Source organism: Pezoporus wallicus, unplaced genomic scaffold (genome assembly GCF_028554395.1).
Source record: "Pezoporus wallicus isolate ANWC-B61680 ecotype Strahan unplaced genomic scaffold, APGP_CSIRO_Pwel_v1 contig_5908, whole genome shotgun sequence".
NCBI lineage: Eukaryota > Metazoa > Chordata > Aves > Psittaciformes > Psittacidae > Pezoporus > Pezoporus wallicus.
In genome coordinates, this window is record NW_026635282.1 from 1291295 (window position 1) to 1579652 (window position 288358).

Here is a 288358-nt window from a genome sequence, read left to right on the forward strand (position 1 = left end):
ACAAAAATGTCTATCAGAACCCTTTCCTGAGCAGTAACAGCTGATTTAAAGGCAGGGTTGGTGTTTTTTGCATGAAGTTATTTTATTCTTATGCATTACTTCACATTTCTGAAAATAAACTTCTGGTTCTGTTTTATCACCCATCCATTCTGTTTGTGAGATCCTTCTACAACTCTAATGGCTCTTGATTTCACCACTGTCTTGAGTTAGATTTGTGTTACCTCTAGACTAGTATCAGAATAGAGTTTTATTTTTTACTGCAATTACTGAAATAATTTTATTATCACTACTCTATAAGCATCCTACTGAAATTAACACTGACTGAAATTAACAACTGGCCATCTTCTAACATTTTAAATACCTGCCTATTTTGACAAAAAATCCCCCTCTTAAATCATGTGCCAGCTAAGATGGCACTACTTCCTTTCTGGAGTTCTGCATGCATACCGTTTGGATTATCCTTGCAAATCCATGTGTGAGTTAACAGAATAATAATAAGTATGTTGTTGCTAGTATGTTGTACATATGTTGAAGGTTATACATTCGCTGGCAATGAAGGTTGCAAAGATCCAGTGATAAACACCTTTTTTCATGCTTAAACCCGCTTTCAGGAGTCAGCTGAAAAGGTTTCCACTGCTATCCCAAGTGGGTAACTCTCATGAGGATCTCAGCATTTTGCATCCTAATTACTGCAATGCTCTTTCCTCTACCCCTGCTCTACTCGTATACATTTAGGTACTTCTCCAAAGAGCACTTTCTTAGTTCATTGATTTGTCCAAGGCACCACCATCCCTATACTTTTCTAACACATCAAATCATGCCACACCTAGCTATCACCTCACTCCTTATCAACAGGGTTGATTCACATTCTGGTGAGCCTTCAAGCATTCCTCTTTAATTTTCCAACAAGACTTCCGAGGTGAGGTTTCATTTTACTGTTAAGTGATTTAATCTACAAAGAACAATCCCACTCCCTGGTAACTCTCAGGCACATCATCTTGATTTTTCCCATGCGTCTGCTTTAGTATTCAATCCAATCTCACAATAAGCTGATTTAAAAAACACAGATCCCTACAAAAGAGCCATTATTTTTCTGCTGGTTTAGCTCCCTAAACAGGCTTACTGTCATGGTCAAATGAGCACAGGTGTCAATGGAAAGCAGGAGTCACAACTCTGTATTTTGGTGACAGACAGTCACTAGATCAGGTTGGCTGTAATACGAAGCCTTACTCTCAGGCTCTCCCAGAGATGCTCTCAGGCCCTCTTGTTTTCCAAGTGTAAGAAGCACAGCTACTTCTCTTAACCTGGAACTCTAACCTTCCATGAGGAGGATAAAAATATTTTATAACTGATGAACAAGAAATACTTTAAGCATCTTAAATGTTTCCATCTACCTCTATTGTCCAGCTATATAACCTGTATTATACTGGAATTGTGAACTCCTTACGGAAACATTCTTCCATGTCTGCTTCTGCAAAGCAGAGGTCACAGCATCACCTGGTTTACTTCATTTTGTCTGCTTTACTCTTCACTCAAATACAAAACTGTTAAAATTCTACTGACAATCTAAGTGATATGCAGTTGATGCAAGTCTTCACTGACAGAACCTGAGGCACAAAAAAGGCATCAGAGGAGAAAAAAAAATAGACCACCTATCTTCTGATTTGTTACCTATTCAAACCCTTAGGCTCTTTTTGACATTTTCTCACTACGTAAAATATAGTCAGAGAAGGTCAAAAAGAAACAGTTGTCCAGACTGTTTCAGTCCAGAAGTTAACTTCTAAGTACAAGAAAAGCAAACTTCTGTATCAAAGCAGTAGCAAGAACTAATGGACTAGGGAAGCTGTAATAGAGCCTACGCGTAGTAAAGGACACACTTAAGGGAGGGTAAGTGAACAGGACTTAGTTTCTAGCTCACCCTACTTCTGTAAATCAGGTCTACTGAAATAACAGATGGAATGAGAAGAAACATCCACATGATTATTTAGTACAAGAACAAAGCTATAGTCACACATGAATCAAAACTGAAAATGGTACCAAGAATATTATACAGTAAGCCTTCCCATAGTGCTCCTCTTCCTCATGGAGAATCTCCTGATCTTTCGGCACAGTTTCTTTGGGAGAATTTCTTGGGCCAAGTAAATGCAGACATAAAACAACCTAGCAACATTTCAAAAAGGCAGCTGATCTAGCTGCAACTAAATTCAATCATGAGCTATATCCTAACAGAAGGATACAAAGGTCCGATCACCTGAGTTACCTCTCAAGTGGAAAAAAATCAGTGACGTGCATACTGGATAATATGACACTAACTGGCCTGTCTTCAGCCCCATATCCCTGCAAAAGATTCACTCTCTACATCAGGATTTTGGTAAGAGGAAAAAAAAAAAAACAACAAAACCCTTCATGCAATAGAGCAAGTTTCAATAAAACCACTTTCAGGCTGTAATTAACCGGGGATATTTTCAGATCATGAGTGACCTAACTGAAATCTACAAACAGTAACAAGAAATGGTTTACCTATATTGTTGGTGTGGTTTGTGGTTTATTTGTTGTTTTTTTTTTTTTTTGAGGGGTGGTCATAAAACAACACCAAAAGACTGCCTAGATCTTAACATCAATAAAGCTGTTCCTTTACACTTACAGACTTGGATAACCCATTTCAATGGTCCTGACAGCAAACTCTACTCCATAAAGCAATCCATTTATGAGAATAAAATATAGAGGATTCTTGAGGATTTGCAAAATTCTCTTTGGTTCAACAACTAAGATCTTAAAATTACATTTCAAGAACTACCCTGAGATAAGACTTAGTGCCTAAAAAGTCTTGAAATCATCTGTGAAGTCAGAAAAGAAATCTGAAAAAGACTTCACTTTAGGGTGGGAGGGTAAGCTTTGTTTGCACTAGGACATCACACAAAGAGTAAATGTTTCTCATTGTCCTTTTCAGCACTGGCTGTGAGGTGGCAGCTATGTGCAGAACCTTTTCCATGTGAAGTACCTTAGGAATCCTCCTAACAAAGGATCCACGGATTCCCAACTGATCCACAGAAATTCTCAGCTGACCTCACTGATGAGAAATGATGTAACTTTGTTCTGCTAGAAACTGCTTCCTTGAAACTATGCAAGCATGTATGACAAGTAATTGCACTTTTCAATTACTGCTGCAGCCTCCACATTGATACCGTGAATTATGGTTTCTTCAGTCTTCCTGCGTTTTTCTGCAGTGCAGTGGATATAGCAGAATTTCCACAAAGTTGACACAAAAAAACACCATGAAGTTGCAGACTTAGGATTGAAAATAACTGAGAACATCTGGTTAGCTTCCTTTTTCCTGAAGCCTAGCTTTTGAGGAAATACCCCAAGAACAGTGCTGGCAGGATAGCAAAGCACCAAAACATTGTCAAATATTTTCAAGTGACAATTTAGCAGAGCAGTTACTAACAAAAGCAGTATAATCAAGTATATCTAACCAGTAAGAAGGTAATGGGTGGAAAACACATATCGACATATTCTAACGTTAGAATCATAATAAAATACTATTTTTAAAGTTGCCAAAGGAATTTCATGCACTTGGAAAAGAAATTTAAAAACACAAACAAACCCCAGCATTTGTTGGAATGTTAACAGATTCCCACTCCAAATCTTTCAGGCAGCTACCGCCTACAGACTCCCCCAGTCCACTCTCCAAGAAACACTTCACCAAACTCCAGGTTAAAATAGCCTTTTTCACACAGTTCTGACAATTTCTCCTCAGTTTCAGCTCTTCAGGTGGAGCTTAGGGAATAGGTGCATCTGTCTCTGCCTAAGACTTAAGCCTTTGTGCCCTTACTGCATGAAATACTGCGACCCCTTTATCACACTCTACAAAAAAGCCTCTGTACTACAGTGATAAATAGAAGGAAAATCCCTGGAAGACTTAAAATATTCGAGGAAAGGAACAAATTTCTGACATAATTCTAACATAGTGAACAGTGTTTGCATTGTTATTTAGAACTGATCTTTAGAAACAGGATTCTCATTAACAGCTTTGAGATCAGAGTTAGTTAACTGAAGTATACAAAACCATTAAGAATTAACTTCCAATGTATGTCTTGCTGCAGGTGCAACTAAACAGACAAACACTGTATCAGGATTTAAAACCAGCGCTATGCAGTTACCAACACTTAGTTTCTCAATGGTTTAGTACAATTTCCAATCAATTACAACAGAATGATGATACCCCTGAAATTTAATCTGTATCATTGGTGAGATGTAAAATGTCCTAAAAACCTGATTAAAATTAAGCAGTAATAGACTGGAAGCATTATTTTATCGAAATCCTCTAAATTCTTTTCAAATGTTGAGAATGTGATTGAATTTGTTTCACTTCAACCCCTTTCCTAATTACAGAGCACATACTATATGACACAGAGCCTATCCTTCATTTCTCATTAAGCCCATGGCAGCTTCGTCAAAGATAAGAAAAGCCTGAACAAGATCACATGGAATGTCGGCAGTTGATTTTGAACAGGAAAAGTAAGTAAGTAAACTGAATGTGGTTCAAAACAGCTTTATCAAACTGTCCAGCACTTTTAAGCTTAAAAAGCTTCAACAACTCATTTGTGTCCAGGTTAGTTCTTCCAATTTAATCAAATATTTTTAAATCACTTAAAAAAATCCCACAGGATAAATTGTGTTTAAAACCAGCACCAGTATATGTAGTAGAAAGACTACATTTCTATTTAGGCTTGTCAGTATTGACTATTACACAGTAATGAGCATGAAAGACTAAAATGTATTTCTAATTCACAGAACCCAAAACAATTTCAAATAACTTCGTATTTATATAACAAACCCTTCAGGAACGTAAAAATGTTTTATATGTGATGATTATCCCTCAAAATACATATCATAGATAATAACTGTTGTCTCTATTCTACAGAAAGGTGAAGTCACATGATTTGTTCTGTTTCAGAAACTGGAACACACCTGATTCCCTGCCATCTTAGACTTAATCTTTTAAACTTTGCTTCTCTTCAACAAAGTCTTCTTGACAGACTCTTGACTCTGGCTCAGTTTATTTCTACTGGATCATAAAAACCCCAAACGCATAAAGGTTAGTCAAAGATTAAATCCACAAGGAAGACTCTTATCAAAGTTATATTCAATATTGTTATAGAAGGCTATAAAAATGCTTTATAAAAAAAAGAATTACTTTTTTTAAGAAACCCCTATATCTTATAAACTGACACATTACTGATTTTTTTTTTTTTTTTTTTTGCTGGACCATGAAGCTTTGTTGTTTAAATCATAACAAAATTACAAAAATCATAAAAATGTGGAAAGACCTAAGGCTGACAAGTCATCTTAACTCCCTGCCAAGGACAGACCAGCTATAGATAAACCACCTCTAAAAGGTTATTTAACCTTTTCTACAGCACTTTCAGCAACGGATATCTCTTACCTCTCTCAGATATTTAACCCTATGATTATCTGTCTATAGAGCTGGGAAGGTTTTCCTAACATCAAAATTTCCTTTTGTACTCTTAGGACTATAATTTCTTATCCTACCTAAAGAGAACAGTTATTACATTCTTCTCTGCAGCAACCTTTACCATAATTGAAGCTTATTATTATCTCCCCACCTCTGTAATAGACTAAACAAGTGCAATTCTTTCAGTTCTTCCTTAAAGGTCATTACGGTAACTCTTCTCCACTCTTGAGTTGGTCCAAATCTGTTTGGAGTAACAAAAATGGAGACAGTACATGATCTGCAGCCTTGCGATGGGTACCACAGGCGAATTTCGTATCTTACACACAATCCTGTTCATACATCCCAGCATGACTCTTGTTTTTATATAGAACTGTCATGACTCCTTCGTGTTCATTTTGTGATACAGCTGCTCATTTGGAGAACTGTCACCCACCCAGGTGATTCTCATATTTGTCTTTATTGTTGCTGCCCAAACATATTATTTTGTGTTTCTTTTTACTGAACTGCATCCCATATAGTTCAGACCATTCATCCAATTTGTCAAGACCATTTCATGCTCTAATGCCTGTATTCCCTCCCAGATCTGCACCGTCCAGCAGTTAGTAAATCTGCTCTCCAGGTCACAAATTGAAATACTAAACAGGATTAAATTCAGGAAGTACACCTGCTCAATTCCACTCTATTCATGCCTTTAATTTGAAATATCCTTAAGGCCTTTAATAAGGTAATTAACCAGCATGGCAAATTTTCTCTGACAGTATCTATTTTTATTGTTTCTAGATTCTTTAGCTGTGGAAATAAAATTCCTAACACTACTGTACAGGCAGAGTATCTTTCAAACACAAATATACAGGGGAGGCTCTACCACTCTCTTCCCCCTTTAATGTATTTGTATGTGGCACAGTAACTCAATTGCATAGCTCCTCCAATTTTTAATTTGGGCTATCTCCCTGTTTTTCTTTCCTATACTAGAAATACTACCGAGACACTTCGATTCACAAAAACTAAATTACTAGCTCTGAAAAATTCAGATCTTATGTGCATGCATACACAAATACAATAAAAACAACAACAAAATGCAGGATGTTTTACCATTTATGTACCAACTGGCAAACTCTCAAGAATCACAGAATGGTTTGGGTTGGAAGCGTTCCATCCCCCTTCCACTAGACCAGGTTGCCCAAAACCCCATCCAACCTGGCCTTTAACACTGTCGGGGATGGGGCAGCCACAGTTTCTCCAGGCCACCTGTCCCAGTGTCTCATCACCCTCAGAGTGAAGAATCTTTTTCTTTTGACTTTTAAATTTTTAAATTAAAATAAGTGTTTTAAAAAGGCTCATAACATTGCATTTTAGGGACATAAATCACGAGTTCCTCATGACACAGCCAAAACAGATGGACAAAATCCCACTGCTCTACTACTGACATATTCTTTGAAAGGTAAGCTTTTACCCTTTTTACCTCTAGTTTGTCTGGCACCATGTTCACTCACTAATCAAAACTGTATTTAAGACTGAATAAAAACATCTTTAAAATCTTCAACAATCAAATTGTCTGTCTTGCCAACATTCATATTCCTATGTCCTACGATGAAGTTCAACAGACCAGAAAAAATGGAGAGCAGCTGACAGCAATCTAACAGATACAGAATTGCTACAAGGAGAATCAACTGATTTCTGAAGCAACAAGACACAGAGCAATCAGCTTAATGCAAAGCAGATATATTTAAATTGAGTATCAGGTAAAACTTTAACTGCCGGGAGATGAGCTGCTGAAACAAGCAACAAAAATGAGGAACTTCGTCATCAGAGGGAATGATCTCTGTACACTTCCAAAGTGCAGAGGATTCGACTAGCTGACCTTTTTGTATTTCTACATTTAACTGAATTCATTATAAGCATCAAAACATTAAAGTAACTTTAAAGAACAGTTATTATAAGTTACTAAGCTTTTTGTCTGAAGAGATAAAAAACTCTTGTATGACAATTGCCTGCATAAGGGAGAGTAGTTAAACACAAACTGTTAACTAATACACAAATTTTGAACACAAACTGTAAAAATTACCAACTACTATGCTACAAAAGCAAATGTTTTGATTACAAAGCTGCACTTAATCAGAGGGGTTTTTTAAAGTCTTTTGTTTGAAAAACTGTTCAGTTAGAAAGAGAGCACTGAACACTGTTTATTGTTCAGCTTTGCATTTCTTGTTTTATGAGTTACTCCAGCAGAGGATTTTCACAAAACTAAAACTCTCATGATGGTTCGTCTACAACCAAGGCTGGTGTTCAACTAGAAACTGTATTTACCATGTTCTTAAAAGGAGAACAATATACTTTTAAATGTTTTAAGCGTATAAAGTTTACCAGAAGCAAGTTCTTATAATCAGCAGCTTGATTTCCAGCAAAGAACACTTAATTTGGAAACTAAAAAAACCCACCTTTCTCACTACAGAAGTGAGAAAGTTTCTCGCTTTCTGCAACTTCACTCCCGCCTACAGAGGTAGCAAAATTTTTCTTGTTCAAGGTGTTTAAGGGCAAGTTCTACAAATATCTGTCTGGAATAATGATTAAACCAACCCTAAAGAAATAGAACAACAGGTCTTACAGTACTGCATTTCTAGAACTGCAAGTGCAATGTAATTCTCTGGCTATAAGTGCTGAATACTTGAAAAATAAGTTCCCTCCTGTGAGTCTCATTCTTTCTGAACAGGGAGACCTTTATCATTAGTTCCCACAAAGACTTTAATTTCCAGAAATACCAAAACTAATCAAACCCCAGTAGATTAGCCCTAAAGACTTTAAAGAGAGGTTTTCAAACATGACGGACTAATTAAAAAAAAAAAGAAAAAAAATAAAAAGAAACATAATTGGAAGAAGGGCAGACTGCAAGGCCTTCTGGTTCAACTTTCCAAGTCTCTCCACCTTGTATCCACGAGATAACCCTTACTCTCTTACTGACCAGAAGTCAACCTAATCCAAGTACCTAGAATGAGCTGAAAGAACCAGAAGTAAAAAATAAAAATGTTTAAGTCCCTCAGAAATATTTTGAGAATAAGGCCTTCTTCTGTATGAAACTATGAAGAGCAGACTGGAATCTCACTGTGTAAGTATGTTAAAAACTGATAAATATCAGAGCAACCACACACTGTTCAGCTGTGAAACAGAAGCCCATACTAGGATACATTCCCAAATTTTGTGAAATAGAGAGCTAGATATTTTTTACATTAAATCTGTAATAACACTGAGCTCAAAAATCCAATTTGCCATTTCTCTTTTTCCAGAAATGTTAAAAATTATGAGATAAAATATATGACAGAACTTCATGAGTAAATAGCTTAGTAACTAAGAGCTCAGTGAGCTCAGTGTTATTACAGATTTAATGTAAAAAATATCTAGCTCTCTATTTCACAAAATTTGGGAATGTATCCTAGTATGGGCTTCTGTTTCACAGCTGAACAGTGTGTGGTTGCTCTGATATTTATCAGTTTTTAACATACTTACACAGTGAGATTCCAGTCTGCTCTTTACTTCAAAAGAACTAGCTTAGTAACTAAGCTATTTAATACAGCTTATCTAATAGTAATTATACACATGGAGTATGCAATGCAAAGGGAAAATCCTCTCAGTTAACAGTGGTACAACTGAGAATTGCAACAACTACCTATACTGGACTAAATACTTAGACACATAAATTATCAACAGTATTTCAATTTTAGGTCATAATTGCTGCTCATCACTGACACAGAGATGTACCTGTAACACTCCTTCACAAAAAAAAAAAACTTACTGTAAATTCAAGACATAGCATGTTCTTATGTAATAAGCATGGCAATGCTGGAGAAAGCCTGCAACCGAAGTTATTCAGGTTCTGAACGACTTGCTAGAAGTCACAGGATGAAGTAAATGACTAACTGCTAACCCCTTTCTAAAGCAATGGGAGTTTCATGAGTGAGTTCAATTGGGTGAAAATTTCACCTGATACTTTACCACATATTCTTTACTTCAAAAGAACTACATTTTCCACCCCTACTGTTTAACACACACCATAATTTTTACATTAAATGAACTCTGATTAACCAAATACTAATATTATTAATCTGCAAGTACAGTAAGATTAAAAGATACTTGAAAGCAAGCAGCAACAGTAATTTGTCAACTTATTTCCTATAAATTTATTCTTGCTTATGAAAACAGTAAGATTTTCCTAACCCCAAACCTACCGTTCCAACTGTATCACCATCCCTTGTAGCAGCTAGGAGGGGCAGAAGCATAATATCTAACCATAGGTTAGATACACCCAAAAAACATATGCTCAAGAGGTTGCCCAAGTCAGTATTTAATATGAAATACAGAGTACACTCAGAGCTTCACCTTAGAAGTCTCAGTAAATGATCACTGTGTTATTAGTACAGGAATAATTAAAATATTAATGGCAATCATGCAAATATATGTACAACCACTGAAGAGCTACTACAATTGTTTAATAATAACTGCAAACATGCTTCCAAAATAAAGCTTGGGACTTCAAAGCCTAAAGAACATACTCTTTTATAGAAATTCTGTACTAGTTATGTGGCTGCCTAAAATCAGATTAGTAAAGCGCAGAGTTACACTCCAAGACCACAAAACCTGCCAGCGCTCCTGGATAATCAGGGATGGTAAACAAGACATCATAAGAAAGAAGCAGAACCACATGCTCTCCCTTAAGAGAGATCAGGACTAGGAGACAAAGGGGATAGTGCTGAGCTGGGACACTGGGATACTACTAGAATTATTTTTCCAAGTACAGAAGAGAAGTGCATTTTAAAAGTCTGGGATATAATGGGACATATAGCCTCAAGAGAGATCAGACTTGGGATGTTAAATCTCTCTCTTTTTGGAACCCTGTATCCTTAAATATCAGCATTCTGCGGGGCAGGAGTAGCTTGGTTCAACGGCAGGAACCTGAATGGGTAGAGAAGCAACAGCACAGGACAGGTGTGAAAAGCAAGCCGAGACAGCCGAAACACCATAAAGTGCTTCTGGGGGGCAAGGGTATGGCCCAGGGCTGCACACGTCGGTCGAGGAAGGGCCCAGGCACCTCTGGATGTTAACACAGAGTTGAAGCTGCGAGAGCACTGAGCAGCCAGAGTCAAGTCTGCAAGAGCACAGCCAAGTCAGCGCGGGGAAGCTGGGCCCCCTGTCCTGAACCGACAGATAAGGCAGGACAGCAGGGGACAATCAAGGGGCACACGAGGGGGCTCTGGCTGGCACCACCCGGGGGTGGCGGGCCCCGGACGCGAGAGCTGAGGCGGCGGGGGAGCACGGAGCGAGCAACAGGACACGACCCAGTCCGCGCCGCCTGCGCTCCTGTGGAGAGCGTAAGCCAGGGGGGTCGGGAGGGGCTGCGGCGCGGGCACTGCGAGGGGCAGGCGCGAGGTGAACTGAGGTGAGGCGGGGCAGGGCCGGGGCGGGTGGGAGGAGGGAGCAGAGCGGAGCCAGTCGCGCTTCCCCGGGGCGCCCAACCCCGCCCCGCTCCCCGTGTGGCCCGGGGCACGCCGGCGGGGAGGAGGCTGGTCCCAGGGTCCCGGGGCGGGACGTGCGCCCGTGCTCCTGGGCAGGTGTCTGGCGGGGCGCCCTTAGGATGGGGTCCCTCGCGGGCGGCTGAGGCGGGAGGAGGAGAGCGGCGCAGCCCTGGCGGCGGTGCGTGCTCCCGCCGTGCTGGGCACCGCCACGGCCGTCCCCCTGCCGCCCCCTCCGGCGCGCTGCGCTGGCGCCAAGGCGCCCGGCCGGCAATGGGTGACTTGCAGGTTTGCTGCGGTGGAGGGGCATGGGGAGCACGGCGCGGGGGCAGCGTCCTGCTGACTGGAAGCGCTGCTTCCCAGTTCCTGCGGGGCTGCTTCTGCTTCCACAGCCCCCGCGCCTGTCGCCACGGACGGGTTTGAGCCACCAAAGCGGTGTTGGGCTCCTGGACAGTTTCCGGCGCTCTTTCCAGACTCGCTCCGAGCAGCGCCTCAGGCACAGGGGCCGTGGTTACTCCGACCCTCCAGGCCTTGACTAAAAATTAACTAGTCGGGCTTTCAAATGTATTATTTTGGTGCCGCCTGGTTCTCTGCTAATAGGAATGTGATTAACATGAGTTAACACACCCAGCCGGCTCTAGCAGATAGTCACCTCTGCACTGCAGAGAGGAACGGCTGTATATCTCTTATCCTGGTAACCTCTCGTTTTTTCCTCGTACACTGATACACCAGTTATAATGCATTTTGAAGAGCTTCATGTAGCCAAGAAACACAAAAGACTGAAGTTTTTTGTTAAATGCTTGTGAAATTAAAGATTTCCACTCAGAACAATTAACAACTTGCCAAATTGCTAGAAAATTTTGTAACACGATGAAGACCAAGTACTGAGGAACATTCTCAACTGCGTCTAAAAGTAGTTACTGACTGTATGGTAATTCAACCGATTGATACCTTTATAAAGAAAGCAGATTTAATAAAGTCCTAATTGCCCAAATTGCAAGTCTAGTCATACAGACACTCTGCAATGCCGGAGTCTGCAGGAAAACCTCAGTAGTTTTTCCACTTTCCCAAGCAGTTCTGTTCCCTGCATCTTGCTGACTTGGACGTTTTCTCCTGCTATCAGAGTCAAAACAACTGAAATCCCACAAGAGGGGGAAGGAAATTTTTGTTCTTGAATCTGTGCCGCTGTTCTCATGCAGTCAGTCCTCCGTGTGCCCGGATCTGAATGAGGAATGATGCTTTTTCAGGAGCACCTGTAAGCATTAAAATGTTGGGAATCGCAATCCATTTAGAAATACATTCATTTAGCTGAACAGCTGCAGTGACTGAAGATACCACTGCATTTCAGACAAGTGGATAGTGCTTTCACAGTAAAACCAAGGGTTCTTCTTGGCTGCTTCACTGCAAAAGCAATTGGTTTCTTACATTTTTAGGTTTATTTCCAAATTTCCAAGGCTGTTTAAAGGTGCAGTTGAGCAACAGAGCTGACCTAACCCGATGGCCTCCTTACAGGAACCAGCACTCTTTCCCCAAATCTTTCCTACCCCACAGTCCTTGTGCCTGCTCACCTACACACAGAGTAAAAACCAGTCAGAAACCACCAATAAACTGTTCGTGTTCCTGGTGTGTTACTTCTCGGCTAGAAAATAAGCTGCATTGGCTCATTGTGGAGACCGACAAGAGAGCCAGCATGTGAGATGGAGGTGAGGGAGCTTTGCCAGGAGAGGGGAGGAACAGGACAATCCTCTTTTGGCAGCAGTAACCTTTTGGCAACAGTATTAAACCCGTGGAACTATATTGTCTAACCACACCCTGCACCAGGATTTGCCTTGAATTTACTGAGGAGAACTTAGATACTATGTACTGCCGTCTTGCCTCAGAAGCAATAATGTGTAGTTATGGGATGATAACAAAGAACAACTGTTGTTAATGGTGTGGTGTTTCAGGCAATGGCTCCAGCTAATGAAAGGGATACTCCCGGGGCCCTTGCCCCACCTCTAGGTGCCCCCTGCTTTTCCCTGGATTGAATCCAGCCATTGTGTATCTACAGGGCAGTTTGGCTCAGCTAACCTTGCAGGGGAGCATTAACACTATGCAAAGAAGGAAGTAAAAAAAGTAGTCCATGTGTAGTAAGGTCTGAGATCAAGCAGGTTTACTACAACCTCCACCCAAGAGAATTTTCATTTAAACCTGGAGAAAACAGCTTTGTTTTAAGCTGGCTGGGGCTCTACATCCATTGTTTTGTCCCCACAGTTCAAAATCTCTTCTTCATCCACTCATGCTATGCTGCAGCCCCTTCTCCATAGTATCTGATAGCAGCTTTTAGATAATTCCTAAGTATAAAGGAATATGCTTCTTCCTACCAGCACCACATTGCTTTCTCCAGTATATTTTCACCCGAGTCAGTCTTCCTTACTCCTTACACTCTACCCAAATCACATTCCTAAATCTCATAGCTGCAGTTCCCTCTATGCTATAGCACCTATATTGTACCAGTAACAGATAGTTGTATTTATTGTGGGCAGCCTTGAGTATTCCTCATAGGGCACTAACAGTTTCTCTGGCCTCATCAATGCTGGTAGCAAAACAAACCCCAAACCACCCACTATTCTGATCAAGGAAAATTGGTCTCAATTACAGCTTTTCAGCATGTTACAATGGGACAAGCTAAAAAACACTACATCAGTTCCCCTCCCCCAAGTCAGTATTTTCTACAAAATCAGGAGCTGAGATGCTTTACATCCCTCCACATCACTGAAACCTCAGCTCATGTTTGTGCACAGAGAACTGAAAATCCAGCTTGATGAAGCTGTTGGATGGCTTATGCTTTCACTGGCAGCATCATGTTTCTACCTATCTCAATCCATAATCGCCCAGTTGCTTCTCCTATTATTAAATGTGTTTTGTTGTTTTCTTTTTCTGACCAAAGATTAACACAGTTCACTCTTTACAACTCAGCATAATTGAGATGTTAATCCTAAAGACAGTCTAGGTTAGTTCTGTGACAGCTACTCTGGTATCTTTAAACTGTGCCCCAAGAGCAGCATTAGCAAGCTATTACTGCTTGCTACCCAACACTGCAGTTAAAACAGGGCTTATGTTCTTGGCTACAGCTCTAGATCCACACTGGCTCAAGAAAAGGGCATGCAGGACAAGGAAGATTATATCTGAATTCATCTCCAGAGTTCAGCTCAGGCTCATGTGTTCCAACTCACGGGAAGCGGTATTGGACAAGCTGGTTGTGTTGAATTACTCAAGTGGCTGCACAATACGGCCTGACAAGAGCAAAGAGAATTTTCCTCAAGCCAGATTAGGTTCAATAGGGTCAAACTTCCAAACCTAATAAACCATTCTGGACTGGATGCAAGTTGGCTCAGCACAACACTCAGAACCCTCTGCACTAATTACCATCTCAATAATTGTTTGTAGGTATTTTGTTAGTGGTGCTTTGGATCTTGTATTTACATATTTCTGAAAGAAAAAAAGCATTTGCATTCTTGAGAAGAAAATTCCATCAACAGCTAGCTACAGAAAATAAGATTATAAAAGGCAAGATTTTATTGAGCTAAAAGTTAAGACCATTTTTTGCTTAAACGCGCATCCTTAACACAGAATCACGTAGTATTTCGTTACAGATCCTCTGTTTTGCTGCTCAGTTCTGGCTCTCTACTGCCTGGAAAGCCCTAAATTTTTTTTTTGTTTGCCTTCTTTTTATTTTCTTTCATGCTGCCGTATGTAAATAGCAACTATGAGAAAGGCTCGATTTCCCTTAAGATCATCATCAGTAACAAAGCATTTTCAGTGGCTTTACCTGAAGCAAAATAGTTTAGATAAACTATTTTGTTTTGTGTTTAAATGTGAAAGAAAAAAAAAAACCAAAAAATTCTGCATGAAGACATCCCATACTGACTCACCAAGGTGTGGCTTCAGTAGCCAGTTTACATCAATTTACAGGCTATTTGCCACAGCTTTTATTAAAATCTACAATATTATCAATTCAGTTATATAGTAAGAAAACACGTTTATTAATAATATTTCCACTACTTCAAATACTACTTGGACAAAGACTTCACAGTACAATCATAAGTGTGCAATTTAATATCTAATATCTGATCAAAATAAATCCACAGCAGCCAGAAGCTTGGAATGTCTGGTTGTACGAAACTTTGGTTTTGGTGGGACAAAGTTGGAGGGAAATCAAACTTTTAGCTCCATTAAACAGAATGATAAAGGAGACATACATTAGACAATTTAGGAGTCTTGCAGCCCACCAGACTACTGCAGTGGACCATAGTTCTGAAAGATATTATAGTTCTTGTTGAAAAAGCAAGTTGCCAATTACAACAGTTAAACTAATAACTTCCTAAGTGTGTTTATTTCCATTTTACACCTGTGTGTTTAAAGTAGGGGCAATCTAATCCAGACTGCTCTAAAAAGCTGAAGTTAAGTACATCTGAAACTTACATTTAATAATTACTTGGATTATATTCAATACAGTGCATAACCACTCCTAGCATGTGGCATATTCCCATTTAAGTGGCTTTTTCTAGTTTCAGCAGAGGCTTCAAAGTCAGGTAGGTATGAAATGATAGCTAGACTGTAGTGCATTATTAAAATATTCCAGATTGGAACTCATTAAACATAAAAGTATAGCAGTAGGGAAGCTCCTTGTTTTTCAGAATGTATTCTACTTCATTTTTAATGCTTAAGTGAGGTGTTATAGTTCAAAACTGAAATATTGGTGTCTAAAGTATTTTAATTAACTATTTATGTATTTCGGCTACTTTGAGCATGCCATTACTCTGTTGTATAAACTTTGACTCAGACTTCAAGAAAACAGTCCAGGGACTTCCAGATTCTGGAATATTTCACGTATGTGAGACAGGGAAATTTTGACTGAATGGGATTTGAATGGGATTAGAATGGGAGCTGGATCTGTATGGGTACAGGTGGCTTTGCCTAGGGCTACTGGAAAACTAAAGTCCATATTACTAGCAAGCATCAGCACTAATTTTAAGAGTTAGTTAGCTTCCTCTAGGAGTTTTACCCCTTAGAGATATTATGAACACTTATCCAATCACTTTTATCTTTCCTATCACCTTTAGAAACTTCCCTTTGTTACTTTTTGACCACCTTGCACATTCCTTCAGGTCCTAGACGACAATAAAGAGCTCTGTTGTTAATCAAACTGAACAGCATGGAGTATATGCAATGTAAACCAGAAAAACACAATTAGAAGTTGAAAAAAAGAACCTGGCTCATTTCTGCCTGGCCTTTAGGCACATTTATTTTTCTGAATAGGAAAGTTGTTTAAAAGGCAAGCCTAGGTTGTGATTAGGGGTGTCTCACACAGGATGTGAAAAATGTAATTTTTATTTAAGCCTAACTGCCACCACACAGGAGCAGGCACCCCCACCACTGACCATTTAAGAAGGAAAGATCCATGTTCAGGGCTCAAAGTGCAGAGGGTTGGCACACTTCAGATTTAAGACTGCCATCAGGAGGTATAACATCTTCAGGAAGAAGCATGCAGAACAGAAACCCAGACAGTACCTGTATCTTTTTCTAGCTACAGAAGGAGACCAGGAAGACTAGCCTCTGCACTGGAATGGGCAAAGTAAAGGTCACACATGAAGCTGAGATTGCTACTGATTTAGGTTAAGACATAGGCTATCTCTACTACCCTGCTTGGTTGGAAAACAATTTTACTACAAACAAATAAGGTTAAGAAAGAAAACATTTCCCTTACTAAAAATTATTCAGAGAATGGGACACCAAAGAACAGTTCATAGCTAAACAAAAAGCAAGAAATGAGACATTTATTTAACAGTTAAATTGTGAAGTCAGTCTAAATATAAACCCCTTAGTACTAGACTAGAAATTTAAATGAAAATATCGTTCAACTGAATTAATAGATGCCAATCAATTAGCATTTTGGCATGTATGAATGCATTTCTTGTGTAAAAGCAGAAAAATCTTAATGTAATTTTACTTCTGGTACTAAAGAGAAGGTGTATGCATTGGTGGAAACAAATGTGCATTCACAGCATGAGCAAGTGCTGCATCTCTGTTCATTTGGGTTTGGCATTTTAACAGACACGGGGGGAAGGGGGGTGGGGGGGGGGCAATGTATCACCATGGTTACCAGGACATCTTGTTTTAGCATGTACATTAAAAAACACACTGGACAGAACAAAATCAGTCACCTAGAAAAATATTCATTTCTGGGCAAAACTACTCGTGAACAACAAAATTAAAAGGTCTTGACATTGTCCTGTGAGATAAGAGACAAAAATTACTATTTTTGACAGCTGACAATTTATTTTGAACTAAGTTTATTTTTCTTTTCTTACTCTTCTTTGTCCTCTATTTTTCTCAACAAAGTACTTCAATATTTACATTCTCATGTGGAAGTTCTTAACGTATAAATAAGTCCTTTGTGAGTTCCAAGTAGGAAAGGAGAAACGTATCTGGAAGTGAAATGTGCTCAACTTCATTTATCTTATGAAAACACTTTGTGGATGGTGACTGCTTTATTTTTACACCTCCCACGCTGCTGAAGAAATGACTAGTAAAAAAAGTGATTTGAGATTCACTAGCATTGTATAAAACCAGCATAAATAACCAGTGTATTCCTGTTACTCCAACTTTCCTTTTTTATTGACAGTTCATTTCATAATGGTATATAACCAGTAAGCCAAGTACCAACTATTTTCTCATGTCCATTCATTTCAATGACGAGAACTTGTATTTTATACCCTTTCAGCTAATCAACTCAATCTTGAACAAGTCAGAAAATTGTATTTCTTATTCATGTTATAAACATCCTATTTGAGTGATCAAGTTTCTATTACATTTTCTGAAGTCTGTGCATATACCCATCTACGACCTTTATAAAGAAAGTTGTCATCAAGTTACTTGGCATGTTCTATGACTAACAATCCATAAAACCTATCAGAAACATCAAGCAATACGTTTCTCACAAATAGACCTTTTTCTAGCTGGATGTCTCAGCTGACAAACATTTACAAAAGTTTTGTGGCACAGTAAATAATACCAGGTCTCTATGGAAAACAGGACTCTGCTATTGTAAGCAAACATCTGTAATACTAAATGGATTATAAAGAGATGACTTTATCTTACTGCGTGCCAGTATTCACACCTTTTTTAGATGGAGAAACAGCCATGTCACCTTGTTGAATGGCTGAAAGCTAGGCTGAAGCTATTCTTAAGATAAGCGACATGTTTTAAACAGGTATATATATATTACAGAATATATTGAAGAAAACAAGTTACACTTTTCACCGTTAGTGACACTTTTTACTGAACAAGGCTATTTTCTTCTCTGCTAATATTTTGAAGGGTAATACAAGCCAAGTTTGTTTTCAACCAGATAATTTCTGTGAAATAACACTGAAAGCGATGTCTTTCTTTGTGGCACTTCAGAAATCTAGAACTCTTATTTTGCTTCCTGCTACTAACTGTCAGCTCTGGATGGCTTAAGTATAGAGGGAAGCCAGAAAAGCCATCTGTTTGGAAGAATGAAAAAGCCTAGTTGTTTTACTCATTTCCTGGGCAAAATGAAGAGCTGAAAGGTTTTCAGTGAGAAAACTGCTTAGACTGCACTAAGCCAGATGTATATACAGAATTCAAAAGGAATAAATGGAACAGAATTTTCTTAGTTCAGTATAAAATAGCTGTATGGCAAATACGAAGAGACCTTTAAGCAGATAATCTGTAAATTTCCCTGCAAATTTTCCACATCTCAGGTTTGCTTTTCCAAATGAACTTAAATGATAGCAGGGTAATCTCTCAATCAAAAAAAAAAAACCCAAAGTTAGCAGTATCATTATAAATAAATGCCTACAATAATAACTTGAAAAAAACCTCATTGGCTTTAGCTCTTTTAAGAAAACCTAGGGTATCTTGTGTTAGACCAGAAACAATCACTATATAAGTTTTGAATCTGACAAGCAGGATTCTTATATAATGCATTAGCATAGCACATCAGATTACACCACATTTATAAGATGGCATGCTTAACTTTTGCTCCACAAATGAAAATTGCTTCATCCACATTATATATTTTATAGCCAAACAGACTTCTAGCATTTTCTGCTGGTATCCCACTGTCAGTGGTACATACTGCTAACTCAACACATACTTATATGAAATTACCATGCTCTGGGGCTCTCTTTACCAAAATATGAGACTATACAAATTTACAAAAGGCTCTAAATATAAATTCTTCCAGATGTCACCAAGTGTTGCACTCTGTTGGAAGGACAGATTTCTAAGAGTACGTTATCATCTAGCCTCCAGAGTAATGAGTTATGTAGTAAGGAACTACTTGTATAGCTTGGTCAGAAGTTAACTCTTATCAATATAGCTGTCTTAAAAGAACAGTAAGTATTCCCACATGACTATGATTCCCAAGCAAAGCTAAAACAGACTAGAACTTTCACATCAAATATGATATCATCAGTGAGAAGAAACAGGTTAATTAAATAAAAAACCCTAAATAAATTAGCTTCCAGGTAGTAGGTTTGTAAGTCATGGTACCGTATCTGAACAGAGCAGTAAAATTCAAATGAAAGAGCTCTTTCCCACTGCCAGCGATGTGTAGCAACAACAGGTGTGGCTGTCCTCCCTTGAATTCAGATTTGGCAGATCTGTGGTGCCTCACCACAGACAGCTTACCCTACAGCAGTTTTTGTCAAACAGATATTAGAGGATACCTTAAAACATGGTTTTAAGGATTCCGGAACCTCAAGAGCTGAAGATGACAATGTCATTCAAACAACATAAGCAGAGTTATGAAAATGGTTCTGAGTTTGTCTGATTATTAATAAAATTAGTTTTTTCATCTTCTCTTGATATAGCTTTTTAACAGTGTATGACGTTTCTAACTTTCACACTATTACCAGTGGGAAGGCTGACACCCGTTACAGCACTCAGCTGAGTATCCTTTACCTATCCGAAAACAAACCCCAAACTTTATCAGATATATCTACTTAAGATCACTATTCCAACACAGAGCCAAAAATAATTACTGTAGTGCCTCCAGCCACAGTTCAATTAAGAGATTAGAGATATGGATTATGTGCATTTCTATGTATATATACATATCTATCCCTAGTCACAGAACTAATTGAAATTATACTTGCAGAAACAGCTTTCTGGACTACCCAAGTTAAACAAATTTGCAACACAGAATTGTCTTCACAACTTCCTTCATTTCCTAGTGTTCCAGTCACACGAAAGGAAGAGTCAGACTTAAAGGAAAGGCCTTTAAGTCAGTAGAACTTTAACATAGGATAATTTTACAGGTAACAAGCAGATAATTTTACTTGCTTTATAAAGTAGATGGACTACTTGGCTCTCACCCCTAAACACCTTATTTTACTAACGAGGAATTCAATAGCTCTTCCACTGATATTTTCCCCTCCAATTACACTGTTCAGCTACATCACAGTGTCTGAAGCCCTATCCTTGATTTTGGGGGTTCAGATAAATAATTAGCTATACTACTTGTAAGAACACTTCAAAAAGTTAGAGAAAATAAGGCTTTGAGCTCATAAGTTCCCCATAGCACCCCCCCCCCCCCCCCCCCCCCCAGTTTTCTCTAGAAGTGAGAATTAAAAGTTACCAGACTGAACAGCAGGCTTCTAACAGCTCAAATCAAGATTCCCAGGCCTAAAACAAGGACTCTACTAGATTTTTTCCTTCTGAAATGACAGCTTCCCTGGCACCCTAACACATTGCTGCGTTTCCTCAACTGGAAACAAATGAACAAAGAATCGAAATAGTCTGGTGAAAGGCTTATGGAAAAAATTAATTTCCACAGCCTCTTCCTGAGACACGTTCTTTCTCTGCTGCGAGTCAGACAGCTCTTCAAAGGCCTCTCCTTTACCTATTCTCTGAATTGTTACCTTCCCTCCAGCATACACAAGCCATCCATCTGGAGTTCTCCCACACTGTCTTAATTTAAAAGGCTAGTTCCATTTCTGTGGTGTAAAAACCCTTGTAGAGCTCTCAAAGGACTAAAAGCAAGACAGTCGTCCCTTTGGAATAGCCTGTCTTAAAAACAAACACATCTATTTAGCTTGGGCACACTCAGGAGTTTTTTGTTGTTTTGTTGGGCTTTTTTAAAGCAAGACAACCAACTGTAGTATGAAAGTGCCTTTTACCACTGCGACAGAGGCATTTCACAAACTGATCTATGTGCTTCACAGTTTGAGATTGTGCCTGACTATGGATTCCCAGACACCCAGTAGAAAAGACGGACAAAACTGCTAGATTTCTAGATCTCTAACAGGCTGTGTAAACCCAGCACAGGTCACCAGTGCTAAAGCTGAGGCAAATATCCCTACTCCTCTAGGAAAAATTGTTCACTATTATCCAGCAATTATGTCCACACTGGTGGTCTTGCACCTTCACTATTCTTTTAAGTGAGAAAACAACTTTTGTTTTCAACACTGACTCTTGTTACTCTCTCTCACTGAAATAACCTTAACTTGTATTTATCATCATATAACATCCAAAATTGGGAACTGTACAGATGAGATCTCACAACAAACCCAGCACCAAGTAGAGCAGAATAATTACCTCCTGTGCCTCGCATCCGATGCTTTTGTTACTATCACCCAGAACAGGTTTTGTTTTGGTTATCACTGGATTTTAACTCGATCTGATCTGCTATAATATCCAGAATACTTAACTTAGCACAGAACCACTTCATTCCCTTGACAAGCTGATGTCCCTAACATTCAATCCATTTTTCTCTGGCAAGTGTTACAGGGGCAGTCCATTCCACCATCCAGATTATTAATAAAAACATTCAATAAATCAGTAAACCTGATCACCATACAGTGCTTTAACCAATAAAGTATTTCCCAAGTTTCCAATTAAGAACAGCATGTAAGAAAAATTCTTCCTAAAGCATGCAGACCTATTCACTGTTACTTAGATTTAATGTGTTACAGAACCTTAAGAATAGCTTAAATGAGATGAAACCTCAGGAAAAAAAAAAAATCAAAACAAAACCACCCCAAACAAACAAAAAAATAAATACCCCCCAAACCAAAACAAACAAAAAACCCAAAACAAACAAAACAAACAAAAAAAGAAAAAAAAAACAAAAAAAACACAACAAAAAAAAAACAAACACCAAAGCAAAAATCCCCAAACAACAGAGAGTTAAAATCAGACTGTACAAACCCAGGTTTAGTTTAGTCACCCTAATACCAAAAAAAGAACCAAAAAAATTATTACAGTTAGAACAGCCTTCCAACTGGCCAATGTTGGCAAGTTACTATTGACTGATGAGAAGGCAAGCTATCTTCACCTTAGTCAGTAAGACAAGTCTGCAGTAGTAACTGATGAGTTTACCTTACATGCCGGGGTAATTTGGTATTAAAAATTCTACTAATATAAAATTGTCCAAATGCATTGTCAGACATTTACACCTATGTACATGAAAGGCTTCTCAGCTGCAATGCCCCATGATCTCCCATGGAATGTAAAGACCACTTACATAAAAATTCAGAAACTTAACTGGCTGGCCAAGAGTTACCTACAATAGTTTAAAATTGAAAAATACTTTCCCTGTGTTCCAGCCATATAATCATTGGCTTCATATTGCTGTCCACTTACCCCTCTTATTTGCACTGCTGTATTCTTAGCTCTTACTCTTCTCGGGTAGACTGAGGAAAATACTGGGATATACATTCAGACAGAACCGATTCCTCAGTACACTGCACATTAGAGGACACTTTCTCTAGGACTTTTGTAGGTGGCTTTTTAACCAGAATGGTTTTAAGTGCAATTTGGTTTCCTACTCGATAGAAAATTATACAGAAGAATGTTATGTCAGCATTTTCTTACTTTGGAGCTAGAACTGACATCACACATAAAGGGGCCAAGAAATAGTTATATGGGTGTGGGTGCAGTACCACAGCATTACTTCAACGGTTTCTGTATTGACGTAATAAATGAAAAATGTTTGAGAAAGCTTCCCCTCCTCCTCTTCCACAGTTTCATTTATTTTGTTTTTTTCTTGTTTTATTGATCCAGCCTTGAATAATGCTGCTTATTTGGTAACAATATCAGGCAAAAACAAGAACAAGTGCCATTCCGCATTCCATTATGAATCATTCCGTTAAGTTTTGCAATATATACATTTTATCCAGCTTCTGACATTGTAGGTCATCATGCCAAGGAAAAATTTTAACAATACAATAAAAGCCTTCAAATGGAACTGTTTATGAATGTAATTCAAGAGACCAGACAATTTAATTTCTGAAATTTATATCACTCATGTCCATAATCTTTTTACATTTCACACTTCATGCTCTCAAACATTACCCTAGAGAACACTAAATCTTTTTGTCACATATACTACTAAAGATGCTAGCCAGGTTCATAGAGTTACAGAAGACTATAATAAGATGTAAAATTTAGTAGGTAATAAGTTATGACATTAGCTGACTAAAACAATATTCAATCTACACTAATGTTTGATTCATTCAAATACAATACGTATTTGGATATTATACACTACTTATTTCATATACTTAACAGTGCAAAATAAGATTTTTTTCCTGAGCATTTAGGAGATTAACATCCTTTTTCTTTATCATTGGTTGCAATCAATTTAAAATACACTTCCCATAAACTTACGTTTGTCAAGACTGTACAATTACGACAGGGAAAAGTTTGTAGGTATCAGAAGCCAATCAGAAATGAAAAGGGTTATTGAACATCTCTAGGATTTGTCCCCGTTTTTTGAGTCTAGGGATATTATAGGACTTTGACTTATACCAAAAAGTTCTGAAATCACAATTTTTTTTTCCATTGACCAAGTACTCCAAAACGTACAAACCACATGCCTTCCAAAACAGAGAAACAGCCTCTTATTTAAACAAATTGTAATACATATTTCAACTTACTATTCTGTAGTTAATGTAATGCCCAGTGAGCTGTGCCTCCAACAGATATAAGAGAATAAAACTTTTGGGAATGTATTTTGGGCATTTTGTAAGGAAAATGGATTCCTTACAAGCTGATCTTTTTCCTCAGTAGCTAAAGACCACGAGTTTCTAATTCAATCTTCTCCTCTGTTTGCAAGATATCAGGTTCTACCGGAGGAACAAGTGGTCTGAGTATAATCTCTGGACCTCCACCATAGATTGACTGAAGGAAATTCCATGTTTCTTCAGATATTTGTCCAGAATCTGCACCTGAAAATATTTAAAAAAATTTGATTACTATTTAGAATAATTATTTCATTGAAGTCCATAATAGATGCAGGAAAAAAAAAAACAACAAACCCCCAAAACCAAAAAAAAAAAAAACCCACAAAAAAAACAAACCCACCACATTCAAATTGAAAACCCCAAGCTGAATTTGTGCTTTATTTTGCACCAACTGCAAAAACCAATAACATATTTTGTGTTAATTTTGTACTTTGAGTCTTACAACTACCGGGTCTAAATTATCCGGTATTTAACATAACTCAAGCATAAAGCACATGAAGGTTCTATGCAGTCAAGCTGCCAAGTGGTATTGGTACACCGGAAACAGCAATTCATATTGATATAAGAACATGCACTCCAACCAATTACACAGTAAAGTACAATGATTCAAGCTTCTTGTTTTATCAAAAATTAATATTGATGGTAAAGAATAAATGTGCAAGAACCACAGTGAAATTACCAGAACCCCTGACAGAAACCACTACTAGGACATTACCAGCCCTACTAATGGTCCTTGTATATAGCATTGATGGGTCAGCCTGATGTCTTTTCATTCACTGTTTGAAGTCATTGAACCACAGAATCATAGAATAGTTTGGTTTGGAAAGGTCCTTGAAGATCACCTAGTTCCAGCCCCTTGCCATGGGCAGGGACACCTTCCAATAGACCAAGTAGCCCAAAGCCACATCTAATCTGTCCATGAACACTCTCATGGATAGGCCATCCACAGCTTCTCTGGACAACCTGTGCCAGTGCCTCACCACCCTCACAGGGAAGAATTTCTTCCAAATATCTAATCTAAATCCACCTTCTTTCAGTTCAAAACCAAGTCTTTATAACAGCCTTTGCTCACGATTCCATTCCTCTGTCTGGCGGTCCCTCTCCTGTCTCAGGTCAGCATCCAACCATCATTTCTAATTTCCTGGAACATTTTATAGTGGCAAAAGGCAAGGGAGCATCAGCATGTCACCCCTTTCGGTTTTCACACACGAATTCGGTCTGAGACAGTTATACAGCTGAAGTGATTTCTTTACACTAACCTAGGCAGAGAGGCCAAATTTCTATTCTAGCAGAATAAACCCCCTCTTCTTTAAGCAACAAATTAAAAACCTGTGCTGGAGCAAGTTTCCCCCCAATATCTTTAATCAGATACGATTAATCTGTCTTGTTAAGGGTACAAAGAGCTGCACATTTGATTACCTACATGAACTCAGCTATGCAACACTTCATCTGAAAGTCATGACGCAAATCCTATACCAGTACTCATGACATTATGCCTCCGTTTTACTCATTTATATTCAGGTTCTCAAAAAACAATTCCCATCTCTGCAGACACAGGAGTAGATTATCCACATTCCAGGTCTTCTAACCATCAGGTTTAACTGAAATAATGCACTGGGACAGGACCACTGGATCACAGAAATAATACTGTAATCTATCCAGTGGCACACCCACCTCATTTCTCATGACTTAAGAGAGAAATTTTCCTCAGCCTATATGTCTTAATTTCTACCCAAGTTCTAATTTGAACCAATGTAGCTGAAGGTAAGTCAACAACTGGCTAATGTGCTATCTATTATTAATTCTAAAATTATTTTTTTACTATGTTAGGCATATGTTTTATACCTTGCATTTGAATTCTACATTAGCACTTAAATCATTAAAATGTACTGCAAAACTCATCAGTGCAAGAACCCTTTTAAATAAACTCTTGACATTTTAGAATGGTGATGTTTATGCAGGGCCGAGTGGCCTCCAGTGAACTGCCAATGGTAGGTCCATTGTATGCAGAGGCATTAAATTGGGGGAAAAAATCCAGTTAAATAAATGTTAATCTTATTAAAACAATTTTTTTTTAAGATGAGCTACAATAAATTTAAATATTCACAGAAAGTCTACATATTCATAAAGCAGGCCATATTAGAATTTCTCTGTACCTATGAATTTTAAGTAAATGGTATTAAGCATCTTAAGTAAATGGTATTAAGCATCTGACTGCAAAAAAATAACGAATCTCTATCTTTGCATGCTAGAGAAGTTTATGCAATATATAGTGGAAAACAACTTGCAGGAAAATGAGCAACAGCATCTTACTGAGGTTTATTTCCCACTGTGTGAGAAGTAGCTCTTAATTCAAATTATGTTAAGATTCAAATAACTACATACAGATATATGACAGTCTAAAAGCCAAGAATCTCACAATTTACATTAAGAGAACCCAAATCAAACCAAGCTATACAAAGCCAAAGCATGCTTTTGCCATTCTGTAGTTACTCTGCACCTTCTTTTACATTCTCATCTGCATTTGGATTAGTTTATTATAGATATTAATTATCTATTTAAAGAATAAGCTGATCCCCCCAAAATGAGTACAACATTAGGAATTGCCATTTTGCAATAACAGTTAAAAAAAGAATTTATCATAAATTTTCCAAACTTCAGCAAATACATCACAAAGAGCCCAGAGCTGCAGCAATATTGGACACCTACCTTGTTTTAGGACAGCATTTCCACATTTTGTTACTGCAATCTTAGCATTATCAATAGGACCAGGAGGATCTAGTGTGACACAAAGATGATTAAAATTGGGAGAGCTGAAAACAAACAGCAGGTTGGAGGCTCTATTTTCAAATGGAAAGAGAAAAAGCTTGTTTGTTTACTACTTGTTCTTATACTGCTTAACAGTATGTTACAAGTTGTTAAAGCAAATCAGAATTTTAATTAAGAGCAAGGTTTTCAGAGCATTCATTTTACTAAAGTCTTAAGCAATGTAAAACACAAATTAATCCTAATTCTTACCCCAGCAAAGTTTTCCTAGAACAGTCAGACAAGACTGTAGAACATCTTATCAGTGTTTCTATTTCAGAAGTTTAGAGGCACTTAAATTAGGCTAAAAACGTTTTATTATAGTAGTTATTCAGTTATCTATGAGTTTAGGTTGTGAGCGAGGTTACATCCAGAATCTACAGTATTACCTATCAATTTGCACACCAAAATCCACCCCTCCTTGTACTTGCGTCCAATTTTCCTGCTGTGCTAACAGCCAAACCCTTCTAAACAAGCAACATTCCTTCCACAGCTATCTTGTTATCCATTCTTATGTATTATTTGACTATATTCTGTAATTTGGTTCATGAATATATTTGTAACCTACACAACTATTGTCTTAGATGTTTAAGAGCTTTCACTGCCTTCTCTATCTGTTCTTCCTACAGCCTCCTAGGAAAGCAAAAACCAATTTATTTCAACAGTACCACTACATAACAATAAAAAAATAAAGGATTATCCATATGTTGAAATGGAGCACAACTTACCACTGTCTTTACCCTTTACAAATCCTTCCCATTCTCTGAACCAGTGCATACTGATGCAGTAAAATGTTGATGGAGATTCTTCTTCTTGGAATGCTCTATTAAGCTGAAATGAGAAAGAATCTATGTTTTTCTGCCTTTCCCTCCTCTCCCCCTTTAAACTACTGAATTATTTCAACCAGTTGAATTATTAACAGCATAATGTTACACTGCTACAGAACATTTTTAAGAACTACTGACTATCAGAACAGTAAATATCTAGTGAATTCCCAAGGTGAGATTTTGATGTAGTGGTAGCCTTTGTGTTAGAAGATTATTTATTCTTTAATTAAGAGTTTATTTATTTTTCCCTGAAAACGGCTGTTCTTAAGTAAAGCACAAGTGCTTATCCCCATTAACCACTACTGGATAATTACAGTGGTGGCTGAACTTTGAAGTAACTGAAGAAAGCAGCCAACTTATTTCTTTTAAAACAGTGTTTTGAGATATGTGCTCCATAATTTTATGGAAGGTTCTTTGTGTGATGACTTATATCTTCATCTGTGCTTATTTTTTCCTAAATACATTGACCAGATGCCGGTATGATTTCAGGCAAGGCACAGTGAACTCACGCACATGAACCTAAAGCATCAATACAACTTCTTAAGGTTTCACATAGAGCTAAGTTTTGCAATCACTCCCTAACGCAACCTTAATAGAGGATAATAGAAATTTCTGTCTGTGACAATACTTACACAACAGTGCACATATAATCACTGTTTATACTGAAAAGATGTTGATCACTAAAACACATGAGGTTGACTCCATGTTGTTAATAATTACTATCCAGGGTAACCCAGTCTAGGGAAAAATCAATTACTAAGAAGTTCAAATAGCAGTTAAAACATGGAAAAGCTGACACAATCTCTGAAGTACAATTAAAGCACAGAGAGAACTAAAAGAACAGCTGCAATTTTGTTTTTCCTCCCTCTTGATAATTAAGGTAGCATAAATGGGACTCCAATCTCTCTGCATTCATTTTCATTGAAAAACAAAACTGTGTTTTCAAGTTAAGAATTACAAAACCCTTCCTACTAGTTATTTTACCAGACTCATGCATATAAACTCTTAACTCATGGAAAATATACTAGCTGCTTGATATTAATTTTACAGTCGTATTAGAACATGAAGGTATTTACTTCACACTGAATTATTTATGTTTGTTTACATATCTAATGATATTTTTGAAATTAGAACTAAAGATTATAATTAATGTTTTGCTGGCACAGCATTACTGCATTTAAACCTTACCAGATTGCACAGAACAGATCACTGGCAGTGTATAAAGAACAACTGATCATGTGGCTGCACTGTTTCTATACTATGAAAAAACAATTTAAGAAACAAAACATTTTCTCTAAGCACATTTTCATATAAAGTTATCTGGGATATGACAAGAACATTACTGTTGTAAACAGGAAAGAAGGGATTCTAAATAGGTACAGAGATATTTAATGAAATCCATTCATTTCAGGAATCACCTATGCACTTCTCATAACCCCTTGGGTCAATTCATGAGTATCAGGTGATGTCAAACAGCAGAATGAATAAGTGTTTACTTTTTTACCCGAATAAACATTTCCAATTCATTTTTCCTTCTTTTTTCAATTCTTTCAGACTCTATTTGGCAGGTGTGACAAACATACAGATGGTTAACAGCTGGTCCTCCTCCATACCTGCAGTAAACATAAAAAGACATTAACCTTGTGCAAAATACCATGTAAAAAGATCATGCATACGTAGACAGAGCAAGTGTTTTCATATAATATCTAACATAAGTCTGATCAATGCCAGTCACACTACCATTTGATTCACAAATACTATAATTTATTTTCCTAGTAATATTTTGTACTCCATGCTAAGACATAACCATCTTCCAAGTCCCAACTGCCTAAAGCCAGTAGAAACCATCTCAAACTACTGTATCACATACTTCAAAAGGTGTTACTATGGGAAGAACATGACAGTGAGCAAGTATTCTGTTACATATACACCCTGTGTGATTTTATTAAAGACCTCCAAGAAACAACTTATGGAAATGTTCCAGCCAGTTTTATTTTAAGCATGTTCCTCCATTCCACTGCAGGCTCATCAGTTTGCTCCCTCCTTGACACCAGCCCCTAAAGTTGCTTATTGTTTTGCTCTTGAAAAGTTATTCTCCACGACCTTCCCATCCATATTTTCCTTGTGTGAAACAAGCAGAATGCATGGAAGTCTGTAGATACACTGTTTCTGAGAAGCACAAGAGATAATATGTATATCTGTACATGTGTGAGTGTGTATATAGATGTATCATTATGAATATGGGCATCATTTACTAGCCTGGAAACTACAAGCCTGATAAAGAAAATATTCTTAAATGACTAGCAGCCTTAAGAGATGCATTTACCACAAAAGAAAGGTCACACATTGAGATAAGGATATTCCAGGTTCTGCTTCCTAGATGAATCATTATTTCTGACAGACCTGGGGGCTTTTCCGGTTTTGTCCATTTCCAAAACTTCCTATTTTGTTTCAAAAATCTTACTTTAAATGAGATAAAAGAGAGTGCTCTTAAGCGTCTAAATTTAAGCATCTCAACATTTATCATGTGGCTTTCTCAAGTGCAACATGAATTAAAGTTCAAAATATGAAAAAAAGTCTATGTCTTAAACAAGAGTGAAAAACAACTGTGGTTACTTTGTGAATAAATTGAAGAAAAATCTGCCATGGAAGGCATTACTCCCCCCCACCCCCTTTAGACTTGTATGTTTGTCAGTCCATAAAAATAATTTGGGATGCTATTTTCCCACCCCCATCGCCTAACAAGTACAGAAGTGTTATATTTTAACTGAAAATCAAAACATTACTTCAGTACAACAGCACTTGTACATACAAGTTTTTTGGTATATATTCAATCATCCCAACTTAAAGACATGTTTTATAAAATAGTCACCCAACACTTAAATTGCATCTCTGAATATGACACTTTGTCTTTGAACTGCAGTGATCATTTCATAACTTTTTAGTTGAAATAGATCAAGTATGCATTATACCATATTATCCCAAAGCAACTTTGAACCCAAAGTATTTGGAATTCGATAGGAGCAGTGCCACATGAGCAGCAAAAAAACCAAGTTTGGGACATCAATTGCAATTGGCATTTTAGAGTAATATCTCATTTTTCTTAACATTATCTCAACAAAAGGCAGCTTCCATGATATTTGGCTTCCTCACCCTAAATTCTCACCCACTGCAACCATGATATTCGCCTGATATTCCCAGATAACAGCAAGACAAAAAGCAAAACATGGGTGCTTCACAGCTATTCTGTGTTAAAGGGTGCACGTGCCAGTCAGGAAGCCAGACATAGCACATTTAGCAACAATTCATACCTCTTTTCTACCTAATAGGAACCTATCACCTCTGGGACTTCACCTTTCTATCAAATGATTGAAGTTGGACATCTTGTCAAAAAAGTTCAGAAAGAAAGAAAAACAATTAGAAGTTTAAAACCATTTTTCTTCAGATTTAACAAACCTTTCTGCATACAAAAAAGAAATACTGCCTTTGTCAGTTGGAATTCAGTACATCTACAAAAGTAGAAATAGGCTGGAAATAGCACTGTACTATTTTTCACTTGTGTCTATTGAAACTTTAAAAAGAGCCCAACCCAACCCTACAGCTATATTGCTTAGGTGGCAGGAAATTAACAACTAAAAATATTTAATGCAAGTGCAATAGAGTCCTTAAGGTCATCAGCAAAGCTCTTCTACAGCTTTTTGTTACTTTAAAAGGAGACACTTCTTTTAAGAATCCCTCCTTCACAAGCAAACACTTAAGCCTGACCTAGATTAAAAAGCATTGAGTAGTTATAAGGAACGCTTAGATGTAAGTTATTTTGAAGCAGTACTGGCAGCTGAGGCTATGGATTCAAAGCCAACATAAAAGCTGTCTCTAGCCAACAAGAGAACAGGAAGCTGATACAGAGAAGTCTTTCAAAATACCTCTTCAAAGTGTACTTTTGCTGACCTACTTTATGTCATTCAGTACATACCATACTTTTTATTGGTTTAATGCTCAAGTATTATCACAGTAACACACTACTTCGTGTAGACTTTTAGCATAACTTTGCAAAAGCAAATTACATAAATTGGCTGCTTGCAATCCCTTCACTTAGTTCTGTGCCTAGAATACTTTATTTTTTTTTCCCCTTTTCCTGATCCACTAATTCTGAAGTCTGATCTTGCTGCTTGACACATACTTTCATGCAGATCATACCACTGGATTTTTTCCAGTTACAGTATAAACCTTACCTGCTGTACAGATTATCCCATATATTTTGAGGTAGCATTACAACTAAGTCCTCTATGAAGTTAGCTTTGTGTGGAGGAACACCTGCAGAAGCAACAACAAACAAAACAAACAAACAAATAAAAACAAACACAAAAAGAAGAAAAAAGAAAAAGAAAAAATAATAATAAAAAAAAGATTTGCAGATTTTATTCAGGACATGGAGGGAGAAGACTATGTTAGAGGTTAGAGGAATTAAAAATACAACCTTTCAATGAATTCAGAGCAATCATGTGAAGCAAGTTTTACCACAGTATAATCTATTACTGTATTTAAAGACAGCACTCTAATTTTAGTCTTTCATGAGGCTGAGAAGTTTATAAAAAATAGAAGCAAACTACATGAAAGATTAAAGGGCTAGAGGCCTTTTTAGATACCAATTGCAAAATGCTTCTTAAGGCATACAATTAAAATGTTAACGAGGGATTAAATATTTTGTTTATGCCTGCAAACACATTAGCAAATGGTCTATTCAAAATTCACTTATTTGCTGTAGACCTTTTTGACTTACTTCAAACAACATGAATGATTGTAAGTAGGGAAATTTTGAGGAAGGCAGATGTGCTTGCATGATCAGATACATTGAGCTGAAGCACACAGTAAGCAGGAATGCTTTGGAAAAGGGAAAAATCTAGTCTTTTGGGCACTTGTACAACAAAAGTCATCTGCTGTAACCCTGTAAAAGGAAAGCCACAGCCACAAGGGCTCACATGTACGCTCCTCTGCACATTGTTACTGGGCACAATATTCTTACGTAAAAAGTTTGCTTCAGCAATAGCGGCAGCACCTCTAACTGCTGATCTAACACAGCTCTATTTTTAATTAGAAAATTGGTGTAAGAACACCACAGTTATGATTTCTCAGAACATTAGCACTCAAATATGGATAGTTCCCCAATGTTTTGCTTAATGCAATTCTCTCACTTTTATTAATATTTTGCGCAAAGTAAAATTTTTATGCTCCCACACTGAATATACAGAAATACTACTCTATTTTCACACTGCTATGCACTGGCTACTCTGCATCATACCCATTTCCTTTTCCATAGCTTTCAAACTTTCTTGTTGCTTCTAGTGTGTAGCTGCAAATAAGATTTAGATTGGCAGAACAAAGTATTAAGGATGATGATAAAGTGACATGATTTTTGAAAATTGAATATACATGTTTAGGAAGCAAGTAGATAAATCAAACTGTTCCTCTTTAAGAATCAAGAACGCTTATAAACAAAATCAAATGTGCAGGTAAAAGAGGAAAAACACCCCAGGAGATCTTCACATGGTATAATTTTCAACTAGTCAGCTACTAAAATGACAGAAATCACTGACTTAGAAGTTACAGTTTTAATTTACCTAAGAAGTTACAGAAGTTATAAATTTACTACACTCAAATTCCTTTAATTAAAACAAGTGCACATCCCTGCACAGCTACAAGTCACATGACACGCAGTTACAGTCTCACCTCCATGCATACAGAGAAAGTCATTATTTGAAATTGGTCCTGGCTCTGCAAAAGTCTTGAATTTATTTAACCACTGTCTGGAAACATAGAACTGCAGAAGACTTGGTTCCATCATGTTCAGTAAGCTTGATATTCTCCGTCTCTCTCTCTGTGCTTCTTCACTGCTCTTTCTATTACCAAAATAGAAATCATTTAACAAATATATATCCTTGTGTACAATACAGATAATTTATTTTGTGAAAACTGTACTTTCAAGGCCATGGCTACACATCAAAGTTTGGTAGCATGGAGCAGTTGACTTAGCCTGTGAAGTAACTTGCACTTTTTATGTACAGCCTGAGCCACCACCTAAATGTATGGCAGGAACGTGGACTGTCGCATTAGCGAGCAGTGTGTCGCAAGAGTCGGAACAGTTAGTACAGAGTGGGAAGGGCAGCAAAGACTACTTGCTCTGTTAAACCTGTGCTTTCCTTGGCACATGTTATGCTTGCAAAGAAACTTTTGCTTGCTTAGATCAACAACAAAGACCTCTGGCAGTTCCCATGATAACCTAGCAGCCTGAGAAAGCAAATAGTTTGACTGTAACAGACAGTAGGCTATGCTGCAGAGGTGATTACTACCACAGGAAGATGAGATAAGGCTCTGCCCACCTCCAGTTTCCTCTGTATCTTTTGAGATAAACGCTTTGCAAGCTGGTCCTTGGGCAGATGTTCCTTACCTACCTTCAGAAGTCAGGTTGAACAGTAACTAGATTGGGTAATTCCCCTACTTTTCCTGTATGCCCCTATTTTTCTCATTGAGGCTGTTGCTGTTGTCCAGCTGGAAGTATCTCTGCTCTCTTGGTTTTAGATTGAATAATCTCTCTTCTCCAAAAGCAGGTTTGAGCAATTTGTTCCCTGTCCATGGTAGGCGGGTTGGAACTAGATCATCTTAAGGTCCTTTCCAACCCTAACTATTCTATGATTCTATGATTCCATCCTCCAAAACCCCGACCCAAAACTTGATTCAGCATCACACAAAAGCTGGACAACGTCAGTTAACTTACGGCGTCAACATTACCTCAAATAGCTGACAGAAAAGCTTCAGGTAGACCTAATGGCCATAGCAACAGAGCTATTTATAGTATAGCAAAACAAGACTAAAAAAGTAGGGAAAAAAAATTGCCATAAACCCAATTAAAATACATTACCCATTTAAATTCAGAATAAAATTCTATAACAAAAGCCTTTCCAGCTGTTAATTTAAAAATTTATACATAGCTCCAATAAGCATTCTAAAAACATGCTGAAAGAACATCTATTTTGTGCGTGTGGCAGTATTTTGTGGGTATATTCGTTTTTTTTTAAATAAATTTTATGAATGCTGTTCTTTTATTATTTAAGTGTTTGCCCATAATCTGGTACAGTGTTCTTTCTTGGCAATACAGCATGACTTCCACATCCTTTCAATGACCCAGACTCACAGGCTTAGCTCAGACAGTGGCAGGTACAAGCGTTCCTAATGAAAGTTAAACCAGAACACATCTCATTTCTTGTGCAACTCTGACACAATCTGTTTTGCAGTAAACTCGTAGTGGAAATTTGATCTTTGTACAAGATTCTTAGAATCTGCACATTGAGTTAAGTTGGTTTTATTATTTGAAGTACAAAAATTCCTTAGACTGAAGATGCTAATAACATGACTTCTCGCCTTTCATTTCAACTTTCAGGAGAGTCCAGCCTCTAAATTCCCTGAAATTAAATTACAACACAGTAAAACATCTGTTGTTCTACATCCCATCTGCTAAAGACTTTCCACTCTTCCCTTTAGAGTTCTAACAGTTAAGAGTCTGTGTGCAAAATCTCCCATTGTGCAGCATTCCTTTCCTCTGATTAAAAAGGAGGTAATTAGTGGCTAATTCTAACAGTTGTTCAAAGTTCTCTTTCTAGTCATCTTCCTACACTTTATTTATGCAAATTTAGTTTTCATTTCAAGTTCCATACATGCTTTAGCAGTGACAGAGCAAGTGTTAAGAACATAACTGAAGGATTCTGTCTTTCTCCAGCATAGGTTGTTCTGACTGGTCAGACTCTTCCACTATAATTCTTTTTTTATGGCAGCCAATTTCTGAAAGCTGCCCAACTGCTTTAAAGTTATTTACATACCTGACTTACATAAGCATGATTATACTTTCAATTACATACCTGTAGAAGAGAACATAAGCTTCTGCATTTTGCACTGTGGATTCTGATACTTCTGTGACACTCTGGTCATCAAATTCATACCACAAGTTATTTAAATTGTTGCGACAATAAGCTATATAATGTCCACCTGGAGTGCAAGAAGCAAGATTTATTAAAGTGTCCAGTGCTGCCCATTTTACTGTGCAACACATGAAAAGGAAGTAAGTCCAAAAAAACCCAAGTCTTAAATGGGAGAAACATCAAATCATTAGCAGACATTATCTGGATATTAACTTCTCCCGAACTCTGGATCATTTCCTACTTCCCCTCCTGAATTTCCATCAGCTAGTGGCAAACTGAACACTGTTTTTCAGCGTATTCTTAAACTTTTCCAGCAGCTTCATGTTTAATGCACTCTTAAAACATGAAACTCAAATCAGAGTAAGAATGACTGAACAATTTACCCTAATCGGTTTCCACAATGAACTCTTTTCAAATCTTTTTAATGGAAATCAGCATAGGTGTGTAATGGCTACATAATATCAAGACCATACTTAACTGTGTTCTGAAGACTATCCATAATATAAATTATTACTATTTCTAAAATACATATTCAACTGCCAACAAATAAATAATCAGATGTCTACTAAAGTGATTATGAAAGGCATCATCCAGCAAGTACTGAACAGAAAATGAAAAAAGCATCCAGAAAAGTGGAAACACCTTCATCTGAACAATGGACACCTCAAGTTTGGACAGTATGAGGGGGTGGTTAACCTCCATAAAATTTTAAGATGTTTCTGACTTCAAACTTATCTTTGTCCTATTTTCCAAATCTTATAAACAATGAAAGCATCTAGGCAGAAACAAGCTTGACATAAAGCAGTAAGATGTTTATTCAGCTACTCATCACTAGCCATGAATAGCAGATACTGCCTGGTTTGGGGTTAATCGGCAGTCATCAACCAAAAGAACAACTTTGAAAACAATTACTAGCATCTTTGTGGTGAACTCTTTCCAAAAAACTAAGTCATACAAAGCGTTAAAACTCTAGATAAACCTATGCAGAACAGCTGACCAATTGGTCATCTGCTGGCATGTAACATTATTTGTCCTTTTAGACTGTTCACTTACAACGGTATATATAGTTTACTTAACTTAATATTCCAGGATCTGTTAATTTTTTTCCACCTACAATTTTATTTCAGTATGCCATACAATTTCAAAGATGTGTCAACTATTTAAGAGGAAGCCATCTTATGGTTCAAGGTAAAAATCACAGCATTTATCCTTCACAGTATAACTACCAGTGCTTATCTATTTACTCTTCAGTTTATGAATAATCTTAAACAGAAGGGCTGATGTGAATATCAGCAACAGAGACAGAACAATCAACCTCATACTTACTGCTGGCAGTTCCATGATGGCAGATGACAGACAGAAGATCGTAAGTCACAATCTGAGCTGGACTGTCCTTTGCAAGGAAAGGCTGAAGATCAAGGCCTTCCAAGGGAAAGGACACGTGGGTCCCAATTTTAGTGGAAAACATAAGTTCATGTCTAAATCTTTTCAGATGAATGCACAGTATCTGTAAGAAGGATCGACAGATTCACTCAAGAACTTTACATGGTATACTATTTGACATATAATAACTGCACTGTGCATGCCAGGTTTTCCTTTTATCATCCGAAAAGGATCACTTTTCTCTGTGGCCTGAGGCAACTATCACAAGCTCTGTGTTCCATAGATTTTTTTTTTTTTTAAATCAACCACGGCTCAAGGAGTTAGAAATGCATTTGTAATTATCTATGACTTATCTTACCAACAGTAAAAAAAAACAAACCCAGTTGTGAACTTACTAACGCTGATTCAGCAATGAGCAACATACCTTTTATCTTCTTCAGTGCACCTATTGCACAATCTTGTCATGAGGGACATTAATTCTTCCTGATTGTTGCACCCATCAATTCATGTTTTGATGCGTAAGACTGGATTACTTTTAAAACGTGAAGTTACAAGCGTTGCTTATGGAAAATATTTCCATTCTGGCTGTGGTATTTAAGTTCTACAGTATAAATAAGCTCTGCAGGCTGACAGTTATAACATAGTAAAGTTAGAATAATGGGGTTTTTCTTTTCATGTACAAGGTTCACTTTCTTACAGGGTGAATCATCAAATGTTACTCATCTTTTTAAAACAAATGCCGATAAGAAGATACACTTTCATCATGTAACATTATAAACATGACCTCATGCAATTCATTAGTCTTACCACATTCCTAATCATGCAGAAAAAGTGTTTTAAAGTGCATGTAGTAACAGTACCTCAGGAAATTTTTGCACTTTGCAGAATTTCACTCCATTTCTCAACCTAAGCAAAGGAGAAAAACAAACAAACAACAAAACAACCAATACTTAGTTCTGAAAAGGTGGGTGTGGTTTTTTTTATTGTGCTAATCAGCAAGTCTAAACTGAACATTACACATTCGTAAACCCAAAATATTTCTGGAATGTAGACTAGACATGGAGTAGCCAAAAAGATGCAAACAAGGATGCTTTAGAAGACAAGACAATCTGTACTGCTGAAAAATTCAAATCAGCAAGTATAGACAGTCAAGCTCCATCTAGCTAACAATTTCTCTTAGCATAAAGGAAAGAACTTAAAGCTTTGTTAAGCTGATTATTCAGCAAAATAGAAAAAAAAGCAGCCAAGTTTATTTTTAAGAAGCAATCTACAGCAGATCACCAGTTATACACTGGTTATACACAGCAATAACACTCCTTTTCCATAAAGGGCATTGAGCTATCTACAGACCACTTCTGTTTCTTTGTTCTTTAGTATTTACGGCCACAATGTACTTATTTATAACACACTGAAGCACCTACTGTGTATCAGTGAAAATCTGCTAGTTATATAGTGGGCTAAAAGCATTTTTTTTCAAACAAAAACAATTTAGAAAGGTCTAAAATTATAAGGAACATGAAAAAGAACAAAACACGATTTGACTGCAATATGGTATGCTGAGTCAGTGCTTCCAAACTCCTGCACCTTTGTAATAGCAAATTTCTGACAGTCAGAACACAAGGTAGTGTTAAAAGATTAATAGCACTATGACATACCCAGCAGAAATAAATGCCTCTTGACTAACAAAAGCATTAGAGCACTCAAATTAAGACAAGTTAAAAAAAAGGTAAAAGACAGCTTACTTTTTACATCTTCCACAGCTGTACATGTTATCACCTGCAAACATCATGGAGAAGACAAACAGCCATTATTCTCTAAATCCAAATAGCTATCCTTCAACCACATACACTTGATATATAAAAGTCTCAAGGGAATTTATTTTAAGTTGCATTGAATATTTAAGCCATAAGAGTGTTGACATAGCAACTAAAAAGAAAGGTTCTTAGGTTTTATGCTTATAACTATGAAGCAGTACAGCATAACGTGAAGAGATGAGGATATATAATTTAAAAGGGAAGAAATTCACTAGGTCAAATTAAGTATTAATATAATAGGGTTTGAAATTTTTATGACCCTTCAATTGATACCATTTCATTAAACCGAATTCAGATTTACTTGATGTTTCTAAAGCAGCTCTCCTGGCATTTGTTGCCTCAAATATTCAGTTGAATGCGAAGCTTACCTTTTTAAAATGAATGATCCCGTAAGAGCAAGGAATGACTGTGTTACAGTCTAACAGGTGGCCTTTGCTTAATTGCGTGAAGCGAAGAAGATATTAATCATCTTAGTATGATTAGAGGAAAAAATATCAGAAGAAACACGTTCATGTAATTGACCTCTTACCCTTGAGCTCATCTCTGGCGAAAAAGGCAGCAAGACAATCTTGTAAGGTTACAACTGGACCCCAAAACCAGCTAGGAACACATGAGACAACAAACCTGAAACATCATTGATAGAAAAGAGAGAAAAAACAACAAATGTTCTGCCAGAAGAGCAGAAACTGGAATTTCAAAATAGATTAAAAAATAAAACAAGATAAATATTACTTACCTTTTGAAATATTCCATAAAGAAAGCTATCCATCCCTGGGGGGCATATGCTTCTCCACATGACCCAGCCTTGACTAGAGATGTCTGATGACTTGCAGAATGGAGTTTAGCAAGATCTTCCTTACCTGGAATAGGCAAGGACAGATCCTGAAAGGTCTCCAAGGTTACAGACAGCTAAAGAAGAAAACAAATGAAACAAGAGAGTTAAGATTGAAGAGAAACTGAATTAAACTGACTACCGTGAAGTTCACCAGTAACTACTAAGTCACTGTGTAGTTGAAAATTCCACTAGGTTGCAAATCAATTATAAATAAGGAGACATAAGAATTCATTTCTAAAAGAGGAAGAAAAATTAACATTTTAGAGTGAACTTGCACACTGTTATCACTAAAACTCTTCAAGTCATTATTAATTATTTGTCTTCCTAGTAGTCACAAAAAGCATTATGATTTTTGCCTCAAGCTTTTGTTATACAAGCTAGTTTCAGAAAGGTCCATCCCCTTGTTTTGACAGTATCTTACTTTGACATTATCTTGACCTAATGTAACTGGACCTGCTGCAAAAGAGACTCAGCTATGCATTTTCTTGTTCCCATCCTGGATTTTAGTGATCACATTTGCTTTTTTGAAGCTCCTATTACTGTTTGAATAAACAAGTATGAAACAACTGAAACTTCTGAAGAAATCTGTCACAAAAGAATAAAGTTACCAGAGCCTCACTGTATTCATAAAGCTGTAAGTATTTGTATTGAGGAAAAAAAACACATTAAAAGCTAGAACTCCCCCTTCTTACTCACCCGATCACAAGTCAGGCACTGTACTGAACTTATTATAGTCCCATCAAATATATCAGAGATAACACTCCTGTACTTCTTGCGCTTCTTCCTTTTTGGCGATGATACTGTTGCAACTATAAAATGACAAATATTAAATGCTGAAAGTAAATCAAGTGGGTTGTGATTTCCTTCAACTTTGCATAATATAATTAGAGATCACACATATTTAGGACTTGATTTTGAACCAAGCCCTATTTTTTGTTTACTAAATATTTCTTAGAAATTACACAAGCAGATTACTGCTAGTACCAGGCAATTCATGTAGGTTCCTCAAGCAGTTTATGGTGGAAAATTTTACCTCAGTTTAAGTAAAACTCAAACTGCCAGTCTTGAAATCTACAGCCTCCTGCTATAAGATTGATCTTGGCAGGAATCCCCCAAGGTATAAACGTTAAATGTCACATTCTGACATTTAATTTGATCACATCTTCCCACAAGTTTTAACCATGTTGGGATGAAAACCACATGCACAAGCTTGTTGTATCACAACACTGGTGACAGTGACAGGGTTGAAGTAGACTAAACTTACTACTAGAGTCCAGCCTAACAGCAGCTTATTAAAAGATAAGAAAAAAATTAAACTCCAAGCATAACATGTGCACCCCTTCCCCACCCAAATCCACTACTAATTAGGTAAACACACCAAAGCAGTCTCTTGGGCTCTATAAATTACCAGCATGGTATGCTAGAATGAATACCACAAAACCTCTTTTGGAGACTGAATACTACCCAGGAGATAACTGATTAAGTCTTGTAGGAGTCCAAGTCTGTCAAAATGCTAACAGCCAGTAACAAGCAGTGAGCCATGGAAATAGTGACAGGAAATTGAAGTATCTTTCTAACTAACTTCTCATACATTTCCCCTCTTTCCAAACTAGAGCAGTTGAGAAAGTTTTCTCAAAATACTATTCCATCTTCACAGAGTAGAGGCAGATACTGTTCAAGCATGCTTTGAAAGAATCAGAATGCTACAGAAGTAAAGGGAGTCTTATTGTATGCCCAGTTTACATAATAGTCCCTCTCCCCAGTAGGGATAGGGGATTAAAAAATGCTGAAGAAAAAACACTGCACTGGTATGCAAGACACAAGAAACAACAAAATGAAAACTGTAATGCAGAGCAATTCAGTACCAGAAAATAAAGAGCCTATACCTTTTTTGTGGACTTGTGCCACTGAAGAGCATGATGAGAATGATTTTGGTGGACTGTTTGATAAGCGGGTGTTCATCCCTTCATTTGATGATGGGGTTTGGGCTGCAGATATATCATTCATGTGGACATCACTGATGTATTCTGCAATTAATATTTGCATTACTTCATAAATTCTACCAAAAATTTAATGCAGAATGAACAGACAATGGTCATGCAATTAATTTAACCACGCTGTCAGGTCACAGGTCATTGAGGAATGCATCACCATCTCAAGTCATATATGTTTTAAATTAAGAACAAAATCCAAAACCCCCACTATCTTCTGGGTTACCTGAAACCTTACCCAGCACAAATATTTAGTTTTTCAAGGAAATTCAAGTTGAATTCAGAACACCTGAACTGAAAAGTAAATAAGGAAGGTGCATTGCCTAAAGTCATCAACCTACCCTATTTGACCTGTACCTCTCTACACTATTTGTTCTACAATTCTTTTCCACTCACACAGACATTTTTGCTAAGAATCTGACTATTTCAATTGCACATTAGTAATGTATTACCTGAGAATCTGCTGTGTATCTGTACTTTGACAGTTCCTTGATTATTTAAAAATTCAGTGGTCTCTGAAGCAGTATTTGCATCTTTTTCAAAGTCTTCTATAGAATTTGCTCGTTTAAGCTTGTTGCTTGATATTTTTTCTTTCTGCCAGTCTTTGGATGTGACTGAGTTGTTATCATCATCCTGAATTAACATGGTTGTCTCTGCAGGATCCTCTAAGACAGGTTTGAAAATAGTGTCATTTTCTGTTTTATCACAGGTACCACAGGATTCACAGGGCTGAAAGCCTACATCTGACTGGCTCTTGTCTTCTTCCATACTGTCTTCAACACTTGTAGGCTGGACATCTTCCAGTTCTACAACTGGTTCTTTAAGTTCCTCATGAAGCAAATCCATTAGACACCGCAAAAATTCTTGTGCATCCTAGGATTTTAAACAAGTTTTATGTTATTCCATTATGTTTGGAAGAAATTAAAGTCATATTAGGAAAAGATACAGGTAACTAAACCAAAAGCTGCAGCTGGCTGTTACAGAAGAGTAAGTTAAATGTCTCTGTCTCAGGTCTGAAGTTCAAAAGAAATTTCATTTCTAGATCATGTTTGTTTCCTCTGTCCATTTCCTCCATTTAATCTTACGAGTTTCCTCCAAAACACTTCTATTCCCAAAAAGCTTATTTCAACAACAAGTCTAACTCAAGCAACTACCAACACTGGCCAGACCCCAGCTCTGCTGGTAATGGAGTGTTTTCAGGACAGTTTTTTTAAAACCTCATGCAGCATCTTCAGCAAAGCAATCTGAGCCTTGTTTTCACTGGGCATGGCAGGACTTTATTAAGAAGTGTTATGTTGTACTTATCCTGTCTTTCCAATTGCATCACCCTGGCAACAAGACTTTAATTCTTCTTCTCAAGCCTGGACAAGACTCCTCAATTATCAGTATTTCCACAAAGAGTTGTGAAGATTTACTACAAGTCTGATCTGTGTTTTGAAGTATCTTAAGAGGCACCAAATTTCAACAATCCATGCTTGGTTCCTGGCAATAGAGAATATCTAATAAAACAAGCATGGGAGAAAACAACAGCCTCTCCTTGGCAACTACGAATGCTTCTATTTTCTTTCATTTTCCTTTCTGTATTTTGGTTGTTCATAAAAATAATTTCTGCTGCTCAATATCACCATCCAACACACCAATTACTTACTAAGCTCACAACTGCAGACTAGAAAACATTCTCTTTCTCAAAAACCAGAACTATCAGATTCCGTTTTGGGGTTTGAGTAATGAAAAAACAAAAAAAAAAACCTAATATGCCTATTTGCTACTAATACTTTTACACAAAAAAAGAGACTCAAACCTTAAGACACAGCTTAACTGATAAACATTTTTCACTGAGCAAAAGAATTCTTTTTTCTGCCTGAAGACTGGATTTGGCTGCCCAACTGGCTGCCCAATTTGTGAGGCTGGGCAACAGGAGAATGTTGGTCATGAAAGACTTGCTTTGTTTTAATTGTTGCCATGAAACATACTAAACATACAAGTGAAGTGTGATCCAGGCAGAACCTAAAAGGTTTCTAAGTGTTGCTCTGCATGGAAAAACACATTCTCAGTGTTCAAAGCTGCGAGAACCAAGTTTCCATACAGCTTGTTCTCAGTTAGCATTGATTTTCTGCTTTTCCAGAAATTAACATGGCTCTTCAGAAGCCCATGAGTAAACTAAATCCCGCTGAGATTACTACTTAAACATTTACTTTACAGCTACATGCAGTATTTGAACATTAAAACGTATTCTAATTCTCCACCTCACAAATATGAAACATGCTAGCAGAAATCCTTTGAATAACAGCAGATTCCTGGAAGATCTCAGTAAGCTTTTCTAATTACAGGGTTTAAATTCTTCCTCTAGCCAAAAAGCTTTTAACAAAGTACTGCAAAATGTACGAATGCAGCAAGATACTGAAGGATAATTGAAGAATGTCTTTACTATATAATAATCCATACCTATTTTGCAAGTTGTGGAGCAGAGTTCCTACAATACTGCTTACGAAACACAGAGCAGTGCATTTGTTTTTTTAAAAGATAATAAATGAAAACTGGATACTTTATTTAAAAGATTTAAAAATAAAAAGATTTAAAAGAAACCATAACTGGTAACAAATACTTAAAATCTGTTATACTTTTTTTTATTTTTAAACACCTTTATTTTGTTTTCTGGGACATGAGTTATTCTCAGAAGCTGAAGGCCTTTAAAGAATTTGATACCAATGAACATAAAACCTGACTTAACTGCTGCTGGTTCCATTTTCCATTTCAGTTGATCTACATTTGAAGCATATAGTTTATGTTGCTATTGCTTTCAACAAATATAGGAAGCATGGTATCTCAAGCATTAGATTTCAAAATAAGAATTTTACAGCTTAGGCAGATTTTAGATCAGAAGGTTTTACCTGTTGAGAGTAGCCTCGAAATGTAGGATTAACAGTTTTAATTCCTTGAAATAAACCAGTAGGAACAACAGAACCAGGTCTAAAGAAAGAAAAAGTTTTAAATATGTAAATATATATAAAAAACCAAGCATTTAAATGGAATTTTCTATCTTTACTGGGATCATAAGTTTGCCTGCAACTCAACTGTAACATGTATAACACCAGTAGTATTAATCTTAACCAATATAATACTGGTATTGAATTATTAACTATACTTGGTTTTTTTTTGGTGGCGTTTTTTTTTTTAAATCAGTCATCTAACAGAAACAGAGACTGTATCAAGCCTTTTAGGCCACATTTCTTACTAGAGAATTAGATGACAGATCAGGCATACACTTGGCACTATGCACAGTTACTGTTTCTCTATCTTTGTATTTATATTTTGAAGTATTTTCTTAGGCAGAGATAACAGAAATTCCATATAAAGAAATATGAGAAACTGATAAAACATTGAGACAGAATGAAGAACACAGAGATAAAGTAGTTGAACATTTTAGATATATTTCTGGTACATATAAACAATTTTTGAAAGCTTAATACTACTTTGCATAGTGTTTATCATCTACTTCTTGTTAGAACTTCCTTACTAGAAGAATGTACATCAATTATTTGTACCATCTTTGGTAGCTATGGAAACAAACAGGTTATAAGGAGTGTTTTAATCCTGCAACTTAGTCTCTCCTTCCTTAATTTATAAGAGTAATTTGGTGATACAGAATAAAAATTAGAACCCTGGGAAGGAGGCATTAATCTGTCCTGACTCTGGAGTTTATTTATAACCATTTAAACCCTAAAAGGATACAATACCTGCTTTTGTGCCAAAGTTCTGTCATCAGCTTGAGGTAACTTTTACAAATTGCTGGTTTCTTATCTGTCCGGGCTAAGCCTCCACAGTCAAGAAAAAAGTGTGTCAAAGGTGGACTGATTAAAAAGAAGAAAATAGGGTGGTTTTTTTTCAGGTTGTTAAAATACAAGATGAAATCTGCATTTCACATAAGATTATTGGAAAAAAAAAGTGTAATACTATTGTAATTGAACAACTCTGTTTCCTACATCCTTAAATGTTACAACCAAACATTTCTTAGTAGGATAACTTCAGCAATACAGCAACACTGCTCCTCAAACACATACTGACATTTGTGAAAGCACCAGAGCTGTGGGATTCAAATGCAAGGTGATTTTCCCTGTCTACTCTGCCCCCATGAGAACCCCACCTGAAGTACTGTGTTCAGCTCTCATAACCTCAAGATAACCAGGATGTGGACTTGTCAGAATGAATCCAGAGGACAGCCACAAATATAATGAGCGGGCTGGAGCACCTCTCCCAGGAATACAGGCAGAGAGAGCTGGGGTTGTTTAGCCTGGAGAACAGAAAGCTCCAGGGAGACTTCAAAGCAGCCCTTCCTTTATCTAAAGGGGATCTACAAGAAAGCTGGAGAGGGACGTTTACAAGGGCATACAGAGGTAAGACAAGCAGGAATGGTTTCAAATTGAAAGAAGGTAGATTTAGATATCTGGAAGAAGTTCTTCCCTGTAAGAGTGATGAGACACTGGCACAGACTGCCCAGAGAAGCTGTGGCTGCTCCATCCCTGGCAGTGTTGAAGGCTAGGTTGGATGGGGCTTTGAGCAATCTGGTCTAGCGGAAGGTGACCCTGCCCATGGCAGGAGCGTGGAACTAGATGAGCTTTAAGGACCCTTCCAACCCAAACTGTTCCTTGCTTCTATGATGATTCTATGTTTGTAGGTCAGTAATTTATACCTAAATGATTTATCTGTTTACTTCATACAGTTTTGCCAACTCGCATACCCTCTCCATTCCCTTCAATCCCCTTTTGAAGTCACAGTCCGTCAAATAGATTGGATCTATTTTCATCCAAGAAAAGAAATTTCCCAGAGTAACTGCAAAATTTGGAATTTTTCAACTAAGTAACTTCCTCATTATTAGATGCCTTGTCTACTTTTTTACCTTCTAAGGAGATTTTCTTTAGTTCTCCTCTCCCTCAACTAAGGATGTCAGTGAGGTCTACTTAGCCCTGGGTCCCGTCATGGATTTCAGCCAAAATCAGATGCGCAAAGTAAGTATTCATGATATATACTCAAGTACTGTCCCTGCCTAACCATTTCTAGTGTTTTTATATCTTCAGCTTTTGTAGATTTCTCCTTTATGAACTTGTCTGGTACCCTCATGGGATGACACGATTTTGCATTCTAGCAGTTCCTGAGATGATTTAGCACAGAGTGTCCCAGATGTATTGTTTGTAAGGACTGAATTTGGAGCTTTTGATCTTAATATGTCTCTCTTTTTTTAATTAGGATTTATGTTTATGCATTTGCTTTGATTTCTTCTCTAACAGAAAAGAAAACCCAAGCTTTTACCAGATTTTCTTCTTATTTGTAGAACTGCATATATTTTTTATTTAGGACAGTGAAGAACTATAATGAAACAGGGAAAAAGCTGAGCAACCCATACGCCATAATGCTTTTTTTTTTTAACCCTATCAGTCAGTAACACAACTGTTTGTAGGATATGACTGAGATTTAACAAATATATGCATTCTTCCATAGTAGTGCAGCCCTTAAAATTCATTAAGTCCATCCTTACCAAATGCATGAGTAAGCAAATATAAAATACATTTACAATAATTTTCCTTACCAGTTGGAAAGAGCTTGTAAAGCTGCATTCATGTAACAAGTGTTTCCAATATTTTTTAATCCTGTTAGACCTGAGAAAAAGAATGAACATTCAGCAAGTCTGTTAATCCAATACATGTTAAGGAAAACACTTCCTAGAAAATATGTACTAATTAAAATACTTATGTAACACTTCTGATGCCAATTATAATGCAGAGTTGTAACTAAAAGAAACATAGGACTCCTAAAGGAATACTAATGTAAATAGAATTAGTAATTAAGTGTTTTGATTTTGGCTGACTAAAGCACTTCAGACAAGTAAATTGTATTTCATCTTACTAACTTTTGATGCTTTATGACAGCAGCAGATTTCAATATAAAATGTTTATCAATATTTATGTTTTACTTGAACTTAATGATTTACCTGTTCAATAAAATTGTTGCTATGCTTCATTCGTAGCCATACTACCAAAAGCTTCTCAAGAAAGATTTAGTTCTTCTGTCTCTAGTTCATGCAAGCAGTCAGATTACACTAAACATGCAAAACCTACTCAGCATGTGATTATTCCAGAATCAGAATTACCTAGAATCAGTCTTTTTCCATGCCAATTATATACGCGTACTCTGAAACACAGACTGCTCAGTTTAGCCTTTCTCACAGAATTTACTTTCGAGCCCAGATTGTTTACTTTCTTTACTGATACACTCATGTAGTTTTTCCACACACATAAAAGATACAATTCATGTATATTCTTGCAGTGATTATGGAGTCATGGAAAACATTCTCTAAATATCTGAGGAGAGGCTATTTAAACAAGTCATAAGTATTATATGACCTCAATTAAAAAAATGGACTATTTGTAGCTACTGAGGTGTTTAAATAATCTGTTTGTTTTAAAATAAAATTGCTTTTGTATTAAAAAATGTTACATTTATAAGCAAAGAATCAACAAGACTGGAAATGGAAAACAATATATTCAGCAGTCAACACCATTGGCTCTATGAAATCCTTAAAGTATAGGACCTACCCAATCATTTGAGTCCATGGCAGAAAAATAAGACATTGTAAGACAAACCTTTTACATCTATAAAACATGTTTGATTACTTCAGCTGAATTTTCTAATACACAAAACTTAAAAATGAAGTTTTGAAAGATTCTTCTATCTGTCTGAATGGAATTCCTACATTTGAACTTGCATTATGCCCCTTCTGATTTCTGCTACATAAAGAATGGTCATTCTTACTGAAACTGGAAAGTAAGAACAGTTACAGGATTTTTTTTATTTTACTTAACAGCAGAAGATATATCAGAAGCACACTCTCACTGCAGTTCTCCAGCCTGCTGTGTTGCAAGTAAAGTTTTTGAAGAGACTTCTTTTCTTGCAAAAGTATATTCTAATGTTTGCTTCATAAAATTATTTCAAAACAATTTCTAAGAACAAAGTTAAAATGGAGCTAAAGAATTTTTTTCCTTTAATTTGAAGAATGTATTAACACAGTCACACCAATATTACTGGAACTTCGATGCAATTCTACTTGTAAGTTACATTTATACAAGTTACATTCCCAAAAATATTAATAGGACAAGAAGATATACAAATACGCACATTGGTAGGAGAAATTAACTGGGACTAAACACATGGTTTAATGATCTAAGAGCAGATGGCAAATAAGTGGGGTGGCGACATATTGAGAAAGACTGTGCCAGATAACAGAAGGGGCAAAGTAGTTTTTTTTCTGGCCAATGCCAGCAGGCTTAGGAGACCTAAAGCTGGTAGTAGAGCTTTAGGCAGTAAAGGAGAAATGAGATCCATTGCTGTGGTTTAACCACAGCCAGCTATTAAGCACCACACAGCTGGTTGCTCATTCCCTCATAGTAGGACAGGGGAGAAAATCATAACAGTAAAAATGAGAACACTTGTGGGCTGAGATAAAAACAGTTCAATAGATTAAACAAATGCACATAACTTTAAAAAAAAATCTATAAAAATCTGAGACTTATATGGAATAATAATTATTATGTTCTCTTATGAATTAAGAAATTAAGGCCTCACTGCTCAGGGTTTCATCCACTCTCGTTTTCATCTTTACAACAGTTTAATATTAGGGTGGGGTAACATTTTATACCAGGAAGTTTGGCCGCACTTAAAATCCATTACTGAAAGGGAAAGGGGAAAAAAAAAACAAACCAAAAAAACAAAACCCAAAACCCATAAACCCAAAACAAAACACCAAAAAAAAACCCCAAAACAACCAAATAAAAAACTCAAGAAACCCATACTGGGATACTACAGTCTCAGAAAAGGGTTAGCAAAACGCAGGACAGCATTGAAATCAAGAACCTTTTAGGACACGAGAAAACATTTTCTGTGTTTTATAAAATAAAAATACTTCATAAAAAACTACTTTCACCAGTGTGGCTAGAACACCAGCTACACTGAAAATTACTCCAACGTGCATTTTTTTTTTGTTGCTGCTTGTCCAGGTGCACTGCACTTATCACCACAGCCCCTGTTCTGAAGGTAAGTGAAGACTGCTTCCACTTAGAAGAGAGTTAATATATAACTGGAGAAAAGACTTGGAGACATATAAACACAAGAAAGGTCAATAAAGCACTGGAGTTTGCTTTTATTACCTCTAGTCTTTAACTCATCTTCTTCCACTTCTATATCCAAGTCATCAAATACAGCTGCTAGTGGAATCTTCAGTGTGGGATTACTAGGTATTTTAAAATCCTTATGAGAAAAGAAGAAAAAAAAAGTATATTTACTTGCATTTATCGATTTTCCTCTTAATTAAGCTCACATATAATTTCATCAACAAATCTAGGAACTAAAAGTTATGTGAACCCATTTCGAAATCTCACTGCACATAAATAATAGGATTTCATAGCTATCCTGAGAAAGTTTACTAAAGAAAACCACACATTTTTGTTTTCAGATTAGCACTGACAACACTGCATGATTTTATGCCAACAGCTGAAGAGTCAAAACAAAGCAAATTACAGTATTTCTTTCCTTTCAATTACATACAATAAGCCAGCACTGAAAAGCTAATACAGCAAGCATCACATAAAAGTTAGTGTATATGATTTTGATGTGCCACCAGATGGCTCACTACATTTAAGGAAGACAAATGAAACCACTTGAAGCAAAATGAAGAACAAAGTATTAGGCAGGCAGATATCTACTGCATGATAAGCTCTTTGTGAGCGCATCAATAAAAATTCTTAACAAAACATTTGACAGACTTTATAAGTTCTACTGATTTCTTCTGTATATTATACCCATTTCCTTGGAAGATTAGAACATGTTAAGTATAACAGAAGTTCAGGCTTCTGAAGGCAGCTTTATATCAAGTCACCAGAAATTCTGGACAACAGATATTAAAAAAATAATATTCTAATGGAACTATTCCAAATGAGTTTGTGGCATTTTATGAGAAAATTATCAGATAACATTCATATTAAATACTAACCTTAAACATGCAAATATTAAAGGATGCCCCTTCTACACACTGAAAATCTGCCCATCTTTCTGTCCAGCCCTAGTCTGTGCACCATGGTACCTCTTCCCTAGCTCAAGCAAAACAATTTTAGAAATACTGTACTCACACCTGTGTCAGTTTTAACTGTTACCTGTAATTTTTATATAAGTCCATTAAATATGAGATAAAGAAATAACACCTTTTTTTCCAGATTATTTGCGTTATGACATTTACACTTAAGAAATTACAGCACAACTATCTCCGTGACAGCACTTTCCTACAAAATATATTACCAGAGTGAACAGTATCAATGTTAGTAAAGCCTAGTGGAACTAGAATGTAACAAAATAACAAGACAAACTTAAAAATTGTTGAAATCCGAGAACAAGACAAGCAAACAGCATATTTCAAAGCGCTCTGCGTAAATCTGCTTTGCTATTTTTTTTTCCTTTAACTTTTCTCCAATACTACCTAATCCTTTATTCATTATTTTACTCATCAGTTACTATGTTAAAGGTTAATAAATGTGTAGTTAGGAACAGCTAAGCACTTTATAAAGTCTTTGACACCATGATCATGTAAAACAGTACTATCTTAAACCTGTGTTTTACTCAATTAACTTGAACACCCCTGATACTGGACGTATTTTCCTTCTTGGCACTGTTCTAGTGCCACAGAACACTAATAGCATTCTCTTAACCTCTAGTTTGATACCAATTTTTCCACATGTATCTAACACAATGTATTTGTCATTCTACATCGAAATTACACGCACATATAGAATATACACAGATTACTATTGCCTTCTTAGTAAATTCTTGCATAGTAGTTAAATTCCTAACTATTCAGGAGTGTTTGTGTGTATACCACTGCACCAGAAAAACTCTCCCACACACATACACAAAAATCAACACCTTTTCAGTAATTTCTCAGAACTATAGACATGCTCTAAGCCACAGGAATCCCTTTAAGTGTCTTATATGACTAGCTGAATCAGATTAACAATTAGCATATATTTCACTAAAAATACTCTGGTTGTATGAATGAATTTGTATCTTAGGCAAGTATCCATAAATACATATGAAAGCATTTTTGCTCCTTGGAAGTTAGCCAGCAATTACTCTAGTGACTTCTGGAAATAACATTTTCAAGAGGTGGAAATGAGGAAGCACAGGTGAACTGTTCCAATCTTGTGACCTTAATTTTAACTCTATGCTTTTTCTGTACCTTACAGTTTAATGCAGATTACAAACTATTACACAATAAGATGAAAAAAGCATTTTTAGGAAGCATGCAGTACACAGAGACAGAACATAGAAGCTGGGCACTGTCTTTTTAAAGAAATTTTATGAAAATAGAAATTAATGAAGTTTATCCACAAGAAAGGAGGAAAGGTCAGTGTCTCATCTGGGGGAAGACACAATGCTTAATGCAAAGCTACAGGTGCTTTTGTTTCACTGGATTAAAAAATACCTGCACACTATTTTCTTGCGCTTGGTGAGACAGTCTTGCATTTGGTAGAGGAGAATGAGATCCTAATTTTCTATCCAGGAATACTTCCTTACTACAGGCATAACACCAAACACGGAGTGTAGTAAGGTTGACAGTCAGACAGTGTTTTGTCTCCTAAAACAGAACAAAAATCAAAACTGTGATTCAGAAATTCAGAATAATTAAATACTGATACATGCAAGCTAGAAGTATTAAAATTCTACATCTTTCAACAATGAAACAAATATGTTAGAATATTAAAAACCAGCAATTACTGAAATTGGAGCACAAACTCTCCAACACTCATTTTTAGTACAAGTCACTAATTAGCAACAAGCCACAGTCAGAACCTAGAGCCACTGTCATATCCAACATGCCTCTGTGCAATTAGAAAAGTAAGAAGAAAGCCTATTGTCAGGAGCATTAACATTCACAACAAACCAGTTTTCCAGGAATGTCTCCTATTCGTCATAACAGCAGCTGCCTCCTCTATAATAAGGGCAGTATTTGTTTCTACAGGTTTGTTGTAGAAAATCCAAGCTATTTAACAATCAATCAGAACAGTAAGATAAGAATCTTAGTTGAGTTACAGTACCAGGTGCTCATAACAAAACATATATTCTAGACTCAGTTATTTGTTGACAGCTTCAGACGGTGAAGCAATGTAAAAATTTGACAGATGGGAGAATATTTTTATTGTTCTAATTTTCACCTTTCTTTTTTTAACCTTTTTGCTTACTGTAAGACAGTGTACTGAGTTGCTATCATTCTCCAAATATTTACACCAATCCTTCCTGTATTTCTTCTTTATATATCAGCATCAGCCAGATTTAAAGACAATGATGGATTTGCTAGAAGTCAGGAAAATATTGCGACTGTGGCAGGATGCCCAAAGTTCCTCCTCCCCTCATTTTATACAGCCTTGCACAAGAACAGTATTTTTAATATAAACTCTGGGCTACAATTTCATTAAGTAGCCCTCCCCCTACTAAAAACCATCAGATTACATCAATATCTCAGACAATTTTGATAATGAGAATAAGCTTGATTCTGCAGCTTCAGCTGCATAAATAATTACAAGTCTTCAGAGCAACAGCTTATTAATTTTCTTGAAGTGCGCACAATGAACTGATTCATGTCAACCTTGTTTCTCTCAGTGAGTTTATTGAGCCGTTTACTGGAGGGTGAGGCAACCCAGAAGAGGGCTCATATCCCAGAAGAGGATAATGAAGAAAATGATGTCATCAACAGCAAGAAGACTACTCAAGCCCTTTCTTACCTGGCAAGTAAGTAACATTCTAAAACAGCATGTAAAACAGGAATAAAATACTGCAGAAAGCCAAGAGGTATAAAATTGTATGCAAGAAAATCAGGGACCATCTGTTCTACAACTGAACTACAAGCAGCTTATATATGTATCTATTGCAAAAGCCTTAGAACTGTAATTCAGCTTAAACAGTTGGCTAAACAAAAAGATATTATTTAGATAGATTTATATTAATGTGTTATCAATTTGTACAAAAACATAATCAAGGCCCTGCCTGGGGAAAAAATCAGGACTGGTGGTACAATGCAGACATAAAATATTTCTGGTAAACTCCTGATATATACCATTTGTTCATTTTCATATTCAAGGGGGGGACTGTTAGCATTTTTAGGGACCAAAAATTGCTCAGTGTAGAACCTTAGATGTATTTTCCGACCAAACAACTGTAAAGTAGAAGTAAGAATATAATTTAATTGCAAAGTCGGCAATTGTGAAATGACATGTTAATAAAACTGCCATCCTTCTGTCCTCAGCTATTTGTTAAGAGAGAATGATACATCTCCTTTGCTTCATTTTGGCAAATGATTTGCTTGTACATGTGTGTGCACAGAACAGACAGTGATTTTAAGACCCAAACAGATGCACTCAAGCTGTCCAACCTTGCTAGAATTTGACAGGCTGGGGAGCTTAGAGCACACACTCCACTGCTTCTACCAAGCTGGATCAAAAAAATCGGGGAATAGCAGGAAAGGACATGCCTGGCTCAGTCTACAGTTTCTTCATCTGTAGCCACTGGAACAGGAAACATAACACAGAAACAAAGCACCTGTTTCTGGTAATTTATACTTCATTACACCTGTTCAGCTCTCATCTTCATTAATCCAACTGCCTTCTATAAGGCAGCCACAACTGTAAAAAGTTAGACTGAAAAGTGAAATACTTCATATAAGTGGAAGTACTCAAGAAATCTTTTGCCTATGCATCTTGAAAGTCATCACTAATTGTTGTTGCTTTTCTAATTTTCACCATGTTTTTACAGAGTACAATGTCAGAATTACATAATTATGCAGCTGCAAAAAAGACTGTAAACACACATGCTCCTACATTAGCAAGACCTGCTTTTATAGACGAACAACTTTGATAACAAATCAAGCTTCCAGTTACATTTACACATGTTATTGACTTCACCAAAATGAGTAAAAAAGTTCTCTAACTCTTACTTCACTGCTTCAAGTAACTGTTACTAACTAATGTACATACCTGGGAATGAGTAGTACTGTGATCAACATAGGATTCACCACAGCCAACGTATGTACATCTGTTCTGTTGAGTAAGGTATGAGGAAATACACAGAATTAAAAAGTGTTGTCAAACAGGCTTACAGAATAGGAATATACTGCCAAACCCTTTAAAAAATTCATTCATATTTCAAACTTGCAGAGTCCTATGCAAACCAAGAGACATGCACGCAAAGTGTTAAATATCACCTAAAGCAACTAAGAATGCTGCAAGATTTAACTCAACTCCTCTCACCGATGGGTGGTGTTAGATGTTTAATGTGTTTGGAATATAATTTTTGGCCCATTTGATATATTTATTCGCATTAAAGTCAACACATATTTGTTATAATTCATGATTTGATAGCGATGGTTACAGAAAATATAAAGTTAGCCCAGTTTCTAAAATACTGAATTGCAACAGCCTCAAACATGACACATTCATACAAACATGCCTGTAAGCCCCTATCTGCAGGGCCTGTATTTCAAAGTATTACTTCACATTTATTAGTTTTTTCACCTATAGATACATTTGCAGCACTATATGGTTAAATACTTACTACATTCTAATTATAACATGCAAAATAATTGTTGATTTTAATTGTGCTAATTGCAAAACATATTTGGCTGAGTTGAGTGTGGAATCTTGCAGCTGCCAATCTTCAGGCAATTTTCATTAATTCCTCATTTGCATGAGTCAAGACAATCAGGAGGGTACAGCATGTTATCTGTATAATTAAGCATGTTAATTTATACAATCAAATAGCAGCTGAACACAGTCAATTTTCTATATTAAATAACCACAGATATTTGTTAAATTACAGATAATTAACATGCTGGGATCTCACCATATTTTTCTAATGAAAAAGGTGAAGACAAGATGCCAATTCATCCAAGAGGAGATATATCACAGCATGACACTAAGTGTCCTACTGCAATTACAAAACTCTCCTATGGAAATGTTGGTATGAAACTGAGTTTTTCAGTAACAGTTTAAGAGCTCTAAGCGAGAAATACAAAATATGTTTTAAGCTTCACACTGTTTCCCCACCTGTCAGGTTGATGCATTCCTGAACACCTCTTCCTACTCCCAAGAGATTTATTGTATGTAATTAAAAACTTCAAGACATCTAAGAAATACACATTAAACACTGGTTCCTTCCTCTTTCATTTCTATGTCTTATTCATAAAAGGAGCAATATAATCTGATCTCCTAACTGTTACCAAATTCCATTAAAAGGAAACTAATGAAGTAGATTTTTAAAAATCCTCATGCATACACATAAAGGTTGGCATCTCAGCCTAGAAATCTTCATGGCACAACTTAGACAGTAGTTGCCAATGTATTAAGTCAAGCCTATGAGAGCAGAATTTCAGTCTCTGGAAACAGCTGTATGTCTGAAGAACTTGCGAGACATTCACAAAATAAATTAGCTACATATTTTCCTGTTGATATCAATCAGAAGCAACATTTTCAGAGCTTTTTTTTTAATACACTGAAAACTACATGTTTTGTAGACAGCAAGAAGCATAAGACAAAAGCTTATTTCAATAAGAACTAAAGAACTATATCCATTGTAAAGACTGTAAAAAAAAACAAACATACAGAGTTTGAAGAATGTTTATATAAACTTCTACAAGTTTTAAAATAAGGTGGGTTTTTCTTTGTTTTGATTAAGAATACAGAAGTCAGAATGTATGTTTATGCTAAAAAAAAAATCAACATTTATTGCTAGATATTATTACTACAAATGCTAAGAGACTTACAGAAAAATACACTAAAATTTGTTTCAGAATAATATATTATTCTTAAGATCTACATACATGGAGAAAAGAGTAAATATATTTTTCTGGTTTTTAAAGAGCTAAAAAATATTGTAACTCAGGAAGAAACCTTAAACATTACTCACTATTGTTAAACTACAAGGAATAGGTACCTGACAGAGGGTACATAATTTCAAAAATAAAGAACTGCAGAACAGGTTTTGCTTTTAAATAATAACTTGAAGAAACTAAAGAACTTCATTATAGTTGTTTTCTTAAAAAAAAAAAATACTACCAACTTTATCCACAGATTACTAGAAAAGGATCCTACTATAGAAAAGAACAACTTACCTCTAAGCACGCCCAAAGGTTGGGTCCTCTGACTTTACAGTCCTGACAAGTGCCCTAGTAAAGTTACACACACAAGCAAAGTATTATTTAATTTACCTTCACAGTAAGCCATGACTTCTAGACAAAAGAAGAAAAAACACTGGAAGCTCAGTACCAGCTGAATAATTTAAAGACAAAACAAATGATGTATTGATAGCCAGCACAATTTTTGGGTTGCTTCATAATCTTAAGATGAGCATATTTTTCTACTAACAATTTAGATCTGAGTTTTCATTTTAAACCCAAAATTGTTCTTCTAAATAAAGCATAAGCATATATCATACCACATTATGATAAAAAATTAAAACAAAAAATCAAAACTGGTCTTTCCCATAAATTTATTATAAAAAGAAATGACAGTGATAGAACTTGTAACAACTGTGTATTTCCGTTTGGAGAAAGTCAACACTACCTGCAAAGCTTTACAAAAAAAGATGCAACATTAGAGAAATGCTATACCCCTCGGCAGCAAATTCACTGTTACACTTTTCAGATCAAGAAATTTAACACCATGGACACCTCCCAGCTACTAAAACGGGTTACAAGATCTTTAATTGTTCCATTTATTAATACTAGCTGGAAACCAAGAGTTCAGGGAGGGGCAGTTTCTCAAACTGTGGCTCCTCCATCAAAAAGTGAAATGTTGTCCAACAAAAATTTAAGCATCAATTTCTTTGTTAGGGTTTCTACTTGGAGCGAAATCAGTTATACTACATTACATTAACATTCCAAATAACTGATACATCAGTATCTGAAAATAAAGTTCATCTTGCTGTTATGCTAACTCTTAACTAGTAGTTTCATTAAAACATTACTTGCTCTGGAAAACACTGCTGGGACAGATAAGTACTGAAAAATATTTTTTCAGTTTTATTAAGACCATAATTCTTCCTGCACTTCATTTAAACCTCACTATTCTAGTACAGAATATTTTATCAGTGGTTAACACTTCAATGCATCTTATAACTAATAATACATGACAAGATATGTAGCTAAAATAAGTGACCAGAGTTAACTGTGTTAGGAAGAAAGTAAGCTGCTGTAACTCACATGAGATTTCTGTATCAACTCCTCTTTTGTTATTTCACCAACTGATTCCAAGTGTGGGCAATTGCTGCTGGGTGATGACATTTTAGAAGCTGTATTTTCTATGATCCTATAGACAAGATTTGCAAGAGCAGAGAAACACTTGTCAACAGAAGAAAGAACGGGTAAAGCCCAATCCTTACAGTAGGCAGCAATATTTGATATCTAACATGCAACATACACAAAACTTTTAAAAGAATGCGCCTTTTTAAAGTAAGTTAGTATAAATACCTTCATTAGCAGTAAAATAATCCAATAGTTCAAATTAAACACAGCTGACTTCTAAATCCCCTGAGTGGAGCAAAGCTGGTCTGGATTAATTATTTAACTTCCTGAGATCTTATGCAACACTTCTGAAGGGTGCTGAAGCTGTGAGGGCTAAAATGCATTACTTGTTTGTCAAAGGAGAAGGAAACTTTATCTTGCTTTTTTATTTATTTACAAAGACAGTCTATACTCAGGTATATGATATATCAAAAGCAAACTGAAACTTGCAACTCACATGTAGCACTGAACACTGGGTGAGCTCTTCTTTTGTTTGAGTCCTCCCTCTCCATACAAGGCCTCTGAGGCAGACACAGAAACTTATCAGAAAAAGAATGCTAAATACAGTCACTTTGTCATTACCATTTTGATAGTTGCACAGAAAGCCATGATGCTTTACAGAAAGAAAACACAGAACTCGGTAACACTGTCTTTGTATAAATACTCCAGTTGTCACATGCAGATAAGAACCTTCCAAGAACTTTGTTCGTTTTATCACTTAATTACTGATACCTCAATCTCTCTAAATCCCAAGGAATCTTAAGCTTTCTTTGATCAATTATTATCTGTTCAATCTATCATTCTTTTATCAGAACTTGCACCTAAACTTCCATCTTAACTTAGTGAAGCACACTCCATGATCTATTCGCAGCCTTTAGTGCCATTATCAGCACCCTTTTCCACTTCACCTGCTTGCTTTGGCAGGTTTAGGTTTGCTCTTTCCACTGTATGACCAGTAACGCCTTTGATTATTAAGTAACATGGGGCTTTGACAGCATGTGGGAAACCAAATTTTGCCTACTAGATATCTCAGACACGCTTCCCAGTAAACATTCAGTTTATCTTTGACTTGGTCTTTTGCTTTCATTGCCTTGCAATAAGATAGCTTTAAATCAAGAGTCATTTCAGTTCCCTTTGGCCATCAAATGGGGATTTTTATATATGTGCCTGTATATGTATAAATAGTCTATATTATTCCTATAAACATCCCTTTACAAATAATATAGAAGTATTGTGTATTATTTGTACAGGAGTAATATGCAATACTTTCCATCATTTATTATAGATATGCATGTATGTAACTGCATCTATATACTTAAATATATTTATTAAAATATATATATAATCTTGTGCATTATACAGAAATATATATATACTCAAGTATGTGTGTGTGTATCTTTCAGTGTTTTTGAGTATCATGTTGACAGCTGTTCAATAAAATATTAAAGAACTTATCTCACAAGACTGGAAATACTACAGTAAATTAATAATTCAGTATTTTTTTCAAGATGAGGTCTAAATTCTCTTCCTGGACCAGCGGTATGACATTTAGAAAGCATTACTCAAATACACGCTGCAGATGGAGAAGTATTTCCTCCGTTCAGTGTCCATGCGTAATCTATGTGAAAGACATTTCAAATACAAAAACTACATTTTTTTTCAGGCCAAACTTCCTCAACTTCAGTCACATTAGCATGCTGCTCTGAACTGTAAAGCTCCTTTTCTGAACAGAAATGGAAACATGAATGCATGTTTCTTTTTTTGCATTTTGCAAGGTCTGTTAAAACATTAAATATGTACAAGGGAGTTTCAAATAAAGCCCTGACAACCTTGAAAAAAATTCAGTGTGAATTAATGCTGATTTAACACAAGGGCTTTAAGAAGACTTGTACAATGGATTAGGAAAGCTTTAGGCTTACTTCTTTTTTCCATATAAGAAGCTTTCCGACTGCATTATTGCAAGTACTACAAAGCAATGAATGAAGACTTTACCTCATGCTACCAGATTTGTATTTAATAGCTACTTTTCACACCTGGAACTACACAAATCCAGACCTGCAGTGCTGAACAAACCCAACCACAGGACTTCTGCTCATACCAGATTCTGTTTATTGGTGCAGTCTGCATCTCGCTTCTCATAATAATGATGAGAAAGACCAAAACATGATGAAACTCGTGCCCCACAGATGTGGTCCCTATCCCTGTCCATATGGCAGAACATCCCTTGCAGAAATCTACTTAATGTTACTGATTCTTTATATGTTACTACACTGGCAAAGCTGAATGGCCTTTCACTTTCTATTAACAGAATTTTTACACACTTCTTTCCACCCTGTAAGTAACCGTGATAGCTCAGTGTACTGCCATGACCGGGCAGCTTAATATACTTCGCTGTGATAACACATTTTGTAAAACTTCATGTTAAAGTCTTAAACCGTATAATTAATTTCAAAACCACGATTCATCCTTCATCTCTGTAAATTCTAGCAAGCCCAGAGTTAAGCCCCTCCCTTGCTCCTTGCCCTTCCTTCATTTCACCAATTCCTACTCTATTTGAAAAGATTGCTTATCTTCCTCTACCCATGTATCTCATTATCACATTCTCTTTTTCACAGGCTTCTGCACTGCACTGACCTCATCCAAAAGTTGCTTCTTCACATATTCAGTAATTAAAAATAATCTACTTCTGTAGTTTCTCTTACATTCCATTTTATACTCCTCTTCTGAAGCTGGAGCATAACCCCATTTCATGCCCCCAGTGATACGTGATAGTTTGTACTGGTAAAGTACCTAGATACCTCGTATTAACAGCTCTACTGTGTCAGATGAAAGGTACATTTAGCCCAATATCCTATTTCTACCACTGACCAAAAGAAGACATCTACAGAAGAATAAAAATTTTACAAGAATATATAACTTCTCAAGTTTTCACACTAACTGTTCATTATCGTATTCATGCAATAAGCTTCTCATCAAATGCTTCCCATATATCTGGGAGAGAACGTTGCATCAATCTATTGCCAGCCTCTTGTCTCCACTGAAAGGTTTGTTTCAGCCCACGTATCTCAATGCATCATGCTACATCATTCAACTATAATACATATTCATACTACATATATATATACATAATAAATGCTACATATTCATAATATGTAGTATTACTCTATATACTATATACAGTATATACACTATATTACTATAATACATACTACATTACATAATATGTAGTATCACTACATACATACATATACATAATACATACTACGTAGTCAACTTCAAAATAAGGACTTCTAACACATTTTTGCTTAGTGCATGCACAAACAGTAATACTTCAAAGGAAAAAAAAAAGCCAAAAAAACCCCTGCAACTCTTATCTTGAACTTTAGTTTGCGGGGGGGGGGGGGGGAAGGGGGAGGGATTGTTCCTGTTTATTCTTTCATTCACTAAGAAGAAAAAAAATTTCTCCCCAGAGAAATGTGAACCGTAATTTAAAGCATCATAGAATAATAGAACAGTTAGGGTTGGAAGGCTGGAAAGGACCTTAGGATCATCAAGTTCCAACCCCCTTGCCATGGGCAGGGACAGCTCACATTAAACCATGTCAGCCAAGGCTTTGTCCAACCTGGCCTTGAACACTGCCAGGGATGGAGCATTCACAGCTTCCTTGGGCAATCCATTCCAGGGCTTCACCACCCTCACAGTAACAGAACTTCCTCCTTATAACCAATCTAAACTCCCCCTGTTTAAGTTTTAACCCATTACCCCTTGTCCTGTCACTACAGTCCCTAATGAAGAGTCCCTCCCCAGCATCCTTACAGGCCCCCTTCAGATACTGGAAGGTTGCCATAAGGTCTCCATGCAGCCTTCTCTTCTCCAGGCTGAACAGCCCCAACTTCCTCAGCCTGTCTTCATACGAGAGGTGCTTCAGTCCCCTGATCATCCCTGGGGCCCTCCTCTGGACTTGTTCCAACAGTTCCATGTCCTTTTTATGTTGAGGACACCAGAACTGCACACAATACTCCAGGTGAGGTCTCACAAGAGCAGAGCAGAGGGGCAGGGTCACCTCACTCGACCTGCTGGTCACGCTCCTTTTGGTGCAGCCCAGGATACGGTTGGATTTCTGGGCTGCGAGTGCACACTGAAGCCAGCTCATGTTCATTTTCTCATTGACCAAGACCCCCAAGTCCTTCTCCCCAGGGCTGCTCTGAATCCCTTCTCTGCCCAACCTGTAGCTGTGCCTGGGATTGCTCCGACCCAGGTGTAGGACCTTGCACTTGGCATGGTTAAACTTCATGAGGTTGGCATCAGCCCACCTCACAAGCGTGTCAAGGTCCCTCTGGATGGCATTCTTTCCCTCCAGCGTATCAACTGACCCACACAGCTTGGTGTCATCGGCAAACTTGCTGAGGGTGCAGTCAATCCCACTGTCCGTGTCACTAACAAAGATGTTAAACAAGACTGGTCCCAACACCGATCCCTTAGGGACACTACTCATCACTGGTCTCCAGCTTGACATTGAGCCATCGACCACAACTCTCTGTGTGCGGCCATCCAGCCAGTTCTTTATCCACAGAGTGGTCCATCCATCAAATTGATGTCTCTCCAATTTAGAGACAAGGATGTCGTGTGGGACAGTGTTGAACGCTTTATGCAAGTCCAGGTAGATGACATCAACTGCTCTACCCCTTTCCATCATAGAAGGCCACCAAGTTGGTCAGGCAGGATTTCCCCTTAGTGAAGCCATGCTGGCTGTCACCAAGCACCTTGTTGTTTTTCATGTGCCTTAGCATGCTTTCCAGGAGAATCTGCTCCAAGATTTTGCCAGGCACAAAGGTGAGACTGACTGGTCTGTAATTTCCCAGGTCATCCATTTTCCCCTTCTTGAAAATGGGGGTTATATTTCCCTTTTTCCAGTCGTTGGAAACTTCACCCAACTGCCATGACTTTTCAAATATGATGGCCAGCGGCTTAGCAACTTCATTTGTCAGCTCCTTCAGGACCCGTGGATGGATTTCATCAGGTCCCATGGACTTGTGCATGTTTAGGCTCTTAAGATGGTCTCAGACCAGATCCTCTACTACGGTGGGTCTAGGGTCTTCACTCTCACAGTTCCTGCATCTGCCTTCGAAGACTTGGGTAGCATGGTCAGAGCCTTTGCCAGTGAAGACTGAGGCAAAGTCATTCAGAACCTCAGCCTTCTCCAAATCCTGTGCAGCTAGCTCTCTCGAGAGCTTCCTGAGGGGGCCTACGTTCTCCCTAGTCTGTTTTTTATTTGCTATGTACCTGTAGAATCCCTTCCTGTTATCCTTAATATACCTAGCCAAGTTCAATTCTAACTGGGCCTTAGCTTTCCTAGCCTGGTCCCTAGCTTCCCAGACGGTTGAAGTCCCCCATGAGGACAAGGGCCTGCAAGCATAAGGTTGCTCCTACCTGTCTATAGAGAGCTTCATCACAGAGTCCTCTTGATCAGGCGGTCTGTAACAGATCACCACAGTAATGACCCCCATCACTGTTCTCCCTTTAACCCTGACCCACAAACTCTCTGTTGACTGCTCACCTGTCCCTAGACAGAGTTCCATACTCTCCAGCCTATCCCTAACATAAATAGCAACTTCCCCTCCCTGTCTGGCCTGTCACCTTTCATTCCAACACTCCAGTCATAGGAGTCACCCCACCATGTTTTTGTGATACCAATGATATCATAACCCCATAGACGAGCACACATCTCTAATTCCTCTTGTTTGTTCCCCATACTACAGGCATTTGTATAGAGGCATCTGAGCTGAGCTCCAACTGAAGCCGGCTCATTGGCTGGAGTGGCTGGGATAGCTCTACATTGCTCCCAGCATTTATTATAGGTGCTGGCAACTGACTGGGAGTGTTAGGATGGAATGATGTACCCCTCCCCCAACACATCTAGTTTAAAGCTTTCTTGACCAGCCTGGCAATCCTCCTACCAAAACCAGCTCCACCAGCCCCCAGTAGACCTGGCCTCCCAAATTGAGCCCCATGTTCTAGATACCCAAACCCCTGACTATGGCACCACCATTCTAACCATTTATTAGCCTGTCAAACCCACCTAGGCTTTTTAAGGTCCTCCCCTTTATCCTGGAGAATTGATGAAAAAACTATTTGAGCGCCAGAGCCTCTAACCACCTCTCCCAGGGCTCTGTAGTCCTTCTTAATGTTCTCCGCGCTACTGCTATCTATATCACTAGCACCCACGTGGACAACAAGGAGTAATAGTCAGTGGGGCTTATTAGACCACGCAGCCCCTCTGCAACATCCCTGATCCAAGCCCCTGGTAGGCAACACAACTCCCTTAAGACTGGGTCAGGCCAACAAATGGGTGCCTCTGTGCCTTTCAAAGTAGAGTCCCCTACTACTACAACCCGATGCTTTTTCCTGGCAGCACCAGTAGTGATCTTCTTTACTTGTGCATCAGCCGCTTGTTCATGATGCAAGTGTGTTTCCTCATTAGCTCCCTGCAGAACTGCAAAGCTGCTCTGGGGGGGGACATCAGAATTAGGAGGAAGCCCCTTGCTTTTAATTGTCCTCTTCCTCCTTTTTTTTTTTTGTTTTTGTTACTAGTTCCCAGCTTCCCGGGTTAACGGCCTCCTTCTTTCCTGCATGAGCTACGACGGACGCTTGAAGCCCCTGCACAGTCTGGCCCTGTTGCAAACAGTCCTGCTTCCCCTCAGCTTCCCTGACATCTTTTAGTCTATTGACAGCATCCCGCAGCTCAGCCGCTGCTGCAGGAGGGCCTCTGCCAGAGCTCACCGAGTGCAGCCCTGCCCGTTGCGCACCCTCCCCTCACCAGACCAGTGCAGGCACTCTCTACACTCCGAGCTCCGCACTGCAGCCTCCCCTCTCATCGGCTCTGTCTGGGTGTCGACGCTGGCCACCGCCGGGGTAGCCAGAGCAGAGCTCCCGGACCGGGCCCTGGTCAGGAGCGAGCGCTCACCATCGCAGCTCGCTGCGCCACGTCCTGTTCGCCGCGCTCCCTGGGGCGGGTTTTTAACCACTCAGGGCTGGTGCACCTCCTCCTGGCTCCGCCCTCTGTGAGTCAGCTGCTCCCGTCAGAAGCAGTCGAGGACTTGAGGCTCCCGCTGCTCTGAGTTGAGGCTCCTGGACGCTGAGCTTCCCCCTGCTCAGGTGTTGAAGGCGTCCTCTCTTGAGCTACTCACCTCGGCAATTGAGGTGACCAGCAACCTATTTATTACTCAGCAGAATTCCACAGCATCAAAGACTTATATGATGCACACCATAGAAGATCTACCATCCATGCAGAAAAATCCCGTTAAACACTAAAAGAATTCAACTGATCTCGCAAATGGTCTTAGGCTCATGCAGGAAGCATAATATTTCCTAAAAAAGCATAACACATTTTAAGTTATCTGCCTAGTTACAGTAATTAAAATTTCAACAATTGTTGAAATAAACAAGTATATATCCTTACTCCACTGATACCCCTAATATGAAGCCATTTTAACAGACCATTTTTTTTTTTGTTCAGTAAGCAAATGCTGGCAGATTATTTTAAGAATAAAAGGATTATTGTGAAGGATTATTGTGAAAGCAGCAATTACCTGAAGCAGTAATTGTATCTTCATTACAGGCTTTTATTATTTTGTCTGTACAAGTCTGAATTAACAGCGTATCAAACCAATAAACTCTAAACTCAGGATTATTTGCACTCAAAGTTATTTTACAAGGTATGCACTGGAACAATTTAACAACCATATTCATTTTATGGCAACAAAGTAGCAGTGACATAGAGGTGCAATGTTGTTACTTGGCATACTAAAGAGCTCTGGAACTTCAGTAAGTACTTACCATATAGACATTCTTCACAATTCAGAGAAAAAAAAAACCCAGCATTTACTCCATACTATACATGCCCATTGAAGATACACCCTCAAACCTACATATTCAGGTTTTTAAGCTGTATATTTTCCTACCAATTTTCTGAAGAACTGTGTTGCTCTTTAAAATCTTTACTGGATTGACAATTTATTACAGAAATTAATTCTGCATAACAATGCACATGAGTAATACTTTAGCCAAACTTGAGAACAGTCTTCTTAGGTTAAGAAATAGAATCATAGAATAGTTACAGTTGGAAAGGACCTTAAGATCATCTAGTTCCAATACCCCCCCCAAAATAATAGATAATATTAAGATTAATTTCACACACTGAATTCTGTTGCATTCTGTTAATCAGTAGGTGGTTTTGATCTTCATCTCCCATCCCTCCCTATTCCTATCTTTTTTAAGTCTATCAACTCTAAACAAGAGCATCATATTCAAAAGACAGCACCAATCTGGTAGGAAGCTTATTTTGCCTATTTAGAATAAAACCTGGTATTTCCCAGTAAACGACAAAAGCATGCTCAGCAAGCTGGTGAAAGACACCTGGTCCTTCTCTTCAGGCACCACCAGCTATCCACTGAAGCAAGACACAATTTTTTTCTAAGTGACTTTCATTAGAGGGTTTTAGTTTGTTTTTTTTTTTTCCTGTCACAAAATATTGTTTTCAGAAGAAAAGGATATACAAAAAATACTGAACTTAAAGATATATTCTCTTACAGGGTTAGCCATTTTTCAATTTATACTGCCTTTCACAGCATATAGACTGTCCATTCATGTCTTTCTTCCACCACTTTAAACGCCAGCTCTGAAACCCATTAGCTGACCTTTATGGACGCAAGAGGATTTTCCTAACCCAGGCTTTGCCCGCAAGCAGAAGTCCACAGTGATTTTCCACTGGGTGCTATACCAGACTCCAGACTTTTCTCCAATCTGTTTCATCCCTCGTACATGGTGATCTAAGCGTGTAGATACCTCATGGAACGGCATAAATTGCAAGTAAATAACTGTTTTTCGGAAATGTACCCTTGAAGCCGCACGGCTTCGGCTTTAGCAGGTATTTGCAGAGGTCAGCTCCGGGCTCTCCAGCCTCTGCAGGCTAGCGGGAGGGCACGGAGCAACCTCCCTGCCGACCCGCTGACCCGGAGCGGGCATCCCGAGCACCACCGATCCACCGCCCCGCGGCCCAGCAGGGCAGGCAACCCAGCCTGCCGCACACGGCCCCGGCCCCGGCCCCCGCCCAGCCCTCCGGGAGCGCGGCGCCCCGGCCGCTGAGAAGGCTCCCGCCGCCGGCGGCCATCACCGTGCCAACAAGCCCAGAGGGCCAAGCCGACCTGGACTTTGAGACACAGCGGAGCCCGCTGCGCTCCTGTACCCCCTCACGGACACCGGACGCGACCCGCCTTCCCCACCGCCTGCAAGACTTTCGCCCTCTTACCGGAGCAGCCGGGAGAATGCACCGTGAGCGGAGCCCACAGCTAAGACGGGCCGCAGATAGCCCCGCGGCTCGCACCGACGGCGAGCCGCCTCCGGGAGCGGCGCTCAGCCGCCAGCGACGCGGCAGTGCAGAAAGCCGCCGTGCTGGAGGAGCTGCGCGCCCAGGCTATGGCTCTGCCAGTACCTCCTCACAGGGAGGACCAGACAGACACCAGCCGCAGCAACGCCAGGACGCGCCCCGCACAAAGATGGCTGCACGCAGCGTCTCCGCCGCTCATATGAGCATTGCCCCGCACAAAGATGGAGGAGCTAGCCTCTCACCCCGCCTTACCCGGTGGTCCGCAGGCGGAGATTGCCCTGTGTAAAGATGGCCGACGCGGACTCCTAGCGGAGTGGGTCACCCTCACGTGGCAGCGGTAAGGGCTGTCTCTCGGTCGACCTTAGCCGCTTCTCGGTGGCCCGGAAGCAGATCTCCGGCCGGTCTCTGAGCAGCTGCTGGTGCGGGGAGGGAGGGAGCGGCCCGTGGGGGGCTGTGGCCGCTGCTTGCGGCCCCGGCTCTCGGCAGGTAACAGGGGGCGGCAGCTGTAGGGCGGGACTCGGCTCACGGAAAGGTGCGTCCGCCTTTGCCGCGGTGAGAATGGAGGTTGAGGGGCGCGCGGGGCTGCCATCTAGGCAGTGTCCGTCGCCAGCCCGAGGCGCCGCAAGGCTTGGGCGTCCCTACCGCGGTGCCGGCGCTGCCGGACCTGGGGAGGGGCCGGGCGGAGGTGGCTCCTGCCCACAATGGGACCAGCTGCAGGAGCGGGGTCCGTTGTGCGTCCGCGCCCGGCCGGGCCGTGGTTCTTGTCCCGCGGCGGGGGGAGGCTCCTGTGCCCCAGGAAGCTGCTCCGGGCAGCGCAGCCTGGCAGGGTCAGAGGAAGGGACATGGCCAGTGGGCAGGGCTGCCAGCGCCCTCGGCGTGCGGGCCCGCCTTCTGCTTTCAGCTCGCTCCGTGCCACGGTTGCGGTCTTGGGTGTTACGGACAGAAGCTTAGCATCAGGGAGTAAGGGGGAATGGTCCCTGTTAATGGGGGAGATTATGTCAGGGTATAGTGTTTGTTCCTCATTGTGTCTGCAGTAAAAATGAGGCTTTTGAATGAGATAAACTTCAGGCTGCTCTCAGATCTTAACTCTCTTAGCTGGCAAACAGGTTCTTCCAACAGTAGTGAAATGGGATTGTTGTCATGAATGGATTTAGAGAATATAAGTGAACTGCCAGGTGATAAAAGCAGGCTGAGTCCTCTGTAGATCCTGGTTACACGTGCACAGGTGTCTGCACAGAGCAGTGTGAAGGAATGGGGCCTAAATTGAATCAGCAAATTCACTGTCTTCTCATGAAGCACAAATCTCCAGTCAGAAACATCAATCAAACAAGTCATATACATGTTATTTAAGAGATTCAAACTTGTAGAAGAAAGCTATCTGGGCTTTTATTTCATAATTTAGTATATATCCTTTATTTGACAGGGTATTCCGGAGACCACCTGTGGCTGTTTTCAAGATAGTGTCACTTAATGAGGTTATGGGAGAGAAGGAGCCATGTCAGAAGAAGCTGTTACTGAGGCACGATTTTCTCTGAAGATAGTAGCCTTACGGGTATTTCATCTTCCCCTTTCCTGGTATCATTCTCTCAACCAGGTAATATATATTATTGAAGCATTGTCACTTTTGGTGTACATTTAGAAGTTTAATTCTTTTAATTGTAATGTTGTACTTGCTCTTCTGAGCCTCATGTGAATTAGATTTGTACAGAATACATTGATTTTTAGTTTATTTAAAGCATTGACAGAAGCAGGGGTTTTTTTTGTCTTTTTCTGCTAATAAACACTTAGTGCATCATCAAACGTCAGACTGAAGAGATTGCTTTATCTTCAATGTCAATGTGTCTTCATTTTGCAACAGCACAATAGCTCTCATCAAATCAAATACCAAATTCCTCAATTTGTTTGTGGTTTTTTTTTGTAGAAGCTTTTAGATGTGTAAAAACTAAACATAACTATAATTAAATATTGAATAATAGTATTGAGTGTGGTCTGAAATACTTTCTAGGTTGCCATTGGCACTCGTCAAATTAATCTGAATGATAAGTGGCATGTTACTATGTTTATTTGACTTATAGAAAGAGCTTCTTCAAATAAAATGCTAAGGCTCTACTAATCATAGTATTTCCTTTTACATACGGCCCTGAAATGACTTATTTTCTTTCATTGATATTACAGGCTAGTTTTCACTAGCAACATGGAATGCAGTAACTCAAGTGTAGGTGATGAGGAATACCTTATGAGCTTAATTTAAGGCTGAGAAAAGGTGGAAATATTGTGAAGCTGATCCTTCTTGTCTGCAGGGAATTATAAAATTTGTCCCTAGAGCACCTTCATGTCAAAGGCAGGGAGGAGGAGCTGTAAGTTGTGTAGTAGAGGTTCAAAGAGAGGTGTTAGTAGGCAGGTAGGCAGCTATGTGTATGCCTAACCACATACATGATAAATGATAGACTGAAATGTCAGAATTACTTGATGAAGTATTAAGTCTTCAGTCATATCCCTCATTTCTTGAAGAGTGAACCATATTCTGATGCCTTAATACATGGGATGAAAAAAAGTTTCTAGCTGGTTGTACAGAATATGATTCAGTAGATTTTTTTCTGTTCTTTGTATGATGAATCACTGACAAAAGTAACTAAAAGAAAAAATTGTTTATAATTAGGAATGCCACTAATAATTTTTAAAATAGCTATTAGCAGTTCCTAATAAACTTTTACCTTTAAAACCCATGTCTTTAATCTGACTATTTAATTTTTATTGAAGTAGATGCTTGTAAACACCAGCTATGTCATTTTTCAGATTTGCATGTAAATGCTTTTCAGAATTTTACTGCATATAAAACCACAATGAGAGTCTCGGCTGCATCTGATAATTTTCTCATTTTTCTGTTTGTTTTTTTTACTTTGAAATTCTCACTGCAAGATCACAGATTTCTTTTTTTACATTGCATCATATTCATGCCCTTTTAAAATGCCATGTGCAACTCTGTTATGAGCATCTATTAGCTTTCCTCCTTAGAGGTTTTCATTTCACTGTTAATTTATTCATGAGCATGTGTTTAGGCACAAATTTAAAAAAAAATCCATTTACAGTTCTATGAAACTTTAGTTCTAGCATTTAATTTTTTGAACTTTGAAGTTTTAATCTCAGTTATTTGGTTATTAACTCTTTTCTGTGTTTGTGCTGCATGTCAGGGGTTTCCTTCTTGCAGAGTACAGTGCTAGGTTTTTCAGCCTCAGTAAAGATACAATACCACTAAGGACAGGGCTCTCAAGTGGTTTTGACTTGTCAATTGTGAGCTCCATGCGGAGCAAAACTTTCAGTGCTTCTTTAAATTACACAACTCTGATAGTATTAATCAATTGCACAGCAACCAGTGACTGCCAGAGTGCAGTGGTACTCTGTGTGGCCAGCTCTCCTCTTGTATGAGGAAACGTGTTTCAGAAACACCATATTAGCCCCAAGGACTGTTTTCTCCCAGCAGTCTGTTTCTCAAGCAGCATGGATTTCCTAAAGATTTTGTAAATGTGGACTCTAGTTTCCAGTTAAATGACTCTTTTCTTGGTTTTATATCTTGTAACTTTGAATTTTATAAACTTTGTTAATGGCTTTTCATTCCAGTTGCTTGTATATGTGATTCTTATTTACTAATTTAAACATCTGTAAACCCATGACTGATCTGTATCCAAAATAAAATGCAAGAAATAATAAAAGACAAAAAAGCTTTAGAGAAATGTGTTTAAGTACATGATCTTCCCAAATTGAAACACCATGCAAATACTAGCTTTTGTATCTTTACTCTTTCACAGTGCAAGTGATAGTCTAGTTGTGAAGGGTGAGTTTCTTCTCAGTACTTTTTTTGCTGTTAGAGAATTAATTGAAGCCCTGTATTGTCCTGACATTGAAAATAATAAATAAATTAAAAAAAAAAAAATCTGAAAGTCACTTACTTAGATCCCTGTAGTTCATGGATTTGCAATATACCTTATAGTTCTCGGTGCTGCAGTATGACTGTCAGTGCAGCCACTTGCTTTGTCACACCCCTTTGTAAACCTTGTCACCTACTGGCCATCACAAATTTTGAGAAGCTGTTAGTTGTGTCCTGTCCTGGGTTCAGCAGTAGCAGTCATTTTTCCTTACTCGGTTGCTTCACAGTCTGTGTGTGAGCAGCATCTCTTATCTCCCTGAGACGAGCTATAGCCTATGTTAAACACGGCCAAGGGAGAGCAGGAGGAAGGGTGGGAGTTAAGGAGCATATACTTCTAATGAAGTCACACTCTTTTTTTCAGCTAAAGCTCTCACCTGGGTTAAAGAAGCTTTTAACGGTAACAGCAGTGAGTGCGATATCTGTTATTTTTCTGGCCCATCACTTTAAAAGAAGACGTGGAAAGAAAAACAAGAAAGTGCCAGCATGGGAACCAAGTCATCTGGTACTAGAGTGTACTAAAGCAGCTGCATCAGAAAAAGGTACATGAAGAAACCCCCAAGTATTCTTTTTTTTCTTGGAGGGGAGGAAAAGGGGTGTGAGGGGAGCTGTGTGCATAACTGTATAGTAGTAAAACAAACTTTTCATTTAACGATGAGTAGGTTTGAATTGTTAAAGTAGAAAATGTGCAGATGAGGAGCAAAATTACAGTGTCTTAAAGTAAGCTGGTCTTGTTCTCAAAGGTGAAGTTTTAGTCATGAATTTGAATTAAAACTTTTTTTATTGGTAGTGTATTAACAGTCCAGTTTGCCATCTTGTGGATATACCTCAATACTGAGAAAAGCAAATTTAATTTTTTATAAGATGGGAAAATAATTGTGCTCAAATGCATGGTTATTGTTACAGATATTGACTGTTGTAATTTATAGTTTCTCATGTAGAACTGTAAATAAAAGAATAATTGTTGCTTGCTTCTAAACTGTATTTTATTGAAAAGAGTAAATGCAATTCTTGATCGATCTTGCTAATGAAAAATATGTTATTTTGAGTTTGCAGCAGCTTTAACATCAGTGTATCTCTTAGGTTCTAGTTGTTCCAGTAGTCGGCAAAACTTGACCCTTTCTCTGAGCTCTGTGAAGGAAAAAGGATCTCAGTCTTGTATCTATGCAAATGGAGGACTTTTCAGTAAATGCTCTGGTTCAGTTCAAAGCCTGGCCTCGGTGAGCAAAAGTGTTTTAAGGCTCTTCAATGTCTACTAACCTGCACTGAGTATGTACCTAATGGTTTCACTGGGCCGAAACAACTTTCTTGAGCAAGCTGTGCAGGTGACTAGAGGTAGTGAGAAGGCCGTTGTACTTACTAGTTAATAAAAACAGCTTCTAGCCAGGTAGCTTGGCTATACTGTGCTCTGGCAGGAATGTAATTTTAAGGACATTCTGTGCAACATCATTTCAAATTTTGTTCATTTTCTTCTGAAGGTTCAGAGTGCCACTTCTTGTCACAGTTGTGCTTGTGGCAATTCAAATTCCTGGGATAAAGCAGATGAAGATGATATTAAGCTTGTCAATATTCCAGTGACCACACCTGAGAATTTGTACTTGATGGGTAAGTCATAATAAGAACATTCATTATCTACTAACAATGAATGTAAATGATTTCTTGGGTTTACGGTAAAGTGACACACAATATTAGTGTGGTATCCTTTCACAGTATCCTGTTGGCATGTGTTTAAGAACACTTCTGTAAAATAATTTTATCTTACTTGATCTAGAGAATAGATATTGTTTTATTCCTGTATTTGTAGTAGTAATCCATCAAATTATTTAAAAAAATAAATAGGAAAAATACATTGAATGTTGTTGCTTTACTGGTAAACTCCTTTGTCTTCTTAAAAAGGCAAATATATTTTTTTAATTTATTTTTTAGACTGGAAATCAATGTTGTTTTGAAAGCTTACATCTCTGCTATAATCATGCTTATTAGCTACAAAGTTTCCTAACGCTCTAAAATGCACATACATATGGAAGCTGTGTGTTTGATGGAATCTAGGTATTCCTAATCTTCCCTAGGTATGGAGCTTTTTGAAGAAGCACTGCGTCGGTGGGAGCAGGCACTAACTTTCCGTAACAGGCAAGTTGAAGATGAAGCAAGTTGTGGTTCCATTAAGCTGGGAGCAGGAGATGCAATTGCAGAAGAAAGTGTAGAAGTGAGTATACTGAATCTATAATCTACTGCTGCTGCCCTAACAATTCATTGCACTTTGTTTCCTGAACCTTTTCAACTTCTGATTCAATTACCAATACCGAGAATGGATTAAAATTAGTGGTATTGCGTTTAAAGGAAATCTAGTTTTGTTCCTTTTGATTCTTTGGTTGGTTATTTGGAGGAGGGTTGGGGGAGAGAATTAGCATTATTTATTTTTTGGCAATCGCTGTTGCATCAGTGTTTGCTTCTGGATGGTATTAACAAGCTACCAAGCATACTAGTTTCTCCACAAAACCCCTTGGGTCATCCCTTTGTTTTATGACTATGTGAGAAGATACCTGCTTAGCAAAGATAAAGGTCTTGGGAAAGATGATCAATTTATGAGTAGCCACAATGTGCATGAACTTTATTTATATTCCTTTGTTCTTATGAACAAAATGCTAAAAATGCTTTGAAATACACCTGTGTGGCTTTCATTATTTCTAGTGCATTAAACATCACAGGTAAAGTATTTTAAAATTTAGACTTTATTTCTATTGAACTAGATAATACAAATGTATGTTTCAAAAAGTGTGTATATTTTGGATGTTGAAGTATTCATCTGTGCCAGTGGCACCGTCTGATCTTTAGAAGCTTAATAGTCTTCGATTTTACAAAGGAATCTTACAGGCTATAAACAAATAGGAAATATTCTAATGTCTGTGCACTTGCAGGATATCATTAGTGCTGAATTCATTCATAAGCTCGAATCCCTTCTTCAAAGAGCTTACCGTCTTCAGGAGGAGTTTGAAGCCACCCTTGGGGTCTCTGATCCTGCTTCTCTAGCTAATGATATTGGTGAGTACTCCTATTTCACATTTTTATTGGTTTTAATAATAACTCTTGGAGGGGGGAGAATCAATGAAATATTGAGTCATGAGAATTTATCAGTAAATGAAGAGAAAAAAAATCAGGGTCTTTACATTATTAGGTAATGTTTGATGTAGTGCTTGTATTTTAGATAAGAATGAACTGAGAGAAAATATTTTTCTCTGTGGCTTGTCAGTACACTTGAGAATTTTCATAATGCTTCTTAACTTTCTGAAGGTTATGACTTGGGTATTTAAATATTTATGCAGTAAGAATATATAACCTTTGAACTGTCAGACTGTATGCATGTACTTTTTTTGTTTGTCATAATTTTTTACAAAAGAAAAAACCCAAAATCAAACCAGAAAGAGTTTGTCTGAAATACATATCTACTACTAAAGCTCTTATCCCTAGTGATTGAAATGTGTCACAGTTAGTAGTGACTAAAACCAGGATTTTAAATGGCAAGTGTGATGTGTGATTGCTACAAGACATGCTGATTAAGTACAGATAGTTTGATTATTTTTATTTAAAGAATTGGTTTAAGGTGTTCTTAAAGCCTGATACTATTATGCTCTTTCATAATTCAAGATCAAGCACCTGATCTCAAGTAACTGTCAGACTTTAAAGGCAGAACATGTTCTGGGGTCATTTTTTAGTCAGTAGTCTTGTTTGTTAGGCTTCAACTTGACTGGCACGAGGTGGCAGCACTCTCATCTCGTAACCCTCATGTTATCCTGAAATCCCTAAATACAGTAAGGTGGGAATTAAATTCAGGTCAGAGCTGGCTTTCTGCTTCCAAGCACTGTGGAACTTGGAGGATTTAATACAGAGGGTGTTTTTGTTTGATGCTAGATATAAAAACATTATATCACTCAACATTTCTCAGATAATTTACTTTCCTGAAGGATATGTCACTGAGTGTAGGGTATGAATGTTTGAAGTAGGATGTTTTTGAGATTGACAGGTTTTTGGTAGCTGTCCTGAGACAGAGAGAAAAGTACAATTAGGAGAATCTTAGTGGCTGTCTAATGGGTCTGTTCCCTTCCACCTTGGTTTTTCTTTTCTTGTATTTGGCAACCTAGTTAAAGAAAATGAAAGCTGCTGTCAAGATACTTTCCTTTGCTAACCCAAAATGTACATGTTCACATGTAATACTTACTTTGTTTCACCTTCTTTTATTTAAAGCTTTGTATTACTCTTTTAGGAAGTATCCTAGTAGTAACTTCGGTCACCTTTTTTCCTTTTTGTGTGTGTTCACACATGTGCATGTATTAACAACAGTAATGGAAGGATTCAAGAGTCACAAGAATAACAAAGTCCAAGAAAATTATGAAATCCCAGTGGGCAAATGAAATAGATAGTACAACATTCTTTACCAAGAAATTTTGTAAAATACAAATGACAGTTCTGAGCAGAAACAGAAATGAAGGTGCCTCTGCTCTGCAGGAATGAATATAATTTGTTGCAAAAGAGGCAGCAGCAGCATCTGCTAAATCAGAATCAGTAGTCCTGGATGATTTGTACCCAATCTAGACAAAGAAAGTAAGAAAGCACCCTAATCCATCGTTTACTGCTTATTGCTCTTGGAAAGTAGAAAGTGTTCCAAATGATTGAGAAATTGCTAATTTAGTTACAAATCCTAAAAAACAAAAACCCCCAAACAAACAAAAAAAAGCCAAAACCAAAAACCACAAAAAATAAAACAAAACAAAAAAAACCCTCAACCGAACAAACAAAACCCAACAACCCCAGAGCTCCAACAGCCAAGTTAAGCATCGTGCCTGTGAAATAAGAGAGTTGCTAATTTACTATGAGTACTGCCAGTTGTTACAGTTCTGTGGTAGATAGTTTTCCTTGGACTGTAGGTTTTTGAGAGATCTGCAGTTTGGGGGATTATTATAATAATTGGTTCACTGACCTGAACATTTGTTTATACTTCTGTTTGCTGTTAAGTGAAAGGTTTGCTTCCCTAGAGGGAAGATGTTTCGTCAAAGGCTGTAATTTTATCAGCTATGTGGTTGATGATAAAGTAAAGCTGGAAATCGATACAAAAATTTTATTTAGAGCATGAGAAGCATTGAATTTATGAAAAGGCAAGGTAAATAATGCTGCTCTGAATTATCTGTTTAAATTGTTACCGTCAATTCATATTTGAATCCAAACTAGTACAGATTGTACATAGAGTTGAGAGATCTTGAAAGAAAAATAATAAACACTCTTGGGATGCATTAGGAAAATTACGTATTGCAATCAGTCTGTGTTCTCAGCACACTGCTGTAGAAAAAAGACAGTTGATAATCCTTGGCTTTGTGTAAAGGACAACATCACCATAGAGGTAGAGATACAGTTGTGGGTTTATGTGGCTTTAAAATGCTGTGTCCAGTTCTATTTGTATTCCAGAAGATACAGAAATATTAGACAGCTCAAAACAAGCCATAAAAATGATCCATGTTTTGGAAAAACTTAAACATGGTTTGATTGCCTGTGACTAATTTTTTACTGAAGAAAGTACTGAGAGGTGACTTACTTGTTTTGAATAGTTACTTACACATGGAAAAGGTATGTGGTGCTGGGGGATTTGTAGACCCTGTTAGAGTTATAAGTAGATCCAGTTTCTGGTTGTTCTGGTGGCACAAGTTGAGTGCTGAAGTAAGTTGCCTCTGAACTGTGTTGAGGGTATTTCAGTGTTTCAGACAGGTTTTTTGTTGGGTTTTTTCAATGTTGTTTTTGTTCCTCTTTGAGAAGAAGAGATGGACTTGAGTGTAAATTGTCATTGGGGTCTTTCTTGCATATCAGTGTTTCCCCTTAGTACTGCTATTTTTTCTTCTTCTGTGGGCCTTGGCAAGAACAAGCAGAAGCCTTTGTCCTTAATAGGTTCATAAGTCTTGCAGCTTGTCATTAGAGTGCTTATAATGTTTTGCAGTGTTTTTTCTGTCAGACATGACAGAACTAGTTTGTGGATTTTTCTTCCATTTTCTCCATCTGAAGCACTTGTGGTTAGCCACAGCTGGAGGCACAGCTCTGACAGTTGGGCAAATGCTAAAGTGTTATCAAAAGATTTGCTACGTAAATGTCTGACTGGCACTTCTTATTCAGAAATCAGTCAGGAAAGAAACTTACAAAGGTAAAAATTTTCATCAGTTTCTGGTTTTCAGCTTTCTATGTAAAATCTGTCAGAATTCTGAGGCTCTTGAAAACACTCTCTCCTCTGCTTGTCTACTAGTCAGAGGTGTTGCTCCTTCCCAACACTATTAAGTGTTATTCTTCCCTGGTCACCATTTCTCTCTACCTAATCAGATTAAGATCTTAGTGCTGCCATTGATCAATCATACCACAAACTAGCTTTCACTTTATGATCCCACTTACTAGTTTTAGTTCATTGGCAAGATAAACAATTTGCCAAACAGCTTTGAGAAACAGCCTTCAGGAGGAGACTATGGTAACACGCTACATGGGAGAGTCAGGAATGAGTTACTTTATGTGTTGTGGTCTAATTAGCTTTTGTTTTATCCTTCTGTAAATTAGGACCTCCAAATGCTTTTTTATTTCCTAGTTATATGTAAATTAAATATTTTCTTTTCTAGATATTTCTAAATATTCAACTTTTAGCAGTGCAGAAGATACTGGTATTAATAAATACCTTTTTTTTCCCTGTGGGTATAATTCTGTTAATAGTAATAATAATGATTATTGTTTTTATTATTTCAACTCTGTAACCTATTGTGGCGTTATAAACAATTAATACAGCCCTGAAAAAGACCATTAAATAGATGAAATAATGGAACACAGTTGTGTTCATCGTTGTTGCATTCTCCACTGGACTTTCAGAATTATATAAACCAGCAAGTTAAAATAGGATTTCTATAGCAGAAATACTTCTGGACATGAAATTAAAATAAATATGTAGGGCTGCTGGGTTTTTTATGCTGATTTAGGGCTGTGAAACAGCATGGGAAACCCAGAAACAGGCTTTCCTGAGGCAGGCATAAGCTGTTCGCATCAGGAAGGAGGCAATTGGTAGAAAACTGTGAAACAAAAAATATTCATCTTATTATTTCTGAGGGGGTAGAGGGTTAAAAGCTTCCAATACTTTCTGTAGTCTGTCCTTGAAAAAAGTTCTCTTTTTTTTCTTTTTCTTTTTTTTTAATTCTTTTTAGATCTTTTCTAGCAGACCAAAATGTTAGTCGAGCTAACTTGTGAGGAATGCAGAGTTAGGACAGAAACAATAGCTTTACTTACAAGCAGAATTGCAGGTCAGAGGGGAAAATTCTCAAATTGTAGGGCTCCTTTTCAGTACTGAATTCCTAATACATCGTGTTATTATATTATTTTCTACTGCAAAAAGGAATACTGGCACTCAAACTAATGGTGATTTGTGTACACTGGCCCTTACACTTTTTGATAATAATAGTAAAACTTATGCATTGAGAACATTTTTGTTTAGAAATATTTACTTTTTATTTTATCCTAATTATACAATTTAAAACAAATGAATTGTTTGAGCTACTGCAGTAAAAGATCTCTCACAAAGGTCTGCGTTGTTGGAAGGTTTGTCTGTTTCTTTTTTTAATTTTCTTCTCACACTCAGAGATATGCCTGGCATTTTGGAGAGAATATGCATAGCCTTTAACCTAGTGGCAGAACTCTTTGGAGAACATATTTGCGTATTAGAAACCTTTTTTCCAGCTGCTTCTAAAAGGAAGAAAAATCTTTGCATAATCAATGAAACTATTGAAAGCTCATTCTTATATACTTTATTGCACACACTTTTAGAATGTTTTACTGTCCATGAATGAATATCTGGGGCCTTTCCTTCCTGCCTCTGAAATGTTATATACTCAAACTAAAATTTTTTCATTAACATTTTATTTGGTTAGGCACAAGAAATGTTTCTGCTTCTAATTGCCAGGCTCCAATGAGGAGGTGAGCAATTTGTAATAATTCACATAGGTGTGCTTTAGTAGTACATACTATAAAATAATTTCAAAGTCACGTAACTTTTTATGATAGCTTGAAAAATTTTGCTTGCTTTGTCATCTTTGATGATAAATGTGCATTAAATGATTTCTTCATTTCTTAGAGAAGGACAAAACATTTTTCTAGTGGCTGAAACAGAATTGAAATCAAAAGGAAGCAATAACTTTTTCTCTAAGTGTGGAAATATATTCATCCCAAGAAATGCTCTCATAAAGGAAAGAAAACAATATTATTAAGCCTGAGGAAAAGTCCAGAAAAGTTACTCCAATTCTATTTTAAAAAAATCAATATGTATTTTGAACATGATTTAGCTATTACAGTTTGTGGAAGTTCAGTAACTGCAGAAGCTTACTGCATTTTACTGTGAGGTGTCTTGCAACTTATTGCTGCAATCCCTTATTTCTGGTTTACAATAGATATTCAAAGGGTAGATGTTTGAATTGGATAGTATGTCTTCTATAAATAATATTTAAGACTTTCCTATAAAGGCATATTTGTCCAATATTAGTAACACTTCCTTTCTAAATTGTCTTCAGCAAAATTCTTTACTGAAACGCATCTATGCAATGTTGGGTAGTAGAGTAAGACTGGTGGGTAAAAGGTCAATTTAAAACTGTAAATAAAAATATATCTGCAAATGTTGTGTCTATGAAAAGATTATAAGGATTGGCTTTCTCAGTGATAATTTTTAATTTTGGCAATACAATACTAAACCCACAAAATAGCTTTGCGTGGACCTGCAGTTAGGTCACTTGCACTGAAAAAGATTAGTATTTGATAATCTGTATTTTTATGTTGGTATTTGATAAACTGGAGTGTATATTTTTGCCTGTCTTAAATGCTGGCGCTTAGGTGCCATTTCATTGTGAAGCAGATTAGTTGAAATCTTTTCAGCAGGGCTCAAGGTAATCTCTTTTACTGTGCACAGAACCAGCACTGGAGAACTCAAGGTTGCTTATTGTGTGTTAGCTATTGATAAAAATTTACAAAAGCACTTCTGATAAGATCAGAAAGAGAGTATGTTTCTGATTTTTGAGCACCCTTGTTTGTATTTGCCCAACAGCTTTGCTCTTAGACCCCACTGTGCAGGCTATTTATACACCTTTTTGCTTCTCCTTAAATGGCATCCCTGAAACCTATCTTCTTTCTGTCCACACCAAAACTCCTGTTTAAGCCCTTGTCTCTCTCACTCCTTATCAATTTAAAACTTGCTTCTCTCACATGGACTTAACTGTTATGTATAAAAATCACCTTTGCTTATTTTAATGACCAGATTATTCCTTTTCCTTAAGCTGTCTCTCTCGCTCAGGAGCTTCTCTTCATATGAAATACTAGATCCTTTTAGCTCTGAAGTAGCTTGCATGCTGTAATTCATAATTCATTGTGGCTCAATTCGGAATTGAGCCACAATCCACCTACTTGATTTAATTTCCCATACTGTGCAGTAAGCTGTTCCTGTACTTCTCTGCTTAATCTTCCTAACACAAAGTCCCTCTACTATTTCTCAACTGTTTCTGCTCATTCCTTACAACATGTGAGCAGTCATCTCTCCCCATGTCTCTTGGTGTGAGCTTCCTTGTTCCGTGTACTTACTTGGGCAAACTCTTCATTATTTCATCTCTCTTTTTACTTTCTTCTCTGCCCATCAATTTTAAATCCCTGATAAAAAGGGGGAAATATAATGAAGTTGATCCAGTTCCTTACATGAGTGAGGAGCATTTGTGCAGCAGTTTATGCAGTTAGTGCCCCACAGTACTACTCAAGTAGGACTAGGTAATGCATGCTGTTTTATCTGTGTGCTTATCACTTAGCCCACAACAGTAAACACACAGGATTAACGCTATTTTAAAACATACAGTTTGAGCATTCCTTTTGCATTTCTTTTGTTGGCCATTCTGATGGTTAGTTTTAGTCAGTAGCTTCTCCTTTTTTAAAAAATCTGCTAGAAAAAGTCCACATATTTACCTTCTTTTAGTGTAAAGGAAAGGGATCATTTTCCACACATCTCAGGGCTTGATCTAATAACCTCTTGCCTTCATTTTGACCACTTTTGAAAAGTGATGTATGGAGTAAGTGGAAACATCCTCCCTTTTGCATGTTCTTATCATGGAATCATAGAATGGTTAGAGTTAGAAAGGACCTTAAGATGATTTAGTTCCAACCTGATATATTCTTAACAAGTTAAAGTTTACAATTTTTTTTTCTTACGAAAAAGGATGTATATATACTTAATTTCTATGTGATTATGTATATTGCATTATACACTCACCTTCAATGTGTTTATATAAATTGTAAGTATAAATGTTCCAGAGGCAGGAAAAGTTCATACCAGGCAGATAGCAAGTAGAGAGGGCATGGTAAGTATTTATTTTCCTGGCTGAGTATCATAGTGTGAGGTTATATAAACTGATGATCAAGAACATGTTTTGGCCCGTGGAACTAATTCCTGTTTTAGAGCTTCTACTAAAACAATTTATTCTTGCATTAAGGTCTGGTTTTGAGAGGCTTGTCTGAAACATTCTTGGGCAAGATGAAGGCAGGAGAGCCAAAATAGGGTGGGGGGGATATAGACAGTAATAGTTTTGAGTTTGAGACTTCAAAGGTAATCAGCTCTCTTAGCTTGGTAGTTTAACCTTGAAAGTGGAGAAATTGAGCTTTTCTAATTGCTTTTGAGCACAGTATCTCAATAGAATATTGACAGAATTGTATAAAATCAGCAAATGTAGGGTTATATACACAGCAGTTCCCTTATCAATTCAGTTAGGACTAAAATAGATAAACTTCTTTCTGCAATTTATTTTCACAGGCTTAAAATGAAAACATTGTGTCTGTGTGCGTGCATGCAAAAGCTAACTCTTCCTAACTGATGTGTCTGCTATGTTTAAATCTTGCTGCTATTTAAGTCAAAAGCTCTGGCTCATCAGCCTGGCATAAATGGTCATAGTGTATCCACATAGCACTGTCCAGCAATTACTGTTTACTGGGCTTGTTATTTAGCACTAGCCATACCCCATCCCTACAGCAATACACATTTATTCACCAGGCATATAGTTAATGGTTTAATTATTTACCTATAGCTGGCAGGCTTGAGTAGTTTGTGTAAGCATTTTATTCTTAAAGGCCTTTTTGTATCGTAATTTTTTTAAAACCTAGTTTCAGCTTGAAATGTTTCAAAGCTGAGCCCGTATGTGGAAGTAGATAAATTTTTGTGCAAAGTTACAGCAAAGGGTTCTGTGAAAAATAACAACAGAGAAAGTAAACTTCATTATTTTGGTGTCATTTTTCTCTCATGCGTATGTTTATACAGTTAGTTAATAAACCTGTTACAAAAAAAATACCTGGGTTTAAGATGTGCTTTATTTCCCTTTTGATGGCTCAAGCTAAACTTTTTAATAAATTACTGCCAAGTCTCTTAATTCTTTGTGGGATATCTGGTCTGTGCACTGTGACCCACCTTACCTAATAATCCTGCTTATAGCAAAGTGCTGTAGTGTAGCTGATTCAAGAGCACATGTCGATCACACCAGGCTTTATTCTGTCTACTGCTATTTAAAGCTGCCCTTGTTCTACATGCAGACATGCTGCAAGTATTTAAAGGTAAACATATACATATTTCCAGAGAGCCTAAATTATGTGCATTCTGTATTATACAAGCTTTGCTTTCTTTTACTTTGATTTATCACAGGTAACTAATATATTGACTAGAAAGCAGCTTTAACTCCGTCAGTTTGAGTAGCTGCTTAGCGGTGTCAATGCTTAGCGGTGTCAAGCTATCTTTCAGGATCAGGTTGTACTAATCATTGCTTCCATTATAATTTTAGTGTTAACACATGTAATTCAAGTATTAATAAACACTAATGTATTTAGCAACCTTATAGTGTTATTACTTTGTTTTTTTTTTTCTAATGTAAGTTTGGTAACTGGTATTATTTAGTAGGCTAAAGATCCAGAGGAAGAACTCTTTGTTCAGTACAACTTTGTAAGGATTCTTATCTCACTCTTTCCTGCTCTGGGGGGCAAGTGGAATGCAAGCAGGCCCCAATCAGTAGGGCACTTAAGACATTCTTTAAGTCTTATTATTTAAAGTTAAGCATGTGTCTTGCTAATTTAGGTTCTTAAGCTGTATGCTGTGTGCAGCTGGGTTTGCAGAAGCTAGTCACATTCCTAAGAGTTTCACTGGAGTCTGCAGAATTCCATAGAACAGTTCTGCCCTGAAATTCAAGTGAAGATTATTATTATACTGTCCCTGCAGAGTTTGCCTGTGTCAAATATGCCAGAGGCTCCATTCTGAATACAGAATGCAAATGTTAGTCTAAATCAAATATATGTACCAGTTATATAGTTGTTCTGTCTATCTGTTAATTCCAGGGCTTAAAGGTATTGATCTTTTCTGATACTGTCTTCATACATATAAGTGTAATTGCCAACTGGTAAGCAGTGTATGTTGTTTTTTTTTAAGGAAGAAAAATGAATATGTGCGTTCCTTTTGTCAGTCTGTCTCACATGCTTTGAAATGTCAACATCCCTGAAGGATAATAACACTGACTAAAGAAAAACATTTCTAGCAATTTCGCATTTAAAATCTTACTTTGAAGAGAACATGTTGGATGGTCCCATACCCTTGTGCTATATCCAGCAAAATGGTCTATATGCTGGCATACTGAACTGTTTACTCTTTCCTTCTTTTTTTTAATATTAAAATATAGGAAACTTTATAAAGCAACAAGTTTCAGGAGCAGAGCAAGAGTTGCTGGCTCATCTTGTCCTTTTTCATTACTGTATGTGTCTGCTCTTCTGGGAATGCGTGCATGGTGGGAAAACTAAGAAGGTGGCAGTGAACTGCCTTGGAAAGAAGCAAGGGATGCTGATGGTAATGCACTTGCATATATGTCTTGCTTTAAGTACCCACTGATTTCAGTCGATGTACACAGGTATAGTAGAACTGAGGCCAAAGAGATAAATTCACTTAGTTTTGGGACTCTCTCAAGTCTGGTGAGAAGACTTCTGTAACCTGCTTGTGGAGGCCTCTGGCTTAGGAAGGGTATTAAAGGAGCTAATTCTAGATTTATAAGCTGCAAAGTTAGCCTTGTGCTTCCTTCTCCTGTAAATATGACATTGCATTTTGAATCTGCTCTGCATCACAATGAGTTAACATACTGTCACACTGAATGTGGTTGAACAGACTATTCCATTGTCACTAGAAAGTGTCTGAGCAAAAATAGCGGTAGGTTGCACTTGTTTTTAGGATATGAAGAACTAAGAAAAGGCAGTGATGTTCAAATCTGATGACTAAGGTATCTGGCAACCTTCATAGTGCCATGATATAAATCCCCAGTGGACAGTCTAAGTTTTAAAATAAGCAGCACTGGAATTCAAACTAGACTTTGCTGTGAGCGAAATAGATATGATGCTTTCTGAACTGAAGGAGAATGGAGTACCCCTGTGAAGAGGAAATGGTGACAGCTTTGTGTTGCACATTCAGGGACAGCTTTCACAGGTCACATTCTCTATAACAAACTGATATTTCTAGCCTTTTGCCAATTTCTTTGCTTAAAAAAAATGAAGCTGTCAGAAAATATTCCAATTCAGGTATCAGATTTATAGAAGAGTTGTTTAACAGATTTAGATCTTGAAAGGATCATTTGGTTTATCACCATTCTAGAATATCAAAGCTATATAATATTTCCTAGTAATCTTGAGTTATTTAATGTACCTGTGCCTATGGATTATAGGAAATGTGCTTAAATTCTTTTATTTGATTTTTACTTGGGCAGACTAAAATGATTACTGAGACACAAAAAATTTGTGCTGTCTTTACCTTTGCTGGATGAGGGCATTCAATTTTCTTGATTTTATTATTTTAGAATAAAAGAGCAATAGCCATGTTGTTGTGTTTTATACAGCCTGAAACATGGTGCTCAGCAGATAATATAGCTTTACGGACAGAGTCACTGTCTTGGAGGTCTGAAAATAGCTAAATTATTATAAACATTCCAGAAATCACTGTTATTTCTTTCCAAAGTATGTGGAAATTCTCTTGAAGATTTTAAGGCTATTTTAGGCAAGTTGGATGTTTTTCCAGATGACAAATTTTGCAAATCAGTACATCTCAGTTTTCAGGTGGATTTTATTGTTTATGTATGTAAACTTAACAGATTGTACTATTAAATTTTTATATGTGTTCTCTACTTATACTTAATCATGAAAAATGTATTGCTGTTATCTCTACACATGCTTTTGACTTGGCTTTTAATCAGCTGGACTCCTTTTGAATTAAGAATAACATCAAAGTAATAAATACAGAACACAGTGTGAATGAAGAACATCTTGCGTTTTGCATAACAATAATTAGGTGAGCATCCAGTGTCTTGGAAAATGGGCCTTTTTATTACCTGTGTTAGAGTATTGCAGTGGAAGTCTTTTAGTGGATTTAGAGTGGATTATTAGTGGATTTTTTTTAGTGGATTATAGCTATGCTTGGAAGCAGTTATAAAAGCGTGGTTGAGTCAGCTTTTACTGAGGAGGTGAGATTTGGCCTTCTATTTGCACAAAAACAGAAGATTATTCTCTGCATGAAAACTACTGCAGTATTTCCTAAGGATGTAATTTGAAGGCTCAGCGATTAGCTCAGCCAAAGCTTACTGTGAAGAAGGTCTGTGAGTACTAGGAGGAAGGTAAAATTGCAAATGATAAGTATTTGTTGCTGTCCTATACTCCGTTTCCCCCAGTTCTTTTCCATTAGACCACAGCTTTCGTTGCTGTGTTCCTAGTCAAGTACTGCTGAGCAGAAACTGTGTGCTCACAAGAGGGACCTGCTGGAGGAGTGAGCACATATTGGCAGCCAGGCTGGATGATTGTACAGCACTGGAGTATCTGCTTGTGGGTTTGGTGGGGGAGTGTTGTTTTGTTTTTTTTTTTTAAGGAATCTATCACTTCAGTTTTCATCAGAATGGTCCCAACAAAGAGCCATGCAACATGTTTAACTCGTGATACAAGCTGATGTACTGGTAGAGTGCAAGATTTATAGATATTTCTAGATATATTTAAAAGATCCTAACTTGAAATAAATTTTTATGCTGAAGGCAATAATAGCTTTGTTTATACAAAGTGGGGTGAGATGCCTCCACCTATAGGTACTTTCTTGAACCCAGGTATCTCTGTTACTGGAGAATGTAAACACATAATTTAACAATAGCTGTTAAACGCAGAATGGTCTCTGGACCCCCCACTCCATTCTTGGCTTGCCTTTTTTAACCTCTAGCTGTACAACCCAGTCATCAGAAAGTGCTGTCTGAACGTTGGGATTGTTTTATTTTTATAAACACAACGTACAGTAAATTCACTAGTTTCTAGGTGCATCCTGTAAGACTTCATGTAGTACATTAATAGCCATTTGGTAAGCCTGATAATTATTTTTTTTAATGAATATTCAGTCAACACTCTGAGTTATGACTGGTTATAAACATAAATAAAGCTGCTTTTGTATGCTTCAGCAACAGTGATGACAAACCACTGTGCTGCTTGTGACTAGCTAGAAGACTGTGACACATTCTCTGGAAACTGAATTATGTAGTAATTCATACTTGTGTGCTCTCTAAACTTGCTTATTGTAATTCCTTTGTCTAGGCATGAAGCCACACATCTAAGGGACCTGATTAGCACATAACACAGTTGCTGGCTGCATGGTAGGCTGGCAGAATACTGGGTCCCTGCTACTCTTGGGGTACCTTGAATTTTCATAAGTGCATTCCTTTGCAAGATTTTCTCTGCTTTGGAGTCTTTCTCATCTTTCTTTCCTGATTGTGATACATTACTGCCATGATGTTCCACTGAAGTGGGGGGGCTGGAAAGAATAGGAAACCATGGCTTTAACGGTGGCACTCAGAACTAAATTCCTTAACTCCCAGGGAGTTCTTTGCCAGTGGGTAAGTGCTTTCCTTTTTTAACTGCTGCACATAAGTGCCAAATTCACTTGTGAACTCGTGCCATGTTTCATTCAGGCATGGAGGGAAGATGATCTATAAACAATTTTCAGAATTTTAAAACATAATGTGAAAGTAAATGCTTCCCAATTGAATGCTAAAAAGTTAATTGTGTGCAGTTCTGTCTCTAAGGTCAGATTTTGTTCTGAGAGTTTAGAAGGTTAGTTTTGTGGTCTGTTTTACCACACAAACCTACCAGGGCAAAGACAAATAAATATTCTAGATTAGTACTCTGTGAATAAATGTGGAAGTAGCTTCATTTTGGTTTGGTCTGATTTTGCTTAGTTTGAAATAGATAGTTGCTTGCAAAATCTTATAAAGCTAGTATTAATTTCACAAGCTTTAGCAATACACTATATTCTTCCATTTTTTCAAGACCCTTCTTCGAACTTTAGAACCACATATGAATTTTAAGGCACCACCACCAAGAGTCCTAATGTCAATTACTGTTGTAATTGTCACATTTGAAACTCTACTTCATCCTCTTTACAAATATAAACGAACCCAGAATACCTCCCTGGCTTCTCAAATAAGTAAAGTTTATTTGAAGCTCACACACTCACTAGTATTCTGTTCCTGAAGGTATTAGACAACATTAGAGAGCTAGGGATGACTGCAGGAGCAGTTGTAGCCTCTGGCGGCTGGCTTCTTCTCACAGCTGTTCATTCCAGGAGTCTCATTGTGCTGCTCTCTCCTTTTTTTTCTCTGATGTTCTTGTGGGTAAGAATCTTCTCGGGGTACTCACATGGTATGTGCTCCAGCCATAACTTCATTTTCAACCCTAACATTTCCATAATAGTGTGCTCTCTGCATAGTGTGGGTATCAATAAGGACCTGCTTGGCTAAGGGTATTTTAGGGTGATAGGATGGTGGTGGCCAGGAAGTCAAAAATAGGTGACAAGACTGTTGTACTTTCTTTTTTGGAGAGGCTGTGCATTGTATGCACATATCACTTGCCAAAGGTATTATTTCACTCAGCATTACCAGTCTTTTCTTAATCAAGCATTTTGTCATAACATGCAAATTTTGAGCCTTTTTTTTTTGTTGTAGTAGTAATAAGAATTTTTATTGAGTAAAACTACATGTATTTCATATTCAACTAACATGTTAACATACAATCTAGGTGACAGTTTTAGGCCCATATTAGGAAACTTGGAATAATGACTTCTTCAGCAAATATAGATGTATTCAAAATCTTATTATCTTGAGAGCTTCATGTAATCCATAGCAGGCTGAATGCAAACTCTACAAAAGAACCCCTGATTCTCTAGTGTTCTGGGCTGGAAACTCTGGTTCCTTCACTTGCACCAATTATTGGCTTACATATATGAAAAATAAATTTTAGTTTAGTAGCATTATACCCACATCTGTGTAATGAATTGCATAGCCCATGCTAAATAGTTCAGTGTCGGTTGGGGGATATGTTGTTGTCATTGAGCTGTAGAGTCACATATAACAGCAGCACAGTCATTATCAGACAATACCCAAAGGCTTTGAGTCTTCAGTCCATGGAATTGTTGGGACTCCCCTGTAAGAGTGGTGGAGGTGTTCTTGGATTGTGAGGAAGTTGATCTGTGTGATTACTTGACAGCTGCACTTTGTGTACAAAAGTGCAGCTTTTGTGTACAAAAGGATTGGGTCCTTACCTTAACAGTTTCATTGAAGACGTTAGTAAGATCTTTAGAAGTAACATAGGATCATAGAATGATTTGGGTTGGAAAGGACCTTAAATATCGTCTTGTTCCAACCCCCCTGCCAAGGGCAGGGACACCTTCCACTAGGCCAGGCTGGTCAAAGCTCCATCCAACCTGGCCTTGAACATTTCCAGGGATAGGGCGTCCAGAACGTCCAGTACCAGTACCACTCTCACAGTAAAGAACTTCTTCCGAATAGACTGGACTGGGCTGGACTGGAATGGAATGGTTAGGGTTGGAAAGGACCTTAAGATTTTCTGGTTACAAACCCCCTGCCATGGGCAGGGACACCTCCCACTAAATAGGCAGTCTATGTCCCTCCTGTGCTGAGCGCTCCACAGCTGAATGCAGTACACCAGGTGGGAACTCATGGGAGCAGAATAGAGGGGGAGCATCACCTCCCTTGAACTGCTGGCCATGCTTCTTTGGATGTGGGCCATAAAGAAAAAAAAAAAAAGTAGTATGGTCCATGCTTTACTGCCGTAGGAGTTTGTAATTTGCATTGCTACTTGTGACTGTAGCTGTTTACTTCTCCTTAAGTGTTACATGTGCCTACAGACTGGGAGGATCAGGAAAATAATTTCTTTGGATTACATTTGAACCAGGTGCTAGAGGGCTTTTGTTTTAATTGCGAATTTGTTATGGAAAACAATTTAGCCAAAAGGAGAGGTTCAGTGGAAAAATCTGCAACCAGGCTATACATCCCTGTACTACCCTGCGTTTAGCAGTATTATTGCAGTTTCAGCAACTGCTTCTGTGAAAAACTGATGTTAGAAAAGCATTTAATGTAAAATTAGAAGTGGATTAATGCAAATTATGAGCCAGGAATAAGAAGGAAACATCATGTTACTCATGTGCTCTTACCAAACCTCAAGCAAATGCTTTAAAAACCACAGTTCAGTTTTCTGTTCCAACTTTTCAGATTCCAGTATGTGATTGTTTCTCAACCAACTTGGATGCTGCTGTATTTTTCCTCTTGGTTTCAAGAGGTCAAAGAAAGAACAAACTAAGAATGATCTGAAAAAATTAGAGACTTTTATGTGAATACTGGTGAAGTTGTGATTACAAGTAGAAATCTGCTTAACTCAATCTAGTAAGGGTTTTTTGTAAACTTTTAGTAATTTTTTCCCTCAGTGAATTGTCTCGAAGACATATTTATTGTTATGTGCAATTTTTGAGCTGTCATTCCAAGTCCGCAAGTAATAAAACCATAACAACCACCGAAATAATAGTTAAGTTATGTGGATTTGTAGCATTTCAATTGATGAGTAAACCATTCCGGTATATTGGCATTTGGCCACTTTGCTATGTAATAGTGTTTCTTATGAAGTATTGCCATAGCAACAGATCTGGATGACATTGAGTAGCTGGTTGCTGCTGACTGTTGGAAATAAAGCAGACTTTTAGCAACACATGTGTAATGTCTGAAGGTAAAGTAACCCAAAATAAATGCCTGTGCTCTACCGAGAATGTAGTATGGGGCACATCAAGCCAAAGTCTGACTTACTGAGTTATGAATTGAATCCTTCTGTGAAAGTGTTTCTGTACAGTAAAAACAAACTCATGTATGTTAGTAATGTGTGCAGCAGTTGAAATCGGTGAATAAAATAAAGGAAAACTGAGAGAAACTGTATTGCAGATGATTTTGAGCAAAAAAATATCAGTTACTTTAAAGGCTTTAAGACTTCTAGTACTATAGGAAATGCTTTTGGATGGGTAATTTCAACGGAAAAGCTTTTTGGGCAAAGAGGGTTCAGTGAAGATTAAAAACTTCAGTTGCTCTCCTGAAGAACCAGCAAGTGAAAAAAGGCATAAGAAGCAGAAAATGCAATTAATTCAAATGAAGCTGAAACCTTTTTTTAATTAACAGACTTTTATTTAGAACTGTATTTCTTGGTTACTAAGTATTTGTTATGTAACACAGCCAGTTTAAAATTTAACAGAGGGTTTAGATCAATATAGCAAAGTAATATCTTTAGATACAGGGATCGTCACAAGTCCAGCAAAGGCAAAAACCCTGGGGAAATATTTTTTTCTCTCTCTGTTCATTACAGATGATGTTCATAAGTCCACTTCAAAGAGAGAAAAATACAGTCACTCTATGTATCTTAGCAGGTCATAGCAGAATTTACTCTCACAGTAGCATTATATTGTGCCTTCCAAATGAAGTCCTACATTAAAGTATAGAACACTTTCAAGATTGAAATTTAATTTTCTGATAGTCTAATAGTCAGTTTGTCTTTTTTCTTTTCCTTATTTTTTTTCATTCTAAAGATAAAAATACAGACATTACTGTAAAGGATAATATGGATGATTTCGGCCTTCGAGATACATTAAGCATTGCATCAACAGACTCCTTTGTTTCCACAGCTGAGGTAAGACTCTTAAAGATTGTTTCTTTAAAGTTTCATTGATCTGTTTGAATAGTGAATAGAAGAATCTTTTTTTTTTCTTTTTTTTTTTTCCTAATTATTATAAGCAGAATATATTTCTCTTATGGGAAAACTAGAAATTTTCCTTGCTTAGCTGTAACCAGCTTCCTAGCAGTTTGAGTTATGAAGTTGGGATCGATTTGCCTTTATTCTTTCCCCTTTTTCTTTTTTTGCTCTATGCACTGGCAGGATGCTTCCCCAGCTCTTTCTGAAAAGAAGTTGCTTTTGAAAAATAGATTTTCATGAGTGAAGAAGCACAATCAGTTGAGGCTATAGCAGTTCCTTTCACCATGAATTGCATTTTTCTACTCTCATTTTTTTCCTGCTGCTTTACCCTAATATAAGGATGTGTGAAGAAGGCTTTGTCTTTTTTGGAGTTAGTTTTTTTTTCCCAAGAGGAAATAATTAGACATTGGCAGCTACCTATTTTAGTAAGTGCCATGCACAATATAATATACTAAACCAAACTTTCCCTAATCTTCTTGGATAAGACCACAAAGGGTGCATAAAGAAATAATCTTGGATCACAGGGCATTGTCTATTAGCTGATATCTGCTGCAGCTCCCTTGAAGTATTTGAAAGAATTTTATATACAGCAACAAACTTATTTGAATGAGGAATATCTCCTTTTATAGTCTCTCAGAAGCTGGAGTGATCTTGAATAGCACTCTTCTCCAAATTGCAGGAAAGGCAATTGGTCTCAATAGATATGCTTTGTGTTAGATATTGCTTTCATACATGCACTACAACTAAGCTACTAAACTTAGTTGTAAGAAGAGATGTGCATACGTGTTCTTTGCAATTACCATTTTGGCTGTCTATTATATGGTTTGTTTTTTCCAAAGCACAATTACCTTGATTTAGTAATTCACATTAACTTGTGATTATCTTGATTTAGTAATTCACATTAAGTTGTGATAGTATGCCTAGCATTCATTTCTAACAAAGACTGTGTCTATAGAGACTGGTTAGTCTTGCCTTCATTTGGACAAGACCACAGTTCAAGCTTGCTTCAACTCTTACCAGCTCTTGGGAGGAGCTGTAAACAATTACTGTTTGTACACTTGGTATCTTTTGTGTTTTCTTTTCCCCATGAACTTTCCTAGTGTTTTTGCAAGTACATGAAGATAAGAACAATCCATTATGCTCATTTGTGGGTTTTGGCTTAAAAAAAGACAAAATAAAAAACAAAGCCCAGAGTGTATCACCTCAGTATAATCACCATCCTGTCCCAAATCTGAATTGTCTCAGTGTTTGATAAAGAAATGTTTGTGTCAAAATTGGCAACAGAATCGTATTTACATATCCTGAAAAATATTCTGAACATTTTGATACCTCAAAGCCACTTCTGTCAACTCTTTCTTCCAGAACAAAATTATGAGGATTTTCTCTTCCTTTCCAGCTCTTGTAGCCTTTGCCAATAGAACAAGCCCTCTGATCTCCTTTCTCAGATTTTATTGAAGAATCTATTAAAATTCTCAGTTGATAGGAGCCCTGAGCATTAAGAAAGCTAAAACCAACTTGAAGTTTAGTGTTCAAACCAGAACACCAGCAAAATTTTGGATGAAATATGAATCACTAGGCTTAAACCACAGGGCCAGTTAGTTCTCGGGTAGTAGCTACTGAGGCATCATTGTGTGGCACAGGTAGAATAAAGCTGTGAATTGGTCTTCCCTTATGAATATAGTGTTACATTGATGTAAAGTTTTTTCCATCCCCTGGGGGGAAAAATGCTTTGAGTTAGTACTGCAAATAACTATGGCAATCAGAGAGTAATAACCACTTCCCAGTGTATTTCAGCTGTAAGTAAAGAACAGTAATTGCTTTAATGTAACTGGATTAGAATTGACATACCAGATGTTTCTGTTCTAGACTTGATGATGACAGGTAGCTTCTTGCTTATCTACTTCTTTCATTTTTATTCTTTCATTTGCAAAAAAGTGGAATGTTTCAGGCTAAGAGGTCTGAGGCTTTTTCAGGTGTGGATTTGTCTCAGCTCATGGACCAATAGGCAGTTGTTCTTCTGTCCTGTTCTCCCTGACTGCAGTTACAGTTTAAGTGATCTCCTGAACTCTTGTGTGCTGATGGAAATGTTTAGCGACGTTTTTAAATCTGAAATTCATACATGTGTGTATGCTGCCCTGTGATTTTGCCCTACTGAAATCATTAGTGATTTCACCTTCTGGGAAATTACAAAGTAGCAGCATTTTCTGTGGTCACATTTTCTTCCTTCTACATTGCATCCTGTCCCCAGCAGCAGGGCTAAGACTCCGGTTTTTGAGACTGGAAGCCATATTCACGTTTCAGTGCTGACGCACAGTCAAGTCAAATTTAGTTCACTGCCCTCAGGAAGGATAACAGCAAAGATACAGGGAAACCTAAAACAAAACAAGGATGTTTTGATGGAAATTAGTAGGAATACTGCTTAGGAGGCAACAGGAATGTTGTCCTGTGTTATGTTAGGACAAAACATAGGAAGATGGCATTCAAGAAGAGAACTGTGCAAAACTGGGACAGTTGGCAGAGCTTAACTCGCATGCCCTTTTGATGAGCTCTACAGGATAGCAGCAGGGTATTCCAAAACTTCATCTTGACAATGGATGATAATCAAGAGGATTCTGAGGATCATTCACTTGATGATTTCTTAAACAGAATTGTACCAGTCTGGACACCTACAATACCCAGGTGTCTGCTGAATCCCTATAAAGATGAGCCAGACATACAGTTACCATCCCCAAACCAGACAGATTTCTGTTCCTAAATACATGGAGGCTCTTGGAAGCACCACGAAAGGGATGGTAAGCACAACCATTTGCCCTAATTAAGTTACTGATACCATATACTGTGATAAATAATGGTATTTTCTTCCCCATTTTAGGCCATCTGCCATCAACTTATGTTTGAGGGTTAGTATTCTTTTCATATTCTTGCTGTCTCATCCACTGTGTGATCAAAATACCACCACCTTTGGCAAGAATACAGCAGTGAGTGTGCCAGATAAAGGTCTCCACCCTCTCTTTCCTGGCTTCTTTTCCATCTTTCCAATAGAAGCTCTTTCCTGCTCTCCCTGACAGTGAGCTTCATTGCTGCCTCTCTGTTGTCAGTGCCCATGCATTTATCATGTCTTATTTTCATATCTTGACCAGAACTGAATCAGTAGTTCTATTATCAAATAAACTTTGCTTTCTTTATCAAAAGCAGAGCAAAGGAGATTTGTTGATTTGTGAATAAAGCCTTAGCTTCTCCGTTCTTTACAAGTAATTCCTTTACTAAAGTTGTCTTTTTCTCAGTTCAAATCTATTAAAACAAAACAGTGCAGGAACAAGCAGGCTTTGATAACAGGAAAAGAACACCAGTTTCCATATGCCTGTAATTATTTGGATATGGCACCAAAACCTTCAAAGTGTGTTATGCTGAATTTTAGATTCAGAAAGTACTCAAAAATAACCCTATTAATGAAAAGTAGGGTTACCCTTTTCCTGGTTTCTCAGTAGATGTTTTATTCCATTCCTGAATACGAGAGGGAGTAATGCAGTCAAGTATTAGTATCATGTGTTCCTACAGCATTTTTAAATGAGATTTTTGGTGGTTTGGGTTTTGGTTTTTTTTGTATTTCACCACAAAAATCAGAGATAAGCCTTGCTGTGTTCTGACTGCCCTCAGAATTGTGACCATAATCACTGATCGGATCTTCTCAGGACTTGCTGTTCTCATCCTGGTCACTTCCTCCATGTTTATGTCACCTGCCCAATTTGACAGGAATTATTGTCTTACCTAAGAAACAAATGAAGTACAGCAGTTCTGTAGTCTTAGCATGCCCTGGGATTGTAAGCAGCTCCTTATTCTAACAACTTTAATGAGGTATTGAGATGCCTCATATTTATAGTCTTAAAACCTGTGAAGAGAGGGAAGAATTAATCCCAAATCCTTTCATTCTGCTAACAGTAATACTATTTCTTTGAAAAAGCTGTACCTGAAGTGCTCCTAACCACTGCCTACTACTTTGGCCAAACTCAAAAGATTTTAGGGTGTCTGCTGAAGCTTGATACCCAGTAATAAAGCTTGCCCATATCATCATCAGAGACTTTCCGCTTCCCAATAATATCAGTGGTGCTATAGGCAACAGAAAAGTTCTGTTCCACTTTGAGAAATGTCTCCCATTCCTATGTCCTGTCTGACAAATTCCTGAAACTTCATGCTTCATTTCTGTTGGATTTTAGGGTGTTTTTTCTATTATTTGTGTTGTGCATGCTTATAGATGTTGCTGCCGTTGAAAAGATTCCATTATGGAGAAAAGTTTTCCAGGTGGCAATGAAGAGTGTCAATGGGAACCAGGTTCTTTTAATTCCACCAAGGACAGCTGTGATTGCTTTCTGTATGGCTATGAATAGAACAACTTAGATCAACAAATCATTAAGTGATGCTCTAAAAGCTTTAAAATTAATAATAAAATTTACAATTCTGGGGTTGGTCCTGAAATCCTAGCGTTGTATGGTATTTACATAATATACTAAATGTTTTCATTTCTAGGACATGTAGGAGTTTCCTCTAATAACCACTGTGTTCCTATATGCTGACTGTTTATACTATACAGGTTTTATTTCTTAGAATATATATGCAACATTTGTAACAAATCCCATGTATTAGCACTGAACTAATTGTTGTACCATAATACATCTTTGTAGGCAATGTGTAGGCAAGTGCCAGACACAGCACGTAGCCCAGTATTGTTCCACATGGCAAAGAGTAGTACCACCACTGATGCACACAACATAGTGAATTTACTTTCTTCGTTATGCTTAAAATTAATAAAGTTGCAGTAATAATTCAGATAAAATAATGTTCTGGATGTGTGTTTTCCTCAAAAAAAAGGATATCAGGTGTCTTATATAAAAGTAATTATAGAGTTCATGAAAATACATTAATTTCCTTCCTGTTTTATTCCAGATAATAAGAATGCACCACTTTATTGTTGCAGTTTATTGAAGTACTGTCTCAAATGTTTTAGTTGGCAATCACCATCACATGTTTAACTCCTAGAACATGTTTCACACTCATTCTGCAGCTAATCATGTTTAAAATATATATATATTAAAGGATATAAATGCCCAGAGAAGAGTGATCATCAGGCTTTTTAATATAGGCTAAGCATAGTTTCTCAGAATGCGAGGAATGCTGACTGTGCCAGTAAATTGACCTGTTTATTAGTGGGAGCAAGCAAGAATTCCAAAAGGTCTAGCAATGTTTATTTTTGTTACATTCAAGTGGGTGGTTATTTTGGTAGCCAACAAGATCTTGATGCACAGCTGAGAATTTTTTCTATTTATTAAGAAGCAACTTGTGGGTGACAAATAAGAGTGCTGAGTCTGGTCATTAGACCAAAGCAGCCAGGGAATCCCAAGCTTAAAAACTATAGCAAGTTCTAGAGGTTTGATGCTTTACAACAGTGGTTGCAGCATCTCTTAACTAGCAGATGCAGCTGTAAAGCTGAGCTGCCCAGAGAAAACTGATTAGCATCTGAACAAAACCAGCCCATGTTGTAATCCTTGAAGGCTGTTTTCCGTCACTGTGTAGAGGCACAAGTTATCACTACAAGCTTTGGAGTTTTGAAGATGTACGTAGTATTTCAACATAATGAAGTTAGGTATCCACTGGAGGTCATCATAAATGTCCCATGCAGTGGTCACCAACACTATCTTTCCTGAGCCTAGAACGGATAGAAGTAAACCATTACAAGACCAAATTGCCAGTATGGATAATTCATTTTTTTCAGCTCTTCTTTGAATACATTTTCATATTCTTCTTCATGTATGACACTGAGGAAATAGCAGACATTTAGAAGCTGGCACGTCAGGTCCATTATCACAAGCCTTTGTTACTTGCAGCTACCAGCACTTTTGGTAGCTGTGCATGAAGCCCTTTTTCATCCTTAGTGGTGTGTTAAGAATTTCAAAATGGTAGTGGCTGTGCAAAATGTTCGCTACAGAGTGGCAAGAAAGGACTCAAGGAGCTCTCAAGAGTCCAACTTACCTGTGGTGACAGGATGTGGGATGCTGGGGCTTTCTGCTAACTTCTGATAAATTCTGAACTGCTGTTGAAGAAAGTTATGTGGTGCATAGGGAAACACAGTGCAGCAAAAAGCATGTACTTGAATATATATATATATATATGAAGGTATGCCATTTGATATAAGGCCATTACAGGGAATCAGCTCTTTCAAAATGTACCTTTCTCTCCACATTTTTTCTCAAAGGTAACAAGTTGTTGGAGACTTTTACAACAATGAGTTAATTTTCCTTTTGATGTCAGCTTGAGAGGCTCTTATCTAGAAAATGTTGTATGCTCTGCATGTTGTTAAACACTGTATATAATTTGTCCATTCTTCTGATAGCTGAACTCTGCTATGTTAGTAACGTGGATGTGTGTTCTGAGCGTTTTCAACTAATTTTATTTTGAACCAGGATGCTTTTGTAGCAAGCTTTTGCCTTATTTCATCTCGAAGAGAATAGCCATTACTGAATGTTTACAAAACCATTTTAAAATATAACACTGTATGTTACATATATATATATATACTGTTTGTATCTACATATAAAATATTGACATATAATATATTTTTTAAATACCAGAAAGCATCAAAAGAAAATCCATGATGACTCCAGGAGCATTATGATGCAGCTTCAGAGCTTGTCTGGAAATCACCTTTTGTAGCTAAACTTAGAGGTCATTTTAGTTTCTGGTTTTTGGTTTGGTTTGTTGGGTTTTCTTCCTTTCCTTTTTTTGCATGCCAAAGTCAGTGATAGAGGAATTTGCACCCCCTTTCCAAATGATGTTGGTTGGAACTAACTTCGCTCTGTAATCAAAACCATCTCCTCAGTGGAAGAAGTTATACCCTTCTCTGTTTAGTAGCCTGTTGATTTAACTGCTTTCTTCATTTGAGCACAGTAATATGCATTTCAGCAGTTACACAGCTACTTATTTCATTTGCCAGCATGAGAGGAAGTTAAAAAAAAAAAAGGCTAGATATAATCAAGGGCCTTATTCAACTCTTGGGTATCAGATTCGATGTTAATCTGTAACCACAAAGGCTACAATCAGGCATCTTCATGTGCTAAACTGTTACCATCTTCAGCTTGCTGGCCGCAGATGAACATTACCTGCATCTGACTCTGGAAATCACGAGTCCTAATTTAGTCACAGTCAGTTTGCCTAAATGCCTGAAGAAGGTGATTTGCCAAGAGTTCTCTACAGAAAACAAATATAATCCCTTTTACCACAGAAATTATAACCTTCAAGAGAGGGACAGCTGTTTACAAAGTGCCTATGTGTGCACAACTTATTTCTTCTCATGCTTTACAAGTGAAATAAACAGAATGTTTTATGGCTTCTCTAATAGCTGGATCAGGTAAGAAATTAATATCCTTATTTGTATTCTGGTTTGGTCTTTATTTTGGAAAATTTTTATGTATTATTTCACTGTTTCCACTTTTTTAACCATAATGTAGAAAACTAAATTCTGGAGTAAAGATTTTTCACTTTGTTTTGTTTATACCTGTTTTAACTATTACACTGTATATACATGTGTATATATATGTATGCGTGTTATATGTATGTGTCTGTTTGTATAATGATTTCTTATATCTGAAAGAAATGAATACATTCCTGTTTCTTCCACTTGATTGAATTATTAATTCCTATACGGTTCAGTTAAAAGCTGGGTGGCTTCTTTTGTTTAAATTTGTTTAAAAAAGTAAAGAACATCAGTTTTCAGGTTGGCTTTTTTGAATTAGTAAATCCAAAACACAGTTCAGTGCTATGATTAATATTGTTAAATTGGGATAAAAACTTTGGTCTTCATAGTTGGAAATCTTTTTTAGGAACTCAGCTTATTCTACTCAGTTCTTCCAAGCAAAACAACTGATAAACAAATACATACTTTCAAAATGGATATACTTTCAAGCTAGATGAAATCTAAAAGTGTACCTTACTCATTTAAGTATGATATTTTGCTGACCTTAAAGCTTTTATTCCTACACTCCCTAGCTGTTATCACTAGAGTCTCAGTTTGAGAACTCTGGAGAAATCTGTATAGGAATAGAGATGTTACTTTTTTTTTACCCAAGCAAATCAATTTAAAATGGGTCCTGACAATTTTATGAAAGGAACTGTATGTATTTGCTTGTGTAAAAAGATACTGGTACAAGTGATTCAAAACATCTGTGCTGAAATCTCTGTAATACGTTCATGTGCTTAAATGTTTACATGGATATAAACAGGTACTGGCACTTGTTTATATTCTTCCCTTTAGCAGGCAAGCCTGCTTGGCCAAACTGGTGTTGCTGTAGTAGCCTCAGTTGAAGTCTGTAGAGAAGACACACTGGAGGCACACTCAATATCTTTATGAAGTCTCATGCCAGAACTTGCCTGTATGTCCTCAGTGACAGGAAAAACTTTTCAGCATGTATTTATTTTAAAATTTTAATGGAAATTTAGCATCAACTTATATTTTTAATCTGATTTTTTTAATCTTTCTGGTTTTATATGGGCCAATTACTGTGAGAATTTTATCTCATAAGATCTTTCTAGGCTCTGTTATGATAGCCTAGAAGCACAGGTTGTTTCCCCCATGCAGGATATTCAAAACTAAAAAAGAGGGGGGTGTTAAAAAAAGTTAGAATTCATTTTCTGATCATTAACAAAACTGAAAGATGACTTTTTTTTTTGGATCCTTAATAATATGATGTCATGTTCGTAGTGGAAATTGTAGCTAGCCATTATTTAGTGGATTAAATATGATATCCTGTAAACAGGCGTTCTCTATATTATTTACATGCTTTGATTTCATAACCTGATTTTGTTTTTTTCTCCCTCTAAAAATGTCTATGAGTTCACATTATTCTATCTCATAACCGCAGAATTAAAACTGCTGAAAATTAACACATTTTTGAGAGCCTGTAGCAGGATGCTGAATGCTCATGCTTCATACAATATGCTTTGGTAACTAGCAGACATATCTACTAGGGAGACAAAAACAGAAGTGGAAGGATGTTACTATTTCCAGCTTCCTAGAGCTTTGCATGGTTGTTCTGTACTTTGTGTCCCAACTTTTGGGGGGTTTTTAGCAGCTTTGAGACCCATTAGATTTAACTAGGCAAATTAGAAGTGCAACTAGGCAAATTAAAATCAGAACTAAGCTGCCTCCATTTAATTAATTAAACTTTTGAAACTTAAAATCTGAAACTATAGCTTTCAGATTTTAAGTTATGTAATAATTGTGGTGTTTCTCTTCTCTTTACTGGTTGAGTGTTCCCCTTTTGTTTTAAGCAGATGCAGAAAAGGTTATATCTTTCAGTAGAATATCAGGAAAACTTCTTTGATTTACCTTTACAAAAACTGTGTAAGCAAGCTCTTTAATGATTTCAAAAATATTTTGTTTCAGCTTACAGAGCACAGAGAGATTCGTAATACATACGGTCTTGATTCCCTTTGCCATTGCCCGTTGTATGAAGAAGCTATGCACTTAGCAGAAGAAGGCAAAATTTATTCACGAGTGTTAAGGTACTGATTTACCTCTACTTAATTATTTCTGTGAAAAGCAAGAATTAAATTTAAATGTACTATACCAAACTCAGTTTTTAGAAGTTACTTGTACGAGATATGTTTTCTGGAATTAGACTTAGTTGAGTTTTCTTGTGCTTCCCATTTTTCACGGTATTTGAAAACTTTTCTGTTTTATATAGGACTGAAATGTTTGAATGTCTAGGAGACAGTGACTTCCTTGCTAAGCTTCACTGTATTCGACAAGCTTTTCAGGTAAAGGAGAGTGATTTGTTTGTCTGTCTTAAGCCTGAAGTATGTGGAGGTTATCAATGCAATTTTTATAACATATGCTGTAATTAATTATTTTATTGTTGCTATTACATTTCTGTCATTCTAAAATTTGCAGAGGAGTCCCAGTTTTATGATTAGCTTTGTAACCTTTGCACCAAAAGCTGATTAGGAATTGGCCTACTATGCTAGAGGTTATAATTATATTAAATTTGATTGAAGTGTTTAAGGTCACTTAGTATAACCTGTGAATTAATATGTCTGTTTTTTCTGAACCTTTTCTAGGTAATTCTTTCAGAGACAGCAAACAGAATATTTCTTGCTGAAAGTGGAAGAAAAATTTTGTCTGCTTTAATTGTGAAAGCACGAAAGGTAAAAGCCTTTTTTAAGTAACGTTTCATTGTTTATGCAACTTCTACCAGAACTCACTTTCCAGTGAATATAAACCATGTCTTTTGTGAAGTTTGCTTGATATTCATTGCTTTTACTTTACAGAATCCAAAGAAATTTGAAGATGTGTTTGATGAAATGATATATTTTCTGGAACAAACAGATCACTGGGATAATACTGAAATGGAACTTGCTGCTACAGGAGTGAGTCTGAATTTCTGAAAAGTGCATCTAAAAATGACTAACATCTAAAAAAAATGAAAAACATCTAAAAATGAATTTTTACAGTTCCGAATGGTGGGAAAGGCAGCTTTTTTATGTTTACATTGCTGATTTAGAGAAATGGCATCCACCACTGTAGTTTAGTACCAGATAACATGTAATATTTTATCTTCTCCTTTACTGACAAAGTAACTTTAATATTCATTAAAAGCAATTATAAATCTGCATGTTAATACAGAGTTAGAATGTGGTGAATGCTGAATTCCACTGCTGAAAGAGAAACTAGGTCATGTTCTGATTTAATATAGGTGAAAAACCTGAATTTTTATGATGTTGTTCTGGACTTCATACTGATGGATTCATTTGAAGATTTAGAAAATCCACCAATATCTATACAGAATGTAGTAAATAACCGCTGGCTAAATTCCTCTTTTAAAGAAACAGTAAGTATTTATGTGTCATTTTCGTAGTCATTATTCTATAGACATTAGAACAAGTAGATGGTATGATAAATGTAACGTTAGTGTGAGCATTCTGATATAAAATTTCTGTATATACCACAGCTGTTCTTATGGCAATCTCTGCTTTATATTCGTAAAGCACAATGTAAAAATGAGCATAAATCCAGCAACTACAGGAATCAGACTGTGTATGTTGTCTTGATAATTAAATTAATAATAAAAGCATTAATTTTGAAGCAAAGAAGCTACATCGACCTTCACTGTGAAGTCTAATGCAGCTTCCAATACAGCTGAATAGGTACCTGAAATATTTCTCAGAAAAAATAAGCAGGTTGTATTATCAGGTTATTCATAATAGCAGTTTAAAAGCTACAAGTCTGAGCCCAAAATCTATAAAATGATTGAATGTATTGGAGAAACACTTAAACTCATTTTTGCAGGACAAGCTATCTCTGAGGAAGTGGAATTTTAGAAGGGAAGTTTCTGTTAGCCGTGTTTGAGGTATTGGAGGTTTTGAGTCATATACCAGAGATTTAGCAATAAGGCACAAAGTTGCAAGCACACAAAAGTAAATTAATGAAATACAGGCATTCAAATGTTGATAACATTTCACGCTTTCAGATGCGCCTATTTGCCAGAAAGATCTCACTCCTCTGTTACAGGCATACAGGTTACTACCATGGTCAGCTGGTAGCGTAACCACTCTCATTTCACACACTTATATTTGTAAACTGCCATTTTTTCCTGTATTTATCTTTCAATTGAAATATTCCCTCTAAAGGAAAAAGAGGAAACATGCATGTATTTATTTTTGTAATTATGTGATAACAGTGTTTTGTGAGTAGTAAATTATCTTGCAGTACTGAAGGAGGATCAGATGAGAGGAAAAAGCCTAGTACTGGTATCAGTATATTGTCTTTCACAGGTCCATATTTGGACAAAACTCCTTAGCTGAATCTGAAGCTATTGCAAGAATGTTTTTGCTAAAATGAAAAAGGACATTGCAATGTGTTTGCATGCTACTTAATATCTAAAATAGTTACTTATGTCTGAGTGCACATTTTGGTATATGAGAGACTGGTCCTCAGTTGAACCCCGTGAATGTTCCTAATTTTTGCAGCTAAAATCAGTCAAGGATGCCAAATAATATTTGAATTAAACGAAAGAAAATGTTGCAAAATAAGATCTGGAAATAACAAATACGAACTACAGATAATATTATTTGTTTCAGCTGATATTTTACAGTTTTAAACTTTGTTATCACAAGATTGAAACTGAGGAAATTAAAAATCCCCAAAGTATAGAAATACAGTATTCTGCAGCTCACTTCTTTTTGAGATGAAAAATAATTTCTCTTATAGTGAAGTTACGCACAGTTTGGAGCGTGTTTGTTTGGGTTCTTTTATTTATTTATTTATTTACATTTAGGCTGTGGCTTCAAGCTGTTGGTCAGTCCTGAAGCAGAAGAGACAGCAAGTGAAGGTAAGTTGCCTTGCAAATTATGCTGACCAAAGTTACTGATCAGCTCCTAAGTATCTGAAGTTCTGTAGCTTTGGCAAAATAAATTACGTATCAATCCTTAATCCTGTAGTCATGTTCGTTTAAACAAGAGGCTGTCAGTTCTAATTTAGTTTGTGGAGCCCTAATACCAGTTTTTTAGCAAGAAGTCTTAGCTGAAAGATTTTCAGGCTAGTTTAGGTCCAGTGAGCAATGGTGGCAGTCACTTCTCTGACATAGCCCCATACATGCACCTCAGATTTTTGCAGATCAGGGTCATTAATCTAGTATCTTGCCTGCTTATACTGGGATACCCCATCTCCCTGCATCATCTCCACAGCTAAATAAAATTCAGTCCTGTCCCTTTACCTACCTGAAGTACCATTTACCTTGCCAGTAGCAAGAACACTATTGCAGCCTCCCTCAGCCCCTTTCTGCATGCTGACCTCTCAGTGAAGGAACTCTGAATGTTTTGAAGTAGAAATCCTCTTTGCCAGCAGCTCCTCACTTCCATCTTTAGAGGATTTCATTAGACCTAGGAGGCCTATCTCTGTATTAGCCAGTCCAAAAACAGAGTTGAGGCTTGCTGCAGGACATCCATAACCACTAGAAGTGGTATTGCATACGGCAGGTGAGGAATCTCTGCTCAAGTGATGGGCACTGACACCTTTCTCTGTTTCTAAGAATAGCTATTTGCATGACTTCTAACTGCTAAAGACATATTTCATCATAAAAAAAAGGTACTTCCAAGGGCAGTTGGTATTTTCTGAAAGGTCCTCAGCTACTGCTGTATCTTGGGAATTTTATACATAGATCTTTCCTACATTAATTTTATATAAAGGGATTATATCTCAAAAATAGATGTTATAGTAACCTGTTACTTTCATCTCTATTTCAATGCACAGCTACCTTAGCCTGTAGTTCCTTTGTGTATTGAAGTCTCAATATTTATAAGTTTGTAAACGTGTGAGTAACTTTACTCCTTGGGACAAGTTTCATCAGTGCTGCTGGAGATATTCAGAAGTGGATAAAGTAAAGCACCATGGAAGTCTTTGTAAGGGAGAGATTAATTGTCACAAGGAGTTTGATGAACTTAGACTCACTTACAGACAGTTCTTCATGTGGTATTTTATGCTTTAATTTATGATAATTTTATTTTTATGATTTTATAAATTAACTGATGTTGTAAAATTGTCTTTATAAGTGCATAAAATAAACTGTACGTCCATACATGAGACATGAATTTATAGTATATTTTACAAGTACCTGTAGGTTGGACATTCACAGGATAGACATTCACGTATATTTTGTGGTCTTCTGTAGACTTTAAAATGGATTCTTCTAAGGGGTAATTTTTTTCATTCAAAACTGTGCAGTTTTCAAGTTTCAGCTATGCATAGTGTATAGGGGCTCAAACAGGAATAAGAATATAATTATCTGTCATATGGGAGCGAGAGTAGATTGTTTATGCTGGTTTTGGGCTTATGCCTATTAATCTTCAAATATTTGAAGTACAAAGTACCACTGAAATAAAAATCTTTTCTACCAAAAATCATGCCTCTTGTTTGGTACAATTGCCCTGTAACTTAAAGGTTACCACAGCCCTGAAGTAGTAGGCGTTTTAGGCTTTTCTGAAGACTTAATTCATAGAGACTTATGCTATATTTACTGTGTAACTTTGATCTATAATTTTTACATCACCAGGTGCCTGATGGATTTTTTGCACATTTCTATGCTATATGTGAACATATCAGCCCTGTTTTGGCATGGGGCTTTTTGGGTCCTAGAAACTCCCTTTATGACCTATGCTGCTTCTTCAAGGTTTGCAACTTTTTTTTTATTACCATTTATCTTAATAAATAAATAAATAAATAAATCTTCCAGATTAAAAGAAATGAGGATCTTATTTGTAGGTGTTTTGTGTTTTCCAAAGATTAAGACTAACTGTAAGAAACCATGAAAATAAATGTTATAATATTAAATTTTTTTAAGCCTAGAACTGCTTTGCAAAGTCTATTTTAATGCACTTCTATTTTAGCACCAGAAGAATACATAAATGAATGGTTTTAGGAAATGTGTAAAGGAAATAGCATTGCATACTTTTTTCCTTCTTGTAAGTGAATACAAGTTTCTCCATTTATTTTTTTTTTTTTTTTCTCCCTCACTAGGATCAAGTGCTTTTCTTCCTCAAAGACATTTTTGATTTTGAAAAGGTGAGATACTCAACTATGGAGAGTTTGGCTGAAGATCTTATGCAATTATTAATCCGACACACTGAACTTTTAATGGCCTATCTTGGAGCAGATTCACTGAGACATGTCAATGCTTGTGTAAGTGGTCCTGGGCATGTCGTGACCAGTGGGCTCTTAGAAGCAAAAGTACAGTAAGCTTAAAATCATTGACAAATTAAATGGAGTGTTCCTGATATACTCCTTCCCACCTTTCTCTCTAACACCGAAGTTATCATTGCTGTTACTGAGCAAGCGTCTGAAAATGTATCATGTTGCTAAGTATGGAAAAGGACTCAGGGAGGTTAAATGTACGTCTGTGAAAAGAACTGGTGAGCATATTGTTGTATATACCTAAATTAAATTTGCAGCTCCGCTGTCACTGTATTTATACTTAATGTATCCCAAAGCTTTTTTCTGTAATATTTGGGTAAAGTTTATTTATGAAATACTGTACTTTTGCACAGATAATTTGTAAGTGAAGCTGATGGAGTTGTTTCTTTAAGGGCTTATAGTGCAGAATGCTCATTACAGAGTCCCCAAAACATTGTGTGTCTAAATCTAGGAGGTGTTTTGACTGGGGTATACGCAGTCTCTAATTCATGTGACACATGCAATAAACTAATCACACTCACGAAACTGAATGTGTTGCCACTGGCGTGAAATTACATTTGTTGTGGGTGTTAAGCAGTCATTTTGTACCACAGTGTAATGGAGTGATGCAGGTGCTGTTAGGGCAGGAATGACTTCCAGTATGCATTTTTCACTTTATTTTGTTTTAAAACAGCCAAACATCATGAAGGTGTTTGAAAGCACTTATTTATATTCAAAAAGCTGTGGTAGCTTCACCAGTTAATTTAAAACTTTTCCTTTTTCTACAACTGTTACCACTTTATATTTTGGTGTTAAACTAACGCCATTCTCAGTTCATATGTAGCATTTCAAAATATATTTTTAATAAGGATGTCTGATGAGATTTGTTAATCATGAATCAGAATTGAAGTCAGTGTTTTATAATTAAAAGCATTTCCATCTTCCTCCCTTCCTTGTAGGAAGTCAGGTGTCTTATTTAAGAGGAAGTGTAAGCAACTGTAGCTATGTATGTACAGTGTGAAACTGTGGCTCGGAATATGGAACCCTGAACTTTAGGTAGGAGTACAGCACAGTAAGAAGGCATGTGGGAATTTGCAGTAACACTTTTTCCTGTGCTAGAGGTAGGTAATAAATAATGATGATCTATAATCTTTGAATGCCTGTAAACTGAAACAATATATTGTAGTTAGTTTAGGCTCTTTAACTACATTTACATGTGCTTTGCCACAAAAAGCCAGCCCACAAGAGTCTATCCTGTGTCAAGTAATGAAGAGTAAGTAATAATAAAATATTCAGATGCTTAAGAAGCATGTTGTTAAAATGGAGCATATTGAAACACACTTTGATTGGAAACATTTAGACTTTTGTTTGAACACAACCTGAAAAGGTGATATTTGGAAAGGAGGGTCTGTGTAAGTCCATAGATTTCACTGCAGCCGACACATTTTCATCATTCTTGTATGTATCAAATGAATACAACAAAAGAGCAAAATGTCGGCTGTGGTTTGTTTCTCCACAAAGTGCGTCTTCAGTACAGAATGTGAAGTTTTCTGCACCCATCTCACTTAGCTTAAGCACACTTACCTGCTCAAAAGTAGCTATATTTTAGCAGTGTTTTGCAAGTCTATGAAGGAATTTATATGGAACAGTAAAGTGTCTCATTGGGTTTAGAATCAATAGGAATAGATGGAAATAGTAGTGGTGGAGTAAATGGCATATTCCACAGCAAATGTACTACCTGGAGGTTGCAAGATGTCAAAGAAAATTGTACGCTGTGGTTTGTCTGTTCTAATAAAATTCTATGAAGAAAATTACACCTTAATATTCATCACAGAAAACCAGAAATGCACTTTTCCACAGAACTAAATACATAGTTAAGTGAGAAAATTTCATATTATTTATATAAAGCTCATGAAGAAAGTGCAAGTGTTGCACATGAGATTATAAATGTTTCCAGATGATTTAAAAATCCATCTTGTGTTGGAACTGAAAGGATTTTCTTAAACAGAAGAATGAAAAAGGTCCAATGGAACACCAGAATGTCTGGAAAGTGGATAAGGACCTGAAAATATACAGCTTAAATAGATGTATGCTTTTAAAAAAGGAGCACTTCCATGCACTCATAGAGCTCCAAAGTCCATAGAATCAGGTTGGAAATGGAACTAACGTATTTCCCGTCCAAAATAAGAATTAAGGTATCTGGTTGTTGCAAGGTGCCACCAACAAATACTTGGTTGGGAACAGTTAAAGAAAGAGAAAAGAAATAGGGGGAGGGAGGAATGGAGACAGGGAGAGGGAAATGCACAGGTACACATGGACAGGCTTTTATCTCCTCTGAGTCTTTTTGGACCTTTTCCCGAAAAGCGTTTATATGTTCTTCCCTTCCTAATGCCAGAGACAGCTATAAATTCAAATGGGGGAAGGCTGCCTCTTTGTAACACAGAGCTGGAATCAGTTCTCCTATAAACCCAGGTTTGTACACCGCTGAGGGAAGGGGTGTGAAGAATGTCTGTTGATAACCAGCCATATGGCTTAAGCAAAGTCCTCTACCTTTGAAAATGCAAGTGCCAGAGCTGCACCAATGCAGTGGCACCAGGATGCAATTGTACTGCAGAGAATTCACAATCAAAATCAGAAATTAGTTTACAGTCTCTAAATTTTTAAATAGTTTTGAATGCCCTTTTCCCTGCTAATGAGTCATCCTCTTCTGCTATAGCTGTGCTCCTATGATCAGAAATGAATGTTGAATGTGTTGATTATACAAGAATCAAGTATTTATATAATTTGTAATTTAGTTGTAAAAATAATCTCACTTTAAATGTGTTCTTAATGATTATTATACTTCATTTTTGTAGTCTTCAGTTTCATCAGACAAAACATGTCAATTCGAGTGTCAGTTAAGTGTGTTTGTGAACTTTCTATTGCCAAAATGAACTGCTGCTGTGTGTATTGAATAAAAGGCTTCAGTGAAACAACTGTTGCTTCTACAACTGCTTCTACAACTTGGAACAGTTTAAACTGGATCAGAAATAAACCTGTGTGGTTTTTCTTCTGTGAAATGGTCCACAGCATTGAAAAGTTTTCAACGCATAGGCCAGTGATCCACCAAAAAGCCAAGTTTTGGTGTTTCTAGTTTTGCAAGTCAGAAAGTGAGAGTAAACTAGAGACCTTAATCTCCTGGGCAAACAAACCCCAGACTCAGGTTGGCTGTCACAGGCTGACAGTGGTTGTCGGTTGGCACAATCCCTGCCTGTGGTACTAACCAGGTTGGTTTTGTTGCATCTGTCTTTCTGTGCCAACAGGTTGTTTCTTGGGTTTGGGGGATGAGCTTTTTCAGGATTATTTCCAAACCCAAGGGCTACAGTGAGCTCCAGTCATGGAGTAAGATTTCCATTGTGGGGTAATATAAATGGAGAACACAGTGTCTAATGCTTACTGCTATAGAATTGTAGAATCATAGAATGGTTTGGGTTGGAAAGGACCTTAAGATCATCAAGTTCCAACCCCCCTGCCATGGGCAGGGATGCTTCACTCTATACCATGTTGTCCAAGGTTCTTTACTACCTGACCTTGAACACTACTGAGGATGGAGCATTTGCCACTTCTTCGGGCAACCCATTCCAGTGCCTGACCACCCTCACAGTGAGAGAACTTCCTTATTTCCTTATATCCAACCTGAACTTCCCCTGTTTAAGTTTTAACCCATTACCCCTTGTCCTATCACTACTGTCCCTAATGAAGAGTCCCTCCTGAGCATCCATGTAGGCCCCCTTCAGATACTGGAAGGCTGCTATGAGGTCTCCACGCAGCCTTCTCCTCCAGGCTGAACAGCCACAGCTCTCTCAGCCTGTCTTCATATGGGAGGTGCTCCAGTCCCCTGATCATCCTCGTGGCCTCCTCTGGGCTTGATCCAACAGTTCCATGTCCTTTTTATGTTGAGGGCACCAGAATGATGTGGGGCCCTCAGAAGGGCGATGTGTATCTGCTTTGAACTGCCCAACTTTATGTGTAACCTGTGTTCATCTGCTGAAAACTTACTTTACTGAGAGTGGGAAGCCCAACCCTCAACTGAAACCTTGCACCTTTGCCTCAGAAATACGGGTATGGCTCTTTTGAGGGTGGCACTGGGGGACAGTTCCTGCACTGTCCTTCAAAAGACAAACACATTTTGTGTTTTAATTTGGTGGCTGTTGCTCAGAGTTTGTAAAGCTTAAGGCCATGTGGTTATCATCCTGATAATCCAGTTGGAAGTTAGGCTCCAGCATGATAGACACAGTACAAGCGGGACAGGAAGAGGAAAGTTCTGCACTGGAGACTTTGTAGTTGTACGTGTAGGAAACAAGTCATCTTTAAGCAGGAAAAGGAATGTATTCTGGTGTAATAAATTCATGTTTCAGCCTCTGTAAAGTTTCCAGAGAAAGGCTGTTTCAAAGCAGACACTCTCCCTCTCGCCCGTCTGGCACTAGCTAGATTCCTCTCCGCTCCATCAGCTAACTGTCACATTACTATTATTAGTTGATTGCTCTCCATGTGCCATAGACGACCCAGGACCCGGCCACCGGGGGTATAAAGCTTCCCCGCTGGCAGGGCAGGACACCGCGGCAGGGGAGCGCTCTCGGCGCGGATCGCGCTTCTCTCCAGCTCCGGTTCGGGGCCGGGCGCGGAAAGCGGCGGCGGCGGCGGCCGAGCCTGCGGTGGCTGCAGGTACGTGTTGACAACCGGCCGCGGGGGGACGGGGCTGCCGCCGCCCGAGGCGGTGATCCCTGGGGACGCGGCCCTGGAGCAGCCGCGGCGGGTCAGCTCTATTCTAATAGCGGGCTGCGGGGCTGCGGGTGCTGGCTCGGCCGCTGCCCTGCGGCACGGACCGCGCGGCCAGGGGAGAGCTAGTGGGGAGCGGCCTCCGTGCCCCGGCTATTTATAGCTCCGCGGTGCTTCCAGCCCAAAATAAGCCTGTTGGCCCGGCGGCTGTCCGCGGCGGGGGGTGCGGGGTGGCGCGGCCGGGCTGTGCGGTGCCCCCCACCGCGGTGGGGGGCCGGCCATGGCGAGCCGCGCCGCAGGGCCGGGCCGCGGCCGAGCGGGGCCGGGAGCTGGGGCAGGACGGGACGGGACGGGACGGGACAGCTGCCGCGGCGCGGGGCTCGCCTGGAATGCGGGCGCCGGCCGCGCGTCGCGACTTTTATGGAAACTTGCCTCGCCGGAGCGGCTGCCGCAGCCAAGGGGCGCTCCGCAGCCGCCAGCCCGCCCGCAGGGAGCACGCCGAGCCGCAGCGGCGGGGCAGCGCTCACAGGTAAGAGCGGCTCCGCCGGCAGCGCAGAGGAACAGGGCTCCCTGAACAGCCCGGCCCGGCTCGCCCCGCTCTCTGCTGTGCGGCGGGGCCCGGGCTGCTGCCCGGCCCGCTGGAGCCCGGCGCCCATCGTCAGGACCCGCCGCTGGTGGCCGGGCCGAGCGGCAGCCCCGAGGTGCCTCGGGAGAAGCGGCCGCCGCGGACGGGGGCCGCAGGCAAGGCCCCCTCGGTCGGGGCGGCAGCCGGCGGGGCAGCGCCGGGCTGAGGGGCAGCCGTAGCCTCCAGCAGGCGGTAACGGGATGTGCCGAGCGGAGCTTGCGGCGCCGCCAGCCCCGGGGCGGGGGGACTCTCACGGTCGGGCGGGGGGGAGGGGGCCGGGGCTCGGCGCTGCGGCCCCGACGAGAGCTTCTCGGAGCTGAGGTGAAGGGAAACGACCGCAGGTGGGGCTTGTGCCGGGCAGCGCTGCGGAGCCGAGCGGCGGCAGTGGGGAGAGCCCGGGCAGCGGTAACGCGGCGTGTGAGGGGACGCGGGAGCGGGGCTGCCTCCCGTGACGTGCGCTTAATAAAAGTTGGTATAAAATCCCCTTTGCTGATGAACCACGTCTGCACCGAAAGAGGGCTCGGCTTTGGTGGTGGGGTCTTCAGCAGCAAAGGCGTCCGCATGCGTCTGTAGGTTCTGCTTCGTCCTGAGGTGATGACTGCAAGACAGCGTGGCTGGGGAGAAAATACTGGTTACCTGTGACAGCTTACAAACTATGTGTTTACTTGTGTTAGGCAAATAAGGGCTTGTGCTGACACAAGAAACAGCTGCGAAAACATGTTTAATGAAACGAGTTCGTATTTTGGAAATCAGACAAGGTGCTACTCCAAATCTTAGCACTCAGGTCTTAAAGAGACCTTAAATCTCTCTGTCCATTGAAATGAAATTGTAAAATAGTAATTAGTCTTTTAAGAGGGCCACGTGTATTAAGGGACATACAGAAGCATGAGAGTATGTCCAGTATATGTAGAAGCACAGCCTGGTGAAATGCAAGATCTGGTCAGATGGTTTAAGACGTGCCTAAGAAATATCCTCTCTAAGGGCATTTGGAATGTTTCAAATGAGTAGTTTCCTCAGCAGAAGAAGTCAGACAACCTGTCATTTGCCATACTTGCATATTCACCTTTGAAACTCCTTTGACAAGGAACAGTGCCATGGTGAGCCCTCTGGAAGCTGTGGGGGAACAAAAAGGAAGGCTAAGGGCAGTGGAAGAGAAGTTTGGGAAGCAACAGTAGGAGTGACCCTCTGCTGTGCACCAAAGGCAGCCATACCCGCTCGCATGAAGGTATTACACACGATCCGGTTCTTGCAGGCATCAGCATTACCAGGAGAGTAGAGTTGGTCAGGTGGAAACAGCTCCAGGAAGCCAGGAGACTGCTTCTTTGTGGCAGAAGCATAGCACAGGCACAGTGACCACCACAGTGTGCAGTCTGAGTTGACCATGAGGATTTAGGAGAAGAGGCAGATAGGCTGTGTCCTGCCATTGGAGAAGGGACAAAGCAGACTGCAGTAGCTCTTCGTGTCCAGAATTTTATCCCACATTTCAGTACCCTGATTCCTGCAGCCCTGTCAGTGAGCAAGAGATGAGCTCAAGTCACACCACTTCTCTTCAGCTGCTGTGACACAGCGGGGGATGGAGGAACTGTGGCATGGGGCAGCATGCTGCTTCTCTTGGGGACCTCAGTTCACAATTTACTGTCACCCATGATTAGGATCAATGGATATCTTGGAATGCGGTATCTTGGGCCAGAAGATCTCAGCAGGGCTTCCCTATAACCGAGCAGTCTTTCAGCCCCACTATGTTTGCTCTGGAGCTTATGTACCCCATAATAGCCCCTGAAGAGACTAAGAAATTAACAAACAGACCTTTTCTACAGAGAAAGATGATATGATTTTTTAACACAGCAGTTGGACTGCACAGTACTGTACATTAAGAGTATTTATAGTCATATAAACATAGACAAAATCCGTAATAATGAATATATTTTAATAATAACATCATACCTGGAAGAACTATTCTGAGACTCTCAATAAATATTGAAGTGAAATAAAATTAATGATTGAAGAAAATATTGTGTATAGAATTGGAAATTGGATTATGTGGGCCAGTGGTTGGTAAGTGTTCTAGTCTGTAACTAGAAAGACTTAATGAAGGTAATACAATCGATTGGAGGTAGCTTTGTATCTTGTGTTTTACAAAACGTGAAGCTTAGGCAGCTGGTGTTAACTGTCCTAACTCCTTGGCTTCAGTGGAGCTGATGGTTTATGCTGGTTCAGAATCTTCCCTCATGCGTGATAATTTTAGTATCTACTTTAGTATCTGTAATTTAGTACAACAACTGTCGGTGTCATTCCAGACCAGTTACGGTAAGGACATAAATGATGGACACGGCTCTCTTTCCCTCCTCCTCCCAGTTCTGCTTAATATTTTCTTAAATACTTTAACACAGCGGGCTGTGTTTTCCTCTCCTGAGTGTTTTGGCTGCAAGTAGTGAGTTTCCAGCCCTCACAATATGGTTTTCTTATATAATGGAGTCTTCCCTGCAAGTAGATTGCAAAGAGGAGACAGATGGTAAACGTAACTTAGACTGTGCTGTGAAGGGCTTATTTATAACTCACAGTAGCCGTAGGACAGCAGGGGGGCCTCCTGAAAGGAGAAACCACAGAGGAACTGGACTTTATTTAAAGTCCTGGCTTCGCACTCCTATTGTAAAGAGTAGTATTCAGTTCAGGAAAATGCTGGTATTTTTCCATGTCTTGTGTGAGGATGTTAATCATCCTACTGAAAATCAGGAACTTCTGTGATTTCTAACAAAGGGGAATTTTATTATTTATGGGAGGGTTTTTTGTCTAATTAAAGCTGTACAATGGTTTTTGATCAGTTGAGGACTCTGACCTCCTTTCAGAATGGAAATTATTAAATTTAAGGATATGGATGTGGGGACCTGTGCGCCATCAAACATTCTGTCCCCTTCATGGTTTTCTTTGTTTACTTTGATTATTTTGCCTGAAGTAAGGTTTGAGGAAGTCTGCATGAAAAGTTGAAGAAGTGCTATGACCATAACAAATCAAGACCTGTTGAAGGTGACAGCTCACTCATTTACAGCAAACAAATAAGATGCTTGAAACCAGTCAGTTTTCTTTTACAGAGTATTTCTAATCTGTTGCCCAGTTTCCTACTTGTTGCTGGTTTTGTGTTAAATTTTCACTTGAAACTTCTTAGAGCTCACTCTCTGCATTACAACCAGCCAAGTCATTCGAGTAATGTCATTTTCTCTTCCACTTAGTTCCTGAGGTAGGACCATTGGTCAAAGGATTGGAGTTTAAACTTCTCTTCTAGGAAAAATCTCACTGTAGACCTCTCTTGAAAGTCAAACTGCAGTCTTTTACTTTCAGTATAAACATTATAACCTCAGACTAATTCTTTCTGAGATATTTTGTTTCATTATAGGAAAGGTGAAATATGGAGAGGATAAAAAATAAAGACTAGTGTCAGGTGAATGTTAGAGTGATGAGACAGGCAGAGAAGAGCCTAGTAATAAGCTGAATTAATTTTGTGATCATGGGTATGCCTGACATTATAATCTGGGATTTTTCTGAGTGGGAGCAGTCAATGAGGAGCTCTTACAGCTTTTACTGGGGTATGTTGATCTCAGGAAATTAAAAGAAAATATGAGAATGAATCTTCAGGTTGGACAGCTTCGTAATAGGAGGACAGATCTCTTCTGAAGTAAGTATATGTACAAATAAACTCTTGTTGCCTCTAAGAGTAAGCATTATTTGTATTAGATGGGAAAATGCGTACTACAAAACAAGAATATATATATATGCAACTTAAAAATATAACTAGTTCATCTCAAAAGGGAATTAGTAAGTCAAGGTTTCTTGGGATGGAAAATTTATGACCACATACTTCAGGCAAAGGTAGTGGTAGATGATGAAGGCACTGTTCTCTCATGACTGGTAGGTGTCAGGACCTGGCTTAGCCATTTCAGTTCTCTCAGCAGCAACACATTGACTGTGTGGATCCTCTTCTGATGCTAAGTCAGATACATAATAGGTTCAATCTGCTTTTGTTGATCCTGAAGCAGTGGTCCTTGACTCAGGACCCTAGCCAAATCTGAAGGAATACTTCTTTTTCTCTTGAAGATTCTGGATTGTCTATTGGAAATCACTCATCTGCCTTGAAGGGTGCCTGGGGCAGGGTCCTGCTGCTGCTCCTGCTCAAGGTTGATCAAAGTGCAAACATGGGTGGTGTCATGTTCAGTAATGCCCTATTGCTTTCTATCCATATCTTTTAGCATCAAAGGTGGAGGTAGGGTGACTTGCAGATGCAAAATGTCTTAGAGCCAGCTGGCTAACCTTCAAGCATATTAAGAGGTAGTGATGCCAAAGAACTGGAAAGTAGCCTGAAGTAATAGCAGTTATGGCAGTATTCCAAAAGGCAGAAATGTATCTGCCATCTCTATGGCACACAACCTGTTGGACTGGCACACTTTTGGGAGTTCAGACAGCAGGAATTTGCAAAGAAAATTTCTTGCAACATTTGCACTTTTAAAGACGATTTCAGATTTGTTGGGGGGGGGGGGGGGGGGGGGGGGGTATCTTGCTGCTGCCAGCAATCTTAGTGACACTGTCAAGGGTTCAGGGAGTTGGAGCTATCATCAGAAGAGTTCAAGACAAAGTTGATCCAAAAGCTCAAAAGCTAAATTGTGTTCTTAAGCTCTTTATCTTCTTCCTACAGTAAATTGCACATAATAAGCAAATCAGACTTTAAAATAGTAATTTTTTACATTACTTTAAGATGAAGTCATATAGACACAGGGTATGTTCTTCTAGTGAAGGTTAGCAGCAACCTCCACTTGAGGTATTTAGGTGAAATGGAATTCCTTGTGAAAGATGAACTTTGGGGCTTACTTTTCTGCTCCAGCCCTATATGAAGGCTGCAGAGTCTCTATGTTCCTGGCTACTTCAGTGCATGAATTGTACTAGTGCTTGATGTGCCTTTGTCTTCTAATGTGTCCGTGCAGTAAATTCGTTCAGCTTCTGCATTTTAAGTATAAGGCTATAGGCTCTCAAGCCACATGTAGGGAAGAAAAACTTAAAATCTTTTGACCTCTTCATTTTTCTAAGCAGGTCTTAGAGAAGTTCTTTTCTGTTCTCTTCTTTTGCTATTCTTCTGTTTTAACTAGTTTTAAAGTTACATTGAACAGCAGAGATTTTGCTTACATGCATGAATTAAGCTAAAGTTTACAAAGATGTGCAAACCCAGCTGCACAGTATACAGATGCATATTAAAGTGTGTAGGGACCTTGAGACCACAAGGATGCTAGTGAAGTTATTTGCCTTTCTTAGACTCATAACTTTCTTCCTGCAATTAATTGCACGTAAGCAGATGTACAATTATCTGTCTTTCTAGACACAACAGGATTTTAACATGTTATTGCTAATCTGAAAGTCTAAATAAGAGCTAACAGTAATTTTATGTTCGTGTGTTCATAAGTGATGAACTGTAGTGTCTTGGATTCCTATCAGTCTAGAAATTGGCTATTTGTCACTCTGATTTTGGGGGGGGAATGACTTTTTGTACTCATTTGTTAAAAAGGGACATCCAAGTTTTACAGAACATCTCTGTTGAAGCTGAATTCGAAGAGTTTGAAATTTATAAGCCAGGGCAGTGATTGGTAGCTAAATGCTCCTGTTTTATATGTTGCTACTCCTTTCATTTGGAAAAATATCCCAAGGTATCTAAGAATTTCATTTAGTCTGTACAGTTACAGCAGCACTAGTAGTATTTATGATGTTGGTGTTTTTGAAGAGCTTATATGAAAATAACTTTTAAAGATAATTATTTTTAACACCACATAAAAATTACAATGTTTATGTTTGTAATTAAGAATTAGAGAACTTAATGGCTAAGAACTGTTAAGAGCTTAACTTTCCAGAACATGAGATGCCCTGACTTCAGTTCCTCTAAACCACAAGTGAGAAATTCCTTCCTGTAGTAAGCTACTTTTCTAGCCTTTTTACTTTGAGCCCTTGAGTTTGTTTGTTTGCACTCAGAGCCTTGGGTGACATGGTTTAGTATGAGGTGTCCCTGCCCATGGCAGGGGGGTTGGAACTAGATGATCTTAAGGTCCTTTCCAACCCTAACTGTTCTATGATTCTATGTTTGGCATGCTGACTTTTTAGGCTTGCCTGGGACTCAGGGCATTGGTACAGTACAATGACAGCAATGATTTCCTTCATCCCACAATCTTTCACGATCTAAAAAAAAAGGGGGAAGGCAAAAGGCTTGTCCTGACCCTGAAGTGCCTTTCTGTTGTGTTCCTAAGAAAAACAGCATAATTTAAAATCTGTAACACTTTTCTCTTTAAAAATGCAGTGCCATTTCCAGCCCACAATTAAATGATACAAATTCTTTAAAGTATGTATGTGGCTCACCTAATTAATTTCATAGTTTTTAGCACTAGTATTTCCTAGAGTAGCCCTAGGAGAAAGGAAAGCATTATTTTGTATTCCCATATTGGGTGAAGAGAGGTGCCAGCCTGGCTGGGAGTCAAGCAAGAGCATTCACCCAGGCAGGAGATCCAGCTGCATCTCTGATATCCAGGTAGGTTCCCCCAGCCATGGGCCATCTTTCCTCCTGACAGCTGTACAAAGGCAAAGCAGCATCTCCAGGAGGCCATGGGGGTTTTGGCCTGAGCACTCTACAAACTTCGTGGAACCTGAGCTCACTGGCTCACAAGTCAAACTGGAGCGGAGTGGCAGAGGTGCAAGCACATTCCTTTCTGCTAGCATGAGCACTGAGCAAGAGTTTTGCAACACATCAGCCAGGGCAGCCAGAGCTTGGCTCAAAGTCTCCTTTATAAAAAAAAATAAATGGAAATTAAAACCCAGTATCTAAGATATGTAGCATGCATAGAGAATCATAAGCTTGTTCTTTTAATTACTGTTGCACACTTAGAACCTATTCATGTCTTCAGAAGCCTCAAAGGACCAAATGAAATTGTGATACATCTGTTTCAGCCTATGCAAACTTATTTACTGGAAGATGGTTAAAGCATCATTTAAAAGGAAAAGAAAGGAATATAACTTCAACTGTTTCTTTCAGGTAGAAACTGAAAGCAATCTTAAACAAACCAGGTGCAGAACACAATACAGTAGCCATGAATGACATTGCACAGAAAACTGAGGTATGTACCAATTTTAAAGTAATTGAAGTAATGTAGTAATTTACAGCTAATGCTTGCAAAAAGAGTAATTATATGCAATTGTAAAAGACAATTATAGTGGAAATCTCCTGGTATTGCTGTTATTTTAAGATAATGGAAGGGCACTTGGATGTCGCTTAATGAGACTGATTTGATGGAATCTCTGAAATATAGTCTTAATGCTATCAAAAAAAAAACATGAAGGAGAAAGGCAAAATAAAGGTAACAAAATATTAAGAAACTTTAAATGTTGGGGAGAAATTCTGGGCACATTCACGTGTAATTCTAAATTGTAAATATTAGGCTACTGAGCAACAGGAATAAACCCTATTGGTTTAGGTGGAAAATATGAAACATGGAATGTTTTCAGCCATTTTTTTCAGTACTGTTATATTGAGAACATTCCTGGAGTCGTTACGGTAAAAAGAGAGAAAAATTCACAGTAGTTCTGAAAAGTGGGAACTTCGCTTACTGAACTTCTATTTGGGCATGTGCAGGATAAGCATTGGCAAAGAAGCGTCCATTAGCTGTCTCAGTACCAGAGTCCTGCAAGTCCAGTGATCTTGGCACTTTACAACGTAAAATTGATGGATTTCCAAGTTTCTCTAAATATTTGAAAAAGAAGTATATAATGCATTGGAAATTTTAAATTAACAAGTACCACTATTTATTTAAAAACCATATGGCTGTTGAAATGTTTCAGAAGAAAACATACATACTCTACCATATGTCTATGTCTTTATAACTGTTTTAAATATTAGGGGTAGAGAGGCTTTTCGGTGACTGCTTATGATCAAAATCAGCACTATAAATATGTATTTGAATACAGATTCAGATACATGGTAACTGAAAATGTACCTTCACAAAGTTCATATACTTAATTATTTAGCTGTTCATTACAGTTACAGCCTAAGATTAATACAAAGCTAAATGTTGTTTTGGGATTTTCAGTATTTATTACCGTTTATGAATGAATAAAATGCTGCTTAACTGATGACAGCTAGTGGCACAAAGTTCATAATTCCAAAATTCTGTTTTACATTTTTACATTCTTCCTAATCCAATCTATCAGAATATTTCTGTCCATCTGTTTCAACTTTCTTTTACTTATCTTCATTTCTTCTTTATCTTCACCAAGATTCTGCTTTCTTCATCTAAACCCGTCCAAAAGTCCTATGTGCCCAAGCTTCACAAGGGGGATGTAAAGGATAAATTTGAAGCTATGCAGAAAGCAAGGGAAGAAAGAAATCAAAGGAGATCTAGAGATGAAAAGCAAAGAAGAAAAGAACAATATATTAGAGAGAGAGAATGGAACAGGAGAAAGCAGGAGGTTATTTTCTTTGCAAATATTTTGTGTTGTTTTAATATTCAATATTGTATGTAAAAATATTTTCACAGTATTTTAAGACAATAATATCACAATTTTATTTAAGATCTAAAGACAATTTATTTTCTGTGTTTCATCAACTAGATGAAGGAACTGCTTGGATCTGATGAAGATGATGACTCAAAATCTAAAATTGAAAAAGGTTATGTTCCAAAGCTGATAGGTAAGAGAGACCTGGCTTTAAAGGCCACATAATTCACTAGATACATGATGTAAGTACTGAACTCTGCATTTCATATTCACAGGAACTGTTAAAGGCAAGTTTGCAGAAATGGAGAAGCAAAGGCAAGAAGAAGAAAGAAAAAGGATGGAAGAAGAAAGAAAGCGCAGAATTGAACAAGATATGATTGAGAAAAGAAAAATTCAAAGAGAATTAGCAAAAAAGGCCCAGGAGGTATGGTCACCTGCTCACAACAGTCAGGACATTAGTGTAAACAGTCACCACAAGAAAAAAATTGTCTTGATCAGAAAGATCCAATCTTAAGATTTCTGATAGCGGTGATTTACATGGGGATGTTCAATGGGATGGAAGGGGGGATAATATTTAGATAATCTTCATCTTTGCTTCTTTACAGTAACTGTTTTTTAAAGTGCTAAATTTGAGTTACAGATGAAACCAGGAGGCAGAAACCTGGTAGGAATGTGAATCAGGCACAAATTTTGGTGTCACAGGCATGCAAGGGCTTATAGAATTTTCTAAACTAATTTGAAAATGTTTCTTATATTTTACCAGTCCTTAGACAAACTTTGCTTATACATTAGCGAGTACAGTTCAGTGGTAGATGAACTAACGCAAGCAATAAGAAAATGGTACTGGCAGGCAAAAATGATGAGGTACTAATGCAGTACAAATCATAAATCATGAAGATCCAGATCATGTCTCACTTGCCAATTTGTGAATTTTTATTGCATATCTATGTATACATGAACAGAGTCCAATTTTTGTCAATGCTGAGAAAGCAAATTCTGCCTTTCATAGAATTTTGCATTGGGGTATCATATTTAATTCCTTTTGTAAATTTTCCTCAGTACTGTGAATACTGCTGTGAGTGAGCATTGAAATGATAGGCTATAACCATAAATGGATTTTATTTAACCAAAAGACAGCAGTTCTTAATTTGGCTTTGATTTCGTTGTAGGAAAAGAAAGAGTGTTATAGGAGGAACCAGTTTCCAAGAAGGACTTGGACAGTATTTTCTACTAAGACTTTTAACATTGTTTAAACTGTACTTTTAATTGGAAATATCTCCAGCATATATTTTATCTAATCTCTAAGGCAGAAGTACAAATGCAGAATTTTAGAAAGTATGTTAGCTTTATACACTAACTTGCAAAGAGCATGTAAAGTGAAGACAGTAGGCTTTTTGCAGGAGCTGGGGGGATGATAACATGCCTTGGATCAGAAATAATCGATGAGTTTGCTTTAGCTTTTTTTCTTCTTATGCAATTTTGGAATGCTTAAATGAAGAATGGACATCGAAAGTACCTTTCTCAGAAATCTTAACAGTTCATCACTGAAGAGTTAAGAATGCTTTAGCTTACTTTCTGTGTAATGTTTTATGTTCCCTCTTCCTCAACAAGCTAACTTATCCAGAGTACTCCAACAAAGGTTCAGTCATGATCATCTCTATGAATTTAAGCACTACATATGTATCACTGATGATACAAAAAGAATTTCCAGTTCTGTGTTTGCAAATCTAAGGCAAAGAGCCAAAGTAATGTAATCATATGAAATTCTCATTTAATAGATTGATGACTTTAACAATACGGGAACTGAATCAGCAGCTGAGGTAATCAGATTTTTTTAAGAAATGTTCACCTACATTTTTATTCACTTTGTGTTATTATTGTAATTTGGGCTGGGAAAACGGCGCACAAATACCTAACTGAAATCCAACCAAGGAGCTAACAAATTGTTAAAGTATATGGAATCGTCTCTGCTTTAAGTCAATTTATTTCAGTTTGAAATAGAGTCTGCACTGTGAATACTTTGTGGTTAGTTAAAAACATCTAAAATGTAAATATATTCAAAGCTACCAGAGGGAATTTGAGGTATACTGGCAGTGATACTCCAAGTCCTCTGGCTTTGGAAAGTACCATCGTAAAAGCTCTTTGCCTTAAACTTGAAATTAAAAGGGGATCCTGTCAATATACAGGTGCTTGAACACCTCAGTTAACAATTTTTTTTCTTTTTAACTGACTAATTTACTGTATGTGTTTGGATTTTAAGTCTTGTAAATGCTCTCTTTGAAAAAGCTAGGTCTAAATGTCCTACTGTCTTTCACTAACACAAGAAAATCATGTTCCTACAACAGCTTTGGGGAACAAAAAAAAAAACCCGTTAATTTTAAGTTCAATATCCCTGTTAATCATGGTATTGGGGGGGGGGGGGGGGGGGGGGGCAGGAAAGGGCAAAATGTATTTTGGCAAGTTGTGAAAATAGCATTGTAGCAGCAACATCCTTCAGAAAAAATTACTATGCCTGACAAATTACATATTGGCCTCCAGAACTACTAGCTTATTCCAACCACAGTGTTTCCTTTACATATTAAATGTAAGACTGGAAGTGGACTGTGGCTGCAATAATGATGTAATCAAAATTCCACCTGTTCTTCTCCAAACCACGAATACTGTTAATGAAAATACGTAGAAATCAAGGAGTTTGCTAGCAGTTATGTTTAAAGTGTAATTCAGTCTTGATGCTCTTCAGGAATTTCAAGAAAACTAGTGACTGTTACAGGCAAATGGGTTTATTCTTGTGGTTAACACTCAATACAAGTAATTCTTTTGGAAGGTGTGGTGTATAGAGGTGAAAACAACAGTTTTAGGAAGAAATGAGTCTGAAGTCAAGCTTTATGAAAACTAAATAAATATCTTTTTGGACAGGAAGGGGATGATTCACTACTGGTTACAGTAGTGCCTGTAAAACCCACCAAAACACCTGGGAAGATGAAAATAAACTTCGAGAACACAGGAAAGGAGAGAGCAGAACAAAGAGAGAGACAGGATGAAGAAATGAAGCTAAAATATGAGGAACAAACCCCATCCCTTAAGGAAACCAAGTGCCTTTCAAATGTCATGGTAAACCACTCATCTAAAAGTATCTAAGAAATAAATATCTGTTATTTAAGATATAACAATTCTATTTTCCTTACACAGGGTGAAAATGAAGACAACAAAACTCCAGAGTCTCTGTCTCCTGGTAAGCTGAAAGTGACATTTGAAGAACTTGAAAGACAAAGACAGGAGAATCAAAGGCGGCAAGCAGAGGAAGAAGCAAGACAGCGTTTAGAAGAGGAAAGACGTGCCTTTGAAGAAGCTAGGCAGCGAATGGTAAATGCATGCTTTGTTCATGGAGTTATACAATTTTTACATTAGGATATGCTTTTATATTCTTTACTGTATCTGATTCTTTTTTCTTGCTGTTTACTATATTGCAGGTTTTAAGAGTCCAAAAATAAATTTCCGATGTATTTTTGACCTTAGCTCTAACTCAGTAACCACACCAACATAACGCTTGAGATTCTTTTGGTAAATCCAGGAAATTCATGTGTTTTAAGTCTGCCAGCAACCTTAGCAGGTTTTATACCTACACTTTGTAGTACCCCAAGCAGTAGACCCTCAAGAAGACAACCAGTTGTCTGTTTTGTTCGTAACTAGTGCTTCATATGTGTCAATAACCAGATTTTATGAAGACAGTCTGTAGTAACAGAATGCTATTTCTTATTCCCATGTATTTACTTACGATAAATACATACGTTACAACCTTGCTCTTATGAAACAAGGTAGAAAAGACAGTCAGCTCTCTTGTATGTACTGGCATAAACAACGATGTATCAGAAATTACTAGATTAAGCCTCAAGTTGTCAGAAATGTAGCCTACAAATCCTGTTTTATATTACTTGCAAAACTGCCTCTGTATGTGTTCTATATCATAAACCACACTTATTTTAGATCAATTCTAAACAGATCTCACTATCTTATTCTTTGATCATACCAAGAGTTACACACTTAATGTTAAGATATACCAGGTAGGTTGGTCTGTATTTCCTCACTTCACTATATTCCAAAAGCATTTTTAAAGTTCTGTATTTAAATATCTTTCCCGTGTACAGTTACGATCGTTATGACTTTGTTATGATTCACATACAAAGAAGATGAATGAGAAAAGAGATTTTATTCTTTCATTACATCTTTGAAAATATTATTTTTACAAATTTGCAAAAACAGAGTATAATAACTATGGTTGAACATTCTTGGATAAACAGCTCAAGATCACTATGCTGACTACATTTAAAAAACATTCTTGGACATTTATATTCTCAAAAAAAAGAAAAAAACTAATCAAACCACAGAACCTCGAGACAGCTGAAACTCTGAAATTCCCAACTGGTCCAAATAGAGAGAGTTCTAGGTTTAGGGAGGTACCTAAATTGTAGTTTACTCTTCCACCCCCACCTCGAATAAATCATTTAACCATTCCACACCAATAACCTTGACAAAGCACTTTTTTATTTGGGGTTGGACAGGGGATGCTGGTGAAAGAGATCAGGGAAGAAAATGAAGAAGAGAGAACTTAATAAAGTCACTAGCTGTTCTTACTGAAGTTTTGCTCATGTCTACCACTGTATCTGCATTTATTAGCAAGTAATATAATTTACAACTTCTGTACTCCAAAAGAAATCTGAGATGTCTTCTGAAGATGGTTCAGTCTTTTGTTCTTGATTGCAGTTTGCAAACCACAGCCTTCTCTCTGCAGATAAGTGTTACTGGAGACAAGCAATAGTGAAGAGATCAGAGTATCTCAGTTCCCTTTTTTCAGTGATGATTAAATGTCTAAAAAAAAAAAAGTAAAAAAGAAAGAAAAATCTCAGTCTGGGGTAATAGCAAAGTGTTAATTGATTTAGCTTTGCTATAAAACTTTACAGCATTTTTTTAACTGGTAACTGCAACGGTGAAAACAATTTATATGCAAACAAAAAGACTTGACAGCATAAAGGTCTATTAAAGAGATGTAAAGAAAAGTGATTTAGAGTAAATTATCCATCCCCAAGACTGTAAAATACATACGTAATTGTCCAGCCTTTTCATTATAACACATTATTCTTTGAATTGCACACTCAACATATTTTTAGGAATTACAGAAGCTACATATAGGTTACCAAAATATGTTTCTTTTCTCCCTCCTGGCTAAAACCAAGACTAAAATATTTCTTATGGGAACCAAATTCTCAATAAATCCCCCCCAGGAGAAAAATATAATTATGAAAGATTAGAAAGGAATTAATGAAATATCTATTTACTATACAGAATATTGCCATGTTTGGGTAAAGTCCTTTCTATTTATTCCTCTCCTGAAGATAAATGAAGGTGATGATGAAGAATCTGAAAATTCTGTTAAAGAATTCCGTCCTGGTAAACTCAGACTCAGTTTTGAGGAGATAGAAAGACAGAGGAGAGAAGAGGAAAAGAAGAAAGCAGAAGAAGATGCAAGACGACGCATTGAAGAAGAAAAAAGAGCATTTGCTGAAGCAAGGAGGAACATGGTATCGCATTTTTGTTTAGTATATAGTTTTGTTTTTACCTAAGTAACTCTAAATCTGCTCTATGGGAAAGCTGTAACTACAGTTAAGAATGCATGCTTCAACTCTTTCAGTAATTAGATTACCTCAGTACTTACTACAATGTGGTAGGGTAAACTAATCAAGTTCATTTACCAAAAATCACAGAAAAATCCTTCCTCACAGCAAGCCTAGAAAGGATTTCAAATAATTTAGACAAAACCAGGTATTGTGTCCAATGGTAGATACAACAAATTTAGAAAGCAGAATGTTTTCACAAGTAGGGTTTGGGTTTTTTTTGGGAAAAGCAATTCCTCTTACTTCTCCAAGTTTATCTCCCTGCCTTTATAGGGTAGCCACCAATTAGCTGTTACTAGGTAAAGCCTAATTAATGGCATACTAGAGAAATGCCCACTGCAAGTGCGAATTTTCTAGTCATCTGTGGTCCTTTAGGAAGGAAAAATTAAGAGGCTGAAGTCAGCTGATACTTTTATTGTATTTTGTTGCTTATTCAGAGAAACAAAAAAACCCTAACTTGTAGCACTTACTGTTAGAACAATTTGTAATATGGATCTTCCTTAGACACATTCAGATTTCTGTGATATGCAATGACTTCTAAAATTTGGGTTAAGATTACACTGAAGAAAAATTTTCAGGGATCTGAGATTGAGATACTGGCACCAGCTAAAGCAGAGAAAGATGCCCAATTTCAGAAAGTGGCAACATTATTTTAAGAAATAACCAGCATGGAGCTTTTCACTGTATTCTTCATGCTTATTCCAACAACTTCAAGCTGTTGGATATAAGCCAGTTACTTACCGGTGGTGGTTAAGAAACACAGTATTAAATTACACAAATATCACCTAAACCTAAGTATTTGTTTCAAAAGGAAGGGCAAGACCCACCATACAGAACTGTGGAATAACCCAGTCATCTGGCAGTGTCTTCCTACATTCCTCTCTGTGGTTTTATTGGGAAAAAACAGCTGCATAACTAATAGAATTTTCTTCATCATACAAAGCAATGCTTGTGAAAGAAATTAAAACTTTATATGATTATACTGGACTTCTACGTTCAATTACATTATGGAAAGCCAGCAGACAAAGAAAAAAGAAAATTGAAGAAAGAATGTGCCATCCTCTGTTTTCTTCCTGCTTTCTTGAGAACCTCTTTTTTTCTGCTTCCATGTAGCAAGAACCTAAGCTCAAGTGTCCAGTCAAGAAAAATATCACTGATTAAACAGGGTTTAATCTGTTAGATGCAGCACAGAGTCTATGATTGCACTCTAACTGCAGACAGTGAAAACGTTCAGTGATTTAAGAAATTAACTGAAATTGTATTTTTACATTTTCATGTTTGAAGGTTTCTGTTAATCAGCATCTTGAATATGAACATTTTCTGTTACTTATAACAAATATAAGACCATGCTTTCCCTATTTTCCACAATGTAGCAGCAATACAGATTTACTTTTAAACATTTTAAGAACATATTAGTCATCTCTTTCAGAAGCAGGAAAATCTCACACAATTTTTATTTAAGCATTTAAATGATGTAGTTATTTTAGAACCTCTTTCATGTTGATTCATTTTAGATCTGAAAGCGTACACACATAGAAGTAGCAATATTGTTGCTGGAAAACACAACCACCACCTCCTTTCGGAAGGATCTCCCTATTTCATGTTTACTTTTTCTGCATTCATACTTCCATGCTTCCCACCACCAAGGTGATCACTTTCAGACTGAAGCATCCATCTTTCACCCCTGACAGTCTATTAGAGAATGCATAAAGAACCTGTCTTAGCACAGATTAAAAAAAAAACATTCTTTTTTCTGTCAGTCACTGTTTCCCACTGAAAATTTGTTGACTGCTGCAAACTGTGGCTGGTACAGGATCATTTCTCACTACCATCTGTTCCCACTTCACAAAATATTTATTGAACCGACCACAAGGAGCTTGTACATCACAAAATTCAGCTGATTTTTGTCCTCTTTTTTTTAAACCAGGAATAAGTTGGGTTGCTGCCTTTTTGTAACTCCACGATTCAAAAACGCAGAGCAGACAGCCGCTAGTGTTTGCTCACATGCACAGCTTTTTAACGCTTACACATACATGTAGTGGTAAATTTTGAATTAATGCTTCTCCTGCCCACTTAGGTTCCGTATCTCCTTGAAGTGATAAGCATGTGAACTAATGCACCATAACAAGAGACTTTCACATTTCTTTGCTAATTTAGCTGTGATTAGCCTCCAGAAACTACAGGGCTATGCACTGTTTTCATTAAGGGAAATAGTTAACAGCTTTGTTTTCTCAACTCCACTTCTCCATAATGCAATTGCAACAAATCTGCTCATATTATGCAAAACAAATGAAGAATGGAAGGAATGGGGGCTGAAGTCCAACTATAAGCTTACTCAGAGGGAAAATCTGAAGGACATCTATAGTGAATAGCAGCAGTATTTGAGTGGGATTGAAGCAAAAAAATGAGCTGTAAAAAATAAAAAAAGATATGGGCAAAATAGATCAAGACAGACATACAAACTGAGATGGCACAAGGAGCAGTGAAAGGTGTTAAGTTACACTGGCATTAAGTAGCAATACAGAGAAAAGGGAGTGCCAAAGAATCATTCTTTAAAAAAAGTTTGTTTCTTTATAAAGCTAGTCAAAACCCTTTCTCAAATGAAAGTTTTGCTCCTTCAATTCCTTCTAGCATTTGACGACTACTATTGGGAATGCCTACAGTTTAAGGAACACTGGGCTCTTCCATATTTGTAACAAGGCTTTTCAAACATGCACTGATTAAATAGTGCCAAAAGCCACATCGCCATGCAGTTCTAGATCAGTATCAGACCTAATACAGTCATAGAATGTTTTGAGTTGGAAGGACCTTAATGGTGATCTAGTTCCAACCCCCTTGCCACAGGCAGAGATACCTTCCACTACACCAGGCTGCTCAAAGCCCAGTCCGACCTGGCCCTGAACACTGCCAGCGATGGGGCATGCACAGCTTCTCTGGGCAACCTGTTCCAATACTTCACCTCCATGACTTATGTCACGATTTACACACTCTCAAGCTCATGATTTACACAGTCAAGTTATACAGGTCCAGATATCCAGAGTTCTCCTTCAGGAGAACTCAGGTACAACTAGAAAAAGAAACATCAACCAGAGCTGCGTTTGTTTTTCCTCTTATTTTATTCTTGACTTGGGTTTTTTTTTTTTTCTTTTAATTTTGCATTTGAAGAGCTATTTACACCTCCCAGTGTCTTTTCTGGGTTCATGCTCCTCTTTGGACTTGCTCCCAGAAACTGTATCCCCAACACCTTGTAACTACCTATTTAGTTTGAGCAAATGCAAGACTTAATGCAACCCAGGTTTTGCTTTCCAAAGACAGCAAATTAGAAAGATGGCAGAAAGAAATCACATTATTCTTGAAAAACCAGAGAAAAAGACCCCACAACGTTGCATTAAAGAATGTGAGATGAACACAGTAAATTGAAAAATCTCACATTTATCCACAGAACATTTCTGCCGAGTCAATCTGTTAATAAATTTACATAGTTACATGCGCAAACATACATTTATATTGGTTTTATCAAGAACTTAACCTTGCTGCTTAAACTCAAGAGACTGCCATGCTCCCTGGCCATTTTTGTAGCATAGTTTCCTGTTTTGGTAATACTTTGTTTCAACAAATTCAGTCTGATAAAGCGTTTTTTCTTACACTTCCTGCTTTTCGAAGTAGTTAAATTCACCTTTCCTAGGCCCTACCTCCTTACGAATTAGCTACAAAATAAGTGGCTTGCTCATGAATGACTATGAAAGCCTAACCCTTCCTTAGAAAGGACAGAAATGAGAAAACCCTTGCTGTTGGGTTGTACAAAACCAATGAACTGGCAGCGTAACTTTGTATAATCAATCTGTGCACAAGAAGAGTTTCTTGTAGAAAATTCTGTTCAGTTCTGGTTACTGGGAATACCGGTGCTGCTTAAGCACAGGAATTTAATCTAGTTTGCTTAAGAAAAGATAACAAGTACATGTACTTCAGTGTTAAGAGCAGTGACACTGAAACACAAGCACTTTGTGTAATGATAGTCTGGGAAGAAAATGGGAATCAATTGTTTCAGGTCCCAAAGCTGCATTAAGGGGACATCCTCTCATCACCTTGCAAAAAAGACTGCATTTTATATGATCCCCTTCACCCGCATTATAAAAGTGTAGCATTGTAATAAGGAAGACATAAAGTCAAATACCATTCCTGAAAACACACTCCCTCCCAAAACATCAGAGGAATACCCACATTGCATCTTACTGTGGCAGATGTGGCAAAATACTCAGTTTTATGTACTAGAGTGCCTGAGCACTGCTGTGATTTCACCACAGGTATCATTAATGCTCTCAATTTCCAGCAGGTGCTGGATGATGAATCACCAGAAATGTTTAAAACGTTTTCTCAAGAATCTCTTGTACCTGGTAAACTGGAAATTAATTTTGAGGAGTTGCTGAGACAAAAAATGGAAGAAGAAAAGAGACGCACAGAAGAGGAGCGTAGGCAAAAGTTGGAAATGGAGAAGCAAGAATTTCAGCAGTTGAGACAAGAAATGGGAGAGGTTTGTATATCAAAAGATATGCTATGCATATTCTGAATAAAAGTAAATAGATAATTTCGGTTATTATCATTTAAGAATGTCACTAAATATTCCTTTAGAAGCAATTTTAAATCAGTACTTCTAGCATTATATGAAAAGAATGAAAGATAGAAAAACATATACATCTTACACAAAATTAAAAAAATATTTTTATCACTAATCTACCAGGAAAATGCTTTTATCTCTTGCCACCCTAAAAGTAAAAACACAATTTCAAACTTCTAATGTTATTTTACAGCCACTTCTGAAAATTCTACAGCATTACTAAAGCTATTATGTAGTATTTACAATAACAGAAGAGCAGAAACATCTAGTTCCTAAATGAAAATACAAACTTGAAATTAAGAAAGAGCAAAATTCTTGCTTTTCCTCAAGGGAATACGGTGTTAATTAATTAGGAAAGATTACAGTGGCCTCAACTTATTTCTAGTCAGTGTATCAAGGGTTTGAAGACTCTCACAGTTGATCTTAAAAATCACACAAAATTTGCTTTGCATACCAGATGTTTAAAACATCACGTTCATAAACTTTATGCTTCAATTTGATTTGGTTGGGGGTGGCGATTCTTTATTAATTTCTTTTGAATGTTAGAGGACTACGTTTTTGTTAAGGTAAGCTAAGCTAGTGAGTAATAAAGGCTCCAGCTTATATTGGAGCCTTTATTCAGCTGAACTTTTTAAGTAAATTTCATATTACATGCTGGGGAAGAAGGGAGAGACAGGGTCCTCCAACTAAAATGCATACGCATCTTAACTGTCAGGCAGAGGTCATAAAAGGAGGGATTAAAATAGTAACAATATCAGCTTCAGACAGGGTTTGACTACAAGATCCAGAACTGACATTTCTTTTCCAGCCACAACATCCTGAAATCTCATTCGCTTTTTACTGAATTAACAAAGTAGCTGTATTTTAGAAAGTTATTTCATATCATATTGCAATAAGCCAGAAAGGTAAATTCTTGATCCAAGATAACTAAGTTCTTTGTATTGCTACGTATCCGGTTTTCTGAGTCTGTGAAAGGTGGCTTATTGAAAGCCATTTCAAACAAAGGGTACATTTAAGCAAGATACTGTAAAATCTGTATCTAGTTTAGAGAATAGCAAAGGAACAAACAAAAAAAAAAGAGAAAATGTCTATGTTGATTTCAAATAACTAAGAGAACTGTTCAAGTGTATTAAGTTACACCTATCTGTGGGGAGAACAGGTAGTAAAAATACCTATGGCACTTTCCATCTTTATCATTCTGCAATTTCTGAACAGCTGGAAGAAGAATGTGAAACTTTCGAGCTAAGCAAAGAATACGAAGAATTAATAAAGCTAAAAAGAAGTGGTTCTATTCAGGCAAAGAACTTAAAAAGCAAATTTGAAAAAATAGGACAGCTGTCTCAAGAAGAAATACAGAAGAAGATTGAAGAAGAGCGAGCAAAGAGAAGAGCAATGGATGAAGAAATAAGAGAAAGGGAAGCTGAAAAATTTCAAGAGGTAAGTTGCATTCTCTTTATGTTAATGATGTACTTAACTCGCACTGATAATCCAGGGGTTGACAGTACTGCTGCTTTCAAAGTTTGCCACATTTCCAAAATTATTTTCTCCCTTCCTTCCTGTTCCCACCTCAGTATCCCTGACAGAAACAGCACTAGTTTATTATCAGTCATCTGGTGAAGCATACATCTTTTCTGCTCAAAGTCCTCAATTCAGCACCTTAACAATCTGAAACCTGGCAGCCTGAGGCTTTGAAATATTCTTGAGAATTACTCTGTTAATCATCACAAATGGCTTCCCCTTCTGAACTCTAATTCATTCTCTACTGTATGCATTAAAACCAAAACACAAAAAACAATACCATTTGAAGATCAGATCTTAGAATCTTTACTCATTTCTCAGGATAGAGCAGAAAAGGAAGTCTACTTATCTATGCCTCAGACTGGAATCTCTGGCATTTTTCAGAGGGGAAAACCACGAAATTAAGCTATTAGTCTAAGCAATAAATCAACCCAATGCTCTGTGACCCAAAACACTAATGTCAGCTTTCATGATGTTTCACATGCCAGTGCACAAAACTTTTTACAGCAGCAAGCCTGATCTGAGCCTCATTCTGAGGTTCTCATTCACAGTGGTCAGTCACTTCAGAATCAGCTCAACACCTACCTTTTATTTCTGAGTTTTTAATGACTGACACTGTAGTGATTTTTCCATAAGGTCAACCTGTGTTAGCTGTTGAAGCTACCCCAAACACTATGGCATGAAACTCAAGTCACTAAGGATTTACCACTGCCACATGACAGTATTCAACTTTTATATGAAAATAAATCCTTAGGAGTACTTTTCTACCCAACATTTTTGAAATTACTTTGCCAGTATTTTGCTGTCTCTGGGATAAGCTATTAAGAGACTTGATTTAAACCCAACAGCAAACCTCTGAGAAAAACAGGACTCTGCATGGCTTTGTTCAGTTAAGAACTACTGCTCTACAAAACTCAAGTTTATTATTACACATATTTAAAAGGTAGTTAAGTAAGCCCTATTTTTTAATTTCCCCTTCACAAGGATGATGAGGTAGATGTGAGACCAGCTAAGAAATCTGAGGCTCCATTTACTCACAAAGTAAACATGAAGGCCCGTTTTGAGCAAATGGCAAGAGCCAGGGAAGAAGAGGAGCAGAGAAGAATTGAAGAACAGAAGTTACTACGCATGCAGTTTGAACAGAAAGAAATTGATGCCGCATTACAGAAGGTATAAATTACAAAGTGCCTTTTCCTCAGTCCTAAGTGTCATGTAACTTAGCTTCTGATTACCATTGATGGCAACTCTGCTAGAGGTATAAAAGGAACATTATGCTGTTTTAACAGCTGCTGTGAATTGCTGCAATAATGTAAAATTGCTTTTGGTGTTTTCACATATTCTTGATGCATTCAGAGATACAATGAACTCTTCTTGCAGTATCCTCTGAATAGTCTGAAAACGGGATTTTTTTCTGCTTGTATTTTGCCCTAAGATTACAGCCTCGCTTGTTCCATATCTAGATTCAGTGCATTATGGTATCTAGTGGGATAGGTGGCATTTCAGCTTCTCAGAAATGTGGTAACTTTCTGTAATCAAATAGTTATCACTGACAGGCATACTGCTATTGCCACTTTAAATGTTCTAAATCAACTTATTTTAAAACAGAAAAGGGAAGAGGAAGAAGAGGAGGAGGGAAGCATTATTAATGGTTCTACTTGTGAAGATGAGGAGGATCAAGCTCGATCTGGAGCACCCTGGTTCAAGAAGTCGCTGAAAAACACATCGGTTGTTGATGGCGAGCCAGTGAGATTTACAGTTAAAATTACTGGAGAACCGAAACCTGAAGTTACATGGTGGTTTGAGGGAGAAATGTTGCAGGACTCTGAGGACTATCAATATATCGAAAGAGGAGAAACCTATTGCCTTTACTTGCCAGAAACCTTCCCAGAAGATGAAGGGGAATATATGTGTAAAGCAGTCAACAACAGAGGCACATCTGCTAGCACTTGTATTCTTACCATTGAAAGTAAGAGTTAGCATTTTCATTTGCTTCATTCTCATTCTTCTTGCACCTTTCCTATTATGAAATCTAATTATCTGTTTTTCTTACCCTTTTCTTTTCTAGCTGATGACTACTAATGCTCTCCTTTAGCTGGAATCTTTCTTCTCCTCAAAACTTTCTTACTGCATCATCTCTTTCTCTGATGGGGCCAACTTAAGCAAGCAAGGATATGCATTGTCATTCCTGCATCAGATAAGAATAATCTTCAGTTGTGAGAGTGTTCAGGTTCCTTCTCAGTACAGAAATTAGTATTAAAGACTAAAAAGAAGGAATCAGTGTATGAATGATGAATTAAAGAAAAAAGCTAAATTATTATAGTGCTCCCACATTTGAAGACCAACTGTTGTGTAATAGTATAAAGCTAAATAAACAATCTGGAAACTTGTGTAGTAGTGTAAATCTATTGGTATATTTTGCATGAACACTGAATATTTAAGCTGTTTTTCTTTATCTCAGAGGCACTGAACTGGCCAAAGGAAATACTTATTGATGATTTTCAAAAACTCGAGTGTACTATTTTTAAAGAATAAAAGATTACGTAACTGCTCACTTTTGTTGTTTTGTTTCAAAGAGCATTGGTTATTTTGTTTTAAAATGGGCCTGCTTGTTGTTGCCACTGACAATCCAAAACTAAAAACAGTAAAACAGTCCCAGTAAGGCTTATAGTAGTCTTCACAGTACGAACATTTGCTTGTAAAACTGCTAATGTTTTCATTGCTTAAATGATACAGGAACAGTTGGCGACAGCTATGGCAGGCTCATATTTTAAATTGATGGGAAGCAAGCTTTAAGAAAGTTATTTTCAAAAAGTGCCTAACTTCTCAATCTTTGTTCTTTCTTAATGCAATAAACTGCTGCATCTCTAAACATTGTCTTCTTAAGGCTGTTCTTTCTTTCTAAGACCTCCTGACATCAACACTGTCATTCAGCTAACACCATCTGAGTTTTTCAGCTTCAGCAGGAGTAATTTTATGAACAATAGTCACATTTTAAATTAAAGAACATGTGTATAAGCCTTAACAGAAAGACGGTACCTGCAGCAAATTAGATTCATGCAGTTTCAGAAAGAAATTTTCCTGTGGTTGAATCTGCTGACTGCTCTTTGTACAGTCACCTACTGAGAATTCCTCTTTTGCATCAACAAAAGTTACAAATTCAGAAATGTCTTGGAAAAAAAAAAAAGGGTAATAAGCTGCATTATGTTTTGAATAAATATTTATCCTTCTAGCCATATAAATATATTTTTACTTCATTTCATGTGGGTGTTGTTCACAGAAGTACTAGTTAATGCCAAAATCTTTACTCTGAAACTGTAATCTAAAACTAACAAAGGCAGGAAGAGGAGCATAAAAAAGACAAAACCATTGCTATTATTATCCATCAGTTTACATTTATTGAGAAAAAAACATACAAAAACCGTAATACAGTTAACGTGTAACCCATATTACATACAATGTCAATGCAAACTCAAAACCACATTTTTGTAAAGCATTCAATTTACCTCAGTCCAAGCTGCATCTCCCTAAGACACTGTTCCCATCACAGTTGCCTTTTAAAGCCAATCTTCTTTTTACACACGGGTAGTTTCTGCAGAGAACACTTTTCTCAGGACGAAAAGGCATTTCACATGCACGCAAGAGAAATATTTGTGCATAAATAAGAGTTTTATAAGCTATTACTAGGGAAGAGGGAATCCTGCCAACTGTATGCTTTCTGAAAAGCCCAGACCTCCCTTTCCTCCCCCCTCTTCCAGAAAAAAAAGCAAAATAAAAAGCTTCTACCATGCAATGGAATAACTTAAAACATTACTTTAGAAGAGAACAGGGGAGAAACAATTTCTATCATCCCATAAAACGCCACTAGTAAAAGGACAAATTCTTGAAGATAGGTTGAGGTTGTGCAAGTGAATAATGATCCTCTCTGCCTGGACAACTTAAACTAGAAGACTTATGATAAAGCTAGACTGAAGATTATCCACCTGACATTTTATTTCATGTCCTATTAAAGTACAGGCTACAGAAAGTGATACGAAAACACTTGTTCTACTTTGAACATTATATTTTCCTTTTTAAACTTTTTGTATTCTTCACATTCTAAACCTGCAGGACTCTTAAGGGCAGGGCGGAAAAGCAGGAAACATTTAAAGACACCTTTTGGACAAGTTAATTACATTTCTAAGCAAAGCCAGTCATGTTTTTGGATCAGGACAGCTCCCATAATCTGCTCCTGTTCTGCCAAGAACCATGAGCTTGGAGACAAACTTGAAAAGTAAACACTATGCTTAGCAAGAACAGCATGCTGTGTAAGCTCAGCAGTGAGAAAGCTGCAAGTCAGTACACCTCAAATGCTACACACAAGAACATCTCACTTTCCACACACTAGCAACATCCAACTGGCATTTTCTTATCTCCTCCCACTGTCTAAAATTGAAAGACTGTTCAAGATATTTCAGAACAACAGTTGAAGAAAAAAGTATCATGTAAAAGGAAGTGAATAAGTGACTTGCCCCAACACTAAATTCACAGTTATCAAAATCCAAATGTACACACCTAACCTTTTCTCATGCCAAAAACGAAGTTACATATTAAACTACAGATGAAATATTAAGTGGCTTGAGAAACTGAAGCACAACTGGTTTTAGTTCAAAAATTCAGTATATCTAAGCTTGACTGTTTAGAAGAATATAAATTAAAATAGATGATTTATATTATTAAATCACAGTTTAAAAAACTTAACAGATTATGGAACATTTATGGTCAAACAATAATACTTTAAAGAATGAAAAGTGATCAGAACAAAAATTATACCCTACACCATTATGTATGGGATACATTTCAAATCTGTTATGTTTTTGCCAATTTTACCTTCTACATGGAGCCCTTCTATGGTCCATGCTCATCGGCTCACCAATGGCATACACTCAAAGGATTCCTCTTTACTGGTAGTAACTATCTCAGGACCTGATTCTATGAGCTATGATTTGGTGCTTGCAGCATCTTCAGCACTGTGTGTGAAAATGAAGGCAGTATTTTTGAATATTTTTCTTTGATGTACAGATAAGCAGGACTTTTGCAAAAGCAGCACATTTCAGAAACAGAATAATCAACAAAAAAAACCCAAACAGATGCTGCTTTACATTAAGCTAAAAAAAACCCCAACCCAACACAAAAGCACCCCCAAAAAAACAACCCCAAAGAACCCCAACAACACCCAAACCAAAAACCTGTACCAGACCATCTATAAGACATACAAACATTTTAAACTATCAAAATATACAGCAATTCAGTTAAAGTATCAAGAAACAGGATACACTAGCTGCTATACAGATAAAATATTATTTGCTGTTAACATTTAATTGGTGCACATGCTTTTTCATTTAAAATATACTAATCTCTGAAACTCCAGAATTTGTTTTCCTACCATGTCAAGCATGAATAAGCAAACTAAGTTATCTAAAAATTCCACTAACACACTATAACTGTTAAGACAGGTTATCAAGTTCAGTGATAACAACAAGATGCAATATTCTTCATATTTAGGTCTCACAAGTTCAAGTGGCAATAGTGCCCTATTATAAAAAAACATTCGTGAAGGCTGTTGACGTTTCTAACCAAAGCAATTCCTGCATATTTTAAATGTTTGAGTCTTTAATTGCAACAATTACCTATTTGAGGAAAAATAACAAAAATTACTTATTCTGACCAAGTTTAATGCAATCTACTAATCTTGTCTAAAAAAAAAGAAAAAATTACATATTTACCTAGAAATATAAACAGTTGTTTAAAAAAGACTTTCCACTGAAATGGAACCGTGAGTAACAATGCATTTGGGGAAGCAGATTGCTTTTCAATACACAACCACAAAGATCTCACAGGGACAACATTAATGTACTGAAATATATTAATTTATATACTTCCTTAGGTTGTGCTTACCTGTTGCTTTTTTGCAGCAGAACCTAAGGTGGAAGGTCTGGGAAGGCACTGTGAAGTATAAATAATTGCACTGTTTGCAATTAATAAAGATTTTATACCTTAAATGAATCAAAATCAACAGCCTCCATTTTGTGAATGATAAAAGAATCCACTGAATTTAATTCTGCTCAGTTTAGTACATAATAAATGCACCAATCTATAAGGTTATCTACAAAATACCATGCAAAATATCTGAACTATTAAACTTCATAACCTACACTAAAGATAGCAAATGCTGTCCTAGCCTTTTTTAAGCTACCAGAATAATTCCTAATTTTAAAATGGATAAAAAGAATTCCTTCTATTTCTACAGCACAATATATACATTGCTAATTACTTGAATAACTACTTCAGTTTTCAAGCCTTAACTTCTGTGCAGCCACCCTAAAAAAAAAACTTATTCTCAAAGCAACAATATGGTGTTCCAAAAGATAAAGCAATTTAACAGTTATAGATTTAAAACATACCTACATCACTATGTATCTGCCAACTAGCTGAAGGCAAAGACAACTTCTGTCTAACAACTTGTTCCAAAGACTTGAGTGTTACGATATGCATACTTTAAAACACTGAACAATACACCTGTCTCAGGAGTACTAATAAAAAAAACACTATTACTCAGATACAAAGAAACACAATTTTTTTTTAGCTATTGCTGAACGGTTCACGAATACTTACCCAAAAGCTCATATTATGTGTATGTGCATATATATACGCAAACCTATGTTTCTGAATTAAGAAGTAATTACGGTTTCCTAAGGTATCAGCACTGTATTCCAACATAATAGTTACACAAGTATGGCATTTTCATTATGTGGAACATTGACAAAAAGATACTGTTGCAGTTCATCAATTTGTCATTCTGATGTACTTACAGTGCAATGCTCCTTGAAGGAACAATCAAGGATGATACACAGCACAGTCCTTCTCACCCCTATAGAGCTAGTTCTATACTGGCTGGATCAAACCTGCACTTCAACAGACAATGGCAAGACAGACTGTATTGCATGTAGTCTAATATATGCAAAGAGCCAATAAATATGCAAAGAGCAAACACAAGATTTTAAGAGAATCAGATTTTTAGTATGAGCATTAGAGCAGTAAGAAGTTTCAAGTATATATAAAAATATTCAGTTGATTCAAATGCTTGAGTATTTACAAAACCAAGTTATTTGCTCTGCAGGAAGTTCTCAACCACTCCCCATAACTCAAACAAAACAGTGTTTTAAGGACAGATGCAATTCCTGTAACTACTACGCATACCACATTGACTTTTCTACACTGAATTTTGAAGTGGACTACTTTAAACTGAAGGCTTAAGCACATTACACTTAAAATAACTTTCATAACTAGTCTGAAAAAATCCATAAAATAGTTATGCAGGAACAGTTTTGAAGTATTCCATCAGGAACAAAAATTACGTTATAGCAGCTGCACAGGTCTGAAACAGTGGTCATGTATAAAAGGAAATTTCACTGTTAATGCAATGGAAGTATGCCAAAAAAAAAAAAAATCACTGTCTTAAACACATGCAGTTTTACTCAAATAGAAAGAAAATTAAGGTATCAAGATTACTGGTGCTAGGCAGCAAATACAATGAATGAAAGAGATCCTCCACCTACAACTATTCTGCAAGACGGGAAAAACATGTCAACGACAAGTTTTTAAACTCAACAAGGTTTCATGGGTTGGGGGAAAAATAAGCTCATTTGTGTACAGGTACCTTGATTCAGCGTTGCAAAACAATCCTATAATTCTTTATATACCCACATATCCAACTTACCGACACAGGAGGTTTCATATTATTTATTGTAAAGCACAAAACAGGCATTTTAAAAGTGATAAAGTATACATTGAAAAAGTACATTTATATCACAAAGCATTGACCACATAATTGCAAATACATTTGCTGGAATGTGTACATCTACACTAATACTAAAAACAAACCATTTTTCATTTCTACACAGAAATATTACCTCCTATCAGTAGTGATAGATATTTTGTACATTTTCAAAAACACTATTTTTTTTTTAACCAAACAAAATTAAGATCTTCATCAAGGCGTCTGCATCCATACATTTAACAAAGGTTTTTTCCCCCACACAATGAAGCAAATACTGTATTGTCCACTTCTTATTATTGGCCCTGTGCAGAAGAGATACATAAGAGATACACAAAAAGTTAAAGAAAATCCTTTAAATCGAGCTAACTCAGGAGTGAAGCCTTTAAGAAAGAAAAATTGGTTAATGTAAATGGTGGTGGCTTCTTGCATGGTTTTCAAAACCCTGGGAGGAAAAAGTTTTTCTTAAAAAAACCACAACAAAAAAAAAACACAACAAAAACCAAAACACAACCAAAAAAACAAACCCCAAAACATAATCACCAAACACATGGATAGATACAGAATTTGCGTAATCAGGTAAACAAAGTAATCTATTAATTATTCTGATAGTTATTTCGCTAGAAAAAAAGATGCATACTCCAAAGGTAACAAAGCAGGAGACATGCAAAAATATATAACCACTGAAACAGAAGCCAGCCAAAAAAAAACACTTCAACTTTATACCTGTGGTGCTGGAGGATGTTGTGGCATTCCCTGTGGACTTGTCTGGGCGTAATATGCTGCCTGTTGTCTGTAGTACTCAGCCCATGCTGCACTGTAATCCGGCTGACCACCTGGCGGAGCGCCTGCAGGGGCAGGAACTGCTTGACCTACAAGTAATTAAAATGATACAGCTTGGTTGTTGCAACAGAAATGAGAAAATGTTGACATCTCACTGCCCAGCAAACATCACCTAGAGTCTTGCAATATTCCTCCTCAGCTTCAGAATAATCTTGTGGCTGCTTTTTTTTTTTTCTTCACCTAACCACTCATCCTATTATTTTAATGCAAAGATTCCCATGTAAAGCAAAATTAAGTAACTGTGAGGACAATTTTTTTCCACCTCGACTGGTGTTCCAAAGCAGAAGTCTTTGCTGACTTCAACTGACCTGAACAACCAGCAGCAATTAAATTAAAATACAGATCAATTAAACTAAAATACAGATCAACAGGCAAGATTACTTTCTGTAATTCATCTAGACTGACTTTATCTTATTGTACAGAATGTATTATTAAATTCACCAGATGCCATTACCCCAATTCATTACCCCAATTGTGGTCTCCTTAATGCAACTGCTAGGTTACTGCAGATAACATTTTTCAAAGAGAGCATTTGTTTTTGTAAACATTTACTCCACCAATGAATACAGTCCTGAAACTTCTCCTTCCAACCTTCATTCAAGTTCCAATTCTCTAGAAATAGCATGTACACATAAAGTCACTTTCCCAGACTTACAGCTGAGAACTACCAGTCCCTCCAACAAATACAACTTGCAGCTTTAAAACTTTAAAAATAACTATTACTACTGTGATACGACATTTTTGTATTTACATTCTTAAAAGGTATCTGTAAAATCAAAGTTTTACAGTCAGAAACCCCACCTTCTCCACAAGTTACTTCTAGGATACTAAAAAATTTATAAAAACTAAAAAAACACTACAAAACCAACAGCATCCAATGACCATCAAGAAAAAATGCAAGCCTGCACCCTGTACAGTTCCATGTGCCTCTCATCTTTTATCCTGCTACCACGAAAAAGGTTCCACACAATGATGGCTGAAAGTTTTCAATCCTACCTGAACCCAACTCACCTTTTATTTGGACAGAAGACCATTAATGCTGGGGAACATGTATCAAAGGTTTCAATGAACTGTTTTCTAGGGTATCATATAGAAGGTTGATTTTGTTTTTTATAAAATATTTTTACACAGAAAATTCACATGACTACTAGATATCTGCACGCTCTTACATACACGTGTATTCTTTCAATCCTCTCAAAAACATTGTGACCAGAGAATGGAAACAGTTGGCAACTCTTCCATTTTCCAACTGTCTATACAACTTAGAGTTTTCCCACTTACACTGTAGATGTATTAAAAAACCCTCTCCATCACTTCTGAGGTTATACAGTAAAGCAATTAGCTTCTTTAAATTTTAAGAGCTGAAATAACATTTTACAATTTGTCACACTTATAATTTATACTTTTGAACAATTATTTTAACCAGAATGATTTTAATATGGTTACAAATTATCCCAGGACACACTACTCATTTGAGGTAATAATTCTATTTATAAATCATTTAGCTATGTCATAACTGTCAGCACAGCTGAATGTGCTAAGGCATTTTTTTGTGTATTATGACCAAAGAATCTTCTGACATTCAAGAAGGCAGTACTGAAATTCGAGTAACAAACCAAATATATGAAGTTTGATCTACTCAAAAATGTCAAACTGGACTTCTCTTCTGAAACAGGTTAATAAGGATTCAAAATATTTTAGCTGCATCATTCCTGTAGTAAGTACTGCAAGTAATTCTGAAATTACTCACGGAGTTCAGCAGTTTAGTCAGAACTTCCTTTCAGTGTACAGAATTACACTGAAACAATAAATGTTCATTAATATCCAGATACAACTGGAATACCAATGAACAAGACTGATGTACTACACACAAAAGAAACACAAGAAACAGAGTACATCCCCATCAAGAAGGCTAAGAAAGAAAAAGCTGATGTTTCTACATGGTTTCCACTACTCAAATCATAAAGGGTGATTTCAGTAAAAGAAAACTTTTCTTTGTTCTTTTTCCTGCTACAGTGGTGAGGAATCATTAAAGAACAGTTCCACTGTCTTATTATGGAATTCCTCCATTATAAATCAAGCCCACAAGAATGGCTTTAAAAGATAACAACTGCTATAGTGACATATCGATCATTTACTAAAATACAACTTCATGTTTCAAGGGAGCTGTTACCCTTGCAAGATTTTTAGGGCCCAGTTATGCAAATCTGTTTCAGCTCTCAAGGAAAACTAAAAATACTATGTCTCCAACTCAAGATAACAGCATCTATTATGTCTTCAAAAGCCAAACTATTCTGTTACCTGGTAATACTCAAGGGAAATTACAAACAAAATTTTCTAAATTTATCAAGTAGGGTACCAAGCAATTAGATAGTCTGGATCACCTACAAGATCCATGTACAGCAACCTAGCAGTGTATATGAATATGTTTACTAGCTTTCATTTTTATTTTTAATTGTATTTGCTACTCAGCAAGTCTAGGACCAAAATATCAGTCTGAAAAAGGAGATGGATCTTATCACTGTATTTTTGAGTTGGGAAACAGGTTATTTTCTAGTCACTGTTTTGTATACTGTAAAAACATGGAAAGTGGTTTTTATCAATAGCCAAGTCATACTGTACCAGTAGGAAGCCACTCTGGAACCAGTATTATGGTTTTAATGGTAGTATTCAAAGGTGCTTTAGTTTACAACTCACTCAATACTTAAAAAACCATGAGAAAATCCTGATCACCAACTGCAGTATCAGATCCAGCTCACTATTGCCACCCTCATAAGTTTGCCCCATGCACTATGGAAAAAGTTTTCTTCAGCAGCAAAACTAAAACTGCTTGGGTGCAGCACTTTCCAAGCTTTAGTTCAGTTCCCCGTAACAGCTGCTTGTGTAATTATCTGTGCTGTGAAAAATCTGAAAGAAAAGTCAGTGAGTAACTTGTAATTCTTACCTTCCCCTTTTTTATATTAATAGGGACATAAGTTAATGGGGACAGAAGCATTACAGTAAGTACAGGAGGAAGCACAAACAGTAGAGACTGCATCTCAAAGCCTGCAGACCACATGAACTTGCTGACAGTCAGCCTTCCTGTTCCATCAGATTTTGTACTACTTAATGCTATTAAGGAGGTGGGGAAAAACACCACTTAGCACTAATTCAGTTCTAGGTGAATTCTCTGCCCTTCAACCCCACTTAGTCAGTTCAAAGTGGATCTTAAGAGAAATGTTATCTTCCATATTAAGATTTTCAACATGCTGAGGAATCAAAAAGTTCTCGTAAAACTTTCGGAATGGAAAGGACCTTAAAGATCAAACTCCCTGCCATGGGCAGGGACACCTTCCACTGGACCAGGCTGCTCAAAACCCCATTCAACCTGGCCTTGAACACTGCCAGGGATGGGGCAACCACAGCTTTTCCGGACAACTCATTCCAGTGCCTCACCACCATTATGTCATGATTTACACACTCGAGCTCATGATTTATAGAGTCAAGTTATACAGGTCTAGACATCAAGAGCTCTCCTTCAGGAAAGAACTCAATCTGAAATAGAAAGGGAAAAAGTCAATCAAAACTGCATTTCTGTTTTTCCTCTTATTTGATTGCTGACTTAGGTTTTTTTATAATTTTGCATTTGAAGAGCTATTATTTACATCGCCCAATGTCTTTTTTGGGTTCATACTCCTCTTTGGATTTCCTCCCAGAAAACTCAATCCCAACACCTTATAACTAGCTAGTTCAAGCAAATGTAAGACTAGTGCCACTCACTTTGGTTTCCAGAGACAGAAAACTACAAAGATGGCAGAGCCCCTGCCAACAAATTACACCATTCTTAAATAAGCAGAAAAAAACCCCTCACAACTTTCCATTAAAAAATGTGAGATGAACTAACGCTAAAATGGGGGGGGGAAGGAAAAGGCCTATCACATCTTAAAAAAATCATGTGTCTGGGAGTTCTACTGCAGTTTTCTTAGTCCAATACACAATTCTCCAAGTATACCATCATTACATATTTTATGTTTCATTCCACCACTTTTGCTATGCCAAAATAAGAATAGGGGTAGTTATGTCTTCACAAATAATTTGACATCAACCTGGTAGAAGGCTGGCAAGAGCAATTAAATGTGCTATTAATCTTAGCTCCAAATGCTTAATATTCCATGAGAAAATAGCGTGCAGTTGGAAGAGGACAACTCGCTAAACCTCCCATGCAAACAAGGAAACAAAAATCCAAACCAGATGCTGCTACATGTCTGGTCAAAGAGAGATACCAGAGAAAGCACTGGCATGTGCAAGCCCACTAGTTCTCAGTATACAAATCTGCATCAATGACAACACTCATGGGAGAACACTGTGGACAAAACACTGACCTGGAAGACATTACCATGATTTATAAGATAATAGAACCTTCTGCCAATGCATCATGTCCATTTAATTTTTCCTTATTCTGACAAAAGCAACTTAACAAGCAAATACATTTCAGTTTCATAAGACAGGTCAAGCAAAGTATTTTGAAAAAGCTAGCAACAACATATAACCTGCAGTTTAAACACAGATTTTAAGTACTACAAAATACTATTTAAAAAAAGGGCATGATGTAAATGAAAGCTAGTTATGATGCTTTCATTACCTAGAACACAGAAAACAAGTTACAAGAAAAAAAATATTTATTTACGTTATCAGCATTAGGAAACAACTATCAGACAGCTTCATGATGTATATCAAAGTTGAACTCCAGAACTTATGAAATATACTTTAAATATATACTTAAAAATACTCAGATTGAAGTATTTAAAAGATGTTGTTTCCCAAATGATCAAATATAGACATCTCACTAGGTATGAATTATTTTTTGCAAGTTGATAACTAGCATGAATACAAGTAAATGCCTTAAGCACAATACAAAATTTTAAGTCTGTTTTACTGCAGGTTTCAGGGCCTTTAGCAATATATGTGGATTGTGCATTTTTATTTTCATTGTTTAAAAAAAAACCAAACAAACCAAACAACAACCCTTCTTATCAAACACAATACACAAGTCTTCTAAAACATTCTACCATGCGACAACAGAAAACACCTGCACACATACCCATCTTTTTGTAGTACTCCTCCCAGGCCTTGGTATAGTCAACCTGCCCTGCTGGTGCTGGATTTGGCTGATCTCCTGAATTACATTAAAAATAGTCAAAATAAAACTAGGTTTGGTTTCATGTGTAGAACATTTTACAAATCATGAAATGAAATTTTAAGTAACAATCCCAAATAACATAGCCCAAACCTGACACTGTAAGCCTATGTGGTACAAACTATTATAAATATGAACTATTTGTAAAAGACACCAAAGGAACAAAGAAATGTTTGAAACATTTAGCATGTTTTCAAAATTCAGGAAATGCATATCACTCACAGTACAAAGCACTACCTAAAATGTAAGTGGTAAGCCTTATCCAGGTGCAACAATTATACTAATACAACTTATACCATAATTGTAATTGTCCTAAAACCACTCATGTGGTGCAACTGTTTAAGGATATGACAACAGTTTGGCTCATTTCATTTTTACTTATGACTGCACTACATAGACTTTAAGTTAGCCCAAGTAGCAACAAAATTCTCTCTGGAATTCACAAGACAAACACAAGAAAATAGACTCCTTTGCAATGAATTTACCCTATATATGAAGACAACAACAAAAAATAATAGGGCGTCTACACCCCCACAAATGAGAAACATATCCATTTTACTAAAAGCTACCTTGTCCATTAGTTTGGGTTGTAGCTGGTCCACCAGGAGGGGCTGCAGGTGGTGGCTGTGCTTGCTGCTGATAGTAGTGAGCATAATAAGCTGCCCACGCTGCTGAATTGGGATCTGTTCCTGGCTTACCTATGAAAACATAACGTAAGCATTTATAAAAAGTAGTATGAATGGAATGCGACCATCAGAGCTCCTATTTCCCTCCAAGGAAAAATCCATCTAAACCAAATAACCACATACATCCTGTGAGTATCTCTTCAGTCTAGTAAAAACTTCCATGTTTCAGACAAGTGTATTGTACACAGTGTACTGTCATAGGACTGATAAGAAAATTGTTTCAAAACTACTACAATGCCATTTATTAATTTTTTAGCATGACAAACTGCATCAGACTTTCAAGTTCATACTCTTAGTCAAGGTACTAAATGTTATCAACAATGAATCATCCTAGCACCAAACAATCTCAGTGGTTTTACTTTCGTCATAACATCACACTAATGACCACTGGCACAGGTGGAGGAGGGATGCCAAATGCATGTTTCTGAAACAGAAGAATACAAATCTTACTAGGTATTTGCAATGCATGTCAGTTTTAAGGTAACAGTAAAATACAGAAACACATAGTATTTTAAGAACCTGAATCCCCATACACGGATATAAAGCATCACTGTTTGCTTACAGCTTTTTAGTGTAACAAATAGTACAACATCTGCTGCTGCTATCTCCATGCTTCCCTTACTTTTAACTATATCTAGGTAGGCCAATGATGCTGTTTCCTAAAGCCTTGTTTTTGTTTTTCACATACAGCCTTTAGGAATGGCTTATTCTTGTTCAATCACAAAGACTGATTACATTACCAGACTGGCAATCCACAAAAACTGAAAGTCTACTATTGGAGAATGTATGTTTTGTAATGCAAACAACATCCTTTAACATTATTTATATCCTTAAAAGGATAAAAATATCTGCAAATAAATGCAGCCAACTGAGGAAAGAACTTCACTTAAGGACAGAGACATAACTGACACTCTAAAATGGGAATAGAAGTGTATTCACTCCAAACACAAAATAGGTTAAGACAGTGGCTAACAGAAGATAAAGAACTCCCCATAAAAAGGGCATCAGGGAGAAGAAATCCCCAACACATTTCTTGTAGCATTTCATTTAGCATTAAAGCCAGATATAACCACTTAAAAAGCACACATTAGTCCCAGCATACAGAAAACAATGTTAACACACTGTTTCCTTTTTAAATTGCACTGCTTCCATCAACAATAATGCATTTAAACTATGTTCTACGGTTACCTGCAAATATCAAATAAGCCATTGCTCTGTTTCGCCCCCCTCATTCCCCTTAGTAGCTACTTCTCTAGAGTAGAAGAACACAGAGCTGGATTCATTAAATATCCAAAGAAATATGACTGTAGTAACTAGCTCCACTTTCATGTGACAAGAAGCAAGCATGGTTCTGGAGAAAGCACCTCTGAAAAAAATACTAAAATAACCCATTTGTTACACTGAAATGAACAACTAAGTGGAAAACTGTATAAAGCTCATCCAAAGAAATGCTAGTTGAAAGAAACAACTTGAAAAGCACAGAAGAAAATGTCAACAGATTTTAACAGGAGTATTTATACAAAAACCTCTTATCAGCATTAAGATGACACCAGGGTTATTTGCCATTTTTACAGTTTTTTACATAGGTAAATTTAAAAAAAAAGGCAAAACAAAAACCCAAACAAAAAACAACAGTATGAAAAAGGCTGTAATGCTTTGCGAATGGTTTTGAATTTAATGACACTTTTGGTATGCTAAGACTTAAAGTCAAGTCACTCTGAATCATTCCACTTTTAAGTAATACAATAGACATTTTCAAATTCTAAACTGAATGCATGCAGATCAACCTTTTATAAAAGTCTGTGAACTGAAACCAGAGATTGTTCTTTGCTTAGAAATGATATATAAAAGACTTGGATAGGAACAGAACTCTCTATAGATTGTAACATCCCCCAGAGCCCTCCCTTTCTTACCTATGGAACTTGTGTCATTATCAATAGCTATCAGAAATATTTACTCCATTTATAGCAAAAAATAAAATTGACATCTTCTGGCTGAAGTGAAGACGACCAAGGTCTACCTCAAACAAATGAGGTACAAGTGACTCAAGCATCTAGCCTTACCATGACTTCCTTGACTGCAGTTCCGTTTCCCCATATGCTCTAGTCCAACCAAAGGATGTAACTTAAAGAAAAGCAGGATACTACAACTTTGGGAAGTTGTAATTAAATAAAAACTCCTAGTCTTGACAAAGATAAACAGAAATAGAAGAAACAGATTCTACAAAGATGGGTTTCAGAAGAAAATACAAAACTATTATAAGCAAAAGCTTAAAATACACAATTCTAACTAGTATTACTGTATTAACATAAATTTTATCCCTCATAAAGGACTGAACAGAATAAATCCGTATCAGACTCTAAGAAGCAAATCTCATATAGGTCAACAAAAACTAGAAATATATAATATAGCGTAAATTGTGCAAAGTCAGGATCAGTGAGATTGTAATGGGCGCTGCTTAAAATAAAATATGAAGTAATTGACCATTAAAGAAAACATCCTCATTAAAGAACTTCATGTTTAGTGAAGAAGCACGTTCCAACTTTAACAACTGAATTTCAATGTCTCACAAGAAACATGTGGAGTGTAAAACATACATAAACTAACAATCAGAAAAAAAAAGCCTGAAGAATAGGAGCTTTTTCAGATTTACCAGTGTTAACACAAATGAATTGTGAAATGTACATACATGTAAGGACAAAACGTATATACTTTAGTATATCCACGCTACAGCGTAACTATGACATTTCTTACCTGGATCTGGTGGGTTTGGTGGCTGCCAGTGTGGGTAAGCATTTCCCCATCCTTGTGGAGCATATGGAGCAGGAGGACCACTATAAAAGATCAAGTCACACATATACACTGAAAGCCAGTTCCAGGGTCACCCTATAAAAAAGGAAGCTAGCTGAAGCAGTACTTACTGAGGTGCAGGACCTGGAGGACCTGGATTATAAGGAGCTGGGTTATATGGTCCCATGGGAGCACCAGGACCTGGTGGCCCAGGAGGTCCATGTGGGCCAGGAACAACACCATGGGGTCCATGTGGAACAGGTGGACCCAATGGATTTACTGGACCCTGTAACAAGAGTAGCACACAGATGAAACTTGAACATTTTAAGAATATAATTTAAGAGGTTTGATGGTTTTTAAATAAAACCATTTCCCTGGGGAAATCCGTCTTCCTGAATAATTAGGCTTATGGCTAGTTAAAGAGTTAAAACCAGCCATGGCAGTAACAGCAACTAAAAAGGTGCATTTGTTTCAATTCCTTCTTGAGGAATCCAAGAGTTTACAAATCAACATAGATTCTTCCACAAACCTAAACAAAACTATCAGGGTTTTTAAATAAACTGATACATCTAAATCTGGTTAATCTTGCTAATTAAATCTGTTTGTAAGATCAGGTACAAAAAATAGGCAGTAAATATGGTTACATATGTACACAAAACTGTAGTTAAATTGAAGTTTGTAAACTTAGATTAAAACTCCACCTCAACACCGTGAGACTGAAAAACTAAACACACAGCTTAGTAGCTTTAAGAGTATCAAGTGTATCTTTGAAGTCACCAAATTTTTCATTACACACCAAGTGGGTATCTTCAAGAACACATCATTAAAACCCATGCTGTATTACACTGAAGAAAACCACTGTTACTTCTGTATCAAGTTATTGCTTCCTTTGGTACATCAAGTTATGTTTACATTACTTCAAACCCAGATTACCATTATTACTATCATCAGTTTATTATTTGATTAAATAATTTGGAAGTGAAATGGAAAAAACATCTCCACAAAGGAGACTTGCCTCCTATTCTGTTATGACAGTAAACCAAAATATAGTTAAATACTCACTCCAATCTTTTCTTCTATGAGTTGTCGTGCATAATCTATTTGCTGTGGTGTTCCACGGATAGTAAACATCTTCATGTTGGGATCCGCATTAGGTGGAGGATTTCTTTGAAGTTCTATTCTAGCACCAGACTGCTGGCTTATACTTTTAATAGTTTCACCACCTACAATGCAACATACAGCTTTTATGACATGCATTGAAGCAAAAATACTAAGATTCAAGTCAGAAAAAGTCACATGCATGGAAACTGAAGATAAAGAAACGAAAAGGCACCTTTCTTACGAGCCATGCAAGAACATCCAAACAATTTTAAAAAGTGCCTTTTCAGTCTAGTATAGAACTTTCATTGTAATAAACCAGTAAAAAGAAACTATTTTTTAAAGATCAAACTATTGTTCCTGAGAAAGAACAGCGAAGAACCCCTACAATATGTCTTTTTCATTCATGTGAAGATGGAAGATTAGACATGAGTATCAATCAATACCCAACAATTATCAGAAAATACAACCTTAAATCTCATCCTCCCTATAAAGCAGTAGAGCAAGCACAGATGACAAAAAACACCTAGAAACTGACCAGATGGTAAAGTACAAATATTCTGCGGTGCATTTTACCCAGAAAGTTAAATTCCCTAAACTAGTTCCTCCTCTTACAGGATCCTGAGAAGTTACTTCTATCATTAATAGGCACAAAGTTCCCAAAACAAGGATCATTTTGCATTTAAAACAAAAATACCCCAACAACAAGAAGATCAGTCAACCTTCCAAGTCAGTAACTGAACTATGTCAGCCTATGTACTGTGTCTGGAAAAGACATTACAAACTGAAGACTAAGATAACTCACGTGTTCCATTTGGAAGCATGCAGTAAATTGTTTATAAAATAAAATTCTTTGAGAAGTAGCTGCTTTAATAAACACACAACTAAGAAATTGTTCTAGGATCCCATAGTAAAAGATCTTCACTAGAATATGAGAAAAGTAGTTTTAAGAGTGAGATACAGATGAGTAAGATAAGTAGTTTTAGAGTGAAATACAGTAACACTAAGCTAATCAAACAGTACCAAATGCAAGTTAATTAGATCATCTAAGAATCTATCAAACGCTACCAATGCAACTCAGTACTTACTACTTTAAAAAGTTACATAAATTTACTGGGTCTTGATTTTTAAGTACTAAGGTATGGGTCTTGGTGAGGAAAATGTGAAAAGGGTATTATGAGTGTTGTGATTTAGCAGTATTGTGTTGCTCCACTATATATGAAACTATTTCCCAAGGCTTCTTTTGAAACCTTTCTCTAGTACCACTATCTGTACAAATAGAAAAGCTAAGAGTTGTTTTAAATACACATAGATATGCGTAAGATATATTGCCTTTGCCAATGATTAATCCAGTTTTGCCAGTGGGAACAATAAAATTGAATTCCTGTAATCCACCAGGAGGGCCCATGTTCCAGTTGCCTTGGCCTCTACCCCTTCCTCGACCACCAGGTCCTGGGCCACCAGGGTTACCAGCCTGGAAAGAAAAAGCAACAAATTAGCATGTTCTATAAAAAGTACTGCAAACAAATTGTTAAGAAAAAAAATATTCACTACTCATAGATTTGAATGAAAGATGACGAAGGAAAGGACATAGAAGCAAGTAGGAAGTTTCACGGGTACAAAGACATAATTTCTGCCTTCAGTAAATGCAGCAGTGAGGCCCATCTCACAATAAGCATTTAAAAACACTGATCACAACCAAAGGTTAACAGTATATAGGCTATTAATACAAGGTAACAGAAGCAGCAGCACTAGAAACAGTCAAATCAAGAGCTGCCATGAGTCTGAATCAGTATTGTCATCCTGATACTTGCAGAACTGTAACTATAAAAGCAAACATTCACATTCCAGACTCAACTTTGAAGCAGATTCAAATGACACCATTAAATTATCTTCTTTAGTTATACACTCATTTTTAAAAATTTTATGTCTTTCAAGAAGTCAGGCAGGAGACTTTAAACAGTAAACAATGTATTACTCAACCTGAACACTTCGAAGGAGATCTGTAATAATTTCTGCAGCATGCTGACATCTGTCAGGAGGCCCTGTGATTTGGGCTATCCTATCTGGAGTTGTTCCGTCATCTGGAATAAAAATGAACTATTCCAATATATGTAATCCAGTAAATTTACACTCAATTCACAGAAACTTAAGGACTTAATACGAACCTGGCTTGAACTGGATCCTAACACCAGCATCATTTTGTATCTTTTTTATCATCTCTCCATTTCTTCCAATTACAATACCTACAGCAAACCGCGGTATTGGAACCTTAAAGAGAAAAAAAATAAATTCAAGCTATCGATGATGCAAATATTCCCGCCAAATTAACAAAATTAAAGGGTCACATATTAGGTTGGTAAACTAGGGCCGATTCTATGCTACTTTTTAAAGTGTGATTTTTTAAATTTTTTTTTTAGTATCCAGTCACAAGCCTAGCAAAAACTGGATGAAAATATCAGAGAGAGCCTATGCACAAGTTCTTATAGTGGCAGCAATTCCTTTGATGGTGGGTATTATGCTTCCCACAATCAAAGAACAAAAGTTCTAACACGCTTAAAATGCACATTGTAGCAGATGAAGCTTTCAGCGTCACTTCTGATCAACAGTTACATGCTTATGACTGTCATAATAAGTGGACTTAAATACCCTTTTTTAAAGGCCAAACTCCAATTTCTGTAACATTATATATTTGGCTATAAAACTTATCTCTTATTTGATTAAAAAATCCAGCTAGTTGGAATTCTTCAGAACTGCTGGTAATGTAAAGTGAATGCTGTACGGCATCTGAAGTTGCAATTTCAGCAATGAACAAGTAATACTTACATGCCGCAACCACTTTTGGAATCTGGTTAAAAGCTTTCAGTGGTATTACCCAGCTTTACATTTTAATGTTAACATCTCAAAATACAGTGAACAAGTTTTTCAACCATGCTTACGTCTATCCCTTCATTTCCTCCTATTCTTGACCCATATTCGTTGCGCACCTCTCTAAAGCCACCTTGATCACGAATTAACTCCAGCACCATTTCCTTGGCTTGCTAAAAGAAGAATGAAAGTTTGTTTAGGTACTTCATTCAGGCAACATCAGAATGGATTTAAAAATGCTCTGAATTCTGAAGGACTCCTTACCTGAACTTTATAAGGGTCTCCAGTTATCCTAAGGGGCTTGTCTGCACCAGTGTTCTGTGGACCATCTTGAATCATGACCATTTTGACGCCTGCCCGCTCCTATTTCACAAAAGGGAGGTCAATATCCACTCAAATCCAGATTAGAGACTATCTCACATTTTTACAAGATGATACATACACACACACACACATACATACCTGCAACTGTTTAATCGTCTCTCCACCTTTTCCAATAACTAATCCTGCTTTACTTGCTGGAATCATGATTTCTTGGACTGCATTTCCAGGTCCATCACTATGGTGAAAGCCAGGTGCAGGTCTTCCCTTTTCAACTATCTGATCAAGTAATCTTTTTGCTGATCTGTGAAGGCATATATACATTTATAAATATGTATTATAATACAATATGTATTATAAATATATACTCCAACAAGTGCCACTTGCTCACACCCATTCTGCTTGTAAATTTTTATTTTCTTAGTCTGCAAAGTTTCTGAAGAAATATAATCATTATCACTAATATGAGGCAAACTCAGAAAATCTGTAAGAATAATTTAAGAAATTAACTGCCAGATTAATGTGGTAGATCTAAAACCAGCCCAGTGTCAGAATACAAAATGTGTTTCTTTACCAAACACACCATCATCCCTGAATACAGTTACACCGATCAAACCTTAATTCAGAAGATGGAAATGTTGTCCTTTAAAATATTTTTAAAGTCTTAATTAGAAGATTAATCATTGTTACAGTTTACCTTTTTAGTGCATTTTTTAAAAAGAAAAAAAAAAAAAAATCAGAGAAAACATTTTCTAACTTTGCTTAATTTCAGTAGTAATTTGAGTAACCTCTAATTTGACAGCAATTTTTCTTTAATGTACCATCAACCATTCTTAAGGCAGATCTAGTCTATGTTAAGTTCTATAAAAAAGGAAAAAAAACCCTGACACTGTTTAAACCTAGGTTTAACATCAAGTACTGCAATAGCTACTGCTTCAATCAGCATGCAAAGCAAGCACATATGTACTTGTAGCCATTACCAGAATATTGAACAAAAGTAAGTATATATTCACCACATGGGAGTTGCTATCAGAGTAAAACTGGGATTACAGTATTAACATCAGTTAAAAATCCTTTCCTATAATATGTGAGTGGAATAAACTGTAATTAGAAAGAAAAACCTCCTGTAAAGAATGACTTCATGAATCCCTGGCTGCAACATAAGATGACAATACCATGCTACTTTCCCAAGGGAAAACACACAGCTGCAGACCTCTACCTGCAAACCTGAACTGGAAGCAGCTAACATAAATGAAGTAGCACCAAATACACTACTACACTTAAGAACTTTCTCAGCATATCCAGGATAAGGTGGTCTTTAAGTCACTATATGACTTCTGTGCCCGTAAAGAAAGCAAATCAAACAGAACACTGTTACAATCCTCTTCCCTGAACACAGGAAGGCAAAAGTTAACTTTGCTGATAGGTATTAGAGACACCACTTACAATAATTTTTGATATACATTAATTTACACAAAAGCCATTTAGGAACTCTGATGGGCTGGGCTCTGAGTAACTCCTACTCTGACGCATTACTCATTTTTCCACATTTTCCCCATGTATTATCTACAAGGTTTGGACTGGGAAAAGTTGGAGGTTTCATGTATTTGTCTTAAAATTCCAAGGATGCTGAGGGCCTTTTTTCTTATGTATACATTTAATTGTCCCCAGACTGCCTCTTCAATAGAAAAAAAGAAAAAATACTGTGTTATGAACATACTATCTAGATACAACATTTTGATCATAAAAAAATAAATTTAAGTGTATTGTACAGTTAAATATGAACACACCAAATTTGTTTTACTTACTGAACAGACTCTGGTGTTCCAGTTAGCATACACGATCTTTCAGGCAGGCCTCCACTATCTACAGTCATAAAATAAAACAAATTTCTTAGTAGTGTAAAGTCAGAAAGAGGTTATGTGATCAAACATAATATATGAACTACTGGAATTTCACAGAATTAATGTATCACAATAATTTTGCATTTTTTTAAACCATGACAACTACCATTAGCACAAAAAAATTAAAATACACCTTTAATGAAGGTTCAGGCAATCAGAAGCAATGACCAGCTTTCTGAACTTTCTACCAAAAAAAACCCACCAAAATAAAGAATAAAACCACAAATAGTTACCAGGTGCAATCTGTATTTTACAGCCCGACTCTTGCTGTATGCGTGAGATCTGCTCTCCACCTCTGCCAATTACTTAGAGAAAGAAAACACCAAAAGATTATTTGTATTAACAGCATCTGCTAACATTCCTCATTATACTACACCACCACATCCATACTACTTACTGAATCCAACCATGCCATCTGGAACTTTGTACTCTTCTGTCATCACAGACCTACAGATAACGTTACATCAAAAAAAAAGACCGTTCAGAGACCAAACTGGCATTAAATCTATATATATCCTCCCATTAAACTAATGAAACCTACTGCCCCCATTATTATCCTGGCTTTCATGTCTCACATCAACTTTGAAAGTTGTTATGCAAGCACAGTACCAAGTAAAGTGACAATAAACAAAAGTGACTATGAACAGTTCAAGTGTAATATGAATCAATCTGAGTTTTCCTTCATCCTCTTCACTATTAAAAGATGTGAGGTACAAAAAGGTAATATAGCATTTTAAGTTTCATCTGTATATTCATCTAAGTATGCTGAAAATACACAATCCCAGCACCTTGCATATCAAAACCAAAAGCCAAGCATGATAGTAATAGCTGGATATGGTTGTTTAGGGAAGAAATAACTCGAGAAAACTACTATGCTGTAGCAAATATGAGAAATATGCTGTGTCAAGTCTGAACCCCCCTCTTTTTTTTTTTTCCTTTTTGTTGAATTCCATTGCTTTTCTTTTTGTTTAAGGGATAGTGTCAACCCCTTTCCCCTTCAGATCTGCTTCTAACTTCAGGTTATGCTACCTATGCTCAAGTAGTAAAAACCAGCAAGGCATTTTCCTTTTACTAAACTTGATGTATAGCCAAGGCTGCAGAGAGAATGAGATAACAATATAGATGCGTTTTAAGTGTTCGGCTTGGGACTTGCGAAACTAGATTTCAACAAATCACACAACTAGAAAGTAATTCTTTATGCAATTACGCTACTTTTCAGGTAAGCTCTCATTGATACCACCTGAAAATTAACGGAAAAAAAATCATGAAAAAAAAATCTGCAACTGCTTTCTTTCAGTAAAGAGGAAAACTCTACATAATGCATAATGCAAACTCTTACCTTTGCTGTTGATGCATTGGTGGTAGCTGATTTCCAAAAGCTATAAACAAATATCATTAAAATTAAATTCAAACTAGTGATAAAATTTACAACTAAGCTTCCCCTTTGATAATAAAAATTAGCTGGATGAACTTTTGTCCAACTTGACTTTTAAGAAGTGTTATCAAGAGTTTTAAAAACGGCTAAAACCATTCTCAACTGTTGCTAACTACACTGTCAATTTTATAAAGCAGACTTGCATTGCTTCAAGAAAACAAGACATAAACCCCCAGCCATACATTTGGTACTATTGATTCAAGCATCACCTACCAGAACACCATTTCAGATTCTTGACAATGTCACAATTGCTTATTTTTCCTTACCCCCCCCCCCCCCCCCCCCCCCATAAAAATTACTTACAGTCATTCTGAGGAGCAACTTTCTTAGCATCTGGTTGATCTGAAAAATTAAGATGTTTTTGAATTTTTTTTTCCTAAAAATTCAAGAAGTGTTTACACCTTTTAGTGTGAATCGTAACTTTCCAGTGTGTTTTAGTCCCCCTTTCATTTTTTTCCCTATTTTTCCTCCAATTTCAGGGAGTTGATCATCTGAACAGAAGAAAGAATCTCACGAACACTCAGCAATTGGTTAGTATAGCTGAAAAGATGTTAGGTTTTTCCATGTATCTACTCAAGTAGTTTAACAAAAGGCAGTTTTCAGAACACACTGTAGATTGCTCATAGATACCCAGTCACTGAAACTTAACTAAGACAAGGAACAAAGTTTAGCTGTTGGTTGCTCAAGCTAATGATGCTTCTATAGTTAAAAAAAAAAAAAAGAGAAAAAATAAATCAAACCCATACAAAAATCAACAATGATTTAAAGGAAAAAAAACCCCACAAAAATCTCTGACAATGACCACAAATCTACATCAAACATTGGAAAATACAACAGTATCACATGGAAATGCAATCTCAATCTGAATGTCAATATGAAATTCCTATCCAAATATCAAGCATTTCATAGCATAAAACTTCAAAAAAAAGCAGATTCAAAGCAACTACATCATTACCATCCAAATCCTTTCTGTACAGTAAAGGAATAAAAGGCATAATTAACCTCTACCTGAAAAGATAAGACTTTGGATGCTTCTTTCCCACCCCAAAATAAAGGTTATATGAACCATCATAATTTATGTGTGGCAAAAACTCAAGACACATATTCCAAGAAATATTTGTGTCAATCCAGAAAGATCCACTAGTTTATGTCATGTTTACATACTAAACACAGGTAATAAATAAAAATTCCTGCCTTTAAAAGGAGAGGGCATTCCCTCCCAGTGTGTTGTACTGCTCGGACTTGTCCAAGAGCCATCTACACATAAAATAAAAAGAATACATTACATATATCATCTGAAGCATCATTAGCTCATTTTTGTATATTGAAAATCTCACTGTTAATAGGAAAAAAAACTTCATTACACAAGAACTCCTGATATTAAGCCCTAGTTACATTCTGTAGACTGAGTTTCAATCCTCTTAACGGAAAAAAAGTCATTGCTCTTTTGTGAGACCTAGGAAAACATTACAACAAGTTCAGAGATTTCTTTCCACAATTTAGCCAGGATTCTGTGTGTCTATTAAACATACCAAACCCTGTTAAGTTCAAACTGACTGCTTAGTAAGAGACCGAAGACCACACACACATTTCAAGGGAAAACTTTACTGCAGTATAAGGAAATCCAAAACGCTGCAAAAAGATTTAAATGTGATCTTATCAGGGTTCACACATGCTACAGGCGCAAATGTTAAGACTAAGCAAAAGTATCTGCAAGATAGAAAATACACTTTCCTGTCTTTTTTTAAAGTCCTATGCTTTTACAATGAAATGCATTAAGTTTTATTTGAAACGGCAATAATAAAGTATATGAAACAATCAAATTAAAAGAGTGAGCACTTCTTACTCCAATGGTAATTTACAAACTGTAATCAGCCCTACACAACTACAAAAGACTTAAATGATATATCTGTGTAAGTTTCTCAACCATGCATTTATCCCCCCCCCCCCAATATGTTTTCCTTTTTAGAATGTTTAAACCATTAATAGAATGTTTAAACCATGTTAAAAATATTTTATAACAGGGTTACATTCACTTCAGGTTAGAGCATGATGGTTTAAAACTATTTCCCCATTAAACCGAAAATGAAAAAGCATGTAATGATCTACAAAGGGCACAAGATGTTTTTATGCTGTGCTATGGGAAAACAAACAACAACCCACAAACCAAAAACACCACCTACAATTTTTGTAGCACCATGGCCATACTCAATAGCCAAATCCAGCAGTAACAAGTGCATACCTCCATCCTCAAGAGGTCTTTTTTGTCCTCCATAACCGTAGTCGTTGGAATTCATTGATGTGCCAGCATCTCCTCCAATTTTTGCTGCAATCTAAACAAAGGCAGATGTTGTGAGGTGGGAAAAAACCTAAAAATCCACCAATAAGCCCTCATTTATTCCAGGTCTTCCAAAAGATTTTGAGCAATTTATACAAGGCACACTACAATGACCCAAAATAAGCACAAGGCTGGTGCTAGGAACAGTTTTCCTCACATAAATTATATTTTATAGTATCTTCAACGAGACTTGTGCTCAGCCTTCAACAGGAAACCTTCCTACATTTTCTCCATCGCTTGGGGAAGAAGGAAAAAAAAAAAAAAAAAGGCAAAAAAAAAAAACCACTGCAGGGGGAGTTGGAACTAGGTAACTTAAGGTCCTTTCCAACACTAACTATTCTATGATTCTCAAAACCAACTACCTTTCAAACAGCAGAAACTTTTTTCCTGAAAAGGGTTTTCCTTTTCTACTCATTATTCCTGGAAAAAAAAACAATCAAACCCACTGCTAAAACTACTCCAAACATCAGCAGTCCCAATAACGCTGGGCCTTCAACTACTGCCAAAACTGCGACCAGTTATTACCAGAGAAGGTGAGAATTTTACCCGAGAAATCATGAAACCATCGCCTGTGGTGCAAAAGCTACAGACTGAACTCCGGGATAAAGAACTTCCTACAAGACGGCCCTGGCCGCCTTCACTCCGCAGGCCGCAGCCCTTCCCAACCGGTCTGAGCAGGTTAGCGAGCACCGAGGGCGCCCCGGGGAACACAATGCGGGCCGCGGAAGGAACCGCCTTCTCTCCCGCTGCCCGTCAGCCACCCACGAGGCCCGGCACGGCGCCGGGAGCCCGATAAGCCGCCGCATCGCCAACTGAGATTTCGCCTCCCCGCCTGCAGCAGGGACCACAACGCGCCGCACCCCTCACCCTGCCGCTCCGCGAAGGCGCTGATCGCTTCGGGCCGAAAACACTGCGAGCGCCCAGTCCGCCAGCGGGCAATGGCGGAGTAGTGGGAACCAGGGACTGACTGAAAAAGCTTTTCACCGCCCGAGGAGGGCGGGCGGACGCCGCGGGCGCTCGCCACGGCGTGCGCGGAGGGGGGCGAGGGAACAAGACAGGACAAAGCTCCCGCCATTCCACATCGCAGACACATACTGACGGAGAAGCCCCGCTCCGCAGGTCTTCCCAGAGCACAACCCGCTAACTCGTTCCGCGGCTAAGGCACCGCGGCCTGGATGCGGCTTGGCTGCCTGCCTGGCCGCGTTAGGTTGTGCCCGGGGAGGTGTTCTGGTAGCTGTATTCCGTCCCAACGGGTTTCTGGGCTAGCTGAGGACCGGGTGAGGAAGGTAGCTGCCGGGTAAGCCGGGCCTTTTCTCCGTTTTAGCCTGGTGTTGTCTTGTGGAGGAGGCTGTTCTTAATGCCGTGCTATTGCACGGCTGCCGGGCCCTGTCAGCGCACCCACGGTGTGACGCGGGACAGCTAGGAAAAATAATATAAGTTCTATTTCAGGGAAGAAACCTCGGTGTCTGGCGGTGGAGGCTTGGCTGTGGCTGGAGAGGTGAGGGGTGCCTTGTCAGGCTCCCGCTTAGAGGCAGAGCTGTTGAGCCGGGGCAGCCCTGCTTGCGCCTGGGGCTGTGCGGCCCGTCCCCTCGGCCGTGCTCTTTGCGGTGCCCTGGCCGTTGTGTCACTCGGGCGCGGCCCGGCGCTGTCTTCCGGCGGCTTTTCGTTGTTTCCACCGCTCCATGGAGCGAGGCAGTTTGGTTTTTTATTCGTTCGCTTTTCAGGAAGCTTTACTTGCCGCCTCCTGCAGCGTCCAAGATTGTGTATTTCTTGTTCTGTTACTATACAGTTGTTGCAATTTGAAGGGTTTTTTTTTTATTTGGGTTCTTTTTTTGTTTTGTTTTTTTTTTCTTCTTGTTGTGTTTGGTGTGTTTTTTTGTTTGTTTTTTTTTTCTCTCGACTGCACAACCACAAGCTTAAATAAAAAATTGGAGCTGGTCGTGCTTTAATCTGGGCCCTGTTTGGGTCCTCTGACGTGCTGTGGTGTTATGCTGAATATGGATGACAGTGTTGCGAAGACTTCACATCTAGATAAGGTCACAGAATATCTACTTAGCTGTTATAGCAGTAGGGACTGGGTAATACTGAAGGGGAACTAAGCTGTGTAACTGTTTTCTGTACTGTTCTGAGAGAATGCTTTGCATTTAAAAAATTATTTATATGCATCGAACTGTAGTTTTTTCATCGACTCTTTCATTACATTAATATTTGGGTTTTTTAACGATGTGTGCTTTTAAGATGAAGAGTGGGATGTCTTTTCTAACCTGAATGAGTCTGTTTGTTGTCAGTTTAAATTAAGCAGCTGTTGCTTTGGACTTTGCCTCGTCTTGGGCTCTATGCAGGGAGGGGGCAGCTCTGTTGGAGTTATTTGAGAAAGTGCATCCTGCCGTTTTCTTTTTTTTTGCTAGCCTTGTAGCTCCATGTTGCTTTGAGAAATCCTGTGTTCTTGCTGGTCCCTTCAATTCTGGCTGTTTATACATGGATCATCTTAGTAAGACTAAGTACAGCTGCTAAGGTCAGATCATACTGCAGTTTCTTCCCAGATAACTCCACCAGAGGAAGCTGAGAACATGTGCTGGGTTGGTTTTTTTTTTCCTTCTGTAAAACTTTGAAGTAATATAGCTCAAAAGGATTTTAAGGTAAATATATTCCACAAAATCAGAATTTGTACATGCTTTTGGGCAGATTACTGTATATAATTAGAGCTAGGTGAAATTTGCTGTTGTGATACTTTGGCTGGAAAAGCCTATTAAGAATTATCATATACCTTCCATTAATGTAGCTGTGGTAGTTGGGGAGGGCAGGGGGAAAGCAAAAATAGGTTTGGAAAGTGGGAACTTACTTTTTATGCTTAACTCTGCTATTTCTAAGCAACACTTTGACCTTGAACTATTTTTTAATTTTCTTTGTTAATGAGAATTTGTCTGCATATACCAGCCATGGTGTGCAAATCAGTAAGTTGAGCAATAGTTGACTGTGAGGCATTAAAGCTAATACATAAAAGGCTATGCCTTTTATGGCTCTTTGCTTACTAAATGTAGAGGGTCTATGTGCTTTGCTTTTTATTTTTATGAAATGGGCAAGTGATTCTTTGTTAAGTTCTGTGAGAAGGGCTTTAACTGTATAATATTGCTATTTGTAAGTAGTTATAATGCCTTGGGCTAATAAAAACACTCTTGGGCGGGACTACAAGCATTCTAGTTGCATTTGTAAACAACTGATAAGTGAATGTCAGTTTTGAATTTATCAGCTTTTGACCACAGCGTGAGGTGATGCTTCATTTGAAAGCCGAGATATATATATATGATTCTTGAAGTTACTGTATTTCTTGGGCCTTCAGGTAGAGCACCAAACCTAACAAATTACAGAGGAGTAAGATCTTAAATCTGTATAGATACTAAGTTCTTATTTTTACTGTTCCTAATCTAATGACCTTTATCAACAATGGAAGAGTTACTTCTATCTGTATTTCCCATGACGGCACTTGGATCCTATCTGCTAGAAACCTGTATCTCTTAAGCACTCTCCATTTCCTTTTATTAAATGATACTTCTGTAGAGAAAATTATCCCTATGGGATTAATCCCTTCTTTTTAATATCTTAATGGAGTGGGGTGAAGATCTAACCCCTTAACACTGCGTGCTAACTGCAGTATTTTTTCAAGCGCGTTGCTGACTGGTAACAGCAGCACGTATTAGGTTATTCTGCTTTCTTACTTGCAAAAATTACTCATTGCCTGTTTTCTGAAATCTGCCTTTTAAGAAATTAAATGTGGTGTACTGGTAAGCAAACATTTGCACTGTGCTGCTAGAGCATGAGATCTTTGGTTTTGCTGTGAAAAATAAGCCTCACTTGTACAGTAACTTCCCCTTGCTAATGAGGAAAGTATAGTAGTCTGCCACTTCCAGAATTTTATTAACTAGTGAAAGACATAAGAGGTAACAGAGTATGGAATTTTAAAATGTCGCTCAGTATTTCTGTTAGAGGTTGGAGGAAGGTGTCTCCCTGAAGTAAACTTGTCAGAAAATGACATCTGTCATGGTTTACAGTCCATAGTTGTTGGGTTTTATTCAGTAATCATTAGACTAGAGCATTCTGGTAGATATGATTACTGAGAAAGAGGTACTTTGAATGAAAAATCCAACAAGTCAGAAAACTTTATGAGTAGTGTGGATTGTCATAGACTTAAGTAATGGATAGTCTGCAGGGAGGTTAACAACACTAAAACACAAGCAAAAAACCCCACATTTGTGTGGCTTTGAGTTGTTTTTAAAAAAATTTTGTGTATGCGAAGGAATCCTTACTTCTACCAAAAGTTAGTCTGGGTATTTTATATTTCTTAAATTAGCTTATTTCAGGTATTGCAAAAGCATAAGTGTGGAACTAACCCAAATCCTCTGCATAAACCAAGGCACTTCAGTGCATGCTCACATTTAGTTCTGTGTTTGTTTTTGCGTTTTTGTTGGGTTTTGTGTATGGCTTTTTTTGTTTGTTTGTTTTGTTTTGGGGTGGTGTATATTGTGGTTTTTTTTCTGTTCTTGTTTTTTTTTTCTCTTAAACAATTAACTTCAACTTTGCTCTCTGGTGACCAGAGCAAAGGGTAAGACAGTCCTGAAAGAAGTGGTTTGCTAGGATGGGTAGGGAGACCTCTCACAGGGTCATAAACTATTTCTTGTTAAGTTGCCTCTGCAACTCTCTAGGTACCATGTTTTGTTTACCTTTGCCTCAGTACATTAAACACCTCTATAGGAAAAGTGATTATGGTCTCTATCAGAAAAGGATAACCATTGTGATAGCTTTATATCTGCCTGCTTCTGCTTTCTGCAAGTCATTGTTGGTGTGAGGAAATTTGCAGTTGTTTTCTGATGAGTTCATCACTTTGGGAGATTTAAATCAAGCAGTCTAGGTCCTGACAGTCAGTTCATGCTCCTGCACTGGCAAAGGGTGTCCAGGATCTGCAACATTATTAGTAGAAAACTCCCTGTGTAACTGCTGAGAAAAGATTCAGCATGTTCTCTATATCCGAACAGCTGTTGATCTGTCATGAGCTTTCATATTTACCACGTGCACTGAAGAAGTAATTACAAATTTCAGATTTACAATTTGGATGTGAAAGAGAATGTATTGATAGAAAACCCATAATATTAAGCATAACTTAAACTGTCTACAAAACCTATACAATGCTTGTAAGTTCTCTTTTGAGAGAGATGGGGGTCAAGTGGAACAGTTCTTAGCGCTGAAATAATATTACTGTGCAGAATTCACCAACTTAGATCACCTACACAGGGTAATCTAAGTGACGGCCAGTTGTCTTCCTACCCAGCCAGCAAACACTCCTGTTATGCTTCATTCTAGACAGATGCACAGGCATGGTTTGTTACTGAGGAACTGGAGGGGGTAGGAAAAAGTATTTGTGTGAGAAGGTGGGAATGTTGAAAAGGAGGGGCAGCCTGCTCTGCTGCAGCTGCTGTCACATCTGCCTTCACTCAGTGATGATAATGTAGCTTTTTCCTTGCCTTTTGGGAGAAGAGCAAGAGTGAATTTGCTCCCTAAGCCCATATCTGGTCCCCTCTCTACCAATTTTTATGTAGTAAATTTCAAAAATCTTGAGAGATTTGGAGTCCTGGCTTACATTTAGTCATACTGCACTTAGCAAAGCAGTTTTACTGTATTAAGTAGTTGAAGAAAAGCTGTAGAAATACTGTAGATTGCTTACAGCATTTGTCTTCCACATTTTACTCTTGTTAATCTTGTGTGTTTTGATTTAAAGCTAGAATTGGGTTGGAGCTGCTGAAAGGAAATCTAATAGTAAAACTTTAAAGGGAAGAAGGGGGATTTGTCCTAAGGGTGCTGCTGATGTCTACCAGCAAATTTGATTCTGGGCTTGAGGACAGTTGAGCAGTAAAAGGCTGATGTGACTAGGATTTTGACTAGTTTACAGAAGGCTGTTAAATTTCATTAGGTGTGTCGTAAATTGTGTTCGACACTGTCCCACGCAACATCCTTGTCTCTGAATTGGAGAGACATCAGTTTGGTAGGTGGACCACTCAGTGGATAAAGAACTGGCTGGATGGCCACATGCAAAGAGTTGTGGTCGATGGCTCAGTGTCCAGCTGGAGACCAGTAACGAGTGGTGCCCCTCAGGGATCAGTGTTGGGACCGATCTTGTTAAACATCTTTGTCGCTGACATGGACAGTGGGATTGAGAGCGCCCTCAGCAAGTTTGCCAATGACACCAAGCTGTGTGGTTCGGTTGATACACTGGAGGGAAGGAATGGCATCCAGAGGGAATTTGACACACTTGTGAGGTGGGCTGATGCCAACCTCATGAAGTTTAACCATGCCAAGTGCAAGGTCCTACACCAGGGTCGGAGCAATCCCAGGCACAGCTACAGGTTGGGCAGAGAAGAGATTCAGAGGAGCCCTGTGGAGAAGGACTTGGGGGTGTTGATTGATGAGAAAATGAACATGAGCCGGCTTCAGTATGCGCTCGCAGCCCAGAAAGCCAGCCGTATCCTGGGCTGCATCAAAAGAAGCGTGACCAGCAGGTCGAAGGAAGTGATCCTGCCCCTCTGCTCTCGTGAGACCTCACCTGGAGTATTGTGTGCAGTTCTCGTGTCCTCAACATAAAAAGGACATGGAACTGTTGGAACAAGTCCAGAGAAGGGCCACAAGGATGATCAGGGGACTGAAGCACCTCCTGTATGAAGACAGGCTGAGAAAGTTGGGGGCTGTTCAGCCTGGAGAAGAGAAGGCTGCGTGGAGACCTCACAGCAGCCTTCCAGTATCTGAAGGGGGCCTATAGGGATGTTGGGGGGGGACTCTTCATTAGGGACTGTAGTGACAGGACAAGGGGTAATGGGTTAAAACTTAAACAGGGGAAATTTAGATTGGATATAAGGAAGAAATTCTTTCCTGTTAGGGTGGTGAGGCACTGGAATGGGTTGCCCAGGGAGGTTGTAAATGCTCTATCCCTGGCACTGTTCAAGGCCAGGTTGGATGAAGCCTTGGGTGACATGATTTAGTGTGAGGTGTCTCTGCCCATGGCAGGGGGGTTGGAACTGGATGATCTTAAGGTCCTTTCCAACCCTAACTATTCTATGATTCTATGAAATACCGAAGGGTAGATCTGAGAACATGCACGTCTTCCTTAAATACTGCTGAAGTATGCAATGAGACAGTGTGGATCACCATATAGAAAGAATGTAGTACAAAAGGCAGTTGGATAATATGAGTCAGCGTGATAATGTGGTCATCAGTGTTCAGATTCTGACTTGTTGGGGGGGGTGTGGGATGGGGATGTTTTTGTGTGAATGTCATGGGAAAAAAAACTTTTGAGAGCTCAGAGAATTTGTTTGCCGTTGACATTTGCAAACTCCTCCCAGATGGTGGAAAATGGTGGGAAGAAAAAGTGTGAAAGGCCTCGCTTTAAATTGGTTGATGGAGCTAAGGCATGGAAGTTGCATATGAATGAGAATTAGGAGAACAAATATGGGTGTAGTAGTTGTAGGGGATGGAATGTATCCGTCTGTCAACAGATCACTGAAAATTGTGCCTACAGGTTGTTAATAAGCCTATAAATACATAATTTTGTTAAATTAGGCAGTAATGTTCAGAATTCTAATCTCAAGGTGGGAAAAACTTGATTACTTTCTGGATTGGTGTACTTCCTAATTACATAGGCCTGGTCCCTACTAGTATTATTTCTGAAGCTGTTTAATTATATCTAACAATTGTATTTGTTAATTTGCGAGTCAGAGCACCTTATTTTTAACATAACTGTGCACGTATCAGTGTCAAAAGAAAAAAAAAAGAAAGCGCATAGAAAGGTAAATGTCACCCGAGGGTGAGGAAAGAAGGAAAAACTGAAGGGTTGTTTTTGAAGTTTTAAATTACTAATCCCTTCAGTCCAAGAAACTGTGATTATGACTGAAAATCCTCTTAAACTTTGTTGGTAGGGTTACATATATGTTCTGGGGAAAAGAATTGCTTGTAGTGAAGTTTGTGAATGTCCAAAGATATTTTTCTGTAATAAATCGATACCTAAAGATAGCTTAGAGAATGCTGTAGTCTGACTGCCCCTTCAGTATCAGGTGGTTAATAGTATCTTTGGGTAATAATTAAAAGACCAGTTGTATTTAAAAATGAGCCCTCAGTTACAGTGCTGCATTGACTTGGAAAGGGATGAATGTTTCATGTGGATGTCATGATAAGACTTGATGTGAGTGAAGAGCAGGAAAACAGGAGGTTCCATAAGTTTAGCTTAAACAGAAGACTATACACCTGTAAACCTTTTGACTGTGGATGGGTATTTCCTGTAGAGAATATAAAGAAACCTGATATAAGCTATGGTTGAAACATTTGAAAGAGTAAAGAACAACTATTTTGGCTTTTATTCCAGAACATTCTTATAACTAGGGCTGCCTTTATTTCTGTCTCCTGTAGGTGAACAGCAGTACATTCTTACTGATATGTATTCTCCTTTCAGGTTAAACAGTTGTTCTGACATCTTTTCCAGTTCTTGTCTTTATGCAGCAGTTAAGCATGTGTGTTTTCAGCCTTGCATGTGAAACTAGCTGCGTGAATCAGCAGCTGGGTGGGATTTTGACGAGCACACTCCAGAAAAATCATTGAGTGTGACCGTCTACTTTTGCTTATGTAAGAACAGTGTGATCACATGTCCACAGCAAAAATGTATGCAGTTCCTTATTTGGTAATGAATGAATAACTTTCATCTTGTTGGAGTATAATGACAATTAAAAACAATACAGTGTAGCTGAATCACTTTTCCAAGTGAATTTACTTGTTTTTGCAGTTGGCCTCTTCATCAAGACTGATAAAATAGCTTTCTTTTTCTATTGGGGGGGGGGGAACCATCAAATAGAGTGTGGATAGGGATTGTGCAGGCATCTTCAATCTACCCTTCACCCTCTTAACATGTGATCCATAACTGTGATCAGTGTCATGTTTATTCATATTTTTCTCTCAGCTGTTCTGTTTGCTGATAGTTTCTCAATTGTTTCAGAAAACAAGGAGGAAAAAATAACTTGCAGGCATGACTTCTCTGTTCCTTAATTATGGAACATGACTGAAGTAGTGATAGAACTCTAGATGAACGTATCGGTCTTCAGTTTAAACCTGTTGAGCATCCTCACCAGTAGGAAAATATTTCTGTAATGTATTATGTTCCATTAGTGAACGTTCCAAACTGGCAGTGTGTTGGGGCGGGTTTTATTTTTTTTAAAATAGAATGATTCCAAATGCTTAGTGATAGGTTGAGAACCATTGGAAAGAAAGACTTCGGGTTCAGAGCAGGTCATATCTGAGTTGTGCAAGTGCCAGCTTCCCAGAGATTTTTAGCTAAGAGCTAAACTGTAAGGACTGTCTTTATTCTACAGGTGCCCTGAATGCTCTGCTGCTGCTTTGCTGAGACAGCAGGTTGTGAATTATATTGTTTGGGGAAAGAAACCCCTTAAGGGTTCCTTTGTTGTGAATGAAGGGGTTGCTACCATTGTTAAGGTATACACTGGTAAATTGTTAAGAGGTGGCACCCTCCCTTATCTACAGGTGAAAGGCTAAAAGAGGAGCTGTTGTATGCTACTTCCACTGAAATATTATATTAACAGCCTGCCTATCTTAATGTTTCCTGGGTGATAAGGGAACTGTGGTAACTAATTTTATGTAGGGTATTGAAATAAATACAATTTAAAATGCCTTTAAATTGTTTTTTTCCATTCCAATTTCTTGAAGGAAAGTCAGCAAGGGTTATTGTGGAAACTAACACTATTTTTCCATTGTCCTTTTCCTGTTAATCAGTACATACCACTACTATTAGGTCACAGAAGTTCTCCTACATCAGGATTCATTTGGTGGAAGAGCTGGTAGGGAGCCAACCCTAGTTCCCATGGTCTGAGCTGATTGGCCTTCTGTCCAGTCTCGGCTGGCCCAGAGCAAACATTACTTTGGTTTGTGCCAGCTGGCTCTTGTCTGTGGGATGGAGAATGTAGGACTGCAGTAGTGTATGAGTTTGCTATTCTGTCTCTGTGCTTTTAGGGGAGATTTTAGCCCCTTCTGTGCTTCAGGAGTGGGGCTGAATCCAGTGAATGGTATGTTGAATTAAGCTTCACTTTTACTGAAAACAGGAATATTAGAAACATCTTTATACGTGTTACTAAGTGCTTCTTCTAAAAAAGTCTGTTTATTGTAAGCGGCACCCCTCTATGTCACTTAGTTGGAAAATAGTACAGGTATATTTAATATTTTTTGCTTATTTTCCAAGGTTTGTGTAATAAACAAATCTGTAGGTAGGACAATGAGGGCAGAGGTGTACATGTCCTTTTTATGTACTTGTTTTATAGGAACAGGTGGAGAGGTGGTAGCAGAGAAAGAGGAGGCAACATGGTTGTAAGTGGTACCGTGGATTGTAATTTCAAGTCAGTTTTAAGTAACATGCCTGTAGTGCATGTACATTAAAAAACCCCAACAAACCAAACACCCCAACCAAATAACACCCACCCCCCCAAAAAAAAAACAAACAAACCCCAAACCAAAAAATCTCACAACTGAAAAAAAACTTCAAACTGAAAAAGCAAAGCAAAAAGCTCCCACCAACTGTCCAGGCAGTTTTTTTGTTGGTTTTTTTTTTTTTACATATACAAAACAATACTCCAGTTTTATGGCAAGGAAGCATGTTAAAGAGTACTCATATACTTCCCTTCTAAGATGTTGGGTGGAGAAGACCTATAGCACTTGGCTGAACCCATACATTTGGACAGCACCTGTGTGTCTCTGAGGTTGACTACATAGTGCCAGTGCTCACATTTTAAGCTTCTGTGTTAGAAAGTGTTCATTCTGTCCAACGTGGAAGTGGCTCAATTACATTACATTGAAGTTTTAATGAATCTAAAGGTGCTCATCTTGAGCTCTGAACTGGTTGTCCATTAAGTGGTTTGTTTAGCCCACTAATTTGCATTTGAAAGTGGCCATAAGTAGATGCTTCAGGGAAGGTTAGAACAAAGGAAGCACATAGTTGTCTTTTCCCCCTTCCTAGGCTTCCAGATGTTTGTAGCTCAGGGACCTGGCTTCTCTGTCGAGAAACAGTGAATCTCTTCTATACTATTTCAGTGTTCCACTGAAACTGTTCTTGAGTTTTGAGTGTCCTTTAGCAGGTAATTCTCTCACTTGTAGACCTTCTTAATTTTGTTGTTGAAACTGGCTTCCGCTAGTTTCACATGGTGGCTCTGCCTTAGATGGGAGTAGACCATGAACAGTTCATGCCTCCTCCTCCTTTCTCCATCATTGGTAGACCTTGTAGACCTTTGTGACTTCTATCTTTACAGACTGAAGAGCTCAGGCCTCCTCAGTTGTTTCTCATGTGGGAGCATTTGCATAGCTTTGATCATTTTTTATGGTCCTTTTATGAACATGTTAAAAAAAACCACCCTACATATACTTGGTTTTGGGGAGTTGAAGCTAACAGAACTGTACCAGGTTATGCTGCAGATGTACTGTGCTGTTCCTATGATATTATAATGTTTTCTGTTTTGTTCTCAGTTCCTTACCTACTACTTCCTGGCACTTCTATGGCTTCTTTTGCTAGCTACCAAGCAATCTTGTTTGCTTTTTCACACTGATCAAAATCAGCAATTTTTTTACCTTTTATAAACAATATCTACTTTGTTATATGGTATACTGTTGGTGGTGAGAACACAGTGTAACTTGGAAGCCTGGGGCATACGTATAAAGCATATATATAACCAATAAAATACGTATAAAGCATATATATAACCAATAAAATACTCCTGTGTGACAGTATTTAAAACATACTCAGGGTCTGAGAATCTGAAAGATGTGCATTGTGTGTTGTACAGCAGTATGTTGTTTCTTAAAACAATTACTGGAAAGGCTATAAAACTTAATACATTCAAATAAAAAGCAACTAGTGTTGGTGGGAAACTGAACGATTACAAAGCCTCAAGCTGTTCATAATATTAAATATCTTTACTTGTTACACAACCAACATGGGAAGGTTGGCAACAAAGAGTCAGAAACCTGACTGGTACAGTGTGATAAATATCTGAGTAAGTCCAATTCTTTATTTGCATATGGGTTGTTTCAGGACAGAATTCCTTGAGTCCTTGATAAATTTGTGAGTGTGATGGCAGTCAGAGCCAAAAGTAGTTAGGACAGAAATCCAGATTTATATGTCAAATTGAAAGGAGGAGCTTTGACTCCTCTGTTTTTCTGATTTCTTTTCCCCAAGCTGGTATCTTAATAGTAAATTGCACAAAACTCATCAAAATAGAATGATCTCTTAGAGGAGAAGGAACTTCAGCTTCTTTATGAATTCAATTTTACTTTTTTTTTTTTTTTTGTAGTAACAGTGAGAAGATACTTCTCCTTACCAGCGCAGTACACCTCTTCATATAGAGGTTTACAAAAGTGTGTGGCAGCAGTGTTGTTTACTACTTGAAGTTTGTGATAGTGTGGTAAATAGGCGTAGTCAGTAATATGAGGGAACCTGTTAAATGTTTTGCATGATTGGCATTTTTCCTGGTTGACCAGTGTTTTGATGAAGAGTCCTTTACAGAAATTTATGTGAGTGGGAACTGGACACTGAATCTGAGTAAGGAATAGAAAAATACTTGTGGAATCTGTGTATTCTTTCCGAAGAGGGAAGCCTTAATCTGTAGAAGAAAATACTTTGTGTCTGTGTTGCTTTGTGTGACCATACTTAAGATATTCCCATTTTATTTTTTCCCCCAAGTGCAGTCTGGTACTTGACTGAAGTAGTTAATCACACTATGAAATAAGGGGGAGTTAGTTGCATTGTCATTGACACATTACATCATAACTGAGTCCTAAGAACTTTGCCTGCTTGCAAGAACATGTTCATTCCATCTCAGCAGTGGAAAGTTAAATCTGGAAAATTCTTCCAAGTGTATTTAATTTTTTTACTGTATTTTCCACTACAGTAGCAATTATGACTTAGTAGACAAGAATTGGGTATGAGAAAGCAATTCTTTGTTAATGACATATTAGTTTGCTATGTGGTGATAAGGGATCAGTGTGTATGTGTTGTTAGTGTCCTTGTGTTTTTGAAGATAGTTGTGACTGTTTGATATAATATTACTTGATAGTTAGATTTATTTTTTCTTTTTCTAGCATTGTCTGTATCAGAAATACTCAATTTCTGAACAGAAGAGCCCAACCCTGTAACTTAATATATAATAATAGTGAGTTTTAATGTGAAAATATGATGGGCATTTTCAGTTGTGCATAATGTTCCTAATTTTTCGTCTATTGTTACAGAAGTAACAAGAAAAAGAAAATGGATAAAAAAAATTGCTAGTGCCTGCTGTCTTGTCATATATTTTTCCAAATAAAATTGGAGGCTGCATGAATCACAGGCTTAAAAATTCATTTTGAAAGTTCAGAAGTGGTAACATTATATCTCTGGGTCATAGCAGTATGCATTTTGAGAGGTAACACTTGAACTTGAGCTATAAATTCATGTCAGCTCTGGAATGTGTATTTTTCACAAAAGACCTTAAAAACATGTCCTTCGGCTTGCTGACAGAAGCATAGCTTCATGATATTCCAGGAATATAATCAACATTATTTTGAAGCAGAACCACTACTATCAATATATTTTGTTGATGCTAGGACTGGTATTACTTAAATATAATGAATTTAATTCTCTTAAATAACTTTGTATCATGCAGTTTCATTTCATATGTCTTCCTGAACCAAAAATAATCAGACCAGTTCTTTCCAGACAATGCTATCGACTTTTTAGATATGGAAAGTGTAGTAGGTATGGGTCCTAGGAAGTACTGTTTCACAGTGACTTGGATATCTGTCTAATAGAAGGCAGATATTTTTGTAAAGCATGACTATACCTGTCCCACTATATGTCTTCCTTTTTAATCTGGGAGGAAATCAGAAGCCAGAAAGTCTTTTTAATGCAAGCTTCTGTTGTCAGTGAATTGCATTAAATTGCACTGTTGCATATGCCTTAGGAAAGAAATTATGGTTTATATAATGCATTAACTAGTGAGTGCTTCAGGGTGCATTTCAAATTGCATCTCTTACAAGTAGAGTGTTGCCAAGGCACGATGTATGCAAAATGAAAACATAAAATTATTGTGGGGTTACTCAAGAATGCTCCTTAACAAAGTTAGTGTCACTGTCTATTGTAACTTTATAATTCCATTATTATTTTTAAGTTTTTGTGGTATTTCACTTTCTTATATGATTATTTATATGTAAAATCAGCCCTAGATTCATTGTCTACAATGAACTTCGTACTTCCATCACAGTAGCAGCATGTTTCTCCAGAGAACGTGTACAAACTTGATAAATTTGGGTAGTTACTTGGGTATGAAGTGTGTGACTCCGTGAAGCTTTTTTTTTTTTTTTTAAGGGCTGTTGAATGATTAGAAAGGATTCTTAGACTCTGCAGATCTCACTTCTCACTTTGTTAGCTCTAAAAAAAACATTTCAACTATTTGTTGCTTCTGTTGTAAACTCTAGGATTTATTTCTATGTATGAAACTAGTTGCTGAATACTTCTGTAGTGAAATTAATGAATGGGGTTTGCTTGTGCAAGGTCTTATTCACAAAGTATAAATGTAGCTCATTTAACAACTATATACAGGTGAAGATGGTGGGGAGAAAAGTCATTGTCAAATTCTTTTTCTGTGGGAAAATAATGGATGGTCTTATAGTAAATTTTGTATATAGATGTGCGTTCTTCAAATTATTGTAGGGAGAGTGTAAATTTATTCCATTCATCAATGCGGGTTGGCAAATATTATGATACTTAATTGTGGAAGAGCTTTTCTGGGGAGGGATTTGGCTCCTCTGCCTTGACATTTATGTGCACATGTGTATTTATAGTTGTGATCTGTCTGGAATTTGCCTTTGTGGTTTTGTTTGCTCTTTAACGTGTTCAGTGATCTAGTCCTGTCTTTTTCAGTTTTGATTTGGAGGCTTAATAGTTGAGGAAAGCATAAGAAATGGCTTAATTTGTAGGAAATAGTCAACATTTTTATTCAATCTCATATATTCCAGGAAATAACAGTACTATCCTGCTTTGAAGCTTTTCCTTTAAAAAAAAAAAAACATACTGGTGTTTATTTATGATTAATCTAGAATTTCAGTTCAGTGTAGCTGTTACTGTGAATGTTTCCTTAATGGCAGTTCTTATGAATGCTTCTTTAAAGAGAGCAATGAATTCAGAGTTAATGCTACTCTTCTAAGACCTGGAAGTGGTATGACCTTGCTCCCACTGTTCTGCCAAAGTTATGATGTGTATCACTTGTCCATATGTATGCGAGTTGAAGTACAGTTGTTCAGAGTGAATAGTTGGAAAGATATCTTAAAGCCACAGTTATTTCACTGAAATAGTAACTCAAGTGAAATGCCGAATGTGAGTAGTCAAACTCAATCTTGGAAGTAAAGGTGAACTATCAAAGGAACAAGTTATGGCTTCCTAGCGTATATTTCATAAACATTTCTAAATTAAAAAAGGAATTCTTGTATTTGAAAAGTGAAATGTTACTTTCTCGGTTTTAAATCAAAGAAAATGGAAAATCTTCTAGATGAAAGTAGGCTTAAGTTAGGCAAGTTCTGTACCCTTTCAAAATTCTATTAATTCTGTAGTAAATTGTCTACTTGGCTTTTTAGTAATTTGTTATAGTTGAAGACACTTTTTTTTTCCAGATGACTTCAAAAAGCTTAAACTGAAATTCCCATTTTATGTATTTGGATTTTAATTTCGACTGTAACAAATAACATCAGTGTAAGGAAGCGTGGAACAAATACAGTCTGCTAACTTTCTCAGTGCATAAGAAGAGTACCACAACAGTATTCTGAAGTAGGTAGGGGACGCTTGGTTGGCATTTAAGCAGAAAATAAAAATCTTATTCAGACATATTGGAAGCGGAATCTTTTCAGTCTGTGAGAGTTTAAGTGCTTCAAATTCTAGGTGTTTGTGGTAACATATAGGGAAGACGGGACTATAGCAGTAAAAGTAAAGGGGTTTTGGTGGTGGTGGTAGTAGGCTTGTTTTCCTAAGCTGTTTTGGTTTCTGTTTCTGTGCTTACTTGAAGGGTCTGCAATGCCAGAAGTCCTTGTTGTGGAGAGTACATGAAGGATTTTCCTTCTTTTCTTTCCCTGTGAAGAGGAATGTGAGATAAAAGGACAAAATGGACAAAAAAGATTTGCAGAGATTAGATATTTAGACTTCTCAAAATCCACAGCTGTGATTCATTCTCTGTCCTTGAAATTGCTCTAATACTAGGAAGATTGGAAGGTGTAAAAACTTATCACAGTTACTGAATGGATTTCAGTGTCTTAAGATGTCATGGTATGACTGGATGTACCCAAATGGTAATTAGTGCCATCATTAGATGTTCATCTTGTGCATGCGAGTCTTGTAATAATAATAATTTTTAAAAGTGTTCACTACTTCTAAGGGAGATAGAGTCTCCTATTACAGATTGGTTAAAGAACTTAATAAGCATGTAAGAGGAACTGCAGCCTACATGTATTTCCAAAAGTTCTCTGATTACATGAGAAAAGGTTTCAGCATGGAAAAAAAGAAGGAACATGTTTTCTGGAAAGCCGTGCTCCAGTTATCCTGTCAACTCTTAGGAGATGTGAAATTCTAGACTGTAAAATTCATTCTGACGTGAAGATCCCCTTCAGAGTGGAAAAGTAGAAGTAATGAAGTCATTGCTGTACATCTTGCTCAAAATCCTAACTTCATTTTGGGAGAATAAGTTATCTAATTAGGGGTATAACTTGGCACTGATGCCAGAATAGCATGTTCCTCTCTGTAGGGAGAGAAAGGATGCCTGAGCAGTTACTCACTGTGATTGATTGTCAGAATGTCCCAGTGCAATATTTTTTTGTTACCAGAATTTATAAGTTTTGACATTCAAGGAAAACAAACTTGATTTAAGAAGAAATCCTGACCATTGTGTCTTTTAATGAAAAAGGGAGTGCTAAGCTTTGCTAATTGCAGCTCCTTCAGTATCCTTTTGATACTTAAAAGGAGACATCAGTGTTTAATATGATATTCTCAATTGGGAAAATTTCTTATGCCTTGTTTTTATTAAACTAGTGTATGCACCCTCTGCCATTTCCATTGACCAGAGGTTTTTAAAAAACATGACAAATACAATCCTGGAACTAGTCTGAGTTACTGCTGTTCTGAAAATTCCATTATATGACAACATGGTGACCTAAATGAGGTCCTTCTCAGACACTCGCTGGTGGGAGTACTTCAGGTGATGCAAGTTATAATCCCACTAGATGTTGCTCAAACCATACTATGGGAGCATAGATGAGCATAACTCCTTTCTCTGCTAGTTTTGCAAGAGAATTTAAGGCTGCTCTAAATCTTATACTGTCAATAGCGATGATGTTTGCTTCCTGTTGTAGTTCAGAGTATGATAACTGCTGGGTTTGGATAGTGATTTGTCCTATTTGCAACCATTTCCTGAGCCTAGTAAGGTTAAAACTGCCCACTAACACATGTAAGTAAAGTAGCTTCCTAGGGAGTGGTACATAAAACCAGCTGAAGCCTGGTTTTAATTCAGGCTGTTGCACCTACTGCTTTTCAAAACTCCAGAGCGGTGAAAATGCTGAATTTCGGATGCTAGTCTATGAGAATTCATCTGATCTACTAATTATAAATTAACAAAAGCAGCCCTTTCAAAAGAAAGATAAAACTAAAAGGGTGATTAGTGAAAGACTTAACTTTATTCCATGTGGAGCTGAGCAACAACTTCCTCCTTTAGCTGTAAAGGTTCGTTCTGTAACCTTGTATCTCTCAGTGTTCCAGAAATGCAAGTAAGTCCTGAGAGATTTGTTGGCAAGTGCAGCCTATTCCCTCTTTCAGTACCCTTTGGCCTCCATATATTTCAAATAATAACTACAGATATGCAAAAGTTCTTGCTTTCTCAAATACTGTGATGTAATCTCATCTTTATTCTGCCTTCATTAAAAAAAATAATATAAATTGAGCAGTTCCTGGATACATTGAAGAAATCTAGTCAATTCTATTGCAGAAATAGAAAAGGATAGGATCTAAGGAATAAAAGGGGGCTGACAGTGTCAACCTCCTCTAAGTTAGAGCAGATTCTGCAAAGCAAATTACAATGTTCCTGGAATCAGAAGGATGGTGTTCACTTGAGTTTGATGGTCCCTTGGCTGCTATATGCTGGCTTAAACTTTTTTATCATTAAAAGGCAGGCTGTTGAACTTAATTGTCTTAACACAAGTAACTTCATAATTGAACCTTGAAATGTCTGTGCAGGTAACTTCTAGATATGACCAAAATGGTGCATTTTAATACTTTGTTCCAGGGAGGGGTGTTTCTACAGTCTCGTCAGTCTTGAAGTTTATTGCCATCCTGACAAGTAGTGATAATTTCTTGACCTATAACTCTTAAAGAAGATCCAAAAGAAGTCTTGCAGGCTGAAGCTTCCATACCATTCTCTCTGCACTATGTATTGTAAAACAGATGCATAGAAACTAGGTATTTTTCTGTTGCTGACATCCAATTAGATGAAAGTTACCTGCTTGATGTATTGTCATACTTGTATAATAGTCTTGATGCTACTTCTTGTGTAGGAGGAGGTCAGGGCCTGCTACAGTTGAGTGGCTTGAGTTGTGGTGAACTGAATGGTGTTTTCTTCTCAGATTTGATTTCTTACTGCTTAATTGTATATGGCTGCAGTCAACTCTAGTGGAGGGTGGCTTAATTTTATTTTTAAAGAAATTAAGTCATGCTTTCTGAAGCTTTGTAGTTATCTTTGGTGCAAAATACTCTGTAGCCTTTGCTGGAAAGTGTACAAATCCATGTCGATATGTTTAGAAAACAGTTACATGTACAGCTGTCTCTATAGAAACAGTGAAGTAAAATGCTATAATTAATTTATATGGGCTATGGTATTACTGTTGGGGGAATTGCCTTCAGAGCAGACTGGATTCAGGCCTAGTGATGCAAGGCACTATCACACAAACCTTTAAACTTTCTAGTTGTTTGAGAAGGGAGGAAATAGAAGTTCAGCATTTTCTGTGTGTGTGTGTGTGTGTGTGTGTGCGTGCATGCATGCGCATGCGTATGTGTGAGAGGGAGTGAAAGCTATGCTGACTGTTCAGCTGGGGCAGTTGGGGAAATGACGTCCTGTATTATTTGTTGTTCTAGAAAGAGCAGAGACACGTACTGTAGATGGGAGGGCTCTAAAGAGGGCTGTGTCTTGTCCAGTGTGTATAGGTATTTATAAGTGAGCAAAGGGGGAAGGAACGAAATACAGAGAAGCTGTTTAGTGTTTCTTTAATGTATTAGAGAGTGTTGATTTATAACAGTTCTGTTTGTTTCGATTCCAAATTTGATTTTTTTTTTTTTCCTTCTCTAGCATCTCTTCGTTGCTAAGACACTGGACACTGCTTTTTCTATAGCAAGGAAAATCTGAATTTCTCCAACACTCAAGATGGGGAAAGATTATTATTCTATCCTGGGAATTGAAAAGGGAGCTTCTGAAGAGGATATCAAAAAGGCTTACAGAAAACAAGCCCTTAAATGGCATCCAGATAAGAACAAGTCTCCTCATGCAGAGGAAAAATTCAAAGAGATTGCAGAAGCTTATGAAGTGCTGAGTGATCCCAAAAAGAGAGACATTTATGATCAGTTTGGGGAGGAAGGTATGTATGTGTTATACTCTGGTCAGTCACTTTCATTATGTTAAATGAAGCAAAATGTGTTGATTTTTAGGCAATGCATTTGAACTGCTTGGAACTTTGACTTGTTAGCTTTTTAAATGTAAAATGGATTCAGAGTTTTAGTGCTGATACAGTTTTATTTTTTAATGTTTTTTTTTTTTAAGTGCCAAATACTTGACAGACAAAAAAAAAGTTAATGAATTGAAAAAGTTTGTATGATGCACCAGTAGCTTTCTGGGATCACTTACTGCTCTCTTCCCTTGCCATAGCACTTTCTGAGGTGCAGTTGAAAGAGATATGTTAATTTCTTAAATTTTTGCTAAAGGGTAATCTGCTTGATCTAGGTAGGGTAGTCCTGAGCAGAAGCCCAGGTGTCCAGTCCGTAGTTCTCTTTGGCTTCTTGCCTGGAGAGGAAAGAATTTGGCTTATGTCATGAAATACCAGAACAATTTTTTAGCTTTAATTGTAAACAGTGGTAACATGCCAAGAGACTGAGGCCTCAGAAATGTCATATTTATCCTAAAATGGGTATCTGGAGAGGATGACTTTTTTTTGGGTTTTTTTTTTGTTTTTTTTTTGTTTTGACCTATGTGACTTTCAGTCTTACGATTGAGCAACAGAGGAAGTCATTAACATCTCTCTCCTTAAATGTATGGAATCAGAAACTCCACATGAAATAATTACTTCTATTGTGCCAAGTCTGTCCCCTTGCTCCTTGGCATTTGCTCAGGGCCATGTTTGTTAATATAAAGGAGGACACTTAAATAGCAGTACTTCGGGGAAAATTATGGGTTCTTACGAATACATAATAATTTGGTCCTCTGTCATCCAGAGGTTTTATTAACATCCATAAATTCATGTAGAAGACCTTCAGTTTTTACAGTTTCTACAGAAGATGTGTAGAGAAGATGGGGTTTTTTGTTTTTTGTTCCAGTGCATGGGTTCAAAGCTTTAGTGCTGTTACTAAAACATCCTAGGAAAAAAGCATTTATGTAGATACCAGAGGTCTTACTGTTGCTTCTCGAGTCTTTTGCCGCCTTGCACTTCTTCCTTCTCACCCCCTGCCTCTTTTCAGTGTATCATCATATACCTGTTTACTCATTTGCATAATAAGTGCAGCAGCTCATCCTATCTACTTTCCTAAAATAGAACTTTAGGCACTTTCACCAAAGAGCTTGAAGTAAAGCATATAAAGCAGTGCAGCCTTTGGCATTCTAGTGTTGCATACTTGAAAACAGAGGTTCAAAATGTAGATTTCTGTTTATTTGGGACATAATATTAAACTGAAGTATGAATTTTTGAGTGGTGAATCTGGAAATACCTACTGAGCCTCAGTTGCTCTCTGGCCTCTTCAATTTCAGTGTAACTGGAAGTTGTGAGGGAAAGGCAGTGGGTAGTGTGGGAGGAAGGAGGAAACATCAGTGTTTTTACAGCTGGGAACTTGATGTGCCTTCAGTAACTTTCAGCTAGCTATTCCAGGAAGTGTCCTTCTACTATCACATTGAATCCACTGATGTGCTTGTTTTACATTAACTGTACTGTGACAGAAGAATGTACTATATGTTGCTAAGTACTTTTAATATTGTCTGGTGTTGAGATGGGGAAAGTTTCTCATCCTAATGTCTTGGTTGCTGTTGTTAACCACTATTGAGCTTAAGCACAGAAGGTCCAAAACAGCCGAAAAAACCCCAAACCAAACCCCTTTTTCAAGTTTAGGGAATGTATGCCTCACTAGTGTAAGTGTTCAGATTTTTATGGCTATGGAAGCAGGATAGCAGCTGTATTACTGAGCTGTGTAAGACTGGAAAAAAAAAAAAATCAACAAACCAAGCCAGACAAACATTGTAAGTTTAGAAATAAAAGTATCTATGATGAAAGGCTGAAAGTCTTCTTAATAAAGGTTTGAGAAAGTATCCTGAAATGGTCAGTGCCGGAGAACACTAACTATTAGGAGGAAATACTTGGAAAACACCTGTTGGGAAAGAGGCATTTAGGAAGAATAACTTTTAGCTGGGTTTGGAATGAGAGAGCAGGAAATGCAAAGGACTGTCCAGTAAGAATTGTGAGGGAAATCATTATTTGGAAGAAATGAAATGTAGATCTCTTCTTTTAGAAGATAGAAGAGAAAGAACAAAGCTATTTGAGAACATTGATTGTTTTGCACAGAGACAGTGACAGTATGTGCAAGATTTCTGTACCCAAATGGGTCTTAGGAACTTCAAGCTATTGTGATTTGTGGCTGCACTGAAAAAAGTTCCCATGTTTCTTACCTATTTTATATCATAGGAGCACAAGCAGTGGTAAGTTTAGGATGGTGAACTGAACATTATGAGACATATGGCTGCTTTACTATTGGCATGTTTTCACTCAAACTGAAAGGAAAAGAGGTAAAGCTGATTAACACAGAGCTAAAGCTGAGCTGCAGAGATATATTGCATATGATACTGCATAATTTTCCCCAGAAGTGATCTTGAAGAGGGATGCAACTTAGATTTTGCAGAACAAGAAAAGATCAAGTCTTCTGTTTTAAGATGCTAATTCTTTGAATAACTGGCTTCAATCATATGGAAAAAAAGTTTAGGTTTGCGATACTTGTTCTTCTGAAGTAGGGGTCATTCTAGAGCTTCAGACTTTGTTGCTGTTCAAGCTTTTGAGTTACTAGTTGGTACTGCATAGTCTATTGTTGAGTCCTCATTGAAAAGGAAACCTTTTACTCTACTGCAAAGACCTTTTGACTCATCAGTTCCAGTATCATTACACTCAACAATACGAAAACTTATGCTCATATTAGATTTGGTTTTAACTTTGCTTATTTGCCTTAGGTTTGAAAGGAGGAGCTGGAGGATCTGATGGACAGGGTGGTACCTTCCGGTACTCCTTCCATGGTGACCCACATGCAACATTTGCAGCTTTCTTTGGTGGCACAAATCCTTTTGAGATCTTCTTTGGAAGGAGGATGCCTGGTGGCAGAGACACTGAAGACATGGAGGTGGATGGTGATCCATTTGGTTCCTTCACTAGTTTTAGTATGAATGGTTTTCCAAGGGAAAGAAATACAGTTGGTAGTCAGTTACGTCGTAAACAAGATCCTCCTGTAATCCATGAACTCAAAGTGTCATTGGAAGAGATCTATCACGGCTGCACAAAAAGGATGAGGATTTCACGTAAAAGGCTTAACCCAGATGGTAGAAGTGTCCGAACAGAGGACAAAATTCTTACTATTGAGATAAAAAGAGGATGGAAAGAAGGTACCAAAATCACCTTTCCAAAAGAAGGCGATGAAACACCTAACACGATTCCAGCTGATATTGTTTTTATCATTAAAGATAAACCGCACTCTCACTTCAAGAGAGATGGATCAAATATTATCTATCCTGTTAAGATCAGCTTAAGGGAGGTAAGTTTCTCTTTTGGTAGAACTCTAAATATTTAAACCTGTTACAGTATGATACAATGGCTACCCTGTGCAGCAGCAGTAAACTTCTGGTGGGTTTGTGAGTTTTCTTGCTTTGGGTTTTTTAATAGTTTCACTCTAGTAATGTCACTGTGGCTACAGAGCACAGTTATTAGTAGTGGAAGCAGTAACTTTTGATAAAAAAATCTGAAATAACAAACAAATAAAATTAACAAGTACATCTAATATAGCATGCTCTTTACTGCTGTGATATGGTTGCTACTTCTGTACGACAAAGTAGAAATGTCTTAAATACTTTCACTGCCAACAAATTCTAAGTTTGCCTTTTTATGTCATAAGTTATTTCAGTGTGATTTCAGAGTACATGGAGATTGATTTCATGAGGATAAAGTATTGTGAACAGGTGTTATAGGAGCTATATATAACAACAAAAAATGGTATAGTTTTTTCTATATTCTGTTCCAAGTCAAAACACATTGGCTTTTAAAAGGAAAAATCAGGAATACAACTGAGCAGAGTTCTTAACAACAAGCCCTGATACATTCACTGTTTAAAAGATATTGTAGCTAAGTGTGTGTAATGTGTTTTTATTTCTTAATTAGCATTAGGTGGAGAAATAAACTTCTGTTTGCATTATAAACTCTTTGTGTACATGATGAGCTCCCTTAAATGATTCTTAACTAAATCACATTTGAAGTGAGTTGAGGCACCTAAAAAAGATGGAGAAAACACAGTGTTTAATGTTGATGTGGATAATATAGTACCTTCATAGATAAAAGCCTATTTAGACTTACTGTATTATGTAAATTGGACATTATCAGTATAGACTAATTGTGCTGAATCAGGTGATGTTGGAGGAATTGGAATGTTACCAGATCCTAGAAATGAAAGCAAGCTATTGGAAAAAGCAGGAGGTCTGTAATGTTTTAATTTTGATGCACTAAAATAGTTGTTTGCTTTTCTTTGTGCATTGCAAATGCTCTCTTAAGACAGCTGTGAAATTCAATGCCTCTGCTTACAGACACTTGTTCTGCAATGCTATATAGTATAGGTTGATAGTCTATTAGAGAAAAACCCCTGTACAATGCAAACACAAGAAATGGAATGGGACTCCTTCCAGTGGAAACTGAGAAGCTGGACATCTGTAGAGAAGTACGAGTTAAGAGTTCACTGTATCTCAACTACTTTCTTACTTGATAATATCTTTGAAGGGTATATAAGCCCATTACCAATCAGTGGCCATTGCATAAGATTAGTAATTCAGTGGCAAATTGAAGCTTTCCATTTTTGAGAGGAGCACTGTGTTTGAATCTTGACATCTCAGTAGTGTACAGTGGAAATACTGTTTACAATGCTAGTCTTTGCTAAATAAGTTAAATTCAGTTGTAGTTACAGATAAAGTTCTGACCATTTTTTTTTTGTCATGATCCAATTTTTCTTTAGGCTTTGTGTGGCAGCTCCATCAATGTGCCAACGATAGAAGGAAGAACCATACCTATGACAGTAAATGAAGTTGTAAAGCCTGGGATGAGAAGAAGAATTATAGGATATGGTTTGCCATTTCCCAAAAATCCTGACCAACGTGGAGACTTAATTATAGAGTTTGAAGTCATCTTCCCAGATAACATTTCTCCAGCATCAAAAGAAGTACTTAGGCGAAATCTTCCAGTTTCATAAAATGAAGACTGCATATGTCAACAGTTTAAATAGGACACTGGAAATGCTGAGGACTGGCAAGTCTGTGCTTTAAAAGTGCAATCTGTAACAACTAGTGGAATATTTGTTTTTTTTTTTTTTGTTTTGTGGGATGGGTGGGGGGGAAGTACTGTGACGCTGCATGACAAGTAAAGGGTTAAGTGCAAGTCATACAGGTGATTTCTGCAGTAAAATTTACAGGGAAAACCATTCATTTATTTTTACATCTTCCTAACCAGAAAAGTCTATTCATTATTTTGCCTAATGTAAAATGTAGTCGGTTTTTACAAAGTCAGCACATCTTTCTGATACAATACTTGAGCCTCCAAGTATTTCTTATATCCCTACATTATCTAGAACATTACCCATTTATACAGAAATTGGAGATAGTAATAAATAAATATTTTAAAGAGCAAAACATGAAAAAAATACCGTTTTTGTATGTTGCCTTCCACTGCACAAAGCATAGGCTGGGAAAATCAGCTTGGACTCCTGAACCACCCCCAGTGGAATTAAATCATTTTCCTTACTGCCCCAGAATGTTTGAGATATTACAAGTCTAGCAAAGGGCATGTGGCTGAAGGACCAGGAGTAGCCGTTAGCTATGGATAGTTCCTCAGCCTTCGGGCAGAACATCAAGAAGAGATTCTGCAAGTACATAAACAGCAAATGGTAGGCCTGCTGTCAAGTGGGGTAGGGAAGATGTGGTACTTGGTGCCTTCTTTACATTAGTCTCTACCAGTAAAACAAGCCTTTGTGGTTGCCAGGCCCCTGAGACTAGAGGGGAAGTCTGGAACATTGGTGTGGTAGGACCAGAATAGGGTGCATTTAAACTGAAAGTCTATGAGCCTGACAGGTTGCATCGCTAACTGTTGAGGAAGATGGCCAATGCCACTGCAAGGCCACTCTTAATTATCCGTGAATGGTCATGGAGATTGGGATATCTTCCAGTAGACTGGAAAAGAAAAAAATATTACTCCTATCTTCAGGAAAAACAAGAAGGAAGATTTGGGGAGCTACAGGCTAATCAGTTCCACCTTAATCATTAGGAAGGTAATGGAGAAATCCTCTTGGAAAGCATTTCCAAAGACATGAAGGACAAGAAGGTGATCAGGAGTAGTCAGCATAGATTTACAAAGGGGAAATCATGTTTGACCAACCTTATTGCCTTTGACAGAGACAGCTAGCTTTGTGGATGATGGGAGAACAGTCCATGTTGTTTACCTTTGACTTTAGTAGAGAGACTGATAACATACTGGTTTAACAGTGCAAGTGTAAAGTGAGGAAGACTAAGTACTGGCCAAATGAGTGAGCACAGGGGGGTTTTAATTAGTGGCACAAAGTCCATTTGGAGGTAAGTCAGTAATGGTTGTACCCTGTGACTTAATACTGGGGTCAATACTGTTCCAACACCTTCATTAATGACAGAGATTGTGGGATGGAGTGCATCCCTCAGCAAGTTTGCAAACCATATAAAATTGGAAGGAGTGGCTGGTAACACCAGATGATGTACTGCCTTTCAAAGCGACCTCATTGGGCTGGAGAACTGGACAGAGGATTCTCACAAAGTTCAACATGGGGGATTGCAAAGTCTTGCTCCCTGAGGAACAACCCAAAGCACTAGTACAACCTAGGAGCTGACTGGCTGGAAAGCAGCTTTGCTGAGAAAGACCTTGGGGGTCCTGGTGGACAACCAGCTGACTCTGAGCCAGCAATGCGCCCTTATGGCAATAAAGGCCAGAGCTTTGGTAGCAGGCTGAGGGAGATGATCCTTCCTTTACTCTTGGCACTGATGAGGACGCATCTGGAGTGCTGTGTCCGGTTCTGGGCTCCCCAGTACAAAAAAGATAGAAACTTACTGGAGCAAGTCTAGCACAAGGCTGTGTATGAGAGACTGGGAAAGCTGGAGCTCTTCAGCTTGAGAAAGAAAAGACTTGGGGGAGATCTTACCACTGCATATAAATACATAATGGGAGGCAGTGAAGATGGAGGAGCTAGGCTCTTCTCAGAAGATCTCAGTAACAGGACTGAGAGGCAGTGGACTTGAGTTAAAACACCGATTCCATCTGAAACACAAAGAAACAGTTTTTTATGTGAGGGTGGTCAAATACTAGAACAAGTTGACCAGAAAGGTTGAGGAGTCACCATCCCTGGAGATATTCAAAACCTGACTGGACATGATCCTGGGCAGCCTGCTGTAGCTGACCATGCTTGAGCAGGGGTCTCAGACTACATGATCACAAGAGGTTCCTTCTAACCTAAATGATTCTATGGACTTGGACTTAGCACTTGGTAATAGTGCTATAGGCCATTCTGCAAACCAGGCTTAGCCCAAAGATGGATGGAAAGATGCACAAAGAACATTGTAAAAGCATTTAGCTAGTGCAGGTATTTAAAGATCATTCTGATCGCAAGTATATGTTGTTTTCAGAGGCTGAATTTTACTCCCATGAAGAAGGAAAAGCCCAGGTCCTAGCTAAAGGAGAGCTTGCTTATGACACAAATTGGGGTGGGGGTTGCCCATGAACTTTAATATGCTTGAATTGAGTCTTTTTTGAATACAAATAGGAGTTACTTGTCTTTAGAGTTAGAAGATGCATAGGGAAATGGAGAGCCTGCCATAATAGTCTAGTTTTATAATACAGTAATAGGGCTGGTTCCCTTGATTGTGGTATGATTTTGGTTGAAAGAAATGCTTTGCGGGCATGCTTTATTACCTGAGTTTAAAATCGTAATACAGTATTTTAACAACACATTCAAGGTTTGGGAGTTTTTTTGGTGGTGAGCTTTTTTTCTTTTTTTTTTTTTTTTCTTCATAGGAAAATACGTAGGATTTGCTGTCAGCCTTTTCCCTGTGGAAATATAGTAGTTACCTGCTCTGTTAGGTAGCTTAAGAAATAGCAGCATTATATTCATATATGTGATTTTCTGCAGGAAAGTAAATCATATGAAAGTTGGGATTTAATTTTTACAATAACTTCAGTGAGCACAAGAATAATCCCATTCTGTTACTCGAAGGAATAGCACTTCTGGGAGATACTGTTCGAATCAATATTTCAGCTGCAGATCTCTTCATACAGTGTCAGCTAGCTGTAGTCTTACATCTATGAGGAACTAAATTGCTGGAGCAGTATCACAAAGGAAAAAAAAAAATTGCTGCTTAGTGCTTATGCTTATTGTTAACACGATATATTGTTTGTTCAAAAAATTCCCATTTCAGTATGTATTGCATTTCTTATGTGGTTTTTAAGTAAAAGATGTAAAGTTGTTTTTTAACTCTCTTTTGTTATGATGGCAGATGCTATAAGCTACACAACTTTAAAAGCATATCATCCTAAATTGCCTGTTCGTCAGTTTAAAAGCTAATAGAATTGAGCATTTTGTAATCCAGGGTCTTGTAACCGTAGTCAAACTTGTAAAAAAAAAAAAAAGTTACAGCAACTAGGACTATTTTTTGTAACCATCTTCAGGTAAGAGGATTAGTATTAAATTGAGGAATTGCAGTATCTTGTGTATTTAGAGGTGTATATATATATGTATAGCAAACTAAACTTTTTCAACTGTTTTCATGCACAAAATACAGAACTATATGACTGGTATGAAATGGTTGTATTTCTTTTCTTTTGGAGAAGTAATGTTTCAGTATTGGAGAGTATATGGAGAAGTGTATGTTTCAGAAAATAGCATGGGAGAATTAATATCTATCTAATCCAGGATTCACAAAAATCAGTATTTTTCTAATCAAAAAATGTGCTTAAAAACTATGTTTTAAACCTACTTGACTATTTAATAAAGGCTGCTTGGGAGAAGGAGGCAAATACTCAGTCACCTGCTGTATCTCTAACTACTGAAATACACGGAAATAAAATGGACATTCATAAAGTTGGGACAAGAAGGATAATTTGATCTCCTGAAAGCTTCTTAGGTGCCATAGACAGTAAAAATTACTGTGGAAGAGTTAATTCAACAAGTCTATGAAAAAGGTTCTTTAGAAGTAGAGGTTTTTAATTTCCCAGCATAAAACTTTAGAATAACCTCAAGCTGTTGGAAGAATAGAGCAAGCTACATTACAGCTGGTTTTCTTTTCTGCCATATAGCAATATGTGATTGCTCCAGAGCAGGCTTTCTGATGTCGTGAGGCTATTAGTATTCCACTCTTACACTGAGCCTCTTTTGTATTGTTGATGCTGAAAACTTGTTGAAGCCCATTTGTTGAGTGTGAAATAGATGTGGTTTTAGGTTTGTGTGAGTCCCAACCTGTTTACTTTGTTATGAAATTGGCAGATTCTAACTGTTAGTATCTGTTCTAACCACCTTCATCCCATAACTTTGTGTGTAGTCATTTCTGTTTGCTTCTCATAGTGTGGAAGTTTTCATTTGTATGTCCTCTTCTGGTATGTTCCTTTTTTTCAATGTGACCTTCAGTCCAAACCTCACTAACAGTGCTGAAGATTAGCAATATGTATTATGATGATCAGTCAAATGAGATTATTGGTGTTCTAATTGTACCGTGAATACTAAAGAGTTAAAGCACCCTTTCTTCAAAGAAAAGGTCTATTGGCTTGTTTAGTTTTTAAAGGCCTTGGCTGAGCTGTGCACACGTATCAGTGTGCCATGAAATTCTTGACATGGCATAGTTTTGCTTGGAGATTGGAGGAGACCGGTTTTCTTGACTGGATATTCTGCTATTAGTTGAGGATTATGTTTTTTTTGGAGGGCCTGTTCCAGAATAAATCAGCAATCTGAAAGGGGAGTTATATTTGGCCAAGAATCAGTTCTGCTTCTTGGTAAGTGCCACTAGCCCTATGCTTGCATCAGCTAAACTTCCCCTATTAATGAGTCATGCTTTGTGTTTTGTTTTGCTTTTTTTTTTTCCTTGAGACATACTGGGTGCAGCTGGCTGGCATTTAGTTTTTGTTGAGAGAAGAAAGCAACAATGGTGTCTAAACCTTATTTTCCTTGCCCTTTAGTTAAGGCTGTATGATCTGAGACACATCTTTTCCTATTCTTAGCCTGTAGTACTTGAATCTTTCCAAATTTAGTCCTGGAAACCCCCCAAATCTTCAAGCCCTTAAGATACTTACTGCCCCTCCTCAATGACTTCATCTCACTAATGTGATGAACAGTCTCACACAGCTCTCAGAATCACATTTTATCTGGGGTGCTACTTAGCTAAAGGAGTGAGTGAAGTCTGCAGCCTTTGTAAGGTCTTTGCTTTGTTCATAGACAATGATTTAAAAAAGTGCTAGGCTGGTTAATCGGAATGTCTCCCATCATGTCCTGACAGACTGCATTATTTCACTGCTTTAGTCACTTGTACCTTGATGACTACCTGTGTGTCTGGCTGACAGGATTCTCTAGCAGCAAGTACTTATAGATTTGAGTACTATTTGAGATTTGAGAGAATGATGTACGTGACTGAATGGTATCTGTAGAATTGGATGGCAGAAAGAGTAGAATGCACAGAGGAAGGGAGAGACACTAAACTCAGATTATTGTGGAGAACAGAAGTACATTTGTGAAAGATCTGATCAGTCATGCATTTGAAAAACACTCCTGACAGATCCAGAGCCACTTCCTCTGACTTCAGTATCGGTCCCATAGGAATCCACTTAGAGTTGTAGTGGTTATGGTAGTTCTGCTGACAGATTCTCCTGGCCCCCTTTATTAGTTTATACAGTCAGTGAAGCTTCTGAGAAGGTCTGGAGATCACTATCCAACTGTCAAACTAAATGCATGCCATTCCTTTCTACCATGTGCATTTTACATGCTAATCTGACTCACTGGTAACATGCTTTGAGGATTACCCTGAAGGTTTTACTCCACTAGTGAAATTTGCTATGATTCAGGGTAAAATTCTGTGCTTGAATTCATATGCTGGACCTAAAAAATACAGGGCATGGATATATTACTGTAACTATTAAGAGACAGTTCCTACAGAGCAAATCCTAAAGAGCCAGAGTATTCACTTAAGTCACTGCTTGGCATGCAACCTGCACAAACTGCAGTACTAGTTGCCTCATGAAGTACAGAATCTCAGCTCTTCACTTGTCAAATTGCTCAGCCATGGACTCTTACTAGATGGCATTTGTTTCCTTCAGGCTCCTCCAGTTAATCTGTTATTTAAAGAGTGAAAGTAGAGGTGTACTGTTGTTCCCCTTGGCTACCGAAGGTGTACTTGTTTTTGTTCCTCTGGAATTACTGGCTGACCCAAGGGAGGAGCTATATAACAACAGTCTTGTTAGTTATGCCTGATTGCTTTATCAAGGACAAATTATCATCTTCACCCTCCTGCTGCCCTATGTAATTAAAAAAAAATCCACATCCCTCACCCAGCCACTCCTGTAATACTATGTAGCATTTCCCTAAATAAGTACTTCATGGCATGGTCAAAAAAAGAGCCTCAACTGCTTGTATTTATATCCAAAGAAAGGCTGATTAACTGGGTTCCATGAGAAGCAGCCCTTGCCAGAAAAGCTGTGGCCAAGTGTAATAAGGACCTAAAATCACTTCTGAGAATAATCGAGGAAAGACACATATTTTTGTTTTCCTAGTTGTTGTAGTTTAAGCTCAGCTGGTAACGCATAATCATGCAGCTGCTCGCTCACTTTCCCCCATTCTTCTTCCCCCTGTTCCTGGAAGAATGGGGAGGAGAACCAAAAGAATGTAAATCCCACGGGTTGAGGTAAGAACAGTCCAGTAACTAAGGTATAATACAAAACTACTACTGCTGCCACCAGTAGTAATAAGGGAAATAACAAGGAGAGAGAATATAAAACTAAAATGGGAAAATGAAAACAAACACGAGTGATGCACAATACAATTGCTCACCACCTGCTGACTGATACCCAGCCTCCAACCAAGCAGGGATATAGGGCCTTAAAGGTAACTACCCCCAGTGTCTATACTGGCCATGAGGTACTGTGGTATGGAATACCCCTTTGGCTAGTTCAGGTCAGGTGTCCTGTCTCTGCTTCCTCTCAGCTTCTGATTTCCTTCTCACTGGCAGAGTGTGAGAGACTGAAAAAGTCACTGAAATGTAAGCATTACTTATCAACAACTAAAAACATTGGTGTTATCAGCATTTTCCAGCTAAAGTCAAAAACACAGCACTGCATCAGCTACTAAGAAGAAGAATAACTGCTACAGCTGAACGCAGGAGACTCATATACCAAGAAACTGATTTTATAAGTAATAAGAAGCAGGATAAAAAACCTGACATCCCTTTCTGTCCCTATAAAGTCACAATTCCAAAATAGAAGTCAGTTTTTGTTGGGGTGTTTTTTGTTTGAGTATTTTTTTGTGTTTTTTTTTTTTTGTTTTGTTTTTTTTTTTTTTAGTACATGGTTTATTTTTTTTCTTTCCCAAAAATCAGTGGATTTCCCAAGGCTAACAGTGTATTATTTACATTTTTTTATTTAAATGGATAACTCTCCAACAGTGTCACTTACAAAAAGTGACATTTAAGTAATTTTTGGCTACTAACTCCTGAATTACTGGAGGCTTACTTGGATAAATGATCTAGTTTTCATGTGTGTTAATTAACGTTGGCAGATATTTCCCTAGTTGTGTATACAATCAAGGAAGCCTGAAAGCAGGACTAGTGGAGAAATTGTCTTGTGTCCATTACAGGCATATGTGCAATGTTATCTTCCTCTTATTTGATCAGCTATGTTGGTCTCGTAATTTTTTTCTTTCCATAGTTAAAAGCTGATGCTGTTGCTCTAAGCTGTCAGTGGGATCAGCATAATTCTTGTACTTCAGCTGTCTTCTTCCATGTGAAACACTGAAACATTAACATTTTCATTGAAGAAAGTTTTGTCAACAGATACCTAAATTAGGGTTATGTCAATGTCCATGAGTTTTTTAAATAAAAAAAATATGCACAACCTCTCTGTCACTGTATGGAAGCTTCCTTGTTTTCATTTGTATTAACTAAATTGTTAATTTAGTAATGTTAATCAGTAATGACTGTAAACACTATTTACTGTTTTTTAAACATTGATTCAGTTACCTTTTCAGAAGATAGAATCATAGAATCAGCCAGGTTGGAAAAGACCTTTAAGATCATCCACATAAGGAATTAGTTTATTCAATTATCTTTTCAGAAAATAAGGAATGGGTAGGCAGAGATCAAGATTAATAGAGACAAGACATAAATACTTGTAGATGTCACCAGTTCCTTTGTAATGCCTCTTAGTAAGTGGTGAAAGGCATGTTTTAAAAGCATTTGCCCATTTAAAACTGCAAAACAGCAAAAACACCTAAATACCTGAATGGATATGAACTGTTTGATACTGTTATTTGATCTCTCTCATTTAGTATCACTGCATTCTCATCCAATTTATGCCAGTCTGGTGTCTGAATGCTTTCCAATAATGGGGGAAAAGTACACACGGTTCTCCAAAGTTCAGGGAAAATCTTCAGTTTAGGTTTTCTGTTTTTTTTATAACAGAACTGGACAGTCAACTCTTAAAGTGCGATGCTAAGTTTATTCTGTGATTTCTTTTGTGGGTTTTTTTTGTGTTTTCTTTTTATTGGTGGAAATGACTAGAAAATTAATAACCTTGAATCTAGTTGTCTTTGATCAGAATTGGGTAAAGGTTAGGCATTGTTGTGTATTCAGTTAAATCTACCACATGATACCCGGAAAGACTGAAATCTAACTGGGTTCAAACTTTGTTTTTTTTCCCCCACAACATGAGCAATTTAAAAATTGTACGTATTTTCTGAGATGCTGTAGGTACTCTCTGATTAGGTATACTGCTTTTGCCTCCAGGCTGCTTCCTAATTATCTTTTCTGTGTCTACCTGGTTTGACTACATGTGCTGAATCAATTTTTTTTGTCTCTCCAGTGGTTTGTTTTTATTCTGAGAGTCAGAAGATGGGGTAAGGCAGAGCTGGTTCTTTCTGTGGCTTTATAGCAGATTCCTTTAGACGTGCTGGATGTCATCTCACAAAATTTCCACTCTTCACATCTTCAGTGGATTCAGTACACCAGTGAAAATGGAGCAATTGCACTGAGGTGAATGTAGTTACAGTTAGGCACAGATGCGCACACCTACCTCATTTTACAGAATACATTTATTGCCTGGTAAAAAAAGGAAATATTTTAAATATCCTCAATGTTAGAAAATACACTTTCCAAATATTTATATGGTAAATCTCACTATTTCAAAGCTGTTGTCCGTTTCAATAGGAAGCCTCTTAAAACTTGCTTATATAGTCATTGCTTATTAACTCTTACAGGTTTATAGGTACACTACATACAAGTGTGATAAGCAAGAGTTGGCTGAAATCCTTGTATAACCTCATATTTTCTTTTATATCCTGCACATAGATCTATTCCGATCAATATTTAGTACTTTATTATTAGTAGAAATTCCTGAACTAGTGAGTGGAAAGATGGTGAACATTTTACTGTCTGGGTCTGCGTACAATTTAGGGAAAGCCTTTAAAGGTAGATAATAAATACACTTTAGAGTATGCACTTTATATAATACGCAATTAGAAAAAAAGGGGAAGAGATGTTTTTGGCCGGAAAATGGACCATACCAGTCGTTGGCAAACCCCATGCAGCCTAGTTCAGCGTGCTCTAAGCTTCCAGTTAGCAGAAACCCCTCGCATCTTTCCTCACCAGTACCGCGGACAGGCAGGATTATTTATATGAACAGCCTCAGGCCTAAATCCGTGCTCCTCTGCTGTGGTCGTGGGAGTGCTCGGTCTACGGCCCCGCTGCGGTGAGGCTGGCAGAGCCCCGGGGCGCTGGGGGGACGAGCGGGCAGCGGCGGAGACGCAGCCTTCGGCCGGCTTCCGCCGGGGCGGGGCAGCCTGCGGGCCCAGGCCTCACCTGGCTGCGGCATGGCCGTGCGGGGCAGGGGCGGCGCCGGGGGCAGAGTCCAGCGCGGGTGGCCGGCGGTGGCGGCAGGAGGCTGCTGCAGGCGCGGAAGATGCCGCTGGGACTGAGGAGCAAGAAGAAGGACAAGTCCAAGGAGACTTTCAAGCTGGTGGAGAGCGAGGCGGTGGCCCCGGTCCCCGCGGCTCCAGCGCCAGCCCCGGCCCCGAGCGCGTCGCGGCTGCAGTTCCACACGCAGCTAGCGCACGGCAGCCCCACGGGCCGCGTGGCGGGATTCGGCAGCGCCCGCGAGTTGTACGCGAAGATCGGCGAGGCGTTTGGCATCGACCCTGCGCAGGTACGGCCGGGAGCCGCGCATCGCAGGGGGCCGGCTGGGATCGGAGCGTGCTGGGGGGCTTGGCGCCGAGCTCCGCCAGCCGGAGCGGGCCTCGGAGAACGCGGACAGGGGCGGGGGGGGATAGGGGAGGAGGGGGGTTGGTTCTGTGGCTGCCAGTGCCCTGGGCTTCTTTCGTGTGATTGTGAACGTGGGTATTTTCTGTTACCGCATGAGGAAGGGTATAAGCATAACTGCATTTAAGTTTTACGCGGAAAAACAATGGCCCTTTTAACCAGAATACCTCTAGCGTCTTAACCTCTTGCCAGCCTGATGTTTAACTCAACTCTTAAGGGGCAAACCATTGGTTGAATGGAATAATTATTTCCAGCTTAGGAATTACTGACTGCAGTCATCCGACCCAGTTTAAAAAAAAAACAAAAACCCCCAAAATAAAGTCAGTGGGTCCATGAGGGTAGGTACCTGGCATGTAGATACCCACCCCAGTGGCAGGTATAAAAGCGTTCAATCTGACTGCATTTTAAAATCCCAGCGGAATGTGATGCTTGGAATGTTTTCTGCTTTACTCGACTGCTTAAGTGAGGTTATTTAAATCTCTAACAGGGGTTTTTTAACCCTGCTGCCTGTTTGATCTTTTTTTTTTTTTTTTTTTTTCGGAGCCAAGTTTTAGACGTTTGTTTGGATAATGAATCATTTGTGTTTGTAAATGCATTGTTTTCTCTCAGCTAAAAGGTAGTGGCCATAGCAAGTTCTTCTTACGTGGTTCTGTGAACCTTAACCTCTGAGTGGCAAATTGCGGCCCTGTGCTAGCATTTGGTTATACCTGCATGTGGCTGTACTGCTTTACCTGTTTTCTCATTTGCAGCTGGCTCTTTTAAAGTAGTAAAGACTGCTGCTACAGACTTTGTTCGGAGGGTTTGCTACAGCCTGACCTAGCAGCGTTTCAAACAGAGCATGGTAAAAGAAAAGTGGCAGCGCATTGGGTACAGTTTTACCACTCACTGATGCATTAAGTAATTAAGAAGTACCAGTATGGCTGCCAGCCAATGCACCTACATCCCAGATCTTCACGGCTGCTTTCTGACCTTCTGCTTCTCTGTTTTCTTTCCATACAGAGCTACTGTTCCCCTTTTGTTCTGTTCCATCTCCAGTTGTACCTTTTCCTCTCAACTTCTCATAATTGCCAGATTATCTTCTATTTGAGTTTTCTTCCTTTCACTGTTGAACTTCTGTTACTGATCTTTTGGCTCCATCGACTTGACAAAGAACAGTGTTCACCAGGAAATTCAATTTTGTATGAATGGTGTGCTCCCATTGGTAGTATAATCTAACACCCTGAAAGCTTTTAGAGGAAAGCACCACGTGTTTTATGGGCATCTATTGCTAGCCTTGTGCTAAACTAGGTAAGTTTCTTCTTTTGTCCTTTTTTCTCTATTGGCCTATTCCTATTTTTTTTTAATGTGGTTTATTGGTAAAAATGGATTTTTTTGATGAAGGCACTGGACTTAAAATCTTTTACTAAAGCAATTCAGTTGGCTTTAAGAATCTAAGTTGTACAAAATGAAAATAGTGATCAGAAATACTTGCTGGTGTAATGGGTGGCACAGTAGAGTTAAGAATGTGGGCCAGAGGGGCCAGGTAACAAGATTTTGTCTAGACAAGATAAAATAGGATAGATCAGTGAATGGCAGGGGATGACATGGAATGTGAGTTTATTACCAAGTGATGAGTTTTCTGGAAGTAAGGATAGACTAGATATTTTAAATGGTATTATCTATTAATTAAAGCTGCATTTGGACAGACAGTCTGGTGTAAAGAATAATGCCAGAAGCTACACTTCATCAAACTGAAAGATACTGCGGTACTCAAATGCCATTTGTAGGTGTTACCTGTCTAGGAAAGTTTCTGTGACCCAGCTATGCTGAAGCCTATGGGCAGTGTGATACCTGAATGCCTCTGGAAACAGGTACTATCACAAGAGATCTCTGTCCTGTAGTGACCCAGGTGGAAAACAGGGAGGGGGAAGTCGACGGGAAGAGTTCAGTGCAGAGAGAGCATTTGGATAACTGTTGCAGAAGTGAATACATTTAATATGATATCTGAGTTTACTGCAGTGTATGCAAGGGTATGGATTCTTGGATAAGTTCCTACTTAAGTGTTTCAGTATGGTTCAGGATAAGCTATACTTGTAATCTGTCACTTCTTTTGACTCCGCATGGTTAGAGCACCTCATTTCCTCTTTGTATCACATCTCATGGGACCAGCTGAGTTTGGCTTCTGTTGGAGAATCCTTTCCAGGATCTGTGATTGACTGCCAACAGTGACAGAGAGAAGCTTGTATAAAACAGCTATTTGTTGGATAGACCATGACAAAACCTTCTGTGCAAACCTGGATCATGAGTAGCGCAGAATGGGGGCAGAACAAGACTGGTGTAGCTTCAAAAGGGGTGCTCCTTCACTCCTATGATACTTGTTAGGCATCTGTGAAGAAGTGAGGCTTTCAGCAGCTTTCTCAGGCTTTTCCTGTACTCATCCTTTCTTGCCTAGGCATTTTATTCTTCATCCATCTTCCTAGGTGAATATATATCTCAGTTATCCCTTTTGAACCTGGCATTCAGCCTGCATTTCTGCCTACCTCTCTTGACTTTTACCATGACCAGCATTTCTTCTTTTCTTGGTCCAACGTGAATGCCCTTTCTTCGGGGAGGAGGAATGAAGATGACTTCTAGCAATGGGTTGCTTGTATTATTAATATGAGTGCTGTTTGAGGGAGATTGCATTGTTTCATTGCTTTAGCTTGATTTCTTCAACAGGGTTTCAACAAGGAAACACAGAACTAAAAATAAACTTAATGAAAAAAATAGATGTAATTCTTAACTGACAGCACAACCCACCACAATAGGTTTATGTTTCTACTTTCATAAATAATACAAATATGTCCTCTGGTTTGTTTTTTTGTTTGTTTGTGTTTTTAATAGAGGATGAAGTAGGAAAAGTAGTTGGAAAAAGTATTTGGTGTGGTCTTGGCCATTTAGGGTTACTATTCCACTATGACTTTTGAGAAAGGTAGCAGGGAATGTTACATTCCCTGTAAGGGTTAAAGTACTAAGTGCAGCCTGTATGATAAATAAATGAGCACTGACCAAAGGACAATGTGGGTTTGTTAAAGCATTTGGTGGTGTGCTCCTGTGAGAGCACATGGTAGGGCTTTAAAGTATTCAGAGTTGCTAATCAGGCACTGGTAACACTGATATTAAATTTCAACTGTAGCAGGGCTGTTTCTTGATGAGGTGAGAAGGGAATAGTAAGTTATGTGGACTTTCGATTTGTGTACCCATAATTTGCATTTCTGATTGTTCTGTTTGCTTTGGAAGGTCAAGTATGGTGGGGCTGGTGAGGTAAGTTGAATGCTTAGAAGGTGTGTCTGTCAAGAGCCTGTGGAGGTTGGAGTGTTTTCCATGGTGGAAGGAGTTTTGCTTCATAAGGGGAATACAAGAAAAGGGAGACCTTCCCAGGAGCACCAAGGGCAGAAATTCAGCTCCCTCTGTCTGTTCCACTAACAAGAGTTCAGCTGCTGAGTGTGTGTCTGGGCTGTTCCGTTGGCTTTGTCCCCTCATGTATACAGTTAGGTATACTGTGAGGCTGTGCCACATTAAGCTTTCATAGAAGTATTTGATTTAAACCTGTTCAATTTAAACTTTTATGGAAGAATACTGAAAAATAAGCCACTGCTGAAACTTAGGTTTCTGAATAAAAGTGACCTTATAACAAGAAAATAATCTGAAGTGTATTTTAGGAGGTTTGTGAGGTCAGCTTGTGAAATCCTCATCCTCATCACCAGAATGTTCTTAGTTTTAGAGTTAATGCTTATCAGTAGAAACAAATGGTTCACAATCTCGCCTGCAGTTTGAATGCTTTAAATGAACAAACTTAACACTCCCTACAAACCACCTCCTCCCAGCTCTATGGCAACAATTGTTTGCTTGGCTGTTCCGCTAAGCAGTGCTTAAATTTCACCCCTGTATTATGTGTGATGCTTGCTGTATTAATGATCTGGTTTTCAAATACTTTTAAGCTGTATGGAAGAAGTTACCCTGTAATTCTTGTGTGCTCTGGGTTAAAAAAAAAAACAAAATAAAACACTGAATGCCTGTTTTGTAGTACTTTGAATGTATTTGGGGAGGCAAAGTTGCATACCTGAGAGAGTACCAAAAGCACACTGGAACTTGGATGACTTGGTTACTCTTCCTGTTGCTGCAGCTAATCAAGGCTCCCTCATTTTCCTCGGAGAGGATAAAGTGAGTAAGGTGTCTGGAAAATGTGTTGGTGGTCTCTTGATATAATGACATCTATGTATAGTCAATGCTGAGAAGCAGAACTCCCATTTTCCCATCTCTTAAATAAAATGGTAATGATTGCCTCTGTAAAGTTATGAGATCTACTGATTTTAAAAGCACTTTTAATAGCTTCTGAGTATGTCATCTATCAGTCAACTTATTTTTGAGTTCTTCTAAAGGCGTCAGCTTAAAATGGAAGACGAGAAAGTAATATAGAGGATATGCAATATGGTACTACATAGGTACTTTATATAACACAATGTGACCCTCTTTTTCCTCACTAATACAGTTTCTTTATATAACACACAGTGTATCCCTGTTTTTAGTGGCTAATGTGGTCTCTACCTATTGAAAACACTGAGGCAGGGAATAATCTGTTAGTAATCTTATCTGAGAAATCGATTTTATAAGGTTGTGCATAAGCCCCTAGTCCCTGCCAGCCAAATGGAATTTCCTTGTTCTGTGTAACACACACAATAACACTCTCAGTTTAGGAGGTATCCTAGATACTTTGTGACTGATGTAACAGGTATGATTTGTAATATCTTGCTAAAGTTGACATGAAATGTCACAGCACTGGTATGCAGAGTTAAAGAGCAAATGCATATGAATGTTGAAGGTAAGAAGAGAGAGAAAAGACTTAATGAAAATTGCACATTGATTTTTATTTTTCCTTGCTTCATTTCTGGGTAAGAACATTACTATTAAAAATATACCAGACTTTGAGTGAATGGAAGATGTTCTATGGTACCTCCTGTTAAGTATGTAAGTATATAAACTGTTATTAGTTACCTGTATTAAACTTATGTACAATCTATGCAAATATATCATTTTTGAATTGAGAGGTCTCAGTCATGTACAAATAAAGCTGTTCTGTAACTGATAGGTAGTGTGATGGTATATTATCCTGCATAGGTACATCTTTAGCATATTACTCTTTGCATATATCTGTTCTGAGAAAAAGCAGAGGATAAAGAATGATACAAGTTTTATTTTTGACTGGCTGATGCTTTCTCAGCCTTGTGGTTAGCACATAACTGACTCACAGAAAATTCTGCAGACTTATAGGCTGTGGTAGGAATGCCATCCAGATGAAGGTCTAAAAAGAGAAACTCTGGATCGAGTTTCTAAATATCAGATTTCTGCTCTGTTGCCAATTTTATCTATTCAAAGGTGTGACAGTAGTTACTGAATGATTGTCTGTTTGACAAGGTCAGACGAAGGATGCTAATGTCTAAAATGTAAAGATATAGTGCTTGTTGTTCATTGTAAAAACGAACTGAGATGCAGTTGTCAACTAAGTTATGTAGCTCAACAGAGCTGCAAATATGCATATGTGAACTTTATACAGTCACTTTGAATTGAACCTTCTTGGTTAAAAGAAAACACTGCTGATTAGAGATTATTTATAAAATGAAATGAAATTTTCTACTTAAGCCCAGCTGAATTTCTCTAGGTGATATTACTGCTTCATTGTGGGTTAACTGAAAATCTTTGCATTACTTTGCATTCTCTTTGGAGAGAATAAAACTACTATCTGTTAATGGTGTGCTGTTATGACTCTCGTTGTTAACTTAAGGTATTAGATTGAAGTGGATGTTTGATGGATTATATGAGATAAGCAATTAGTCTTTTGTTTGTTTCTTTTAAATAAACACTAAAGAAGCCCCCCCCAAGAAACACCATCTCTGTACTAAACTTTCATTTTTTTAAACCCCGTAGTTATAGAATCAAAACTGTGGGAAGCTTCAGAAACTTAAATGCTCTCTGTAAAATACATTAGGAAAAGCTTTCACCCCTCATTTGACCTGGAATAGATTTGAATAGGTTGGTGACTTTCCATTTCTCTTCTGTCATCTATTAATGTGGGAAGGAAAGAAAAGGCATTTGAAGTGTTCTGGTGTGGAAAACCCTGTACCTCTTATAAGCATAGTGAGGGAAGCCAGGAGGGTGGGAGGGGACCCTCTTTTTCCAGCGAAGCATCAGAAGAGGTTGATAGGCTGCAGGCACACGTCTGTGCCTGGGTGTTGGGGCAGCTGGCCTGGCTTGCTGCTCCCAGGGAATGCCGCTGGAGCAGTAGCAAAGATGAAGGACACAGCGACATCCTGTTGCTGTTTTTTATCTCACATGCTAGGCTGGCTTCCCACTGTGTGCTGCTTTTCATGTGTGGGCACTACTTTTCCCACTGGTTAATTTGGAACTGCTGTGGGCAGTGGGCTGCAAGGGGGTCCAGAGTGTGCTCTGAAGGAAAATAACACCCAGCAGATACAGGCAGAAGGTAAAAAGGTATTTACTTCTCTCTCTTGTCCTGTCAGAGCTATGTGCATATTGCTGTCAGGAGAGCCATTGTTGGTTTGCAGTTGTGGCTTTGTCACCGGTGCTGGAGGGCCAAGTAGGGTGGCACCCTAGACCGTGTCTAGGCCTCACCCTAGACCGTGTCACCCGAGGCTCTGTCCAACCTGGCCTTGAACACCGCCAGGGATGGAGCATTCACAGCTTCCTTGGGCAACCCATTCCAGTGCCTCACCACCCTCACAGTAAAGAACTTCTTCCTTATATCCAATCTAAACTTTCCCTGTTTTAGTTTTAACCTGTAACCCCTTGTTCTATCACTATAGTCCCTAATGAAGAGTCTATCTCCAGCACCTTTGTAGGCCCCCTTCAGATGCAGCAGTATAAAGCATTTCATGCTGTCTCATGACTCTTTTGTTTTGATAAGCTCTCTCTTTTTTTTTTCTGTTTTCATGAAATTGTTTTCAAGCAGATATGTCATAAAGCAGTCCCTAGTGAATCCTCTGGGATTGGAGGTGGATGAATAAGGAAGCAAAAGGTGGTGGTGGCTCTTTGGTTTGATTGCTCTAACCTCTGGAACGAGCTGTTGGCTCTAGCTGAAGTTGCCCATGTCAAAGTTGGTGTGCTCAGACAATCTGTGAGAGGCTGCTCACACAGACATGTCTCTATACATTGCTGCCTGCCAGCTCTTATCACCAGAGTTTGAGCTATCGATGTGTTCTTTCATGTGCCTGGATGGAGACTATCACCTCACCTGGGGCAGCTAGAGAAGTAGAGTTGTCATCATTTCAGCTATGGATCTGTTAGAGAGGCCAGAGCTATGGTCTCCTTTTTTCTTCCCATCAAGCTCACCAAACCTGGTACACTGTTAAACTTAATGTCTTTGCTTTCCTTCCGCACAGATCATGTTTTGCACTTTGAACACTCATAAAGCTGATATGGACAAGCTCTTAGGTGCACAAATTGGCCTTGAAGATTTCATATTTGCCCACGTAAAAGGACAACGAAAAGAAATCGAAGTTCTTAAAACTGATGATGTGCTTGGGCTTACCATTACAGACAATGGAACTGGTTGTGCATTTATAAAGGTAAATTTAATTACTAGTGAAGTATTTTGTTCTATAGAAGCTTCTGTTACTTTAGCAGTTTAATTATTAGTTTAATGATGCTTTAGAACTACAAAACCTTTCATCATCATATATATGGTAAGTAAAAAATAAAGTTGGCTTTTCTTTAGGTACATCATTCAGAATTAGTTCAGCTATTTCTGTACTACATGTCATTCAAAATCAGTTAATTTGTTCATTGCTTCTGTACCATGTATCAGCTTTAAAATATGGCCATTGTATTTTCCAATCTACCCTGAGGTGGTAGGTGTTAAATACTGCTTGCACCTGCCCCCTCCTTTTTTTGAGTGATTTCCTGATGTCATTTATGGGGTGCTTATAGAACTTGTGTCACTCGTGATAATGAGATCATGTTCTTTCAGTCTTCATGACTGTTCACAGGGCAGAAGCCTTTGTGCTGTGTAAGAAAAGGTGCAAGTGTACGGCTTTTTCAGCTTTCCAATACTTTTGCCTTAGGTGGGGTGAATTAAAAGGTGCTGAGGGTATGAATTGACACATTTACCACAATTAATGTGAGTAGCAATTATGAGCAATAAAATATACTAATTGTAATTGCTTTCCTCTTCATCTTCTATGTGACCTCTGGATAGCATGTTTTGAGACAAGTAGAGGCTGAAGGAAATGACGTTACCCTTCTTGCTAGACTTGGTATAAGGAACCATGATAGCATTTTCTGCCTTTTTTTGGATGCTTTGCTCTAATCTACCCCAATTATTCATTATTAGTGAGGCATTGGCAATTATCTTTGATTATTGCTGTCCCAGTCGCTGTTCTCATTGCTGTTGTAAACAGAACTTATTGTACAAAGAGGTATTATTGTCTCTTCATTCCTTAGCTGCCATACATATAAAACAAGATGTCGTTTAGGAATAGGTTTCCTTATCTGTTGTGGGAAAATGTGTTTGAGATCATGCTTGAGAAAGTCAAAATAAAGTGGAAGTTTCAGTAATCATTTTGGCAAAATCATACCCTTGTTTTTATGTTTCTAGACATGGAACTCTGTATTCATACTGGTAGCCCCATGCAGCATCTAACATTCAGTCACGCTGCTGCTTATGTGGCATTTTAAAAGAAGGCATTGAAAGCGGTGCTTCAGTGATTAAAGTTCATGTGTGCAGCACTGTACAGTGTTACTTTCTCTGTGCTTGGTTGCTAATATGTAGAGAGAGAACAGCCATCACATAGGCTACTGCATAATTGGAGCAGGCTGGAAAATCCCCACCACATTAGCAAGACAAGCTGTAACTTCTAGTAAAACTTGTATAAAACTTGTCTGAACAAAGATACCATTGTTCTTTGTACTAGTCTAATAATAAGCAGTATAGTGAAAATGGTGCAGTCTTTGTGGGAATGCATTAGTTTAAAGGAGTATCTAGGAGTTTACTTTGTTGCTGTTGCATACTTAGCTAATGGATTTTTAAAAACAGTGTAGAAAATACATATGCAAAAGTAAAAGCTGCATCTTTTTTATACTCGGCTGTCTGGGTAAAAGAATAAGCAGAGATGGCCTCTAAAGTTCGATAAAGTTCTCCTTGTTTATGTTTTCTTTCCTTGAAAAATTGTTACTATGTTCCATTATTAATTAACAATATTAAATTTGGCTACCTGTGGGTTGTTGGAAGGTGTTATAGGCTGTGGTAGTTTTATTGTATTTTTAGTAACAGTGTAGTTTGTAGGTTTTTTAAACCTGACACTCTGAACTGCAGGTTGATTTCCCATGAAATCTAATGTTTTGCTTTACAAAGAATAAAACTTGGTATCATTTCAAAAAATTCTTTTCTGGGTATGTGGTCAGATGGGAAAGATGTATTAGGGGATCAAATTAGCCATTCAAAGAATAACAGAACTTGAAGCATGACTGACTGGTGTATAAGAAGACTATAAAATGGCGTGGTGCAACTAATTTTAGGTATTGCATAGGAAATACAGATCCTAGCATTTAGATGGACCGTAGAGCACTTGAAATATAGTCATATCAATCACACACCTTAATTACTGTGACAATGTAGCTCGGCTGTCTCTGATCAGTTAACTTGGAGTGATGATAAAAAAATGAAGTCAGATGAGAAAAAACGTTTGATATGACACGAAAACATAGCCAGTGAATATTACTTAAATAGTTTTGGTGTTAGGATCCAAGTGAAGAAAAAAAGCTGCATGAAAACTAATTCAATGTGTAGACTAAACATTACTTGAAGTGTGGTGGGTACGCTTTTGAATCTTGGCTGCTGGTAACAGAAATGCTTTTGGGACCTGGTTTCAGATCTGTGTATGATGCTCCCACCTCCTCATTCACCGTGAGGCTTCTTTCTGGTTTTTAATCTGGGTTACAAAGAGTTAAACTCAGCTTGAAGCTAAAAATTGTTACAGTATATTATAGGACACTGAGCAGTATCACACTTCCCACTGGCTCTCTCAAATGGAGGAACATATGTGGGTTCAGACATGTGCACAGAAACTAGAAGCAGGTTTCTGAGATAGTTACGCAGCTAGGCTAGGTGTTACAGTAGTGGGTGGTAATATGTTTATCTCCCTTGTCTCACTGTTACTTCACTCAGAATAAGCCTGAACAACATCAGGCTTTATTAAAAGTTATGTTATTCACAAAGATATTAGAATGAAATTCTTATATTTTAAAATGATAATTTACTGTGTCATACCTTTTCTGTTAAATAGCCATAAGATAACAGGTTACATGACTTAGGCACGTGATAAACTTGACAGCATATAACAACAGTAAACACTGAAATTTTAAATGTCCTTTAAGTGACTTGGTAAATCATAAAATCATAGAATGGTTTGGAAAGGACTTTAAGGTTATCTAGTGCCATCCCTCTTTCAGGGGGGAGGGATGCCTTACCCTAGACCATGTCACCCAAGGCTCTGTCCAACCTGACCTTTTTTTCTCACTTTTTAAACTCTACAGAAACTACAAATATTAATTTGTTATGTTTTATGACCTTTAGAACATCAGTATATGTATTCCATGAGATGGCATTTAGGAGAATTTCTCATTCTTTATTGATATTTCAGAGGAAATACTTTAATATGCAGCTGTCATATCACTACAGATGGGTCTTATAAAGATTGGCATTTTATAGTATGTCATTTTTAGTATATCACACACATGTAGTTTGATGTCTCTGGACCACACTTAAGAAAAACTACATTCCTATGCCATTGTGGAGACCTCATAGTAGCCTTTCTGTATCTGAAGGGAGCCTACAATTATGTCGGAGAGGGACTCTTCATCAGGGACTGTAGTGATAAGACAAGGGGTAACAGGTTTAAACTTAAACAGGGAAAGTTCAGGTTAGATATAAGGAAGAAGTTCTTTACTGTGAGGGTGGTGAGGCAGTGGAATGGGTTGCCCAAGGAAGTTGTAAATGCTTCATCCGTGGTGGTCAAGGCCAGGTTGGACAGAGCCTTGGGTGACACGGTTTAGTGCAAGGTGTCCCTGCCCATGGCAGGGCCATGGAACTGGATGATCGTAAGGTCCTTTCCAACACAAACCATTCTGTGACTCTATGATGTATGATTCTGAAATAAAAAAAAAATCCAAAACTCAATTAAACATTCACATTACTGATGTGTTTGAATTGAGTTTTTAAGCACAAAAATATCTGCTTATTCAGAAGCCTTAACTTGGAAAGTATGAAGTATGATTGCATTTTTTTTTCCTGTTGATTTTGTATTTGATGCTTATTATAATACTTTTCTTGAAAAATAATTCTTTCAAAAATATGTTTTATGAAAATCTTATAGACAAAATGTACTGCTGGTACAATAAGCTCAACGGTATTGGTGGTGTTACTGACATATTTGAAACTCTGTGTTGTCACCTCTTTACCTTTTAAAGAAATTTTTCTTTGATATATATATGTATTTTATATATACATGAATATATATATTCTTTTTTTGCCAATAGAGAATCAAAGAAGGTAGCCTTATGGACCAAACCAAAATTATCTGCGTGGGTGATCACATAGAGACAATAAATGGAAAAAATGTGTCAGATTGTCGGCATTATGAAGTTGCTAAAATGCTAAAAGATCTGGAGAAAGGTCAAATGTTTAAGCTGCAGTTGATAGAGCCTATGAAAGCATTTGGTGAGTGACCCGACTGTCCACCTTGTTCACTGAATGTTGAAATCCCAACATTGCATTGCGTAGTAAGTTTGTTTTCAGATAGCAGCCAGGTGTCCACCCAAGGTAACATAACTGCTACAAGGAAGTACATTTGTTTTCTTTGAGGGGAAAATTTAGGTGTGGATTTTCTTCCATCTCATTTTCTCTGGCAGTCATCCTGGTGTGGGCTGCCTCAGTCTCTGTTGCTTGATTCCTTTGCTGCTACATGGTGATGGAAAATAAGCACAGCATTTGTTTCATAGCTACAATTTTAAAGCATGGATCACTTCACTAATGTGCTGATCCTCGACCCTCCTCTTTTCCTTTATTGATAGATAATCCTTGTTCATCTGTGTATCAGGTTTTTCTATTTTTGTACTCTTTACTGGGAACTGCACGCTCTAATGCAGAAGGATGCAGCAGAAAACGGTTTGGGATTCCCTAAAGCACCTCCTTTGCTGCATATCTTCCTGCTCTCTCTCGCCCCAACTTTTCTGTGGATCTGTAATCAATCATACAGCAGGTATACTCAGAATTGGAAGAAAGTCGTATGACAAAGCGCTGTCTTTACCTACCACCTGCATGCTATGAGAAAGTGATACTTACCTAGGAGAAATGCCTACCTACTGCTAATCTTTAAGTATATTTTATCAAAATTACCCTCTTTGTCACAGCAACAAAAGTTTGAAATGTTTGGTTTTCAGATTTTTTTTTTTACCTATTAGTTTACAACTGCTGTCATACACCAGTCTTGACACTTGGTGTCAGAATAGCAGCAGAAATTGAAAATGAAGGAAATGTGAAGATTTCTTTTTGCTTTTGGTGCTTCTATGAAGAATGAAGATTATGAGTTAATCTCTAATGTGTTTGGATATAAGTTGATACTCCTGTTAAGTAAATGTGTATGTAATATGTTGCACTAAAGCAGTATTACATATGTATAGTATTTCAATTAGTAATATAGGAATACCTTTTTAATATGGGTCTATAATTTGTATTCAATGCTAAATGTTACGTAGTCTGTTTGTAAAGACCCGTTTGATTGATGACTTTAGACATTATTTAATAGTAATTACTTTAGTCAGGTGATTAAGATGCCTTTTAGTCTGCTTGTGATGTAGAGAAAGAGATCTGCTAATTCCCCAGCAATACCTTTTATCTGACGTTGAATTAAGAGGCAGTCAGAGATTTTGGGGCCTATTTTTACCCTACAGAAATTAATTTACAAGCTGCAGTGCCCAACAGGTTAGGATATCACTCCTCTGGCCTTAGGTGCAGTTAGCCTTTACAGATTTATTTAAGATAGCGTTCAAGCTGCAGCATGCTGAGAATAGCCCCAGAGGAGATGACAAACAAGATCTAGATCCTGCTGGACAAGTAGGTGCCGAATTCCTGTTAGTCTCAACACAAGTTTGTAAGGGTATAGAAATAAGAGACAAGCCTCCATGTGAAATTACCAACTTTATTTTTCTTCCTTTCATCAGAATGTGAAATGAGAGTAATTTACTGGTTAGATCTCTTTCAACCATGTGCACACAGGCTGCCTCAGCTGCTCTAGTCAAGGCTTGTAGCACAGAATTGAGGACTTGTCTGAATAAAGCTGGTCTTTACCAGTCACAAGCTGGCCCTCTGCGAACTGGTGAAAAGTTAATAGAAACAAAGTAAAGGCAGCATAATACAAACTTGAAATTTTAATTGTGAAAATAGTTTCTGTGGTGGCCAGAGAGCTTTGGTCTGAAGTGTCACGGATAAAAATTATGTCCAGTCATGAGTTTTAATGTACAAATGGTTGCTGAACTAGAAAAAAATCAGTGTTGTATCAGGAATTACTTTTTGAAACAAATCTAGCAGAAATTATGACAGTCTTAAGGATGTTTTAAACCATCCTTGAAACAATAAAAAGATTAAGAAAAAGTGATCCTAAGTAAATACATTAAGAGATTGTGCCATATCTATTTGTTAAAATAAAAACAATTAAAAATTACTTTCCAAGGCTTGTTCAGTAGAATAATCTGGATTTTTGACTACTTACACAAGACTAATGAGTTGGAATCTACCTGGGCAAAATTAATATAGCATGTTAAAGTCTTGCATTCAAGGAGAGCTTTTTGGAAAGGCTGGCTGTTAAATGGAGGACTAATCTTGTAGAGAAAACAGCACAATTAAACCCAGTTATGAAATATTTATCTCCAGATTAACTGTGTAACTCCTATGTCAGTAAGTAAATTAAAGCCTTGCCACTCTTAAATGAAGAATTATGCCCTAGAACAAGAAAGCCAAATATAAAATGATTCCATACTTAACTGGGGTGCCCTTAACCAAGATTAAACAAGAAAGTTGAGTTCAGGTAAAGAAAACTTTGGGTGAAGCCAAATATTCTTGGTAGAGTTTTATCAGGTGTGCAGTGAGGACCTCTGTGAAACCAGTGGAAAAAACTCCTGCAGATCTGCGTATGGACATTTCACACATTTGACATAAATTGAATTGTTAGCTCACTGCAGTATGGCTCACCATGACATGTTTAGCAGTAGCATTTGCACCATTGCATCAGTGAAAAAATGGAAATGTTGCAATGCCAAACCTGGTACATAGTCTGCCTGTGAAGACCAGGATAAATCAGCATTTGGGTGATGGCTTCAGCTGTTATCTAATATAAAGTAATAAATACTTCTACTCTTAGTGCATGTATGAAATTGAGTACAATAGGCCTACATAGATATCTTGGTCAATGGAAGTCTTAGCATCAGTCAAGAGGGTATCAAAGTCTGAAGACAAGAAATAGTCATTGAAGCTATACTTGGAACACAGTTAATTTATAATTAAATTATGACATACATCTAGAGCTTGATTAGAATAAAAAGTGAAGGCAGTGTAATTGCCAAAGCAGGTACATTGTATTCTGATATACTATGTACTTAGTTTTGTTTTGTATCCTTTTCTTTTTGTTGTTGTTACTTGTTTTGTCTTCAGAAAAGCTGGAACCAAGGTCCAAGGGAGGAACTCCGCAAGCAGCTAAAATCTCCAGAGGGAGAGAAACACTTCGGCTGAGAAGCAGAGGCCCTGCTACTGTGGAAGAAATGGTATGCTTATCTTGGGATCCTTCAATAGTTTAATCATCTAGCACCTGATTTATTCTTCCCCAAAATCGATAAACTAAAGTAGGAAGGAAAAATCTGGATGTTACAAAGCTTGTAGGACTCAAGAAGACAACTGCTTTCTGCAGGGAGAAATTCTTATATAACGTTAAGACTAGCAGGGATAGGATGGGGCTGAGGAATCTGGAAACAGAGAGCCTGTATTTAGGTGTCATGTTTTACGTGGATGAATTTGATGAGACCAAGGAGTGTTGAGAAGAGGGAAGGGGGGAAAGGGGAAGGGCACTGTTGAAGAGTTGGTTTTGTTTCTGACACTGCAAAGTGTGCTGTGCTGGTGTAAATGTTTTTGTTAGGAGAGGCTAATAACCTACGTTGACATTAATATGTGGAAAACGAGGTTTAGGGTTTGGAAGTAGAAATGTTATTTATTCTGGGTTCCTCTAAAACTAGTGAGGATTTGATGTAGATCTGTATTGCCAGGAGACGTAAGGTTCCTGTTTACTTTGAATGTGAGAGCTGTGTGGCATGACATTAGGAGGAAGGCTTGGGTTTGTGATAAGAGGGAAAGAGAGTGTAATAACATGTTTTACTTGTAGGCTTTGTAAGTCTAGGTAGCTAGGATGGGACTAAGGATAATCAGTGATTAATTGCTGGTTAGTTTGAAATCTGCATGTATCTAATCATAATTTTGCTCTTTTTCTCCCTTTATTTTGACAAAGCCAACTGAAGTTGAAGAAAAAGCAATTAAAAAAGTGGATGAGCTTCTTGAAACATACATGGGGATAAGAGATATTGAATTAGGTGGGTTTTTAACAGACATATTGCTACAAGATTGAATAATTTCTCATTTTCTGTAGCCTAAAATTTATTGAGTACTTTAGTCTCTGAATGAAAGTGAAGCAAAGTTTGTTCAGCATGTGGTCTCAAGAGCTTGCCCATATTTCTGCACGTGTGTCTGATAAAAGAAAGAATCTCTCACTTCAAGCCTTATGTTGTAATTGATTAATCCTCTAGTCTTCATGCACATTATCTATACACTATTGCATGAATTATTTAGTTGTTTGCCACTGTCATCACTGTATTCTTTCTCACATATATTTTCTAGTGGGGCTTGCATGTGAAACATTTAAGGATTGTTAAGGATAAGCATGTCTATTTGCTTTTTTGCTCTTTTGCCCCTTGGCTTAGACACAAAGTTGATCACTGAAGAATCTGAGATCTTCATCAGTGAAAGGGCAACTATTTAGTAAGGGAACTGGCAAAGTAATTGCACAAATTTATCAAGTTCTCTAAAGCCTGGGTTCTGAAGAACATGGAAAATTTCCCAGAATATTTACTAGCTATCACAGTCATCAATTCATAATGAAAGAAGCTATTCAACCCCAGTGTCATAAATCCTTAAAACTGCACCAAACTTATCCTTGCAGCTGTAGCTTCTGTCTCTTAATCTAACAACAACTAAATAGAAACTTCTGTTTGCATGAAAGAAGCTGAAGTCTAGTTGAATATGAATTGCTGCTGCAGCCAGCTGTGGTTGCTGTAGTCCTCATACAATCTTGTGGAACTGCTAATACTGAGACAAATAAGGTGTTTATTGTTATGGTAATACTTAAAAAAAAATCAACCAAGACTTAGTAAAGGATAAACTAAATGGAAAGTGGTCTTAAAAGGAGAGCTTTTATGAGAAAGAAATGGAAGAGGCAAAGCAGGATTAAAAATGGGTTTGGCATGAAACTAAGGGCAAAGGAGGAGAGGCAGCAGTTAGCACAGAGGAATGAGAAAAATAGGAGATTATGTGAGTAGCTGAAAGTCCTTTGTTGACTGCTCCTACCGGCAAGCATCTGATTGACAGCTTCTAATAGCTTTCTCACTGGAAAAACTAGGTAAAGTATTATTTGTACCCCAGCCTGAGGTAGAGGTGGGCTTCTTGGCATAGAATAGAGAGTGAAGCACCCAAAACTTTGGAATTCTGTTTTGTAAGTAGTATCTAAACTTTCAAATTCCCAGAAAACTAAAAATTCTCCAGAATTCTGTTCCCAGCAACTCTAATACTTGATGCCCCTGCCATGTAATATGCTCCTGGGAGCCCTGTGTGGTGCTGACACTCTGTTTAGGTTAGGGAGGATCCCATGTCCTATTCCACTCTGTCTTTGGCTCAGGGTTCAAAGCTGCACGTTGCCTGCCTGTCATTCCTTTGGGAGCTGTTTTTGTCCTGCAGCTGTTGCAGTCCCAGCTCAAGCCAGGCTTCAGGAGACTCCTGCCCTTGCAGGTTACTTCCAAGGTCCCCAGACTCTTGGCCATATAGCAATAAGCAGCTGTAGGGGTTCTGGTTTTGGTGTCCAGAACCCTGAGATCCTAGGCCTAGAGCGTGGTTTCTTGGGATGCTGATGTGTGCTGTGCTCTGCTCTGGGACAGGGAAGCCTGGTGTTCCCTGTGGTTTTGGCTCTCAGTACTATAACAGGATGCCTCTTGCGCAGTAGACTGAGGAGTTCAGCTTTCCTCACATATGGTTGTGATGATTGCCAAGCACCTGGTAGAGCTTTCCTATGACCTCCTTGATACTGATTTTTCTTCTTTTTTTTTCTTTTTCTCCCCCCCCCCCCCCCCCCCCCCCGCATGATCTAACATTCTTCATCTTTCAGTACATAGTTCGGAATGTTTCAAAGAATGCCTTAAAAGAATACTCAGAGAAGGAAGAGGCCTGTGTCCTCCAAGATACTCTTTTCTTCCCAAACTGGGTTATTGTTTTGCCCTTTACCTCTTCCTTCTCTTCCTCCCCAAAAGGGAGTCAAACAAAGAGAAACTGTCAGGAATCAAAGACTACAGGGTTCCTATCACTTTAGTTTGCACCTTTGAAGCCATTTCCGAAAAATCAAATGGTAGAGTGGAGGGCCAATGGTGATATCAACAACAAAAAGTTTTATCATTTTTAAATAATTAAACAGCCCTAGGACTCTTTAGGAGCACAGAGCTAATCACCTGTCACAAATCTGTTCAATTAACACATGTCAGTTTTTCATATACTGGATATGATCAGTCACCCATGAAAATGAAATATGAGGAAAAGATTCATTCAGAGAATGCCAATCACCACTCGGCTAGAAATTTCAGTCATTACTCAAGCCAGATTAGTTGAAAATGCAAGTCATCACAATGCACAGCTGACAAGTGATTAAGATCTCAATCATTGCTCACTCCCATGCAGTTCTGTTTGTCAGAAGCTTTGGATGTCAGTTAATATTGCTCTTTCATCTCCATTAAAATGTCACTTCCATGGTGTGATTGAATTCTAAAACAGTGCCCCAGTTTTAAGCCAGAAGTTCAAAAGAAAGGAAAGAAAAATAAAGTAAAATTACAGACAGAATTAAAGATGAGATAAAGCCCTTAATTTTTTCGTAGTTAAGTGTCTTGACAGTTTCAAGAATGGCTGACTAAATCTACACATAAATTCCTAAATTGGAGCAAAATGCTTGGAAATCGTGTAATGGAAATGCATGCACTTTTTTTTTTTTTTTCCTGGAATGGTTCTGTATTTTCAGAGATCTAAATGCTGTTTAGATTTACATATCTGCCTTTTGAATGCACTGTTACCTCTTTACCTCTTTAGTCTACTGAAAACTGGACTTAATCTGCAGAAGGGACAACTGGCTCTGTTGAGTTTATTAGCCATTTATGGACATGCTAGAAATTGGGCCAAGGGTTGACTTCAGGCTTCTTTAAAACAAATGTGCCATGGAGAGACAATTCAAGTTATTTTAAATCCTGCCAGTGCTTTCTGGTAAAGGAACATGAACATTTGATTAATAGAAGGGACTCGGGAAGCACTGCTAATGAAAAAGACTGGTGTCTTTTTTTTTTTAAATCAGTGAGGCTCAAATTATTATGAACTGTGTTTGATCCCAAAGATTCTGGGTGGGAGGAAGTCTGGATTTACGGGATCCAACCTCAGAATGCTACCGATGGAAAAATGAAGGCAAAAAGGGCTTCCTGTCCAACTTTTTTCTTTCAACATCTTTTGGCTAGCTCTTCATCCACCGATGTTTTGTTCTATTTTTATGCATTTGGATGTTATTTCCTTTTTTTTGTTTTTGTTCCTATGATATTGCCAGACAGTAAATATCTTGGCATATTCTCCAGCTCTGTTTAAAAGAATTTCAAATCTACTTTTCTACTCTTTATTCTTCATACTTACTGTCTAGTCAAAATGCCCTAACAGGTTTAAACTTTTTGTCACCCAAGCTGCTTCTCTTGGTTCATTAATCCAAACCCAGTAGTATTGGATAGATGATTTTATCTTGAAATGCTTTGACTAAAGTGATACTTTCCCTGAACCTGTTGTTTTCTGCTCTTCTATTTTCTGTGACCAGACTTCCTTTCTCAAAGGATTTTGTTGTATACACTCTGGGGTATTTTGTTTATGACTGTTAATTTACTCTGGGAGAATAACGGGAGTTTTGTGAAAAACGTGGCAAGTCTGGTTAAACAAGAAAACTTCTCCACTTCAAGAATTAATACTTACTAAAAAGAAACAAGAAAGGATATTTCTAATGGTTCCTTGAGTACCAGATCTGACAACATTCAACATGAAACTAAACCCAAGTACTGTTATACACTGGAAACTGCAAAGACATGCTTCATTTTCTGTCATGTAAGGAAGCTGAATGTGAATTTTAGCTGGTTTAGGCCATAATAATAATGCTTGTTACATTTTGATGAAGGCAAAGCTTCTAATTAGCTCTACAGCTAAATAAATACTGAAGTTTCCATTAGGGCTTCTGAAAAAGATTCTTTAGAAGTTACAGAGTAGGGTGCAAGTAGCAAAACTACTATGTAAGGTAGGCAGTAACAGTGGCAGGCAGACTGTAGCTTTCATGGCTTGTTGTACATTGCCTGTCAAAAATGAAAATAAGGATTTTGTGAAAGATCTTGGAGGTTGGAGTGACTAGGTTAAAAAAGCCAGTACAGTACTTTGTTCATATTCTGGGAGGCCTGATACTGAGCTTCACAGTTAAAGTTGAGAAGACTCCTAATTCCTCTTATCCCTTTTAAGTTTGCTGAACTTTTCACATTTTATGTAAAAATTTCTCAGGTATTAGCATTGCCTGAAGTGATATTTAAAATCCCAAATAATCTGAAAACAATTGGGGCTATCTGGAGTGTGGAAAAATATTCTATTGGAAAAAAATTCCCCTAATCACTTATTGTGAAGCTGTTACAAGAAGCAGTGGGGGAAAGGGAGGGGAGTGGAGGCAGTTTGGCGCATGGAGCTGTCATCCTCTGAGAACCAGTAAAGTTTTCTTCAAGTTGGCCAGTGCTAAATGCCTTAGCAATCAGTAGTTTTGATTTGCCTTGGGAATTACTCATTGCAAATGTCATTGTGTAAACATGCATGTTCTGCACAGCTGTGGCTCCCAGGGGATGCCAGCCCCTGTCTGTGTTTACTGCATGGTGAAATAAGAATATGTACACTGTGTGATGGAGAAGACTGGCCAGCTTTAGTGTGTCTGTATGTATGAAACCAGGGAAGCAGGGATCAGTTTTGCACGTTTGTATACATCAGCGGGACAATTTGTGTGTGTGAAAATTAGGAAGGATGGCTTGCATCTTCTATCAGCTTTGCTGTACGGTAATAGAGCTCTGCTGGCACTAGAGGTCAGCACCATGCTGTGGAAAACGTGCAGCCCAGCGCAAAGATCCTGCAATCCCTTCATAGAAGCGCTTTTCATCAGGTGAATCTGGGAAGCAGAATGTGCTTTAATAAATACAGTACATTAAATGTACCCTGGTAGTGCTGATTACAGTTCTTCAATACACTGAATCATAGAATTATAGAGCAGTTTGAGTTGGATGACCTTCAAAGGCCATCTAGTCCAACGCCACTGAGTGGGGACACCTTCAATTGGACCAGGGTGCCCAGACCACGTCCAGCCTGGTCTTGAATGTCTCCAGGTGAAAACACTTATTTGAAACTTTTGGCGGTGCTATTCTGACTCCTGCTTGATTGGGTTGAAAGTTTTCTTGATTATCTAAGTTTAGTGGATTTTGTTTTCAAGTGTGGTAAATCTCTACTGAACTATTTACAGGGTTCTGTTTCATAATTTGGGAAGCTCAATCTTTAAAGAAAGCTGTGTTTGAAGTAACATTTTCTGTTAATGAGAGAGTTTTACTGTGTAATTCTGAGGTTTCAGCTAGAGCAGTTGGACTGTAAAATAATCTTGTGTTGTTTTTTCACTGCTCTCTGTGTCATATGGCTCTTCCATGTATCTTGACCAATTTATCTTAAAACTGGCTAAATTCCTTGCTCCCACTCATTCTGCTGGAGTACTTGGCTGTTGATTTTTTAATATCTTGAGTAACTAAATCTAGATCTGTTTGCTCTTGTGTCGCCTTGCGCAGCTTTTCTGCCTAAAGCCCTCTCTCAATGTCTGTATAGAATCATAGAATCGTTAGGGTTGGAAAGGACCTTAAGATCATCTAGTTCCAACCCCCCTGCCATGGGCAGGGACACCTCACACTAAACCATGTCACTCAAGGCTCTGTCCAACCTGTAGAGTAAGTTCATATCTGAGTTCATATCCAGGAATCTGTGAACTTAAAATTGCACCCCTCACCTTATTACCTCCAGGGTTGCTCCTCTCTAAGTACCTTCTTATGCCATGGTGTCAGGGGATACAAGGTAGCATTGATAGGTCAGATATTTGTCTTCTGCTTGTCAGGAACAAGAGTCCCATTAATGCCTGCTTCCCATCCAGCCTTCTCTGAGTCACCATCTCAGGAACTTAACAGGGGATACAGAAAGGATCAGTGCAACAGGGTTAGGGTTTCTTCTGGCAGCCAAACAGGTCTTGAGAGTCCTTGAGCACTACTTGTGGTGCCCCGAAGCTGGGTTACACTTGAGCTGTCTTGATCACAGCAGTTTGTTTGTCAAGGTTTATGTAAATTTTCCTTGGATTGTTTTGTGTAGCTTGGCACACTGCAGTCCTGTTTGACGCCTCACGTCTGAAAGTATTTTGGGCCAAAACATCAGCTTTCTTCAGATTTACTATTGCTGATGTCCACAATGTGGAATATGGTTCAAGTTTGCTCATAGCTTGTTAGAAGTTTGCGTAACAGCAAACACTATTTGCCAGAAGTTCATAACTGTCAATAAATTTGAGCTGAGTTTCAGGTTAACAAAATAATATTAAATAAGTTTAATGAAACCTCAGAGCAGGGGAAGTTTCTTTTCCTTTTTATCAGAGGGATTTTACCATGTTGATACAATACAGTGCATGCAGTAGATGGCAGACTACTGTCCCATTGAGGATAGTCTCTGTGGCTTCAGAACTTCCCTCCCTTTCTCAGGCACTGTAATACATGTTTTTCACTGATATCCCACTGAGAAAAGGCTAGGAGCTATAAAATCTTTCAGTGTGACACTTGAATTTGATATGTTCGTGAACGAAGTGGTGGTTACTTGATATATAACCATAGACGGAGGATATATTGCAGCTTAAGGCAGGTATGTAAAGTAATCACAAAATGAAGCAGACTTTGAGGGCTTCATCTGTTGTACAATACTGTTATTTCTTATGAAATAAGTCTGTGGAGTTGATATATAGCTCAGAAAATAAACTGCATTTAGCAGTGCTATTTGTGCCAAGTCTGTTTTAGTCTTCTGCATGCCTCAGACGCACCTGCTGGTAATATTTCTCCTGCCATAGCTTAACCAGGAGAAACTCTGTGCTGTCACTTTTCATCCTTCAGGGAGGTGCAAGAGAATTTGCTCTAATATCCCTGGGTTGCCAGCATCCAGTATTTTTTGGGATAGCCCTGTAATTTGTCCTAGAATCTGAGTAACTGTGCAGTTTCTAAAGGTGTGAGGCATGAGCACAGCAGCTAAGGACTGAATCCTAACAGCAACCTCATTGTAGCTAATTCCAAGTCTAAAGCTTGATAAATTCTGATACTTGGTTGTTAAATAAGAGGAAATGCTGGGCGGCATGGGTGTACAAGATACCATAGTCTACTCCTATTGTATCAGACCTCTCTGCTTTAACTTTCCTGGGTACCAGATGTACCTAGTCTTTGGTGGCTCTGGTTTGTTGTGCACAGCAGCAAGGTCTTTCCCTTGTTTTTGCACAATGTGAACCACCTGTCTGAGACTTCCAGAAATAACTTTGATCTTTTTCACTTCTTAGTGGCATAAGCACAAATATTCCAGCCTTGAGGGTGCTGGGAAAAGCAAATTGAAAATTTCATTTTTTTTGGAGCTGGAGGTAATAATAATTGAAGCAAACTTATGCACTGAAGTTAGTTTCCCTTTAGTTTGCATGGTATCCGGAAAAAAATGTAGATCCAAGCAGAAGAATAATGTGGCTCACAATAGGTGCCTCAATCTCTTTACTGCCTGGAGGTGTATTTTGGCTTTAAAAAACAAGCTAATTAAAATAAAATAAAGCTGGAAATTTAAGCACATCTGAGGTCATATGATAGTTGCAAACATATTGTGTCTGATACCTAACAAACCAGATTTTGATTTTCTCTATATTTTACACAGCACAGTTGACCCTGGTATTTTAATTCTTGTTTCCTCAAATAGAGTATTCAAGTGTCTCTTAGCCCATTTATCATTACTCCTTTCTAAATGCAGGTCATGCTCAACATTTAAACATTTAAACTCACAAAACATGGTTTGCTGCTAGCAAGCCCATACTAGCTTGGAGCATGTATCTGTTATCCAGGGTTTATGTTTTCCTTGTTCAAACCCTATGCCTTTTGGCTTTCTGTGAAGAACTTAGCTACTTTAAACTCTGACTTGCTGAGAAGTTTTCTTCTTCGTTTAGAAGAGAAGAACATTCAGGTTTGCCTTTTGATCTTCTGGTTTAGATCAGCAAGCTCATATCAAACTCACTGAAGTTAGTGTTGACTAGGTCTGGTTATTGCAGAAGGGTTGTGTTTAACCTGGGTTTTAGACCCATGCTTCATATGTCTTCAGCAGTGAATACAGAATATAATTGAATGAGATTAAAATGAAAGTCTGTTGAATTAGAAGTTAAACCTGCCAAACAAACAGAGGAATGTATAATGAGCACTCCAGGGAGGCTCTCCTGTTTATCAGATTAGAATGTTGCTACCGTGGGGGGATTTAAGTACATGAATCCTAAATCCAGTATGTAAACTCTACATCTCCCTAAGCTGATCTCTACCTGGTCGTGGAAATAGACATTCAAAAACTATCTTGGCAATATATGTTATCTGTTACTTTCATAATAATTACATTGTTTTGTTGCTTTTTAGCTGCAACAATGGTGGAAGCTGGAAGAGACAAGAAAAACCCAGATGAATTTGCAGTGGCATTGGATGAAGCTCTTGGAGACTTTGCATTTCCAGATGAGTTTGTCTTTGATGTATGGGGAGCAATAGGTGATGCTAAGCAAGGACGACTGGAATGAGAACTGTGCAGTTTATCAGTCCCTAGTTGAAACTACAGAATGATTTTCAAATATGTACATCAGAATTTTAATACTTTTATTGATATGAATCCAGGGAGCTCTGTTTAAGTGTTCATGTCTGAGTCTTCTAAGGAAGGTTTGTAATAGAAATATGAAGATAACCCCAAAGTTCTGACAACTGCACATTTAAACCAAACAATTTACATGTACAAGTCACTGTGAGTGCGTCAAGAAGCTATATTTATACAGACCTTTTATGAAAATTAGGTATTTTTTATTGTACATGCGCTTTGATATCAATATTCTGAAAAGTGTTAGACATATGCAAATGAAGAATTTGGATTGGTTTATAAACTTAGAGAATCATCTAGGTTGGAAAAGACCTTTAAGATCATCAAGTCCAAGTGTTACTCCAGGACTGCCATCTCACCAAACCATGTCACTAAGGGCCTCAACTTGTTGAAAGACTACCTAGCTACATGCTGCAATTCCCTGGTCTTCTGTTGTCCTTATGTATTCATGTGCACAAAGAGCTGTGGAGCAGTGGTTTGGCCTAAACGTAGTCTGTTCTGTAGACAGCTGGGAAGAAGCTACCCTGTTTCTAAAGAACCTGAGTTCAGGAGAAAAATATTCCTCTGAAACATGAGAACTCCGATCTTTGAATGAAAAAGACTTGCTTTCATTTGAATCATAATAATGTCTAGTCTGGGTATTGCTGAGATGAGGAAATACAGTAAAAATGCTTAAACCAGGAAGCTGCTGCTTTTTCAGATGCCGTATTATTGCAATAGGAACTGCATAGGAAGAAACAAATGTTAAATTTGGGTTCTGTTCATGTATCTGCATAATACCTGTGATGGGGCACTGAAGACTATAATGTATGACTACGTGGTTCATGGATCTTTGCATATGCTAGATTATTTGCTTAGATCCTATGGAGTTCCCCTCTGGTCTGGGTTGGTTGGTTGGGTTTTTTTTTCAACATGGCAACACAGGAGAAGACGTGGATGGTGTTCAGACCTGGAAGATGTCACAAACAGCCTCAGTTTGGGTGAAAACACATGCCTAAACCCTGAAGAATACATTAAACTCATCTGAGATGTTAGGATTTCCAATTACTTTGTACATGAACATTTATTTTAACTGATAATACATTACTAGTAAATCTCTGATTATTGAAAATGAAATGGAAATCGGATGTGGGGCCTGACCTGGGAAGGTGTTACAGCTTTTAAATATTTTTTTATTTGCACAAACATATGAAATAATAGATATTACAAACATTTTTCTAAATCACTACCTAATTACTTTTCTTCTGAGGAAAATGCCTTTTGCTGTTTTGCAGAGATCTCTTTGAAATAAAGATTATGCCAATAATTTTACATGTTCTATGTTGCTGATTTTTTTGTAGTCTAAAACCATGACACTCTGAAGTATAATTGAGAGAGCGGGTCCTCATTCTCTTTGTTATTTAGGAAGGATCCTGAAGTCCACATGAGTCTTTTGCACGTTACAATAAGTGAATTTTTTTTTTCTAGTAAAGAAATACTGCATGAAGTACTTCAGTGGTCTTCCGATGGGGATAATTTCCAATTTTATAAAGGCTGTTGTGCATATTTTACTCTTGTACCTCTGATTTAAGGACAAGTTTTCACATAATACCGATATTCCTTTTTATGGGGTGAAACACGGTGGTATGGAAGTCACAAATTTTAGTGTGTTAAAGAAGTTCAAAGTTGTCAAAATTTCTCTTAATTGTACTAGTGCCTCATCATCAGTCTGGGATGAAACCTATATGTGTATTCAAACAGATGTGATCACTATATATTTCTAATTGTAGAAATGGATATGAAAATTTAGGTTATTCTAAAGTTATGAGAAATAGAGATCATTTTTCAAGAAAATTTGAATTTTAATAAAACTTGAAAATAAAAGAAACTTTGTAAGTAGGTAGTTACGTTATATACATCCCATTGTTCAGTTGGGACCTTGAAAATGTTTATTTTGAGAAAGGAGTGTAATTTTAGGACAGAGAGCACAAGGTAGGTAGCATTTCTCTGTATTTAATAGTTGCAAGCCTGAGCCCACAATCTTCTGTTGCAGTTGAGCATACTGTATCTTGTACACAGGGTTACTTTAACTAATGTGCTGTTGGTAATGAAGAGTTAAAGTACTGTGGGCCATGTTATTTATTCTTTAAACTTATTTTAGATGAAAAAAAAAAATTAAATGTCAGGAATTCCCAGTCAGTTTCAAATTGTTTTATATAAAACTGAAATGTCAAATTTTGTGGAGATGATTATGTACACTAATGTTAGTAACCAACATGCTGCTGGTTATAAAATCAATGAAAGTTAAGAATTCTGTCTTAAATGGCGAAAGAAAATGCACTATGGAGGAGTAGTATCTAATATATGAAATGTAACCTATAGCAGATAACCCCTTGTGTTTTGGATGCTCATTTTATTTTGAGAAATTAACGTTGTTTAATCAATTTATCCTCAGAGGATAATTTGTCTCATTACACTTATAAAATAGCAAGATAAAAATAATCTCTGAAGCTCTAATTCTGCACAGAGCTGTCTGGTTTTATAGTGGCCTATCTTTTTTGTAGTTTATTTCAGAACTAAGATTTAAATAGCAATTCCAATTTTACTAGTGTTTACGGCAATAAAGTATGTCAATACATAAATTTACAAATAGTAATTTTTCTGAGTTCTCATTTATGATACACGATTTCCAGCACATAAGACATAATGGTACCACTACCCAATTTAGTAGATTATTTGCATTTTCCAGCTATGCATGAATAAATTGTCACATCAAAATCACATTACCTTATAAAGTATGATAAATACTTCTCGCTCTTTGTAATTATTTCTGTAGTAAATTAATGTTGTTTTACTAATGAAATACAGCCTGCAGATCCCTTTAAAACCTAGTCAGTAATAACACTAAAGACTTTGCATGCTGTGTAGGGTGAAAATATCATAAAATGTCGCTAAAAAACCTTGCAAATTTATTTGAAGTACTAGTTAATAAAAGTACTGCTCTGTAGTAGAACGATAAACATCTTGTTAGTGTGTGGCACAGGTGGAGGTGAATGTTGGTGAATAGTCCTCTCAGGATCTGAGGTCCAAGGTAGTAACTCAGCCTGAATGCTGTTCTAAAAGTGACTGATTCCTTATTCTTGTAATTTGGTGCAGGGAGCTGGCAGGTATATGTGATTGTTCATGCCTTTACTTCCAGACTTACTGCTATATTCAAGATGATGGAAAAGACACCACTATTTTTCTCTGTAAGCAATAGCCTTTAGATGCAACAAGGGGATTTAATGAAATCTGGTGTTCATAAAGGTCTGAGCTTGTAATCTTAAAAATACGATGAGGGATGAATATTTCACAGTTTTAAAGGAACTAATTTTGCAAATTACAGTGTTATCTTTTGCAACACCTTTAGTATGCCAGATGTTACTTCAGTTAAATTTGATTTTATGCAACCCTATTCATAATAGTCTTTATTCAAATAGCCATTAATATAATCAGTGTATTTGTGAAAATCTTGTCTGCTATTCAGATTTGCACTTTGATTTGAATAATGCATATATCCTTATTTCTGCATATGACTTTCTTTGCAATTTGTCTTTCCTCCTTTTTTTCAGCTGAAAGTAATATAAAGCTTTGAAAATCTTGTTCTTTGTATTTGAGAATGAAATATTAAAGTTAAGCTAAATTATATTGTTTTGTTAAGAAAAAGCTATCAGGCAAAATGTAAAGCAAGGTATACATTTTTTAAAGTGCTGTCTGTGATGACAAAAAAGCAAGTTGCAGATTTTTTTTTCCTGCTTTTTAATGTGAACTTCTGCTACTTTTCAAACAGTGTATTGTTTTCCATGAAAACAGCTCTGAGAATTTCTATTCCAAAGTCTGAATATTGTAGTAAAATGATATATTGCTGTTAGTTTCCTTTCTGCCAGGATATATTTCAGAACAATTAGAAGTCAGGGTGTTGACTGTTTGCCCTTTTGAAATCAGATGCATGTTTGCCATGAACTTCAGAACTCAACTGTAGCAATAAGAACTTAATCTGAGTTTTGTATTCAGTATTGTTCTATTTTCCAATTCCCTGACTCCCTGTGTTTGTAAGGCATTTTGCCTTTAGATGTTATAGTTCGAAAAATATGCGATTTAGTTTATGAAAATATGAACAAATGTACAGGCTTGGGAATCAAAGATAGGGGAAATCCTCAGCATTTCCTGAAGATACTTGCAAATAGTCTTTCTTTAAAGAACATGCAGCCTGCAGTACTGGCTTTGTCCTCAGAAAAGGTATATTCAGTGTGTTTATTATATTCAGGGAATGACAAAAAGATGATCAAGATTGAGATAGCAAAAATGTAAAGCAATAAAAAAATATATTTTAAATGAAACACATGCACTGGCTTCAAATAGAACAACAAAAGGTCCGTAGATTGAAGAGAAGCAACCTCCTGATGTTTTTAGGCTGCCCTATCTTTCAACTCCTGTTGCTTTTAAACAGAGGTCATGAAGAGCTTTTTCACTTTTCTTCAAATAATGGCAGTCCTTACCTAAATCTCTATTGCTGTGTGAAAGCTCTTTCAGAAAAATGCAGCTGTTGGTTTTGTAGCTGAGTCATTAGTCTATGGGGTTGTCACAGTTCCCTGAGAGCTAATGCAGAGTTTTCAAGTTGTCACAAACTTAATTCTACTGTATAGATTTGACAGAGGAAAAAATAAGAGAGAAATACACATATCTACTTTTCTTTGAAATTAGAGGGTATCTGACAGTTCCACTTCTCAGAGTCCTTACTGCAGTACTTCTGCAGCGATCTCTGTGTAGAATCCTGAAAAGTAACAGAAAAGATGATACCGGGTAAAATCTTTTGTCTGAAAATCTTGCCAAAACAATCACCATGAAGTAAAATGTGTTGTAAATTATTAGGAAACCATCACTGTGGAAAAAGAGTAACTGCTATTCAAAAGCTTGAAAGGTAACCCCAGCTTGTGACATAAGGTAGAAATTTTCCAAGAGCTCAGATGAAGAACATGACTGACCATGGAAACAAAGCCAAACATTTCTTCCCAAATCTTTGTTTCACTTCCTTTATTCTAGTTGTGTTTGCCAAATGTGGTCTCTGGTTATTGGTACATAAATCTGTGTGTAAAGCAAACCAGCTCACACGGCAGACAGGATAGTGGGTCAGAAAAGTAGTGAGCTGCTTAGCATAAGATAATACGTGATAGCCTTGCAGTTGTGAGGATAACCATTTGTTGGTACACACTGTTGTGAGGAACTGGTCCTATCTTCCTTCTCCTGTTTCCTATCATAGTCACCAGCCTGGCTGGGGTATAAATGAATGAGTAAAGATGTGAGAGCACTGGCTAGATAAGTTAATTTCTAACCTTTCCAACTGCTAAATCTGTGGTTTGGACTAGAGATGATTCAGAGTAAATCCCTGACACAGGATTAGTGTGGATGTTGGGCACTTGGCCCCAGTGATTTTGGTCATCAGACCTGCTTCTGTGGTTCCTCGACTGCTTGCTAAAGTGCACCCACTACCCTGCCCTATTAATGTTTACTAGGAATGTGGGCTCATGAATGTAGCATATACATTTAATGCCTAATGAGTTTTGTAAGTCTGGGTGCTTTATCTTGGAAATTAACTGCATTTTCTTCTCTTTGGAGAGCCTAAAGGTTACAAGTAACAGTCCCCAAAGCTTTTCTGTTGCATTTCTGTAGCCATTGCACATCTGAACTTTTCACAGAGGCAAAGAGAATACAAACAAGATTCACTATAATATCCAAGTTTTTGATTACTAAATATGCTTTATATTGACTTCTGTCTTGTTTTGCGATGAGTAGTTAAATATTTTATTATTAATGTTTCCTGTTGAAGCATTAATTAACCACATAAAGGAAAAGGTATTTGAATTTCAGATGAGCTCTAATTGCAGAAACATAATGCATGCCAGTACTTGGCAATACCTAAGAATGCAAGTGTCTGCTTACTAAATCATTTTATTAATATTCAAAAATCTTTTTCTATGTGGGTTTTTTCTTTTTTTTTTGTTTGTTTTATAAGGAAATAGGTTCATAGAATGGTGAACAGCCAGGGAGAAAAACTTTTAGGTTAGTGGAAAAAGCTGTTAATAGCAGGCTTTCACTTGCAAGCTGTGCTTGTAACACAAACGATCTAATAACAATTTGTCTAATCCTTTCACTTGACAACTCTTCCACTAAAGGGACTAATTTGTACTTCATGCATATAAACTCTCCCTGGCTTGAAATGGGAAGGAAAGCATGGTAAATCCATTGCAAGTCCTGTTTTCCAGGCTTATGTGTTGAAACCAGTTAGCTTTTTAAGTATATCAAGGTAAGCTAGCAATTGCTAGGGGAAATCCCATGGGCAAGGCTGCTTGAAGGTAAAGGGGCCCAAGATAGTTGGTTGACATTCAAGGACTGCTTTTTCCGTGCTCAAGATCGGAGCATCCCGACACGTAGGAAGTCAAGGAAGAGGGCCAAGAGACCTGCGTGGCTAAACAGGGAATTGCTGGGTATGCTCAAGTGGAAGAGGAGAGTTTACAGGTCATGGAAGGAGGGGCTGGCCACTTGGGAGGAATATAAGGCTGCTGCTAGAGGATGTAGGAAGGCAGCTAGGAGGACTAAGGCATCCTTAGAATTAAACCTGGCAAGAAGGGTCAAGGACAGCAAAAAGAGCTTTTTTAAATACATGGCAGACAAAACTAACACCAGAGGCAATGTAGGCCCACTGATGAACGGGATGGGTGCCCTGGTGACAGAAGATAAAGAGATGGCAGAGTTACTGAATGCCTTCTTTGTCTCTGTCTACTCTGCTGCGGGCAGTCCTGAAGAGCCCTGTACCCCTGAGACCTTAGATGAAGTCAGGTCGACGGAGCGGTTTGCCTTAGTCGATGAGGAATGGGTTAGAGACCAGTTGAGCAATCTGGACATCCATAAATCCATGGGTCCAGATGGGATGCACCCGCGGGTGCTGAGGGAACTGGCGGAAGTCATTGCTAGACCACTCTCCATCATCTTTACCAAGTCTTGGGAAACGGGAGAGGTGCCTGAGGACTGGAGGAAAGCAAATGTCACTCCAGTCTTCAAAAAGGGCAAGAAGGAGGACCCGGGTAACTACAGACCGGTCAGCCTCACCTCCATCCCTGGGAAAGTGATGGAACACCTTATCCTTGGTGCCATCTTAAGGCATATCAAGGATAAGAGGGTTATGAGGGGCAGTCAACATGGCTTCACCAGGGGGAAATCATGTTTGACCAATCTCTTAGCCTTTTATGAGGAAATAACACGGTGGATGGATGATGGCAGAGCGGTGGATGTGGTCTACCTTGACCTCAGCAAAGCATTTGACACAGTCTCCCACAGCATCCTCGCGGCTAAAATGAGGAAGTGTGGACTGGATGATCAGGTAGTGAGGTGGACTGCGAACTGGCTGAAGGAGAGAAGCCAGAGAGTTGTAGTCTATGGGGCTGAGTCTAGTTGGAGGCCTGTAACTAGTGGAGTGCCTCAAGGGTCAGTACTGGGACCGGTATTATTTAATATATTCATCAATGATTTAGATGAGGGAATTGAGTGTACTATCAGCAAGTTTGCTGATGACACTAAGCTGGGAGGAGTGGCTGATATGCCAGAAGGCTGTGCTGCCATCCAGCGAGACCTGGATAGGCTGGAGAGTTGGGCAGGGAGTAACTTGATGAAATATAACAAGGGAAAGTGTAGAGTCCTGCATCTGGGCAGGAACAACCCCAGGTTCCAGTATAGGTTGGGGAATGACCTGTTAGAGAGCAGTGTAGGGGAGAGGGACCTGGGGGTACTAGTGGACAACAGGATGACCATGAGCCAACACTGTGCCCTTGTGGCCAAGAAGGCCAATGGCATCCTGGGGTGTATTAGAAGGGCGGTGGTTAGTAGGTCGAGAGAGGTCCTCCTTCCCCTCTACTCTGCCCTGGTGAGACCCCATCTGGAGTATTGTGTCCAGTTCTGGGCCCCTCAGTTCAAGAAGGACAGGGAGCTGCTGGAGAGAGTCCAGTGCAGGGCAACAAAGATGATTAAGGGAGTGGAACATCTCCCTTATGAGGAAAGACTGAGGGAGCTGGGTCTCTATAGTTTGGAGAAGAGGAGACTGAGGGGTGACCTTATCAGTGTCTATAAATATATAAAGGGGGAGTGTCACGAGGACGGAGCCAGGCTCTACTCAGTGGCAAACAATGATAGGACAAGGGGTAATGGGTACAAACTGGAACACAAGAGGTTCCACTTAAACTTGAGAAGAAACTTCTTCTCAGTGAGGGTGACGGAACACTGGAACAGGCTGCCCAGGGAGGTTGTGGAGTCTCCTTCCCTGGAGACATTCAAAACCCGCCTGGACGCATTCCTGTGTAACATTATCTAGGTGTTCCTGCTCCGGCAGGGGGATTGGACTAGATGATCTTTCGAGGTCCCTTCCAATCTCTAACATACTGTGATACTGTGATACTGTGAAGCTTAATTTTTAAGTATCAGGTACAGAAACTGATGAACACAATGACATAAATTTCAGGTAAAAATACCTGAAATGCCCAGTCAGTGTGTGTCATGTTCATGTTGTCAGCAAGAACAAACTAATGAACAAATTCTAATTGTAGTACTACAAACTGAGAGGTTGGCCTTGTCCTATCTATGTTAACAAGACAAAATAGCATGTTCTTTCATGGTTGATGTTTTCTTCGTATCTAAAGTGACCAGGAAGTAAAGGGACCCAATAAGATCAAGACAACTGTTAGTTACAAGTATGACCTCTTTCCGGGACCAGAAGCATTGTGAATTGAGGTGAAGCTCTAGATGAACAAGATACCAGTATGAATGCTTTCTCATTTGGTAAAGAATAAGGTAATACTTACCTTTTAGTATCACAGATAAGTGAACATAACATTTAATACTTGCCTGTTCAAATAAGGTAAACTGTGTATTATCTATTGAATGTGTAACTTGGCAAGGTTCATGGCTGGAGTGAATTGCCACCAAGGAAAGATTCATGAAATAGCTCACATTAGTGGTTTAGACTATACTGTCCAAGGTAGCTAAAGCATTGCCTAAAAGGGCGACAACTCTATTCTTGACTTGTGCTAATCATCAAGATACTGAGCTAGAGTTTATCAGAAGAATTTCTCAAGAATTGATCTCAGGACAAAGAATAAGCTTAGGTTAATGAGATTGCTGATGACACAAACTGGGAAAGACAACATGACTAAAAAGAATAGTAGAGTATTATCCAAGAAGATAATGCTTTAAAACTTGACTAATAGAATTTTAATAATTTAAAATGAAAGGTTGTAACTTCAGGGACTAATAACTAGGGGGTTCTTCATTTGCAATGATAGACGAAAAATACCTTGATGCACTAGTCTTTCATAGAATGAATGTAAGCCACCAGAGAGCTGCATCTGGGGAAAAAATGACTGTGGTGTGAATCACAGGGAGGAAATCCAACAGAAGCTGGGAGGTATTGTTGCTATCCAAGGCAATAGTGAGATTTTTTTCCGCAACAATGTGCTCAGGGCAGGTTCCTTCTGTTTGCTTAAACATTGGACAGATGGAAAAAAAAAGACCTAATAAGGTGGTCATGGGAATCTTTAAAGATCAAACTAAAGAACCTGCATTCTTTTGCACAGTGTTAGGATGGTTAGGTGTGTATTATGCGACCATGAACTGCCTTCAGTCTGGAAACACTAAGGAGGATTTCTAACCACAAATGGTAGAGCACAGTGGAAGAGTATGGGAACAAAACACACATTGATTTTAGGGCAGAACTTTAACCTTTATGAATAGAGGTTATATAGTTACTGGAGTGCAGCAAGCAAGATTCCCTAGTGGGTTCTTTCCAGTCACAGGAATTGTTTTGTCTGTGTTGCATTACCAGGTGTTTTGAACTTTCCCAGGCTCATTTCAGCATGGACACATTTGGAAGACACAGTCAGGATTATAAACTGTCTTTTTAAAACTGGATTGCAAGAACTTGCCTTTTGGACTCAAGTACAATGCTGAAGTCTGCAGGAGGTCTCTCAGCAGAGTAGGTGATTTTGGATGTTGCTGCTCCAAAAGTGTGGAGGGAGGTGGATAAACCAAGGCTTTCCTACTGTATGCCAAAAGAAGGGGAGCAGTGTCTGCGAAGGGAAGAAGATGTCTCTGGAGTGTTAAATTTGCTACTCTTGCTGGGGCTTGGGATGAATCACTTTCAGTAACAGCTACTGGTCCTATTTACTTTTCCTTTGGTGTTAGCAGCTGGATCCCAGTTTTTGTATGTAGTCATTTTGTTGTCCTAGACCTGTACTTAAAGCTGGCACTACAACTTTTGATTGTGGAGAAGGAATCTGACAAGGTTTCATACTATCCCCAGGAACAACTGAGAGGAGTTCTTTTCTTCAGCAGTAGGCACTGAATTGCCCAGAACATATGAGGGGGAAGAGCTATGTTTTGCCCAGCTTCTACCTATGGTTGAGTGAAGAAAGGATGCAGACAACATAGTGTCCATTGGTTATATTGCAGGCTGTTACTCAGGACATTATTTTCTCCATTTGTCTAGATTTCTAGTCCCTAGTAAGTAAAGTATGATGTTCGTACCCTGCTAAACTCACTACACTATGTTCTTCCTCTGTATTTCTGGCCTTTCAGATTTGTGGTTAGTCTCTTGAATGATCAGGGGAAAAGGAATTAGTAAATAGCTTTGGTTGTAATCTGTATTCAGCTCTGTGTTGAACATCCGTTATTTTTATGGCTGTAATAAAATGAATAGCAGTGTAACAGCTGCCTTGGGTTTTCAATTAAATGCATTAATACGTATGCAAGAAAATAGCCTGTCTCAATAGTATTTATAGGGAAGAGAATATTTTTGAAGATTTGTTGCAAATCATTCTTATGTCTCATTTATACGGTATTTGGAAATGTGAGAGCAGAATTGCAGGCATACTGCTTTATTACTTGCAGGTGGAATGTGTTGTAATCAGCTTGGCCACTTTGCAATATTTCTTAATGTCGACAATTTTTATTGCATTAAAAAAATGGCTGTATAAGCTCAATGAACAAGCCTGTAGCCACTGCTGGTTTTAGTAAGGAGGTGGTTAATGTTCACAGAAGGGCCTGAATGCGTATATAGAGCTCTGCTGCGTTATTTTTAAAAGAAATGTTGAGGGCATGAGTGAAGTGTGTAAATTCCTGCTTTATTTCAATGGTTTGAGGGCAGGGGTTAGTTGCTTTACTCATTGTTTCCAAACTGCTGTCTCCAACACGCCTTATTTTCTTCATCTTTGCTCCATGTCAGAATCATGCCTTTGACAGTTTTGTTTGCTTACAGCTTGCATTCTTGTCCTTTGTGCTTCTAAAGTTGCCAAAAAACACTGAACAATGAGGGAGTCACTTTGTCCACCCAGCTCAAATTTTGTCAGACATTGCACTACAGCTCATTTTCCTATTCTTTCAAGCCATATCTCGCATTTGGAACTTTACTGTTCCTGCCAGTGTGTCTGAAAGAATGGTGTTATCACACTTATTACAGATGTATTCCTTGTTTGTGAACTGCCTAGTATCTATCAGTATTTCCACTACAACAAACAGAACAGCAAAAGCTATCTTGATATTGGAGGGTGTAAGTTGCCTGATTAAAAAAATATAATCAACATCCTGCTATATTATCTGCTTCAGCTTTAAGGCAAGTAGGAGTTTGAGAAGTTTTATTAAATCTTCATTTTCATAAGTCCTAATAGTAAAAAAGCCAGCTAGGATTACTATGAGACAGGCAATATAATTCAATCATTTTACTCTTAGTGCTAAACTCCTTTTATTGAATCATTTTACACAGGAAGAATTGAATCTTCTGTTGCTGAGAATACTTGAATAAATGAGTGAATAAAATGATGAATAACCTTGAACCATTTGGACTGTGAACTCCCATGCTCATGGAATACCAGGTTGGAAGGGACTTCAAGGATCATCTGGTCCAAACTTCACACATCCAAGATTTCTTGGCTTTCCTGTTAATTAAATTGCTGTTTTCTAGTTTACATAGAAACAGAGGTGGGTAACAGAAATTTATTATAATTAATTAGGATTACATACTGTTTCTTTATGCATCTTCTGAAATCGTTATCTTCTTAAATCTCACCGTATAGAAAAAATTGCCAAAAAATTAAGCTAGACTGTAATGTTGCAAGAAATTCTCATCTGTCATAAGTAGTTCTCGTAACAGTACCCTCAAAAAATCATCACAGAAAGTACTTTAGGGTCCATGGCAACTGGTTCAACAGCATTAAAAAAAACAAACTGAAGCTATTTATACCTGATACTGCCACTGTGCAGGTAGAAAACAGGTCCTGTGATGCCTTTAAGTGGACAGAAGATGCAGATATTATGGATTTGAGAAGTTTATTTTCTACAGCCCATCAACATGAATTATTTATAAGGGGGTGGTCAAGTAAGCAGAAAATTTATTTCTATTTAAACACTTCAATTTATGGAACAGGAATGTATTTACTTTATGTAGCAAAAGATTTTTTTATTGTTTGTAGTGTAGTAAACCAGGACTTTCATATCACATTTCCACTATCTGAGGAAGTACATAAATCCACTCTCAAGCCTCTGTCCTGAAAAGCATCTAATCTAAGCCAGGACTAGCTATGTATGGACAAAGCATAGTGTATAATAACTAGCAAACTGAAAACTTGAAATTAACAGTAATTTTTTTCCAAATGCCACAGGGAATGAAGTTTTCAAAATTTTGCCCGTGTCTCACAGAACACACTGGACACGTGGAGCTGCATGACTCAGACCTACCTTCACCCTGAGTGGCCCTAAACTCTTTTTTTCCCCTCTGTTCTGAATGATCAAAACTTAATATGATTTACAAAGAAAAAGCCCATTATATTTGCTTACAAACATATCGGAACAAAGAAATAAGCTCTGCTTTGACAGAGTTCATGGAGATGCAGGTAAAATAATTCTCCTGGAAAATGTGGAATGACACTTCCTTCTCTGTCAGGATTAAAACAACATTTTCAGCAGTTTCTGCTTTGTGCCTTTTCCCTCAGATTACTTCCCGCCAGCTTCTTGTAATTATCTCCTCATTATGTTCATGTGAGATGGGAGTTTAAAAGATGACAATCACTCAGCCACATACTGTGATACATATGAGTAATCAGTAGTTAACAATGCAACAATTAATTCTTCTGTGGCATTTTATTTGTCATTTAAAAATATTCCTTTGATTCACAGAGTAACTCATACCCTGCAGGAAAAGATCTCAGCTCATTAGAGCTGATCTGCAGTTATCACTTGGCTAATATCTCCACTGACGTTGCTGAGCCTCATTTATTTTAACCTTGACCTGGTATCTCACCTCTTTTTTTTTCCACAGTTCAATATCTGCCTTGCTTCCAGGTAGAGCGAAAAAGTAAAACAATATTATTAAAAGTGAATTTGAAACAAACAAAATAAATAAAAAATTTGACCTTTCTTTTTTTCAACAAGCCTATATGACAAAGTACAAAAATGGCTAAAATAAGGTATGCCAGTGTATGAATGTTTCCTCCGAGCTTTAGTCTGACTGCAAGAGGCATCAGTGATTCCACAGTGTCCTGATTTGCACTTACTTGCCTTTCCTAAAGATAAGACCTGCTCCTAGTTTCTCGGTGGATTTGCTTATTTTCTGTAAGAGTTCATGCTCACAACAGTGAAACTTTTTCACCTCTCTGCCTCAATCTATTTCAAATATAGCTGATGAAACTGAAAAGCCAATGACATCTGGTTTTCTGCAGGAAACAAAAATAAAATCCTGAGTCTTCTATAGTAGGATGATCTGCACAACAGAGACCTTTTGGAGGACTTTTTTCTTTTTTTCACAAGGAAACTTCTGGATGATGTGGTTTCATCTCTCATGTGGCCTCAAAATCATGAGGTAGCATCTTATGTCCTTGACCAGAGCATCTGAAGAAAGGTGCTATTGTGAAGGTGTGGTATATGCGCAGCAGCACTCTGAAGTTCTTTAGCGATTCCTGTGTTTTGGTCAATTCAAGCAGTTTCTCTTGCAAGCATCTTAGAGGTGTGACAAGGAGGGGAAGCTTCTGATAAAAATACTTAATGTATTTAATTCTTCTTGATGTTTTTGAAGTGAAAATGTTAATGTGGCAAAACCAGGATGAATGTTGGGCATCTTCATCTATGCAGGGTTTCTGCCTAGGTTTCCTGCTTGAAGCATGGTACTGGACAAAGGAGCATGCAGCTAAATCACTGTTCATAAAGTGAGTCTATTGCATCTCGCAAGAACCAACAGCCAGCTGAGGAAGCCATCAGAGTGTGGGACTGGTAGAGAGGAGGATTGTGTCTTGCTTGCTACTCACCAGCACAACAGATCTGTGCATAGGGGGTGCAAACAGGGACTAGGCAGCTAAGGCAGTACTCGATGTGAAAATGCTGGGATCCTGGCAGACACCACTCTGGGATGGATTGCTTCAGTGCAATGATGGTAATGGTGAACTCCAGAAGACGGTACCTGCTGCCACTGGAGTGACCAGCTTGCACAGCTTGTGCTTGCTTCTGAGGGAGGGCAGGAGCTGAGGTGCCTGCTCACCTGCTTACCTTGCAGTGAGGTGTCTGCTCACTCCTGCTTACCAGGAGTGCCTGCTGGTGGAGGATGTGGGAAAAGCTCTTTCCTGGTGCAGTCTGCTCTCTGGCAGTGCCTCAAGGCAGCAGAGGAACTGAATTTTTCAACTCAAGTTCAAAATACATTTTTTTGGTGGGGGGGGCATGCTTTCTCATCCACCTCACCATTGAGGTGCACATGAATGCACTATCTATCAAATATTTTATATACTGTGTAAAAATGCATCATTTAACACTGGGTTATGTATAATCACACCCCATACAAATTTACCCTGTAAAATATTTTCCTTATTAAATCTTAAAGCCCTTTTCTGTAGTAAATATTGCTTTGCAATATCATTATTCTACACATCATGCAGCTGAGGCAGTGATTGAGTAAATTGCCTACTAACAATCTCACAGAGGCAGACTGAGAGGCAGAGCCACTTTTACCCTAAACAGGTAAAACACGAATTTTTACTACCAAGTTATTAATATGTTGCTATAAATAGAAAACCAAAATGAATTATAAATGGATTATAAATGTGAAGGCAGCAGGGTATTTAAGATGCATGCAGATAATTACTGTGTACCGTAACTGAAATTCCCTATATTTCTAAGTGGCAGCACCTCTTTAGCAGCACATCTGAAACATACTGAAGTGCTGCAATACACCCTATGTGAAATGAGAATGGTTGAGATGGTTATGGGTCAGCTAAATTTATTCTTTTGATAAACCTGGTCTGATAAACATTTTCTTTTTAAGCTGTAAAATCTGATTTGTCAGAATCAAGATTTTTCTAAACTCATTTATTTCAGTTTGGCAGCTGCAAATATTCTGTTTATGCTGGGAGTTGTGCACTCCTTCAGCCAGTAAACAGCCAATCACTTCATTGCAAGGTGCACCGTCAAGCTGATGAAATAAATATTGCATTACTTGTAAAAAGCAGAATAGCTCAATGTACTTAGAAGTCCTAATGACTAAAGATGTGCACTTAACTGAAGTGGAAAAATAAGATTCATTTCCCTAATCATGATCATGAAAAAGAGGGTCTGAAGGCAGGTTGGTCATATCCCTGGCACATACCCCCTAGCACATTGGTAGAATATGTGATTGTCTCCCTTATGAGATCTTGGTGTTTTTTCAATTTAGAATAGAAATACTATTATAATTTTTATTTTCTTCTTTTTTTTTTTCCTGGACACAGTTTCATACCCAGCTCTTGTTATAAAGCCATGTGAGCAGACTATGTGGGCAAAAGCCCAGGAGCATATCAGGATATCTTCCGAGAAAAAGCTTTGGGAACATGCTGCAGTCAGAGGCTGGGGCCCAGACCACTGACAAAGGAAAAGGAAAATAGGAGAAAGATTAGAAAGATATGAAGTACCAAAAGCACAAAGGATAATTAGAAAAATATGGTCTGGAAAAAGGACAATTTGCCAAATGTGTGAAATGAAATCACATACAACTTTAATACCAGGGCTGGATAAACTGAACAACTGCCATACAGAGTAATATGTATTAGCCTCTGAGAGAGAAATGTTTGTAAAAAGGGTTTTTTTTTTATTACAGCAAAGTACTTGCCAGAAGGTAAAGGAAAAAGAAAGTGAAATAAAGACCATTTTTCCAGTTTGGTTTGTTTGAATGTTCAACTTAATGGAACAACCATCAAGGATCCAGTCAGAGTAATAAAATGTCTTTCAGTCTTTTTTGAAAGTTGGGAAATTGTAGCCTCTTGCATAACACCTGGTAATTCCTGCAGCCATCCCATAATTTCTGTCTGAAATGTGTGGATAGTTATATAGAGGGTTTCAGGAGGTGATCTACTGTGTTGCCAGCTAAGGCGATTTAATGGGACAATTCTCTTCAATTAAAAAGATACATGTATGTTTATAGTCATTAGTCTATAAATTTCTCTGGCAAAATGGGATTTATGTCCCTGAAGAGTTAAAGTGAATGGATCTCGTCTTCTCTTGTGATGGCTGGGATTGGGAAAAACAACTGATGCTCATTCTGAATCTTTCCCTTTATACCCCCTGGCAGTGAGGAAAACATGAGGGTGAAATTGGTGCTCTGCCTCTGTGAGGTGCCTACTGGGAGAGTCTGTAGAGTAGCTTGCTCACATACAGTGTTGCTTAGCTATTGCACAGCCTCCTTGTGATCCGGAGACTCTTCTGCTAGAGGATGTGTGTCCTGATGTACATTTTGATGTGATCATTTCAAGGCCACAACTGTTCTGTTTCTATGGATATGAAAAAAAAATACTCAGAGATACGAATATCCCTGTTACTTTTTTTCAAAGACTATATATGTAAAAACTGAAAATTATTTCAAAACCTGAAGATTTTAAATGTTTTGAAATCTTTTAAATATTTTCTCTCAGAATCAACACTTAAAGAATTTAAGGAACATAAAAAAATTATTAGAGATGTATTTCTGTTCCACAGAGTGATTTCCATTACTTAATGAAGAGTGTTTTAGGTCTTAGTGTTTGCCAGGTGTTAAAATTATGTTGTGAACATCTACAAGACAATGAATACATGTGAAACCTAATTTAAATGGTAGTGGAGAGTCTGTTCGCATTCCAGGCATTTTAATGTGCAGAAATTTCCGATTACTTAGAATCATAGAATCAGAGAATAGTTAGGGTTGGAAAGGACCTTAAGATCATCTAGTTCCAACCCCCTTGCCATGGGCAGGGACACCTCACACTAAATCATATCACCCAAAGCTTTGTCCAACCTGGCCTTGAACACTGCCAGGGATGGAGCATTCACAATGTCCTTGGGCAACCCATTCCAGTGCCTCATCACCCTCACAGTAAAGAATTTCTTCCTTATATCCAATCTAAACTTCCCCTGTTTAAATTTTAACCCGTTACCCCTTGTCCTATCACTACAGTCCCTAATGAAGAGTCCCTCCCCAGCATCCCTATAGGCCCCCTTCAGATACTGGAAGGCTGCTATGAGGTCCCCATGCAGCCTTCTCTTCTCCAGGCTGAACAGCCCCAACTTTCTCAGCCTATCTTCATACGAGAGGTGCTTCAGTCCCCTGATCATCCTTGTGGCCCTTCTCTGGACTTGTTCCAACAGTTCCATGTCCTTTTTATGTTGAGGACACCAGAACTGCACACAATACTCCAGGTGAGGTCTCACAAGAGCAGAGTAGAGGGGCAGGATCACCTCCTTCGACCTGCTGGTCACGCTCCTTTTGATGCAGCCCAGGATATGGTTGGCTTTCTGGGCTGCGAGCGCACACTGAAGCTGGCTCATGTTCATTTTCTCATCAACCAGCACCCCCAAGTCCTTCTCCACAGGGCTGCTCTGAATCTCTTCTCTGCCCGTTCTTAAACCTATTTTATATCCTTCCTTTATGTTTAAATATGATAAATCTTACATTTTCTATTTTTAATTTTCAATCTTTTTTCTTTTTTAAAGGTATATCAATAAGCAAAATTGCATATAGCTACATTAGCAGGAGTGCAACTTTACTTTTAACAGTGTGTAAACTGACCATTAATTAAACGGAATGACTGTGTATTTAGATATCTCTTAAATAGAGCAGAACTTTGTTCTTTGTGCTAATTCATTAATCAGAGCATATTTGATACTCTGAACTAAGTTAAATTGAGATTTAGTACGTAATTAATAAAAATGCCAGCCAGAATCTTCAATTTCTTTCCAAATTCTTCCTCTCACTTCCTCATAAATTTTCTCCTATTTGCAGAAATATATTTCAGTTGACTACTACATTTTAAAGACTGCAATTCTGAAGACAAAGCTTGATGAGCTCATGCTTTAGTTAATTATTTGTTTTGGCTTAATCTTTAGCAAATGCTTTGCAGCAGTTTTCAAATAATCTTGTATATATACTGCATTGTCAGGACATTGTATATATACTGCATTGTCAGTTCCTTCAGGAAACACGAGATTCAAGAATTGTATAGAATACTGCTTTCAGTCATAAATTACACTCATATGACCATTATACTCATCAGAGATTTTTCCAACCCTCTGAACTTTCCCTTTGGCTGGGGTTACACCAAAACATCCAGGAAAGACTGGGAGAAGTGTGTTTTCCACAGTCAGAGCATGTCAAAGACTGCTGCCTTCCCTGCTCCCTCCTGCTCCCTTGCCTTGTTCATCAGAAGCTCCCCTCTTCTGAGTGTCCTGCTGGGCCCCTGGGTGCTGAGATATGAAGCTGTAGGTCTGACCTGGAGTGGGATCAGCAAACATGACATGCTTCACAAGTACATTTTTGTCTATTCCTTGCTTTTCTTGTGCAGCAGATTTACATCTCTAAATCTGACCAAGGGACACCTAATTGATGTAATATAGGCAACCCCTTCTGTAGGTGCAAAAGGAGAAATCAGCACAGCACAGAATCCCTGTTTCATGAAGAGCTGGGTGGTTGCTTTCAGTGTCTGCTTGGCAGCAAGTTGCTGCCAGCAAGTGGCTGTGTGAGTCCAAAGATGCTTCTTAATCATCACTTCTAAGATTTCAGGAGTGATAATAAATAATGAACAGAGGTTACACAAAGACTGAAGTACAGTGAACACTTAAGAGGGGAGTGTTTGGGATGATGTGGTCCGTTTGATGACATGGTTTTATCCTTGCATGGCTTTCCTGAGAAGATTCTTCAAAGCACAGCATGACGTCTGCTCCCAGATATAGGGTGATGCGTATGTGGCTGTACAGCCAGACCTGTTGCTAACTTACAAGCTAAACAATGACTGCATTTTGCCATGGGAATAGCCAAACAGTATGTGTTTTAATATGGTTAGAGCTAAAAATCTATCTGCAGGAAATAAAACAGGGAAGTGTTTTTTCTATAAGGGAAGGCTGTCTTGGGAAGCAATGACTCAGAAAAGGACTCTGGGGGAGAGGGAGCTCTCAGTGCAACATTATAAAAGTGATTTTTTTCTGTCTGAATAGAGGAATAAGAAATTGTTCAACCTGTAATTGCCCACAGTACAATGGTTACCGGAGTATCACACACACGTCTGGAAGTTTATTAGTCAAGGAGGTCTAAGAGATTTGGAAACCTTTCTTTGCAGTGTGATCCAGCAAAGTTTAGCAGTGAGATAATAAAGCAGCAGCTTTACTGTATGTGAAGCAGAGATTTGATAACAGCATCTCTTCTGTCTGTCTGGCAGAGGTATAATGAGATCCATGCAATTAAATTTAAGTCTAGGCGATTTAGATTCCAAGCAGGCATAATCTTAAACAGTGTGAGCGATTTGCAGTGGAATGATTTAATAAAGTTTGTAATAAATTCCCCCTTATTGAACATTTTAAAAACTGAACTGGATGGTTTTCTGCAGGAAATGCTCCAATTCAAACAAGATGAATACATAAAAGTCTTATGGCCCCGTTTATTCGGAAGGTCAGGCTGGAAGATTATAATAATTCATTCTAACCTTCTGTTGCGCAAAAAATTGTTCAGTAGTTGGTCTGTGCACTTTCATCATGTGAAAGGATTATTTCTTTAGAGACCCAAAGTATATCAATTTAACAGAGGGCTCTCAAATCCTCTTTTGTGATTTTGGCTTTTGTACTAAAAGGAATGGTGGCCCTAACTCTTCTGTTTTTATTGCATTGAATTGGTTAATAAGGCTAAGAGCTGATAATGTGTTTAATGTTGCTCATATATCTTGAGCCAGTATGAGGCAATAATGAAAAAGGACATTGCTGGTTTCATTTTGCAATTTTAAAAATCCACATCAGTGGGATTATTGTGCTTTTGACTTGAGGCAATACAAACATAGCTTCATATAGCTGATTTCTGAGTAATGGTAACTGCTAGTCTGTGAGCTCTTCTGCACAAGCTCCCTCCAGGTACTGCTCATACAGAAAGGATAGGTTGCTGCTGTGGGTTATCTAGCAGAATGCAAATGTATACAGTAGTTCACCCTTCTGAATGCATTGCTGCTCCTCTCTGCATGGTTTCTCTGCTCTGTTGGAATATAAAACCTAGGCTGCTACAAGAAAAAAGCTATGCTGTCACAGAGTTCAAATGAACATGATATGAAGAGAAACTTTCTGAAAACTGTGAAAACCATGGCAAATTTGGAAAAGAGATAGTTATGCTAAATAAATGTTAAAATCAATTTAATCGGAGAAATATCACTTAGAAGAAGTTAATTAATGTTTAAAAATGCATATAATTTAGTTACTTGGAATATTTTTCATTTGATACTCCAAGCACAGTATAGTGTGACTGCTAAAGATTAACATTATCTCGTGTTGTTTTAGGAACTAATATTTAATCTTAATTACTCTCACTCATTCGCATATTCCTAGATTTTGTGTTAGACATCTTTTAGCATGCAGGAGACATCGCTGCCCCCTAAATAGAGGCAAACTGCTAACCCTGGGTGCTGACATACCTAGAGCAGGTTGTGTGACAGCATTCTTCATTAACATTTCATCCAGCACCTCTTAGCTTCATTTTCTTGAACTATGTTGGAAGATCGGCCCTATGGTGTTCAGTTCATGCTCAGTGTAACACTGAAGCTGCATAGTTCCTCTGGATGTCCTCTGTCAATGCTGGAGTACCCACCTGACCCTTAATTTTTTTCTGTTCTAGTTAAGCAATAGAAGCAATTGCTGTGTATATTGGAATCACAAAAATATGATATTGATCTAATTGTTTCAATTTTATTTGATATGAAATACACACAGATTTTTGAAGTCATTGTTATACTAGTTGCTTGTAAATCCATGACCTATAAGGGCTACAGAGCCTGAGTGACTGAAGAGGTATGTTTTTCATGAGTTTAGTATAATGCTGCCTGTTTTGATCTAACTGTTCATTTTACCATAAATTCACAGTTTTCTCTGAGAACTAAATTCATGCACATGCTGTAGGCTTGCAATATTTGCAGTTGCTGGCAATAAGAAAGTTTTTATTGAATGATTTATTTCTATTTAGGTAATCTTTAGCACCTTTTGAAAAGAAATGTTGAATTATTCATGGACTACCTGTTTACTTTTCTCAGAACTTTAGAGATTGGCAAATATCTGAGAAGAGAGAGTCTGACTTCCATTCTTCTATTTAAAAGGTTTAGGAACTCCTACTCAGCAGATCAAGGAGGAAGTGAAGACTTTAGTTTGATCACAAAGAAAACAGAGACTTGCTAGTCTAGTTGTGATAAAACACACAGAAAAACTTTTCATGAGAGAAGAATAAAGTTAATTATAGTCAATTCAGATTCAAAGAAATTTCCTATTGGCAGTTTTGAGGTTAGTTAACCACTTAAGACATAAAAAATATTGTGGATTCTCCCATCTACATTTTAAAATCAAGATTTGATTTTAAAACCAGTTTAAAAATAAAAAATATTCTGGGTTAAACAAGAAGAAGTGCAGAGACATCTTCTTGTCCCTTTATAGAGATTGCTTTGCAACTGGTCCCTGCGTTTATTTAGCGGAGTTATGTAAGTTTTAATATGCATCTTTTGAACCTTCTTCAAACTGATTTCATAGTGAAAAGCAGCAGAAATCCTAACTTAGATTTCTGGAAATATATTCAGTTTATTTTAATTGTGGTTCATGTGTGAATTAGTTAATAAATCCAATGGCTAATAATCTTTTTTAATATTGCATGTACATCTTAAGGTAATTATGTAGCAATAAGAAGGAAAAAAACAAACCCGACCTCTAATAGCAATCTTTAAAGTCAATAAAAGTGACTATATGCCTCCATAGTGAGTTGAGGCAATCTGAAACATGGATTGAACATCACTAATTTTAGAAGGCAAAGTGTTCTGGAATTAGACTGGATCAGCATGTCTGAGTCACTGTCTTAGTGGCATCAAACTGTAGGATCTGCCACTTGGCCCTTTGCTTATTAAGTGTGAGTGTCATACATGTGGTTTGTTAGAAATACTTAATATTTGCTGATTTCATTTAAGCTAGCTCCAAGTGAAAACAAATGTTATCATGAAAAGCACAGCAGTTAGAGGTGAATTTAATAAAAGCTGTTAGACATTAAAACAAACAAACAAAAGAAAACATGGGAAGATGAAAGAGGTCAGTAAAATTGTTCCCAGTAACTTGTTCACACACTGTCAAGGAATGTTGGCTCTCATTTATGTTTCTTACAGATCATAATCTTTTCTTGATTGTTCTAGTTGAAGCAGGCCAGACAGTGACAATATTTAAGTTCTGCACATTGATCCTTCTCAGACTTCATACCTCTGATAGGAAAACAAAAAGAATTGAAGAAAATTTCATTATATTAATTGCAGATTTATACAGTGCTGAAAAGTTATTTCAGTCTGTAACCAGATAATGTCCAAAACAGAACAGAACGATTTGAAATCTTTTGTAATTGCTGTTTATGCTGGAGCTGTGTTTATTCAGATTTTTATTTTTGGCTCACTAAAGCAGGTAGTATGGGATTGTAGGCTCTATCTTTCCCAGGGAACTTCTTAAGGTGATGGAACTTGTAGAGCCTCGGCTGTGTAGATGTGTCCTGGGTATGTACTTTCTTTTGGGGGAATGGAGCAGTAGTCAACATTTTACGGAAATTCTTTAAATGGCATTCGCTAGTGTCATGGTTTAAACCCAGCCAGACAGCTCTTTCACTCACTCCCCCCCTTCTTGCCCTCCCCGTACTCCTGGAGGGATGGAGAGGAGAATCTAAAAGAATGCAAGTCCCAAGGGTTGAGATAAGAACAGTTTAGTAACTAAGGTATAGCACAAATCACTGCTGCTACCACCAATAATAACAATGATAAAGGAAATAACAAGGGAAGAGAATACAACACCTCACCACCAGCCGACCGATAACTCACCCCCTGAGCCTGAGCAAGCACCGACCGATACCTTGTCCCACCCCGCAGTCCACCAGCCCTTCCGGCTAACTCCCAGTTACATCCTGGGCATGACGTGCTGTGGTATGGAATACCTCTTTGGTCAGTCTGGGTCAGGTGTCCTGTCTCTGCTTTCTCCTGGCTTCCCCTCCTCCCTGGCAGAGCATGAGGCTCAGAAAGTCCTTAGCCAGACTAGAACATTGGTGTTAACAGCTCTGTTCCCAGGCTGAAAGTCAAAACACTGCACTGCACCAGCTACCAAGAAGGAGAAAAAATTGACTGCTATTGCTAAAGCCAGGACAGCTAGAGATATTTTCCCCTCCTTAAAACATTGTATTTTCCATCCACTAGATTTGAAGATAATCAATGGAAATAATCTTTATTATAGTATTTCTGTAGATTATTTCTGGGGGGACCCAGGACATAGAGGCAGACTGAACAGTGCAGTTAGTTAACCACAAGCTCAAATAAGAGTTTTAGTCCTGAATATCAGTTGAAGTTTTTATTTATTGGTAGATGGAATCAGTCATCTGAAACACAGGATCAGAAAAATACCATAATTTGCCTTGTATTTGTTTTTTAAAAGCTAGCCATAACTTTTTAATGAGAAACCAATAATGAAGAAGGGGTGACTGGTTTTGGGAAGGGCTGGGGGAAAGTCAGGGAAGGTCTTCCTGTCCTCTGTCCTCTGTCCTCTGTCATCTATACTTTGCATCTTGTTCCCAATGCCACTAAAATGAAAGAACTTTGTTCATTATTTTCAGTGCAATTTGAATAAGATGTGAGTGATTGTTATTTTTTCTGGTTTTCATCCTGTCTTATGCTACTCTATGTTCCTGTGCTCTTGGTAGACATCTATTCTTTCTGGACCTTATTAAGACCCATTTCAAACAGAGAACTGACTCAACCTGCTTTTCTAATATAAGGAACCCATCTTAGATGCTAGATGAAAATGCCTCCTAATATTTCATGTAGTGTTGTATATAATGAATATAAAAGGTTTATGTAACAGTAGTATGAGATTAAAATCAGTATTTGCTGGTTTATTTCATCTGAACCCTACTATTTTTGTCTTCTATACCAGGTAGGAGCTGAGCAGACCTTTATCTGTGCACAGTGACTACATCTTCTGCTTATGCACTTACCATCAGTGTAGAACTCAACAATATGCAGGAGGAACTGGAATAATTCCTTCTCACCTACAGCTCTTTGCATTTACCATTGTTGAGTTTCATTTGTCTTCATGTTGCCCCTCTATTCAGCAGTGCTTAGATTAGCAGAAATACTTTTTGTATGATTTTTCTATTTTAGTATGATGTTTTAAGCAGATTTCCCTTCTGGCATCAGACACATGATTTCTTAAAGGTTTATTTCATTCTTTTTTTAACACCTCATCACCCACCTTGATTTTCAAGTACATGAAAGCACTGAAAATGAATTTTGAAGTGGATATAAGGGTAGCTTACGGAAAGTTAAGTCTAGACAAAAAGCTTGGAAAAGAATCCTGGTGCATCAAGGAGATGCAGAAATTAGTCTTTAGAGTCTCTTAAAATTACTCTTAACATATTTTTTTGAATGGATTCTTTTTCGTCTGAATAAATTTTTTTTTATATTAGAAGGTGGCTCATTTTCTGAAGGAAAGACTGTTGGATTTTTTTTTTTTCTCAGCTTTTAAGAAAGAAAAAAAAAGGAGAGTTTAGCTCACTACTGATTAGGGATTTTGACAAGGGAAAAGTAGGAATCCTTACTTATTTGCTAGGACTATTCATAAATTTTAAATTGGACATCCAGTAGATACAATAATTAAAGCAACATCCAAACAGAGTCAGAGGAAGTGTGTGATGAACAAACCACTCCTTCTGTGCAGATTCGTTTTGACACCAGGCTGAGCAACATTTTTTTCTTTGCTGAATAAAACCAGAAACAGTCTCAGAGTGACTTCCATAATTCTTACAACATCAGTAAAAGTCTTGTCTTAAAATAGCCCTCCACCAGATGTTAGTCTGTCTTTTCTGAGTAACACAATGAACAGCCTTTCTTTCCCTCTGAACAACCGTGTATTTCATTGCAGAGCAAGACAGTTTTCTTCTAGTTTGTTGTCACATCAGGATCCCAGAGGACTTTTGTTAAGGAGTTTTGTTCTCCTAAGTGGTTATAGCTGACTGACTCTGCATCATCCATGACTGTTTGAAATTTAGTTCTCTTAGGCAGTGTTAAATTCTGTGTCCCTGTGTTTTGTCATGTCTTTGCCAATGCATTGCATGTTATGGAAAAATAGCAGAAAACCACATGCCCTTATTTGTTTACATTTTCCATTCTTTCCATTTCAAGGTACGTAGGAATTATGTTTTGAAATGGGTGATTCACAGGAATAATCATTCCAATTAGGCAATAATATTGAATTATAGCATCATATCCTTTTAAATACAGCACAAAAATTGCTAGTATATATTAAATGGCCTATCTTTGAAACTTCCTTGGTCATCTTATAGCTCTTTTCTTAACATTCTTCCTTCCATCTTCTAATGGTGCTACATATTTATGTAGCAACAAAGTCAATAAATCAGACCTTCCTACTTAGCCAGGTGTGCAAATATACTTTACCTATCTGAAGAGCAAAGGAAATAATTCGTTATAATATAAATAAAGTGCCATAAAGAGGTGGATAGGCTGACTTATTACAATTATCAGGAAGAACATTTGTAAATGGAGGGATACAAATTGAGGGATATAAAATTTCATTTTATGGGTCTGTGAGGCTCTCTTGCCTGCACTGAATGGGCTTTACTTCATGGGTTTTTTATCAGTGGGTTTCTTATTTTTTAGCAGAGACTTGTCAAAGCCACATTATTTTTGTTCATTGCTTCAGTGCTTTTAAATTATTTTTGCTACCAGAAAAAATGAAAAGCATCCTCTTTGCACTGCTGGTTATAATCTCTTTTTATGTAGATATGGTTTTGAAACTTTTCCATGGAAGCACAAGGCCATGTAAATCCCCAATTTGTTACTCAGGTAAGGTCTCGTTGCTAATTAGTCAAGCTAAATGGCTGTCATATCAAGCCCTCTAAACAGCAAGAATTGACAGGAAACACCTGTGTAAGCATGACTTGGCAGGGTATTTTTTTCATATCTGCCTTTTTTTGCCCATACAGGTACAGTAAGAAATCATTATCATGAGATTAAATCATTTCCTTGGAAGAGCCAAGTTCTCCATTTGACTGTTTTCACAGTGCCTCTGTGCCTCAGTCCTGCAGCATCCTGTGGGCAGCTCTAGCATGCAGAACCTAATGTGCTCACCCTGCCAGCTCCCTGTCAGCACTGGCCCCCCTGTTCAGTGGTCTGAGGTGGGATCATTCAAGATGATGCTCAAGGATCAAGAGCTCAAGGTCCTTCATGAAATTCTTTTCCTATTCTTCAGGATGAGGCAGTTTGGAGATATCACAGAATTTGCTGCTGAACTTGAGAATGTGCAGACTACTCTTGAATGGATGGGGAGGAGCTCTGCAAGATGAAGGCTGTGATTGCCTTTCCTTTCGTGGTGCTTGGTAGTGTAATTAATGTTGGCTTGAAGAAAAAGATCATACTTACTATCACAATCTTGAGAAAGAAAAGTGAGCTCTGCCATTCAGACTCATCATAGTCCAGATTAAAAATCTCTAGTTTGATAGAAATGGTGGGACCTGAATAGTCTGAGAATGCTTTGGATAACAGCTGTTCAATATCTTCCAACCTTAGTGGATCTTTTTCTTTCCCACTGGAGCTGTGTTCTTTACAACCCATCACACTTCAGACCCTGAGAAAAGCTTTCAACAGCCCACTGGCTGGCCCTGAGAGCTCTTGACTGAAAAGAGCACTGCTTGCCATGGGCAAGCACAGTGCTGCAGCATCCTTCTAGCCCCATTTAGCTCTCATTTACAGTTGATGGGCTGATCAGTCAGTACCAGATCAGTAACCAACAGAGCTGCTGACTCTTTAGAACAAAACACATTTTCTTGTTTTCCCTCATCCTTCCCCCACCTCTGCCCTGTGCATGCAGTACTGCAATGGCAGATGGCAGAATTACCTCTGATTTTATTCCTGCAAGAGCAGAACATACCCAGAAATTATTGTCTAATATACTTCCAAATTGTAATTTTCCCAGTTACATTTTCTTGCTTTATTCTATTCCCTCGATTTATTGATAATCTTTTAGAACTGAAAGTATAATTTAGATATGATTACCTTGGGAACCTCCATTGCGAAAGGCAAATGAATTGTTTACCTTCCCAAGAGAACCAACTTCTTTCACTGCTTCACCTTGCATGACCAGTGAAAGGATCAGAGCTTGGCAGGTGGCATAACTTTCTGAAGGCTTATTTTATTTTTTTTTTTGTTACAAATGCTTAACCTAGTAGTATGTGATTGCTTCTGCTAAGCTTTTTTAAGTGAAAAGTAAGATGGATCTCAAAATGATGAATGGAGACAGGGTCTAATGTGCTTTTTCAGGAGACAAATGCATTGCTGCTTCATCCTCGCTCACTCTGGCTCCACTTTCTGCATCATTTGATCAGCTGGGCTGTTCTCAGCCAGAAGCCCTAGATCAACAAATGGCTGTCGACTCCCTTCCTGCCTTGTCAGGCTTTGTCTTTAAATGCTACAAAGATTTATATGTTGAAGGTACAAAGCGCTGTTCAATGTATAGCTGCATTTGAGCTCTTGGAAAAGAAAGAAAGGAAATTCAAAATCTCAACTGAAAAGTGCCTGGTTTCTGTTCCATCGCAGGGCCATTTGGCCTGCCTGAAAAACACTTGTTGAACTTTGCCTGATAATTCAGACCTGTCACTTTTATGTCAGAAGAGAAGTAAGTAGCCCTCAGGCCGCAGACAAAACTGATGATGTTGCTCCTGTGCACTGAATTGCACTGGGAAGGCAGCTCTTATACATTTCGTTTAGAAACCAGATAATATGGTTCCTCTTCCAGAAATGTGCTATAATAAATCACCAGCATAGTAACAGCGTAGATTTCACCTTTAATTTTTTAATTCCCCAAATACTCTGATGGTGGGGCTTTTTTTTTTTTTTTTAAAATAGTTTCCTTATTTAATTTTGAGTTGCTTACTTGCTTAAATTCCTATTATTTAAAATGCGTGAAATCACTTTGCAGGTCTGGCTTTTGCTGTTTAACTTCTCTGCTTTCCTTTCTTAAAGTGTCTGTCATTGTAAAATTACATGTCTCTTTTAGACTGCAGTAAAGGTTATGTCATGAAACATTTGAAGGCCTCATAATCAAGTAAAGCCATGAAGTAAGATATTTGAAAAAATATGTATAAAACATAATATTGAAGAAATTCTGACAGAAGAATTATCCATCCTGTGCAGTACATGAGGTCAGGTAAAAACTGCATAGTTAAAGCTTGTATCATAATACAGAAGCTTCATTAGGTAACCTTGAACCTGGCATTTCTTAATTTTTGAGAGTATGCTGTTGCAACTTCAGTAATATTTTTTCTCTGTGTGTAGCTCATCTACTCTTGTCACCTAACAAGGAAGTCAATTATGGTACAACAGATGTTTATCCTGAATGAAGTTCAAGGTTCTTTCCAGTAAGTCTAAGTGAAGCAAAGAAGAACTAATTTACAATAACATCCAGTATAAAATACTTGTGTCTATTTCTTTTTCACATCTACAATTTGTCTGGAAAGAGCTCTTGGCTAAATTCTGTCTTGATGTTTCTGTTAGCAAATATGTTCTGAAGATTAAATGCAAACTAACATGTCTGAATTCTCAGGTGAATAAATTGTTGTGTGTCCATTTTGAAGTTAAGGTGGAGAATTTGCATGGTATCTGAAAGTTTCATACCTTTCTGTTGTCTAATCCAAACAAAATATTTGGGCACTGTCATTGAGTTATTTCGTAGCTGTATTAGTAATTTCATATGTGGAAGTATGAGAAGGGGTAAAGGGCTAGGGCAAGGGGTGGGTTTATGCAAGTCATTCATGCAAGGATTTTTCCAGAGACAAAAATCAATTCAGCACATTACTGGGATTGAATTGCTTCTGAAAACAAGTGGCTTCATGCAGACCGTATCCCAAAATTCTGTGCAGTTTTATTACTTTGCGCTTCTGTAATATGAACTAAATTTCTCAATTTCTAAACTTTCCCATTTGTTTCTGAAATACCATAAGTTAGTGTCTTAAGAAGAACTGTTTAATTTTTCTTCAATAAAATAGACAAAAAGAAAGCTTTTTCTCTACCTACAGTTGAAAACCCAAACCTCACAGCCTGTACTGGTAGCCCTATGAGAAAATGACTTGGCCAGGTTTATAAATTCTGTCTAGCAATCTTGGTCCAGAAAGAACAGTTTCCCTAAGTTTGTTTAGGCTGTTCTTTCTCTAATGCCCCAGACATTTTTGTCCTGTTAGTTTGGAGCCTCCAGACTCCAAAATATTTCCAATTTATCTGTTGCTTTTCTTTAATTACATACAGCTTTTTATTTTGACTTAGAAATCTACTTAGTACAACCATGTGTTTTGTATTAATCCATTTTCTTTTCCACTCACAAGCTGTGGAGAAGTGGAGCAGGGACTAGTGAAATTGAGTAAAATATGTGGGAGCCTTTCCATAGGTTTTAACGAATTTGGGCTGTCCCACTGTCATTCAGAAAATTGAAGCTAATTTTGTCCACATATCCTTAAATTTGGCTATCTCCTTTTGAGGAAGAACAATGACTCTTTTAAACTATGTACCTACTGAGGCGTCTACCACTATATCAAATACTTCTAGTACCTGGTTTAACAAAATGGCTAAGCTGTTGCATGTTTTTTCTTTTTCTTTTTCCATCCTCTTGAGGGATAATATCTATAGGTTTTTAATCTAACTTTGCTAAGTATTTTCTAGAGAATATGAGTTGGAGATATATACTTTGCACTAGAGTGGGGAATAGAGGTTTGTGACATCCTTTGTTTCCAGGTATGGACTGGCCTTAGGAAAGGGTCATTTATTCCTAAGGAATGTGTTAAAATGAGAAGCTGGAGAAATGTTTTTTCAAAGATGTCCAGTCATCTCTTAATTGTGCTATTTTGGGAAAATGAGTGCCTTGTGTTGAAGAGTTCAGGTCTAGAATTTTTCTCTTTGTTCTATGACAAATGAGCATAGATTGTGAAGAATAGGTTCGTATTGCTTCAATTGTTGAGAAGACCAGCTGCAGTGTCCTGTCCTAGCTAGAGTTTGCTAACAGCTATGGCTTTATGCCCAAGTAAACTGCATTGTTTGAATTCATTTAAGATGTGACTAAGGGACTTAATACTTAGGCATGGTCATAATTTATGAAGATGGAATAGTTATGTTAGCTATACCGAAGGGGTGAATGTGGTTGTTGAGAAAGACGAAAATAAGAGTACAGATGTTACTGCAGCTGGAAGCAAAGTATAAATTAAATATACAGAGCTAATGCATTCAGAGGAAACGGACAGTCTCTTTTCACGGAACTACTTATGCAGCTCAGTTTCATTTTGCAGCACATTTCCACCCCCAAATACAAATCTAGTTCTGGACTTTAATTTTTTTTTTTTTCAGCCTGAACTCTAAGATGATTTACAGGCCAAGAACCACATGCTGCTCAGAGATTAAATACTGCGCAGAGAAAACAGTAGCATCTTTCCTTAGAGTTGTACTTTCTAACTATGTGCTCTCTTTCTCCTAACCCTAACCTTAGGCTTTTCTACAGGAAAGGCATAGTGATTCCAGTTCTTCCCTAGCACACAGGAGAAATTGCCATACTAAGGTTCTCATCTGCTATTTCTCAAATACATCTGCTAAACTAGAGCTAAAATATAGCAAAGATATATCTAGAAGGACAGAAGGTACCTAAGACAACTACTGACATATTTCTATTATTTTAATGCAGATTTTAAAATTATTTTGAAACCCAAGAGAAGTCAGAAAGAGCTATAAGATGCACAAGAGAGTACTAATACTATGAAAGAATAACTGGTTGTGCTTTAGCATGGTGATAATAAAGACAGGAAGAAATCTAGTAGAGCAAAGCAAAAGTTTGTGTACTTCATTGTCCTCTATAAAGTGCGAATAGCTGGACATACTCATAGCAGAAGAAAAGGAAAACCTGACTATTCTTCACTCACAAAGTTACTCAACCAAGAATGTAATATAGCCATGAAAAAGCAAAAGTCTTTCTTGGAAAGGGAAGTGTTACTGATGAAGGCAAGGAAAAATTCAAGTTGAACATGTCAGTTAATAATAAGAGTATCTGCTGCTTTTACAATTGTTGCTTAAGAAAGATTCGTTCAGACTGGGACTGGATTACAGGAAAAAAGATAATTGATGAGTTATACTAAAAAACTTCAAGTTGTTTAGATAGCAAGTGAGGATGAAGCAGGGATATGACTTCTCTGTTCAAGTATTTCGGAACAGTTTCAGTTCCAGCATGGGAGGACAGCTGAAACTAAATAAAAAAAGGCCATGCAGGAAGAAATAGTTGAAGCCTCCTCCTGGGCACAGGGTTGATGTGAGTCAGATAATCAACAATGAGACATTGACTGAGGTTCCAGAGCAGGAATATGGGGACCAACTGTGGAGACAGTTTATGAACAGTATTATGCTATGTGATTATCTGTTTACAGCAGGGACCACAGATGCTCTGTCAGTAGAGCTGAATAAAATGAAAATAATCCAGAAATACACAAAACTTTCCTATGAGTTAGAAGTAAAAGGTGGTTTTGATTATAGAAAGAAACTTAATTTTATGTGAACTGTTTCCACTGAATTTGTTTTTGAGGCATGAAACTAGGTTTCTAACTTTGCCAATTATATCCTACTTCATGGTATATATAGTGCCTATTTCACTATTACTTAGGAATAACACTATGAAATGAAACTAAATTCTTATTTAAAAAAGCTGTTACATCTTGAGGAACGTTGTATAAATACTAGGTATTACAATTATTATCAATCCTGACTTTTAGGGAATCTCTCTCTGTGGGACTTTTTGCAGCTTACTGACCAAGCTGTATTTTTAGTCCTACTCTGAAATACACCTTATATTTTAACCTGTTTTTTAAAACATGCTTATTCTGTCTCGCATGCACAGTCTCTTGCTCTCTAAAAGCAATGGAAATTTTACTGAGGTCATTAGGTTGTTTTTCCACTGTTCATACATCCACAAGTTTGATAGACAATATTGTCCAGGTCCAAAACTGTGTGGAGCTTAATGCAATGGGTCTGGAAGAGTTGAATGTTCAAGAAGAAAGTTTTTCTTTGTACAGCATACCAGCTCACAGCTGCAGCACAGGTCAGACAGCATCTCTAGCTCTGTGGTATGAAAATCATGTCTGTGTTGTGGAGGAATCAGGTGGTCTGTACCCAAAGCTAGAAACGCTGTACTATACATAATGGCAAATCTGTTAGTAGAGAAGGTGAGGAGGCATAATTTTTAAGACATTAAAACTACAGCAACAAATACATAGCATTTTTAGCATTGGTGGATATCATTCTGTCTTTGTATCATTTGTTACGCTTTGCTGCTTGCAAAGGTGCTTCAATACCATGTACTTTACAGCTGGGTGAAGCCTGGAAGAGAGAACTGGCGGAGAGAAGGTAATGGTCCTTTGGTCATTTCAATAGGTAGAGGAAACAAGCTTTTTTGCTCAATGAAGAGGTTTTAATCCTATTTTTAGCTGACATGAATCAATATAAATAATCAATGTCTTGCACTTCTAAGGCCTCAAAAAAACTCTTTTCACAGCTGAATAACCAAAGCCGTCAAGTTTCCATTATGTGCCAAAGACCAAACTGAAGTTGAGGTGTAGCATCTTGGTTTCCTGGCTGTAAGATGAATCTACTCTCTGATGAAATTATTCCAATTGGAAAAGATCTCTACAAGACAGATGCTAAAAATAGAGTGTCTGAAGATAGTTCCTGAGATAAAGAGAAACTGGACTGTGGTCCCTTCATAGGAAAAGGTCAGAAGATGGAAATTAAATACGAAGTCACGGAATTATTTCACACTTGAACATCTAAAATTATTATTGTCCTTTCCGCTTAGGTTATGAACATTTTTTTTGCTAGTGTTGCTTACTATAACTTTAGACTTACCTGACAGCTCCTGACAAAAATTTCCTCAGTTCGAAGTAAGTGGTTTTCAAATGTTATGAATGTGCTAAAAGATACATTTTCTTGATTTCTACCTCTATAAAAACTTTGCCTGTTTTTAACCAAGTGAAAAAAACTTATTTATGGAATCAAGAACTAGGTGAAAGAAGGTGAAATGTTTAGTAATAAATTTAATTTTAACTTGCTTTTTGAATCTTTTCTCCTCTGTAGTTTTCATGTAACAGTATTCTGTTTATTCCTGTCATATTAAATCTCTAATGTATTTTCTCTCAAACTAAATAAATGATCATTCAAACGAAGGAGAAAATTCAAGATGTGTTCCTGCTGCCTTTTAGGTAAAAATCTACAAAGGTTTTTGGTTCCTTTCTGCTTGCTTTTTGTTTTGGAGACAAGAACTGTCTGATCTACATCTACCTACATGTTCCAGTGCACTGTATTTGGGTCTGCACTCAGCTGAGAGAAAAGCCTGTCCTCTGCTATCTGAGGTACTCTCTCTAATGACCCTTTTAGTTGTATTTTAGAGTTTTGCTTTTGCATTTGGTAAAAACAAGCCTTGGAGCTTTCCTTTGACATTGAGTTTTCTGATGTTTTTTATTTCATATCCTCACAAACTTCCAAGTTCCTAGTGTTCTTACGGGCTGTTTTACTTCACAAACAATGCTGTTCTGCAGCAACTTTTAATTCTTGATAGAATTCCAAGCATTTCAATTTTTAGTGTATGTGCTCTGCCATACAAGGCTGATCAATAAACTACCTTGTCAATGAAGATATAAGCCAGTTTTGCAAAGAGCTCTCATAAAGTTCAACTTGGTTAAAATAGTTGGGATGTTTTAAACCACAGTTTATACACACTAATAGCAAATACCTTTATAATTAGACAGCCAGTTAGGAAAAGGGCTGCACTGGTAAAGGACATTCCATTTTAAAAAGGAAAAAAGAAAAAGGTTTTCTTCTTTCTTCTTTTAGGCTGCTTAGGTTTGATCTGGGCTCTTATTCAAAAGGAGTCATGAAACATCTGGCTGGTTGACATGAGTGCCCATAGTTCTGAAGTCTGAAACATCAATCCTACCCTGAGATGTCGTAACAGTAGAGGAGTACTGGCATTGTTTTGTGGCTGTGTTACCATGATCTCATGGTGTGATAATTCTCCCTTCTCATACTGGGAAAGGCCCCATTATGATGATTGAGAGCGGAATACTATGAGTGAGAGGGTGGAAACAATCTGGGGAGGTCCTTGTGTGTGTCTGACAGAGCTCTATCAGGACAGTAATATCAGGATCATATATCATCAGGGTCACATAATTAAAACACTAACAGAGCCAACAGGTGTGTGTGTGTTAGTCTTTCCAGTACTAAGCACAATTGCTTCCCAGTTTTTATATAGGAAAATAATTTATTTCCAAGATGAATATTAGCAACAGTTAATGCATTGCTCAGTAAATAGCCTGGAGGATCCTGGATGAGTCACGGCTGTCCAGCAGCATAACTAATGCATAAAACTTCTCTACCATTTACAGCTTTGCCACTATCCACATTTTTTTTAAAAACTTCAAGAGTAACGTGAAGTATTCTTATAAACAAGTTATTTACTCAATTTCCTACATAGTCCTTCTGTAGAAGAGATCAAGTGAATACAGTGTGTCCTTGCTCACTTTGTAGATCTGGTACCTGTTTTCTTGCATGTACCATTCTCCTCCTTCATCTCATCCTTACATAGTCTTTAGAATTAAATCTGCTTTGTCAGTGCTGTCTCCTAGGGTGTTCAGTATTTAGATGATTCCTAGGTATGTTTGTGACTAGCTCATGGTAGTTAGTCAATGAAGCAGTATTGAGATTTCCATGATGATGATGATATTGAGAGTCCTGCCTCATTTTTTGCTTTTGCATTAGTTGATGCAGTAGATGTCGACTGAGCTAGTGAGTAAGGCAATGATAAATAAGTATTGAAAGTATTTTAATGAAAAGCACATTCCCAGACAGTATTCCTGATCATGATTGGAATCATTCTATATATGGTTATTGATAATTAAAAATATCCCCACACCAAACCAAACCAAACCCAAACCTAAACATCCCTCTGAACAGGAGGAGCATGGAGCCCCTTGGTGAGATCCTTAAGATGGCATTATTTAGTGGTGTTGTCCTGGATGTTGAATAGATCAGGGTTTTACAGGAGCACCCTTTTTGACTGCTTGTTAACATTGTTACATTTTATACTTTGAAATTATGGCTTGCTGAACTGACTTATCTGTACTTACAGTTTTATTATAAAAGATGACCCTGTATGCATTTATGTTGTCTTTTCATAGTATCAGCAACAAAATGGACACTGGGAACAGTAATCAAAAGAGCTGATACAAGTTTAGGTGTGAGGTTGGATCTGCTGATTGTTAAATTGGAAGAGAATTTTTCTAAGCAGGAGGATTTGGCTTCATCTAGACAAGATGGCCAATGCCTTTTGCCAGATTTAAAATCTTAATTTGGTAATATGAAACATAATACATGGTGTAGAAAAAGCTATTTTGGCAAATTAACTTTTCTTTTTTTTTTAACTCCTTCAGGAAGAGAGATCCAATAAATTATTTAATTGTACAAAACCAGTCATCATGTAGCCTATAGAGAAACTGACTCTACTGCAATCTGTTGGTTAAGATAAAGAATATATTGAAAAAATTACCACATTATTTCCAGTAACATTATTTTTTTATCCACAGGATAGTGGTGGTGGTCATAATAGAAACCAGGAATATGGCACAGTAGAATATGAGTGTTGTTAGATATTGAAGGCTGGAGAGAGACAAAACTGTAAGTAGAGTTGCTTACTTTTGTCTTCTATTTCCTCTTAAAAAAAATGTAATTTGGAAAACCTATGTGAAGCTTTTTTCCTAAAAATATCCAACTCCTCTTTTATGTCGGTAAGAGGTGTTATTTATTACAAATACTGTAAACTGTAGGCAATCACAGCATGTTTTAGTTCTGTTCCATGATTTTAAAATCATGTAAGTTTTCTTAACCTTGAAGAAATATTAACTGTTTTTCATACAACATACATACCTTCCTAAATTGAATGAAATGTAGGAATTTCCCAGCTAGAACTGAACATCGGACACTTAAATTGGCATGACGAATGCTTGCACATAACTTCTGCACTGCAATGTGCTGGATTCCTGAGGAAGAATTTGAGCTCTGGCTAAAAGGGGAGAAAAATCATCTCAGGAAAAAGGTGGAAAGTGGTCACTTAATGCAAGTAAAATGCAATCAAGGATGAAGTGGTAGAAGCAAGTGTCTGACACTGTCATTGAATTTTATCACTTTTACTGAATTATATACCATGGGCTAGAGGGGAGAAGAAGGCAGCTTCAAAATATAGGTAGCCTGTCACATTTGTGAAGTTTTCAATTACAAACTGATTACAAGGAAGAAATTCTAGACATTGTTTATGGTCTACCTCAAACCGTTTCTTCCTTTCAGTTTTCTCTTTTTAACAGGAAAGCATCATTTCTTTTATGCAAAGAGTGACTGCAAATTATTTTGTATTTCTTGCTCTTATTTGTGTAAAAGCATGAACAGTGCCATTAACTTTAAAAGGACACTTGTGCCAAATTAAGCACATCTGTTTTAGAAAGAGACACAGTTACCAATTTTTATCATGGCTCTAATCCATACAATCGAACACAAGTACAATCGAACACAGGTACATTATCACAGAATCTGTGATAAACATGAAGTATACCTAAAATACAGGACAACTCTAGAATGGTTTAAGAATGAATTCTTACCTTTTTTTTTATTTAAGGCAACAAAGTAATGATGTATGTCAACACATATGTTTGATTTGGATGCACCTTCCATTCTGGATCACCCCATACTCTTCCCTAAGAGCCAAGACCGAATGATCTCATTATATGGCTTCCCAAACAGTCCTAATTAAGGATTTTTCTGCCAGGTGCTCAGCATGCTCTCCTCCTGCTGCTTTCAGTTGTGGTTGAGGGCATGCTGCATTCTTTGCCATACAACCTTATTGTTTACAAGTTTAACTTAGCATTGCCAAAAGGAATACGACATCAGAAAATAAATAGCACTGAGGACTACTTTGAGGATCCCCTGAATTAGCTGGTTTTTTTTTATTTTTTCTTGGGAATATCAAGCCTACATCTGGAAGATATCAGTGTGACATATAAATACTGTCTGACCACTAATTTCACAGAACAGTCATTGCACAAAATTTGTGGGAAATCAGTTTTTTATTAAAGGACTAAGGATCTAAAGTCTCCTACTGACTTAAGAGCTCTTTGCAGCAGTAACTAACTCGGCTTTCCTTCTTGTAACATGACCCAACCTCTGTTTCAAAACTCAGCATTGTGGCCAATTAATTATTGTGTAGTTTCTTGATAAAGCCTCAAATAGGCTTATCCTTGGATATAATACCATGCATGGCTATTCTGACAGCTTCCTTTGTTCCTGAAAGCTGCAGTATGCACCTTTTACTTTCTTTTAAGAAAAAAACAGATCAGAAATGTGAAATGTAGTAAGTTGCTGATTTTTTTTTTTTTTTTTACATTAAGTTGTGTATGTGAGGCATGTAGGAATGAAGAAAGAGCCATGTTTTCAGCTTCAAATTTTCAGCAAGGCAATAACTTGCAGGAAGTAATCACAAGGGAAAATCTTTCCTCTTATTCTCTTGGGACCTAGTCTGCATCCAGAGAACCCTTGTAGGACAGAGACAGGTAAGAGAGAGGAGAGAGAAAGGCTTTCTGGTATTCATGCTCAGGTGTGTCAGAATACAGTGCTTAGGAAATGTCCTCCCTGTGGCTGTGGTTAAGTCAGGATGAGCTGGAGAAGGAGACAGCAAAATTGAGGACTGTGGTAAGATCAGAGTTGCAGATCCATGGGTGGATTATTCCTTTCATTTTTGAGTATCTCTGTAGGGAATATACCTTCCATCGCTTTAGTGACTCTGGAAGATAGCGCTATTCTATTTCTCTACTCATGGAAAAGTATCTTTTCCTGAAGAAAAATACAGTAGAAAAGCAGATATTCTGAAACCTCTGGTTTCTATATATTGGGTTTTACAATCAGGATTCTGTTTTTGTGTTTCCAAAATGTCATGAGGGGAGTTACCTATTTCAAAGGCAGCTTGTGACACCCAGCAAAATCTAATTAGTGCTGACACAGCACTGATAAGAAAGAGAAATGACTTTTTCTCAATTGATTTTTTTGTGTGTGTGTGCGAGTCTTTAAATGTAAGAGAACGTTTGCATTTCAGAAGGAGAACAAGACTTGTTCTACCCTTAGTGATGGTTATTGCTACAAAGCTGCTCTGTAAAACACGTATTTGGATTTCCATCTGGTTTTGTAAGTGCCAGCCCTCTTTGGTTCAAGGTTTTGAATTTCTTTGGAGTGATGCTATTAAACATGGTGGGGTGCTTTTTTCTCCAGATAGTACAGAAGAACAGTACATCACTTAAAAGATATCTCTCTTCTGGTGCTCATGTGAAACTGTATCTACTCAACCAGCTGATTTTGTCCAGAGCATCTACAAAGCATCTACTAATCCTTCAGGACTTTAGCATTTTTTTTTTTTTTTTAGGATTTATCTTTTATCCTTTTGCCATGAACTCTGATTAAGCCAATTTAAATGGTCTTGCGGTAATATGAAATGCTTTGAAGAATGAACTTGCAGGAAGTGATGTTTCCTGCGGTGTAAATGGCAGCCTTAATTTATTTCGTACAGTTCATTTGCCAGATGTCGTGGTTTATGGGAGGGGGATTCCTAATATCCCTCAAGCGCAGGACTGCTTGAGATCCTGTTGTTTTGGCTGTGATGTAGAACAGCAAAATCCTTGAACAACAGAGTTAATTAAAGATCTGATGATGCTTCTGAAATATCATGGTGCCAATCCTTCATCTCCAGTGGTTACTGGTAGACATCTGTAAAATTACTAAGGAGAAACTAATAATCTATGTTTAAAATTCAAGCTGTACTTACAAAAGCATGTCTATACGCTTATCTTTTACTTTAGCACAGTGAATGTTAGCTACATTATACCTGCCCTACAGGAATGTGCAAATTCAGATGCTAAAACATAGCAGATCTGTACTATTTTCTTGCACCTTGATTAAGGATTTTGCTAAGAAAGTTTTTCCATGACTTTCAGTGTTTCAGATTCAAAGCTTCTTCACCAGTTAACCTTTGAAGCCATGATTGGTGCTGTAAAAAAGGTAATTCAATTTTCATCCCTTTTTAACCCAGACTAGAGTAACAGCTCTGCAATTCAGTACAGGCTGGTATCAGCCCTGGCTACTGCAGTCCTTGTTAATAAGTCCTTGTTAGACCATCACAATGAGGAAGAAAATTGGTTGGCTTCTCTAAGGAGGTTTGTTCCATTGCTCCAAGTCATTCCTGTTTTGTACCCTTAAAAACTGTGTTACCCAAACAACTGATCCAGCTTCTGATATATCAATCTGTGATTAAGTGAGCATGATGATGGTTTTGTGAATGTCTTAATAAAACATGCAAAGTAAGTTCATGTTAAATGCTCAGACCAAAGCATAACTGTGTATTGAAGATAATAGAGAGGCCATGCTGCAGAACTGCCACAAAGCAAAAAGACAATTTGCAAGGTGTATAAGATGTATAAGATAAGAGGTAATAAATTTCTAACAAGTGAATATAAAATCAGTTCTCTGTAGCTAGTAAAGACAGCAGTAAATAGATAACACTGTAAAATCCAATGTTTAACAATGAGAAAAATGAAAGAATATTTGTAGTGGCTCTCTGTCACTACATTACCAGAACAGTTGTTAAATACCATTTTCATGTCACTGAGTAGTAAGCTTCACACAATAAAGGAGTTACAACAGAGGCGCCTGGTCTCTGTGAGTACCTCTGAGCAAGGTAAATTATTAAAATTACTGTGATGAGAATTTTTTTCTTTTTTTTTTTTTTTTTTACCTATGACCTTAGAAAAAAGCCTTAGTTTAACCTGCTCTCCCCCCCCAAATTGGAATTTACTTCATTGCTTCTTTAATCTCGAGGTCTGCTTTTGAAAGAAAATACATTGCTGAAAGAAGGTAAAAAAGTTATTCTTGAGATGTAGCTTTTTCAGAATAAACTCTGAATTTTAAAAGTTAATTCATAATTAAGATACGTTTCTGGACTTACACTCTGAAGCCAACATAGCGAATTTTGATGAGTGAGCTGAGGTTTCTATCAGTTACAACCTCAGTGATACTGCAACTTTCCTGCTGTAAAACCCAGATGTTATCTAAGGTGATAAATACATCTGAGTGGAAGGGAAATACTAAAGTTGTCTGGTGAAGAGCAGCTTAACTACAATGTTGCATAATTAAATGGGTAACACCTGACTTCCGGGGACGAGGTATAGTGATGCATATTCTTAACCATCATGTTGTAATCTGAGAAGAACAGTAATGTTGGAACTTTATCTAGTCCAAGAGTTATTGTGAGAGGGAGAGCACTGATGTGGCCTGGTGCCTGAGAGAATGTGGGTTTAGCTCTAAGAAGCTGTAACTGACCCATTGTTACAAGTACTGTGTACGTTTGCACATAAAATCTTTAAGGCTCAGTAAAGCATTTCTGGAAATTTTCTCTCTAGAGCCTTTCAGTTTAAAATAGTGGTTTATGATCATGATTCCACTTTCTTTGAAATCAGCGGTAGTATTTCTGGTAATTTCATGGCCTCTTGGAAGCCAGTCCAAAGTTCACGTGCACATTGTCCTGCTGCAGTACAGCTCATATATAAACTCTGCTGAAGGAGAGTGTATAAAGCCAGTGGTTTTCTAAAGAACTGCTTAGGATTTAGAAGAACAATGATGTTGTGTCAAATACCTATTTTTTTTACACATCTGAACAAGGCTTATGAGTTACCTGGGTCTGCAGTGTACTGATGTGGGGGAAGTCTCTCTGCACAAATGTATTCAGCGTTTCATACCGTCAAGTGAGGATGGCTGGCTTTTGTCTCAGAGAAGCTTGACTGAGCATTCTTACTGAGCCAGCTGGTGCTGGGGAATATCATGTATATTTTATGATCTGTTAGGGAATACAGATGAGTCCCCATAGAAGTCTGTCTTCCTAAAAGGAGGTGGAATCTAGGTGCCTACTTTAGAAGTCTGCAGATGTTTATATCTACATCTTGTAATTTTCTCCTTTCACGTGCTTATTGATCAAGCAGGAGTCATGGACCACTCTGCACATTTCCGGTGGCCGTAATTTCTGCAACCAAGTTGTTTGATTAGCCACAGATAAAGTAGCACTGTTTCTCCTCCAGGATATGAAACTCTATATGTAACATGTGGAGTAACTTCAGGGCATGTTTCCAAGGGACCTTGGCAGCACCAAATGCAGGACATTACTGATGTGTCCTGGAATTTGATTTAGGGCAGCTTCTGGGAGAATTTACTAAAGCTGATGCCTGATAGAAAACTGAGTCTGTGTACAGGCAGTATGTGCCTCGTGTGCTGTTCTCAGACCAGAGGTCACCTCTGCCTTCTGCTGCACCTCCTGTTCCTCTTGTCCTCCCCAGTGTGTGACAGTCTCTGCTTTCTCAAAACAATTTACTCCTTCACGATCACTGCCTCCTGGTTGTGTTTTGTCCTCAGTCATAGTGTTGAAGGAGAAATACCGGTGTTCTGAAAGGAGATGGACACATCTACATCTTCTTATTCTGCTTTCCAAAGGTCTGAGTCTTTGAGCTCTTAATACCATCAGTTCCTAGGAATTCCTTTCCTTTGAGTGGATTTTTTTTTTATCCAGCTTATGTGGGGGGATTTTTTATGAAGGATCTTTCCTGGAACTCCTCCTGGCTACACAAGAAGCCAATTTCACAGTTTGGTGGCTGTTTTAGATCCACTCTGATGGGCCTAATTTTTTCTCTGATTGTGGAAGGAGCTTTGACAGATAACTTGGGTCCTAAAGTCTTATTTTATGCATTATGAACTTAATTTAGGAAAACATCATGATTACTTTTGACTGTGTCTTAAAATGAATACATACTTGATGCTTTGATGGAGAAAGCCCATGATTAGCCTGGTTTGGTCCCCTCATCTGCTGTGTTTGTTTTCTATTTTTGGGCTTGGGGGGGCACTGTTCTGTTACCTCTGCCCCTGTGTTGAGAAACATGCTGCACGCACATAAAGCCATCTATCTCTTGCCTTCCTACATCTCTGTGGCTGCAGAGAGAATGCTTAGGTATCACAGTTGGTGAGAGTGAAATAATGAGAGCCCTGCAATGCTGGAATAGGCAGTAAGATGTCAGATAAACAACTGCTATCAATGAGAGTATCAGCTGTTAGTTTTTGTTTATGAAATAATTGAGAAACTGGGAAATGTGAATCTTGGCTATATGGTTGAGTAAGGAAAACCATTAGTGTATGGTTAATACGAATGAAGGAGAAATTTTATTACTAATATTATTTAAAATATTATCAGACTCCAGTTTTAGGAACTTATTTGATCTTGAAGACCCTGAGAGGTGGTTGGTGATGCATTCGTTCATCAGGGCTTTCAGTTTCAGTAATACAACTGATTTTTCACAGATGTGTATAAAACCAAGTATTTGGAGATGGAGCTACTCCAGGAAACTTTAAATTCATGATTTAAAGAGTGGTATGTGTCAGTAACAGGGCTTCAGTTGTGTTTTCCAGCTTGGAATCTTAAATATCATTACTCTGATCCATTGTGATACAGAGGCTAGGGTAGCTTAAAATGTCTTGCTAAAGTTACAGGTGATACCAGCAAGAGACATAAATGTTTCTGTAGATCTGGACTAGTTTTTTGGCTTCTTCTTAGAAAGGTTTGTGGGTCAGCTTCCCAGCTCCTTCACCCTCAGCCTTCAGTTCAGTGAGATTCAAAGCTTTTTAGTTCAGCTCAGCTGTGTGAACTTGCATCAGTTACAATGGGAAAATTCTTGTTAAAGAATGAGAAAGTACTGGAGACAAAGCCATGCAAAATAAGAAAAGTAAAAATTTGCAAGTGTAATTTTGGAGATGTCATAGACAGCAGGTTAAGGGTTCGAGAGGAAAAGATCAGACATTGTCGTGGTTTATACCCTAGCCAGACAGCTTGTTCACTCACTCCTAGTGAGTGGTGCCGGGCTGAGAGCAATCAAGGCCCCTGCCCCGGGGCTCTCCGCTTCCCTGCTCCCATGAGGGATGGGGAGGAGGATCGAACGAGTGCAACTCCCATGGGTTGAGACAAGAACAGTCCAGCAACCAATGTACGACACAAATCACCACCGCTACCACCAACGACAACAATGATAAGGGAAAATAACAAGGGAAGAGAATATGATACCACCAGCCAAGAAACGAGTCCGACCCAGAAGCCCCTCCTGTCCTTCCAGGTAACTCGCAGTTACCCCCCACCCCGGGCATGACGTGCTGTGGTATGGAATACCTCTTTGGCTAGCCTGGGTCAGGCACCCAGTCTCTGCTTCCTCATGGCTTCTCCTCCTCCCTGGCAGAGCATGAGCCTCACAAAGTCCTTGGTCAGGGTAAACATCACTTAGCAACAACCGAAAACATCAGTATCAGGACAGACATGAAAACACAATACAACTTATTTTTAAGAAGAAGGAAGAATTCTCTGCTTTCTTCCTTTTTAGAAAGAAATAAGAGAATGAGAACAATGATTCTGCAACCTGGAGGACCAGTCCATCCTAAGGGAAGTCAATGATCTGTCTTTCCCCACCTGGCAGTGTTTGCTGAGCTGTCAGTGATTCTAGTATGTGTCTTCTCTGGGACAGTGAATATATTGATAACCACTAATACTTAACTTTGCATCTAATTAGTGCTAGCTATGGATTCAGTACATTAGTCAATGTACAACTATTTTTGTACTCTTACAGCATAGAATTCCTTTTTGCAAGAATGACATGCAAAGCTTAAAATTTGTCCAAGTGACACAAAGAAGCAACACTACTGCAACAACAGCTGAGAACAAAATAGTAGATGATTAGCCTAAACTGTCTAATTGAACTGTATGTACTGAAGAAAGGTTTGTGCTTTGTGTGAGCACTCTGTCAGATTTTCAGTGGAAGTGATGAACTCCAACAGCAGGAGATTAATGGCTGAAGAAGGTGCAGGGTTGTACTTGAAGTAGTTTCTTGTTTTGCTATTTTCATCATCACTGTCTTACAAGTATGTAATTGTCCTCCTTAAAAACTTTAACTAGATTAATGTGTTTAGTTATTATTCATACATTTTCTTGGTTTTGGCTTACTTTTTTTTTATACTAATTCTGTAATTTAGTTTTTGAATGTGCTAAACTAAACTGGAAAAAGACTGGAAAATGTCAATCTACAGCAAGTGTTTATCTACAGACTTGCATTGGGGAAATAGAATGTATAAATTATAACTGCTCTAGTTACAGTCTTTTGGTGTAAGTTTGGAAAGGGCAACTACAAAAAGCAATTGCTTAGAAACATCTGCCATGGTATAAAATGGCCAGATAGAGACACCACACTTACTATCTAGACCTTTGCAAGGGGATTGTGTAAAAGCTTCTCACCTGTTACTGTGCTAATTTAACTGTTTTTTCTTAAATTCACATTAAGCCTTCAAAGTTAGCTGAAGGTTGTTTAGGCTGTGGTGTCTTCACCCAACTTGATGTTGTAGGTCAGGAGGTGCTAGGTGGGAGACTTAGTTGGGGTAATATTCTTGATTGTTTTAACCAACTTCATAGACAGATGTTTGACTATTTCTTTTTTGTTTGTGTTTTTGTTTTTGTTGTTTAAGCATTGACTACAGAAATATGTTTTAATTGTACTTATGCATGTGTAATGTATGTGTCTATACAAAGCTATTGGATATTTATTTAAATTGGTACAAATACTTCTGTATTATGTATTTATGTACAGAGTATATTGTTTCACAACCAGTCATGATTAAAATATCTCCACATGTGAGTTGAATCCATTTAATGTAACGGGTTGATGAAAGACATGTTCATGATAAGTAATGTGAATAAGGGTGTGAATTTTACAGCTCAAATGTTGGCTGCTTATAATGGAATCCAAGTGTAATTTTGAACGTTCATAACTAGACTCTGAGGATGCTACTGGTCTCAGCTGGAGTACATGGTTTGGACAGGTCACCATTTAAAAACTGAATTCACAGTGTATTCATTGAGTCCTTGAAGAATGCAGTAAATCTTCCTATTGGTACTTCTGAAATGCCCCAGGAGAAACATACTACATCTATCACACTGCATCTCCATGGAAAAGTTAAAAGATAAAATATTACTTGCTGGGAACATGGTTTAATAGCCAAACGTTTTTGGTTTTATATTGTAGCCATATTGGTAAAGTAGGAATCTTTTCTTTCTCAGAAACAAGTGAATGGAAAAGAAGTGAAAGCAAATTCTCAGCTGTAGCAGTAAGGCTTTATGATGCAGATTTACAGTGCCAAGCCCATGCTTTCAAAAATCAGATCATTGGCTTGTAAAATTATATTGGGAATATTGTCTCTAATTTCCAAAAGCAAGCCGTTATCTAGAATGTTCCTTTTTACCTTGTTGTTAAAGCTCATTTTTTCACTAAGTGCTATAGCCAGTTTTATAGCCATCCAGTGTTTCTCTAAATCCCTAAACCTGCAAATATTTTGTACATATAATGAATTGATTTTAATAACTTGGAGGTAAGTGAGTTTGTAAACACTTCTACAGTTTTGGTTGGTGATTTTTTTTTTTTTTTCCCCTTTTTTTTTTCTTCATGGGAATGGAAAAGTAGGAAAGGCTTCAACTAAAAAAACCAACTTACTGAAACAGATGAAGAATCATGGTTTTATTGCACTGAGACCCTGTAAGACTTAAGTCTTACTGCTGCACACTGGGCACTTTATCCAAGGTATACCCTGAAGACTTAGAGATGACTTTGAAATCTTTTTATTCTCTTTGGCATCAGCTATTCTTGAAACTTTCACTTTATGTACCCTACTAAAGCAGTGATATGACTTTACTCGTCTTTCTATAGTGCCTTACAGAGGTTAGTTACACAAAAAAATTGTGCCATGCACAAAGTAAGAGTTGGAGCTCATTTTGAGGTTAGGCTATGAGTAGCAGTAAGTTAGAGGTGGGATTCTCTGTATTACATATCCTAACCACCTTGTTTTATTCTTTCACGATTTTCTTCTGCTAAAAAGCAGAACATACACATAGATGTATATAACCTATTTTCATATCTATGCATGTTGAATTAAGAAGTGATGGTCTCTTTTCATTGGTTGAGTTTGTTATTGGTTGCAGTTATTTATCTTTGGATTTACTCATATTTGTGGCAATAGTTCAGTCTTAGAGAAGGCATATGGAGAAGTCAGCAAGATATCAGAGAATTACATTTTCCTTTGTTAGGTTTTCTGGGTATTCAATAGAAAATTAGTGACAGGCATTTTGCTACTTTGTGTCAAGGACAGGAATTTGGAACAAAATTATTAAGAAGTTATCATGCTGGCTTATCCTTTTGCAGTCTTAAGACTCTAGTGATTATCTTGAAGGTCAAGCCATAAAGGAAAAAGACAACATGCAGGGCAATTGTCTTTCTGTATTAAAGAAGGAATTCTACCACAGCTGTTGTTGCAGTGAGTGGATAAAGAGCAATATAAATAATTGTACTCTTTAAGACAGAATCTAAAGAATAGTGTCAGTCATCCCTGGAGGTGCCTGTGAATCAAGAAAATCAAAGGAGTGAGGGAGAGTGACCCTTTCTGTAGACTCCCTTAGGCACGTGTGGAAAAATTTTGTTCTTTATAGTCTGTGCAGCTTAAAATACTTGACATATCCCTGTTTTTCTTTCAAGTCTCCATGCTGGAAGAGATTGAATCTCCTGCTACATACTTAGCTGGGGGAGCAACTAAAATTAGGGATGAATATGTAATTACGTCTACTTAATTCTCTATTTCTTGTATGGCTTGGTAACAGTCACTTTCCTCAAAAGAGGGATGGAAACCTTGGCTTTGTTTCTACCTGGTAATGATGAGGCTACCGAGCCATGAGGATGACTTGTGTGTAGAGCTGGAAAAGTGTCCCACCACTGACTGACTGCTGTCCCTGCACTCATGCTCCAGCTGCCTGGATTACACAGAAATACTCAATTTACTTTCCCAACCCTTCTGCCAAATTTTTTTTAAAACTTTGCTTCAAGAGAATGCCCTCTCTTTACCTTGACAACACTTGAATTCAGATGTGAGTCCTTGTTTTAAAACGCTCTTTCGAATAAAAGGTTTTTGCTGCTTGTTTTAATTCTTCCTTCTTCACTTAATTAGCCATTATGGCCTTCATTTTGCGAAGTCCTTATAGAAACTGTGTGAAGATGGAAAAAGTAATTTGAAGCTTTCAAAACAATTCTGTATAAGGATTTTGTTGGTACTTTGAAAATATCAAATAATTTCTTCTTGTTTTCTCAATGAGCTTTTAAAAAGTATGTACTCAATTTGTTCCAGTACTTCAAATTTTTCCCTAGAGAAAGTTTCCACTGATTTAAGTGGCAATTTCTCTTGAGAAAAGAATATAGTTGCAATTCTTTACTTTGCCACTTTTGGTGATTATAGTGATTTGAAATATTTTTCTTTCCAGTTCCTGTGGAATTCATTGGTTGCTACTTTCTATAACTCATTCAAAGAGCTTGTTCCTTGCTTGCATAGGTTTAATGCCATGCTGTTATTTTTATTGTTTGAGAGAGGTACTATTTTAATCTATCTTTACGGCTGTCTAGACTTCCAGTCTGTGGTAATAAACATATTCTGTCAATATTCCATGTACTATCTGATGTTTCATTTTAACCTGCTTCTGACTTAATTTAAGGCTATTATTACATCATGCAAGATATCTAGCTTTACAGGTGAAGCTCTCAACTGGTGAAAGTTAGTGTAATTTCAGAGGTTTTCTTAATAATAGTCTTTGTTTGAAAATATCTTGCATGAAAAGATTGTGCAGGATTGCAAAATATTCTTCCATAATTCAAGCAACTTAAAAAAAACAGTATGAAGTACTATTTGAATTACTGGCTTGCCTGTTCTGAGTATGAATAGTGTATCCTGCTACTGCTGATACTGGAAATTGGTGTATAGTACAGGGCCAAGCATCCAATAAAATAAGAAGCCTATATTTATTCTTTCTCTTGACTAAAGGAAATTGAACTAAGAGCTTTCCAGGAAAAAGTTCCAACAAAGTTAGTTTTTTTCTATAAATACAAGGTACGGGGGGGGGGGGAGAAAAACAGAAAAAAACAGAAAAATATTCATGTAGCAAAGAAGCATAAATTATAGTTAGTGGTTAAGTTACCACCTGGTAGTGGGAGACATGGGCACAGGTTACTGCTCCTAAAAACATCCTTACTTCCTTCAATTTAGAAGTTTTTCTGAAACACTCTACTGTTAATAAACCCATCTCACCATTTAACTTTCCACCCTGATCAGGAATTTCCCAGATTCTTTGAATTGTCACAGTTTTGTAAGATTCACAGTTATTTACAGTTTGGGGTTGAATGTTATGAATAGCTTTTTCTTAAGTGTGTGTGTGGGAAGAAACCCTAGCTAAGATGTGTCAAAATGTTTCAGTATTTATTGGTTTTGAAATGACGTACTATTTGAAAAATTGCAAAGCGTAATAGTGTCTTAAACACAAGAAAAAGAAACACTCTGAACAGAAATAAATGTTTTCATTAACCTCAACATTTTTATCAGACTGATTCAAAAAAAAAACTTTTCTCTTTGCTTTAGCCAGTGAACCAAAAAATCTGTTATTTTCATAACTCTTTTTTTATAGTATTGCTAAATTTGAAACCTTGATAATTCTGTAATAGTATAGTGTAAATTTCCATGCTTAGTTTGATAGTCCCATAATCCCATGTTGCTAAATAATCAATGATCAGTTTTGTTAAATGGCCATTGCTATGCATTTCTGTTTAAAAGTCATGACTTATGCTAAATGTATTTCCTTCTGCTGCTATGGAGAAAGGCAGTCTTATTGTAGTTATTTTTACTAGCAAAATTCCAACAATAATATCACATGTTAAAATAATTCTGTGATATAAGGTTAGTGACCTTAATATATGGTGAGCCATATCTGAAGAATGGAACTAGATGATCTTAAGGTCCTTTCCAACCCTAACTATTCTATGATTCTATATCCCAGAGTGGATTGAAACCCAGGGAAATTCATATTTTAATAATTTTGTGCAAAAATAGATCCTAATGTCTGAGTTTCTCCTGGTGCAGATATCCAAGGTAACGGCAGACTGCAAACTCAGAGCCATCTCGTTTATATCAAAGTATTGGCTTTTTAAATTTAGTTCAATTTAATATAAAACATTAATTACTGTTCATCTCATGACAGGAGCTGTTGAGCCTTCTGATTAGGAGCCCTTTCTGACCAAGAGGTCCTCATTAATGTTGAAAAAATGCAAATGTTAAATGATGTATTAATGATAAATACAATCAAATGAGATGAAGTTATTTCCAGCATTTTGTTTTTATTTCAGTAGGACAGAAAGCAAAATCAAACCCTTGCAGCTTCTCATCAAGTATGAGAGATTTAGTTCTAGGTATTGTACATCCATTTCAGTGATATTTTGAAATTACCTTGATTTCATGGTGTCGTGGTTTAAACCCAGCCAGGCAATTTGTTCACTCACTTCCCCTCCTTCTTGCCCTCCCCCTGCTCCCAGAGGGACGGAGAGGAGAGTCAAAAAGAATGCAACTCCCACGGGTTGAGATAAGAACAGTTTAGTAACTAAGGTATAACACAAATCACTACTGCTACCACCAATAATAACAATGATAAAGGAAATAACAAGGGAAGAGAATACAACACCTCACCACCAGCCGACCGATAACTCACCCCCTGAGCCTGAGCAAGCACCAACCGATACCTCCTCCAACCCTGCAGTCTCCCAGCCCTTCCGGCTAACTCGCAGTTACATCCTGGGCATGACGTGCTGTGGTATGGAATACCTCTTTGGTCAGTTTGGGTCAGGTGTCCTGTCTCTGCTTCCTCCTGGCTTCCCCTCCTCCCTGGCAGAGCATGAGGCTCACAAAGTCCTTGGCCAAACCAAAACATCGCTTTCAGCTCTGTTCCCAGGCTGAAAGTCAAAACACTGCACTGCACCAGCTACCAAGAAGGAGAAACATGACTGCTACCGCTGAACCCAGGACACATGGATTGTTTTTTTTTTTTTTATTTGTGTTTGGTAGGATCAAGTAAGAATACATTTATGTATAGTAAATATTTGTATATATGCCTATATGTGTATGGACATATAGATATATATTAAAAAAATTATGAGAGCCTGAATCAAGCATAGAAAGTGGAAAATCCTGTACACTGGCAATGGAAAGTATTGGAGAAATCAAAGATGATGGTTCTGGTATTAAAACTTTGGACTAGAAATTAGGAGGTAGCTAAAACAGAGGGTTATGCTTCTTTCAAATTAATTGTTATTTAAGTTGTAAACTCTCCTAGTGATCTCTTGATCTGTGCATGTATTTTACCTACTGCAACAGAAGATGTGGGGTGTGGTTGGCCTTGCATTTATGCACTGTACGGGAACGTGATAATTTGTGAAGGTCAAAACTCTGCCAGGGGGCATGCTAGGAATTCAACAGTATGAGTGTGGATGAGGGTTTAGTCCTCTTCCTTGACTGGTTTTATTTATTGGTATTGAAGCTGTCAGAGAGTTGTGCTGAAATTAAAGACTCAAAGTACTGTCATAAGATGGTAAGTATTTATACGTTTAAAAAGGCTCTGTGCTTTTATCTTAATATGAAGCTGGTCTTAATTTTCTGATCTTAGTCAGTTTTCCAAAAATAATCTTTAGAAAGGAAAATAAATATGTGCAATATACTTCATTATATGTAATGATCAAATAATCCTTAGTATCTGTGTTACCATACAGAAGATACTGGCATTTCTTGTATTATTTAACCACTGCATTTTTTTATAGTATGACAATTTTGTGAATAAGAAATATGTTGTGCATAGTCAGATTATTGTGCCAATATCCTTGAGGCTATGATTTTACTTTAGCTAAGCACTTATCTTAAAAAGAAGCAATATATTATGTTCATAATTAAAATGTACTGATTTACTGTTAAAGACTGGGAAGAAAGCCAACTGAAACCTCTTCATGGCTTTTAATTATATTCTTAACATGAATGTGCTACCTACTAGCTTTATTTTGCTGTTAGTGCAGAATAGGGTAGGGGTGGGACAGGAGGCGGGAAGAGAAGGTACTAGCTTGGAATTTGAATGATTTGCCAAGATCCCAAAAGGGTCTGAAATAAGAAAGGTTACAGAAAGAGGGATTGATGGATCAAGAAGAGCAGAACAAGATATCAGGCTATGAAATACAACTGCCAATAAACCTTCCATAAAGGATTTTTTTCCCATTGTTCATGGCATCAAAGGTGTCAAAGAGGTCTCTAAAATTTGCATAAAATGAGACATTTTGAAGAAGAGGAGAGAGGAAGCAATTTGAGTGCCACAGAAATAATTGTTGAATTATTAATGAATTTGATGGCAAAATGAAGAAGTAGGAATTGTGAGAGAACATAGAGAATCACACTTTGTTTTTGTGGGGAATGCTTTAAACTAATGATGAGGTAATACTGTGAGTGTGGCTTCAAGGAGCTATTATAGTTAGGAATAAAAAAAAGTATATTTTTACTGCAATATACAGTAATTTAAATATGAATCATAACCTAAAAGAGGCTAAGCACATTGCTCACTATGTGGAGAAAAGGGAGGGACTGGGGGAAAAGTGAGAATGAGGCTTCAGGAATTACTGAAGAAACCTGGCATACTGTATTCCAATAGTCACGTAGGATGTGTCCACTGAAATACTAACAGGAGTGATCCACTGGCAGCAGGAAATGGACATTCGGAACTTCCTTGGTCTGAGAAAGAAAACAGCTGGTCAAAAACTTTCCATAGAGTACCCACAGTTTCTGTCCTCTGTCAGAATCCAGATCTGTAAACTCTTTTTGATTGTATTTTTTCTCACTGGAATTTCAGGTGGAGATGCCTGGCTACAGGTTGTGGTCTACACTGAGGGAGTTTCAGTAGACACAAACAACATGCTTATCAGAAATGCTGGCAACTGGTGAACAGCAGAATTATTCAAAATAATATCATTACAAAGAATTTGCTATGTAATGTAGTTTAATCCCTGGGGAACACAGATTTTGGTTGGAGCCTTTAAAGCTGGCTTAACTGTCTACTATGACATGAGAATTCTATTTATATTTTAGTATGAACTACTGTGTCAGAATGTTTTCGATGAAGTGAGTAGGTGGACATATTTTCTTCTTAATTAAATTATTTCCAAAGTCAATCACAATGTTACAATTGTTGAAAAGATCTTCTAGGCTTACAAAATAGTGAAATTAAGCTGAACCCAATTTTGAATCGCTTGGGGTTTGCTATGTATAGAACTAAACTGTCCAGCTCAATAAAAATATGTAGTAACTTATAGTGTCCTTATCTTGTAACTATAAGTGTCCTTATCTTGTAGTTTCAAATCTCTGAGCATATTGAGAGCTGCACTTCTGAAACGTGAATTTGCCTGACACAAACTACTGCCTAACATACACTGGGAAACAGAAGAATTGTACAAACTTCTGAAAAGGAGCAACACCAGTTTTCATTTACTGATATGAAGAAAGAAATGGAAATGGTGGCAAATCAGCTGACTGGACCATTCAAGTTGTCATTTACACTGGTTAAAAGAAGCCTTTTATCAGAGATAAAATAAAGAAAATTTATGAGGATAGCAAGAATCACAAGATATGTCTGTGTTTCTGTAGTAGGCATGGATTTTCCCAGACATGGGAGAGTATTGTAGAGTACTGCTGTGTAAGAGTAGAAAAAGTATGGACTCCATAATTTTTCATATGCTCTGAAAAGCATGTATGTGAAAAGAATGCATGATTTTTCTACTTGCTGTGACCATTCCCAGTCACAGATGCTTATTTTAAGGAGCAAGTGAGGTTTTCAGTGTGCTTAACCTCTATCAGCCTTACAGGACCAATCCCACTTTGGGTTGTGGAATAGCTCCCATAGTGCTGCTCCCTCCTGAAAAGACTTACTCATTGATTTTTGGACCCCACAGTAATTGCACTGACTTTATGTTCTCCCACATGTACTACTGAGTTATTGTACTGAGGGGTTCCACAGACCGTGGAGTTGCACTCAAGATCTAGATTAAACAACAGTTACAGTCTTAGTAAATTCAAGGGGCTCTTGATAAGATTTAGTATTCATACTATAAAAACTTCAATACAGTGATGATATATGTGTTAAGGAACACAATCGTCTTTCAAGAACGTGAGCTGAGTTGACTCTTGTCTGTTAGTTCACTGATCAAAGAGCTGAGAAAATGCTGTATGATAGTGATGGGCTAGAAGGAAATGGCCAAATCTGACTAAAACGAAGCCAAGAAGGTGGTTTGAGTCACAGGCACATCTCTGAGTCACAGGGCCTCCCAGGGTGATTGCTGGGATCATGCTAAAGTTTATGACCTTAAGCAAGCATTTTTTTCTGCAACTCACTGACCCTGTAGCTACAGAAGTTAATATTATTTGATATTTTCTAAGTGTTAGTTTTGCAGGGTTTCTTTTCATAATGATATTGCTAGAAAGATGAAGTGTATGTCTCATGTTACTCTGATGAAGGTGTTCTCAGTTGTTGAATTCACTCCACAGTTTATATGTAGCTCCCTTCGTTAATAAAGCTGTGTGTGGATGTTAGGGCCCATTCCAGAAACCAGCGCAGTGCCCCTTAAAGTTGCCTGCACTGGTAGTTGCTTAGGTGTTAATGGACTTCATGGAACATATATTAGCCTAGTGATTAACATCCCATCATTGTCCTTCTGTTACAGGAGGTGGCATCTGCGTGAAGCGAATGTCTCTATTACCATCCTTCTCCCAGAGACATTATAAAGTGATAAAACTACACCTGTTCCATTTTAACAATATAATTTGCAGGTGGAAGCTGAATCTGTACTTAGACTTGTTAATAAGACCAAAATGTGGTGTGTAAAATCCCTATCTTTTGCTTACTTTGCACCAAGTGTTGTGAAGTTGTCTAGAGGACTAAGCTGCTCTTATCCGATGGTAGTTCTTGTTGGGGGTCTGCAAACCTCTTTGATTTGCTGGCATCCACAGCTTGTGCATAAAATAAAGTAGTGATAGCTCATGTTTGGATACAACAGTAAACAACATGGTCATTTTCCACTGTTCTTACTTTGAGTTGTTAACAGGGGCAATGTTAATACCTGGAGTATACCTGGGATCTGTTACAGGCAAAAAGGAAGAAGTACTCAATGGTGAGGTTGTTTCAAGCAGGGTTAACCACAGAAGATCAGTCTGAGGAGCAGTCTACCTAGTAAAACAATGCTGTGAGGTAAAAAGGCTTTGTGTACTCAAAGTATTTTAATCTAAATAGCATGGCTTGCAAAATAGAAATAGAGATGTGGTAACCCATGTTTTCCCACATGTCAATACCAAGGTTATAGATTCAATACTCTTGGAGAGCTTATATTGTCTAAGAGTTACCAGCACATGTTGATCTCTGTGGCTGCATATCCAGGGATGTGACAGATTAAGCAATTCTAAGGAAATCATGTTTTTCTGAGTAGTGATGAAGCTAATAGAATGGTTTGATTTTTTTTACATAGCGAATGATCTATTGTGGTTTGTTCCTGTGATTTCACATGGCTTGAATTATATTTCATTGCTGTGTGGGTTTTATACCAATACTTTGGAATGACTGCTTGGTGCCCATTTTTACTATAATGTGTGATTGAAGATCCAGTCAGTGGCCTTTTTCATTAATCATCATAGCACTCTGTCTTATTTACGCCATTTTGAAAGACACTCACGTGTGACAAAATGTACCAGTCGCCAACTGAATTAAGTGTCATGCTTCTGTGATCTGAGGTATTATTTTCTGATCCCACGGTGACGGCGGGAGATTTAAAAGCGGCTTAAACTCGTACTAGCATTCAGTGAGCTGATGGGAGCTAGCCCAGCTAGAGCCACAGCCGGCACGCTTCAGCGACCGCAAGGGTCAACGGAGATTAGGAAAATCAGAAGGGATAGCGCAGAGACATCGCGATTCCCGACATCTCCCGATCCCCGAAGCCCCAGCAGCCCTTGCGAGAGAGCGGCTGACGTGGCGGGGGGCGTTCCCACGGTGACGGCGACCACTCCCTTGCTCCTTGCCTTGAAAGAGCCTCTGAGAGGACAGCGGCCTGTCGCTGCCTACCGGGCGCAGGGAGGAACAAAGCTAGGATGACTAAGGCCTCCTTAGAATTAAACCTGGCGAGAAGGTCAAGGACAGCAAAAAGAGCTTTTTCAAATACATGGCAGATAAAACTAACACCAGAGGCAATGTAGGCCCACTGATGAACGGGATGGGTGCCCTGGTGACAGAAGATACAGAGATGGCAGTGTTACTGAATGCCTTCTTTGTCTCTGTCTACTCTGCTGCAGGCAGTCCTGAAGAGCCCTGTACCCCTGAGACCCTAGACGAAGTCAGGTCGACGGAGCGGTTTGCCTTAGTCGATGAGGAATGGGTTAGAGACCAGTTGAGCAATCTGGACATCCATAAATCCATGGGTCCAGATGGGATGCACCTGCAGGTGCTGAGGGAACTGGCGGAAGTCATTGCTAGACCACTCTCCATCATCTTTACCAAGTCTTGGGAAACGGGAGAGGTGCCTGAGGACTGGAGGAAAGCAAATGTCACTCCAGTCTTCAAAAAGGGCAAGAAGGAGGACCCGGGTAACTATAGACCGGTCAGCCTCACCTCCATCCCTGGGAAAGTGATGGAACACCTTATCCTTGGTGCCATCTTAAGGCATATCAAGGATAAGAGGGTTATGAGGGGCAGTCAACATGGCTTCACCGAGGGGAAATCATGTTTGACCAATCTCTTAGCCTTTTATGAGGAAATAACACGGTGGATGGATGATGGCAGAGGGGTGAATGTGGTCTACCTTGACTTCAGCAAAGCATTTGACACAGTCTCCCACAGCATCCTCACAGCTAAATTGAGGAAGTGTGGCCCGGATGATCAGGTAGTGAGGTGGACTGTGAACTGGCTGAAGGAGAGAAGCCAGAGAGTTGTAGTCTATGGGGTGGAGTCTAGTTGGAGGCCTGTAACTAGTGGAGTGCCTCAAGGGTCAGTACTGGGACCAGTATTATTTAATATATTCATCAACGATTTAGATGAGGGAATTGAGTGTACTATCAGCAAGTTTGCTGATGACACTTAGCTGGGAGGAGTGGCTGACACGCCAGAAGGCTGTGCTGCCATCCAGCGAGACCTGGACAGGCTGGAGAGTTGGGCAGGGAATAACTTGATGAAATATAACAAGGGAAAGTGCAGAGTCCTGCATCTGGGCAGGCGCAACCCCAGGTTCTAGTATAGATTGGGGAACGACCTGTTAGGAGAGGGACCTGGGGATCCTAGTGGACGACAGGATGACCATGAGCCAACACTGTGCCCTTGTGGCCAAGAAGGCCAATGGCATCCTGGGGTGTATTAGAAGGAGGGTGGTTAGTAGGTCAAGAGAGGTCCTCCTTCCCCTCTACTCTGCCCTGGTGAGACCACATCTGGAATATTGTGTCCAGTTCTGGGCCCCTCAGTTCAAGAAGGACAGGGAGCTGCTGGAGAGAGTCCAGCGCAGGGCACCTAAGATGATTAAGGGAGTGGAGCATCTCCCTTATGAGGAAAGACTGAGGGAGCTGGGTCTCTATAGTTTGAAGAGGAGACTGAGGGGTGACCTTATAAGTGTCTATAAATATATAAAGGGGGAGTATCACGAGGATGGAGCCAGGCTCTACTCAGTGGCAAACAATGATAGGACAAGGGGTAATGGGTACAAACTGGAACACAAGAGGTTCCACTTAAACTTGAGAAGAAACTTCTTCTCAGTGAGGGTGACGGAACACTGGAACAGGCTGCCCAGGGAGGTTGTGGAGTCTCCTTCCCTGGAGACATTCAAAACTCGCCTGGACACATTCCTGTGTAACACTATCTAGGTGTTCCTGCTCCGGCAGGGGGATGGGACTAGATGATCTTTCGAGGTCCCTTCCAATCTCTAGCATACTGTGATACTGTGACAGTATTTTCATTGTTATTAGACTGTCCATTTTTCCACTGTTGTTCTTTAAGAATGTGTAACAAGGGCTAATGTTATTTCATGACTTGATTTTGCAATTAACAAAAAGTCGAGTGACTTTAAGGATGGTCTGAAGAAATAAAGTGGAAATGTGACCTTGTATTACTTTTTTTTAATACCTGCTACTCTGTTTTGTTTGCTAAGGGCTTGTGTGAGGTGATCTGGCACATTCAATTTTACAATATTAAAGAGAAATCACAAACTTCTAAGCATGCTTTCCTTCACATTACTAAGCTGTCAATCAAGTCTTTAGTGTCTTATTATACCACACTTCTTGTCTTTTTCATATAAAAACAAGGGGCAATAATTTTGAAATTATTCAGTGATTTTTTTTTAAAATATTTAAGCTTTTTAAGCAATTTAAAGTGACATCCTGTAGTAACATAATTACATAAAATACTAAAGTTCTAGGTATAAAACACTAAAGTTCTAGGTATAAAACACTTCCAGCACCATATGCTTTAATTTCTTATTTGTCCACTAATGGCTAAATAGCCTGTTTATATTTTTTTTTATTTGAATACTTTTCCTTTAAATTCCTTTTAAAAATAAAGTATTTATCTTGCATAACTTATCATAATGTATGTTTGCAGATTACATACCAAGATATCTATCCGGATACCCTGAAAGGTAGCATAGGTGCTATAGCACAAACCACTAACCTCTTCAGTAGTAACTAACTTCTAAGCGGATCCACAGATCATGAGGTGAATACAGACAGTGAATGCAGAAAGGACTGAAGCTGCTTTTGTGGTTTACATAACACAAATAATATTTGGTGTTGGCAGATGGAATAGAGTGCTCAGGACTTAGTAATAAAGAAGAGCAGAACAGATAAGAGAGCACTGAGTGTAGAGGGCATATCTCTGTAAGCGACACACAGTGTTTAGAAGATGAACAATATAACAAACTAATTATGTTTTAGTACAAACAGTGTCTGAACAGGAGATGTGGTCTGAGCCAAGCCCTTGGTACATGCAGCTCACACAGCCCAATTTGCATCACACTTTTTCAGTGAGTAATTGAGCACCCCACCATAGAGCTGTTTAGATCTTTGATCATTTCCATGTGCAGTTACCATACACGTCCAATCTGAGAAACTGTATGATCTTTCCAGAGGTGCACATAATGAGGTATTTTTGCATTTGTTTACATGCAATTTAAATTTCACAGTTTGAAATGTAGCTGCTTGCCACCTTTTTAACATTTTGAAATGGAAGGTCTAGATTTGTTTCTGTCAGTTAAGAGGAATAGAAATTATTATAAACTATAAATAGGATACTATTTATATAGTACAAATAGATTAAAATGAAAATAAAAATTTTAGATCAACTCAAAACATTAAAATAGTGTTCTGCAAAATAATACAATTGTTTTGCCTCTTTGACTCCTCTTAGAAAACCACAGTAAGTTTCACATGACTGGAACATTACTTTTCTGTCCAACCATTGGTTTATCTTCAGAACTTGTCATAAAAACCTTACCTTTTCTTGCCCTTGGAAATTTTTCACCAAGAAACGGCCCAATGAGGCTTCATTTGAAGATTCACCTCTGATCTGTAAGTGATGCCAACTGTCTTTAAGCTCTTGAGAACCATCTGTTTTTTTAATAGTGTCTCATTAACTTCCCTGTCTGTGGTTTTGGTTGACTTCTATGCAAGCACAGAAGCAATTCTTTCCCTTTCCTTTTACTATGCATTAACTCCTGTCAGGTAATGGTGTGTTTTACAGTTTAAAAAAAAAAAAAAATTGTTTTTCCTTTCCTTTGGTATGCCCTGTAAGAAATTAATCCAGAAACCAGGGAATTAAAATTGTTAAAATATGGTTCCTCTGAATATAATTACACAATTGAAATAAAACACATTCCTAAATGACAGGAAGGAAAAATTTCCCCAAACCGTGGGAACAGGGAGCATATGGGTTACTAGAGGTTTGCAGATTTTAACATGCATAGGAAGTTCTTTATTCAGAAAAATAAAAATTACATTGTGATGTGCTTAATAGAAGCTCTCCTTGAAACTGGGTGGGAAATTGTTGTTTCAAGTCACCTAGTACTTTTTTAGGTGGCTGAAGACTGCACAGAATCACTGGGCTAAATTCTTTGTCTGCTATTGTGTATATAGTAAAATGTAATATAGCTCTGAAACTGTATAAACATACTATATAAATTTAAATTGCAGTATCTGTAAATTTTTTTTCTGTGCACAGTTGTGTTTTTATACTCAAAATGTGACATAAAAATTGTCAAGAAAGAACTCAAGGTATATTATAGAGAAGAAAAATGACACTCCTGACAGACTGTGTATTATTTGCTGATTCCTTCTGAACTTTACTGGAATTTTGTTAGTGGCTTGAATGGGAGGAAGAGTCTTCCTCCTATAGAAAAGAATAAAGAATAGCTATAGGTTAAATTACCATTACAAGATTGGCTTTAAATTTGTGACCATGAATTGTAGTCAGAAAATTTCCTGGACAGTTGTTATTTGGTCCTAAGTGTCAGGCATGTGTTGGGCATGTGTCTCAGGAGGCACTGAGTCACAGCTGGAAGGCTACAAAGAAACTGGCTTTGCAAGTTCTTGCTTCTAGTTTGAACTGTGGGTGAACGTTGACTTTGTAGGACCACAGAGAGCCCTTTGTAGGAGCCCTTGCAGAAAGAGGCCTGGATGAGACATATTCCAGGAAGTAATTCCTTGCTGCTGTTCAGATAATAGGTGTTCATTCTGAGCTTTTCCTCTGTCTCTGTTGATCCATCCACTGCATGTGCACAGGTGAAGTTTGCCCAGGATGGCTGTCTCTTTTTGGATTCTGTCTTCATGGTAGCTATCAAGGACTGAACTTAAACCTTACTACAGCTGTGTTATATGGGTTACCAGTCTGAATGGCTGGCAGCATGGCATAGTGGGGTGAGCTGCACATGCCTAGGAACAGTTGTCTGGTGGGATCATCTAATGTACTTCAATTTTGAGGGTAACGATCTCTTGTAGGACTACAAAGGCTGAATGAGATGATGAAGCGGTCATTTTGAAATCAGATACTGTAAAAAGACCCTAAGCATAGGGAGAAGTTGGGAACCATTTAGGAAAATGTAGTTTACTCTTTCTTTAGTACATATTCTGATACCATGCTTCCTAACTTGACCTGTTTCCCCTGGTTCCTTAGACAACTTTTGGACTGCAGGAACATGGCATGGTTGCATTTTAAGCAAAGAGATACAAGAATTCCACACACACACATCACATACCCCCTATCTCCCTTGATGGAAGTTTGAATGGCTTAATTTTTACCACACTGACAAAGCTTTTCTTGCTGACATCAGTCATCTGACACTAGGGACACGGTGGTAACCCTTGTTTTGGTGCCTGACAATAAGCGAGAAATCACTGCATGAACTAGCTGGTTCTAAGTCAGAAGACTCTTGTGAAATTATATACATTTCATGTGATCTGTATGTATCGTTTTACCTTCATGTGAGACACAGAGTTGAAAGGGTGGAAGAAACTGTATAATGTAACTGTATTGTTCAGAAATCTCTGTTTCCCATATCCTTGCCTAATAGCTTGCTACAGAAAAACTTATTTCCAGCCAGTTATCCCCATATTACTTTTCTGACCAACAGATAGGTTGAGATCTTCTTTAGTTGATAGTAGATTTTGTGTGCTAACTTAATTAAATGCAGACAGAAGTCATTGTTAAAACAAATAAAGCCTTCAACTAGGGCCCTGTACTCCCCTCTGTGGGAGAAGTTGAACAATGATGTATTCGTGGGGAAACAGACATTAGATTCAATGGAGCTATCTGCCAAAGCAGTCCCTTTCCACATTGTTGCCATTTCTCCACAGGAATTTCAGGACTTCTCCAGCTGTGATTTTTCTGGGTGCCCTTTTAAAGCCCTTAACCAAGATAACCAGAGAAACCCTTTGGCTCCTAGTTTTTGTAATAAATCATATGAGAATGGGGGCCATGCTGTTTAAAGCAAGGAAGTAAGGAGAAAATATTAAAAGAAAAAATGCAAAAAAATCCTGTTGTGAATCTCGTGGGATTTTTTCTTTTGTTGTTGAAGTTTTGGTTTTGCTCAATGGTTTTAAATAGTTGCTTGGTTTCCAGGCTTCATAATCACAGAGAATAGTCAGTAAGATTTCTTACATTTTCTATGTGGGGAATTCTTACTTGCATATACAGCATTTCCAATGGCCTCATATTTGTGGGTTGTCAGTGTCTCTTCTGAGGAATGGATGACTTTATGTCCAAATTTTTTGAGTATCCTCCAGTCTGGAGTGTATTGAGTTTTTTAATCTGCATGTATGTGATTAACTGGGATATCTGTTGACATGTTTCAATGTAATACTTGGGAATTTTCATTAAACTCAGCAGGATTGAGCTGTTCTGGAAACAAATCATAAATATTCATGCAGACCACTCCAAAATTCAGATACTCAAGTATGTGAGCTACTGAAAATTGGTGAAATTATTGAGTTTGAGACTTGCTAGAAGCAAGAACTATTAGAAATCTTGTAAAGGTTATTGTCTGGATCAAGTGCACCCCCAGTAAGTTTGCAGATGGCACCAAGTTGGGTGGGAGTGTTGATCTGTTTGAGGGTAGGAAAGCTCTACAGAGGGATCTGGACAGGATGGATCAATGGGCTGAGGCCAGTTGTGTGAAGTTCAAGAGGGCTAAATGCTGGGCCCTGCACTTGTGTCACAACTACTCCATGCAACTTACAAGCTTGGAGAAGAGTGGTTAGAAAGCGGCTCTGCAGAAAAAGACCCTAAGGTTTTTTCTATGGGTGTTGGAAAACACTGCTAGGTGTTGGACACCTATGGTGTAGGGGAGTTGTACAACAGCTGGCTGAATATGAGCCAGCAGTGTGCCCAGAAGGCCAAGAAGGCCAACAGTATCCTGGCTTGTATCAGAAACAACGTGGCCAGCAAAACTAAGGAAGTGATATTTCCCCTGTATTTGGTGCTGGAGAGGCCATACCTTGAATACTCTGTTCAGTTTGGGACCCTCACTACAAGAAAGACGTTTTGTTGCTGGAGTGTTTGCAAAGAAGGACAATGAAGCTGGTGAAGGGTCTAAAACACAAGTCTTATGAGGAACAGCTGAGGGGACTGAGGTTGTTTAGCCTGGAGAAAAGGAAGCTCAGGGAAGGCCTTATCGCCCTCTACAACTACATGAAAGAAGGTTGTAGTGAGGTAGGTGTCAGTCTCTTTTTTTCTAAATAATAAGCAATAGCATACAAAGAAATACCCTCAAGGTGTGCCAGGGGAGGTTTAGACTGTATATTAGGAAAAATTTCTTAACCAAAAGGGTTGTTAAGCACTGGAACAGGCTGCCCAGGGAAGTGGTATAGTCACCACCGCTGGAGGTATTTAAAAGATGTCTAGGTGTGGCACTTAGGGACATAGTTTAGTGGTGGACTTGGCAGTGTGGGGTTTGAAGTTGAACTTGATGATGTTAAAGGTTTTTTTCCAACCTAAACAGTTCTATGATAACTTTTGCTCTTTGCTGCCTGTTTTTCACCGATACTTAGCACTTTTTTAAAAGACATCTCTACCCTGAATTACATATCTCAACTGACCTGAAATCTGAAGGCTGAGAAGCTTGAATTCAACAAATAAAAATTAATAAAATGTGAAACTGGGAAAAAGTGCTGAAATCCATTCTTGGTATGTGTGTTGCCTTTTTTTAGCAAGTAAAATGTTCTCTACACGTTGTTTTGTTTTTTTTTGTTTATGTAGAAGAGAAGCATTGCCAAAGGAAATGCAGGAGGATTTGTTTAGAGAAAAAGCAGATCTCTAACTTAGCATGTGAATTACTAAATGCATAACAGGTTTATCTGGTGGAAGGTAAATGCATTGAAAATCACTGTCTCAAAACACAGTCCCTATAGAAGTTCATGTGCATGATACACCTAGAAGCAACAGAAACTAGAAATTGGCTTTGATATAAAAATGGTAGCTGATAACATGACAGCCTTTGGAGCTATATTACCAACAAATGCCATACCATTTTCTCCAGCTCTTGTTTTCTGGTATCTGTAAGGCTGAGTTCTCAGCTCTGCATAGTCATGACTTCATCCAGAATCTCAAACAACGGGAAAGCAAGGAGAAACTCCGCAAGTTACTGCTGCTACCAGGGTGACAGCAGCAGAAGGGAAAGACAAATCAAAGCAAAAAAAGCTGGTGGTAATAACAATGACATCTAACAACCATCTGACATAGTCTAGAGCCTGTCCTGCTCTGCTTGCCAGCATATTGATTTTAAACTCTGCATGGCACCCACATGCTACAGGGATGGGCAATAAATAAATAACATTGTTTTGTTCACAATGAAGATGACTCAGGATGATCAAGAAACAAGGAATGATTCATATGCAGCCTTCAGACCTCCGTCGGCTGTAAGCTGTCTTGCTTACCCTCAAGAATTCAGTAACTGGAACAGGGAAACATAATTATTACTGTGTTACTGCTGTGCTTGGCTACTATATGTTAACTTACAATTGTTCCATGTTCATGGAACATGATTGTTAATTATTCCTCAGGTGGCTGCAGTGAAGCTGTTATGAGAAGTTGCATATACTAGGACGTGCTGGTGGAAAGAATTTTTTTGCCATTACAAGCCATGGAAGTGAGTGGCACAAGGCAAAGCAAATGAACTGCAGTCTGGTTTCTCCTCTGCTACAAGTTTCTGATGCAATGCCACCATGCTTTTATCAGCTGATATTTGAATTACTTTTACATAATTTTGTGCCTTTTTTTTTTTTTATTTCTTCCTAGAGGGTGACAGAATGGCAAGGTCCTAAGCTGTGCTCATTCTTCTCTCTCATTGCAAGAGATATGCAAAGTAAAAGTATGGCTCAGTTAGAAGTTATGATTGCCTTTTAATTGGTCTGTACTTCATGGCCATGAAAGAGCTCCATTTACTGCTCCATCCTGTTCTTGCTGGGTATGGATGAAATTTCTTGTCTTTTGCCCTTTCTCTGTTGTTCAAGCCTAACTCTCTAAACTTTTCAGCACATAAGAACACAAAGCTAATCAAACCCATCAGGTCTGTCACAAATTTTGTGTGAGAATGGCACAACTTGGGGAACAGAGGCACAAATTAAATAATGACTTGCATGGCAGAAAAATGACACAAATGATATTCTGAGATGCAGCCAGAAACTCCAGGTGTCCTGGTTCCTTTTCTTTATCTATGAGGATTTGAGGGCAAGGTTCTATGAGTAAAAGAAAATTTTTACATGGCCATACTGCATTGTTTAAACGCTCTTATTTTTCTCCTTTTATTACAGCTTGACAATTGTGATTAGAAGCAAATGTCTAATTTGAGAAGGCCAATTTAAGAATACAACTGCTGTCTGGCACCATCTTCTGTTCTGTGCAAACCTACACAACCATGAACAATCAGCTTCAGCTTTGTGCAGCGTGGGATGCAGATGGATGTTTTTGCTGAGTCTGGGATTTTGTTTACAAATGCTTCCACTCTAATACATAATGAATAAAAAAAATTCCTCACAGTCAGTATAAGCCATTTAACAAATACATTTGAATATCATATATATTTAATATATGTCTTGAGAGTAGACATGCTGAATTTTCCTGCTAGGTTTTAACTCCATTTTAACCTTTTCTGTTTCTTGGTTTTATTTGACCTCTGAATAGGGATTTTTTCTATGCTGTCTGACTTTTTTTTATTTTCAGCTGATTTTTTTTTCCATGTTTCTTAATGGGAAAGGCTTCCTTCTGCTTCACCACTTTCATTTGTGCATTACAGTAAAACAGTGCAGGAGCACTATGTTTGTCGAACAAAATGAAAAGATTATTTAAAGGACAGATATTTTTTCCAAACACTGTTTTTTGTTTGTTTTTTTTTTTCCTACGTCTACAATAAGAGTTTGTAACTCTCTGAATTTGGGCAATATAAAATGCCCTGTACTTTTTTACTGCCTTCTAATTCAGTTGTTTTATCACCATCACAAGATCCTTCACATGATCCTTCATAGGGCACCTCGGTGCGCACCATTAGCTCCAGCTTACAGATAAAGGTACCAGTGTTATTTCTTTACTTCCATTCCCATATACAGAAAGTCCTGGCCATCAGGTTTCTGAGCAATGCAGCCAGTAGCAGCTGGCTTCCTTGCTTGCAGATGTGGTGGTCACTAAGATCCATACAAATACTATTTCTGCCTGCAGCAAATGTTGGCTCTGTTTGTAGGTGACTTCTCCAGTGCTTTGCAGGCTCCTGGAAACAAATTCGTGATACAGCGTATGGGAGACAGCAGATATTTCCAGATGTGTAAGCCTTGGTAATATAATGTAACATGCTTTTGATTAAACTTTAGAAGCTATTCTTTTTTTGTGTGTTTTTTTTTTTTTCCTCCTGCAGTTTGGCACAACTGTTTTCCTCATTATCCATGAAATTTCAAAAGATGTGGGAGTATTTAATCCTGAGACAAGCATGTCAATCAAATTCTGTATAAAACATATACTCTAATTTAATGTGGTTCAGATTACCAAATAATAGTCAAAGTGCAGAAATATCATATTTTAAAAATGGAATGTTTTCATCATCTTTGCTAGAAATACTACATTTGAGCATGGGATATCCTAAAACCTCTACCAGGAACCCACAATTAAAAGGGTCTATCTGAAATCCATTGAATGACCTGGAAATATTTCCTAACTGCCAGATGGCCCTAATAACAGTTTGAAATGTGTCAATTATTCCTCATTATGAACTGTTGTACTTGCTGTAGGACTGTGAGCAGCTGTCCAGAAAGCAGCCTCTTTACTTGACATAGCATGAGTGAAATTAAGAATCATTACTTTCTCTGTCAGTATTGCTATCTAATAAAAAAATTTAGGAAAGTGCACCAGAGATCCTAGCTGAATGTGAATTTGACCTGAGAGTCATATATTAAGGCCTTTGACTGAGGTCTAAAGACCTGACTTGTAATGCAAAGTATTCTCAGGAAAGATTATTTTGTCCATGATTTGGAAATGGTTGTTTTAGAGCATATGGACATTTACTTTCTTCATATTTTCCTGTTGTGGAATCATCTCCAATTAGTCTGACCAACTTTGTCTATTGGCTGTTTTTCCTGGGATTCTACTGCCGTTCACTAGTGCTATTTATGTATAACCACATTCTGTTTGAAGAGTACATCCAAGGGTATACTGGAGGCACACCAACACGCCTTTCAAATGGCAAGTATTTTGACTAAATGTGATTGGTTAATTTTTTCATATAACATGAGATTTATGAGTACATTGAATGAGCCTAATGCAGTGCTTATTTTCCATTTTTTGTCAGTGGACAAATGGGAAAAATGATTCTTGATATAAGGCAGAATCTCTCTGAGGTCTAATTTTATGTCACAGCTATAAATATCATTCTTACCAAGTCCCATTTCCTAGAGTTTTCACTTGGTTTACAATTTTGTCTTTATGCTTGTGCTGAAGTATTTTGTTGTGTTTTCTGATCGATCTCCTGCATTTCCGTCATCAAACCCAGTGCAAACTTTCACTTTGGAAAGTAGCACCCATACAGTGATAATTTAATTAACTATTGCCACAATAGTGTACAAAAATGAATATTTAGCGAAGTCACTATTGCCACAATAGTGTACAAAAATGAATATTTATCAAAGTCACTAGGTAGGTAGATGTTCAGTAATGCTCTGTATGCTATAAGACAAATGCAAGCAGTTTTTCCAGTATCTTTTCAATGCAGATTTTTGAAATAAATGTACTTGCAAGTTCTTCATGGTTATTAAGTGCGCAAAATATGTGATTTCAGTTACAGGGTTTGCTGTCAGTTGATATTAAATTTCTTTACATTTTGTTCCTTTAAGACTTTAGTAATTCTGCAAGATAATGCTAGTTCTTAACTAGCTATTGGCAGTACTTACCGAATCTGCACAGTCAAGTTTTCTGGTCAAATGATATGTTCTGTGCAGGTTAGTTGGTCAGATCTACTAACCAGTATAAATAAAGGCAGCTCCTCCAAAAAGCCAGCTATACTAATTTTTCAGTCAAGATTTGGAGAAAATGGTTAGTACAGACATTAGATATCGGTGCCAGCTGATTTTTTTGGAATGTATAAGAATCTTCTTGTTTTGGTAATAATTACAAGTGATTGACTTCCTAATTTAAATTTATTTGGATTTTGTTTTCCATTGATGTCTAATTGTTCAGTTCAAAGTTTGTTGGTGTATCACATCTCTGCAGCTTGAACCAACTTTGGATTCCATTGGCACAACAGCATTGCTAGTCCTTCTGGGTCCTTGATGTGTCATGGCATTGCATTTAGGAGCTGTTCATACATCCAGAAGTAAATGACATATGGTCTGTGTCTTTTTTATTCTGCCTTCAGGGAAAGTGATGAAGAAACGGTTGTATCTTTCAGAGCATGAGACAAGTTTTTCACAAAATGGCTGGAGAAAGGTCAAATTTGTGACTATTGTATGTTGTGAAATGTACATTGTGAAACTAATGAAAAACTTATGAAGTTGGTTTTTACTGAGTAAAGGAAATGCAGAATCTAGTCCATAGGGAGAAGAAATAAGTATGGAATATGAACAGTACAATAGTTTTATTTACATAAAGACTTACTAAATGAAGCTGTGTTATTTTAGCTGAATCTGCCTGGTTTACTATCCAAATACAATACTTAATGATACATAATTGGCATCTGATCTGTACCACAGAAGTGGAATGCTGTTGTGCAATGTTCTGGTTTTGGAGCAGTTTTCTTTCTTGGTGCAGTAGCATTAAGGTCTGATACACAGTGCTGAGAGAGAGTGTACATGAGAGACCAGTAGCCCCAAATGTGCTCTTGGAAGACATGGGACAGTCCTTTGCTGTAACAATAAAATCGTGGTGTTTCTGAGTCTCTTTGTTCTCCTCCAGAGGCTGCTGCAGTCTTTGGTTTGAGTTAGTCCAAAAGATTTGGTTTGGGGTTGCTCAGAAGCCTTGAATTCCAGTAGTGCAGGATGCTTGGTCCCCTGATCCCCACCTTTGCCTTGTGTTGTGTTGTGTTCCCACCCAAAATACTGGTGAGCTCCACGGAGCCCAGCTCTGGTAGATGCATTGCAGTTCTGCAGGCACCCCTGGAAAAGGAGGTGGAAGACCTTGCTTTGCTCAGAAGCAAGTGGGAATGAACGTGATTGACTAATACAAAATTCTTCATCCTCTGACAGCAATTTTCTACCATATTCTCTTGTTTGTTTTGCAGTTTTATTTCTTCATTTTCTTTCTTTTCTTTGACTCTTGGAGAGCCATATTAATGACATCCTTTAGACCCAGGGGTACTCTCTGTGATGTTTTAAATTTGTCAGTATAGTTTTCTCACAAGATTATGTCAAAAAATCCTCTCCTTCACTCAACTTGATGCAAGAAACAACCCTGACTCTGTGAGCTTTGCTCGCTGTCACTCTTGAGGTTTCATTCCTATTTTTTTCAGACATAACTAGTTTCCAGTTTTTGATAGGCCTTCATCTTTCAAAAGATGGAGGATTTAAAAAATAGAGAATTACTTGTTTGAAGTAGTTATAATTCTGCTGAATTTGAGTAAATTATAGTTTACTCAAAAGCATCTTAGAAGCTCAAAAGTAATTTGGTCATGACTGGGATACCTTTAGGAAGCAGCTATCTGTTCCAGGATGTGTTAAGAAAGTACTGCTAGATGAGACACGCTACCCTGACTCACCATAGAGCTGGTCCACAGAATGAAGATCCAGATGACTGCTTGTCCTCCCAAGCCCCATTTTCTGCCATTTTTCTATTGACAGAGATGAGATGTATACTTCAGGAGGATGTAGAACTAAGAGATTTTTTGTACTTTCAACAATTACAGATGTTTTGATGCTCCTTCTCTCTCTTCCCTCTCACCTCCTGTATTTAGAGGTGTTTGCTTCAATGTCAACCAAATTTGAAAGTTGTTTCCTATGCATTTCTTTAAGCACAGGTGCAT

The 288358-nt window shown here is 37.9% G+C and overlaps 6 protein-coding genes across 48 annotated transcripts; 4 read left to right on the top strand and 2 right to left on the bottom strand.

The window, feature by feature from the left end:
• Nucleotides 1–23234: 23234 nt before the first annotated feature.
• USP33 (ubiquitin specific peptidase 33) lies at nt 23235–67735 on the bottom strand. Of its 10 annotated transcripts, none has more exons than XM_057416880.1 (25): nt 67636–67735; nt 57928–58033; nt 56839–56892; nt 54707–54769; nt 52162–52314; nt 49838–49937; nt 47224–47293; nt 45377–45490; nt 44531–44609; nt 42092–42512; nt 41535–41675; nt 40913–40936; nt 40345–40457; nt 39550–39722; nt 39343–39446; nt 38742–38775; nt 37860–37905; nt 36943–37123; nt 35557–35683; nt 33374–33543; nt 31879–31960; nt 29151–29259; nt 27548–27650; nt 26724–26792; nt 23235–24218 (listed from the first exon to the last, which is right to left on the bottom strand). In XM_057416880.1, exons 2-25 carry the CDS (start codon nt 58006–58008, stop codon nt 24061–24063), a joined length of 2769 nt encoding a protein of 922 aa, XP_057272863.1. In that variant the 5' UTR covers nt 58009–58033; nt 67636–67735; the 3' UTR covers nt 23235–24060. The 10 variants fall into 10 exon arrangements, 9 of the variants coding, with proteins under 9 accessions (XP_057272863.1, XP_057272854.1, XP_057272828.1 ...); XM_057416871.1 differs by lacking the exon at nt 67636–67735 and adding an exon at nt 67316–67408; XM_057416845.1 differs by lacking the exon at nt 67636–67735 and adding an exon at nt 58466–58717.
• Nucleotides 67645–108430, top strand: MIGA1 (mitoguardin 1). Of its 2 annotated transcripts, none has more exons than XM_057416966.1 (16): nt 67645–67730; nt 68817–68987; nt 71680–71857; nt 72399–72535; nt 72794–72920; nt 73385–73521; nt 74234–74357; nt 91300–91400; nt 100897–101015; nt 101198–101270; nt 101571–101657; nt 101781–101879; nt 102206–102340; nt 103787–103840; nt 105560–105676; nt 106024–108430. In XM_057416966.1, exons 2-16 carry the CDS (start codon nt 68889–68891, stop codon nt 106240–106242), a joined length of 1806 nt encoding a protein of 601 aa, XP_057272949.1. In that variant the 5' UTR covers nt 67645–67730; nt 68817–68888; the 3' UTR covers nt 106243–108430. The 2 variants fall into 2 exon arrangements, with proteins under 2 accessions (XP_057272949.1, XP_057272941.1); XM_057416958.1 differs by lacking the exon at nt 67645–67730 and adding an exon at nt 68587–68723.
• Nucleotides 108431–110697: 2267 nt separating this feature from the next.
• NEXN (nexilin F-actin binding protein) lies at nt 110698–134423 on the top strand. Of its 15 annotated transcripts, none has more exons than XM_057417074.1 (14): nt 110698–110880; nt 118614–118695; nt 119852–120043; nt 120185–120263; nt 120346–120494; nt 121849–121890; nt 122987–123181; nt 123260–123433; nt 125461–125646; nt 130070–130270; nt 131570–131791; nt 132857–133042; nt 133478–133838; nt 133938–134423. In XM_057417074.1, exons 2-14 carry the CDS (start codon nt 118669–118671, stop codon nt 133949–133951), a joined length of 2028 nt encoding a protein of 675 aa, XP_057273057.1. In that variant the 5' UTR covers nt 110698–110880; nt 118614–118668; the 3' UTR covers nt 133952–134423. The 15 variants fall into 15 exon arrangements, with proteins under 15 accessions (XP_057273057.1, XP_057273072.1, XP_057273101.1 ...); XM_057417089.1 differs by having other exon boundaries at nt 118618–118695; XM_057417003.1 differs by lacking the exon at nt 110698–110880 and adding an exon at nt 111244–111463 and having other exon boundaries at nt 118618–118695.
• Nucleotides 124723–160027, bottom strand: FUBP1 (far upstream element binding protein 1). Of its 19 annotated transcripts, XR_008973160.1 has the most exons (24): nt 159670–159717; nt 159049–159139; nt 158001–158063; nt 157110–157148; nt 156711–156750; nt 155769–155818; nt 155605–155676; nt 155276–155333; nt 153609–153771; nt 153411–153509; nt 153218–153319; nt 152447–152549; nt 152262–152362; nt 151611–151752; nt 150243–150403; nt 149312–149466; nt 149145–149224; nt 146274–146402; nt 145609–145683; nt 140412–140557; nt 137807–137854; nt 136739–136878; nt 135376–135461; nt 124723–124936 (listed from the first exon to the last, which is right to left on the bottom strand). XR_008973160.1 is itself a non-coding variant. In XM_057417212.1 (22 exons), exons 2-22 carry the CDS (start codon nt 159101–159103, stop codon nt 124919–124921), a joined length of 1899 nt encoding a protein of 632 aa, XP_057273195.1. In that variant the 5' UTR covers nt 159104–159139; nt 160012–160027; the 3' UTR covers nt 124723–124918. The 19 variants fall into 19 exon arrangements, 10 of the variants coding, with proteins under 10 accessions (XP_057273195.1, XP_057273161.1, XP_057273115.1 ...); XR_008973159.1 differs by lacking the exon at nt 135376–135461; XR_008973157.1 differs by having other exon boundaries at nt 135376–136878.
• Nucleotides 160028–163674: 3647 nt separating this feature from the next.
• Nucleotides 163675–184409, top strand: DNAJB4 (DnaJ heat shock protein family (Hsp40) member B4). The gene is made up of 4 exons (XM_057417284.1): nt 163675–163781; nt 178578–178863; nt 181704–182278; nt 183740–184409. The coding sequence occupies exons 2-4, from the start codon at nt 178653–178655 to the stop codon at nt 183971–183973; spliced, it is 1020 nt and encodes a 339-aa protein (XP_057273267.1). The 5' UTR covers nt 163675–163781; nt 178578–178652; the 3' UTR covers nt 183974–184409.
• A 9414-nt stretch (nt 184410–193823) lies between these two features.
• GIPC2 (GIPC PDZ domain containing family member 2) lies at nt 193824–219552 on the top strand. Its single transcript, XM_057417299.1, has 6 exons — nt 193824–194184; nt 201713–201898; nt 205866–206046; nt 209035–209144; nt 209879–209960; nt 218439–219552. The coding sequence occupies exons 1-6, from the start codon at nt 193942–193944 to the stop codon at nt 218591–218593; spliced, it is 957 nt and encodes a 318-aa protein (XP_057273282.1). The 5' UTR covers nt 193824–193941; the 3' UTR covers nt 218594–219552.
• The last annotated feature ends 68806 nt before the right edge of the window (nt 219553–288358 follow it).

Bases quoted from the DNA above. Each gene is read 5' to 3' on its own strand.
- USP33 (XM_057416845.1), bottom strand. The intron at 45,491-47,223 runs GTAAGGAAAATT...CTTTTTAATCAG, and splicing joins TTACAAGCTCTTTCCAACTG to TCCACCTTTGACACACTTTT. The intron at 38,776-39,342 runs GTAAGAGGTCAA...TGATGTTTGCAG, and splicing joins CGCCAGAGATGAGCTCAAGG to GTGATAACATGTACAGCTGT.
- MIGA1 (XM_057416966.1), top strand. From the start codon at position 68,889: ATGTCAGAAGAAGCTGTTACTGAGGCACGATTTTCTCTGAAGATAGTA. The intron at 72,536-72,793 runs GTGAGCAAAAGT...TTTCTTCTGAAG, and splicing joins CAGTTCAAAGCCTGGCCTCG to GTTCAGAGTGCCACTTCTTG. The intron at 101,271-101,570 runs GTAAAGGAGAGT...AACCTTTTCTAG, and splicing joins GTATTCGACAAGCTTTTCAG to GTAATTCTTTCAGAGACAGC.
- NEXN (XM_057417074.1), top strand. From the start codon at position 118,669: ATGAATGACATTGCACAGAAAACTGAG. The intron at 123,182-123,259 runs GTAAACCACTCA...TTCCTTACACAG, and splicing joins AGTGCCTTTCAAATGTCATG to GGTGAAAATGAAGACAACAA. The intron at 123,434-125,460 runs GTAAATGCATGC...CCTCTCCTGAAG, and splicing joins AAGAAGCTAGGCAGCGAATG to ATAAATGAAGGTGATGATGA.
- FUBP1 (XM_057417132.1), bottom strand. From the start codon at position 159,702: ATGATTTCTCGGGTAAAATTCTCACCTTCTCTG. The intron at 155,819-156,710 runs GTAAGAGTTTGC...CGTTATCTGTAG, and splicing joins CCAATGCATCAACAGCAAAG to GTCTGTGATGACAGAAGAGT. The intron at 152,550-153,217 runs GTAAGCATGGTT...TTTCTCTTTAAG, and splicing joins GAGGAAATGAAGGGATAGAC to GTTCCAATACCGCGGTTTGC.
- DNAJB4 (XM_057417284.1), top strand. From the start codon at position 178,653: ATGGGGAAAGATTATTATTCTATCCTGGGAATTGAAAAGGGAGCTTCT. The intron at 178,864-181,703 runs GTATGTATGTGT...TATTTGCCTTAG, and splicing joins TGATCAGTTTGGGGAGGAAG to GTTTGAAAGGAGGAGCTGGA. The intron at 182,279-183,739 runs GTAAGTTTCTCT...ATTTTTCTTTAG, and splicing joins TTAAGATCAGCTTAAGGGAG to GCTTTGTGTGGCAGCTCCAT.
- GIPC2 (XM_057417299.1), top strand. From the start codon at position 193,942: ATGCCGCTGGGACTGAGGAGCAAGAAGAAGGACAAGTCCAAGGAGACT. The intron at 201,899-205,865 runs GTAAATTTAATT...TTTTGCCAATAG, and splicing joins CTGGTTGTGCATTTATAAAG to AGAATCAAAGAAGGTAGCCT. The intron at 206,047-209,034 runs GTGAGTGACCCG...TTTTGTCTTCAG, and splicing joins AGAGCCTATGAAAGCATTTG to AAAAGCTGGAACCAAGGTCC.